The sequence below is a fragment of the Schistocerca gregaria genome, chromosome 7, assembly GCF_023897955.1.
Source record: "Schistocerca gregaria isolate iqSchGreg1 chromosome 7, iqSchGreg1.2, whole genome shotgun sequence".
Taxonomy (NCBI): Eukaryota; Metazoa; Arthropoda; class Insecta; order Orthoptera; family Acrididae; genus Schistocerca; species Schistocerca gregaria.
In genome coordinates, this window is record NC_064926.1 from 405,775,690 (window position 1) to 406,064,047 (window position 288,358).

Consider the following 288,358-nt stretch of genomic DNA (forward strand, 5'->3'; position numbering starts at 1 on the left):
CGACTACGTTTGCAGCAGCATGGACTATTATCTCGAAGACCGTGGCTGCGGTTACCCTTGGCGCTGCATCACAGACAGGAGCGCTTGCCATGGTGTACTCAACGACGAACCTGGGTGCACGAATGGCAAAAAGTCATTTCTTCGGATGAATCCAGGTTCTGTTTACAGCATGATGACGTTCGCATCCGTGTTTGGCGACATCGCGGTGGATGCACATTGGAAGCGTATATTCGTCATCGCGATACTGGCGTATCACCCGGCGTGATGGTATGGGGTGCCAGTGGTTATACGTCTCGGTCACCTCTTGTTCGCATTGACGGCATTTTGAACAGTGGACGTTAACATTGCAGATCTGTTACGACCCGTCGCTCTACCCTTCATTCAATCCCTGCGAAACCCTACATTTCAGCAGGATAATGCACGACCGCATGTCGCAGGTCCTGTACGGGACTTTCTGGATAAAGAAAATGTTCGACTGCTGCCCTGGGTAGCAAATTCTCCAGATCTCTCACCAATTGAAAACGTCTGGTCAATGGTGGCCGAGAAACTGGCTCGTCACAATACGCCAGTCTCTACTCTTGATGAACTGTGGTATCGGGTTGAAGCTGCATTGGCAGCAGTACCTGTACACGCCATCCAAGCTCTGTTTGACTCAATGCCCAGGCGTATCAAGGCCGAGGTGGTTGTTCTGAGTACTGATTTCTCAGGATCTATGCACCCAAATTGCGTGACAATGTAATCACATGTCACTACTAGTATAATAAATTTGTCCAATGAATACACGTTTATCGTCTGCATTTCTTCTCTGTGTAGCAATTTTAATGGCCAGTAGCGTATTAGGCAGGGTGCCCGAGAAATCGCAACCCACTTTTTGCAAAGGAACACTTTAATTCAAATGAAATATTTACAATAGCAAAAAAATGAATATAACATGGAAGAAGGCATTGAAATTCAGTGAAATCGTTACCATTCGATCCTATTACCCTCCATATCCAAGCAGAGTAGCCGTCTCTTCTCAGTGTACATCCCACATTGCTTTGGTCATTGTAGAAACCGCTACCGAAATGTGTTCAGGCAGGTGCTGCAAATCCCCACCTGTACACCTGATTCTTGATGTGACCCCACACAAAGATGTGTAAAGGCCTTAGAGCAGGAGAGAGTGGTGTCGAGTATCACGGTGAGCCTCTTCCCGTCCAGAGCCCTCGGAAAGTCTCATTGAGTTAATTACGCACAGTGTACGCAAAGTGCGGTGGGTTGCTGTGCTGTTGAAACACCACTGTATCCAGAATGTTGCCAGAAGGAACTGGGGCCACAGGAATTGCTGAAGCTGATCCAAGCACAATGTTGAAGTGATATTTATCTCCGGCAAAAAAAAAAAAAAAAAAAAAAAACAATGGACCATAAATGCGGTACTGAACGAGGCCCAGCCACACATATACCTTTCGAGTCTTCCGTTCCAATTCCATGGTGAAATGTGGTTATTCATCAGCCCATATCCTACTATTGTGGTGACTGACATGGCTACAGGTTTGAAAGGTAGCTTCGTCGCTTAACAGGACGTGAGTCAACAAATGTTCATTGTTTACTGCCTCAATCAAGTCGTGGGACATGGCCATACATTGCAGCACAATTCTCAGGTTCAAGATGATAAGCATTGTAATTCAGTACGAAAGAAAGGTTTGCCACACAGTAGACTTCGGGAACCGTTTCCGCTACTGAGGTGAGGTATCAATGCTTGTGGGCTCTGCTCGATGGCCAGTCGAGTTATTTCCACAGTTTTCTGCGTCGTCGATGACCACCCAGAAGGTTTCTCGTCCCAAACATTCCCAGTTCGCTGCAACTTGTCGACCGACCCTCTAATCTCTTACAGTGTCAACATCTGTCTCCCTGATACGTTTCTTGAGTCTGTTTATAAGAAACAGGTCTCATACTACAGACAAAGAATAGTACAATACAATGAGGAGAACGATAACCAGTTCAAACAAGAAACCTTCTTATATGAAACGGGTCAGTGTCATGTAGTTCCAATGCTTCGAACAGCTTGGTTACGAGGATGTTGTCATATGCCTCTTCAACACCTACGAACACTACATGTGTTTCCTAATTTCTTCCAAATCTTTTTCTGTCAATTGGCAGAGGGAGAATATACACTGAAAAGCCAAAAAACTGGTACACCTGCCTAACATCGTATAGCGCCCCGACGAGTACGAAGAAGTGTCGCAGCACGACGTGGCACGTACTCGACTAATGTCTGAAGTAGTGTCGTAGGGAACTGCCACCATGAATGCTGCAGGGTTGTCCACAAAGCCGTAAGAGTACGAGGACGTGGAGATCTCAAATGAACAGCATGTTGCAAGGAATCGCAGATATGCTCAATAATGTTCATGTCTGGAGATATCGGTGGCCAGCGGAAGTGTTTAAACTCAGAAGAGAGTTCCTGAAGCGACCCTGCAGCAATTCCGGACGTTTGGAGTATCGCATTGTCCTGTTGGAATTCTCCAAGTCTGTCGGAATGCACAATGGACATGAATGGATGCAGGTGATCAGACAGAATGCTTACGTACGTGTCACCTGTCAGAGTCGTATCTAGAAGTATCAGGAATCCCAATATCACACCAACTACACACACCCCAAACCGTTACAGAGCCTCTACCAGCTTGAATAGTCCCCTGCTGCCCATGGATTTATTAGGATGTCTCTATACCCGTACACGTTCATCCGCTCCCTACATTTTGAACGAGAGTCATCTGACCAGGCAACATGATACCAGACATCAATAGTCCTATGGCGGTGTTTACGGGCCAAGGCAAGGCATGAAGCTCCGAAAGCCCATCTTGGTGATGTTTCGTTGAATGGTTCGCTCGCTGACACTTGTTGATGGCCTAGCAATGAAATCTGCCTTAAACTGCAGAAGGGTTGAACTTCTGTCACGTTGAACGATTATCTTCTGTCGTCGTTGATCCGGTTCTTGCAGGATCCTTTTCCGGCCGCACCGATATCAAAGATTTGATGTTTTACCGGATTCCTGATATTCACGATACAATCGTGAAATGGTCGTACGGGAAGATCCCTACTTCGTTACTACCTCGGAGATGCTGTGTCCCATCGCTAGTGCGCCGACTGTAACACCACTTTGAAACTCACTTAAATCTAGATAACCTGCCTCTGTAGCAACAGTAACCGATCTAACAGCTGCGCTCGACATTGCGACTGCAGCGCCGTAATCTGCATGTTTACATATCTCTGTATTTAAATACTCATGCCTGTATCAGTTTCTTTGGCGCTTCAATGTATTATCAAAACACTGTCGGCTTGCTCTAAGTCAACTCTGTTACGTGATTTCTAAAATTTCTGCTTCGATTTTATTTCTCAGAATCCGACCATACAATCTTCCTGGTTGCACTAGTGCCTCTATAATTATTACCATCCTGTGTGTTTCCTCTTTTCTAAAGGAGAGTTTTTACAGAAATAAGAACGTCTTCTGGTAGCTCTTTACCATTCCTCATCAGTTTATACAAGAGGCATAAACTATTTGGTGCATGTTTCAGTAACACCAAAGGTATGTCGCCTGATTTAGCGGATTTATTATGTTTCGTCTTTTTGGGAGTCTATTCTGTTTCATCCTGAGCCCCTGGTTCCACATTCACATTATTTGCATCTTCCAGCTGACGCACTGCCTGTTTATACTCATTTATGTTCTGGCTCACTATTCACTATAATGCTCCTCCCACTCCTGTAGACTGATTATTGGGACTTCAGCTTTTTCTACTCTGTCTGCGATAATGTGTTTTATTGTTTTTTCAGGCATCTATTATTTTCATACCTTCCATACTCCTACTGATCTCCTCACACTTTTTCTTCCACTTCACATTTTTTTTAAAAATCTTTTTTCTTGTAGGAAAATTAACCTTCATTTGGCAATGTTGCTCTCAAGCAACATGTTTCAAGTTTAGTTCTTGGGTTGGCATTGATGCTTACAAGCAACATTTAAGCTCTCGTACAATGAGATATTCTGCTGCATCTGGTGAGTTATTGAATTGTGCAGTCTTATAGCAGATACCGTGCAAGGTTATGTGAGTATCAATTATTGCCGTAGCAGTTCCTTTCGATTTTGAAGTGCAGTTTTTTCTTGAGCTACGAAGACTGCTTATAAGCGGAAAGCGATAGTCTTCAAGATGAATAGCGAAATTTGCCTGGCGCACTGCAACTGGGCTGATCTTTTATGGTAAGAGGGAGCAAGGCTTTGACTATTGGATGGATAACGAGTGCAGAAGAAGAAGGAAACAGTAAATCCTGTGCCAGTGAATCATATATAGTATGACAGTTTTGGTCGCGGGTCGGAGTATGGCCCAAAACGGTAGATTCAAGCTTTGACCTCAGGGATATTCGACTTAAAATAAGGAATTGTTCTGTGCTTTGTACCAAAAAGAAATGGTTTTAAGATATTTCACATAAAGTAGTGCAAAACGCAAGCAGTTTATCGGCCACAGTGAACGATAAAACCAACCAACCGGTTCCTCAACTTTATTGCAGTGACATGGGTTCGATACTGACTAAGGATATCTTCATCAGAATAAGCTATAGCTGTATAGGTTCATATGTGTGGAGAGTTAACAAAACCATAGGTGCTGCAGTGCACTACATGCAATGTGAACCTATGTAACTCTAGCTGTTTTTGATGAAGATACACTTAGACGGTACCGAATTCAGGTAAAGCAGTAAAATTTGTGCAACCGGTTGGCTGCTTTTATTATTCATTAATATTTTATTTAATATCGTCTTAGAGAAAGACGATAGAGAATTTACCAAAAGTAATCCTCAAAGATGCAACCACAGGCAGTGGACATTACTATACTCTCCCAAGCACATGATGTAACTCTGGTAATTCCAAACCAGTATTTATCAAACTGATGCAAAATTATTCCAAAATCGCGGAGAAAAAAGGTTACCTATTAATAAAAAGGTACGGAATATCTGGTCATACGTAAGGACAACCGAGGTAATGCACCTTTAGCTGTAGATATATCACTTTCAAGACAGATGATCGTTTTATGTATTTAGCGAGTCTTTTTAGTAACAAAAGTGCAACCTGTACAGAAACAGATGACCTTCTAGTAACACTGAAAAAACACTTTTTAGTTTGTCTATATCTTAAGGAAAACTTTGAACTAACTTCAAAATTCGCTTGTATCAGTCGACCGTTATACCCGAACATTATGTGGGTGTGAAGCAATAATATTTAGAAAACAATGAAGATAAACTGTTAATTTTCGAAAGAAAAGTACTAAGTAACATTTTTGGACCTGAATATGTTGACAATAACGAGGAATGGAGGTTATAAAACATGAAGACATGTGGGAGCTGGACAAACACCTTAATATCATCAAAGTGCTAAAGAAGAGGAAACGGAATTGGGTTGGCCATACAGCAACTATGATGGAGATTAGACGAGTTAAAGCGGCATTCTGCTGGACAGTAGGTAGAACTAGAAGACGACGACCCAGAAATGAGTGCGGAGATAACATCTGGGAGGACACAGCTAGGATCATCAACACCAAATGGACGAACTGTGCACTTGTCAGATAGAAATGGAAGATCTTTGTGGGACAGGTATCTGATCTGTAACGTCCTTGCCACATGTAATGGTCAAGTACGGTCGCGAAATAGAAACCACATTGAAAATCCAATGAAGCTTTACACAGATGTTGGATAGTGTCTCTAGTACACCCGTCGATAACGTCACGCCGCTCTTTTCAGTTCTGAGCGCCCAGTGACAATGTAAAGATGCCTGGAAGACAGTGTCTGATTTCATGCAGCCCACATAACGTAAGTGTAATGCATTTCATTTTTCATGACAATTCTCTGCCGCACACAGCAGGGGCAATGAAGACGCTCCTGCAGGGTATTTGATGGGAAGCGTTTGATTACCCACCTTACAGCCCACAGCAGGAAATGGCTCCCTCTGTTCATCTGAACCGCTGGCTATGGAGACAAAATTTTGGGACAGGCGAAGCGCTGCAAACCAACGTAGAGAATTGGCGGAAAGCACAGGCAGCCGCCTTCTATGGCGACGATATTGGGAAGTTGGTACAACGCAACAGCAGACGACTAAGCGGGAGCGGCGACCATGTAGAGAAGGAGTGCGAAATTGTAGTTACTGTTGGAAATATTTTTGATTTTCACTGTGGTTTCCATTTTTCAATCAATCGGACCTTAATAAACGAATAGCTGTTGTAGAAGTATTCTAAGTAAACTGCGATCATTATGCTACCGCTATTGCATGTTTCGCCTTGCTATCTTGAGAGTAAGAAAATTAGGGCACTTAACAGCGGTAAATAGACATTTTTCCATTGCTCAATATGCGTATTTAATAAAAAATAAAATTGATAATATTGAGTTGGAGAAATCGATGTGGCGTGTCAGTACATAGATGTACGTTCTCTACAGCTACCCTACATAAACAGTCATTAAAAAAATCTACACGCCGGCTGTATGGGTTTACTTGATTGGTCTCTTAGAAGAACTATCGTTGCGCTCCTCATGGCCTCTTCCTTCATACTTAACAATACCCGCCAGCTTGTTGAAAATTAATCATTGTCAACTGAAAGGAGTTACATCGCAATTCAAATACTTCATTACTCATCTACGGATCACCGAAAAAACTTTTGGTAAAAATTTTAGCACTCATTAATCAATAACTTATTCACTAACGAAAATAACACAAGTTTAAGAAAGTTTTCTATTACGTCTGTCATATAATTAGGGGAGAGTCGGACAAAGTAAGCAGGCTAAGATTTTATTATTTTTCAAGCTGAGTAACGGTATACGAAAATGCATATAAATCGGTGATTACAATAAACGACAATTGAAGTAAAACATAGAATCGGTTAATCACCTTAGCATCAAATTAAATACTCCAAACAATGCAGTCTTCATATTACGGGAAAACGACCACTTTTCCCAACATTAGCGACCAATGTGGCCACTTAGAAATTATGGTCGAAAACTGTTTTGACAAGGAACTAAAAATTTATTATTGTGAAAAATGATTCGAATTACACATTTCACAAATAAAAGTCAAATACAGTCAATCGACTTCTCTATAGCGTTCGTGTACCGGACAGAGCACAACTGTTACTTAGCCCGCTGTTTTTCCAGAATCCTTTGACAATTTGTCTTCGCAGCACACGCACTCTATGCCTCCATCGTTGTCGTCACAAATTCTTCTAGGGTTAGGGCTCCTGTTCTACGGGCTCTTCTTGTCTCCCTTTCCTCTCTTTGCCTGCTTTCCGTTTTTCCTTCTTTTTACTCCCTTTTCCTTCTCCTTTATTTGCCGTTTCTAGGTCACAGTTACAAGGATTTGCTATAAGTATCGCTGCAGAACACTTGTTTCGGTCGATGCTTTTACGTTTTCCCCCTTCGGCGGGACGGCCACTTTTCCGTTACGGGCGTCTTCACACAAAAGCTGTACGCCCTCTAACAGCACGGCCGAATTTTCAACAACGAAAATAGGATTATGGAATCAAGATATTACATTTTCAACACTATTTCATTAGAAAGCCGTAAGTAATATTCCCTCTCAACAATAAATACACAAAATGACATCAGAAGAACTAAAAGCCACAAAAATCATTTTCCAGATTTTTGAGACAGTGATGTATACTAGGATAGTATCTCACCTTAGCAAGAATATCTTCAGCAAATCGCTGTTTGGGTTTCAGAAGAATTGCTCTAATGATAATGCCAGTTACATGCTTATTCAGCAAACTTTACAAACATTAAATTATAAAATAGCTCCACTTCGTATTTTCTGCAACCTATCTCAGGCATCTGACCTCGTGAATCACAATATTCTCCTAGAGAAATTGAGGTTTTAGAGGATTCATGGTCCAGGCAATGGACAATGTCGTATTTAACAAAAAGTTGTACTTACTAATTCCGCCAGTACAGTTTGGAGACGGGATACTGACGGGAGAGAAATCACATACGGGGTTCCCCAAGACTCAATCTGAGGTTCGCTATTGTCCCTCACATATGTAAACGATCTTCCGCTTCTGTCTAATGTACAACAAGGAGAATTAGTTATTTTTGCAGATGACACTAATATTGTATTCAATACAAGCATACATACAGAAACAAAAGAAATGGTAAACAAGTGTTCTTAAAGGTCTTATTCACTGGTGTTCTGACAATAGTTTCACCCTAAATTTTAAAAAGACAAAAAAATATTCAGTTGTTCATGTGTAGAGGTAGTACACTGATGATAAGTGTAACACATTGCGAGGAAATAGTAAAGAGAGTGGAAAATTTCGAAGTGTCCATATTGATGAGAATTTAAACTGGAAAAAGCACATTTTAGAACTTCCCAAACACTTAATGTTGTGGTGTAACACATCTTTAAGAAAGAAAGTGTTCATCGCTCAAAAACGCCCTGTAAGAATAATATGTGGTGCTCACATAGGATCATCTGTAGTCATCTGATTAAGGAGATGAACATTCTGGTTACTGTGTAACAATATATTTATTCCTTCATGAAGTTTATTGTAAATAATTAACTAAGTAACTAAAGTTCAACAGGAACAATGTTGTACATAATTACAATACCAGAAGCAAAAATGACATTCATTACTCCACATTTAAGTTCTCTTTATCACAAAAAGGCGTGCACGAGCTGCAACTAAAATTTTTGATCACTTATTCAGTGATACAAAAATTCTCAAAGATGGCAAAGTAAAATGTGAAAACAAACTGAAAAAGTTTTTCTGTATCCGTAGAAGAGTTTCTATTATTGGAATGTGTAAAATTTAGCGGGTAGGTATTACCAACTCACATTTGAGTTAAATTTTCAACGTGTAGCCATATTTACAAATTCATTTTCGATGTGAATGTAAAATGGGTCGCTCCACATTACGATTTATCGTGTGGAATGATCCGTGGAACTTAAAATCAAGTAAATAAATAACATAACTCCAAGGAGCAGTTCCGCAGACAGGTTGGGCTTCACGGGGTGTCTGGGACCTCTAAGGACAATAAGTTGAGGAATTTCCCGTGCAATTCCGGCATCGAATAGTTCCCGGGACCCCATACCTACTTTGCCCGCCTTGGCCACTTTGCCAAGCTCTCCCCTATACTGAAATTTCTAAACGATTTCGGTGTCAAGCTAGAAACGCCAAGGGCAAGACATGTTTGAATGTTCTTTCTCTTAACTGTAAAGACTCTGAGTGTCGTAAACAGCAGCGCCCTTTGCTTGTATTTCATCCGTGATCCATCCTGGAGTAAGTCAGATCATATCCTGGGTCAATACAGAAGCTGAAAGTTACGTGTGGTGTGCAGATCTTAAAAATCGCGGGTGTTCGCCGGTATTCGCGAAATGAGAATGTAGGTGAACGACTGCACACTGGCAGTCAATGCCCAAGCCAGCCAGATACAACCTCGCCTAGCACGTCACACACCCTGCTTTCACTCCACAACGGCCGTTATTATGGAGTACGGAGCGAGTGGAGTACGGCATACCAAGTAGGTTCTCGCGAATGTACCATTGACACCTCCCATGGTTAAGCCATTTCTCGTTTATTTTTGAAATTTTATGTACCGTTTTCGTCTTTATTTTTCTCGGAAGGATTCTGTATTGTCGACTGGATGCTCACTTAAGCACTTGTAATTTTGCCGGTCTCGTTTCAGCTGTTTCTGAATAAATGAAGAAAAGCACAACTGATGTGTCCTCTCCTGGTAATTGTGAAGCTGAGAGGATGCGAAGAGACGAGAGTTCATATTTTTGTGACGTATACGCTGAAATAAACAGTAGTCTCAAAGCACTACATTATTCACTAACCTATGTAACCATTGTATAATAACGTCCAAAAAATACAAAGAAACAGACAATTTCAAACAAAGGAAGGAAAAAATATTCTCTGCTAATCTTAGAGTATCAGCGTCAAAAAGTTATGTGAAACATGACGACTTTAATGACAGGTTATCTAAGTCCCTGTAACCGCTGCTGACGAAAGTAATCTACTAATATCAAATGGTTTAATTATAAACTTTAATGGTCTTGATTTGCCATATTTAAACAAGATAATCAAAATCAATATATATTATAAAAATGGTGATCTTATGTGTGTATTTCCACATATCTTCCTATCCGAATGGATCGATTTCGACCAAATTTAGTACACAGATCCCTTCCTGACAGGCAATAATTACTAGAGGGGTAAGAACCGCCTACATATTGTGGTTAAGGAGGTATGACGTCACAAACTATTAGATGCGTGGAAAGCTACCACATCATGCAAGACGTTTAAATTTATTTCTTCTGTGCTACTAAGTCTGTTCTCAATAAATTTCGCAGACATTGTCCAAATACGCCACTAAATGCACCTACAAAATTATATCCTGGTACCATACATAATTCAGTAGATTCGACGTCATAAACACTGAGATTTGTGAACTGCTGCAACATGCAAGACGCTTAAATTTATTACTTTTTTTTGCTACTAACACCGTTTGCATCATATTTCGCAGATGGTACATATATATACCGCTGAATGTACCTATGCAAACATATCACTGTGCAAAATTGTTAAAACCATTTAAAAGCAAGATCGCACAAAATATTTTTGATCCAAGATAACTGGTTTCAACTGTCTTAACTGTCATCTTCAGGTCTTAAACATTTTTTGTAGTAAAACATGTTCATTTTACGCTGAACCTCATGCAAAAGTTGTCAAGTAGATAAAACTCAACATATTATAAACGTTTTTCATCTCTAAAACATTTAAAAACACACAGTACCTTGTCCAAAAGATCGTGTCCATATACATGTTGCTCACACATGCTTGTTACGTGATACAAATGCGGTACACAATACCATGTCTTCTTCCATATGCTGGTAACATACTAAACAGTGCGAATCCAAGCGAAAAAGTGGATTCGCACTTTTAGACTGCTGACTGTCTTGTGCGAGCTTGGTTTTTGAATGGTTTTAACCGTTAAAAGATCTCGCCCTTCAATATTCTTATAATGAGAAAATTCATGTCATTTACTGCAAATAGAGATACGACGTCGTAAACACTGAGATGCATGCAAATCTGCTCCATCGTGCGTGATATTTTAATACATTGATCCTTTACTACTAAGCCACACGTACAGTCGAGTCAACTTACGGAAATCCCTGATACCTGGCAGCGCTTTTGACGGCTTTCAACTGCGATGCGCAATCTACGGAGAGGCGTTGCCATACAGACGTTTGAAAAATTGCGGTATAGACACGCAAATAAACTGCGCTCAGCATGCAGAAACTGTTTCATAATTTCAGAGGTGTTTTATCGAATACATGGAAATGAATTTCTTTCGATATTACACATCAAACATAGTTCGTTTTTTGTTTTAGTTTCTAATACAAAATTGCTAAGTTAATGTCCGGGCAATGGAGGATCTGTTAGCTTGTACTAAAATAATGGTCCTAACTGAACTTGCGTTGCTCACTGAGCATTAGCGCGGCAGAATTCTTTTTTTTAATATATAAATTTAGTGCTTTAATATTACTGATGTGCCGACACACAGGAAAACCCAAATGTTGAAAGCACTTTACAGGGAAGAGTGTGTGGCGTCTCCTGGCGTATTTTCCCCTGGGAATCTACCTGAAAAAAGGACTTAATACTTTTTCTGTAATATGTGAGAAACATTGACTTTTTCATGTAAAGTGCATCGAGTGAAAAGAATGAAGACAATAAGAACGATTTTTTTATATGTGTAGACAATGATTAAAGAAGACAACATATATTCTGTTAATTTTCAGTTGTCTGATAAAAGGGAGGACACTGTGCCTTTTAGAGTTGTACGGCTGACCTACAAAGACGCACACTTCCTACGTTCCGTATTAAGAGAGCTTAATAAGTGTAATAATTGTTAATTTACTTAAATATTTTCAGAATTTGTTAGCTTTGAAACAATCTTTAATTTTTTGGAGAATTGTGCCCTTTCTTCCAGCTATTAAAATTTTTATTAGTTATGATTTTATGCTATTGTTGTTCGCCATTAAGGTCGGTACAACTATTTTTGGCGATCAAGACTCTTCCAGCCCAGGAATTATTAAGATAACTTATTTAGTTTGTGAATTTATGAAAGTATTAAAGCACCTCCGCCATTATTTTCATTTTCTGATGTAAATTTGCCGTACTGGGCCACTAATGTCGAATACGTAATTTTTTAACGTAGGCACCATTACGGAGAAAGCTATAACTAAATATACTTCATGCAATTAAAATTAAGAAATCTGTGTAATACTAAGAACAATACATACATTCGAACCCTAAAGTTTCAACGTCTGAGACAAAAAGAGGTCACATTCATATATTGTTTTTGCTATAGTGTGCAATAACGTATCAGCACGATAACGTAACTTCAATGAACGGAAATAATTGTAATCAATAATTTAGCACACCGAAGTGTTGCGTGTTATAAGTCTCTGTAAACATTTTTACAGTTCAAAAACTTGTAAGAAGATCTTTGATAGAAATAATTAACCATTATCTACACTCCTGGAAATGGAAAAAAGAACACATTGACACCGGTGTGTCAGACCCACCATACTTGCTCCGGACACTGCGAGAGGGCTGTACAAGCAATGATCACACGCACGGCACAGCGGACACACCAGGAACCGCGGTGTTGGCCGTCGAATGGCGCTAGCTGCGCAGCATTTGTGCACCGCCGCCGTCAGTGTCAGCCAGTTTGCCGTGGCATACGGAGCTCCATCGCAGTCTTTAACACTGGTAGCATGCCGCGACAGCGTGGACGTGAACCGTATGTGCAGTTGACGGACTTTGAGCGAGGGCGTATAGTGGGCATGCGGGAGGCCGGGTGGACGTACCGCCGAATTGCTCAACACGTGGGGCGTGAAGTCTCCACAGTACATCGATGTTGTCGCCAGTGATCGGCGGAAGGTGCACGTGCCCGTCGACCTGGGACCGGACCGCAGCGACGCACGGATGCACGCCAAGACCGTAGGATACTACGCAGTGCCGTAGGGGACCGCACCGCCACTTCCCAGCAAATTAGGGACACTGTTGCTCCTGGGGTATCGGCGAAGACCATTCGCAACCGTCTCCATGAAGCTGGGCTACGGTCCCGCACACCGTTAGGCCGTCTTCCGCTCACGCCCCAACATCGTGCAGCCCGCCTCCAGTGGTGTCGCGACAGGCGTGAATGGAGGGACGAATGGAGACCTGTCGTCTTCAGCGATGAGAGTCGCTTCTGCCTTGGTGCCAATGATGGTCGTATGCGTGTTTGGCGCCGTGCAGGTGAGCGCCACAATCAGGACTGCATACGACCGAGGCACACAGGGCCAACACCCGGCATCATGGTGTGGGGAGCGATCTCCTACACTGGCCGTACACCTCTGGTGATCGTCGAGGGGACACTGAATAGTGCACGGTACATCCAAACCGTCATCGAACCCATCGTTCTACCATTCCTAGACCGGCAAGGGAACTTGCTGTTCCAACAAGACAATGCACGTCCGCATGTATCCCGTGCCACCCAACGTGCTCTAGAAGGTGTAAGTCAACTACCCTGGCCAGCAAGATCTCCGGATCTGTCCCCCATTGAGCATGTTTGGGACTGGATGAAGCGTCGTCTCACGCGGTCTGCACGTCCATCACGAACGCTGGTCCAACTGAGGCGCCAGGTGGAAATGGCATGGCAAGCCGTTCCACAGGACTACATCCAGCATCTCTACGATCGTCTCCATGGGAGAATAGCAGCCTGCATTGCTGCGAAAGGTGGATATACACTGTACCAGTGCCGACATTGTGCATGCTCTGTTGCCTGTGTCTATGTGCCTGTGGTTCTGTCAGTGTGATCATGTGATGTATCTGACCCCAGGAATGTGTCAATAAAGCTTCCCCTTCCTGGGATAATGAATTCACAGTGTTCTTATTTCAATTTCCAGGAGTGTATTTAAAAGACAATTTCATTCAACACATTACAATTACGCTACATATAAATCATTGATTCACGTTTATACGCACAAAAACACACACACACACATACACACACACACACACACACACACACACACACACACACACACACACACACAGAGAGAGAGAGAGAGAGAGAGAGAGAGAGAGAGAGAGAGAGAGAGAGAGAGAGAGAGAGAGAGGGAGAGAGAGAGAGAGACAAAATTGCTACACCAAGAACAAATGCAGATGATAAACGGGTATTCATTGGACAAATACATTATACCAGAACTGACATGTGATTACATTTTCACGCAATTTGGGTGCATAGATCCTGAGAAATCAGTACTCAGAACAACCACCTCTGGCCGTAATAACAGCCTTGATACGCCTGGGCATTGAGTCAAACTAAGCTTGGATGGCGTGTACAGGTACAGCTGCCCATGCAGCTTCAATACGATATAACAGTTCATCAAGAGTAGTGACTAGTGTATTGTGACGAGCCAGTTGCTCAACCAAAATTGACTAGACGTTTTCAATTGGTGAGAGATCAGGAGAATGTGCTGGCCAGTCGAACATTTTCTGTATTCAGAAAGGTCTGTACAGGACCTGCAACATGCAGTCGTGCATTATCCTGCTGAAGTGTAGGGTTTTGCAGGGATCGAATGAAGTGTAGAGCCACGGGTCGTAACACATCTGAAATGTAACGTCCACTGTTCAAAGTGCCGTCAGTGCGAACAAGAGGTGACCGAGACTTGTAACCAGTGGCACCTCATACCATCATGCCGGGTGATACGCCAGTATAGCGATGACGAATACACGCTTCCAATGTGCGTTCACCGCGATGTCGCCAAACACAGATGTGACCATCATAATGCTGTAAACAGAACCTGGATTCATCAAAAAAAGACGTTTTACCATTTATGCACCCAGGTTCGTCTTTGAGTACACCATCGCAGCCGGCCTGAGTGGCCGTGCGGTTCTAGGCGCTACAGTCTAGAGCCGAGCGACCTCTACGGTCGCAGGTTCGAATCCTGCCTCGGGTATGGATGTGTGTGATGTCCTTAGGTTAGTTAGGTTTAATTAGTTCTAAGTTCTAGGGGACTAATTACCTCAGAAGTTAAGTCACATAGTGCTCAGAGCCATTTGAACCACACCATCGCAAGCGCTCCTGTCTGTGATGCAGCGTCAAGGGTAACCATGGTCTCCGAGCTGATAGTCCATGCTGCTGCAAACGTCGTTGAACTGTCCGTGCAGATGGTTGTTGTCTTGCAAACGTCCCCATCTGTCTACTCAGGGATCGAGACGTCGCTGCACGATCCGTTACAGCCATGCCGATAAGTTGCCTGTCATCTCGACTGCTAGTGATACGAGACCGTTGGGATCCATCACGGCGTTCCGTATTACCCTCCTGACCCCATCTATTCCATATTCTGCTAACAGTCACTGGATCTCGACCAACGCGAGCAGCAATGTCGGGATATGATAAACCGCAATCGCGATAGGCTACAATCCGACCTTTATCAAACGTGATGTTACGCATTTCTCCTCCTGTCACGAGGCATTACATCAACGTTTCACCAGCAACGGCGGTCAACTGCTGTTTGTGTATGAGAAATTGGTTGGACAGTTTCCTCATGTCATCACGTTGTAGGTGTCGCCACCGGCGCCAACCTTGTGTGAATGCTCTGAAGAGCTAATCACGTGCATATCACAGAATCTTCTTCGTGTCGATTAAATTTCGCGTCTGTAGCACGTCATCTTAATGGTGTAGAGCAATTTGGGCCAGATAAACAAATTTCATCTGCTTTTTAAATGTATATAGTGATAAGTTGTGTTATACTAATGAATATATATTTTCTTTTCATGTACGTCGGCATTTAAATGAAATGAGAGGCAGAAGAACAAAGAAAACAAAATTAAATAATCGGATAAACTGGAGGTGGCTACTTACGCGGAACTGTATAGGAGCATCGTGCAGAGAAGGTAAGAAGCCATCACATTGGAGAGCATATACGCTTATGTTCACTTTCAAGTCGTTTACCAGTAAGCTTACAGTACATACGCACAGTATATTTTTTGAACTGGTTACAGATAAACGCAGCACAAGTTACGTGCGAAATATCAGGTGCGAGACAGTCTTCAACTGTTGCAGTGACTTTAAGAGCAGCCGACAAACAATTTTGTGCAAATATTTGTACGTTTAGTTGTAAGTTCTTTTTTGTGTGTTTTATGTGTACTGCATGTGAAGTTTAATAATAGCTTAGCACAATACTTAGGCCAAAGCGAAAGTAAATCGCTGATGCTGAGTAGAAGTACACTGTGCAGGAAACAGATAGGACAATCATTCAGAATTTACCGACAACTGCAATATCCGGGTGCTCTTCGAACAACGCATGTGCCATGCGGGCTGTGTTACACGTTGCATAGTGCAGCTGGTAGATACCATTCTGCCGAGGAACGACAGACTGCTTGTAGGGGTGTAAATGGTCCACATGGATTGATGTATTCTTGTGTGGATCCATTGTGCCTTCAGCAATGCCGAGATCACCCAGGGCAGGGCACGGAAACGTTCCCCAGGCCATAACGCTCCCTCCTCCGTCCTAGCCCTTCCGGCGATGGTTGTAGGGCCATACATGCCAAGGGCCATCTCTCCGATGAAGCATAAAACGTGATGTGAATAGTGCACCTGTTACCACTCAGTGGACGTTCAGTTCCGGTATTAGCGTGCAATTTCCAGCCTTCGTCGCAGTTGAATAACAGTCAGAATGGGTGCACGAACCGGGCTCCTGTTGTGCAGGCCGACATGGTGCAAAGTTCGCCGAACGGTCGTTGAAGAGACACATTTGGTAGCCCTTTGGTTCCTCTGGATGGTCAGTTTCTCAACAGTCGCACATATATTCGCCTTTCGTATCTCTGCAGCGGTCGTCCACTCCCGCCACCAATGGCCCTACTACAACATAGTTGTCTACAAGTCAATTTTGGGTTGGCGCATCATACTTAAACCCCAATGGCAGTTTAAGGACTTAGGCGTTTCGGAAATGCATCCACCCTTGTCCCAAAGACCAATGATCATGTACTTTTGAATATTAGAGAAATCGCATTACGACAACGACGCGCTTTATACAGGGTGGTCCATTGATCGTGAAAGGGGCAAATATGTCACGAAATAAGCGTCAAACGAAAAAACTACAAAGAACGAAACTTCTCTAGCTTGAAGGGGGAAACCAGATGGCGCTATGGTTGGCCCGCTAGATGGCGCTGCCATAGGCAAACGGATATCAACTTAGTTTTTTTGAATAGGAATCCCCATTTATTATTACATATTCGTGTAGCACGCAAAGAAATATGAATGTTTTAGTTGGACCACTTGTTTCGCTTTGTGATATATGGCACTGTAATAGTCACAAACGTATGGCGTACAATTTTAGACGAACAGGTTGGTAACAGGTAGGTTATTTAAATTAAAGTACAGAACGTAGGTATGTTTGAACATTTTATTTCGGTTGTTCCAATGTGATACATGTACCTTTGTGAACTTATCATTTCTGAGAATGCATGCTGTTTCAGATTGAGCCGGCCGAAGTGGCCGAGCTGCTCTAGGCGCTACTGTCTGGAACCGCGTGATCTCTACGGTCGCAGGTTCGAATCCTGCCCCGGGCATGGATGTGTGTGATGTCCTTAGGTTAGTTAGCTTTAAGTACTTCTAAGTTCTAGGGGACTAATTACCCCAGAGGTTAAGTCCCATAGTGCTCAGATCCATTTCAACCATTTTGTTACAGCTTGATTACCTGTAAATACCACATTAATGCAATAAATGCTCAAAATAATGTCCGTCAACCTCAATGCATTTGCCAGTACGTGTGTGTTACGTGAGTGTACGTGAGTCGTTATTGCAGGCTGACGTCGAACACAGGATGTTGACACATTAATATCAATTAATTCGCGAGGTGACTTTTCTGTAACGTATGCCACGAGGTGGAGTCTCTGGGACCCCTAGGTTTAAACGAGAGTTAAGGCAAAAATCATATGAAAATTTTAACTGATGCTGTGTAACACACAAGTATTGAAGTGTTGTTTACATGGTTCTAGTTTATTTTATTGCACTAAATAAAGCCTGCATCATTTTACTATTTATCATACAAAAGTACATAATTTTGTGTGATTATTTTAAACAGTACACATAAATGGACTGTTATCGTACTGAATTTTACATTATGAAAAATTATATAATCTCTGTAGCAAATAAATTTCCACGCATAACTAAATTTCAGGGTTTAAATTTGCGCATAAAGATTCCACCCGATAGCTACAAAAAGAAACTCTGTCAAATTCGCATGGATTGCTGGGAACTAGATTTTTTTATCAGCACTTAGAACACATTCGATTTTAACAGACACTTTAGCTATTTCATTCAAGAAACAGACAGATCCTCATCACAACTTTCCTGAAGTTCTTCCTCTGAATGATACTATTGTTCGATAGCAGAACTGTGATCACTGGCTAACGTAAAATTTTCGTTTCTTTCGTTTATTTCTTGTACTATATCAATGATACCTTCCTCCACTGACCGACTAAAAATTTCATCAAACTCGGGAAAGCCAAAACTGACAAATTCGTGTGAAGACATTTTGAGTCATACGGTACCGTACTGAAGAAAACAGGTACGTAGTTCACGAGGCGCTGTCTAGGAGACTCCAGCACCTATCAGTAACACGTGTCAACAATAAACACAGAAGGCGATTACACAACTGACAGCAAAACATCGCAGGCTTGGCAATTTAAGGAGGGTAGGGAGAGTATAGAAGCATTCCTCCACAGCTGGTCTTGAAGAGCGATTTCGAAAACTTTCGCGCGGTCTGAGACACCACACCTCGTGAGTTAAGGGATATGAATGGACCGTATAAATCTATTGTACGTAACGAGCAGTCTTACAGGAAGTTTACAAAGCACTGAACTGGGAAGAAATACATGTTAGCAGAACATCTGAACCACTTTCGTTTTGCTGAAAACAGTGTACACTTTGCCTCTAGAACAAAAAAACTTCAACAACGAATGGAGTAATAAGTATGTTTGAAAAGAGAGCCTGAACAAATATAAGAGAAGGTAGCACAAATTCTCAGTGGAGTAATAGAAGCAGATGATATGCTTTTACATTTCAGGTGGATGAAGACGTTTGCAGGCTGGACTGAAAAATGAGTAAACAGAAGAATGAAAATACCTGGCGTGCTTCTGATAAACAAAACAGGGTTTCGAAATCTGAGCTCCCGACTTGTTTGAAGAGAAAAGTTTACATTACGTATTTCCAGTTTTGAATTACGTTGATGGTAATGGTCTTTTCAAGCGAGAATCGTTCATAAACGGATAACTGCTCAGCTAGCAATTAATTCTGGGGAGTTCTTGGAGATAAAAAGAAACAAAAGGATGAGGTAACATAGGGAGTGGAAGACGAAGTTACGACTGTAACTGAAGTGAAACGGAGGAAGCCGGCACTCGTCAGCAGGCGCATAGGTGTTCTTTGCTTTATTCCAAGAGACAAAGATAACCAAGCAATGAAAGCTGGGTAGATGACATTCGAATATATATAGGACGAACATAACGGCGCAAACTTACTTAGTGGGGATGACACCTTCAGCTGTAGTTGTTGGTCTTATTTTATTTTCAATCGAGTTCTGTGTCACGTTCCACCGAAATCGATTGCAAATAAAGTAAGACTTATAAATATAAGTGAAGACTTCTTTCCTTTTATATATGTCGTTCTATGATCTATCGGAAGATGGTTGTACGGATACAGATGAGTATAGCTGGGAATCGTAATATAAGGATGAGAGACGGCCTTTATCCAGCTGCCAAAATAAAATGGTTGATGATAATCACAACAAATCCAGGAAACGATTAGACATTTCCCATAACAAATTTCGTTTTCACACGTAATTTTATACGTTTAGATGCTTAGTCTCAGCTGTGAATGATTCTTCTCAACCTAGGGTCCCTGGCCCTAATGATCTCGATACAGAAGTACCCTGAATAGTTACCTTTCAAACGTCAGCGCATGAATTGCTGGTAGAGGTATTTATCGATTCTACGGGGTTTAGTATAGAGTTCGTAGACTGCACGAAATTATATTTTATGGAAGGTTTACAATCGCGAAAGGGACGCCTGTCCAATGGGCTTATTCCATGTCTCTACTCCTGTTTATGATATTACCTATAAAGGTATGTTCTTTGTAGTGCCGTTATGCAGTATGCAATCAGTATTTATAAACATTGTTTTATTTCCACATATCACAGGACGTAGAGCAAGAAGTGAAAAATCTTAGCCGCATTTTAGTACTTAAGTGAAAACACTGTCTAGGCGCTATAATCTGGAACCGCGAGACCGCTACGGTCGCAGGTTCGAATCCTGCCTCGGACATGGATGTGTGTGATGTCCTTATGTTAGTTAGGTTTACATAGTTCTAAGTTCTAGGGGACTGATGACCTCAGAAGTTGAGTCTCATAGTGCTCAGAGCCATTTGAGCTTTTTTTATATTTTTTTAATTTTTTTTTAAACGCTGTGAAGTGCGACTTTATTTCGTGTCGTCTTATTCAGCACTTTTACATGGAACTTTCAGGTAGCACTCTGTGTCGTTGTGTCAATGTACTGTAATACCAATTGCAAAAGTAGAATGTCCTCACAACGAGAGTGCAACGATTCCTGAAAGGAATAACAAGAAGCTGACGGTGAGGGAATTCTTTTACTGAATAGCTGCAACGCTTCGATCTGATGGCTACTTTAATTCATTTTTTTGCCTTTCACGAGTTTTTCTGAATCACAACTAAGAGTTTATATTCGATTTGTGCGTATTATGCACAGTTACTAGGAAGGTTGAAAGTCATGTGCTACAATCTGCTCTGTGTACACTATGTGCATTTCATTTCATGTTGTTGTTTATCCGTCCCTAGACGTCCAATAAGGAAACAAAAACTTGTCACGTACTAGAAAGGGAAGATAACGTAAAGTTTAAAAGTCGTATTTAAATGTCATCTCTTCGTTCTTTGTAACTGACTGCTGTTGAACGTCAGCAAAATACTAAATGAAGCAAAGGAGAATCGCCTGGAGGTTAATTCTTGTACAGTCGTCGTTACCGTTGGAAACTGCGATTTTTAGAAACTTCTATCAGAAACAGTTTTTGGCTCAGTTGTTCTCTGTAATATTATCTTTGATTGCCTACGTCTGTGTTTAGGTTCACTTAAATACTTGTACCCTGCTTCGATAGTCCTAGGTTTAAAATTCTTTATCTTGGGTGAATTTTCTATTTTCGTCACTTCTTTCTGAATTAGGAAAGACTCTCATGGTTTATAAACAATTCTAGAAGAGGTAGTGAAATAAAACCGACACTCCTCCATATATATGGGCCACGATGTTGCATTTGTTTCGAGTAACCTTGCATTAATACTACACAGCAAATCGTCTTTTACGTCTCTCTGGTCTAGTTTTTCGTGAGTTTAAATTTATGTTATCGATGAGAGGACATGTACTGGTCCGTGACTGGCAGTACCCAAGATCGATTAACAACGACAAGGGATCGTACTGTACCAACGTCTCTATGCCGTTACTGCAGAGTATCCTGTTGCGCAAAGTACTTAGGCGACCAGTCGACCACCACACCTTTAATTAGGTACAGTTTCTTATTTTTAAATAGATGTTAAGACTGCAGAACACTATCTAATTACAGAAGATTCCAGTTGGAGAGGAGCCTCTGATGACGACAAGAATCTAGTCCGCGCCGCAATCACACGGACAATGAACTAATCGGACTCGAAATCAGCCTTAGTACAATTAATATTACAGCCACCTCAACCGTTGACCATGCAAACAGCCTGTCTGCCAAATAATGGGAACAAAACCCTGCCTAGACACGTCGCCGAAATCGTACCAAGCCACGACAGAACTACGAATAATCACTTAATAATATTCACACACCAATGATTAATGACGTTAAGCAGTAGTGAATAAATGGGCCTATTTAAGGAACCACTATCGTTGTCTACGATACTGATCTCGTCAGAGTAACAAATTACTTTAATTTCAGTACATGATTATCTTGCGTGATGATAAATGCGACATCCAACTAGCAATTGATATCTTTCGCAACGAGCTTTTATCAACGCAGTATGTACTCTCTGACATATACTCGGAACTCTTTTATTACTTGTACTAAAATACCAATCTGTCTACCGTCTTTAAATGATTATTGTGTTTATGGAAACTTCCATCACTACTGTTAGGAATTAAAACATATTTAATTCTCCCTTAATTAGTTTTCCAACTCGACGCAGTGATAATATGTAAGTGATGAGACTTCGCATGCGCCACAAATAAAGCATCTTTGTTGGTAACAAAATCTTTGGCCTTTCCGTAAATAATTCAATTACTTCAACTAAAAGTATTCATCATTTAGAAAACTTTTTCCCTTAATTGAAATCTTTTCTTTAATATAGAGAAGATCTACTTTCAGTAGATTATTTATAGTTTCATTCTTTCAAGAACCTTTTACCAAGCACATTTAAAAACACCACACTATATGTGATAAGGACTCCACTGTATCAATATCTCTGAGGTACACTCGTTTATACTTCCGAAAATTATATAGATATATTCACACCAGATACTAATTAAATAGACTGGAAGGTTTCCTTTAACCCCAATAAAATTGGATTTATTTTCCTTCTAGGTGTCTCAATACACGTTGGTCATCACCAGTGAACGAGTGGCAGCAAATATATTATCATTCCCCACAATACGGAAACAAGTAATAAAAAAATCAAACAAAAATTTTGACCTCTTCAGGCGTTGACCACACGCGACCCGCTAAGTTCCCTAACATGTAAATCGGGCACTCGGCACCTTGATGAATCAAGTTTTGGTTTAGCTACGTGTAGCTCGTTAAATGGTTCATTTAATTTACTATCGCTTGTCTACTCAATGATACGTGCACACCATCACCGTAGAGTGAAGCAGTTCGTCGTTCTATGAGCCAATACGCTGTGTGCTGCAAGCTAGTGGTCTTGAAAATACAACTACCCACACGTGTTCGAGGCTTTCCGTTCTCGATACATACACGCACAATACCCTAACCTCCTCAATAAAACGAAAAGCAACCCAATTACCTCTGGGCGCGTCGCGACCACTCAACATACAATGCAGACGGGATATCGCTCACACCGATTCCACAAAACTCAGCACCTAACAAATCAATCTCTCAATTAAATAAGGCTCATGCGGGACGCACCCCAGCAAATTTTACGAACGAAACTGTTCCCACAACTGTAATCAACAAAATTCCGTGCACCCTCCCAAGACTTAGGTGTCAACTGAGTAGCCTCACTACACCGCGCAGTGAAACGCTATAAGATCAGACCTGATATACACCACTACCACCACTTGGTCGGTGAGAGGTCTATCCGGGAACTAACTAACCATTTTCGTTGTACAATAGGAACCATTTAAAACGAACAAACACGCAACGCCACGCCAACTTTTAACAGTTAATGTAACAATCATTAATGCTGTCGATTCTTCGCAATAGCGGCCGGCTGCAGCGCGTCGCTCAGGCGGCATCTCTGGACGCAGCGAGGGCGATATGGGATATCGCTGCAATCGTGCATGTTCGCCACCTGCTATTCCGTAGACGCTCTCATATCATCTGGAACACAATTTGATTTTGGTTTTACCACATCATACACGTATATTATCATGACCACCAGGTGTTACCATTGATTTATTACGCAGGACGTTCAGCACCAGTAAGGGCGAACGTACCTCGTTCGTTTCGACACAGCACAGACACACCACATATCCAGCAAGAATAGAAAACACATAGTTATAAAACCTGGAAGAAGGTGTTAGAACTTTCACCCACAGGAATGTAGGGTTTCGTACTATGCTACCTAAATAAGTAGGGAACAGTCGAAGTAAAATTATAATTTAACTAAAAATGCATGTTATACGAGTGGTGCAAACTTACATTACCAAGGCTTGAAGAAGAAGAATAAAGGATTCACATTTCCTTTATTTTTACATAAAAGGATCGGAAAGATCTATTTCACAGATATTTAAGTTGCAAAGAACAACTTGTTTTTCTAATTAGAATTAAAGGTTTTGCTACAGTCCTTGTCAAATGTAAACGAACATGTGAAAAATAAAGTTTACTTTTGCTACCAAAGTACTATCTTATATTCGCAAGAAATAGCTGCTGTTATGACACGCAGTGATTACTGTTTTTTATTTTAAATAAAAGAGAATGCTCTTTATGTAATAAACAAAGAACCAGCATAGAGGTTTCTGAATAACTAAAACAAACATGCAGCCATAGCTTGGTCTTAAATGTACAGTGCTTAAAAATTTATTTCCTCCATCTAATACGGCAATGGGGTTTTGAAGAAATTTGTAGAAACCTAAATGCAAAAAAAAAACGTACCACAATGAAACTTGACATTTCTCATATACAGAAATAATGTTAAAGGTGACATCTTGGATATTCGGGAATCCAGCCGGATGTTCGCGTCGTTCTCGCACGATATTTCAACAGCGTGCCTCGCTGTCTTCTTCTGGTGCTACCTGAGACTGGTCCTTGGGGTCTCACGTGGATCTGCACGGAGATAACTTTTCCTTCGATGTGTGATGGAGTTCGCAGCAGTTAGTGCTTTGCCTCCCATGCATGATGATTTAATGCGTCATCACATGTAGAATGTCTTCTTGGGTGTCTCCTCAGCACAGTTCTGCAGTGATAGCTATGCAGCGAGCAGGTGTGGCCAGCGGGTGTTGACGCTGCGCGGCAGTTTGCGGCCCAGCGTCCGGACGTGGGCGTTGTGTGACCGGTCAGCACGTTCGTAAAAGGTGCGGGCGGCCGCCTGGAAGAGGTCACGGAGCAGAGGTACTTCCGCGATGAGCGGTGGGGAAATCGTAAGGCAGGTGCAAGGCCAGCCGAAGGATGCGATTCTGTAGTGTCTCCAGCTTCTTCAGGTTCGTGTCGGCGGCGTTCCCCCAGACGACGGCGGCGTATTGGAGTACAGGGCGGAGTAGCGCCTTGTAGAGAGTGATGCCCAGACGCGGTGGTAGTCGGGAGCCGGGGTTCAGCACCGGGTACAGGATGCGGAGCCGGTTCCACACTTTGGCCTTCACTTCGCGGATGTGCGGAACCCACGTGAGTCGGCGGTCGATGGTGACGCCGAGGTAATGCGCCGTAGGACGCCACGGGACAGGGCTGCCACCGACGGTGAGCGGTTGCAGACCCGCAGGAACGAGTCGCCTGGTGACGATCAGGAACTGCGTCTTGGCCCCATTGAATTGTAGACGCCACTTGACGGCCCAGGCTGCCAGGATGTCAACGGCGAACTGCAGACGGCGGCGCATGACGGCGGCATTGAGGCTCCTCGTATATAGAGCCGCGTTATCCGTGTACAGGGCGAGCCGCGCACGGTCGATCTTCCGCGCATCAGAAGTGTACAGCGAATACAGGAGTGGTTCCAAGACCGAGCTCTGTGGCACGCCGGCGTTGATGCGGCGGACGGAGGACAAGCCGTGCGCGGCCCGCACATGGAAGGTCCTATCGGCAAGGTAGGAATGGATGAGACGGACGTGCGACGTCGGGACCCCAAGTTCAAAAAGTTTGAACAAGAGGCCGCGGTGCCTTACACTGTCGAAAGCACGCGACACGTCCAGGAACACCGCGCCGAAGAACTCGCGCTGCTCGAGGGCAACGAACGCATCTTCCACTAGCCGTAGGAGTTGGTGAACTGCCGAGTGGCCCCTGCGAAAGCCGAACTGCTCTTCGGACAGGAGGCCTTCCTCGTCAACGTGGCGCTGCAGCCGCCTGATGTACACCCTTTCAAAGACCTTGGAGACGGCTGGCAGTAAACTAATAGGTCTGTAGTTCGCGGGCTGACGCAGATCCTTCCCCATCTTCGGAATCGCCACGATCTCTGCATGCTTCCAGGACTGAGGAAAACTGCAGGACCGGAGGATTACATTAAAGACGGCGGCGAGATGAGTGACAGCCACCGGCGGCAACTTCTGGAGTAGGGCGTTGGAAACGTCGTCTGGGCGCGCAGCTATCCTGGGGTTCAGGGCACGCAGGACGGACGACACCTCCTCTGCCGTCGTCTCTTCAATGACGTCATCGTCGTTGCGTGTCTCCAAGTAGCGTGCGAGCCGGTCAGCAACCAGATCGTCGTAGACAGCGTCGGTCGGGTCTTCGATCGGCGTAAACGCACCCTCAAAGACGTCTGCGAGGGCATCAGCCTTCGCAGCTGGTTCGCAGACAGCCTGACCATTGACCAGCAGCGGAGGGATACGTTGCGTGCGGCGTAGGAAACGCTTCGTCGTCTGCCAGGCCGTGCCGTCGTCAAGACAGAGGGTGGCGACCTTGTTATTCCAGTCGCGATTGCCATGGTTTTCAATGGCGACCCGGATGTCCCGCCGCATCCTGTTGAGAAGGCGCTTGGTGTCGGCATTTCTTGTCCGCTGCCACTCCCGGTATACCCGGTTCTTCTCAGTGATGGCCGCAAGGATGTCCGGCGGCAGCTGGCGGGAGTAGTCAGGCGGAGTGCGAGGTCGGGGCGGCGTTGCTATGTTGGCAGCGTCGATCGTGGTTGCCGCAAAGTGCAGAAGTGCTGCGTCCGCTCCGGCTTCCGCAGGGGGCGGCGCGGCGGCGAGGGAGTCCGTCACGGCTGCTTGAAACCTGCCCCAGTCGATGCCAGCTAGTGAGATGCCTCGCCTGGGCTGTTGCAGGGCGTCTAAGTCGATATCGAAACCACTGGGACATGATCAGAAGAAAGTGCCGTCCTCGTCGTGGCAGTGATCTGATGAGGGATACCCTTGACGACCGCGACGTCGATTATATCCTGGAGGCCAGGGGCAGGGAAGATTGTCGGGTCGTACGGCCCCACCACAAGCGCATGGTGGCGTTCAGCTACCCGGAGCAGTCAGCGGCCAGCGGCATTGGTGATCCTAAAGTTCCAGGAGACATGTTGACTATTGAAGTCCCCGGCAACGAACATCTGCCCCCTCAAGGAGAGCAGAGCATCGATGTCAGCAGGGTCCAGTGGACGAGACGGCGGTCGATAGGCAGCAACGAACGTGATGGCGCCCGCCGAGGTGTGAACAGTGGCCTCCAGGGTTGCCTGTGGTGGAAGTTGTATCACGTGATGACGAATGCCATTGCGGACGTAAACGGCTGTCCCACCAACCGCCGTCAGTCGATCGGTGCTATAGCTGGAGTAGTTGGCCGCCCTGACGTCGACCCCAGGCTTCAGGTGGGTTTCATTGATAAGGCAGACGTCGACGGCTTCATCTCGGAGAAATTGCCGAAGTTCACCAGCTTGAGTGCGGACGCCGTTGGCATTCCACGCGACGACTGTGAGCCCTCTAACGCTGCCCATGGTGCAGCTGGTGAGTGTTGACAGCGGTCGGGGCCGGAGAGGCCATCGGCACTGCAGCAGTGAGTTGCTGCGACAGGACTTCAATCAACTTCGTAGCACTGGTCACCAAGGCAGTGAGCTGCGCGATGAGGTTGGCCAGGTCAGTGGTGGAGGCAGCCGGCGTGGCCCCGTCACTGGAAGGGGGAGGCGTGGCTGACTCGCTGTGAGAGTCCACCTGGGGCTGCTCGACTGACGATGCCGAGCGCTGGGTACCCACGGGGCGCTGACCCCCACGCCGGCGATTGGCGGGGCGCGGTCCGGCCGTCGTCCTGGGAGAGGCAGTACCCGGGTCCGCCACTAGCAGCTGTGGTGGAGGCGCAGGATCCTCAGGTATCGGCACGGCATCGAACGCGACAGGAGCAGGAGCAGCCGACGCAGCCGGGACGGCGGAGGGCGCCCCTGACGTTGCCGCCGCGAAAGAGACGCCGGGCCGTCTCGTTGCTGGCTTCTTCGGACGCGGCGCTGGTGTTTGGCCACGTTGGCGAGTGATGGCACGCTTCCACACCTCACACCCACGATATCTGACCACGTGAGCACCGCCACAGAGTGCACATGTCAGCTTCTCGGTGGGCGGACGGGGGCACACACTTCCCGCGTGGGCGCCGGCGCATTTAACACATCTGTCCGGCATAGAGCACTGGCGCGCGACGTGATTCATCCCCTGGCAGCGAAAGCACTGCACAGGGCCTCTCCTGGAGCGAAGATCTTCGGTCTGAACCGGAACGTCGGCGACCCGCGTCAATTGGTAGAGTTTGCGGTTCTCCACGGTGTCGGAGCAGACGACCAGGAAGAGCGGCATATAATCGCGCGACTGCCCGTATGTAGAATCCCAGGTCAGCGAGTTCGCGATGCAGGTGATTGGCTTCCATGTTGAATGGGAGGTCCCGGATTACAATCTTCAAGTCCTTGTCAGGTGCGGAAGCGTGGGTACAGAACGGGATACCACGCTCAGACGCCTCCTGAGCGACCCGGCGATAGTCGTCAGCAGTGCGGAGTGTGACCCTGTACAGGTCTCGTCCGGCAGGCTTCACGGTATACACGGCCGTTGTCCAGCTGCGCAACAACTTCTGCAGTTCCCCATAGGGCGGCCGAAACTGGAGGACCACCGGCGGAAGATGGGAGTCTTTCTTCGGCGCAGAATCGCGCGGCAGCTGGTCCGGCGCGTCAGCGAGCGCGTCGAATGAGTTGGCGACGGCAGTTGGAAGCGTCGTCGATGACTGCATGCGTCTTGCAGTGCGCCGGGCCGGGACAAAACCATCAGCGTCAGGGGCGAAATCTTGCTTGGCCCTCTTCTCGATCGGCGAGCTGCGAACAGCGGACGTCGCGGCTGTTGCCCTCCTCTTCTGTTTCCCACTTCGTCCGCGTGGCTGAGGGGCGGTGGAGCTCTCATCTTCAGAATTGGGGAGCGGAGCAGACAGCGCTGTCTTCAAAGTTTCCGGAGCCGTGTCCATCAAATCCATAGCCATAGCACTGGTCGTCATAAGTGGGGGGCCAGATGGGGCCGCCGACGGCGCAAGCGCGGCCGGACGGCGATCTGCCACACCCTTCGCGTCGCTAGCAAGCGCAGGTACGTCCTTCTCGCGGCTGCTCATCTCAGCGACTGACTCGTGTGCGGCGTGTGAGACTGGTAGCCTCCTTGGTGGTTCTTGGGTCGATCGAGTCCAGTATTTATGCCTGAGAGGAGCTGGGCGTTCCTTAAGCAGTCCGCGCAGCGCCGAGTCGAGTGTTCCATCTGTGGTCCGCTACCCCCCCCCCCCCCCCCCCCCCCAGACTCGGCTTCAACGGACCCCTCCAGTTGCGGATGTTCCGACTACCGTCGGCGCCCGTTTTGGCCGTCCTCAACGGTTGTGGTTGTCATTTGGGGTGTGTCAGACCCGATTTGAGATGTTGGGTACTCTATCTCATGACTGTTACTATGATTTCCACTTCTGTTTCGTGCTGTGCGCTCCCTAAACGGTCCGCTCCGCTCCGTGTGTTCCGTCTGCGGTCCGCGCCCGCCAGACGCGGCTAGATTGTCCCTCTCTGGTCGCCGGTGTTCCCTCCCCCGTCCGCGCCCGGCCTGGCCGTCTTCTGAAGTCGAGTTCATGATCTGGGGTGTGTCAGATCTGGTCTCTAATGTCCGACACCTTGTCTCACGGCTGTTCTTTCGGTCTCCACTTCTATTTCTTGTGGAATCCCGGAGTGTCCTGCGTTGAGTTTTCACAAGCTCAAGCGCTGGATTCCAGGCAGTGCTGGATTCTAGGCAGTATTCCGAATCGCGGTTGATTAGATTGTCTGTGACCTTAATCTCAATGGGTTCTTTAATGACACTGTCCCAAAATCTTGAGGTCTGTGTCACAATCTTGGTGTCATTATAATCCATTGAGTGGCCACTCCGGCTGGATTCCCGAATATTCAAGATGTCAACAGATCGCCGGGAAAGCATGAAGAATTACAATGTTAAAGGTGATCGTTACGTAAAGTCCTATAAAAAAACTATCGATATTCGCGTCTCCACTACTTGCATTTATAGCCACGAAATCGTCCAAACTAATAATGTAAAATTTTTGAGCGTATTTTCACTGGATACAGAGTTAATAATGCGTGTGTTTTTGGAAGTTTCAGAAAGTTTAAAAGTTTTAATTTTGTACTTTTTTCACAGCGTCTTATAAAGTTTCAAGTGGCTGTACGAATATGTAGTATGGATGATTGTGATGAGCCTTGTTATTGTGGGTACAGAAAAAAACGAAAGAATAGGATCATATCTGGTGCCGACACATAGTCTGCTTCTCTCGAATAGCTGACCTCAACGGCTGAAATCACCATCATTTGTGATAGTGGCCCTCGCTCCAAGAGAAAATTCACAGAAGTTCGGGTTTCAACAAAGTCCACAGTTCTGAGATGAAAAATTGATCTCATTGGCTGAATTCCGATTGACGAAATATCTGCTACTATTGGAATTTGAAACCGCTGCATCAGGTTCCTTCAACGTCGATTTGGATACTGTGTAGTAAAGTACAAACGAATACATGTACACTGAGGTGACAAAATCATGGGATGGTGGTAGTATGTCATTTGAACTCAGATGATTCATGTAAAATGGTTTTCGATGTTATTATGGACGCACGACGGGAATTAACAGAAAGGGCGCGGAATGACAGTTGGACCTAGGCACATGGGGCATTTCATTTCAGAAATCGTTAGAGAATTCAATAGCCCGAGAGCCACTGTGTCAAGGGTGTGCCGAGAATACCAGACTCCAGGCATTACATCTCACCTCGGACAACGCAGTGGCCGACGGCCTGCAGATAACGACCGGGAGCAGTGACGTTTCCATAGAGTTTTCAGCGCTAATAGACAAGAAACACTTCGTGAAATAAAAGCAGAAATGAACATGGGACGTATGACGAACATATCCGTTAGAACAGTGCCACGACATCGCCTGCAGCGCCTTCCCAGGGCTCGTGACCATTTCGGTTTTACTCTATACGACTGGATAACTGTGGGCTGATCAGGTGAGTTCAGATTTCAGTAGGTAGGAGCTGATAGTAGGGTTCGAGTATGGCACAGACCCCACGAAACTATGGACCCACGTTGTCAACAAGGCACCGTGCAAGCTGGTGGTGGCTCCACATGTTGTGGACTGTGATTACATGGAATGGGCTAGGTGCTCTGGTCCAACTAAAACCGCTCATTGACTAGAAATGATTATGTTCGGCTACTTCAGCCATTCATAGACTTCGTGTACCCAAACGTCGATGTTATTTCACCGGGCAACAGTTGCTCGCGATTGGTTGGAAGAGCCTTCTGGACAATTAGAGCGAATCATGTGGACACCCAGATTTCCCGAAATGAATCCCATTGAACATTTAGGCGCGTTATGGGGCCCCTTAGGGACTTGGCTGAAAAGGAGGGTAAGAAAAACATTGTGCACTCCGTGTGCTTATCGAGTGCAGTCATTCTAGATGTGGAAAGGGTCCTCCTGATGCCATGAAGAGCACAGGGTGCACCCAACTGCAGATGGTTGCTCACGTCGGTACCAATGATATGTGTCGCTTTGTATCAGAAAAGATTCTCTCTAGTTTGGAGCGGCTAACAGAAGTGGTAAAGGCTGCCAGTCTTGCTTGCAAGATGAAAGCAGAGCTGACCATTTGCAGCATAGGCGACAGGACCGATTGCAGACCTCTGGTACAGAGCCGAGTGGAGGCTCAGACGGTTCTGCGACCGTGTAGGCTTCAGATTCCTCGACTTGTGCCAAAGGGTGTTTGGGTTTCGGGTTCCTCTGAACAGGCTTGGTGTCCTCTATACGCAGGAGGCGGCTACACCGGTAGCGGGGGCTGTGTGGCGTGGCCTGGGCGGTTTTTAAGGTTAGAGGGGCTTCAGTCACTAACGGTGCAGGCCGAACACAGGAAGAACGTAGATACAGGAACCGTTGGTATAACAGTTGTAAATTGTCGTAGCTGTATTGGGAAAGTGGCAGAGCTCCAAGAACTAATGGAAAGCACTGATGCTTAAATCATTATAGGCACTAAAAAGCTGGCTAAAGCCAGATATAAGCTCAGCCGAAATTTTTGCGAAGAACCTGACGGTGTTCCGAAAGGATAGGATAAACACGGTTGGCGATGGCGTGTTTGTTGCTGTCAGAAGTAGTTTAACTTATCGCGAAATTGAAGTAGATACTTCCTGTGAATTAGTATGGGCAGAGGTCATTGTTGGCAACCGAAATAAAACAATAATTGGATCCTTTTACCGACCTCCCAATTCAAATGATACAGTTGCCGAAAGGTTCAAAGAAAACTTGGGTATGATTTTAAACACGTTTCCGACTCATACGATAACAGTTGGTGGTGACTTTAATTTACTCTCGATATGTTGCCAAAAATACATGTTTAATTCAGAAGGTACGTATAAAATATCGTGCGAAATTGTGCTAAACGCATTCTCTGAAAATTATTTCGATTAATTAGTTCATGAGCCCACGCGAATAGTAAAGGGTTGTGAAAACACAATTGACCTCTTAGCAACAAATAATCCTGAGTTAATAACGAACATCAAAATCGAGTCAGGGATTAGTGAAGACAGAGTTGTCGCAGCGAGATTGAATATTGTAATCCCCAAATCCTCGAAAGTTGTGCGAAAAATATACCTATTCAAAAAAGCAGATAAACATTCACTTGCCGCCTTCCTAAGAGATAATCTCCACTCATTCCAAATTAATAATATAAGTGTTGACCAGATGTGGCTTAAATTCAAAGAAATAGTATCGGCAGGAATTGAGAGATTTATACCAAATAAATTAACAAACGACGGAGCTGATCCTCCTTGGTACACAAAACGGGTAAGAACACTGTTGCAGAAACATCGAAACAACATGCCAAATTTAAAAAGACGCAAAATCACCAGGATTGAAGATCTTGTACAGAAGCTCGAAATTTAGCGCGGACTTCAATGCGACATGCCTATAACAGTTTCCACAACGAAACGTTGTCTCGAAACCTGGCAGAAAATCAAAGGAGATTCTAGTCGTATGTGAAGTATGTTAGTGGCAAGAAACAATCAATGCCCTCTCTGCGTGATAGCAATGGAGATACTATCGAAGACAGTGCTGCCAAAGCAGAGTTACTAAACACAGTCTTCCGAAATGCCTTCACATAAGAAGACGAAGTAAATATTCCAGAGTTCGAATCCAGAACAGGTGCCGAAATGAGTAACGTAGAAGTACATATCCTCGGAGTAGTGAATCAACTTAAATCGCTTAACAAAAGCAAGTATTATATCATTAGAAATATTTTACAGAAATTTCAGTAATTCCAGTTTTACATAATATTTGGCAGAAATTTTGAGTTCTTTACAGGCATGTGAAGATAATTTTTAGCTTTTCTTTTCACTGTTGTACCACTTTGGGCGTACTGGCACAGCCTTGATGGGTCCATTATACAGAGACAGCAAGTCGTAGAGTTTTATTGGTGAAAAATTACTGAAATGCTGCCTGAAAACATAGTTTGGCGATATCAGAAACCTTGCGATGACCGTATCCCACTTGCTATGTGCTCATTATGCCACGTACAACTACATTTACGCCACACACCGGATGTTAAGTCCATATTTTACATGCATAAGTACAATAATTTTGAACCTCTGAACCTCGGCAAAGGACGATGACACAGAAAACAGTTTCAACGTTCCGCAAGATTATCATCTTAAGTAGTGGCCGTCCTCACAGTTAGTACGTTTGATATTAAAAAATCATAGTTTTTCTGTCTATCTCCCTAACGGACACAAATTTTCCAAAAAACGAGGATACCGCAGCTCTAGACGAATTTCTAAGGAAAGTACGGTTAAAATTTGAACAATTTGCTATGGTTGGTTTCTTAGATAATTGTGGCACACAGTGCAAAGATAAGTGAAAATTTATTTCCGTCCCTTTTTTTGAGCGTAAGTACGATAACTTTGAACTTGTGCACCTCGGTAGTGCATAATGATACTGAAAAAAGTTTCGAAGTTCCCCGAGAATATGCTTTTAAGAACGTATGGTAAAAATTTCGACTGTGTCTCATGAATAGAAATTTTATAAAACTTCGTAGAGGATTAAAATTGTGTGCCAGACCGAGAGTGGAACTCGGGACCTTTGCCTTCCTCGGTCAAGTGCTCTACCATCTGAGCTACCCAAGCACGACTCACGCTCCGTCCTCACAGCTTTACTTCTGCCAGAATCTCGTCTCCTACCTTCCAAACTTTACAGAAGCTCTCCTGCGAACCTTGCAGAACTAGCACTCCTGAAAGAAACGGTATTGCGGAGTGCATGATTTTTCAGAGTTTTCTAAAGAACAACCCATCTATTGCAAATAACCAATCATTTGCTCAGTTTGCCTAAGCTGGAGGAAGAATGAAATATTCAAACTTTCACCCTGCACTGTATGCTAGGTAGAGTACGCCAGTTTTTCGACAGGTATATAAATGTTTGCTAGGCCAAGGGCTACCCAAAACAAGGTATGACGAATTGAAAAATCGTATTTTCGCTCGTGGTTTTTTGAAACATGGACCTACAAGGTGCGGAGAAGTTCGACTGCGAGGTTCTAGCCAGTGCAGGACAAATTATCCTATTTTAAGCCCGAAGACTCCTCACGGCCCCGTCCAAAATCCACGCCGTCTTGGCGATGTGCGACGCGCGACAGTAGTTCCGCGACATGCTGTTCCACGGATTAACCACGTCATGATCATTGACAGACCAATTGTACTTCCCTGCTCTGTTAAACCTTTAAATCAATGTGAGAAAAGCTTACCAGCCTCGCTCCGACCAGCCACGCGGGGTCAAATTTTTCACTACTCCTGTAGCAATCCATCAGCCTTCGAAAAAATTTCACATCCGACCAGTAGCTTGGAAGACGACATCGCGTAACACTCACTCCGGCGCCACCCGCTGGTTGCTAACAGTTCTCGTTGATAATCTCCACCTTAAACAAACCTAGCTAAGAGTTCCAAGTAAAAAAGGAGAAAGACAGAGACAAGAACTGACATTCTTCATGTTTCTAAGAGAAGAAGCGGAAGTTATTTTCTTTCAGCCTTCCTTAACTCCGCCTCGTACATTAAACACCACCTCCGCCTACTACACTCCTCCTATAACCCAATGTGTGTTTACGAAACTGGACCACTCGACTAGGATACTGGCAGCACCCAGAATTCCACGCTCGCAATCACGATTTTCCTTGAGCACTCTTTCAAAGCTTTCTGTACTGGCGGTACATCATTATTGGTCACCGCCGATCACTCACTCACCACTTGATACAATTGACATTCTGGAAAGCAGCAGCTTTACCCCCCCTCCCCAGAGCGGAGTCAACAAATCGCTTCCGACACCCTCGCAGGCTTCCAAACTACTCCTATATTTCACAAGCAGCATAAAAGTTATTTTACGTCCAGTCGTTACACCAGTCAGATACAGTAATAGAATACAGGCAGTTTCATTGGACCGTTTCTGCTGACACTGAAAGCTGTCATTCATACACAATCCAGTGACATTAATGTGAGCATCGCCTATGTTTGACGTTAACATGAAATAACCGCTCACAGACTGCATGTGGAAGCACTAGCAATGGATGGAGTGTAACACGTATCTGGGGGACGTGGAAAACAAAGCAGATGTTGTCTAATGCTTAAACGGAGCCATTTATGTGACGTCCAAGAGGGCGCTGTCACTGGCTTTCGCACCCAGGGTGGAAGAATTTCCCTAACCGCTAAGTCTGTAAACTGTTCGTGTGCCACCGTGGTTAACGTATGTCACGCAAGGCAAAATGGCGTTATCCAAAACCAGCGCCGGAGCAACTGTAGCTATAGATGACAGGGGTGAGCGACGGCTACGAGGAGTGTACCAGCGAATAGTCGTGCAACTGTTGAGCAACAGATCGTCCATATGAACCAAGGAGCTGCCAACACTGTCAACGACCGTTCAGCGAACTTTGCTGCGTATGGGCTTCCGTAATAGGAGACAGAATCATGCAGCCATGCTGACTGCTGTTGAGAGGCGGTGAAAGATGGAACTTGCACTGCAGTACAGTAACTGCACGTCCACTGAGTGGCAGCAGGTGGCCTTTTCAGATGAATCGCGTCCTCAGCGGACAGATGGCCGTCTGAAAGTGTACACTCTATAACAATCGGCGAAGGATCCAGGCCGGTGGAGGGAGCTTTATGGTCTGGAGAATGTTTTAGTGGCATTCCTTGGGTGATCTCGTCATTCTAGGAGGCACAATGGATCAACAAAAGAATGAATCTACTATTGGGGACCATGCCAAGCCCTACATGCAGCTTGTTTTTGCCTCTGCACGATGGCATCTGTCAGCAGGACAATGCAATGTGTCACACAGATCACAGTGTATGTGCATGGGTTGAAGTGCACCAGGTGAGTTTAGCGTACTCACCTGGCCATCAAACGGATTTAAACTCAGTCGGCCGGCCGTTGTGGCTGAGAGCGCGATCGCTACGGTCGCAGGTTCGGATCCAGCCTCGGGCTTGGATGTGTGTGATGTTGGGTTGGGTGAGGAGACCAGACAGAGGAGTCATCGGTCTCATCGGATTAGTAAAGGACGGGGAAGGAAGTCGGCCGTGCCCTTTCGAAGGAACCATCCCGGCATTTTCCTGAGGTGATTTAGGGAAATCACGAAAACCTAAATCAGGATGGCCATGTGATGTCCTTAGGTTTAAGTAGTTCTACGTTCTAGGGGACTGATGACCTCAAATGTTAAGTCCCATAGTGCTCAGAGCCATTTGAACAATTTTTAAATTCAGTCGAGACTCTGTGATTCCACCTCGATCGAGATGTTCACATCCTTGATCCTCATCCGAGAAACCTAGCAAGCTGAACTTAGATTTTTCTGTAGAATTTGAAAAAGGCCTCTGGTTGGCGTTTATTGAGAATGCCACCAAGAGACACTGCAGTATGGATGGCTCCACAATCCTTTAGGTATCTTCCAGCACGTCCGCATTGGAAAAAGTGGTTATTTAGGCTTTTGACAGGCAGTCACATTAAAGTGACTGGACCGTTTATTATTTAATATTACTCGAGTTGGAGGTCACTATCATGGCCGAAGTTCACTTTTTACGTCTGCTAGTGGAATCGCATCTGTGTTTGTGCAGTGAAGCTATGACTGGAAGTAAAAATTGGAAAAAAGAAAGGCTGTAATAGCAAGTGATGATAAAAATAATTATGTTTGCATGTTGTATTTTGAAGGCATCGCCCTGTGGAACAATGAGATGGATGGGCAGTTAGCATTTTTAAGTTCACATGGTCTCTCGGATGCTGGAAACGAACACTTCCTTTTTCGCTGTGTCAAATGCTAGGCGCTTCTGCTTGTACTTCACATGGTTGGCGACTTCTGTGAGCCTGTTGTGCCGTCTCGTTACAACTTCACTGGAACAGCTGTTTAACCTCGGTCGATACCAAACAGTTGCAGTTTCACTGGGCGCAATAATCAGCAGTCAGCTCAGTTAGCTGCTATAGGGCGAGTACACGACTACAGATGTCAGCACGGCTGACCTGATAAGAAGGGGTTCGGTTATTCGCTGTTGCTTTTCAACTCTGATAGAACCATGGATCAATATATGGCTCTGCAATTTAGCAAAGTAGCAATGACAGAGTAGTAGGATAGCTAAACAAATCAATAATTAGATCTTGATTATTAAATGAAAAAAAACCTGCAATATTATAGGGTAACAGAATAGCGCAGTTGGGAGTATGTCCTCTGTTTTAACTTACTTATAATGCGGACAAGATAGCTACACGGTGACCGAAAACAGGATTTGCAATAAACATTATCAGCGGCTGATTGCGGTGTCCCTTACTTCAAAATGGTTCAAATGGCTCTAAACACTATGGGACTTAACATCTGTGGTCATCAGTCCCTTAAACTTATTGTTGTTGTTGTGGTCTTAAGTCCTGAGACTGGTTTGATGCAGCTCTACATGCTACCCTATCCTGTGCAAGCTTCTTCATCTCCCACTACCTACTGCAGCCTACATCCTTCTGAATCTGCTTAGTGTATTCGTCTCTTGGTCTCCCTCTACGATTTTTGCCCTTCACGTTACCCTTTAATAATAAATTTGTGATCCCTTGAAGCCTCAGAACATGTCCCACTAACCGGTTCCTTCTTCTAGTCAAGTTGTTCCACAAACTCCTCTTCTCCCCAATTCTACTCAATTCTTCATCATTAGTTATGTGATCTACAAATCTTATCTTCAGCATTCTTGTGTAGCACCACATTTCAAAAGCTTCTATTCTCTTCTTGTCAAAACTATTTATCGTCCGTGTTTCACTTCCATACATGGCTACACTCCATACAAATACTTTCAGAAACGACTTCCTGACACTTAAATCTGTACTCGATGTTAACAAATTTCTCTTCTTCAGAAACGCTTTCCTTGCCGTTGCCAGTCTACATTTTATATCTTCTCTACTTCGACCATCATCAGTTATTTTGTTCCCCAAATAGCAAAACTCCTTTAGTACTTTAAGCGTCTCATTTCCTAATCTAATTCCCTCAGCATCACCCGACTTAATTCGACTACATTCCATTATCCTCGTTTTGCTTTTGTTGATGTTCATCTTATATCCCCCTTTTAAGACACTGTCCATTCCGTTCAACTGCTCTTCCAAGTCCTTTGCTGTCTCTGACAGAATTACAATGTCATCGGCGAACCTCAAAGTTTTTCTTTCTTCTCCATGGATTTTAATCCCTACTCCGAATTTTTCTTTTGTTTCCTTTACTGTTGCTCAATATATAAATTGAATAACATCGGGGAGAGGCTACAACCCTGTCTCATTCCCTTTCCAACCACTGCTTCCCTTTCATGCCCCTCGACTCTTATAACTGCCATCTGGTTTCTGTACAAATTGTAAACAGCCTTTCGCTTCCTGTATTTTACCCCTGCCACCTTTAGAATTTGAAAGAGAGTATTCCAGTCAACATTGTCAAAATCTTTCTGTAAGTTTACAAATGCTAGAAACGTAGGTTTGCTTTTCCTTAATCTTTCTTCTAAGATAAGTCGTAAGGTCAGTATTGCCTCCATGTTCCAATATTTCTACGGAATCCAAACTGATCTTCCCCGAGATTGGCTTCTACCAGTTTTTTAAAGTTAGTACTACTTAAACCTAACTAACCTAAGGACATCAAACACATCCATGCCCGAGGCAGGATTCGAACCTGCGACCGTAGCAGTAGCGCGGATTCAGACTGAAGTGCCTAGAACCGCTCGGCTTCGGGGTCCAGCTACCTTTTACTACTCTAAATAAAAATAGTTGCTAGGAACAGCTTCTTCCCCCTGAAAACAAACCTGATAATCTTATTAACAGGTCTTAATTTTTCTATCGGCCGCCACTCCAGAACTGTCCCCCTGGTGGCCTTACCTTTCCGAAAGCCAAGCAGATCGTCACCTAACAGATCGTCAGTTTCTTTCCCGTTCTATGGGTGCCGTAAAAACAAGCGTCGTGGGTGAAAAGAGGCGGATGTGCCCTTCACCGGCGGCTGTTCTGCACGTGATGGGCTGTCAGGATTCGGCGCTTCCCCGAACGCGGCCGGTGCGCGCTGCCCGCGGCTGCCGGCGCCTCCGGTTCGTCTCCACGGCAGCGGCGTCGCCCCCTCCGCAGCGACCACTTTCTCCTCCCGGCAGCGGCTACAAAGCGTCGAGCGGCCGCCTGCTGCCCCCTAGTGCAGCCACACACTCCACACTCGACCAGCAGTCGCCGCTGCCGCCGCACGCACCGTCCACCACACCTCTCTCTGCCCGCAACACTCGCATCGCACTTCACACCTCAAGGTACGTCAAATTGCGGCTCGCCGCTGTCGCAAATCCGAACTGGACACTAAGCGCAACTGGCCCGTATCCCTGTAACTCACTGCCGATACACCGAACACAGAGCAAAAATGAGTCAGTGTTTGACGACACGCGCGTCTACCAAGGAGCTTGTTTTCACACGGGGTGAATCCGGACCCCGCACGTAAAGCTCGTTTTACACGAGCGAGGATTGTGATCAAAATCGACTACGCGAAGCGCGTAAAACAGCAGCCAGCCACCCCTCGTGAGTGAGTTTATGACGTCAATAATGTGTAGAATGCGCCGATTCTGGAGTTCTAAAATTACGAATATATTGCGCACTGAGCTCGTGCAGAAACAGGGTACTATGGCGGTGTCAGTTCGGTCGGAAGTCAGCGTGTTCTCGCCGAGCTCACACCTATTCGAGAGCCCACAATCCCATAAGTGGTCTTCTGTGATCAGCAGACAATGTGAAAGCGCCTCTGTGGCCATTGTGGTGGTAAACGTATACGCCTTTGGATATTACACATCTTTCATTTAGCCAAGTCGCAAATCGTCTCATTTAAGTATACAGCTAAAAGAAAGCAATTAAGTTTGTGGACAAAAGACAGTCAGTCACCGTTTACCGTTTATTTTACGTACTACAGGAAGGTCCCGATAACTGTTAGTTCACATTTAAATGAAGCTTATTACAGTGGCACGAGCGCAAACTGTAGCATGTCGTTATTTAGTTCAAAATGGCTCTGAGCACTATGGGACTTAACTTCTAAGGTCATCAGTCCTCTAGAACTTAGGACTACTTAAACCTAACTAACCTAAGGACATCACACACATCCATGCCCGAGGCAGGAGTCGAACTGTAGCGCCAGACTGTAGCGCCTAGAACCGCTCGGCCACTCCGGCCGGCTTCGTTATTCAGTGATCCACATTTCTAAAGAGAAATGTATGTAGCATCTCAGGATTTTTCGCGTATATAGTAAAATGTATTATTAGTGTTTCGTGCCTTACGCATTATGCTGGTGGATACTTATGCCTGTTTGTGTGGTGTTCTGCAGCCAAGATCACATAATAAATAATTTAATGGACAGGAACTGCGGTTAGGTGGCGCTCGATGGGAATGTGGATTGGCGTCGCGCGGGATTAGGCGAGCGGTCTGAGGCGCTGCAGTCATGGACTGCGTGGTTGGTCCCGGCGGAGGTTCGAGTCCTCCCTCGGGAATGGGTGTGTGTTTAAGTAGTGTGTAAGCTTAGGGACTGATGACCTTAGCAGTTAAGTCCCATAATATGTTACACACATTTGAACATGTTTTCGTCGATTGGCCGTGACGTGTGCCGACATAGTCCACGCAGTGGCGATAACGCTGTGATGCATTGGTTAACGCACCTGCCTAATAAGGAGATCGCGGGTACGAATCCCGGTCTGGTACCAATTTTCACTCGTCGCCGCTGATTCCCCGTAATGTTCGCTGCATCTGACAGCAGTGATCACTTTTAATCTACATATAGTACTTCACAGCTTCGGATTCTGTGAGGTGTCTGTTCTCTCGGACATTTCCGAAAGAACAAACATCACGCGTTCATATAAATAGCTATGCTAAGTACTCTTCTACATACACTTCGTCACTGTTTGCAATGAATCTGGATGCAGAGGCAACAATCCTGTTGTCGACATTAAGTACAGCTGGTCACAGGAACTGGCTTGTTTCCAGACAAAACATACAGCGCATACCACCAATATTTCGACTGTTGAGTAGATATTTTCAATCAATATTAACCGACCACGATATTACAGCTGGTCACAGGAACTGGCTTGTTTCCAGACAAAACATACAGCGCATACCACCAATATTTCGACTGTTGAGTAGATATTTTCAATCAATATTAACCGACCACGATATTATTGCGCTTGGCTTCCAGTGGCAGTTACGGAAGCACTCGAGGACGCTACAGTAAACAAGTGCAGTGGCGACTAAGGAAAGCTCATCCCACTGTGAATGATATTAAATCAGTGGTGCTGTGTATTTTCGTAACATATTTCAGTTACCCTGTAACGAACCACCGGAGACAACAGCTCCCTTATACAGTACCGCAATACTCGTATACCGATGTCATTGTACCCGAACCGGCCGCTGTGGTCGAGAAGTTCTAGGCGCTTCAATCCGGAAACGCGCTGCTGCTACGGTCGCAGGTTCGAATCCTGCCTCGGGCATGGATCTGTGTGATGTCCTTACGTTAGGTAGGTTTAAGTAGTTCTAAGTCTATAGGACTGATGACCTCAGATGGTAAATCCCATAGTGCTTAGAGCCAGCCATTGTACCCGAACCTACCATCTCCGCTGGTACGAGGGAATAATGTTTGTCGCTGCTCCTCGCTGTTAGCCTTAATTAAAGCGATCATTTCACTGTGGTCATTCATCTGTAACAATTTGAATCGCTAAAAGTGCGTGACAGAAAATATCGTTTTATTGTACCATGTATTAAGATTTGACCCATGCCGTTCACAGCTGGAGCATGGGAGGAACGATTGCTTGTGCGCCTAAGTGCACGATCGTTACCGGATAGATATTTAGGAGAACTGCAGAATATACACTGCATCTGATCTGGAAAGCAGTGCTTGAAGTTTTCCAAGCAGGTACTGTCGAAACATTTCCGCCAGCGTGCCAGCTGAGAATTGTCAACGTTTTTGTTGCACTTTCTCACCAGTCAAACAGGCATGTACTTATATGCGCAGTTCGTCTTTGTACACGCTTCATGTCCGCCTTTAGTCCGATACGATATGGGTCCCATACTCTTTAGCATTAGTCAGGAACCAGCCTACAAAATGTTTTCCATGCAGTGTTTTTTATAGTCAAAAAGCAGTTTTCCAGTAAGCTTCCAGTGAACCGTAGGCTGATATTTATCTTACCTACAACTGACTCTACATGGTCGTTCCACCATACAGTTCTACACATTATTCCCAAATATTAGTATGACATAATTGACTATAGTTGTGATTCATGAAGCCCAAGGACTACACATCTTTATGTTTCGTGAAGCGACCAGCTTTCATTTCTCTAATTTGAGAACTATTTACTGGCATTTGAAACGTACTGTTATTATGTCGATATCTAAATTGATATTATTGAAATGTTTACAGGAAAGTATTTACTTATAGTTTACCTGGCCTACGGAAGGCTTCACACTGCGACGAATACCATGCACTAAATCAATGTATAACATGGACAGAAACAGTTTTGTTACTCTTTCCTGGAGCACGCCAAATATTACTTTCCGAATTCTAGGGAACTTTCCATGCAGTATAATGCGCTGCGCACTGCCATTCAGGGAATTTCGGATCCAATGGCAAACCAGTTTAAATACAGCGAATTCAGTTTTAGATGTCTTTCTGAATCAAAAGCTTTTATAAAGTGCTGTAAACACTCCGTTGAACATCTTCCCTCTAATCACGGCAGTGAAGATGTTCGAGATGCGGGTGAGGGAAGCAATGGGTTTCTTGGCTCGTCTTGTCTTGTGCTTTTCACGTCTCTTCCTAGAAATACAATAAATTATTAATACTTCTTGTCGTTACTTAGTGCAGCTAGCTATCGTCCCTGAGGAAAAACGGTGTTCGAATCACTTGGAAGCACTCTTCAGTGTGTTTTTGAAACCCACCTATGGCAGTTAAGTGTAACTCTCTGATTGCAAAGAAGATTTAAAAGGATCAAGGCCACACATGTCTGCGCTCTCAGTAGATCGTACTTACAATTATTTTTCAGACCCGTAGCGTTCAAAATGCACTGGTAGAGTAATTATACATATGTTTTCCATGAGTAATTAAATGTATGTGAAGTATCATTTTCCTTGGCACGGTGGTAATAACCTGGACCTGTATTAAGATACAGTTTCATATATTCCTGAACATTAAATCTTTACCAGAACTGAAGTTTACAATTGACTCACTGGCCATGAAATACATAAACGTAGGGTACAATTTTTTCCTTACGAAACATTATCAGTTGTTCTTAACATAAAATCAAAATACGCTTCTTTTTGAACCTATACACATCTCTATCTTCTTATACAAAAACCTTGAGCTTTGAATTTCTCTGTGAAAGTTCTTATTTCACCCTGCGCTCTATTTCATAGCATCATTCAAAGAGTGCGCCATCTACTAGAACCACCTCATGGTAGCCAATGCTAATGCCGTTACATATTAAAAGACAAACATACTTTCGCACTCATTCCCACTGTGTGGCTAGTAAGTTGGGGATGGGAAAAAGCGAAGAAAAAAAAAAGACTTACACGCTCTTGGAATATTTAAAGTGTGTTACGTGATGTACAATATCTTCAATATAACTTCACGCACAAGAGGTTTTTCATCAATTTTGTGATGAGCTTGAACTGATTAAGCAAACAAGTGATCGTCACGTAGCCCACTTTAGAATTTTCACTGTCTTATCTGTTAATTCAACCCTTATGGAGTTTGGATGAAAATTGAGCAAGCGATCTTCAGCTTCACTCTTCCATCTGCCTTCTCGACTTACCGTTCAATGTGGACGTCCACTCCTGATGAATAGCCAAAAACACTTGACAGTTGTGACTGATACCAGTTACTCGTAGGTCATGAGACAATCAAACAATATGGCCTTGTTTTTCTATTACATGTATCACGTTACGTCTAGATTGCGACTACTGCCAGTCTTTGTACAAAGCGCTGATCGTTTGCAAATCTTCCTACACCTTCCACAATTTTTCTGTCGCTTAAGCATTCTCCTAGAGAAAAACAATTTGATCATTACACGCATTACATTACCAATTTCTGATTTCGAAAGGGCAGACTTATTTGTTTTAAGATTTTTGCTCTCTACGGTCGTGTTTCAATACCATCGAGACATATGTCCTACAGATAGGCAGGAAGTCCAGTAGCAATTCCTTCGTCACACAGCTGTTACGTCAGTGATTATTGTCAAGGAGGCACTTCATTATTCATTTCAATTGCTTTGTTGAAGCATATAAAGAGAAAATTGTTCAGGGTGACGAGAGAGCCAGGCAGCAGCAGCCGGCCGAGACACAAGCAGCAACGGGGAATTAACCGATTTTGTGATATTTAACGAGTTCCTGACAAGAAGCGAAATACAGAATTTCATCTGTGTGCTTTGTTAGTTTATTATCTTGAGTTTCTACATGTTAATTTAATATTAAATAGACACAGTTCTATCGCCTACGTTTATGTCTGAAACTAAACCGATTTTTTGACATGTTACAAGTTCCTAATAAGGAGCGAAATATTTAATCTAACCAAAGTGCTATGGTAATTCAGTTTTTGAACCTCTGCGTGTTAATCTCATTTATTAGACACAGTTATTGCGTTTTCGTCGGTGTCTACAGTAAAGTTTCGTAGTGTGTGTGGATAGTCCTTTGTTTGTGTAGCGTTGCTTTCCACGGTCTTTAGTGTGGATAGGGACTGTGATTGGTGTTTTCTGATGGAAGCCGAGTTGGTGACTCTTTGCTCTCAGCTCCAGGCTGTGATGGCTTCGGTTATACAGTTTGAGGCTGCAGTCGATGGGTGTCACTGTTGTAGGCCAGCCGTGGGGATTCAATGAACATCCAGGATGACTCACGAGTCTGTCGATCGGTCCATACCGCCAAGGGGAGTCCAGACCAGCCTTCCACTGAGGTTGACCCGTCACCAGTTTTAGAGGGAGATGTCGCCTCAGAGAATGGCAGGGGCCGAACGTAAGGCCTCCCCAGTTAGTTTGACAGTCTCGAGGTGCTGCCTATGGCTCATACTGTCCCTCAGCCAGATGCAGTCAAATGGCTCTGAGCACTATGGGACTTAACATCTTAGGTCATCAGTCCCCTAGAACTTAGAACTACTTAAACCTAACTAACCTAAGGACATCACACACATCCATGCCCGAGGCAGGATGGGAATCTGCGACCGTAGCAGTCCTGCGGTTCCGGACTGCAGCGCCTAGAACCGCATGACCACCGAGGTCGGCCAGATGCAGTCGCTTGTCCTGTTTCAGAGGAAACCTCTCAGCCTGCAAGACCTGGGCAATCACAGAGGGTGGGTTTATTGGTAGTTCGAGCTTCAATTTTAGGAGCGTTATGGGCCCTTAGGGATATGGCTGCCAAGGACAGGAAGAAAGGCAATGTGTACTCTGAATACTGGGTGGAGTCATTCCAGACGAGGAAGGGGTCTTTCTAGATACCACAAACACCACAGGGTGCAGCCCACTGCAGGTGGTGGCTGACGTCGGTACCAGTAACGTGTTTCACTTTGGATCAGAAGAGATTCTCTTTGTTTTCGAGCGGTTACCACTCGAAAAATAAACGGTTGTGAAAACACAGTTGACCTCTTAGAAACAAATAAGCCTTAGCCAATAAACGAGCATCAAAACGAATACACTGATTATTAAACACAGAGTTGTTGTAGCGAAACTGAATGTTGCAACTCCAAAATTCTTCAAAAATAAACGAAAAATATACCTATTCACAAAAAGCAGATAAAAATTCACTTGAAGCCTTCCAGAGAGACAATCTCCTCTCTTTCCAAAGTAACAATTAAATGTAGACTAGATGTGCCTTGAATTCAAAGAAATAGTTTCGAGCGAAATTCAGAGACTTATACCAAATAAACTGACAAACGGCGGAACTGATCCCCCTTGGTGCACAAAACGTGTGAGAACACTGTTGTAGAAACAACGAAAAAGCGTGCCAAATTATAATGAACACAAAATCCGATAGGTTATCTATCTTTTACAGAAACTCGAAATTTAGCGCTGATTCCAATCCGATTTGCTTATAACAGTTTCCACAGCGAAACTTTGTCTCGATATGTGGCAGAAGATCCAGAGAGATTCTGGTCGTATTTAAAGTATGCTAGCGGCAAGACACAATCAATGCCTTCTCTGAGGGATAGCAGTGGAAATACTATCTACGGCATTTCTGGTAAAGCAGAGCTACTAAACACAGCCTTACGAAATTCCTCCATCAAAGATGATGAGGTAAATATTCCAGAATTCGAATCAAGAATAGCTTATGTGGCCATATATACATCCTCACTCATTTTCTTGACGGTTTGCTGCTTACAGTTTGTAGGCGATTCTAGCAAGACACTTAGCTCGTATGTCAACCAAGCTGTCGAAATGAGGTAACGCCTGATAGGTATGCACCACTAATAATGTACAGACAATGCGGTTATGATCTTAACTGACGAAGGGATAGTCTACAGTAGTCTACGGTAGCGTTCAAACTCTTTTCCCAGTTACGGAGATCTGGAAGGATTTATTATTCGTGGCACAAAAATGATACATTTGCCAGACAGAAATTGCTTGAAGTGTCCACCTCCCGCTTGCATGCACACCTTGAGTCTGTGTTTCATACTTCAGCGTATGTTGTGGAAAACTCTTGGTTTGTTCCGTATTTGGTGAAGTCCATTTGGGATACGTTCCCTCAGAACATCGACAATGGCTACGAGAGTTGAGTACACCAAGGATAAAAAAAAAAAAATTCAATTGGATTCGAATGTGACGTTTGGACCTACCGTGCAGTGGATCGCCCTCGACCAAGCCACCTCTTCGGAATCTGATTATGGTGATACTGGTGAACCATCCATGTAAAGTTAGGTGCAATGTCATCGTGCATAGAAGACAATTGCTGGATGACTCTATAGTTACATTATCAGGTATATGAAGCTAATTATGTCTGAGAAACTGTAAGACGCTGCCGAAAGACGTAGCAACCAGTGAGGCGATCTTGAATGATTTCACCCAACACTTTTAGGCTGAAGCTCTGCTGATATCTGTCTTGTCGCATTTCATGTGAGTTTTCATAAGAACAGACGTGATTGTTATGTAACTGAAGATTCATCAACTGAAACGCTAGCCCCTTCAGCGAATAACATACATGCTAAGAATTGAAGAATCACAGCATACCACACTAGCATGCTTTGGCAGAAAGTTATTCTTGTCAGAAAGTCTGCCTCGTTTAATTCTTGCACCCGTTGAATGTGATACAGGTGCAAGACATTTTGATGCAGAATGTTGCAGATCATCGCTTCTCGCAGGTTTTTCTTGTACTAATCGATGGGGTATCATCCACAGTGCTAAGTAACCGTTCTTCAAGCTCAGTCGCTCGTACATCGCGTCGTCTCCCACCATCTTCTCAAACGAACCTGTCTCTCGCAAACGTTGGTGGAGTCGTAGGAACGTTCTCGCACAGGGTAACTGCTTCCCAGGTTGAGATCCAGCATGAGGTTTACGTGCTGCTACAACTTTCCTATCTGCTCAGCCGTACAGATTGTGCATATCCATTACTGAATACATCAATGTGATGCATTGTGGTGGAAGTTGTTGTGTTGGCAAAAGAGCCAGCACCGTATTACTAGAGGAGGCCGAAATGCACGCGTTTTAGCTCACGCAGGCTGGCGTGAGGAGGGAAGAACTATACTAACGTGAGGTCTGCAACATGATAAGGAATTACAATTCAGAAAGCAGACGTAGCTAGTTTAATACTTAACTTTAATCCATTAATGATGTACGTCGCTCTTGACGGTACATGAGTCACACTATTATCTGTTCAGAAGACATAGTAACTGTATATGGTGCCTTGCTTGGTCGTACTAAATGACGTAGCTGAAGGCTATGCCAAACTGTCGTCTCTTCAAATGAGATCCTATGTAGTCAGTGAACCGTCGCTAGCAAAGTCGGCTGTACAACTGGGGCGAGTGCTAGGAAGTCTCTCTCGAGCTGCCGTGTGGCGGCGCTCGGTATGCAATCACTGATAGTGGCGACACGCGTGTCCGACGTATACTAACGGACCGCGGCCGATTTATAGGCTACCACCTACCAAGTGTGGTGTCTGGCGGTGACACCACAGAAGTTACCCAAAAACACAAGAAACGACAATCCGACAAAACAAAACAAATGCCATTACCATCTGTAACAAGAAAGTGAGCCAAAATGCACGTTTTAGGTAACTTACACAACCGGGAGTCACTACAGGAACTTTCTTTCATGCCTCCTGAATGAATATGTACCATAGTATTGCCTGTTAAATAGTAGACGACGGTAAATCTCTATTTAATGAACCGTTCGATACCATTCATATTCTGACGATGATTCTTTATGTTCATTATGGGAGCTTTTGTGTTGTTTGGTGTCTATTATTTGAAATTTCATTTATCTTTTATCATACTTTGGAAGTCAGTTTATTACAATTTTGTGTTACTTATGAAAACGTTAGGTTTCCTGTGAAACTGGATTTGTTTCTCTTGTCAATAACCGGCAGACATTTTTATATTTAACAGTACCTAAATCGCGATACTTCAACACCAAATATTATGTTTAAGAATATATAATTGATTTTTCTTCATAAAATACGTTTGTGCTTTGTTTATTACTTTCAGCATACATTCTAACTCGGACTTGCTGTAATGTTACCGCCCAAACTCTTTGCACTGACGAGGTGCACTATCTTTATTACTATAGTACAACTTTGTCTCCGTGAAGTGATGGAGAGAAATCGGTCGTAGGTAGACAAGTCAGCGATTTACCTCCATGTCAGAAGATGTGAAATTTCTCTTGTGAGCTGACAATGATCAAATACCACTTTCTCAAAAATGTTAATATTTGTAATGCATCAGTATGAGAAGAAATATAAAACCAATCGATGTTAAAAACAATATTTACTTTGAAAGCGATCATTTTTAACCAGTATAATTTACATTGATGAAAAAGAAGTCGCAGCACCAAAAAGTAATTAGTGCAAAATAAAGAAATTTTGAGTGTGCATTTGTCGATGTAAGAAATCAACACTGCGAGGTCATAGGTTAATGTAATCCATTGCAAATGTGAAATGCTGGTACATAAACAAGCAACGTAAACGGCAGAATGTTGAATGCAAGCGTGCATTGTGTTGCGCAGGTGCAGGATGTCAGTTTGTGATTTTGGGCTCAAGCAGTGGTGTGTGACCGAGCGCTATCCTGATGGAAAACACTCCCTGGTTCAAATGGTTCAACTGGCTCTAAGCACTATGGGACTTAACATCTGAAGTCATCAGTCCCATATGCTTAGAACTACTTTAACCTAACTAACCTCAGGACATCATACACATCCATGCCGGAGGCAGGATTCGAACCTGTGACCTTAGCAGCAGCGATGTTACTGACTGAAGCGACTATAACCGCTCGGATGTACGTTACAGAGCATCTGGTTCGTCCTTCAATTAACAGTTTTGTAACAGCCCCTTGTGTCCCTGTGATGCCAACTGCTGCTCAAATTGCTGCTGCTGATGTAGCACGATGTGCCACAGCCATACGCCGAACATCACGCTCTTCCCTCTCGCTAGTGCCACGTTGCCGTCTGGACCCCGGTCTGCTTGCAACCGTACATTCTCGTGCCCACCGCTGCCAGCAGTCATGTGCATTTGGCTGCATTCGTACCAAGTCTCTCTGCAGTATCGCGGAACGAACATCCTCCTTATCGTATACCTATTAAACGACTTCTTCCAAACTCAGTGTGGTGTTGGTAATAGGGTCTTTGTCGCCTTAAATGCGACTCACCACGTCCAATCTCAAAGGTAACTAACATTCACGCCCATCACGGTGTATATTTGAAGCAAACCTGGTTTGCTTCCCCATAGTGGTGCTACTGGCGCCACTGTTAAGCGACTGGTGCGAAACTGGAGTAGACGTCATCTTTCATACGCAGTAACACGCCTACCAACTTTCGTTGATGTCACATAAGTTCTTCTTCATGTTGCAATTTTACTTTCCGTGAGCGTATTACGGAGAAAAAAATGGCTCTGAGCAGTATGGGACTTAACATCTATGGTCATCAGTCCCCTTGAACATACAACTACTTAAACCTAACTAACCTAAGGACATCACACAACACCCATCCATCACGAGGCAGAGAAAATCCCTGACCCCGCCGGGAATAGAACCCGGGACCCGGGCGTGGGAAGTGAGGACGCTACCGTACGACCACGAGATGCGGGCTATTACGGAGATGCAGGGAACAATATTATTAACAGAGTTGAGTTCAAGAATATGTCAAGACAATACATCGTTAACAGGATAACGTTCTCTCGTAAACTTGATGACACCGCTGTCTCTGGAGAAGTCATATCCCGAATTTTGTCAGACAATGAGCGAGCCGGCAACATCTACGAAAAATCGAGATGTCTATACTTGCTGTACGCTGATCTCTGCCATAGTAAACTTAGATTCATCCTCCCGAAGACATTCTACATCTATACGCCAGTAGATGCTGACAGATACGTCAAAAAGGTTCAGTTATCTATATTTTGTTATCTCCGTTATTACTAAACTGGGTTATTAGACTCCCTAATGAAGGTTTTTCGAGACTATATTTACATGGAGTTTTTGTAATGTTTTGATCTCAAGAATAAATCCCTAAGGTTTATGACATTTTTTTAATGAGTCATCAGTCTTCTGTATCGTTTGATGCAGCTCGTCATGAATTTTACAGATCGTTTATTGTAAAACGAAAACATTCACGGTTAGAAATGTCACAATTAATAAAATATTACGGGCTGTTACGCCGTTGTCGAATGGATTTCACCTTAAAACCAGACGTTTCGTCCCCATCTGCGGAGGAAATTTTCAAGGGGGATGGTAACATTTTTGGATGTCCGATTCACATCCTACCTCGCTACTGTGTACATTGCTATTCCAGCTTTTTCCATCGCGGTAATCTATACACCCACACGGAAGATAAAAGATCGCCAATCGCTAAAAAAAATGGAATTATAGGATTCCGTGTAGTTGTGCGGGGGTGTACGTAGGCACTGCAATAACAACTATCAAAAAGCGACTAGAAGAGCGCAAGCAGAAGAGGGAGATTGACAGATGTGCTGTTACGGAACAAGCTTTGCAGCCAGGAGACCACCAGATTCATTTTGATAGGACTGAAGTACTAGCAGTCACAAGCGGAAATCATGAAAGACTATGCAGGGAGAGCATAGAGATTGTAAAACATCCCAGGAATTTAAATAAGAAGGAGGAGGGCGTGAAATAATGACATTCGGATTCCGGTGTTGAAGAAGATGTTTATCAATCTTCCACCACCGGATGATAGCAACAGCGGACGACGGCAGTCCACAGCAGCCAAATGCGCTCGCGTATTCAAAACATGTGACGTCACGTCAGAATTTTTTCTGTAGTCAGTAGCGAGCCAGGGTGTGAATCGGACAGCCAAAAAAGCTACGATCACCCTTGAAAATGCCTCTCACAGATGGGGACGAAACGTCGGTGAGATCCATTCGACTGGACAGTGAATCGGACAGTCAGAAAAGCTACGATCACCCTTGAAAATGCCCCGCACAGATGGGGACGAAATAATAGCCCGGAACATTTGATTAACTGTGAGATCGTTTATTGTCAAAAAAAGGTACTGTGGCAGAAACCATGGAAATGACTCTGCCCCACACGAAGGAATGAAATTTTATATTGAGAATGGCGAAGGATAGTCAGGACGAGTGTAGTTTAGCGAAACGATGGAGGCGTCTCTGGCTAATTAAGGCAGTCTGCAGGCTTGGCGTGCGAGCACGTGGCGCCGGCGCGGCCGAGTTCTCAGCCGGCGTCCTGCGAGCTGCAGGCACGGATGGGGTGTGTGCTTCGGCCCGGCGCGGCTTGGCTCGGCCCCACCCCACCGCCGAGGTGACTGCGTGCGGCGCGCCGGCCGCAAACTTCTCCGTTAATGGCGCCGCGTTCCTGGACGGGATGGCGGGCTTCATTAAAAGCGTTTGAAAGTTGCCCGCGTCCGCCGCTAGTTCGCAAAAGAAGGGCTAATGTTCTTAGGCCAACAACAACAACAATAACAACAACAGTGGCTACGGCTAAGACACGGAAAGAGCAGGGGGGAATACCGACGGCAGTGCAGCCAACTTCCTCTGCGCTCGCCTTCAGGTCCACCTTTTTCGTTTCTCTTTTTGCTGTTTGCCTCGCTCTGCAGTACCAAAAGAGCGAACAAAATACTGCGGAGCCAGTGCCATTTTTCACATCGGGGACTGTACTTCGCGCTGTGGCAATTCAAGGCGGAGTTATGTTTTATAGGGTTTCTGCAAGTGACACATCGTTCTGTCTACTGTCTCGATTATCTGAGAGAGGTTTCCGGCTTGGACAGATTGGGAGAACTACCCAAGAGAAACACAGTGACCGTTTAACAACGAAATTTTTTATTGTATTTCTTAACTTAAGGTGGCAGAGTACCATAAAGTGTTTCGACTTCTTAATGAGCTATCATCACATGATTTGAACACGTTGCGCAGTGCCCACATCTCGTGGTCGTGCGGTAGCGTTCTAGCTTCCCACGCCCGGGTTCCCGGGTTCGATTCCCGGCGGGGTCAGGGATTTTCTCTGCCTCGTGATGGCTGGGTGTTGTGTGATGTCCTTAGGTTAGTTAGGTTTAAGTAGTTCTAGGAGACTGATGACCATAGATGTTAAGTCCCGTAGTGCTCAGAGCCATTTGAACCATTTTTGACATAGTATCGCAACTGATTTCGGCTTCATCGCTAACTCACATTCAAATGTCCTGAATCCGTTACACAGTAACTCGTCAATTGCTCAGGCGGCAAGTTACTATTTAAAGGATTCGAAACATATGACGATAAGGTAGTGAGAAGTTGATACACATTATGGCACTATTTGTCTGACATTAGGCCTAAGAAATACAGTAAAGGCATTCAGAGATCTCCAGCTCAGGAAAAGTTATCAAACTTCGTTGTTTGCAACACTTTCGGCTATTATAAGATCAAGTTCATATTGTTTCCACTTTTCATTTATGAACTGTTCTAGCCTTGGATACAGGTCTGAAACGCATTTCCATCCGTGTGACGCCAGTTGTGACGATCAGCCGCAACACATTACCTCTCATTCCCACGACTACAGTCGAGAAGCTTCCAACGGCTTCAGGTGAAAACAGCAGCCGTCTACAGAGGCGTAACAACATAAATGTTGCCAAAGAGACGTTTACAAAATCGCGGTTTGTTATTGGTTGAGGTATGACCGCGAAGCTGCCACTCCCAGCCCCCTGCAACGGTCAGGAATCAACTTACGCAGACTCAGTTATAGAGTCTGAGTGCGGATAAGCCGTTACCAGTCAGCAGCTTGAGCCATTTTATTCGAATAAAATTCAGTTGTAACTCAATGCTGGAGGAGGAAAACATACAATCTCAAACCGCCAACGAACTCGTGTTTTTTACGGGGAAAACTCCCATACACATATCAACCAAGGGTATTTTGGAAGGAAGGTTAATGAAATGAGGTAATCTCGGAGAGGGGAAACATAGGGAGGGAAATAGCATATTTTTTCTGAAGGATGCATCTCTCTATTTGCCGTCGTTTCGACTTAGTGTGCAACGTCTTACTACCTCTGTCTGCGGTAAAAAGCCGACAGATCCTTATAGCACAGTTCCTGGCAAAGTTTTGATCAAAACTACAGGCATTCGAACACCAGCTTACCCAGTAAACCAAAAAATGAAAAAAAATTCAAGTATTAGCAACACACAGAAATATTTTCCAATATTTAGGTAGAAAACATTAAACGATAAATAAAGCCTGGGCAAGGAATTCATCTGTCTGATGTACAAATGTAAGAAATTGAAAAAGGATGGAACTGTAAATATTTAATACTAGGAATGGTATAAAAGCGAAAAAAAAAGGTTGATTGCGCCTCCCATTGGCCGGCCGCGGTGGTCTCGCGGTTCTAGGCGCGCAGTCCGGAACCGCGCGACCGCTACGGTCGCAGGTTCGAATCCTGCCACGGGCATGTATGTGTGTGCTTTCCTTAGGTTAGTTAGGTTTAACTAGTTCTAAGTTCTAGGGGACTGATGACTTAAGATGTTAAGTCCCATAGTGCTCAGAGCCATTTGAACCATTTTTTGCGCCTCTCATTGTCGAACACACAGTATATCAGTTCAAATGATTCAAATGGCCCTGAGCACTAGGGGACTTAACTTCTGAGGTCATCAGTCCCCTATAACTTAGAACTACTTAAACCTAACTAACCGAAGGACATCCCACACATGCCTGAGGCAGGAATCGAACCTGCGACGGTAGCGGTCGCGCGGTTCCAGACTGTAGCGCCTAGAACCGCTCGGCCACTCCGACCGGCAGCAGCATATCAGTTATCTAGACTTAAATGCTGCCAACGTCAGGAAAATGAATATTCAACGTTGTACACAAATACAGAATAAACGTAACATCTCTTACCTAATAGCAATTACTACTGTTCCGACTGGGCGAGAGCTGCCTTCAAACGCAGTAGTAGCAGTGATCTGTGATCGTGCGAAATGTGATCAGCATGTCCCCAATGCCTCCAGCTGTTAGTCCCAGTTTAGATGAATGTTGATGGGACAGCTGCTTTTCTGTTCAAGCAGATCCACATTTAGCCTCACGAGACTTAGTGTACTTCTTTTCGGATGCCCCTTCCCCAGGAAGTCGAGGTGGTAACAAGAATCGATCACGAGTCCCTCCACATCGAAGGCAGCATTGCTAACCAATCGTCCACGGAGGTGGTCTAAACACAGAATAAATATTCACGAAAATATCAAACTGCCATCATCCCGAGATTACTTTGAAGACCATAGTGATTTTGTACGACAGCTCCTGTAGTCCTTCCTCCGACGTTGGAAGTGACTTACCCAAGGGGTTACAGGTGGAATTAAGGTTTTGCATGGGCCCGAAGACTCTGAAAACCGCGTCTTTAACATTCCTGTTGAAAAGTGACAACTTTCCTAGGACTGATCCGGAATCTAACTCCAGAGCTTGGAATCCACAGTCTATCATTTTACCACTGAGCCATTGCATAGAGAGTTTCAAAATTGCACCTACAAACTTCGAGGCTGTGGGAAAGTGTGTTGAGTAACAATATGAGGATAGGAACCCGTGTCCGGAAACGTCATCCAACGACGGTACAGTGAGAGGTGCCGGGGTGCAGAAGAGTTTGTACTTCTTTAATTCAGACGAATTTCGCATGAGAACAAGACATGCACACGACCCCCTCCTTATCTACCAGCTAATTAATTATGCACACAACGCTAACGGATGAAATGGACGGTGGCCCCTGCTAGTTGGTAAAATAAGGAGCAGTGCACACAATAATTTAATAAAAATCGTTCAAATGGTTCAAATGGCTCTGAGCACTATGGGACTCAACTGCTGTGGTCATCAGTCCCCTAGAACTTAGAACTACTTAAACCTAACTAACCTAAGGATATCACACACATCCATGCTCGAGGCAGGATTCGAACCTGCGACTGTAGCAGTCTCGCGGTTCCGGACTGCGCGCCTAGAACCGCGCGGCCACCACGGCCGGCCTGTAAAAATCGTAATCTACTCAGAAAAAAAGATAACTTTATCATAATAAACAACAGGAAATGGGATACTGCATATATCTACGAAATGATATGCGGATTAAATGTTACAAAAAATGGTTCAAATGGCTCTGAGAACTATGGGACTCAACTGCTGTGGTCATTAGTCCCCTAGAACTTAGAACTACCTAAACCTAACTAACCTAAGGACATCACACACATCCATGCCCGAGGCAGGATTCGAACCTGCGACCGTAGCAGTCGCACGGTTCCGGACTGCGCGCCTAGAACCGCGAGACCACCGCGGCCGGGCTAAATGTTACAATGAGATTAATTATACATCAGAACTTAAATGCACATGGTTATCGACACAAACAGTAGGTTAAAGAATAGGGTATACTGAAATATTATGAGAATAAGAGTTGGCTCTAGAACAAGGGGCTCCTATTCTCTGTGATGCAATAGATTGACGTTAATGACTGGAGGTCCTAATGAATCGAATATTAATCTCCCGACTATATAGCAGTATCGCAATTAGTAGTGAGAGCTCAAATGGGATCACATGGAAAAACAAGCAAGGTGGACTTGTAGCAAAGCGAGCACGAATGCTGTTGAGGGATTCAGTATAAAATTGGTAAGGTCCTACAATGCTGGAGCCGCAAAATACTGCACCAGTACTGAAATCTGTAGCACGTCGTCGGTATGCATCGTCCTGATGATGTAGGCGCCGACTTCTGCCGTGCAGCAACTCTGTGTCAAACCCTGGCCCAGAAGGCTGACCGAGAATTCTCAGTTCTTCCGAAAGCGAGCGACGAAGTCTCAAGATCGTCCGACTCCGAGGAAGATCAGATCCCGAATTCCACGCCAGCGCAACGCAAGAGCCAAGCCAACATTGCTCTACTCCCTACTCTCCTCGAAAACCGCGAATCAGCATTCACTTATTATTCCAAAATTCCCTCACAAAGTCTCAGAACATCATTCACGCCAATATCGACCGTTCCCTCCAGTTAAGTTGACCAATCATGTCTCTACTGCTCAGCTGAGGGCACTGAACTTGCCATTTGACCGGCTACGATAACAACCTGTCTAGACCACCGACCATCCCGCGCCAGACAGTCGCACCCAGCATGGCACAGTCCACAAGTGTTCTCAGAATCAAGACGACAGTGCAGTCAGTCGGTGTCAGGAATCTTCGTTAAAGACATAAACTGCGGCGACACACAGGCCTCTCACAGGTGTTTTCGCCCTGTATAAAATAGGCAAAACTCGACTGACGTCAGTCGTTCCGCCATGCGCTCAAGCCTATTGTACAAACTCCTCAGAATTCAGGGAACTGCAGCCCCCAACCGGAAACGCCGTATGCCGCGTCCTACGATGCTTGCCTCGCACAAGCCACCCAGGGAAATAAAACAACACGTATAGTAACAAGTGAAAAGTTTTTTTGAGCTCTCAGTACAAATACTCTCATTACAATAACCTCATTCGGTCTCTTACTACCGTGCAATGATATAGAATGTTAATAGAACGGATGAAAATGAGAGGAGACATGCAAAAGAGGGCATGGAACCTCTCAACAGAACGTCGAAGTTAGTCACCTGCACCTTTGTATGTATGTATACACAGGATGATTCCATGTTGATTTTAAAAACTTTGATGGTTGATGGATAAAGGTAAGTATATCACTTTGAGAAAAGGGACTTTGGTCCGAAAACGAACGAGTCGAAAGTTATAAGTGAAAATCGTTCCTATATCTCTGACAGTGAACACTACATCAGTACTGTTTTTCTTAAGATTTTAGGGTATCAACTTTCACAGGTACTTGTATGGACCAAAAACGACGAAAAATTGTCAATTATGCATGGACTCTAAAATGCATACTTCAAGAGTTATGGGCACTTGTCCATCTTCACTACTGTCTAATACATCAGTAAAGACGAACAAGTACTCATACCACCTAAGACATGCATTTTAGAGTCCATGCATAATGGATTTTTTTTGTTTTTTCCATACAACCTCCTCTGATGGTTGCTACCCTAAAATCTTAGGGAAAACAGTACCAGGTATAAGAACTTTCGACTCGTTCGTTTTTGGACCAGGATCCCTTACCTCAAAGTGATACATTTATCCTTCTCCATCGACCCTGAATGTTTTTAACATCATCACGGAATCACTCTGTATATACATGCAATACAGGGGCTGGCGCCTGTAACGTCGACTCTCTGTACCGTCGTTGGATGACGTTTCCGGACACGGGTTCCTATCCTTATATTGTTTTTCATCGCCAGCAAGTTGTCGGTATAATTTTGAAATACCCTATTTATGTATTCAAACAGTATATTTTCGGAACATAAACATATTGATGACCGTTTATTTTAGCTCTTAATGAAGGAGAGGAAACTATAAACAGTTGTTGACTACTGTGTCCAAATATGTTTTGTCAGTTTGCAGGAGTTTCGAGCCAGAAACATCAACGAGAAAATATATAAACTACGCGGTGAAAGCTGCTGCAGAAGAATACATTAGTTGTACATGGTCTGTGAGTGGTGCAAACGCTCTGATATGCGTTGTAGTAAATGAAGAAAGCGAAAATTATTGACTGATTGTAGGTCCGTGTCTCTTTTCGCTATCAGTTACATTAGCATCACCTTCGTTCACTGTCTGCTCTGTGCAATCAAAAGACTTTTACCGGGAAGAGAAACGACTGCACATGCGTCGTGTGTGGAACGGACTCCGCTCGCGCATACAGTCACGACGCACAACTGGCGGTCTACAAGGCCGACGTAGCGGTGCCGGCCTGTGCGCGGCTGATGCGCGCTGCCTGAGTAATGGCCGGGAACAAAGCGGCGCAGCTTTTCTTGTTTGCACGCCTGCCGGGGCGTTCCACCGGCAAAAGCGCGCCGTGAATACCGGAGCGCGGCGCTCGAAAGAGCCCGCCAGCGCTCGCAACCCTCCACTGTGTTAATTTAATGCGCAGCTGCGCGTTTCTGTTATTTCATCTGACATCGATGCCGAGGAGGAAACTTTCTCCGTTACCGTTAAAAGAGTCAAACGTATGTGAATAAGTTAGGGAAGTAAAGACATTTCACGTAAGAAGATTTTTTTCAGCAAATTCACTGTGTGTAAAATTACTTGCCACGTCAAATTTTAGTAAATTCGATTATTTTGTCCGTCGTTTTCGTCAGAAACAGTATTCGCACCTTGGTCTCCGTCTACAATCTCCCCCTCACCCCCCCCCCCCCCCCCCCACACACACACACTTCCCGCTATTACCAAGCCACTGACGATTCACTTTAATTTCATCTGAGGCATCATGTAACATTTGTGTATTGTATTTTCACTTTCATCTTCATCTACAGCTACATGATTATTCCATATCTACATCTACATGATTACCCTGAATTCACCGAATCACTTTCAAGTTATTTCTCTACAATTCCACAATCAAACTCCACGTGGGAAAAATGAACGTTTAAATCTGTCTGTTCAAAAAGATGGTTCAAATGGCTCTGAGCACTATGAGACTTAACTTCTGAGGTCATCAGTCCCCTATAATTTAGAACTACTTAAACCTAACTAACCTAAGGGCATCGCACACATTCATACTCGAGGCAGCATTCGAATCTACGACCGTAGCGGTCGCGCAGTTTCAGACTGTCGCCCCTAGAACCGCTCGGCCACTCCGGCCGGCCAAATCTGTCTGTGCGAGCACTCATTTCTCTTATTTTATTATTATGACGATCGTTTCTCCCTCTGTGGGGTGGCTGAGGAGAAAGTTAGTGATTAAAATTTCACGAGAAGATCCTACCACAACGAAAAACGCCTTTGTTTTTATGATTGCCACCCCAGTTCACGTATCTCATCGGTGGCGCTCTGTCCCCTATTTCGCGATATTTGCAAAGTCCTCCGTTGATTCTATCTGATGCGGATTCCACACTACACACAGCAGTGCTCCAGAAGACGACGTACAAGCACAGTGTAGGCAATCTCTTTAGTAGCCTGTTGCATTTTCTCAGTGTTCTGCCAATAATTCGTAGTCTTTGGTTTGCTTTGCCCACAACGTTATATATGTGATCGTTCCAACTGAAGTGTGATTATTCGTGTGACAAACTATTACTAGTGTTTCTTCTGAAATATATTTATTTGTCAGTATCTTTTACAACATATTTGGGGTCTTTCAGTTTTAGACATACGTGCTACTGACACCAAAATCGGATGAGGTAGGCTGAGAAAAGAAACACTAATTAGTATTTTGTGGAACGGGATTCTAATCCCCGACCGGTGACCCGTTATTTACGTGAATCGCTTAAGTTATTTGTAGGACTTTTTAGCAACATCGCGGTTCAGTTCCCCATACTTGTACACTACGAATTTTTACTCCATCTAATAACATCAGTGTCAATGGTAATCCAATTTTCCGTCTTATAGTTCATGGTTGTAGTTAGCATTGTTACTACCTTTCTTTAGGTTACAGACTATAATTCTTTTTGTTCAAGACGTCTCTTTCACTTTATTGAAGAGTGATAGTTCTTGGCAAGTTAAAAAGAAAATAAATGTTTCTGGACTAGAACTAGAAAGGTTATTGTGGAACTGACACTTCCTCTGTCTTACGATGTTCTTATGACAACAGGTAATAGTGCTACCAGTCAAAACGAGAATGTAGATTTAATCTGTGTGGTATGTTTCAGTACAGCAATAAGCAGAATCTACTCGTTGTCTGTTGTATACATGCCCTGTTGTAAATAGCATACAGTGTCACCTAACTCGTGGTATAGATGCTGTCAATTTAGTTATTGTTTTTAAAGAATGTGTTTTTCGTTGTGTTAAGTCTCAGTTTTTCATCGTCTCTTTTCTGACGTGAGTTCAATGTCAAAAACAGTTGCAAGCAAAAAATAGTTGCTATGTGGTTTTCTTCTCGATCGTATTTGAATACTAAGGTGTACTAGGGAAAAAAAGTGTGTGGTGTATTCCTTCTGAGCAAGAATGGTAGTTCGGTATCCAGTTTATACTGAGTGTAAGCTGGAATCATCTCAAGTAGCACTTCTATCTTATCAGGACTGTACTTCTCTTCTGGGGCGTGGACTGTTCGATGCACATGCTCCTGTCAGATTCACCACTTATCTCGTGTTGAGGTTGTCTTTGTATTGCGTTATCTACGGAAAGTCAACAATGGCTGAATAAACACCACACCAAAGACAGAATACGGCGCCAGGCAAAGGAGACATCCACCTACTTCGCAGAATTCGCGTCCATTCACCGTACTGAGAGGAATAGTGGACTCCATAGTTTGTCACCTACCAAACGCATAAAATGCACAGCTACTCTCTATCTATCTATCTATCTATCTATCTATCTATCTATCTCTCTAACACACCTACACACACCCACCCACCCACACACACACACACACACACACACACACACACACACACACACACACACACAAACACACGATTTCGAACAAACGAAATTTCTTAGAAGAAAAATGTTCAAATGTGTGTGAAATCTTATGGGACTTAACTGCTAAGGTCATCAGTCCCTAAGCTTACACACTACTTAACCTAAATTATCCTAAGGACAAACACACACACCCATCCCCGAGGGAGGACTCGAACCTCCGCCGGGACTAGCCGCACAGTCCATGATTGCAGCGCCTAAGACCGCTCGGCTAATCCGGCGCGGATCTTAGAAGCAATTAAGATGAAATTAGCCTCCGTGAAAATCCGTGATAACGCAGATATACGAAACTATCTGAAGATTGTAAGTTTGAGTCTGCATTCAGCGCAAAAGCGTAGTTTTAGATAAAAGTCTCTGAAATGTCAACATCAAAAGCTCCAGGAAGGATCACAAAAGGTGGTTTTAACAACAATTAAAAAGAACGAGGTAAGAATGAGGTTAGAAGTTCAGAAATAATTGGGAAGTGCACAACAGATTCGGAAATGTTACTGACATCATCAGGAGAAAGGGACAGGTTTTCATCATCCACATTTTCTGGACGAACGACAGCATACTGCCAAAAAGAAACCTGATATTCAAGTTTGGAAACTGAAAAATAAACCCTAGATGAAGTGACAGAACTAGCTGAACTGCGTAGAAACGTCTCTAAACTGTCCCTTATGAGGGACAAGGAGACTGACGGAAAAAGGTAAGTAAACTGTTTATTATTTTGAAAGTAAGCGTCATAACTGTTAATATTTGTACATTTACCGTAGTGTGAGGCAAGACGGTCAATGCTTTCATGGAGAAATGTTTGTGGTTGCCTACAGAACCATGAATGTACCCAGGAAGGAACCTCTTCGGCCGCGCGGGGTAGCCGAGCGGTCTTAGGCGCCTTGTCACTGCCCGCGCGGCTCCCCCTGTCGGAGGTTCGAGTCCTCCCTCGGGCATGGGTGTGTGTGTTGTCCTTAGCGTAAATAAGTTTAAGTTAGGTTAAGTAGTGCATAAGTTTAGGGACTGATGACCTCCGCAGTTTGGTCCCATAGGACATTACCACAAATTTCCAGATCCTCTACGCAATACGACGGCCACAAATGTCTTTCGTCGACTTCCAAAACTATGGAAATCGCATGACGAGATGTTATTGTATAGAGGATGTGTAAGGGCTACCAGCTAAACCTTCTGCACTGCAGTCGCCCTCCGTGATGTTGCCATGTTGGTTTCGAGCCCACTGCAGAAGTTTCGCTGGGAAGCTTTTCACACATCCCACATAAGAGTCCCGATGCGATTTTCATGTTTTTGGAGCTTACTTTAAGTGGAGACCTGCACTCCAGGATTCAATCATGGTTCCGTAGTATAATGGTCGCCTAGTCGTAGATATTGCTATAATCGCACTATTTCACTCCCATTCACGGAGCTTGTTAGCACTTGATGTTAGGTTGGCGCCATTAAAATGCATTGTGGTAATCGCTGCTGCTTGCTGGATCGCTGCTGTGTCTCGATCCTAATGGTGGCTGTCTAGGGGTAAAAAGATTAGGTCCCGTGAGCGAAACAAACAAATATTTAAACTTCAAATATTTATTACTCTGGTGGCCATCTTAATTCCACTGTCCACCAAAGACAATATCACAACACAAAGTAGCACTTCTTTTACACGTTCTTTGCAATGTTTCTTTGCAATGTTTATCCCATACACTTTACCAAAGCGACATTCAGACTCCGCACCCGACCCTTCCTGCTGCTGGTATTTATAACCTTGTCAAAGAACTACTAAAAAGAGATATAGTTTATAAGTCACATGTACATCTGATATCGTAATTTGTACAGAAAAGTTATTAATCTATATGGAGTGACATAATTTAACAGGTTATTAAAATGACTGGCAGAATAATTCTTTGTTACAAAAAGGCCGTTTTTTAGAAGTTTGTCAATTGACTTCTCTAATTTGCATAAGTAAGTAAATAACATGAATTATTAAGAATTGCATTGGTTTTCGTCTAAAATAGGAGTGGAAACGGTCCTAGTGAACAAATAGGTTTCACTGGGTGATTTTTATTTAAGGAGGTCCAAAATACGTAAGTTGGTCACTTTTTTTCGTTCTTCATATTAATTATTTAAGATGAACTTAGTGTTTTTACCGGATGACATTTTCTGTATCAGTGATCAAGTGATATTAACTTTTGTGTGGATCAGTTATTCAGTATAATTTAATGGGTTGACTGTTTATGGAGACATGTTATGCAATCATTGTTAACATACACAATAACTTTTCTATAATCATAAATACTCGTTAAACTGGTTAAATTTGGAGAGTATCGCATACTTCGATAAAGTAAAGCCTTTAATAGCTTCCGTTATAGTGGGCAACCGCAAACATTTTTCCGTGAAGTAACTGCCCGTCGTGTCTCACCGTGGAATAAATGTGTTAACGATTATAACGATTACTTTTGAAATAATAAACGGTCTACTTACTTTTTCCCATCTCCCTCGTTCTCATTTGACTGCCTCTTACGGTTTTGACGGTATCAGAATAAAATTAGCCCACCAGCCGGCGAATTGTGGACGGAAGAAAGATGAAATATACAGGGTGTTAAAAAAAGGTACGGCCATGTGTCCGGAAATGCTTACTTTACATGTTAGAGCTCATTTTATTACTTCTCTTCAAATCACATTAATCATGGAATGGAAGCACACAGCAACAGAACGTACCAGCGTGACTTCAAACACTTCGTAACAGGAAATGTTCAAAATGTCCTCCGTTAGCGAGGATTCATGCATTCACCCTCCGTCGCATGGAATCCCAGATGAGCTGATGCAGCCCTGGAGAATGGCGTATTGTATCACAGCCGTCCACAATACGAGCACGAAGAGTCTCTACATTTGGTACCCGGATGCGAAGACAAGAGCTTTCAAATGCCCCCATAAATGAAAGTCAAGAGGGTTGAGGTCAGGAGAGCGTGGAGGCCATGGAATTGGTCCGCCTCTACCAATACATCGGTCACCGAATCTGTTGTTGAGAAGGGTACGAACACTTCAACTGAAATGTGCAGGAGCTCCATCGTGCATGAACCACATGTTGTGTCGTACTTGTAAAGGCACATGTTCTAGCAGCACAGGTAGAATATCCAGTATTAAATCATGGCGGTGAATCGAGGAAGTACAGTACATACTAACGAAAGTAAAATGAGCTCTAACATGGAAATTAAGCGTTTCCGGACACATGTACACATAACATCTTTTCTTCATTTGTGTGTGAGGAATGTTTCCTAAAAGTTTGGCCGTACCTTTTTGCAACACCCTGTATATTAAGATTGGGTTGTTTGGGGGAGGAGACCAGACAGCGAGGTCATCAGTCTCATCGGATTAGGGAAGAACAGGGAAGGAAGTCGGCCGTGCCCCTTTTCAAATGAACCATCCCGGCATTTATCTGGAGCGATTTAGGGAAATCACGGTAAACCTAAATCACGATGGCTGGACGCCGGATTGAACCGCCGTCCTCCCGAATGCGAGTCCAGTGTGCTATATATTAAGAGAAGGGGCTGGATATGTGCATAGTACATGATTAGAAACCGATTTAAACGTAGTCTAAAAGGGTTTCAACGATAACAAAAACCAAGTATATGGAAAAGTTCCCGGTCATGGAGGCTAAGATGCATAAAAATGTTTAGAAATTGAATTGAATGCAATGGTAGGTAGGTAGTTCCTGGCGAAATGATGGAAATATTGTCAGAGGGACGTCACTTGTCGCGTTTGCTCGGTGTGTCTGTGACGTCAGAGTGATGAGGCGAGGGCCGCGCAGCCGGGGACAGACAGCAGGCGCTGGAAACAGGGACACGGCGGGCGGGAGGCGGCCGTGTAGCGACTGCGGCGGCTGCGAAACCGGCGGCTCGCCTCGCTCGAGCTGCACTCCGGGCACGTACCTGCTCTTGCGCCACCACACGTGATCGCCGACCATGGCGGAACGGCACTTGTTCCTCGTACGTTACGCGCAATACCGATAATAAACGTGCTACGAGGCCCACGACGAATTTTAAATGCACTGCGCTTGCACTCTGCCACATTACGAACAAACTAGTGCAGATATTCGTTCTCTTCCGAAGCTTTCAAAAGCGTGAATTCCTTAGCTTGTCAGTTTTATTTTTCGTCGAAAAGTCAGAGGTTCAGCCACTATCAGTTAAAAACGCTGGGTGTAGGTATCTGAAGCGACTGGAAGTATACAACAACAGAATAAAAAAAGGTTACAGAAAACTTGGGTCCAAAGATGATCCGTTAGCGACATATTTAGTCCCTTATTACCTAGAGTTCAAATTTCACCCATGGCCCACAGTAGGGAAATGTGGTAGTTGCATGCCGTTGCTGACGTTGTAAACAATTTATAACGTGTCAAAACGTGAACCACTTATTGAAGAAAGGCACCAAGTATATGTACACTATTGGCCATTAAAATTGCTACACCACGAAGATGACGTGCTACAGACGCGAATTTAACCGACATGAAGAAGATGCTGTGATATGCAAATGATTAGCTTTTCAGAGCATTCACACAAGGTTGGCGCCGGTGGCGACCCCTACAACGTGCTGTCATGAGGAAAGTTTCCAAACGATTTCTCATACACAAACAGCAGTTGACCGGCGTTGCCTGGTGAAACGTTGTTGTGATGTCTCGTGTAAGGAGGAGAAATGCGTACCATCACGTTTCCGACTTCGATAAAGGTCGGATTGTAGCCTATCGCGCTCCCGGTTTATCGTATCGCGACATTGCTGCTCGCGTCGGTCGAGATCCAATGACTGTTAGCAGAATATTGAATTAGTGGGTTCAGGAGAGTAATACGGAAGGTCGTGCAGAATCGCAACGGGCTCGTATCACTAGCAGTCGAGATGACAGGCATCTTATCCGCATGGCTGTAACGGATCGTGAAGCCACGTCTCGATCCCTAAGTTAACAGATGGGGACATTTGCAAGACACCAATCATCTGCACGAACAGTTCGATGACGTTTGCAGCAGCATGGACTATCAGCTCGGAGACCATGGCTGCGGTTACTCTTGACGCTCCATTATAGACAGAAGCGCCTGCGATGGTATACTCAACGACGAACCTGGGTGGACGAATGGTAAAAGGTCATTTTTTCGGATGAATCCAGGTTCTGGTTACAGCATCATGATGGTCGCATCCGTGTTTGGCGACATCGCGGTGAACGCACATTGAAAGCGTGTGTTCGTCATCACCATACTGGCGTATCACCCGGCGTGATGGTACGTGGTGCCATTGGTTACACGTCTCGGTCACCTCTTGTTCGCATTGACGGCACTTTGAACAGTGGACGTTACGTTTCAAAAGTTCACGACCCGTGGCTCTACCCTTCATTCGATCCATGCGAAACCCTAGATTTCAGCAGGATAATGCACGACCCCATGTTGCAGGTCCTGTACGGGTCTTTCTGGATACAGAAAATGTTCGACTGCTGACCTAGCCAGCACATTCTCCAGATCTCTCACCAATTGAAAACATCCGGTCAATGGTGGTCGAGCAACTGATCGTCACAATACGCCAGTCACTACTTTTGATGAACTGTGGTATCGTGTTGAAGCTACATGGGCAGCTGTACCTGTACATGGCCAGCCAAGCTCTGTTTGACTCAATGCCCAGGTGTATGAAGGCCGTTATTACGGAGAGAGGTGGTTGAACTGGGTACTGATTTCTCAGGATCTATGCATCCAAATTGCGTGAAAATGTAATCACATGTCAGTTCTAGTATAATATATTTGTCCAATGAATACCCGTTTATCATCTGCATTTCTTCTTGGTGTGTCAGTTTTAATGTCCAGTAGTGTATCTTACTTTTACAGTAGAAACAAAGAACTGAATAAAAGCGGTTTGATGCACATTATCTCCTGACATGTATTTCTGGCGTCTTGATGTAGGTGTACTTGCTTGTTATACATGGTGGTCAGAAGAAATCAGAAAAGCCTGTAAGAGTGTTCAGGGCAAATTGTGCCGAGAAATAATTGTCAAGGAAAAAAAAATTATGCTAGGTGAGGAAAAGTCACGTTTGTTCGGTTTGTGGAAACCAAACGAAGGAAAAAATCGATACTTTGCCTTGAATTTAGCACTGAAGTTAGCCCTTCAGATCGTTGCGGGTGCTAACATGCAGTAATGCACAGACATTTGTGATACAGTGAGTTACCACTTATTCAAGTGCTCATTACCAGTTGATCTGTGCCTATTTCGGAAGTGATAAATTTAAGCTAGGTGAGCAAAAGCCACATTTGTTCGGTTTGAGGAAATCAAAGGAAGGACAATTTTGGCGATACCATCTCTGGGCAAGCTGCATGAATTTGCGCACACGACGACGTGATTGCCTAACTAATAATTCGTAAACGACGCAACAGTTATTTCTCAGCACAACCTCACCTGCCATGCCATTAAAAGCTTTTCAGAGTGTTTTGACCATCCTGTTTCAGGTAACTGTCAAGTATGACATAAGGGAAAGAAGGGACGACTCTGGCGGTGTTGAACATGTGCTCTTATTATCAATACACTGGATTTTCTAATCAATTTGAGTATTAAGCTACTTGCTTTAAAATTGAACTATACATACAAACGTCTTGTATTGTAATAAACATAGTTTATTACATATTTCTGAATAATATATGACATTTTGTGAACTGAATTACTCAGTTATCGTCAGCTAAATCACGTTGTAGTCGTCCATGAATTAACAGAATCACAAAACTGCAACTTGTCTTGAGAGATACAGACCAGAGATTTCTGTATATCATTCATTTTGTTGTAATTATGGACGGCGCTGACATTTAGGCTTTCTCTGAAGGGAGTCGCAAATGTTGGTTCTATTTTCTCAGCCTAAAAGTGTCCATCGTCAACCCACTAGTATTCATGTTGCACATGATTCTGTACGGATTTTCGGCTGACAAGGTCATCTCATGGTATCCTGAAGTAGTAAAAACCATTTTCAGGTGTCTAAGAATGGCTTCACAATACGAGCCACTGGTCAGGCATGGTTTTTATGAGATGTAGGCCACCACGTACTTTAGTCGATAAAAGAATCCAGCTTCATTTGAACCTTGGAAAACTTAGTATCGTTTTTTGACGAAAGTTTTATGAGTTCAACAATGTTATCCACTATATCTTTACTCCTTCCACCAGTATATCCCAGACTTATTCGCAGTAAACGAAAAAATGCAATCGTTTTCGTGCAAACAAATTTCAATAAAATGGTTCAAATGGCTCTGAACACTATGGGACTCAACTGCTGTGGCCATCAGTCCCCTAGAACTTAGAACTACTTAAACCTAACTAACCTAAGGACATCACACACACCCATGCCCGAGGCAGGATTCGAACCTGCGACCGTGGCAGCAGCGCGGCTCCGGACTGGAGCGCCCAGAACCGCATGGCCACCGCGACCGGCAAATAGGTTTCCTTTTTGCAGTAAAAACGGATTGATTCACTCAGCACCAAAGCGTAAAAAAAAACAGAAATTTGTAAATTTAGGGCTAGTTGCTGTTCTCGAAGAACTACTTCCACCTTGTCCAGCTTCCTGACAGAGAGAGAAAGAGAGAGAGAGAGAGAGAGAGAGAGAGAGAGAGAGAGAGAGAGATTAAACAAAATACAGTTTACATTTCTGGTCGCATATTCGCATTGTACATAAAATTACGAATCGATCGACGTATGAACAGGTTGATGTGACAAGTATTTTAAAAGCCGGTGGAATTAATTGTTAAAGAACCGTTGTCAAACCAATTTCCTCCGACAGTTAGGACCACCCTAGGTTTGCCTAATCAGAGGACTGTCTTCTCGTGGAGGCGGAGTAATTTTCCGAACCTCGGATTAATTATTCCTGATATTTAGCTAGACTGGGAAGCCCCACAAAGGCTGGTCGAACCGTTGCTTTGAAATTCATGCTACAGTTACTTCATGGTGGATGAGTGCTAAACCGTCCGGCTATTCTCAGAATTACCATCGCTCCAGTACCCCGTCCGGCTATTCTCAGAATCACCGTCGCTCCAGTACCCCCAACCTGTGAGCTAAGAGACCTGACTTCGCTGGCCAGAAGCAATCCTAATGGCCAACCTGGTTAAGGTGGCTGCGAAAGTCCTCTTTCTGGTGACGGGTGCTTACTGTGATGCATCGTGGGCGTTAACAGAATGGTCGGGGGCGATACCCTCTCAGCCAGTCGCAGCTGTAGCTTGGAGTACGCCGTTGTCCTCGCTAGCGCTGATGTTGCGCCACTTTGAGGTCTACGTCTCCGCTTCTTATACTTGGTAACAGCCATGAACCGTGCATCATGTGTTAGCGCGGCTTTGATCGGTAATGCAGCCGTGAGCATTTCGGCTGTGACGCAACGTTAGCACCCCACTGGTGGAGACTGGGAGTTTGTGTTGTCCTTATCATTTCATCATAATCATCATCATCATTCGTCGGATTGGTTGGCGCTTGCGGCCATGCAACGATCGTCGGATGGATCCAGGCTGGAGGAAGAAGCGTTGTGGTGTGAGAAATTCTTTTCGTAACATTTTTCCTGCGTTATTTCGTCATTCTCGAAGGCACATTATATCAACACAAGTATGCATCCACCTGCTTTTCTTCGACACGATGTTGTCTAGCAACAGAACAATGCAACGTGTCAGACAGATCGCAGTCACCGTGTGTGGTTCTAAGAGCACCAAGATGCGTTTACCGTACTCTTCTGGCCACCAAACTATCCGGATTTTAGCCGGCCGCTGTGGCCGAGCTGTTCTAGGCGCTTCAGTCCGGAACCACGCGACCGCTACGATCGCAGGTTCGAATCCTGCATGGGGCATGGATGTGTGTGATGTTTTTAGGTTGGTTAGGTTTAAGTAGTTCTAAGTTCTAGGGGACTGATGACCTCAGATGTTATGTCCCATAGTGCTCAGAGCCATTTCAACCATTTTTCCGGATTTTAACTCAATCGAGAATTTGTTGGGCCACACCGACGGATCCTCAACGGAGAAATCTAGTCAGGCTGGCCACAAAACTGGAGTCGGCATAGCTCCGCATCCATGTCTGTATCCTCCAGAACCTCACTGACAGGCTTCCTGCACGTCTCGCGGAGTTGCGCGGTGCAAAAGATGTTTATTCAGATTTGTCAAAGGTAGTCAAGTAGGTGTGACTGGACAGCGTATGTCTACACTGGCATAAGGGATGCAGACTTATTTTTGACGTGTCGTTTGCGTCTAAATCACCGAATGTCAAGAGCAATTACGAAGGGACCCCAAGCCATTTTTTCAACGTCAACTTACAAGGGACAATACCGGTAGTTTCCTCATGAATTAATTGATTACAACGGTTTAGCGAATCACTTTATAGCATAAAGAATGATATCACCAGACTGTTCAGATGTTATTCTTTGTGAAAATGAATTGTCATTAGCGAAATAGCTATAAAGCGGAATTTATATGAAATCAAACTCAAAGCGTCTCTCCAAAAAGTTTCAAAGCGCTCCAGTTTTGAGCGCTTTCTCAACCCGCCTCGCGATCTGCACTGTTTGCTGGCCTCTTTGAACGGGATGCGACCCTCGCTTTGAAGATTCTCGGAGGGATTTGCTACGAATTGCAGTTCCAGTCCCTAACACGCAGCAAAAAGTTCTTCACGAATACTCAAAACAATTTACTCCAACTGCAGCCAAAGCTTCGTCGGTACTTCTGAAGTTTGTAGTGCAGCCATTCTAGCTTCCTACTTTGCGTCTGCTGTGTTTTCGACGATCGAAAGCAAACCCAACATAACAAGAGGAAACTAAATGAAAAAAGTGAAGTGGAAATTGCGGTACTGATTTGATAAGGCAATACCTGGCAATAAGGCAATACCTTGGAGGCAATACCTGGGTTCCGTATTATAAAACACTATGAGTGAGTCTTCTGTTATACATGAATATATAGTGTCTTCTCTTGTAAAACAGAAACGGTGGAAAATATAAGTAAAAAAAAAAAACACCTATGCTGAGCGCGGTAGCCGGGCGGTCTCAGGCGCCTTGTTCCGGTCCGCGCGGCTCCCCCCGTCGAAGATTCGAGTCCTCTCTCGGACATAGGTGTGTGTTGTCCTTAGCGTAAGTTAGTTTCAGTTAGATTAAGTAGTGGGCAAGGTTCGGAATCGAAGACCTCAGCAGTTTGGTTCCGTAAGACCTTACCACAAACTAAAAAAAAAAAAATCTATGAACTGCCTGTAATGCAGGCTTATTCGATACTATACATATTGCGGACCGTAAACCACAAATTTAAGATTCTAGAGATCGATTTAAGAACTGGTGCTTGCTTACAAGTGTCGAGGATTTACATTAACAACTAACTGAGAATAAAACGTAAAATCAATAGTTACAATAACAACATATTACTAAAAATTAGTAATGGTCTCGAAAGTTGATTACAAGATGGACGAGAATAAAAGAAACACAGTGGTAAGGGGATCTTGTCGAATTATGATTTTAAGAGAATTAGGGTAAATAATGATGTGTTAGCTGCAGCAGACAAGTTTTACAATTTGGACAGCATATTAACTGAAAATAAAAGAACTAAATTGCATATAACATGTAGTCTAACAATTACAGGACAGAGTTTTCTGGAAAAGAAGAATGTAAACACGGAATAGAAATTAAGAGTAAGGTAACTTAGCGGTGCGCGGCTCGCAATCATCCCGTTTATTGCTCGTGATCTTGTTTTGGTGGTTTTGTCGCCTCGTTTTTCCTTTTAATTCGATTTACTGGCGTCACTTGGTTGCTCGTTTGCTTGCCCGTGAGTGGCAGCAGCAGCGCTTATCGATAAGTGCACTGTCGTACTATAGAGCGACCGCTAGTATTTACGGGTCGACGTCTTTTTTGGGAGCTCAGTCCGGACGCAGCAGCAGTGAAGTTGGGGACGGAGCGCCAGTGAGAAGCGGACAGCCAATGCTCACCGGCCGCTGGCGACACACATGAACCGTCCGACGGAAGGAGACTGGAGCGGGTCGTTCGGTTGGTCGTCTCATCGGGCGACGTGTATTGGGTCTTTTGACCGTTTCTGGGCCTCGTCACTTGGTTATCTTGGAGGACGTGGGTCAGTTCCTTCCTTGAGCAGAGATGTCGTGGCCAGCGGGCGAGAGTTACCTCTGCATGGATGGGTCCGAGCCAGGGTGCCCGGATCGCCGTGTCTCCGAGTCCGAACGGAGATGGAGTTCATTCGGGTTGGAGCTGCAGTCAGCTTCGGACAGCCAATACTCGCCCGACCTTCGCCGACACGTAACATGAGTGGGAACGACCTGAGTTGTTCGTTCGGTCGGTCGTCTTATCAGACGACGTGTATTTGGTCGCCGACCGCTTGTGAAAACACTCTGTGTATCGAACTGATTCGTCCTTGTCGTTCCACAGTGATTGATTTTAAGACTGTTCGAGTTCTTGTGCAAGTGTGTTCACGTGTGCAGCTAACTGTGTGCAGCTTCTACGATTTCCACTGAGCACATGAATGCTGTCTGCGTACTTGAATAGGCAGTTGGTCGGTTGCGACAGAGGGAATTCATTAGGTTGTTGGTTGGTTCTTCAGCCCTCCCTAGGTCGTGTTGCAACCCGATTGTTTAGTGTTACGCTTGGCTGCCTGTCTCAACTAAACTGTGGTTAGAGTTTCCTCTCCAGGCCGACCCTCGGTACACTTCTGAGAACCACATTGTTGTTTGTCATTTTATTTGGTCGCAGGCACTGTGCCGGGCCTTCAGCCGCGTATTAATATTGCCTGTTTTATGTTTAGTTTGTGGACTTCAGCCGTGTTCTATAAATGTTTATCTTAAGGTGGTCTTTAATTATTCGAAATTGTTTGGGTCTTCACCCGACAAGATACTTCAAGTTTTCTTAAGATGTTTTTCTGTTGTACTGTGTAAAAGCTTATCTTTAAAGCCTCTCTTTTATTATGCAAAAAATTTTTTTATTGGGCTTTCAGCCGAAAAATTAATTTGAAGTATCCTTAAAATGGCCGTAGCCGAAATTTGTAAATGCTTGGCTTTTAAAGAATTTCCTTAGCTGATCTGAAATATTATTTCGGCCTTTAGCCGAGAAGGTATTGAAAATTTAATTAAGCAAGGCTTCAGGCCGTTACTCTAAATCTTGCTGTTTTAAAAGGAATCATTTAAACTTATTCTGCAGAAGTTACTTGGGCCCTAGGCCGCGATTTGATCTTTGTTGTTTTAAAGAGAAAATTGTGCATTGGTTTGAGGAATAAAGTCGTGTGTGTTCTTGTATAACTAACAGTAATTGACCTTGGCCCCTCTCCACAACCTGATCCGCTCTGTTGAACGAAATCAGATTTCAGTATTCTTTTCTCATAGTATTTAGCTGCAGTGAAGACTAGTGTGGAGGTGAAGCGTGGGCAGTAATCGATTCAGAGGAAAAGAAAGGGAAACTTTAGAACTGTGGTATTACGGAAGAATACTGAACATTAAATGGTAAATGTAAATGTCGTGTGACTAGGGCCTCCCGCCGGGTAATCCGTTCGCCGGGTGCAATTCTTTCGATTTGACGCCACTTCAGCGACCTGCACGTCTATGGGGATGAAATGATGATGATTAGGACAACGTAACACTCAGTCCCGGAGCGGAGAAAATCTCCGGCGCAGCCGGGAATCGAACCCGGGCCCTTAGGATTGACATTCTGTCGCACTGGCCGCTCAGCTAACGGAGGCGGACATTAAATGGTTAAAACGGATAATTAATCAAATGTGGGCTGAAATGAGGGGTGAGTTGATAGGATACATGAGGCACCAAGAACAGTTAATTTGGTAGTAGAGATTAAAATAAAGTAAGCAAGTATATATATATGGTGGTCCATTGATCGTGATCGGGCCAAATATCTCAACAAGTAAACGTCAAACGAAAAAACTACAAAGAACGAGACTTGTATAGCTTGAAGGGGAAACCAGATGGAGCTACGGTTGGCACGCTAGATAACACTGCCATATGTCAAACGCATATCAACTGCGTTTTTTAAAAAATAGGAATCCCCATTTTTATTACATATTCGTGTAGTACGTAAGGAAATATAAATGTTTTAGTTGGACCACTTTTTTCGCTTTGTGATGGATGGCGCTGTAATAGTCACAAACGTATAAGGACGTGGTATCACGTAATATTCAGCCAGTGCGGACGGCATTTGCTTCGTGATACATTACTCGTGCTAAAATAGGAATCCCCATTTTTATTACATATTCGTGTAGTACGTAAGGAAATATAAATGTTTTAGTTGGACCACTTTTTTCGCTTTGTGATGGATGGCGCTGTAATAGTCACAAACGTATAAGGACGTGGTATCACGTAATATTCAGCCAGTGCGGACGGCATTTGCTTCGTGATACATTACTCGTGCTAAAATGGACCGTTTACCAATTGCGGAAAAGGTCGATATCGTGTTGATGTACAGTTATTGTGATCAAAATTCCCAACGGGCGTGTGATATGTATGCTGCTCGGTATCCTGGACGACACCATCCAAGTGTCCGGACCGTTCGCCGGATAGTTACGTTATTTAAGGAAACAGAAAGTGTTCAGCCACATGTGAAACGTCAACCACGACGTGCAACAAATGATGACGCCCAAGTAGGTATTTTAGCTGCTGTCGCGGCTAATCCTCACATCAATAGCAGAAAAATTAGCGACAATCGGGAATCTCAAAAACGTCGGTGTTGAGAATGCTACATCAACATCGATTGCACCCGTAGCATATTTCTATGCACCAGGAATTGCATGGCGACAACTTCGATCGTCGTGTACAGTTCGGCCACTAGGCACAAGAGAAATTACAGAACGATGACAGATTTTTTGCACGCGTTCTAGTTAGCGACGAAGCGTCATTCACCAACAGCGGTAACGTAAACCGGCATAATATGCACTATTGAGCAACGGAAAATCCACGATGGCTGCGACAAGTGGAACATCAGCGACCTTGGCGGGTTAATGTATGGTGCGGCATTATGTGAGGAAGGATAATTGGCCCCCATTTTGTCGATGACAGTCTAAATGGTGCAATGTTTGCTGTTTCGTAGGGAATGTTCTACCGTTGTTACCATAAGATGTTTCAGTGCATGACAGAATGGCGATGTACTTCCAACATGATGGATGTCCGGTACATACCTCGCGTGCGCACGTTCTCCGGATTTGACGTCCCCGGATTTCTTTCTGTGGTGAAATTTCAAGGATATATGCTATCGTGAACCACCGACAACACTGACAACATGCGTCAGCGCATTGTCAATGCATGTGCGAACGTTACGGAAGGCGAACTACTCGCTGTTGAGAGGAATGACGTTACACGTATTACCAAATGCATTGAGTTTGACGGACATCATTTTGAACATTTATTGCATTAATCACGCTGTAACAGCATGCGTTCTCAGAAATGATAAGTTCACATAGGTACATGTATCACATTTCAACAACCGAAATAAAATGTTAAAGCGTACCTACGTTCTGTATTTTAATTTAAAAAACCAACCTGTTACCAAATGTTCGTTTAAAATTGTGAGCCATATGTTTATGACTATTAGAGCGCCATCTATCAAAAATCGAAAAAAATGGTCCAAGTAAAACATTCATATTTCTTTACGTACTACACGAATATATAATAAAAAATGGGGGTTCCTATTTTAAAAAATCGCAGTTGATATCCGTTTGACCTATGGCAGCGCCATCTAGCGGGCTAACCATAGCGCCATCTGGTTTCCCCCTTCCAGCTAGACAAGTTTCGTTCCTTGTAGTTCTTTCATTTGATGCTTATTTCGTGAGATATTTGGCCCGGTCACTATCAAGGGACCACCCTGTGTGTGTGTGTGTGTGTGTGTGTGTGTGAGTGAGTGAGTGAGTGAGTGTGTGCGCCGCACTATCCACACAGATATGAAGAAATGCTATATAGTGGCATGGAAATCTGCATCAAGCCAATCTTAGGATTGGAGACTAGAAAAAAATAAAACGGAAATGATTTTAACTATATCATTATTCAAAGAGACTGCTACGCTGAGAGTAATGCTTGAAGGGGTTACCTCTTTGACAAAGAATCATAACAAAATGAAGAACAAGATACCTTACAAGACTAAAAATAAAATGTATGATATGACTGTTATAACTCTTACTATCCGCCCCCGGAAGCTGAGTGATAGCCGACACGGTACCTCAGCGTGTTCGGTCAGAGAGCTGATTGGCCTCTGTAATAAAAAACTGAGCGGGAGGATTAACAAACGAACTTTAACGGATGTCATGTGATGTCCGCAATGACCAAACACAACGATCAACAACTAACAAAATGAAGGGAAAAAAAAGTGGTCAATGCGACAGACTGTCAATCGTAAGGGCCCGGGTTTAGTTCCCGGTTGGGTCGGAGATTTTCTCCGCTCAGGGACTTGAGTGTTGTGTTGTCCTACTCATCATCATTTCATCCCCATCGACGCGCAAATCGCCGAAGTGGCGTCAAATCGGAGGTCTTGCACCAGGCGAGCGGTCTACCCGACGGGAGGCCCTCGTCACACGACATTTCATTTTCAACTCTTACTCTTCTTTAACACTGTTTTCTTTCATCAAAACTATCTTTTGGAGGCTTGACCTCTTTATTGGAATATATAGCTATTTTATTGATACAAATAACGTATGAAATCCAGCAACATCTTAAGCTCATACCAACAGTTGACATTTGTAACCGACAGTTTCAATGTATACCATAAAACGATGCATAAGACGGTACATAATTCTCTGAAAAATAGGTGTTGCTCGATGTGCAATAAGTGAGGCAATTAGCACATCATTTCACTTCAGTATTTACAGGCGTCTGTGATACCGACATCACGTACTCTCGCAGGGAAGTCCACCATAGACACATTATTTCTCAAGGTAGCTATGCCAATGTCGAATCAGAAACAGAAGCAGTTTATAAATAAGTGTCCCACACTCATTGCACATCTAAAGGCCTCGTACCATTTTAAATACCCATTTCGGATGGTTCAAATGGCACTGAGCACTATGGGACTTAACATCTGTGGTCATCAGTCCCCTAGAACTTAGAACTACTTAAACCTAACTAACCTAAGGAGATCACAAACATCTATGCCCGAGGCAGGATTCGAACTTGCGACCGTAGCAGTCGCGCGGTTCCGGACTGAGCGCCTAGAACGGCTAGACCACCGCGGCTGGCCACCCATTTCGGACTATTGCTTCCTTACCCTAAAATTCTAAGTTTTAAATCCTCTACCATTTGTACAGTTCTTACCTTAGAAGTTTGGCATAACTTATGTACGGCATTACAGTGGTCATACACAGTGGAAAAGGAAAAATGGACAGAAAAATTGTGGCACAAGTAACGAATCGTTGGATAAGCATGAATTTATACCACAAGGCTACCGATGATAAAAAATAATGGATAGACTTTGGAAGACAAACGCAACCAAAAGATAAAACAACGGCATTTCAAGAAACCAAAGGGAACTTCAATTACACGTTGTTCACGTTATAGAAAGTTAGATGGACGTTTCTTCCATGGATTGAAAATTTGATTTCCGGGGCGAGAAGCATACGATGGTGTGTTAAAATGTGCAACCAGGAGCGTGCTAATGCAATGGTACGACATTGTGTTCTATAGCTTCATAGCTGAAGAAACTGCTGTTGCGAAGACGTGAATTTCCTAATAAATTCAATTGCTAATGACATACACCAAACTAACTGCCAAAGTATGAACCCAAGAACCATAGCGCAGTAGCGTTGCTGTGCAAAGGAAAGTAAACGTCAGCTATGAGTTTAAGTAACTATTGCGGCACACGTCTAATTTAGGAAAAGTCTGTTGTACCGATATCGGAGTAGCCAGACAGGGTATGAACATCACTGCTTTAGAACATAATTTTTAGTGAAATAAGTACCGAGCAATACATTTACATCTGTACTTTGGAAATCGCTGCGAAAATTACTGCGATTTCTCATTGCATCACAGAAAGCTCTTTCTTCTCGTTTCAGTCCCGTTAAATGCTGCCGCATCTGCTGTAATTAGTCCAGTCTTGTCTTCACGGTCATTGTGATTTGTGAGTCAGTAGTGTTTCGCTACTACTGTAGAGGCGAACATTGTTAATTACCGCTATAGGCACTCACCGATTCTAACTTTTTTTTTCTTTTTGTTTAATCCTCCTCAACACCTCCTGTTTTCCATTGTTAGCGGGCTACGCTAGAACGCGTCACTGAAGCGAAATAGCAATGTAGGTGTTGTTGTCATTTCAGTGAAAAGTAATTTTAAGTCTGAGGCTCTTTACTGCCTGGTTCGTAAAGAGCTCGTCAAAATTCCATTTTCAGATTTTGAACCAACAAAACCGTGTAAAATTGTATGTCGTGACAAAAATTCACTGCGCCGAGGCATACATAATTATGACGGCTTAAATATCTTTATGGTCTGGCTGCTAAAATTCATTTATTAGCCATTGTGTTCCTTGATAACATTAAACCTTAAAGTCGCATTTGAGTTTCTACATGTCCGTACACATCTGTGCTTCGCAAGCCACATTACGGTGTACGGCGGAGGGAGCTCTGTATACCAATGTGACTTCCCCCTTTTCCTATTCCAGTCGTGTATCGTGCGGATATGAACGATAGCTGGCAGGCCACCGTGTGTGCTCAAATCTCTGTGATTATACGTTCATAGTATTTTTGTGAGATGTGTATAGAGTGAGCAATATAATTGTTGACTCTTCTAGAAACCCTCGCTGAACTTTGACAGAAAACCACGCTGAACAACGCTCTTACATCGTCTGCCATGGGAGGTGGCTGAGCATCTGCGTAATGTTTTTACGCTTACTGAATGAAGCTGTAAAGAATGCTTGCTCTTCTTTAGACCCTCTGTATTTCCTCTACCAGTTCTATTTGGTACGGATCCCAGACTGACGGGCAATATTGAAAGTCTGGTTAGAATGAGGGCTTTGTAGTGAATTACAATTGCTGAAGGTTCTTGAAATGAATCACAGGCTGGCACAGTCTGTCTTATCTGCAGTTAGTTTTGTGTGGTCGTTTACTTTAAATCGCCACGTAGGCGTACGTCTAGATATTTTATGGATGTGACTGCTACCAGTGATTGTCCTGCAGTCGTGTAATCGAACAACGACGGGCCTTTACGTGTATTAGTGTGTAATGCGTGACATTCGCACGTTTCCTTCAGAAGGGAAACGGTAATATTATACATAATGTTTCTGTATAAGTTTTGAACACAAGGAATACACAATGAAAACTCAAAGTTTTACAGAAGATTTTTTTTTTTGGTGGGCAGTAATTGTCTTTCGTAGCACAAAAAGATAGTGCGATATGTTACTTGTCTTCGTGCGCAATACGAGGCCTAAAAACTGTAATCTAAAGGAAACTGTGTTTTTCTGAATTTTGAGAAGTAAAAAATTTAGTCTTTTCTTGGATGGGAAAAAGCTTTTCGGATATTTTCGCAGAAAACAAAATAGTAAAATATAGTAGCGTAATCTCCATACAAGAAAGACGTAGATCTCATAGGTCAGTTGTTTATTCTGTGAAAATGGACGTAGCGGTTGCCCTACGAAAACAATTCTGCAAAGACTTGCTCTGGGCGGAAATAAGCACATTTAGAGTTGCCAGAAATTGGTAGTACTGCCACAGTGAAGGACTGAAAATGGACTATTGAACCACTTCAAATTTCGACAAGGAAAAAAAAAATGGCCAAGTGCAAGTAGGACTCACGCACTGAGAGTTCCATAAAAACTTGATTATGTATATAGAGGGTTCGTCCATTCTGGGAATTGAGAATCTCGAAAACGTTTGCCTGTTATCGATACAGATTCTGGCAAGATGTTGGTCGCGGAATGCTAAGATTATATCAAAACCTTTACAGTAGTTCCTCAGATTAGCACAGACTCACAAAAAGAAGCGAGAACAGGACAGTGTGTGTGTGTGTGTGTGTGTGTGTGTGTGTGTGTGTGTGTGTGTGTGTGTGAGAGAGAGAGAGAGAGAGAGAGAGAGAGTAAGAGAGACAGTATATTTTAGTTACTTACTAAAACATGACTACAGTTTACATTTTGTGTTTGCATGCAACAATGTTCGTCGTTTATGCTTTTGACGGATGATGATTGCAAGGGTGTACGTCCAAATGGCAAAAGATATTTTTATGTAATATAATTAAAATTTAACAAGTTTCAAAGGTAATCTCTTCATGATTTTCTTTCATACGTCTCAGCTCTTTTTTGCCATTTTAGTGCCCCCACTCCCTCTTTGTTATTCTTCTCCTCCTTCTTCTCCTGCCTCCTCTTTTTCTTTCGCCCTTCTTCTTCCTTTATTCCTTTGCACTTTTTCTTTACCTTCAGCCATCATCGGACTGCACCCAGACCGAAAAGGCGAGAAATAGTTTCATGTCGGCTTGCCCACCCTAGTTACGCCTCTGACTGGAGCCTACACCGCAACGTACAGGTGCGAATTACGGGAAACATCATAGAGTCCAGAGTTGTCTGCAGAGCACCAGGGTGAGATGAGCAGGAAACTGACGCTCTGAGGCGGAAGACGGGAAAGGAAACGGAACCCGCCGGCTGGAACTGCTATGAAAGCGCCGAGCGGCTCCGAGGAAGAGAAAGTGGCTCGCCCACGCTGCGCCGGTACGCTCGCTCGCCGCCTCCTCCCACTTTCCATACGGCTGCTGAGGCGACGCCGACACCACGGGTCCTCTTCTCTGGACTCTGCCAGTTACCATTGGTTCGGCGATGGGTATTTCTAGGGTTCCGTGCCTTCATCTGCAAAAACAGAGCCCCTGTAGGCTCGCTGTGTTGTCCGTCAGTCTGTCTATCTGTCCAAAGATTTCTTTCTTTCCCTCTCGGGCCTTTGTCCCGCTCCAACGCGGGGTCTGCTTTGTTATGACGGATTTGGTAGTGTTACTTGCAGAGGTGGCCGGATGCTCTTCCTGCCGCCACCTCGAACCCCCTGGGATGGAAGTAGTGTACCCCAGGTGTCTGCGTATAGTATAAGTCATGAAAGAGTGCGAACGCTTTCAAATGTCTGTGAATCGTGTAACTGAGGCGGAACTGCGGGACCAGCCCGGTATTCACCTAGCGCGATGTGGAAAACCGAATAAAAACCACAACTGGCCCTCGTCATTAATCCGCCGGACGTATTCGAGCAGGGGCCGGCGCGCCTACCCGAGTCCAGGAAGCAGCGCGTTAGCGCTCTCGGCTACCCTGGCGTGTTTATCTGTCCAACCATTAAGAACCTTTTTTCTCAGGAAAGAGTAGACGCATCAGGTTCAAATTTATGTCACATATTAAAATCTATGGTCCACTGGAGGTGTAAAAATTGTATGCATCTGTGTCACTTCAGTTAAATGTCCTCTGACCACTTCCTTTTGTATGCCCGGGATAATCTAAGGAAGTACTGTAGAGATTCTGATATGGTCTTGGATATCCTGCGACCAATGTCTTGCTAGTATTGGCATCCATAACGGACGAAAATCATTAAGATTTTGGATTCCCAGGATTGATGACCTATGTAGGTTGTAATTCAAAAGTAATTCTACACACGTCATAGGTGCAATGTAGACATCAAAATCAGAGTAAAATGTACAATTAAGTTTTGTTTGAAAATGCTTTATTTCATAATTTTGCAGTAAAGCATGGATCACAAGTGTAACACAAACAACACAACATTAATTCTTCTTCGAAAGCAATGACACGAAGAGACCTGAAATTCAACTGAACTATGTACTGTACGTTTACTCCAGCACTTGTTAAAAATTATTCCATGTAGGCGAAGATAGTGACACGCTCGACTTCTTATCGCTTTCAGGCTCCGTTTTTCTCATTCTGCACAGTTGAGCAGCTATTTTCAGTCCACTGCTGCAGTTGTGCTACATTCTCGGTTGCAACACCATACACGGGTCCCTTGAGACACCCCAAAAGGTAGTCCAGTGGTTAAGCTCCGGAGATCTGACAGGCCAAGCAACTGGTCTTGCACGACCTAGACACTTGTCGTGATAAGCAACTTTGACATAAAACTTCCTGGCAGATTAAAACTGTATACTGGACCGAGACTCGAACTCGGAACCTCTGCCTTTCGCAGGCAAGTGCTCTACCATCATGAAATTATGCAAAATAGCTCTGAAATAAAGCATTTTCAGACAGAGCCTTATTTAACATTTCACTCTTATCTTGATCAGTACCTTATATCCACGAAGTGCGTGCAATTACTTTAGAATCGTCATATATATAGATAATTAAGTTTCTATGGAATCCTCAGTGCGCGTGTTCTGCTCGCACTGCGGCATTTTTTTTTTTTTTTCTCGTTGGAATTTAACGAGGTTTCAGCAGTCCGTTTTGTGCCCTTCTTTGTCGCAATGATATCAATTTTTGGCAACTCTACATGCGATTACATCGCTCGAGGAGAAGTTCAAGTGCATTAATTTCTTTCCAGAGTTCTTTTGGTAGGACAACCGCAACGGTACACGTCCATTTTCATAAAATGAAGGAAACCACAGCAACTGTTTGATCAGTAATATTTTATTGTTTACGACCGGTTTCGGAATAATATAATTCCATCTTCTGCTATACACTGTAACGATGGAAACAGTATCTTCCAATTATGGATAAGCAATCATTCAAAAATGAAATGTAACAGCAAATTAATGACCGAGCATTCCTCGCGTAAAGCGTAAAAGAGCTAAGGTCTTCTACCCTATATTTTTGCGAAACAATACATTTGTGTTCCACTTTATAAAATATGGAATCTAAGAAGTTACTAAAACGAAAAATACGCATTACAAAATCACTGTCGGCAGAATCACGAAACACCTAAGAAATATTAAAAAGGACCACACAATATGCGAAATACACGTAGGCTTCCTGCAGCAACCATAGTCTTGTTCATCTGGTCGTACTAACAAGCAAATCATGAACAGCTGTCGGTAGAGACCAATGAAAGAGTGCGTAATAGGTCATCGGATGAATGTTTGTAGCAGAGTAAAACTGTATACTGGCCCAGGGCTTAAAGTATGATACTTGCCGCGAATTCCGGTCAACATTGCTCACAAATCTTAATCGCGGTGTACACTCCGCTACAAAGTAAACACGTCATTGCGCGCTAACAGTTGGGCACACAAACAGTAGGGTTAAAACCAGTGTTTTTAATGGGCATTGTACAATCAGCTCACTCTAGTGTATAATATCGTTTCATTTTATCCTGATATTTGAATTTTCTTTCCACTCTGAGTAACAGGACTTAAAATTGGCTACTCTTCTCTAATAATGGCGCGTTAGACGAGCCTTTCACCGTTATAAAAATTATTGCTGGTGACACATAAAGAATCTGATAATATTACAGGATGGAAAGGTGAACGTGAAAATGAAGGAGCCAGATTATGCTCCTGATCTGCTGGCAAAAGATGATGCTCTATCAAACATCGAATAGTGAAAGTACACTAAAGGAGTTGGTGTGTCCTTCGATATTATTAGCTGCGTGGAAGTAAACGGAACGCACATGAGTTGACAACACACGTTACCTCGGTTCTAGCTTGATTGATGTAGTTGACTGCGTTCAGCAGATATATAAAACGGTCGTAATGACATGTTCCTATGGAACCAAACTGCTGGGGTCATTGGTCCCTAGGCTTACACACTGCTTAATCTAACTTAAACTAACTTACGCTAGGCGCTACTGTCTGGAGCCGAGCGACCGCTCCGGTCGCAGGTTCGGATCCTGCCTCGGGCATGGATATGTGTGATGTCCTTAGGTTAGTTAGGTTTAATTACTTCTAAGTTCTAGGCGACTGATGACCTCAGAAGTTAAGTCGCATAGTGCTCAGAGCCATTTGAACCATCATGCCTCAGGGAGGACTCGATCCTGCGACAGGGGGTGGTGGTGGTGGTGGGGGGGGGGAGGGGGAGCCGCATATATGAAGTAAGAAAACGAGTTTCAGAAGAGAGGAAGGAAATGAGATGCACATAAAAGTAAGACTGAGTGTTGAGTGTTGATGTACAAAGTTACCAAAGCAATAGAATGCATTCTTAATAACAGACAAGTCTTTCTCTGCTAAATTTACTTGCTGGTACTGAATTTTTCATGTTTCTATCTCAAGTAATTGCGTATTGTATCGGATATTTGTTGTTCCAAACTGCTTTATGGAAAATATAAGAAAAAATGTATTGATTACCACTCCACCTTACATAACAACCACTCCTATAAGACACTGTCTTCTCAGTATTAGAATCACACTTTTAAGTTGCTGTATTTTCAAAAAATGGTTCAAATGACTCTAAGCAGTATGGGACTTAACATCTGAGGTCATCAATCACCTAGAACTTAGAACTATTTAAACCTAGGTAACCTAAGGACATCACACACATCCATACCCGAGGCAGGATTCGAACCTGCGACCGTAGCAGTAGCGCAGTTCCGGACTGTAGCGCCTAGAACCGCTCGGCGACTGCAGTGTTTTCCCTGATCTCTCTAAGGTTTGTTGTCCGCCTGTGACAGACGGCTTAGCAGAATGCACAGTTGGCCTACTTACCTGTTTACTACATATGCTGAGGCAGGCTGGCACGTTCTCCATCTTCGGTGTGACAGGTCGCTGGCAGTCAGTGGAAGCAACGATTCCCACTTCGCGTTTCCCTGACTTGAGTTACCGAATGTGGTACTCAGCCGGCCCACAAGCGAGCACTTTCTCGATCACGGCTGCTCTGCATCAGCTGCGATGCGAAGTACCTCTGCGAGAGCTACCTCTGCTCAGCGTCTTTCTCACGATCCTTTGTAATCCTCGCATCATCCATCATATCATACATCTACATACGTCTCCACTTGCCAACACACTGGGTGACGATGAGTGCATTTGGTACTATTACAAATCCACTTCTTTAGTATTCTACTTGCGAATAAGGCGCAGGAAGAACGACTTACAAAAGCTTCCCTACGAGCTCGAATTTCTCTGATTTTTACCTCCATTGTCTTTACGTGAGATCTATGTTGAAGAAATTAATATTTGGCTTAACTCTTCTAATAAAGAACGATTTCTAACAGTAACCCACTGGGTGATGCAAAACGCATGATGTGTAGCGCCTACTATAGAAGACTGTTGAGATTTTCATGTCCACGATGACTGCTCACTGTGAAGTGGAGTGTTCACTTCCAGGCATACCAAAATTAGCGCAGAACCGGAACTTTTGTCTTTCACAGACAATTGCTCTACCCACTAAGCTGTCCTAGTACGACTCACTATCCGTCCGCATGTACCACTTTTCTACTTACTCCTGTGGTAGAGATAGTAACGATGCATGCAGCCGTTCTATGGATTTTTATGCAGCTCTTCCTATTATTTGATGCGCAGATCCGCGAAGGGCATTCTTTGATTTGTAACTAGTCTCGCTCAGACGCTAGCATCGTCAGATATTCATCGCGCTGATGGCAACACGTTAAAGCTTTAAAGCTCCGCTCGTAGTCAATTTCATCACAAACGGCTGCGTTGAATCCAAGTCAACGAGCTCTCAAGCCCAAGGCGGCATGATTAAGTAGTTCAAGAGCAAAGGACGAAAACAGACACGGGAACTCGCCCAAGGACGGCCCTGTAGCTTCAAACGGATAACAGTGCTTAAGCAGAGCTCGACCTTGTTCTGCCACAGACACATAAACCGTGAATAAATATGGAAGCCAACGAACGGTATGTCGGAAAAATAGAGGCGTCCTCGTCTCACTTCCCGGTTATGTATTTCATACTTCGGAACAGACCAAAGCTATGCTCGTGGGTATCTCCAAACGTCGATAGTTTCACGACTGGATTCACCATTTATAACAACATGTTTGTACGTACATCTATGCCTACATAACTCCTCCATAGTTGCCAACCGCGGTGGCCAAGCAGTTCTAGGTGCTTCAGTACGGAAACGCGCGACTGCTACGGTCGCAGGTTCGAATCGTGCCTCGGGCATGGATGTGTGTGATATCCTTAGGTTAGTTAGGTTTAAGTAGTTCTAAGTTCTAAGCGACTGATGACCTCAGATGTTAAGTTCCATAGTGCTCAGAGTCATTTGAACAGTACTTCATAGTTCACGCTTCATTGTCTCGCGGAGGGTTCACGAACCACTTTCACACTATTTCCCTGCCGTCTCACTCTCGAACAGCTCGCGGGGGAACGAACACATAAATCTGTACGAGCTCTGATTTATTTTATTGTGGTGATCATTTCTCTCTCTGCAGGTGGGCGTCACCAAAACACTTTCTCGTTTAGAGGAGAAAGTTGGAGTCGGAAATTTTGTCAAAAGATCTCGCCGCATCAGCACGTCTTTGTGTTAATGACTGCTACCGCAAAGCACGTATCATGTCCGTGAAAGTCTCTCCCGTATTTCGCGGTGGTACAAAACAAGCTGCCCGTCTTTGAAATTTTTTGAGGTGCTCCGACGGACAAATGTAGTGCAGGCAGTCTCTGTAGCTGATTTGTTGCACCTCGTTAGCGTTCTACCAATAAAACGCAGTCTTAGGTTCCCTCCGCCACAAAATTATCATGTATACGATGGTTGCAGTTTAAGTTTTTCGTAAATGTCATTCCCAAACATTTATCTTTACTGACAGCCTTTGTGTTTGTGGATTATATCGTGTGACCGAAATTTAACGGAATCCTTTGGCTACTTATGTGAATGACGGCACACTTTTCATTACTTCAGGTGTCCGCCCGTGGTAGCTGAGTGGTCAGCCCGACGAAATGTAATCTCTAACGGCTTGGGTTCGATTCCCGGCTGGGTCGGGAATTTTCTCCGCTCAGGGACTGGGTGTTGTGTTGTCCTTATCATCATCATTTCATCCCCATCGACAAGCAAGTCGCCGAAGTGGCTTCAACTCGAAAGACTTGCGAACGGTCTACCCGACAGGAGGCCCTATCCACACGGCAATTCATTTCATTTCATTACTTCAGGTCAACTGGCACTTTCCGCACCATGCATACATCTTGTGTAAATCAGTTTACAATTGGCTTCGACGTTCTAGTGATATTACTAGAAAGTAAATGACAACATCATCGGCAAAAAAATCTAAGTGGGCTGTTCAGATTGTCTCCTAAGTCACTTACATAGGTTAGGGACACCAGAAGGCATATAACACTTCATAGGAGAGAGCCAGATATCACTTCCTTTTTACTCGTAAGTAAGAGAATGGATGTCGATGACAGCAAGTACCAGTGGGGTTTTGCAGAGACAGTGGATGCTCAATGAATTTATCGTCGAGAGAAAGTGGCTGCACGATGCCAGTACGGCCGCTCTGATGGGAAACTGCAATCCGCTGTCTCGTAGGAGGCATCGTGATATTCGCCGTAATGGATTAAGGAGATCACAGAAATTTAAATATCAATGGCAGGAGAAAGAACGCATGTGTTTTATTTCAAGCGCTGTAATTTGTCGCTTGGTTCTTAATAAGCAATTATCTCAATATTTATTTGAAGCGAGAAGAAATGTTGGGAAAAATTTAAACTTTTTGATAAGAGAGAGATCTCAGCCCGTCGAAGTGGTAAATGCAGACCACATTTGCTTTGTTATTTTCAAGAGAACAATGTCCCGTTGTCATAACCCTTCGTTAAGAGAGCACAATATATTTTACCAAAGTGATGCCCACAGCTCTAAATAGCTGATGAACGTTGTGTTCTGCTGCCAGGAGCTGCTGGTAAAATTTCGTTATTGAAGAACCCGTTTTGATTCACGGGACATCGCCATGTTCATATAATCTCTAGGTGATATGAAACTCAAGTATTGCATTAGCTGACGCGGTTATGTTTCATGAACCTGATGACTGTACGTGCATCACAACTGGTTGTTCAATAAAGAAATTTGATGTGTAGCTCTGTAGAACACGTTTTCAGGCTCCTCATTACTGAATTCGATGTGAGTTTGAAAGAAAACAATTTTTAAACAAGTAGCGTTATCTGTCTTTCTTTTTTTTTTGCTGCCTTCTTTTGAGGCGCACTCGGCTCACGTTACTTTTTGTTGCATTTGCGAATGAACTTCGCTTTCTTTTACATCCGAAATGCCTTCATTTTCTGTGAGTAAAGTTGATTGTATCGTATAATGACGGGACACAGTATCTTTCTTTCGGATTCTTCGCCGCGATTCATCCCCTTCGTCGTTCTCTGTTGAAAGCAAATTGCACATTGTTATTCATAAAAATGAATTCAGAGCCGAATGCACTTCAGCAAAGAGACGCATGGGAAGTAAAGTAGTGTCACAAAGACGTTGCGTGTCGTGTTCAGACATTTGGAAGTCATTACGCCCTAGCAACAAAATGCCTCCCCACACCATAATACCAGGACCACCAAACAGCTCTTGTTCGACAATGTTCCTATGCGCATTACATGTTCACATTATTGTTTTGGTGTTCCGGGTGTTATGGTGTGGGGAGTGACGGTCCTGCACTGGCATACTGACCCCTAAATCTTTGAAAATTGTGCACTCAGAGGTCAATGTTATGTGTCACCGTACATTCTCCCAATGTGCGTATTTTGAGAGGGTGATTCGGCTCTGACTTCACTTTTATGGATAACAATGGGATATCACGAAGAACAGCACAAGTGAGGAAGTTACTGGAACGAAACGATGTTCAGCGAATGGACTGGCCTGGCATTTCCCCAACTAAAATACCGCAGAACACGTGTGGAACGGGTTGGGGAGACTTACTGCAGCGCGCACATGTACCAGCCATCATCCAGTTGCTTCCAACCGCTGGGCTCTGTGGCCGAGCGGTTCTAGGCGCTTCAGTCCGGACCATGCTGCTGCTACGGTCGAAGGTTCGAATCCTGCCTCGGGCATGAATGTGTGTGATGTTCTTAGGTTGGTTAGGTTTACGTAGTTCTAAGTCTAGGGGACTGATGACCTCAGATGTGAAGTCCCATAGTGCTTAGAGCCATTTGAACCATTTTTGTTGTCAACCCCGCTCGTGGGGGGAGTGGAACGCCCTATCATAACAACTGCTTACCGACCTTCTGGCCAACATGGTGGCACGTTGCGTTGCAAGCTTTGCTGTCAGGAATGATCACACAGTCTATTAGTAACGACATCGCACCTTTTTTAATATCCAGGGTGCCACCATAAATCGCGGTGACCTCAGTGTAATTATAATCCATGAATAAAAGAGTCATTTCTGTTCTAGTTGCGTGTTTATTTAAGTTACCTTTTTAGTACAGTGTAGTGGACCTCCCTATGTGTGGTCCAAGTTACATGTTACGTAGAACTGACTTGGCAGTGAAGATCATGGAAAAATTTTTTTCGCTTTCGTGCAATGCCCATTCCGCCATCTCACTAGAGTAATGTCAATTATGACCATACGACGCTAGGAACAACACAACATCCTGTCTTCGAGAGGATAAAAACCTCCGACCCGCCCGAGAATCGAATCAGGGGCCCCTTTGCGTAGCAATCCGCAGCGTAGGACGCGCAGCTACTGAGGCGGGATCATAAAAAACTTCTCCTCAGTAGCTGCGCGTTCTACGCTGCGGATTGCTACGCAAAGGGGCCCCTGGTTCGATTCTCGGGCGGGTCGGAGGTTTTTATCCTCTCGAAGACAGGATGTTGTGTTGTTCCTAGCGTCGTATCGTCATAATTGACATTACTCTAGCGAGATGGCGGAATGGGCACTCAACGAAAGCGAAAAAAATAAGAAAATCTTTCCATGATGTGATCAATACCGACAGCAATGCTTGCACTGCAACGTGCCGCCATTTTGACCACAAGGTTGATAAACACTTGTTGTGGTAGGGCGTTGCACTCCTCTACGCGCGCGGTTGCAACAAAAAGGGTTAAAATGACTCTAATCACTCTGGGACTTAACATCTGAGGTCATCAGTCCCCTAGACTTTCATTATTAAATTTCCACACCAGTATGGTTTCGGCAACGTGCCATTGTTTGGCAGACGTAAAATATAAACAGTTTATTAAAAGATAAAATGTAGTGTGTTTGTGTTTGTCAAGTTCCTAAATAAAGGTTCAACCGCGCAACGGCTTAGGAAGTAAATATAACGTCATTTTAAAATTTTACACAAGCTCTTGATCAAAACTTAGGTAAAAATTTTGATGCTACTCCAGTTCCTTCGATTAGATCAAGTGGAGTAGGTGTTACGATACAGTCATATTAGTGAGTTGCAGTGAATTCGATCTCCGTCCGCCTGTGCTGTTTTACGTTCACGATTCGCCTATGCTGGAATGCTTCAACTGATAAACCTTTACAGGACCTTACCTCATAGTGCACAGATAAAACCGCCACAGGTCCCGCACTATTTGATTTATTGGTTAGTCCCGGTCATCAGACGAGAGCATCCTCAGGTATTCATAGCTCTGGTAGCTACAAGTTAGAGGTATAAAACACCGCTACATGAAGTACGGTGATGCCGAGCGGTGATTTAAACGTCTGAGGTGTTGCCACCACGGCTATGAATACCTGAAGATGCTCGTGTCTGACGAGCAGAATTGGTCAATAAATCAAGTAATACGCACCTGTGATGGTCTTATCTGCACATTAATTACAACCCTCGCTGTATACCATGCATGTGATGCCTGTGTTTGCTAAGAATCTTAGCTCAGTGGACAGACACGTCTCAGGTGACGAAAGCAGCAACCGCCTCATAATTTTGTAAAGATATACTTTAGCCGCCAACCTCGGGTAAGATCAGTTTGGATTCCTTAGAAATATTGGAACAGTTGAGGCAATACTGACCCTACGACTTATCTTAGAAGCTAGATTAAAGAAAGGCAAACCTACGTTTCTAGCATTTGTAGACTTAGAGAAAGCTTTTGACAATGTTGACTGGAATACTCTCTTTCAAATTCTAAAGGTGGCAGGGGTAAAATACAGGGAGCGAAAGGCTATTTACAATTTGTACAGAAGCCGGCCGCGGTGGTCGTGCGGTTCTAGGCGCTGCAGTCCGGAACCGCGGGACTGCTACGGTTGCAGGTTGGAATCCTGCCTCGGGCATGGACGTGTGTGATGTCCATAGGTTAGTTAGGTTTAAGTAGTTCTACGTTCTAGGGGAATGATGACCTAAGATGTTAAGTCCCATAGTGCTCAGAGCCATCTGAACCATTTTGAATTTGTACAGAAACCAGACGGCAGTTATAAGAGTTGAGGGATATGAAAGGGAAGCAGTGGTTGGGAAGGGAGTGAGACAGGGTTGTAGCCTCTCCCCGATGTTATTCAATCTGTGTATTGAGCAAGCAGTGAAGGAAACAAAAGAAAAATTCGGAGTAGGTACTAAAATCCATGGAGAAGAAATAAAATCTTTGAGGTTCGCCGATGACATTGTAATTCTGTCAGAGACAGCAAAGGACTTGGAAGAGCAGTTGAACGGAATGGATAGTGTCTTGAAAGGAGAATATAAGATGAACATCAACAAAAGCAAAACGAGGCTAATGAAATGTAGTCGAATTAAGTCGGGTGATGCTGAGGGAATTAGATTATGAAATGAGACACTTAAAGTAGTAAAGGTGTTTTACTATTTGGGGAGCAAAATAACTGATGATGGTCGAAATAGAGAGGATATTTAAATTTAGACTGGCAATGGTAAGGAAAGCGTTTCTGAAGAAGAGAAATTTGTTAACATCGAGTATAGATTTAAGTGTCAGGAAGTCGTTTACAAAAGTATTTGTATGGCAAGTAGCCATGTATGGAAGTGAAACATGGACGATAACTAGTTTGAACAAGAAAGTAGAAGCTTTCGAAATGTGGTGCTACAGAAGAATGCTGAAGATTAGATGGGTAGATCATATAACTAATGAGGAGGTATTGAATAGGATTGGGGAGAAGAGAAGTTTCTGCAACAACTTGACGAGAAGAAGGGATCTGTTGATAGGGCATGTTCTGAGGCATCAAGGGTTCACCAATTTAGTATTGGAGGGAAGCGGGGAGGGTAAAAATCATAGAGGGAGACAAAGAGATGAATACACTAAACAGATTCAGAAGGATGTAGGTTGCAGTAGGTACTGGGAGATGAAGAAGCTTGCACAGGATAGAGTAGCATAGAGAGCTGCATCAAACCAGTCTCAGGACTGAAGACCACAACAACAACAACAACAACAACAACAACAACAACATACTTTAGCCTCAAGTTACGGATATGCCGTACCAATTTCGAGTTGTTAGCACCGTCAGGCGATTTTAATTTACATAGTACAACTTGTACCTTGAAGAATCATCATTAGATGGCTTGAATACGTTACGTAGTACGACTCGTACTTTCGAGGGCTACTGTGTAACGTATTCAAATCATTTGATGACGACTTGCTAAGAAATCAAAACTAGTAATCGTAGTGTACCATATGTGTAATGTCCGCCTGATATACATATGGTGAACCGAAATTCGTACATTCGCATCCCTAAACATACTAAGGTAACAGCAATGTGTGTAACAATATTTCCTCCCGTGCACATTTTCCGTAGAAACCTGACGTCGAAGAAATGCATTTCGGCAACATTGTTATCACAGTAGTTAACTTGCACACAATGAGTACTAATGGGCGATCTGTGAATATCCAACATGAAGAAAGGGAACTTCTCAGCTAAGATCGGGTTCTATTAAAAAAAAAAAAATAGCTTCTACCTGCAAAAAAAGAAAAAAAACAATAAAAATACATATTTCCAGTTGACAATGACATGAATACGTAGGCGACCTCTAGTAGCACTAAATTGAACTGGTGACTTTCTCTGCGTATCTGTTCACCGGCGCTCTTGCATCATTGATGTACTCCGTGATCTGTAAGTGGGGACGGATGCACTTGCAGAAACATTTTGTAAATACTGTGTTTAACTTTGAACATATTGTATACACTGGTTTGACATGCAAACGCATCTTACGTGAACTGTCGCGTTAATTAAGATAGCCGGTCGGAGTGGCCGAGCGGTTCTAGGCGCTACAGTCTGGAACCGCGTGACCGCTACTGTCGCAGGTTCGAATCCTGCATCTGGCATGGATGTGTGTGATGTCCTTAGGTTAGTTAGGTTTAAGTAGTTCTAAGTTCTAGGGGACTGATGACCTCAGAAATTAAGTTCCATAGTGCTCAGAGCCATTAAAAAAAATTAAGATATGGAGTACAGTTATAGAGCATATTTGTCACATGGGTCAACCTGTACAGAAGTATGTCTCAAAATAATTCCATCTATGGATTATAGTTTTCATAAATTTTACCCCGCACACTATCCTCCTACACAAAATTGACGATTCTTTGACCCCTCAAGATACCAATCGTGCGACTGTTCCTTCACACAGAAATTTATCTTTTCCGTCCTATTGAGGCTTGTTGTAAAGGCTCACAGCCCTTTTCTGTTTTTAATTTATGTACTTTACAAATAACTGTGAAGGGCATGGAAGAGAATGCTTAGAATTTGACAACGTGTCAGGTTTTCTTCCCGTTTTAATTGCATACGAAGCGAGTTGAGAATGATTTTTTAAATGCGTGTGACTGAGCTGTAATTTGTGAAACCTTGTATTTGACGTCTCTACAGGAAAAACGTGTAGAAGTCTGAAGCTCTATGGTCGCCGTGGTCGTCACTCCGAAGATTTCTTTCACACATCCCTTCACGGTAGTCTATCTTGTGCAAACCTTTCCACCTCTACATAACCGCTGCAGCCTACATCCATTTCACCTGACTTACAATATTCGGACATTGGTCTCCCCCTAAACTTACAATACCCCCTTCTCCTCCCTTACCATATTGACGATTCCTTGACGCCTCTGGTTGTGTCGATCAACCGACCCCTAAAATGTTAGGTTGTGCCCCAAATTTATTTTTTTCCCATTTCCATTCGCTACCTAGTCATCAGTGTTCCGATCCACCCATTTAATAGTCAGAATTCCTTTGTAACGTGACATCTCAAATTTTTTACGGTTTATCGGACACATCTCATTTACGTACAAGGCTACACTATAGACAAGTATCTTCAGGAAAGACTTCAAACCAGTTAAATTTCTCTTTTTCAGAACGATTTTCAGAAATTTTCTTTGGAAAAGTTTATATAAAATAATTTAATGGTCTAGCTCGCAAACAAAATGAAATATTAGATTTGATACCTACTTTCGATTGTTCACAGAGCCATCCTCAGATGAACCGCGGTAAATACAATGTATACGGTGAGAAATTTATGTGTTTGCCACAAAAGTCACTGGACACAATTTTTTTAAATTCAATTAGCGGTACGATCGTTTTGATACCTTCAGACTGATCTACATTCATGAAGTTAACAGGTGAAATATGTAACTATAAGTGGTATTCTCACATGGATTAAAACCATGATGTAAAATAACCACAAATGTCCAAAAATGTTGTAATTTTAATCCACGTGATAATATCACTTTTCCCTAGATATTTCAGTTGCTTTCCGTCTTAACTTCCTGGATGCAGATCAATCGGGAGATGATCAAGACGATCGAAACCGGTAATTGAATAATTTTTTTTTTTGAGATCAGTGACTGCTATGGAATTTACAATGAAACTTCATACCATTGGATCGCTGTCACCTTCAGAGAGACTTTCACTGCTTGTCAAGCATACAATAAGGCTAGACTATATCGTCTACATATCTCGGTGCTTTTTCATATTAGAGACAACTTCCATAAATCACTAGCTATACCAGAGTAGTGAAAAGTGATGATTCTAAACCATGCTTATAAAACTGACCTTGAGTAAAAACGTTTTTTGCATTTGTTCGTTAAAAAATGTAACGATGAAGCCCAAAAGGTTTCATACTCTAGATTAATGTTATAAGTGTGATTTACAATCACTGCTTTTCATTACGTTGGTGTAGCCAGCGCTTTATGGAAGTTGTCTCTAATATCACAACGTACCAAGATATATAAGACGATGCGGTCTAACTTCACAGTATACTTTGACTCATCTCAGGATGGTTGTATGAACAAACGTAACTAGTTATCAAATTTGATGTGTGCTGTTTGCAATCTAGACACTTAAAATATTTTGTATAATTTTTTTTAAAATTTCTGAGAATACTTACGATTGCTTTCCCCATTTCCTGATAATGTTAGCCGCGGTGGGTATCCACGCTGTTTAGGGCGCCTTGACACGGTTCGCGAGGCACCCCCTGTCGGAGGTTCGAGTCCTCCCTCGGGCATGGGAGTGTGTGTGTTGCTTTTAGCGTAAGTTAGTGTAAGATTAAGTAGTGTGTAAGCTTAGGGACCGATGACCTCAGCAGTTTGGTCCCATAGGAACTTACCACCACCACCTGATAATGTTATTACTAGAAACGATTTCCTTGTGTCTGCCAGTATGTATTGTATGTCCTCTCTGCTGCCGCCCCTGTGTTTTTTGCTGCCCAAATACGGGGGTGGTTCAGTAAGAAAGGAAACAAATTTCTTTTCTGAAAGCAGTTGGTTTTATTCCAATACACCATATTATTTTCCGGTCTTTTGGCCACGAAATCCTGTTTTTCAACATAATTTCCATTCAATACGGCGGCCTTACGCCACCATACTGGGATGGTCTGTTTTTCCGCAGTGCACCGCTATTCTGGTCGACATCAGAGGGAACAGCTTGCTGCATCAGTAACGTCCTCATCATTCACAAACTGTTTGCCGCAGTATCAGCCTCTTAACGCGCTAGGTCTTTATGGTCTTCTGTTAAGCGATGCGGTCGCCAGCGGACACATACCTTTGAGTGTCCCAACTGCAGAACGGATCGGTCAGCACTGCCAAGACAGATGTCTAGTTGTGCAGCGAGGTATTTAAATGCGATCCGGCAGTCACCTCGAATGACAATGTCCGACGTTCCAACATTGCTGGAGTCACAGTTGTGAGCAGCCGGTCGGCACGTTTGAGATCGGACAAGTTTTTCGACCTTGATGATAGATGCCTCACCCAACGACTCACCCTGCTTTTTCTCACTGCCGGTACTCCACAGACATGCTGCAAATGTCTACAAATATCTGCGATTCTCTGATTAACCTCCAAAAGAAACTCAATGACAGCTCTCTGCTCTGATCGCACCTCCGTTGCAGACGCCATTTTTAAGGTTACGTATAGTGCCACCATTAATCAAATGGTTCAAATGGCTCTGTGCACTATGGGACTTAACATCTGAGGTCATCAGTCCCCTAGGACTTAGAACTACTTAAACCTAACTAACCTAAGGACATCACACACATACATGCCCGAGGCAGGATTCGAACCTGCGACCGTTGCGGTCGCGCGGTTCCAGACGGTAGCGCCTAGAACCGCACGGCCACACTGGCCGGCCCGCCATTTGTCGGAACTTCATGAAACTATAGGGGCTGGAGCGGGAATATTTCACGATGTTTCACAAGAAATTCCGCATTTTTCCAAACAAAACTGACCGAGAGGAAAGTGTTGCATTACTTATTGAACTCCCCCTCGCAACAAATGTTAAGTATAAATGGATATGTCCGCTGAAATTTATTCCTGAGTCGGGAAATGTATCTTGTAGCGAAAACCATGTGTAACACGACATCCGCGAAAGGAATTAGCCACAGGTGTCTTTAAAATGCTCCGCCCAGGTGGAACTATCCATCTTCCGGTCTGAAGCCGACACCCACGCGTCTAGAGCAGTGGTAATGAATCGCCGAAAGTCAATAATTAAAAGCGGTAGGTGTCGGTGCAAGTGATGGATGATGACACGGCAGGGGCGCATTCAAGGCCGACGACAGTAGAGCTGGCACGCAGCAGGTTTCGCGGCCGCTTCGCCACCCGGCAGCCGGCAGGCTGTTTACCAGCGCACCATTCGGAATAACACGGCGTCGATACCGCGCGCTGCCAGGTCGGAAACGAGAGAGTGCATTAATTTTCGGTGGCACCACGCGAGAGAGAGAGATAGAGAGAGCGGGATAGAGAGAGAGGGGGGGGGGAGGGGGGTGGGCGCAAACAGTGTCCGAGGCACGGCAGCGGCTGCAGCGCGAAATGACGCGCTGGCCGCTTGCGGCGTTTTTAAGCCTTCGGTGATTTGTGAGCTTGGCCACCATTAATTTGGTGTCCCGGCCCGCTGCGGCGGCGCGTGGTTTGCCGGCGATCGCGTGAAAAGCCGTGACAGCTGCGCGCTGGGCGCGATGCACTTGTCAACGATGCTGCGCGAGCACGCGGCTGGAAAAACTCTGGCGTGTTCCAGCGCGGGCTTGTTTGCGTATCGTGAATTAAATTAGCGGCTCTACTTTATAAAAATGGAATACAGCTGGTAGTCTGTTTAATGAATAAAAAATGAAAACAGAGTACGGGGCAGTACTGGGGAACTTAGATAATGTTTTTTTTTTCCCGTTATACTTTCTCCTGAAAGGTGGAAGGTGTATGCAAAGGAACTATATGAGGGTGATGAACATGAAGGCAGTATTATAGAAAGGGAAGAGGACGTAGATGAATGTGACATGAGAGATATGATATTGCGAGAAGAATTTGACACAGCACTGAAAGACTTAGGTCGGAACAAGACCTCTGGTGCAGTCGACTTGCTGTCATAAACTATTGACAGTCTGGGGAGAGTCGCCCATGAGAAAACTATTCCATCTGTTGTAAAAGATGTTTGAGACGGTGGAATACCCTCAGAGTTTAAGAAGATTGTAATAATTCGAATTCCACAGAAAGCAGGCGCGGACATGTATGAATATTACAGAACTATCAGTTAAAAAAATCGTTGCTGCAAAATACTAATACGAATTCCTTACAGAAAAAGTCGTAGAAACCTATCTCTCGGAAGATCTGTTACGATTCCGAGAACAGTAGGAACACCCGATGCCATACTGTCTTCTCTTAGGAGATAGGTTAAGCGAAGGCAAACCTACGCTTTTAGGTTAAGCAAAGCCAAACCTACGTTTATTACATTTGTAGACTTGGAGAAAGTTTCTGACAATATTGCCTGGTTACTGTCTCTGAAATTCTGAAGGTAGCAGAGTTAAAATAAAAGGCAGCAAAACGCACTTTACAACTTGTACAGAAATTAGACGGTAGTTAAGAGTTGAAGGCCACGAAAGGGGCGTAGTGGTTGGGAAGGGAATGAGGCAAGGTTGTAGCCTACCTCCGATGTTATTGAATCCGTACATAGATGGCTCTAAGCACTATGGGACTTAACATTTGAGGTCATCAGTCCCCTAGACTCAGAATTACTTAAACCTAATTAACCCAAGGACATCACACACGCAGCCATGCCCGAGGCAGTATTCGAACCTGCGACCGCACTAGCACCGCGCTTCCACACTGAAGCGCCTAGAACTTCTCGGCCACAGCAGGTGGCCAATCCGTACATTGAGCAAGCACAACGGGAAACCAAAGAAAATTTCGCAATGGGAATTAAACTTCAGAAAGAAGAAATCAACGCTTCTAGGTTTGACAACAACATTGTAATTTTGTCAGAGACAGCAAAGGACTTTGAAGAGCATTTGAAGGTATCAGTGAGCGTCTCGAAAGGAGGATATAAGACGGACATCAATAAAAAGGAAAACAAGGGTAAAGAAATGTAGTCGATTTATATCAGATTATGCTGAGGAAATTAGGTTAGGGAACCAGGCATTAAAATCAGTAGACGGGTTTGCTATTTGGGCAGCAAAGTAACGGATAATGGCCAAAGTAGAGAGGATGTAAAATGTAGACTGGCAATGGCAAGAAAGGCGTTTCTGAAGAAGAGAAAGCTGTTAACATCGAATGTACATTGAAGTGATAGCATGTCTTTTCTGAACGTATATGTCTGGAGTGAAATACGGACGATAAACAATTTAGAAAAGAAGTGAATAGATGCTCTTGAAATGTGGTGATACAGCAGTATGCCGAAGATTAGATAACTAGATCGCGTAGCGAATGAGGAGGTGCTGAAAAGAATTGAGGAGACAAGCAATTTGTGGCACAGCTTGACTAAAAGAAGGGATCGGTTGATAGTTAACATTCTGAGACATCAAGCGATCACCAGTTTTGCACTGGAGGGAGGTGTCGGAGGTAAAATTTGTAGAGAGAGCGCGAGAGATGAATAGTCAGCCGATTCAGAAGGATGCTGGGTGCAGCGGTTATTCGGAGATGAAGAGGTTTGCACAGGATAAAGTAACATCTAGAGTTGCATAAAACTAGTATTAGAACTGAAGACTACAACGACAGACAACTTTCTCCTAGAGGAGATTGACTCAAGGTTAAAGTGACGGATTCGTAACCTGCAACCAATGATAATCGAATTATGTCCTGTGCCTTATTTAGCAAGTAAAGGGCAACTAACACTTATGTTTCTTTGCATGTGATCTGCTGGTTTGTCAAATCAGAGTAGTCCAGAGCTCAGGGAATGAGTATAGGGGAATAGCTACTAGAAACGGGCACAAGGTCCTAGTGCAGGTGATTTGCCGTTGCTTCCCTTATTCTGCCATGAATTGTCAAGTGTGTGTCTGTGTCATGTCCATGAGCGCCTGTACAGTACAATGTTTGGTTTGTGCAGTCTTGGATGAAGGGAAGGGAGAGGGCGAAACCTGATGCCGCCAAATAGTCTAATCCTCTCGAATAGCACCAAGGGGTTCGCCGAGCTTAACGTCCCCCTCTGACCGACGGATAACTAACAACATTTATCTGGAATTCAGGACAGAGGCTCAAAGGCCAGTGGACAGGGACCCTCCGGTCAAATCATGACAATGAAAATTTTGTACTTTCTGGATTGGAACCGGCGCACGTCAGAATGGTGGGACTTCGCACAAGCACGCTCTTTCAACATCGGCTGATGAGACTGGTGTGTGGCAGCACCGATTTGGAGAAAAAGTTGCCGATAATACGCGGTTGCACGGGGAACATTTGACTGTAGTTTCTTTCATGCCCCTCAATGGATGAACAATCACTCCAGGTTGCCCAATTACTTCTAAGCCCAAGGGCAAATGTTACATGTTTGGTCTTCTAACTCAAAATGGGAAATAAAGTTTTGTTATGTGGATTTTTGCATTTAAGAACACGTGATATAGATATACACAGAAGAACAGAGAGATGCCACTATTGTGAATACTTGGCGTCAGTAAACATATGAAATGCAAAGTCAGTTCTGTTTTGAACAACATAAGAAACTTTCTTTTTTCCTCTCTGTTAAATAAAGTTCCTCTTCCAAAAATATAATGGAAATGGTTTTCGGGCAAGACGTCGGACGTCTTTGCGAAATTCCCACAATACTTCATCGGCACAACTGACCGACATTTTCATACTGTTTATATGCTGTGTGTTCCCTGTACCTGAAGATGTCGGTCAGTTGTGCCGTTGAAGTAATGTGGGAATTTCGCGACGACCTCCGAAGTCTCTCCCGAGAACCATTCCTACAACTAGTACGTCATGATAGCCTCAAGCAACACACCAATATATTAGATTACAATTGCAAGTTCAACTTTATTTTTCGTCTTTTGAATGGAACGATATTCACATAATACACTTCACTGTTCATTTTTAGTTACATGAAACTACTTTTGCGTGACGTAAAAAAGTAATACATTCGTTTGTAAACACCAATCACGTTTTGTATATATGGTATCTGTATAGGTAATATCTGTGTAAGTCGCACATCACTTCATCTATGGTTGCAATATGCAGTTGTCATCTGGCAAGATGGACTAAGAAACTGAAGTTTAAGCCGATTCTACACCAAATACATAACATTTATCGGAGCATCAAGAAAGAATTTTGTATTTAATGTATTTAACACGTTTTACTAACAACAGTATACGAGGGTGAGTCAAATGAAAACCTTAAATTTGTAATAACAAATCGAAATTTCGTGTCGTTATCCTGTAAGTTGGTGTGAGTGCTACAAACAGCGTGCAGAATGGCCTGTAGGTGGCAGCATAGTGCAGATGCACACATACCGTCGCAGTATCAGTATAAAGATGGCCGCCCCACTTGTGGCTTGCACCAGGGAAGAACAGCGTTCTGTTATTCGGTTTTTGCGTAGTGAAGGTGTGAAACCTATTGAAATTCATCGACGAATGAAGGTTGAGTACGGTGATACATATTTGTCACAGCAGCAATTCTACGAATGGAGTAGGAAGTTCGGAAATGGTGTGATTTCAGTGGAAGATGCTGCTCGTACAACGAGTTGTGACTCCACAGAACATTGCAGCAGTTGAAGCCATAGTGAAAGAAGACCGCCGAGTGACACTGAATGACACTGCAGCATGTTTACAGATTAGTCATGGGTCAGCACACCACATTGTACATAATGTACTCCACTTTCACAAAGTTTCTGCAGGATGTCTCCTGAAATGAGAGAACGACATGTTGATGCTTGTGAAGAAGTTCTTTGGCGCTTTAAACGAGAAGATAAGATGATGGCTTCCTTGCAAGAATCGCTACTGGGGACGAAACCTGGGTTCACTTCTGCCAACTGGAAACGAAGAGAGCGAGCAAGGAATGGCGCCATTCCTCATCACCAAAACCAAAGAAGTTTCGAACAGAACAATCAGCAGGGAAGGTTATGCTGACTCTCTTTTGGGACGAAAGAGGCGTCATTTTGGAGCATTACATACCTAGAGGGACCACTCTCACCAGTGCATCATACACAGATCTCCTAAAAAATCATCTGTGGCCTGCAACCAAAGCGACGTGGATTGCTGTCAGCAGGTGTCCTTTTGCAACATGACAATGCGAGGCCCCACACTGCCCGTACAACAGTTGCAGCAATCACAGACCTGCATTTTGAGTGTCTTGCTCATCCACCATAATGCCTGCCGGAGTAGCCGTGCGGTTCTAGGCGCTACAGTCTGGAACCGCGAGACCGCTACGGTCGCAGGTTCGAATCCTGCCTCGGGCATGGATGTATGTGATGGCCTCAGGTTAGTTAGGTTTAAGTAGTTCTAAGTTGTAGGGGACTGATGACCTCAGAAGTTGAGTCCCATAGTGCTCAGAGCCATTTCATCCACCATACTTACCAGACCTGATTTCCACATGTTTGGACCTCTCAAAGATGCAATGGGAGGAAAGAAGTTTCGTTCTGATGAAGAGGTATGACATGCAGTGTATGAGTGGTTGCGCGGACTGCCAAAAGAATTTTTTTCTGGAGGAATTCATGCACTTTGTAAGCGCTGGAGGACTTGCATTGAGCGTGGGGGAGATTATGTTGAAAAGTGATGCAGCTTTGTACCACTTCTGCACAATAAATAATATTTTTAAAAAAATTTAAGGTTTTCATTTGAATCACCCTCGTAAGACAAACAGGAGGCATGATGTTAATCAGTGAGTGCTCGAGGCACATGTGTGGTAAGGGGAGAAACAGGAGAAGCATTTACCGGTTATGATTTGGGGGAGGGGTGGAGGAGGAGTGAAGAGGAAAGAAGGTACAAGCAGAAGACGGAGGGAGCCAGATTAAATAGCAGTACAAAACAAATAAGAATCGAAAAACATGGTGTTCGAATTCAACAAGGAATACTGTAACGTACACCTTGAAAAAATATATACATAATTTCTTATGTCCAGCAAACGTCGCTCAGGATATGTCAACCCGGAAGCAAACAGCACGACAAGCCAGCGATTACACGCGACTAGGCGAGCAGGAGAAGAACCTCTTGAGAAAATCATCGTGTTTAGAGGACGCGAGGGAGAATTACCCAACGGTGTAGCGTGTTTGTACTGCTTAGAAGCTAAGTAGATACAGAACGATACGTAGACTCGGGCACACAGATGTTAAAATATGCTAAGCGGCGGGTCAAGTTCATTTACACCGAAGTACATTACTGTTATTTTGAAGAGCGTTGAGAAACTTGACGTTTTTCATATTTGTCTGTTCACTCAGAACTTTCTTGTTTTTGTGCTGCACTAATTGCCGTTACAGTCATCTTGTCTTTCAGGTTTAGGCTGGTTTAGACTGGCTTATACATCAGAAAAATATTTTGAAAAACTGTCTGTTCGTTCAATGTTCTCTTTCTAGTTCAGTTTATTGTTCTGCGTCGTATTTTATCCAAGGGTATACAGTATGCCAAGGGTCTCGAAACATTTCGGCAACCTCCAGTTTTCTATTGCCTGATGTATTTATTTAGTGCACGCTACCTATTACCTCGTCGGCGCAAGTTTCCTTGGAGAGTAGCGTAAGCTTCCCAGTGGCAGACATTTCAACGGCCGCACCAACAGCACAAAACAACAGTATTGAAAGTATTTTTGTTTAATGATTTCTTGTTAGACATACAAAAGATTTGTCTCACTGAATATGTTTAATGAAAATCTGCCATTCTGGCGGGTAAAAAGCATAGTTACATTTGAAAAATAAATTGACACCTCTATGTCAGTTATTTGTTGGAAGGCGCTGCTGCTTGCAAGAAAATGAACCACATGCAGCCGTCCTTCAGGTGTTATTTATTGTGTAGCTACCAGTTTCGGGATTTCATCTTTCCATCTTCAGGTCTTAGTTGATGCTGGAGGGATTATCACGATCTATATTTACGATGCATCAGTGGCCAACATAATTAACCAGACTACCTATAACTGATATCGTCTCTCCATCCACCACAGTTTGTTTCATGAGCATCTGGTCGCTGTACGTTTACGTGGAAACAAAGGGGTCTATACACTGACGTGACAAAAGTCATGGGGTACCTCCTAATATCGTGCCGGACTTCCTTTTGTCCGGCGATAGTGCAGCATCTCGACGTGGAGTGGACTCAACAAGTCCAAGTTTTCTGCAGAAATATTAAGCCTCCTGCCTCTATAACAGTCTATAATGGCGGAAGAATTGCCGGTGCGTGATTTTGTGCACGAACTGACATTATGTCCCATAAATTTTCGTCGATTCGGGCGATCTGGGTGGCCAACTCATTCACTCGAATTGTCCAGAATGTTCTTCAAACCAATCGCGAGCAGTTGTGCCGTTGACAATTCCATCGTTGTTTGGTCTCCACGCAGCCGGACATAACCAGGACCCAGACCATTCCATGTAACCACAGCGCATACCATTATGAATCCACCACCGGCTTACACAGTACATTGTTGACAATTTGAGCCCATGGCTTTCTGGGGCATGCGCCATACTTGAACCCTACCAGCAGCTCTTACCAACTGGAATCGGAACTCATCTGACCAGGCCACGGTTTTACAGTCTTCCAGGATCCAACCAATATCTCACGAGCCCAGGAGAGGAGCTGCGGGCGATGTCGTGGATTTAGGAAAGGCACTCGCATCAATCGTCAGCTGCCATAGCCCACTAACGCAAAATTTCACCGCACTCTGCTGATTTATTTTCATTTAAATTCAAACAAACCGCTCGTTCGTCGATCAAATTCTGTGCGAAACACGCGTATGTGATCATTCCTGAGAAAACAAATGGTTCAAATGGCTCTGAGCACTATGAGACTTAACATCAGAGGTCATCAGTCCCCTAGAACTTAGAACTACTTAAACCTCACCAACCTAAGGACATCACACACATCCATGCCCGAGGCAGGATTCGAACCTGCGACCGTAGCGGTAGCACGGTTCCAGACTGAAGCGCCTAGTACCGCTCGGCCACTCCGGCCGGCCCTGAGAAAACAAGTACTCTACATTGATCCAGAATGAAAGAGTGTATTTTTGTGGAATCTTCCCTCGGAGCGCCAAGTGAGGTCTATTTTCAGTTTTTGTCTTGAAAATTTTAACTTTTCTCTAAAAATAAATATCACTCGTTTGGCAAAGTGCAATACAGTTCGGTGGGATAATTTTTGCGGTGCACGTGCATCAGATGTATGCTTTACTTTCATCTATAAAGGCTTGATGGTGAAGTGTCGGATCAGTCTGCCCTTCCCACGAATCAATAATGAAAAAAAAGAAAGAAATGGAAATTAGCGTTTGGCGTCATTGGGTGGGAGACCAATGAAATGATAGAGTTACGCGCTACTGAAAGAACTAAGGGGACAATTGCTATTTTTGGAAAATTTTGCATGACGTATACAGTCTAATGGGGCACACGCTGCTGAACAAGTGCATATTGAATAAAGAAGGAAACCACAGGACACTTTCTACATCCACAGTCTTTTATTGGGTACACTATTACATGGTTTTCCTGTTTGTGTTCCTGGTCGCGTAGCACGGCTGTTACGGAATTTAGTAGTCCGTTTTACACTTTTTACACAGAACCTTCGGTCCCATGCCAACACTGCAGTGACGATGGTTAAGTTATTTTATTTTTTACACCAGATGATGGAACTAAAACAAAAATACACAGGCCCTGCTTGAACGCGTACCGCCAGCGTGTTAGCCGTGAACTTCGGCCCCTGCGCTACACTCGCTCATTAGAAATATGACTAAGGTTGCTGTTATAGGCGTTTCGCATAAAACTTCAACAGATTTCTCGGAAAATAGGGGCCGTCTCATGAAAAGCCGCTAGCCTGGTACTCAGGACAGGTCCCTGTATAACAGTGGTTCCCAGTCTTTCTTACACCATTACTCCTGAGTGCAATCAGACATTAGCTAGTACCCCCCACCCCCCCACTCCCCTCCCCTCCCCCTCCCCCTCCCCCTCCATCCCGCATGTTGTCCTCAACTTTAGCACCTAACTAAATGGTAGAATGAAAGACTTTTCTTAAAATTATGAAAGATGGCTAATATTTAGTTTGTGTGTGTGTGTGTGTGTGTGTGTGTGTGTGTGTGTGTGTGTGTAAGGAGTGGGTGTTAGAATTCGTGGTGCACCGCAAGTGCTACCCACAACTCCTTTTCGGATCAGGAAGCTAAATATCCACAGTGAGGGTATACACTTGTTACAAAACATACACCTCCTGCATTAGTCCTCTCCATTGCATCACTTGATTGATCTGCACACAGCAACTCCATTCAAAATCAAGCAGCTTCACATGTGTACGGTATAATTACTGTTTGTAAATCACTTGATGGCTGCACTCCTTACTTCTGAACTGGCAGAATTTGACGGCCTCATGCTGTTATGATTTGTGTCTAATCACTGTAATTACAATAGTAATATTACACTCAATAGCGAATGGTACACCTGCCTAATATCGGCTATTGCCCCCTGCGAGCACGAAGAAGTGCCGCGACACGACGTGGCACGGACTCGAACAATGTCTAAAGTAGTGCTGCAGGGGCTGACACCATGAATCCTGCAGGGCTGGCCACAAATCCGTAAGAGTACGAAGAAGGTGGAGATCACTTCTGAAAGCACGTTACAAGACATTCTTGATATGCTCAATAATGTTCATGTCTGGGGAGTCTGGATGACAGGGGAAGTATTTAAACTCAGAAAAGCCGCTCTTTAGTAATTGTTGGCGTGTGGGGTGTCGCACTGTCTTGTGGAATTGCCCAAGTCCATCAAAATACACAATCGACATGAATGCAGGCATGTGTCACCTGTCAGAGTCGTATCAGGGATCCTATATCGCCGGTCGGACTGGCCAAGCGGATGCAGGCCCTACAGTCTGTGGTCGCAGGTTCGAGTCCTGCCTCGGGCAGGGATGTGTGTGATGTCCTTGGGTTAGTTGGGTTTAAGTAGTTCTAAGTTCTAGGGGATTGATGACCTCAGAAGTCATAGTGCTCAGAGCCATCTGAACCATTTTTTAGCCCTATATCACTCAAAGTGCACACTCCTCACACCATTACAGAACCTCCACCAGCTTGAACTATCCCCTGCCGACATGTAGGGTCAATGGATTCATGAGGTTGTCTCCATACCAGTACACGCCATCCGCTCAATAAAGTTTGAAACGGTACTCGTCCGATCAGGCAACATGTTTCCAGTCATCAACAGTCCAGTATCGGTATTGACTGGACCAGGTGAGGGTTAAGGCTTCGTGTCGTGCAGTCATCAAGGGCACACAAGTGGATCTTTGGTTCCGAAAGCTCATGTTGGTGATTTTTCGTTGAATGGTTGGTGCGCTGACACTTGTTGAAGGCCCAGCATTGAAAGCTGCAGCAATTTGCGAAAGGGTTGTACTTATGTCATGTTAAAAGATTCTTTTCAAGCGTCGTTGGCCCCGTTATTGTAGTATCTTTTTCCGACCGCAGTGATATCTGAGATGTGAAGTTTTATCGGATTCCTGATATTCATGGTACACTCGTGAAACCGTTGTGGGGAAAAATGCCATTTCATCGTTACCTCGGAGATGTTGTGTGCCATCGTTTGTGCGTCGACTATAAAACCACTTTCAACGCATTTAAATGTTGGTAACTTGCCATTGTAGCAGCAGTAATTGATCTAACAATTGCGCCAGGTACTTCTTGTCTTATATAGGCGTTGTCGAACGAAGTGCCGTATTCTGCCTGTTTACATATCTTTGTATTTGGATACGCATGCCTATTCCAGTTTCTTTGGCGCTTCAATATTAGTGACGAATGTGTAACTTTCACCACATTAATGTAAGTAATAGAGAAAAAAGTAATTATTGATAACTTGTTTAATCCTTACGAAATTGTGATAATACATTACTGGCCATTAAAATTGCTACACCAAGAAGATGCAGATGATAAGTGGGTATTCATTGGACAAATATATTGTACTAGAATTGACATGTGATTACATTTTCACGCAATTTGGATCCTGGGAAATCAGTACCCTGAACAACCATCTCTGGGCGTAATAACGGCCTTGATACGCCTGGGCATTGAGTCAAACAGAGCTTGGATGGCGTGTACAGGTACAGCTGCCCATGCAGCTACAACACGATACCACAGTTCATCAAGAGTAGTGAATGTCGTCTTGTGATGAGCCAGTTGCTCGGCCACCATTGACCAGACGTTTTCAGTTGCTGAGAGATCTGGAGAATGTGAAGGCCAGGGCAGTAGTCGAACATTTACTGTATCCAGAAAGGCCCGTACAGGACCTAAAACATGCGGTCGTGCATTATCCTACTGATATGTAGGGTTTCGCAGGGGTCGAATTAAGAGTAAGGCCACAGCTCGTAACACATCTGACATGTAACGTCGACTGTTCAAAGTGGCGTCAACGCGAAGAGGTGGCCGGGACATGTAAACAACGGCACCCTATACCATTACGCCGGGTGATACGCCAGTATGGCGATGATGAATACACGCTTCCAATGTGCGTTCACCGCGATGTCGCCAGACACGGATGCGACCATCATGACGCTGTAAACAGAACCTCGATTCATCCGAAAAAATGGCGTTTTGCCATTTGTGCACCCAGGTTCGTCGTTGAGTACACCATCGCAGGCGCTCCTATCTGTGGTGCAACGTCAAGGGTAACCGCAGCATTGGTCTCCTAGCTGATAGTCCATGCTGCTACAAATGTCGTCGAACGGTTCGTCCAGATGGTTGTTGTTTTGCAAACGTCCCCATATGTTGACTCTGGAATCGAGACGTGGCTGCACGATCCGTTACAGCCATGCGGATAAGATGCCTGTCATCTCGACTGCTAGTGTTAGGAGGCCGTTGGAGTTCAGCACGGCGTTCCGTATTACCCTCCTGGAGCCCACCGATTCCATATTCTGCTAACAGTCATTGGATGTCGACCAACGCGAGCAGCAATGTCGCGATACGATAAACCGCAATCGCGATAGACTATAATCCGACCTTTACCAAAGTCGCAAACGTGATGCTACCCATTTCTCCTCCTTACACGAGGCATCACAATAACGTTTCACCAGGCAACGCCGGTGAACTGCTGTTTGTGTATGAGAAATCGGTTGGAATCTTTCCTCATGTCAGCACGTTGTAGGTGTCGGCATCGGCGCCAACCTTGTGTGAATGCTCTGAAAAGCTAATCATTTGCATATCACAGCATCTTCTTCCTGTCGGTCATATTTCGCGTCTGTAGCACGTCATCTTTGTGGTGTAGCAATTTTAATGGCCAGTAGTGTAATAATGATCTGATGAAAATAATTTAGTTTCGTGACTGAAACAGAAAATTTCGTTTTACCACTCGGTGAGTAATTACTCCCATGCTGGGAACCACTGCTCTACAACTTACCTAGGACTCATCAAAATACGTGATTGACAGGTCTCATGGTCCCCTTGTCAAACAACAGAAACCGGTCAGCAAGGCTGTAGGTGTTTTGCTTTGCTTTGGCTCCCGTTTATAACTGACGCCGAGATTGCGTGTGTGGGTTACGGGGCGAGTCAAGCCGCTGGCGGTAAGCCCGCCAGCTGACGCGACGTGCGCTCTCGGAAGTCGGCTGCTGTGTGACCGCTACTCGCTGCCCACCGCCGCAGTCCACTGCATGGCCGCCGCACGCAGGCGCCACAGAGCGCCGGCCGTGTTTGCGCTCGGGCCCGGCCCGTGCCTCCTACGGCGCTCTATGGCGCGGCCTATGGCGACGGCCATGGCGGCGCGGCGGCCGTGCGTGCGCTGGGATAACATTTGCGCAGTTAATGGGTCGTGCTCCGCGTTTGTCGGGAATCCTGCGAATCGGTTTAACGCCCGACGTTCTCCGTCACCTCAAATATTTACACGGCCATCCTGCAAACAGTTCGAGAGACAGAATCGTGCATCCGAATCACCACCTAACTGTATCTACAGTACTCCAAAACTTGTGTTCCGCTTTTGCATGCATCAATACGATTTGATAGCTCCGATTCACGCCTCTCCTGTTTATAAATACTCTAGTGCTTTCAGAGTAATCACCACCACGGCCGTTCACCTTTCTATTCAAAGTTGTTCCTTTCCGTACACGCTCGTATAAAGCATTCACTGTTTGCGTTTAGTTTTGCTCACTGTGCGCCATCTCCACTCTCCGCGTAAACGTATCTATATTACTAAACGGCCATCCACTCCCAGTCGCGTATTCCAGGGGCAAATAAAATTTGATTTCCTATATTTCATATATTTATTGACCGAATTCAAAAATTTAACTTGCTTCCAGAAGCTACTAACAGGCATGATATTACTTTAAAGCTTTAAAACAATATTAAAGTTAGAAACCGTGTACATGTCTCCAGGTACTGCAACACGTGACGTGCAAATTACCCACACTATTTTCATGCAGTATTTCAGAATGAGTACTTACTGGCTTTGTAAGTAGGCTGTGTGGGTTTTTATGTTGGTAACGCCACGTAACGCACTATATGAAAATCACTGACTGTGCTGTGTGAAGTCTGTGGCTGGTTTGCATTGTTGGAATATTTGTTATGAAATGTCCCCTTAGAAAAATTTATGAATTACTGTGCTTATAATCCTCTTACGTTATTGGGTTTTCAAACAGCTGAGCAGAACTGAACGTACTCAAACATTTCGCTCTTTGTTTATTGTGATCAACACTAAACTGACACACAATATTTTTAGCGCAACGCAATCTGACTTTCAATCATCCCTACAAAAGAATGGCCCTGACTAACAATAACCTTTACCTTTCATGAATCACTTAACTCACAAAAATCTTCGTTACTCGAACTACTGCGATTCAGCGAGCGTCACTACTGCCAGCTAAATAAAAGATTCTAACTACTGAAGGCACTAACTACCGATAGATATCGTCAGCAAATGAAAGATTTTGATGTAGAACAAACAATGTATTTACCTTAACAGTGTCCAAAAGTAATATAGTCTTACAAATCTACTATCTCTGATGGACACACGTCCAGATCATCCGCTCTCAAAACTCCGCCATCGCTCTCCCCACATCCACCTCTGCTGGCGGCTCACCTCCAACTGCGCAACACTAAGCGCTGTTCACATCCAACTGCCCAACAAACAATAGCGAATATTTCAACAATACCAACCAGCCACAGACTGCACAGAGCAGTCAGTGATTTTCATACAGAGCGCTACGTGGCGTTACCAACATAAAAACTTTAACAGCCTAGTTACAACTTCAAACAAACTTTTCGCGTCATTGGGAAACTACTCGGAACTCTTTTTCTCTCTAATATCTGCACAAAATAACGAAAGGCAAAAATGTTTATAGTTTACTACATTTTCAGTGTTCATGCAGTAAAACTTCACCATAAGACATCGTGTTTTAATTTATTACTTCTTTACTGCTATCTCCACTCGCAACAGATTTTTGACAACTGAATGTACTTGGAAAATAATATCATTATACGAGGCATAGTTCGTTGGATATGATGTCATAAACATCTAGATGCTCGAAAAGCTACAATGTCTTCAAACCTAAACGTATTACATTCTTAATGTCAGTTATTTAACTCAATAACTGGTTTGTAAAATAATGACCCATCTGAAGCTGCTTTGTGCATGAGAGATCGATTCTTCATATAATCGTGTGTGTGTGGTGGTTGTGGTGGTGGTGGTGGTGGGGGAGTGTAATAGGAGGTTACGGTGTTTGTCTGTGGCTAACGTTATTAAATTTGTGTTTCGACCACTCGTTCTAGCCTCTCCATGATTGTTTGAGAAGGAGAATGTTTCGTTGATAGGTAATTTAAAGTATTTTGTGAAAATAGCAGATCGACAATTTCATTTTATTCTTTTTATTCTATTTATTTATACTTCATTCTCGGTGACTTGCTGGAGGTCGCAGCTCGATTCCCAAATGCTCATTCGTGTAATAAGGCAATCTGTCGATCTGGAACCTGAAAAATGAATGGTCAAGGTTAGAGCAAAGTTTTAGTTTCGCTGTGACCGATCAGTGACCAGCTCGTTTGATTAGTTGATTACAAGAAAGAGCATTGAGAATGGCGCTGCGACCCTCAACTAATCACAAAGAATGAAATATAAATAAAAAGAATTTAAAAAATAGGATGAAAATGTGTACTACTACCCGTCGTTCTGGCATTCATAGTGGCAGTTTTGCAGCTGGCGGCCAAAAGTGCTACAATTTTTATTTCGGCGTAAATCTATTAGAATATCTACCACGTTTCGCTGCCATACGACATTTACAGCCCACACTGAACCTCTGCGGGTATTTCCACTTTAGTTACACTACTGGCCATTAAAATTGATACACCACGAAGATGACGTGCTACAGACGTGAAATTTAACCGACACGAAGAAGATGCTGTCATTTGCAAATGATTAGCTTTTCAGAGCATTCACACAAGGTTGGCGCCGGTGGCGACACCTACAACGTGCTGAAATGAGGAAAGTTTCCTACCGATTTCTCATACACAAACAGCAGTTGACCGGTTTTGCCAGGTGAAACGTTGTTGTGATGCCTCGTGTAAGGAGGAGAAATGCGTACCATCACGTTCCCGACTTTGATAAAGGTCGGATTGTAGTCTATCGCGATTGCGGTTTATCGTATCGCGAGATTGCTGCTCTCGTTGATCGACATCCAATGACTGTTAGCAGAATATCGAATCGGTGGGTTCAGGAGGGTAATACGGAACGCCGTGCTGAATCCCAACGGCCTCGTATCACTAGCAGTCGAGATGACAGGCATCTTATCCGCATGGGTGTAAAGGATCGTGCAGCCACGTCTCGAACCCTGAGTCAGTAGTTGGGGACGTTTGCAGGACAGCTACCACCTGCACGAGCAGTTCGACGACGTTTGCAGCAGCATGGACTATCAGCTCGAAGACCGTGGCTGAGGTTATCCTTGACGCTGCATCACAGACAGGAGCGCCTGCGATGGTGCACTCAACGACGAACCTGGGTGCCCGAATGGTAAAACGTGATTTTTTAGGATGAATCCAAGTTCTGTTTACAGCATCATGATGGTCACATCCGTGTTTGGCGACATCGCGGTGACCGCACCTTGGAAGCGTGTATTCGTCATTGCTATACTGGCGTATCACCCGGCGTGATGGTATAGGGTGCCATTGCTTACACGTCTCAGTCACCTCTCGTTCGCATTGACGGCACTATGAAAAGTGGACGTTACATTTCAGATGTGTTACGACCCGTGGCTCTACCCTTCATTCGACTCCTGCGAAACCCTACATTTCAGCAGGATAATGCACGACCGCATGTTGCAGGTCCTGTACGGGCCTTTCTGAATACAGAAAATGTTCGACTGCTGCCCTGGCTAGCATATCATCCAGATCTCTCACCAACTGAAAACGTCTGGTCAATGGTGGCCGAGCAACTGGCTCGTCACAATACGCCAGTCACTATTCTTGATGAACTACATGGGCAGCTGTGCCTTTACTCGCCATCCAAGCTCTGTTTCACTCAATGCTCAGGCGTGTCAAGGCCATTATCACGGTCTGAGGTGGTTGTTCACGGTACTGATTTCTCATGATCTATGCACCCAAATCGGGTGAAAATGTAATCACATGTCACTTCTAGTATAATGTATTTGTCCAATGAATACCCGTTTATCACTTGCATTTGTTCTTGGTGTAGCAATTTTAATGGGCAGCAGTGTATGTCCACATGGTATATGAACACTCTAGAGTGCCACCGTCAATTTGAATGGTCAGCGCTATTTTTCGTAGGATTAAAATTTTTCTTGAGATGGAGTTTCTGTTCCTTGTGGATGTTATCGATAAAACTCTGAGCAGAAACGGCTTGCAAAAGTCCTCAAACATCAGCAGATCGTATTCCGCGTTCGCTTTCGCGTATTCCTGAACGGCTGACAGAAGTTTCTTCTGAGAACTGCTGAGTTAGGAAGAAGCGGAGGAGCTGTGAAGTCAGAGGCCATAACGCAGCAAACTCCGGATATCATTCGGCAGGCGATGAGCACTGACTCGCTCACGGGCATTAGACTAGCGAGCGACAGAGAGAGACAGCCTTAGAGCGGGAGGATAGCGCAGCCTCGAGGCAATCTAAGTTACGTATTTAACGAAAATTCCTGTTCTTTAAGTGCGGAGCGAGCGTGAGTTTGGCGCTAGAAGGCAGATTAACATTTAGAAAGGGCCGCCGGGCGAACAGCGGCGCGCCGGCCAGTAGATTGGAAACCGTTCGAAATCGGAAGAGTCCCAGCAATAGCGAGCACTCGCTCTGTGTACAAACTGCTAATGACAGAACATTAGGGGCGCACTCGCCATTCCCTCTTCCTTCCTTTTTCTCTCGTTGCTCTGCCTTTTTTCCCATTTTCTCGAAGCCGGTGTGTCAGGGCAGTAGAGCGAAGGTTGCTCGCGTCTGTTGACGGAAATACCAGTTCTGGGAAGACGGGGCAGCAGGAGGTATAATACTCTCATAGGGGTTTCCTTGTTTGATGCCACAGCCGGTGACTTGACAACATGGAGGGTGCCATAACACAGTCGCAATATTCCGGAATGGTTTCAAATTCAACCTTGCGTGATATGAACGTTGGAGAGACCTTAGAATTCCTGCGGCGGGCGTCTTCGAGGAAAAACCTGGCACGCGAGACTTTCATTTACACTGTTCTACAGATAAATTATAGGATTAGGCACACAGTATTGGAATAATAGAAGAGGAACTGCAGAACAGGTAAATACTAGATGTTTGGTATTAACAGGGCACAGTTATCACACATTGCTGTTTGTTAATGCTCTTTTACTTCCTCCTTTTCTTCATGGACTAGGCTTACAGCCTGCTCCGTCTGTACTGAAACAATTTCTTCCTCGGTCGTTCAACCTCTATATTCGCTATTGGTTTACACCTGATTACTTGTTCAATTAATTTGTCTAGCCTCATTCTTTTGATATATTGTTTCTGTTTTACGTGACCTTTCTCTGTTCTGCATTTATACAGTATATGTTAGATTCTTCTCTTATAATGTTGTTTTCTACTTGATCTGAATGGTACATCCTTCAATTTTCCTTAAAAATTACTTTCTAGCCAACTGTAATCTACTTTCCTTTTTCTTAGTTAATGTCCACGAATCGATTTCATACATGTTAGAACAGGGGTAGCCATTTCTTTGTAAAATTTTAGCTTTATATGCATTGTCGGATTTCTGTGTTGATCTTTGTCGGTCCCATGTTATCTTTCCCTGTACTTACTATAATTTCAGTGTGCTGATATTAACTGTGATACCCTAGTTTTACCACTATGTTCCGAAGCTTTCTTCTCTTCACTCTATCGAAAACCTTTTCATAACCTATGGATTGGTGTGAGTCTCCAGGTTGTATTCTCATTCTTTTTTCAACTAACTACTGTACAGTAGTGACATAATCAATGCAAGATCGTACCTTTCTAAAGCCGTTCTTTTCCTACATTAGGAATGCGTGAGTTGTTTTCCTCATTCTCTTGTTAATAATTCTAGCTTAGTGTTTGTAAGAAGCATTTTAAAGTCATTGGAATGCTATAGTGTTGTGAAATAAGACCTATTTGCTGCGATTAACATGTTTCTGGGATACTGATTGCCATACCTTAGCAGTTTTAATGTTGTTGGATGCAATTATAGTCTAGCTGCTATGTGGCTTTAAGAAAATGAAATGAAATGAGCGTATGGAATCGTTGACCGGGAGGGCGCTGTTAGGGGAAGTTAGGCCGCCAAGTGCAGGTTTTACTTCATTCGACACCACACTGGGTGACTTGCGTGCCAGTGAAGAGGATGAAATGATGTTGAGGACAACACAACACCCAGTCCCCGAGCGGAGAAAATCTCCAATCCGTCCGGAAATCGAACCCGGGCCCTGCTGGCCGGAGTGGCCGAGAGGTTCTAGGCGCTACAGTCTGGAACCGCGAGATAGCTACGGTCACATGTTCGAATCCTGCCTCGGGCATGGATGTGTGTGATGTCCTTAGGTTAGTTAGGTTTAAGTAGTTCTAAGTTCTAGGGGACTGATGACCTCAGCAGTTAAGTCCCGTAGTGCTCAGAGCCATTTGAACCATTTTTGAACCCGGGCCCACTTGCATAGAAGGCGATCAAGTTACCACCCAGCTAAGCAGGCGGACGACTTTATGCAGAGTGTGTACAACACTGACCACTTAGAAAAGTAATAGAAAACAGTGAAACTAATCAGAACCGGAATGATTCAGAGATGTACAGAGGGAAAGATAACGATACGGTTGAATGAACAAGTAACACTAAATTACTCAACACTCTAACACAATCTCGGAGAAGTGACAGTGGAGATGTTAACTTACGAAAAGCAGGCTGAAAAGATCCAAGGGGGCGCACGTCGTATTGTACGCATGCCATTAGTCTGACACGGATATAGCTGACTACAAAAGTTGGGGAAACCGGAATAAATCCAGGCGTTTGAGATACGGTGCTACAGAAGGATATTGAAAGTGAGGTGGACTGATAAGAAATGAAGGTGTTCTCTGCCGAAACCGCGAGGAGCAAAACGTAGAGGACCCTGGCAAGAAGAAGGGAGAGGATGACAGTACACGTGTCAAGATAGCGAGGAATAACATCCGTGGTACTGGAGAGAGGTGTAGCACACGACAGGGATTGAAAGATATCCAACAAATAACGGAGGACGTTGGGTGAATGTGCTCATGATCTAAAAAAGCGCTCTCAGGGGGTTCCTGTTTTGCAATAAGAAAAGTACGTCCCATGTGGGTGGGTGACCTACATCCTGACTCCGCCGACAGAGCGCTCTCACCCTGCCTGCACTGGCCGCAGGAGGATTCCCCGAGCCAACTGACAACCGAAACTACTCGACTGTTGTTTGCTCTGAACATTGCCCCTCGGTCATTCAGTGGCGCTCTTGCGTTTAGTTTGCAGAATCCCGGCTTGCAACGTCGGCGGTGCAACAGTGTTTGCTGTTGACTCTGTGGCGTGCCTCCTGTTGCAGAGCAATTGGGTCGATTGCAAGAGAAGCTCTGCCCTAAGTATCAGATTAAACAGCAACAAGCGTGGCAGACGACATTAAGCTAGACCCTCATCAGTTACTGAATGTAGGTTAGGGTTTTACACTAATGTTTGTTAGTAAGCGTCAGGTTTCTTGGTCTCGTTTGTGTATGATGGGGCCTCCGATATACAGGGTGTAAAAAAAGTCTGCAAAATTTCAGGATGTTTAGAGAAGATACATTGAAGTACTTTTTTATTTGACAAAAAAAAATCACAGATGTGCCGTTTCCCCACTATGGATCTATAAAGGTTCTGACACTACGGACGTTCAGAGATGATACTGAAACTACGGCGTGAGTATTGTTTTAGAGCTCATGCTGAAAATGTCGCCTTTTAAATTAATGCAGAACTGACATCTGCAAGCTAGTAACTGTCTAACATGCTCGAAACAACCAGAAAATAATATCTAAAACTTTAACCGAGGGTTAACTAACTTGTCTGATGTGCAGCAGATGCCTCGCTTCATCTCCCGCACAAAAATAAATCCATAGGATGGCAGTATCACCTCTAAAACATTTTTTTCACATGGGAAGTCTGAACACCATCTCTGACCATCAAACCTTCATGGACATCTAGTACGGAAATTATGCACCTGTGTTATTTTGGCCATATGAAAAGCGTTTCTTTTTATCTCCTATAAACACTAAAATTTCATATACCCAGTTCTTTTACACACCGTACATTTGAGAATATAACATACAAACGTAATCAAGCGGGGATGCACTTACGACATTTCTCTCATACACAAAAAATTCTGTGTTCTAAAACAGTCTAAAATTTTGTATGTACAGTCTTTTAAGCCCCCATGTAACAGTTGATTCTTAAGAGCAAGAAGTAATTTTGAAACATCATGCATGAGTAACGGAATCCTACCGGTAAGCATTAGATTAACTACGTCATCTATGAAAAAATGGGTACAAGTAGAGTTACAGTGTTTGAACCATTGCATTTCCCCCAAGATCTCTATCATTCTGTTCGTCTGCACTAGGATACCTTTTCTTTTATATAATGTAGCTATTCCTGTTGTTCTATTATATTGCACATTTCCTTAAGTTTATAAATATTACAATTTTATAATTTTGAACCTGGCCGGTAATGCAGCAACCGTAGACGAAATTTATAAAATTACTTGAAAATACAGCTCTTCGGTTGCACAGATAAAAATTTCCAACTTTACCTATGTTTCAACTGCTCTGAGGCAGCCTTCATCAGAAGTAAAAACTTTTTACAATACCTATAACAGAGTTTTGGAAAAATATAAAAAAATTATTAAATTAAACATATGTAATAAAATTATACCATAGCTAACTGCTACGGTACAGTGGACAAAGAAAGCATACTTACAGAGAGTAAGTAGCTATGAAATGGTTTAGAGCAACAGTGCTCACGATAAAGACAAAAATATATTTGTACATTATAAAATATTCCTAGGAATGCACAACTTGATTAAGACGCGCCGCTAAGGGTCGCGTGTGCGGCCGGCACTGTAGGCAGCGTCAGACTGACAGGCGGGCGCGCCGTCGATGTTACCGAGTCGGCACCTTGTGTCGCGCCATCTAGTATTGAATGCTTGTAATTTACAGTGACAACAGCTGGCAGAAGCACCGGAACAGGAGTGCACGTAATGTACTGATTACAGCATGTCAGATAGTATGTAACAGATCGAAAGTTAATCAAAATATTATACTGTAAAACAGAGAGAGAGAACAATACTTAAGGCTACAGTACGGAAGCATAATAGCAATATTCCGCGTTAAGTGATTTTAAGCAAGGGTTTTACACCATCAAAGAAATTTTTATCACTTAATTGTAATTGCTCATTGAGGATTAAATGGTCGTTAAGGGAAAAGTGTTTGAAAGTTTCCAACTGTTCAAGAATATCAAGTCTGAACTCTTTCTTTTCTGTATGTAAGGTACAGATGAAATCTCTTTGCAGCTTACAGTGCCGGCAGCACACGCGACCCTTAGCGGGGCGTCTTAATCAAGTTGCATTCCTAGGAATATTTTATAATGTACAAATATATTTTTGTCTTTAACGTGAGCACTGTTGCTCTAAACCATTTCATAGCTACTTACTCTCTGTAAGTATGCTTTCTTTGTCCACTGTATCGTAGCAGTTAGCTATGATGTAATTTTATAATATATGTTTAATTTGATAATTTTTTTATATTTTTCCAAAACTCTGTTATATGTAATGTAAAAATTTTTGACTTCTGATGAAGGCTGCCTTAGAGCAGTTAAAACCTAGGTTAAGTTGGAAATTTTTACTTGTGCAACCGAAGAGCTGTATTTTCAAGTAATATTATAAATTACACACTTTCAGATGTCTGGTATTTTTGATGAAGCCTTTACCTGTTTAAGAAGGAAACTATTTCTAATACAGTATCTTCGATTTTATCTCTTCTTCGGTAGTGTCATAATCACGAAGTATGAGATGATCACATGGATTGCATATGACACACAGAATATACAGCAACTAAATACTTGTTTGTTGAGTTTTGACAATGGATATAAAGACGCTATACCACAAAATAATTCAATTTCAGATACTTCTTACGCTTTTTTTTAAATTAAGGACTACAAATCCTCGAACTCAACATCTCAAACAAATTTTATTGTGACTGCTAGTTTCAGCTACAGACGAGTCATCTTCAGGTCGTAAAAAAACAGTTTCGATTAGTGTAATTAGTATAATGACATAGCACATCGTCATAATCTTAAGGGGGACAACATTCACAGAAAACGTATAGGGGGAAATAATTTGGCATATGGTTGATATACAATCAATTAGAAAGGAGGTCATAAAACTGTCGTTAAAGCTTAGTAACTGACATATTTCATCACTACTCATAACTCAGTTTCTAAGTTTTAACAATAAAGTGCCTTAGTTTTACGGCATTGGCTCTAACTGATTTATACGAATGATATGTCATATTATTCTACCTATACATTCTGCGTGAATGTTGCTGCCTAAAATGTTATGGCGATGTGTTAAGTCGTTATGCCAATTACACTAATCAAGACTGTTTTTTATGATCTGAAGATGTAGCTGAGACGAGTAGACACAGAAAAATCTGTTTGCGATCTTGACATCGAGGGTCTTTAATCCTAAATATACAAAAAATTATGACAGATCGCTCGCCTCTAGCGTTGACAATGTCAACGAAGATGATACTTATGCGTTTGTGATCTAATATTAATACCAACAGGAACCTTTCTACTTAAAAAAGCTTTCTTCGTTGGCGTAAATCCTTTTCTGATTTCTTCCCTTATTCAGACGTTTCATGCAACTTTTCCCTTTCTTCAACTTTAAAATTTATATTTGACTGAAATTTAATCCGTTTCTACTATCGCCGCAAAAAAAGGTGGACACTCAGCAGATTCAGCATTCCTCAAATGTTATTAAGTTAAAATCAACATTGATATTGGAGCTAGCCTTTACTGTCGACGAAGGTGACGTATTACATTGTAACCAAGCTGAAAAGATCTCAGGTTGGGTGATAACTCATAGCGAGCGAAACTGCTAATCGCCTAGGCTAAACCACAGCCATCACAGTAATGAATAATGGGTTATAATTTTATAACAATTACTGAAGCTCTCAACAGGTAGTATGTCTGTCACGATAATTAGATTGATGTTAGACCTTGTTTTTACTGGCTAGGTTTCACCATTCTCAATTGTTCCTATTATTTCTTCAGAAATGACGTCAGTTATAAAAGGGTTTTTCGTCTGACAGCCAGCATGCGATTATCTTTGAATGCCTTTGCTGTACTTTCATTACGAGAATTGTCTATCACACTTAATAATCATTCAATTTAACAATTGATATTTGCAAGCCGGCCACGGTGGTCTCGCGGTTCTAGGCGCGCAGTCCGGAACCGCGAGACTGCTACGGTCGCAGGTTCGAATCCTGCCTCGGGCATGGATGTGTGTGATGTCCTTAGGTTAGTTAGGTTTAAGTAGTTCTGAGTTCTAGGGGACTGATGACCTCAGCTGTTAAGTCCCATAGTGCTCGGAGCCATTTTGATATTTGCAAGGTTTGCGACACTACGTCCTCATGAATGATCTTAAACTACATGTCACAATCTTACATGAAATATTACTCTTATCAATAATCATAGTGATACTTCACAAGTAGTTTGCCTAAGACATTTTACAATATTGTTTACAAGTCAATACATCAAGCTGTCACTATGCAACATTAAAGTTAGTCACAATATATTCCGGAATGTAATAATGATGTATTACTGTTGTACGCTGACGACACTCTCTGCTGGAAGCATCTGTTAATTAAGAACATTGCTTTTTATCCACTTCGCGACAATATCATTTTTCTGCGGGAGATTCATGTTTACATACTGTCTTACTAATAGCACCCATCAAACAACCTTTTTTGTTTTATCTAGTTTGGGTTTATTGAACCATACTGCCACAAGCTTGGTACGAGTGTAAAATCAAATATACAGAGAAATCACAACGTAAATACCGAGAAAAAATGTAAATTAATTTACAATTTCTGCACAGGTTCAATACCCATAGCTAAGGAATGCTGACATACCAACGACACACACAATATAACAGAGACAACTCAGCAAAGACTAGGAAGCATAGATCTGGAGATTGCTGTGTGTATACAACAACAGATAGCCTCGGGGGGGTAGCCACGCACGGTCTTGGACGCCTTGCCACGGTTCGCACGGCTCTTCCCGTCTGAGGTTCCAGTCCTCCCTCGGGTATGGGTGTATGTATTGTCCTTAGCGTAAGATAGTTTAAGTTAGATTAAATGGTATGTAAGGCTAGGGACCGATGACCTCAGCAGTTTGGTCCCACAGGAACTTATGACAAGTTTCCAAGTTTTCCAACAACAGATAGATCACCAAATTTCATGTATACATTTCACATACTCGTAAAAAAACAACAACAAATAAAGGCTTTGAATATTTCAGGGTCGTCATGGTACAATGAAACAGGAACGCGTGGAATTTCAAGTGATTTTGCACTAAGCAGTTGTGCTGCGCTTCGAAGTAACTGCAGGAAAACCGCAAGTGATTGACATTTCGTTCTTCCTTCTTCTGACAGTCGCAGGAAGGACGGCCCTTGATGTGTAAGTGATATAAGTTGGTAGGCGTTGAAGAACGTGAAGAATGTTCGGTACGCGTTTGTACCAATGTAGTTAGCAGCTTCCTGATCGCCCGAAACTTTTTAAACCAGAGGGTACTTCTAATCAAGCAACTGTGAAATAGCAGAGGTCGGAAATGCAACACGCACAAATTTACTACTTAATTGTCAGTGTCGAAGTCCAGGTTCATAAATATTAGAAGAAGTGATTGCAATTATCAGCGTTGCTGGCAAAGATATCAAACAACTCGCTTTTTCTGCAGGTGTTGCCGATATCTCGTAAGCAAGATTTTTTTTTAAATTCACTCGCCAAGAGCAGCTGATGAAAGTCTATTAACTACCGGTTCCTATCATCTGATTATCATAAGTTAATAAGGTATTAACTTTATACAACAGCCTGTACGGCAACATTATACTTTTCCGCAACACTGCTATCAATAGTAAAATTCCTCTATAGTTAATTAACCTTATAGCAGTCTGGTAATCAAATTCCATCCTTAAGTAGAGAGTGTATTCCAACGAATTTCGGTGACCAATCCTTCACTGCTTACTGCTGTGTTTAGCTTCGACAAAAGTGTAACCGATAGATGCTATTACGGATACATAAATGTAAGGCTTCGCCGCAAATCGACAGCGGCTGAATCGTCGAGGGAGAAAGAAATAAATGTTCTAGGTTGAAGCAGCGATTTGTGCCGGCGGAGGAACCACTGGCGCGGAAGTAACACAATGAGAAGCGGCGAAGAAGGAGAGATGAGCTGTCGAACTCTTCTCCCCGGTGTAGCTACGTTACTGGTGTAGTGGCCGATGGCGGAAATGGCGACGGTGGGGTGGCGGAAGAGGAACTCGAGACATTGGCAAGAGACAAACGGCAGGGAAATTGATACAGAACCGACGCGCTCTCAGTCCGAGGGTGATAAATGGACGTTCGGGCGCCCGCAGTCCTTGCTGTTTCGCTTTTTGCTGGAAACTTCCTCCCGTCACCGGATCCGCTCTAGGGTCTTAATGCTTCCGGCGTTCCGTCTTCACCATCGACAGCTCCAAGTTATTGTTCGTCTCCCGGTCGCGCTTTCGCAGCGGAAACAATTATTCTGCGTCGGAAGTCAGTTTTCGAGCGATTTAACTTCGGCCGTGCCTTGATTTCAGTTTCTGCTCCTGTTTCTGGCGGTTGGAGCGATTAAGAGGCTGAAGTCTAAGATAAACCAGGGTAGGAAATTCTCCGTGACTGCTTTAGCGCTTCGTGACTCGTTGAACAGTCGTTATAGTTGAACTGTCGGCTTATCGAATAGTGATAACGGCCTTAATTACAGTGTTCTCGGCCCTGTGTAAAATCCATTTGTGTAATAAATCACAGCGTCAATATAAATTTCAAATTATAACTAAATCAACTCCTTTTGCTGTCAACATGCGTTGATATACATCAACGGGGTCAGTTGAAAGTATGTGCCCCGAACAGGATTCTAGCCCGGGATCTCCTGCTTACATGGCAGACGCTCTATCCATTTGAGCCACCGAGAGCACAGAGGATAGTTCGACTGCAGGAATTTATCCCTTACACGCTCCACGTGAGACCCACATTGCCAACTTGATGTCCACACACTACATTCCTAGTGCCCCCGCCCATTACACTCATTACTCGCGGCAGACAATCTTAACTAGCCCCGTAAGAGTTCGGGTAATGCGTGTGCATCCAGCACAGAAGAAGAAGCTCAATAGCTGGTTAGCCTTAAGTATATGAAGATGGTATCTGTTCTTTCGGTCATGTCCGAAAGTGTGTGCCCCGACATGTCCGAAAGAACAGATACCATCTTCATAAATTCATATCAATATTACGTTCTTGGAACAGCAAATGGCTGCTTTACTGTTGCTCATTTTCGTAAAATAATGTGTCGAAAAACTACTAAGTTTGTAAATGTATTGCTCGATTTACGTCTGGATTAAGAGTGTAAACAAATCCTGGAATGATCTGATGTGGACAAGCTATGGGTTATCATAGACAAATGCATTAATTTTAGGAAAGCGATGTGACTAGAAAAGGACTGAAGAAAGTTCTCTGAGCAGAAAACACTTTAAGAGCGCAACGGTTAATAGCAGGCATGGCAAGAAGTAACTGAATTTAAATGACTATGAGAAGTCAGATTTAGTAAGGTAGGGGCCCAAAGTTCCTCACCTTAGTACGTTTATTATCTGTGTAAGTCCTGAAAGGTTACGGAAAGGCCTACAAAATTTTATATATATTCCTGAATTCATTCTCTACTTGAAGGTAAGTTACATTTGGATTGACATGTGGAATAATCGGGTCTATTGCAGGATGTTTGTGTCGCTCTGGCACAATATTTCGGCCACGTAACTCGTTGCCTTCTTAAGGTGCTACCTGAGACTGGACAAGATCCTCTCAGCACTGTACACTGTTGTCAGAGCTGGCACAGACCACTGTTCATCCTGGATTACACAGTGGGGGTTCCTCCGACCTCTATTGCTTGTGATGAGACGCGGACATCTAGTACCGTACGGCCTGGCGCTATTTCATCTACCCTGCTCACGACAGTAGTATGCAAACAGCCGTCCAGCTTTGCCGTTTCAGAGACTATTTCCAGCCACAGACTCTCAACAATGTTCCCTTTGTCAAAACCGCTTATATCAGTGGATTTCCGCATTTTCGGCCCGTATCTTCGCTATGATGACTGCTCTATCGTCTTTCTTCCGCTTACATTCTTTCCTTACTGAGTCACGTGCCCGCAACACCACCAGGAGGCATTCAACATCGCTGTGGGAATTGGTCTTAATGCTTTGACTCACCAGTGTATGTCTGCGTGAATAACAGCGTGTTCCGTGTAATGACTAAGCATTTCTTGCAACGAATCCCTTTCTCTCCCCTTGATTTTATCCGTATCAAAAAACTAAAGTAATCTTTATAAGCAGCAAATAAAACCAATCTTTAATAACATGTCCAAATTGTGTACCCTGGACGAAAATAGTAACGGCACGGGAGATGAAATTACGAACATTATATTGGCCAACACACCAACACAGGCCAAATCCTTGACCATAACTAAACACTAGAAAGACACGATTGAAGCACAGCGCAATATTTGAACACAAATCATTGTTTACACTAGGATTTGCAGGCTGTCAACTTGTCTGCTATACTAACTCACCTCAGCATAAAAAAATTGAATTCCTTCGTACACGTCAGCTACACGTGCTCTGTGTGGTGTCACCGCCAGACACCACACTTTTTAGGTGGTAGTCTTTAAATCGGCCGCGGTCCGGTAGTATACGTCGGACCCGCGTGTCGCCACTATCAGTGATTGCAGACCGAGCGCCGTCACACGGCAGGTCTAGAGAGACTTCCTAGCACTCGCCCCAGTTGCACAGCCGACTTTGCTAGCGATGGTTCACTGACAAAATACGCTCTCATTTGCCGAGACGATAGTTAGCATAGACTTCAGCTACGTTTTCTGCTACGACGTAGCAAGGCGCCATTATCAGTTATTATTGATATCGTAAATCAGGTACCGTCAAGAGCGACTTCGTCATTAATGGATTAAAGTTAAGTTCAAATGGCTCTGAGCACTATGGGACTTAACATCTTAGGTCATCAGTCCCATAGAACTTAGAACTACTTAAACCTAACTAACCTAAGGATATCAAACAACACCCAGCCATCACGAGGCAGAGAAAATCCACGACCCCGCCGGGAATCGAACCCGGGAACCCGGGTGTGGGAAGCGAGAACGCTACCGCACGACCACGAGATGCGGGCTAAAGTTAAGTGTTCACCAGCTACGTCCGTTGTTTCTAAATTCTAATTTCCTTGTCCTGTTCCAGACCTCACGCCAGCCTGCGTGAGCTAAATCGCGTGCCTTTCGGCCTCCTCTAGTAACACGGTGTTGGCTCTCCTGCCAACCACAACACTCTGCACAACAACAAAGTCTTGACAATACTAAGAACAGGGCTCAAGCATGTACTCGCAGCTAAACATTTCTTACCGGCTATAGAAACCGAAAGTTACTAGGGGGACGAAATTAGGACCGGGGACGATATTAGGAATCCTTACATTATCTAGGCAAATATGTAAGTGTTCAATCAGTGTGGTTTGTAGCCAGAGGGATATGTGAGCCCCAGTCTGTCAATAGAAGGCTCAGATATGATGCATCAAACACATACACTTCTGTAGAACAGAGCATAACGTCTCTGCCGTCTGCATCAGCATGAAGACTTACCTTACCTGATGAAAATAAGGCAATGAAAGGAATTTGCAATATTCGTAGTAATTACTAATGAGTGGTAGCTTTGGTGTGAATTGCAGTTAGAAATTTGTAAAAGGTTAGCAACTGCTGAAGGTTAAGGTTATGTTTTTCATCGTGCGATTCTAAAATTAAAAGAACGCGGAGTAGAAGTCACGCTAGTGCATCTAAACAGTAAATAAGTGGCCAGAGCAATGCAAAAGCAAGAACATTAAAACATAAATTGATACAGTTGGAGTCGCGCGGAGGTGCCGCGCAGTTTGAGGCATCGTGACACGGACTGCGTGGCCCCTCTCGCCGGATGTTCGAGTCCTCCCTCGGGCATGGGTGTGTGTTTGTTGTTCCTAGCATAAGTTAGTTTAAGTAGTGTGTAAGTCTAGTGACCGATGACCTAAGCAGTTTGGTCCCTTAAGAATTCATACACATTCTCTGACAATTTTTGAAACAGTTGAGTTCAGAATATCAGGTGAATATACAGATACTGCACAAGTAGCACCTGGCTTTCAAAGTTAGAATACGTAATAACAGCAAATAAACAAAGTTCAGTACTAGTCACAAAGCATTTAAAAAGCTCCATTGATAGGAAGAGTGAATTGACTGTTCCACCATTCGGATTATTTGCTTTCACGCCGATACAATATCATGTCTCGTAACTTACCTTTCACAAAGAAAGGGCAACCACATGTGGGATGCGAATACAACACGCTGAAATCATAGCATTAGAATTAAGGAAAAGTTAACCATATATTTCATGCACTTCGTGAGTGATTAACGAAATGGTATTCCAAACGTGCACCACCTACGCGCAACCCGGATTCATGATACTGTCTCACCAAACAGCAAACGCAGCGACCAGCATCAGCATTCAACCCAAACACGTCTTTTCACTACACGACGGAAGGCAAGTGTCCATTCAAACGCCGTAAATTGGAAATTTGTGGTAAGGTCTTATGGGACGAAACTGCTGACGTCATCGGTCCCTAAGCTTACACACTACTTAATCTAACTTACGCTAAGTACGACACACACACCTATATCCGAGGAAGGACTCGAACCTCCGACGGGGGAAGCAGCGCGGACCGTCACAAGGCGCCCGAGACCGCTCGGCTACTTCGCGTGGCTCAAACGGCAGCTCCAACCGTTCCTTGTAAACGGACAGGTTTCTCATTGGTCGTGCACCAGGAAACACAGAGAATACTTCCCTTAAAACTTGCAGACTAACTTCCAGAGTGATTGAAGTTGTTTGTAGGGGATACCAGGTGCAGGATGTCATATTTGCAGTAACCCTGGGATGCCTAATAAGCGATAGGATTGAACTGTACAATAACAAAATTGAATATTGAAACTAATAATTTATCAGGAAAATGTCAAGTTTTGTTCTGTCAAGGCTTAGTAGGCAAAGGTTCAACGGAGAAAATTCTATTGATGTTAGTTTTCTTCTTTTCTTTATACCTTGACGAAAAAAAAATCGCTACACAGAGAAGGAGTTGTGCGACATAAACGAAAATTGGTAGGCATATTTCCACAACGGAAAGATTCTGTCTGTTCCAACTGGTAACCGGTCGCATAAGAGTGGCGCAAATAGGGCCACTATGAGCATGAAAATCAGGTTTGCTTTATAAATATGTGCTGTAGCGGTCGTGGGATTGGACATGGTGAGTTGGCGCCATTATCAACAACCCACGGAGATTGAACGAGGTCGTGTAATAGTGCTACAAAGAGCTGCGATATTGCAGAAAGACTTGGCTGGACTGCAGCCGCTGTACGTGATTGCTGGCAGGTGTTTACAAGACCAGGCTCCGGACGGCCCCATGACGCTTCCGAGAGGGGAGACCGTAGTGTTCGGCGTATGGCTCTGGTGCCTCGTGTTGCTACTGCAGCAGCCGTTCGAGCAGCAGTTAGCACAACTGCCGCGTCGTACTGCATCTGCGGCAGCACTAACTGGCGCCACAGTGACACTACCACACTCGAAAGTTTGCAGCCCTCTAGCGGCATAGAGCTGGTAATATGTAGACATGAAGAATAGAGATGTAGAATGTTAATAACGTTTGCTTTATTTAAAATAACCTTTAAGAGTGTTTACATTAAAAATTCGGAGAAATTAGTTTCCACCGTGCCCTCATATAGGTTGGTGTGCCTCGCCCTGCGTATAGCATTGTTTAATTTTTCTTAAATATATTTTTACTTACAAGTAGTGGCATTTTTGTTGTTCTGGCATGATTTGGTATTAACAGACTATGCCTGTAAATGGGAAAAGGTCACAGGAATACTCTACTGAAACTTCTTTTCAAGACGAAGTACCATGAGACGCTGTGCGAAGAGTTGTTTTAACTCCACGACAGAGCAACAGATTATTCGAGACAGAACAGAGACGTGCTGCTTATTTGGGCTATCAGATTTTGGCTGCTCCCTCCTCTCTCCCCCGCGTATTGTTTCTTGCTGTTTATGCTGTCGTTTATCGCCTAGTAACTCATCAGAAGATCAATACGAATTACAAAACGATTTACACAAGATACCTGCACGCTGGAGATCATCCACATGAGTGAAAAGAAAATTCTGTTAAATTTTCGTTACACGATAATTATTATATATTTAAAAGTTTTAGATTCAGCTGAATACCTTGCGATTACAATTACGAATAATCGGAAACGTCGCACAGAAAGTGTTGTGGGCAAGAAGCATACGAGACTGCGCCTTGTTGGCAGGAAACTTAGAAGATTCCGCGAATCTACTAGAGACACTCCCTATACTACGCTTGCCCATCCTCTTCTGAAGCATTCCTGCGCAGTATGGGACGCTTACCATATAAGACTAACGGGGATCATCGAAAAACATCAAAGAAATGCACCTCGTTTTGTTTTTTCACGAAATAGAGGAGAGAATGTCATGGATACCATAAGCGAGTTGAGGTGGCAGTCATTAAAACGAAGGCGTTTCTCTTTGAAGTGAAAACTTTACACGGAATTTCAATAACTAACTTTCTCCTTTGAAGGCGAAACCATTTTGTTGACGCCTATAAAGGGAGAAATGGCCATCGTGCTAAGAGAAATCAGAGCTCGTTCGGGAAGATTCAGATATTCATTTTTCCCGCATACTAGTAGGAAAATGGAAAAACATCCGAAAATATTTCTATGAACGTTTGGTATGAGGCTACGTCGCGTTGTTAGAATTTATACAGTGCTACTGTGACGTGATGAACGTCGTTGCGTATTTTTTTTTTTTTTTTGTGTTTTCCAATCTAGTAGCAAGTATGGAGGAATCTTACAAGAAAGAAAGGCGCCTGTGTTTAACTGTCGTTTTTTGTCAGTTTATTGGTCAGATTTTTATGAAAGATCTTCCAGTACGTAATTACCACAGACCCTCACTAAACAAATTGTCGTGTAAAAATAAGATTTAAATTTGCATGGAGTCAGACCAAGGAGCGTACATACACTCATGTTCAGAAACAAACAGATAGTACGTTCATATTTACAGGACCTGTACATTAGCATGTTCTGCAGAAATTATTAGCATTTGAGTCATCTCGGCTAGCGGATTCATGGTCAACATCGATATCGCGGCGCAATGTGCCTGGAGCTCTCGTTGTCACTATAAACCTAAGCTAATGGATGAGTGTGGCTTGAGCAGACGTGCAGGATGCCTCGTAGACATAAGCGCGGACAGAACAGTTAAATCAGTGAGTTTGGAAGGTATGATATGATTTTTTATGCTGTTTGAAATAATATATAAAAATTTCTGTCTTACGTAATTTTACGTGTTGCGTTAGGCAGGCTTGTAGGATCGGATACAAGCGAAGTAGCGATGTATATGTAGATGTTTAGCATGTCGTTCCTTTTCCTAAAAAAGGCATAAATTATCGAGTAAAGACTATTAAGAAGCCTGAGGATCGAATTAAAACTAGTGCTGGAGCGACAGGTTGTTCTGTATGGCACCTGATGTGCCTACCGACGACTGTGTCATCCTATGGACGTCATTCATTGGGTGAGATATGGAGGGACGTGAGGCCAGCACACCCACTGATGAGTCAAGTTAGTCCAGCAGTTGGCATCACGAGGCTCAGCGCACCTTGTCCCAGTCCTCCCTGCAAGGGAAAAACCCTGACAGTGCCGGGAATCGAACCCGGGTCCTCCACATAGCAGTCCGTTGCGCTGGCCACTCAGCTACGCGACGGACCAAGTGAGGTGCTAGTGGGAATAAAACAGCCGTCTCCTTCTCATTAGGCCTCAGCGTTTTGCCGGTAGAGCGGAGGTGGCGGGCTGAGGCAACAGCTCTTGTGGGCGCGACAAAAGGTGGCGGACGCGGAGATAGGCGTCGCCGACGGCAGATCTCATTAGGATTAACCGCGCACAATGGCGCCGCCTGAGCGTACCGCGGGCCGGTTTATCTCTACGCGCGGCCGAGCGCGGACAGGCGGCGCGGCGCGAGCGAACGGCAGCCCGGGGGCGCAGCGCTGCGAGAAGAGCAGCAGGGGAAAGCACTCGCGCTCAGCCAGCGCAGCCGGGGCCGACGCCGTCTACAAACAGACTGTACGAGTAGGGAAAAATTGGAGTTATCAAGTACGTCACCGGGAAAGAACTGGAGTGATCACCATGTAGGATGTACGTCACCTGGTTAGTGTCCTTACAAACTCTGGAAAGGTCGAATGCCCTGCTCCTTGACTTCGGGAGTTGTTTGATGCAGTTCTGGACTGTCGCCTAATTGCGCATCCCAGTTAGGTTTTACAGGGAGTACTCCTCGGCACTGAGTACATACTTACTGGCTATGTCAATACAAAAACGGGGATTAGCAATCATGGTGTCATTATAGCAACTATGGTTACGAAAGTTAATAAATCAGTCACGAAGGCTAGGAGAGTATTTTTACAGAGCAGATAAACAGTTACTAGCATCTCATTTCGACAATGAATCGTGGAGAGCAATGATCCTAGTAAATGGCTAAAGGATGGAAAAAACGCACCGTAATTTAATAACGAAATTCGGAGGATGCTGAAGAAGCAGAGGCTGTTGCTCTCTCGGTTCAAAAGGGAACGCAAAAACGACGACAAGCGAAGTTTAGCAGATTCGTTCAAATGGTTCAAATGGCTCTGTGCACTATGGGACTTAACATCTGAGGTCATCAGCCCCCTAGGCTCAGAACTGCTTAAACCTAACTAATCTAAGGACATCACACACATCCATGCCCGAGGCAGGATTCGAACCTGCGACCGTAGCTGTCGCGCGGTTCCAGACTGAAGCGCCTAGAACCGCACGGCCACACCGGCCGGCCAGCAGATTCGTGCGTCTGTCAAAAGATCTATCCGCGATGCATACAACAACTACCACCGTCATACCTTAACGAAAGATCTGGCAGAGAACTCGAAAAATTTCTGGTCTTAAGTAAAATCGTTAAGTGGGTCTAAGGCTTCCATTCATTCCCTTGTTTATCGTCTGGAGTGGCAGCTGAAGATGGCAAAATGAAAGCTAAGGTTTAAAATTTCACGTTCGAGAAATCGTTCACACAGGAGAATCATTCAAACATATCGTCATTTGAACATCGGACAGACGCCCGCATGGACGACATATTAATAAGCATCCCTGTAGTAAAGAAACAACTGAAAGATTTGAAAGTAAATAAATCACCAGATCGGATGAATCCCAGTTCGATTTTACAAAGAGTTCTCTACAGCATTGTCCCCTACCTAACTCGCATTTATCATGAACCTCTCGCACAGAACAAAGTCCTAAGCGACTGGAAAAAAACGCAGGTGACTCCAGTACGTAAGAATGATAAAAGAACAGACCCGTGAAATTGCAGGCCGTTATCCCTCACTTCTGTTTGCTGTAGAATCCTTGAGCATATTCTTAGTTCGAATGTGATAACGTTTATCGAGATTGAGAAGCTTATGTCCACCAATTAGCTTGGTTTTAGAAAGCATCGCTCGTGCTAATCTCAGTTAGCTCTTTTCTCACATGATATATTGAGACCTGTGGCTGAATGGCAACACGCAGATTCCACATTTGTAGATTTCCGGTAAGCATTTGACACGGTGCCCCATTGCAGGTTGTTAACGAAGGTACGAGCATGTAGAAAAAGTTCACAGACATTTGATGGGCTCGAAGACTTCTTTAGTAGTAGAACCCTCTATGTTGCCCTCGAATGCGAGTGTTCATCAGAGACAAGGATATCGTCAGGAGTTCCACAGGATACTATGATAGGACCGCTGTTGTTGTCTGTATACATAAACGACTTGGAGGACGGGGTGGGTAGAAATCTGCGGTTGTTTGCTGATGATGCCGTGGTGTACGGTAAGATGTCGAAGTTGAGTGACTTTAGTAAGATACAAGGCGAGTTGGACAAATTTTCCAGTTGGTGTGATGAATGGCAGCTAGCCCTAAATCTGGAAAAATGTAAGTTAATGAGGATGACTAGGAGAACAAACCTGTAATGTTCGGATATAGTATTACTAGTTTCCTGCTTGACACAAGTCGTTTAAATATGTATGTGTAATGTTGCAAAGCGATATGAAATGGAAAGAGCGTGTGAGAATTGTGGTAGGGAAGGCGAATAGATGACTTCGGCTTATTGGGAGAGTTTAGGAAAGAATGGAGACGGCTTATAGGACGCTGTTGCTCCTGTTTTTGAGTACTGCTCCAGTGTTTGGGATTCGTACCAGGTAGGATTGAAGGAGGACATCGAACCAATTCGGAGGCGGGCTGATAGAGTTGTTATTGGTAGGTTTGAAAAACGTGCAAGTGTAATTGCGTAGGCTTCCGCGGCCAGAGTCAGTAGACATAAAAGTTTTCTGGGCACGCTTCTGTATGAGACCCAATTACTCGTATTTTGTCTTCGTAATCCTTACGGGCAATGTATGATGGTGGCAGTAGAAGCAATAGAACCATGTAGCAGTCAGCTTCAAACGCCGGTTCTCTCAATCTTCTCAATAGTGTTTCTCGAAAAGAACGTCGCCTTCCCTCCAGGGATTACCATTTGAGTTCCAGTAGCATTTGCACGTTGACATAAAAATGTCACCGCGTCATTATGTAAAAAAGAAAAAAAAACTACAGCTGCTGGAGAAAAACCAACGTTTCACCATTAGACCCAGAAGAAGGCAGCTGCTACCGTGGCCGAAACGTTGGTTTTTCTGCAGCAGCAGTAGTTTTTCTTTTTACCTAATGACGCGGTAACATACCCAGAAAACTTTTATGTCAACGTGCAAGTTTTTACAGGAACTAAAAATGGTAATCCCTGGAGGGAAGGCGACGTTCTTTTCGAGAAACACTATTGAGAAATTTGAGAGAACCTGCGTTTGAAGCTGACTGCTACACGATTCTATTGCTTTTACTGCCACCACCATACATTGCGCTTAAGGATCACGAAGACAAAATGCGAGTAATTGAGTCTCATACAGAAGCATATAAACTGTCGTTTTTGCCTCGCTCCATTTGCGAGTGAAACAGAAAAGTAAATGACTATTAGTGGTGTAGAGTACCCTGCGCTAGGTGGCGTACGGTGGCTTACGGAGTACCTGTGTAGGTGTAGATGTAGATTTTGCTTTTATCGCGAATCTCTCGCTTATCGGAAAGCCCCCAATAACAAAAAAAAAAAAAGCTTCAAATGCCGGTTCTCTAAATTTTCTCAGTAAAGTTCATTGAAGTGATCTTCATTCTTTCGTGGATTTCCATCAGAGTTTATGACGCATCTCCGTAATATTCGCGTGTAGATCGGAGCTACCGGTAACATATATAGCAGCTGGCCCCTGAACTGCTTCCATTTCTTCTTTTAATCCGAACTGATGGGATCCCAAACATTCGAGCACCACACAAGAATGGGTCGCCCTAGTGTCCTGTATGTGATAGCCTTTTCAGAGGAACCACGCTTCCGCAAATTTCTCCGAATAAACCTACGTCGACCAGTCACCTTCACTATTACCGCCATTGCTTGCTCGTTCCATTTCATATCGCGTTGCAACGTTATTTCCAGATATGCAGTAAACGTTACTGTTTGAAGCTTTATACTGCCAATGCTGAATTGGATCATTACGAAATTGTTTTTTCTACTCATCAGCATTAACTTACTTTTTTATACATTTAGATGAAACTGCCATTCATCACACCAACTAGAAATTTGGTCTAAGTCATCTTGTACCTTCCTAGAGTCACGCAACGACGACAGCTTCTCGTACACCACAGCGTCATCAGCAAACAGCCGCGGTATTGCTGCTCACTCTGTCCCTCAGATCATTTGAATATATTGAGAATTAGAACAGTTCTATCGTACTTCTCTGGGCACTGCTAACGATACTGTTGTCCGCAATGAAGACATTCACTTATCTGGGAACCTAATCCGTACGTTCGAATCCTCCTTAACAATCTGTAGTGGAGCACCGAGTCGAACACATTCTGGAAATCGAAGAAAATTGAGTCTGACTGTTGCCCTTGATCCAAGGTTTACATGATGCCATATAAGGAAAGGACATCAGTCTGAAGTTCCTAGGAAGGGATACGTACCATAGGCTTGAGCGTGTTTAATTTTTATTTTGGCTTGAGCAAATTTGCTCGAAACTTCGACTACTAGTTTCTCGTAATGTAATTTTACGGATTCTTACAATTTCGTGCTGTTGAAGACATCTTTAGAGGTGTCGAAATCTAGGTAGATGTACCAAACAGTTATTTGCAACCGGTTGGCTGTGTGACTCCTATGGTGAAACTCATATACGGTTGCTGAAGGACAGCCATGTTTAAAACTGTAATATAAGTGAATAACATGAAAATGCTATAATGCACGTACAACGTGTCGGGTGATTCGGTTTTGACCGGCCGCCGTGCCGTCCTCTGCCATTGCGTCATTTGGATACGGCATGGAGGGACACGGGACCACCGCACCGGTCTTCTGTCTTTTGTCAGTTTCCCAGTCCTTGGATCTACAAGTTCGCACTCAGGTAGTTCTTTCCCAATTGACATCACAGGGCGGAGTGCGTTCCGTTCCAGTCCAAACACTGAGGAAAACTGCCTGGCAGTACCGAAATTGAGCCCGGCTCAGTTGCAAAAATAGTCAGCCACTCTGACTACGCAGCTACAGAGGCGGACGAAGAACGATATAATTTGATACAACTGTTCGAGCGCTTTGAATTCGGCGTGCCAGAGAGGCACTTCATTTACTCAGGATGGGACCACGTCTACTCTTCATTACCACTTGCGTCCAGACTTATGATGTATACAGCCCTAGGCCAGAAGTGAAACTGACAGTAGCGGGAGCTCGAGATGTCCAAGAGTTTATAAAAAAAAAAGCACATTTGGCGCAGGTCCGTCGAGACATGAGCTATTTGTGTTAAGACAGCTGCTAGGCAGCTGTTGGAGCAGCGAAAAGAGTCCAGGAGAGTGCACCGGAAGTTGTGGAGTCGAGTCCCTATGTAGAAAATATTTGTTATTATTTTAATATAAATTTTTCTATTAGTTATAATGCAAATAAATCATATTAATGGCCAGTATATTCTACGCATTAATATTTTCATGAAAAGTATAAAAAGGAAAGACAAGGAAAATTAAGACTGCAGATAAATTTCCGAGAAAAGATTAAATTTACAGCATACAGAAAGGCTCTGCAAAAAGAAAAAAATCCAAGAAGGGATTTTAATTAAAGTTGCACAGTATCCAACGATTTACTGCTGCCGAGTTGCTCTTCTAAACAGCATTCCATAGGAGCAAACCAGTACTGTCTTTAGGTACCTGGGCTCTGCAAGGCTCTGTTTAAAAAGAACGCTCAATGTGGTTACAGGGTTGAGCCACGCACTTCTGCTTTCGTGCCCCGCAGCTAATTCGCTGCAAATAATAACTGGAGCCGTGCTCCTGCAGTCAAGTAGTCTACGAATTGACTAGAATTGCAATTTAATAAAACACATTGAAATACAAATGTTAAATGAATAATTTGATAAGAAGGGTTCCATTGCAACAACTGTAATTGATTTAGATGACAGAGAACTGAATCGTGCTTTTATTTTCAAAGAATTTTCTTAAGAATTTATTCTACTTACTAGCGATTCATCAAGAACATTAATACATTTAATCACACTATGTGATCATGGAAGTAGTTGCCAGGGAGTAACTCATGAAATCATAATCAAATTGCTTTAACAAATGGAAATTTTATTCCTAAAAGCGTTTTTTGTTAAAGAAACAGATTTAAAATTATAAGCAGAAAGCACCCTCTAAATATCAAGCTACAATTTATTTAGAGGCACAAAGACACAAATTTATGAGTGTATGAGCTTTCGGGCTGAGAACCTTGCCACTCCCTCTTGACACGGCCGTAGTCACGACCGCTCACAACAACCTCGGAAAAAGTACACTGGTGCAAATCTGCAACACACCAGATTACCTTAAAGTAAAAGTTTCAACAATTCCCACAAACACACAAACTATGCACCCCGTGGGAGGGATGCAAATGATACAAAACACTAAAATTAAAGATAAACTTGCCACCGAAGGTGCAACTTGACTTTAACTTCTAAGAAAAGTCTTGTGGTAGAAGGGTGGAAACTTTATATACTAAAATGACAATTTAAATAAAAGCTCATGAAATGCAATCTTACACAAAATTATACAAGGTTGGCCAAACATGCTCTACAGTACACATATACCGCCTCTCAAGATGATGGGCAAGATATAACATATTTCAGGATTAGGCCGTTACACTTCAAGCAATAAATTCGTTAACACACTGAATCCGACAAACATGACAGCTGCAGTTATTAACGTACGGCTGATTGATAGGGATGTTACCGAACAACCCGAAGCGCAGGTTTCTCTAACCCGCCCCTACTCCACAAGGGAAAAACGGACCACCCAATTCATAAATAACCACCTTCCCGCGGGTGGGCAAACGGAGAAGAATGGTGGGACGACCCCAAAACAAAGCAGCTGGTGACCTCACCAAGAAAACAAGTAGAATTTAACAAGTAAATGAAACAACATATCTCCAGTCACTTAACTTCTAATAAACTGCGATTTTTGCCGAAGACCTGGCGCAGCACCCCCAAATCGCTCTCCCGAACCGTCCGCTGCCAGCCGCTTCAACGGACGCAGGAAGGCGCGCTGATCTCCCGTCTCACGGCGTCGCAGCTCGCACCTGCCAGACCGATGTCGTAGGTTGACTCCTTTTGCTCTCCTGTCGGCCGCGAAGCCACTACCCCTCGCTATACGGCGCGGCCCACTGGACTCACGTGGCGACCTCACATGCGCCGACGCTCATGGCGGACAAGTCATCTTGTGTCTCAGTGCGCGACCGACCAACCGATCGATCCAACCACCAATGACCGTGTCCTGAGCAATTCGAGCAGACTGGCGGCCTAACGCGCAGACTCAGATGCAGGAACTAAACCCCCCGACCGGGTGACCACTCGTTGAGTCCTCTCACTGCGCCACAATTTCGGACGAAAGACAGACTAGCAAGCCGGGGACTAGAGACTGACCCCAGACTGACTCAAGACTCACCCAGACTGACCAACTGGCGAGCTCATAGCGCCCCTTAAATGCACGTGAACAGGCAACCTCCCCTTTCCCACCAGAGGGAGACACCAAAGCTGCGACTGCCACAGCGGCGCCACCACCAGAAATGGAGGGCGACTGCTTCACACAACACGCTGAGGCGCGCTCTTCAAAACAACGGTTTTTACCACGGCTCAAGAATTATGTTGAATAACATTTATTCAAGAAAGGTCATCTCACATTCTGTTAAAAAAATGTACAGAAAATACCCTAATCAAATGCAGTAAAGTTACATTGAGAGCGTTTCGAGAATGGTAGCAAAATCCCCAGGCAAAATTGTAATCAAGGATACGCGAAAGTTAAGTCCATTTCGTAATCACAATACCCTAAATATTCACCAGCTAAAAACAGTCCAGAGTGCAACATGAGGATACAAATGATCATACATGATACAATGAACAGTGTCCCATACTCCGTTTTTTTATCCTAACTTCTGTAATACAAGGGGAAAAAGTTGAGTCCTATTTGGGAACACATTCAGACCTCTCGAAATATAGAGTTCTTTCAGAAGTTAAAGTATTGTAGCGCCTGTTCATCACCCAGAATCAATCACCTCCATGATCCAATACTACCCATTACCACAGGCAGGTCTTCCTCCTTTCAGAACTCATGTAAAAGTGTCCATAATCGCTCCCTCGACCTCTCCACTCGAAAAAGTCCCATTCTTCACTTGACTCCTGTTGTGTTCCACTACAGTCTGCTTTTCCTTCGGGTGAAGGTCATCCCCATCTTAAGTCAAACAAACATGGTGTGGCTCATCTTGACCATTTCCCAAATTAAACTAATATATTACAGCAATATTTAAACAGAAAAATGCTGCAAACATTCGGCCACACTCTGACCAATCACAATAAATGTACGTAGAGATTTGTCCATAAATACATAAGGTAGGCTTGCACAAGTATGCTCATGATAAATGAATACTGATTGTTATTAAATACTGTTTAAACAATTATTTAGGCCTGCCTGTTAGAAGCGTCTTTTGGCACTCTTTTCAAAGGTGGTGTCAGCTAATACATGCGACTGACCACTTCTTAGATTACCATGGTTTTGTATTATCAATTGTTTAAATAAGGATACTGGCGAAATAGTGAACTATTCATTAAATAAATACACAAGTGTGACAAAATGTAAGGTATTCACGCTTTGCTCTATTGCTGTGTAACTGTAGAAGATACAAAGTTTAGGCAAACAGTTGCATAACGAAAATATATTAAAAAATCATAAATCAAGAAATAAAGTACAGATATGTAGCTTTCAGAGATTATAGCTATAGAGCAATGCTGTCATCTCAGATATTGTATGTTGAAATCGCACGAAGTGTTTGAAAGTTATTAATTCAGAGGTTCATTGTGAAAATCTTTATTTGCTGTGAAATATTAAGTTCTGTAGTTTTAAAGATACAGAAAATATTAGATACTCATCATTTTACTAATATCGCAAATGATTCAGATTTGCTTTGATATTGGATTGTAAATTGTTATAGATTCTGAAAGAGCTGTAAAACGTCATGTTTCAGCATCTCTGACGCTCCGCCACTTTTGTGCGTGTCCTGCAGAAAGGTCACGCGAGCTACATGCCTCCAATTTCCCAGCTCTGGTATTTACCTAATGCCGGTCACATTGCTCCCCTTTGTAACTGGACTCGGCCGGGTGTCATCTATGCCGAAATGCAGCGCCACACTTTGCACCCTGAGTCCGCTAGCGTTCGGCCATACAACAAATTTACCTTACCTCATACCAGTACTAGGCAGCCGAATTGCTCGCCTACATATGGTAACGTTACGAACTACACAGGACTCCATATTCCATTAGTTTTACTTTAACCTTTGAGCAGCCCTCGGCATCTGCACGCATAAACAGGTTCACGGAGCACGTAAAATCAGTCCATCCAGAAAGAAAATGAAATCACTTTCCGAGCAAACTACATAAAAAAACATTCCATTGTATATCACTAATCGCAAGTAATTGGCGGAAGGATACGTTAAGCATGATTTTCTACCAAACCGTACGATGGGAGAAAACCTTTTATGAGTTTAACTCAAGTTTGTTTTTGTATAGAAACCTTAAAACAACTATGTAAAATGCGGCATTTATAACCTCTGCAAGATGCCGAACAATTAAGGCTCTCCCTGGTTTCATGATAGATAGCATCCCAGCCCTTGTAAATCATCAACAGTAAAGTAATAAATGTACCTAATTTTACATACGAATATCTCGTGTATGGCTTACAATCCTTTACAGGAAATTTATTTGCAATCTTTAATTTTGCTTTGTCTTTCTTTCTCATGCCTTTTATGAAAATATTAATAACTCCAATAGACTGAGCATTGTTAAGGTTCATTTGCAGTGTAAGTACGCTAAAAATTGAAAATAAAAAGAAAGGCTCCCGTATAATGGCTCTATCGTACGACCTTCCATTTACCGTTCTGTACTTTTCCGCTGCACCAGCCGCTGCCCGGTAAGTGCTACCACAAATGCCTCATATTGAACACAAAAGAGTTACGGTTTCAAAGTCATTTTTATTTGAAAACAACGCGTTTCTCATTGGTTATTTTTATTATAACCAAGAATACTACTATAAATGGCTCATATCTTTCCAAAAGTCCTACTTTTTCTAAACGCTTGACCCTCAGGAGCTCCCATTTCTGTCAGTTTTATTTACGGCCAAGTCCGGCATATATCACAAATTTCGACAAAATAGGTGATGACGGGTAGGGGAGGTCCCGTTGTTAGTTGTATAAAATCCTACATTTTATAATTTCTTCACTGTAGCGAAAAGAGATTTTGTAGATAAAATATCCCAAGAATGAATCTGTGGAACATACTTTCGTGTCTTAGGAGTTGCATGCGAGCCACATGCTCTCTAGAGAGACTCGCGTGTTATTCTAAGCGGAAACTCTAATCCACAGATTTGGAGAGCTTCGGTGTGGGGAAGCTGTTTTTCGTGGACGGCGTTTGTTTGTCCGCACACAGCTGCTGAATATTTGAGGAGGATGCAGTTGGCATTGCTGGAACCTCCTTTTCCTTAGCAGCGAGCTGCAAATTATTCAGGCGCCACCAACTGCTGCCAGGTAAACGGACGACGCAGCTCAAACACGCCGGCTAAGTGCCGCGGGACCTGCACGCCAGAAATTAATTACATCGCCTGTCCTCCGACTCGGCAGCAGAGACTTTTAGCGGAAAATACGATTCTAAATTATTAAAGTGGCAGCTACGGTACTCTTTAGGCAACTGCTGTTAATGTAGATATTCTGGAAATATTATCTACATAGGTCTCTGTGCTTTCCCATTCATAGAGGACGCAACGACTATAGCAGAGGTTTTGCGCTGAAAGGGCACTGCCTTGGTTTGCTGGCTTTGCTACAAACGGTTGGAAATTTGCAGCGAGGTGTATAAACGAAGATATTATGGAACGTCGATGCGTCGTTTGAAGAATATACACTCCTGGAAATGGAAAAAAGAACACATTGACACCGGTGTGTCAGACCCACCATACTTGCTCCGGACACTGCGAGAGGGCTGTACAAGCAATGATCACACGCACGGCACAGCGGACACACCAGGAACCGCGGTGTTGGCCGTCGAATGGCGCTAGCTGCGCAGCATTTGTGCACCGCCGCCGTCAGTGTCAGCCAGTTTGCCGTGGCATACGGAGCTCCATCGCAGTCTTTAACATTGGTACCATGCTGCGTAAGCGTGGACGTGAACCGTATGTGCAGTTGACGGACTTTGAGGGAGGGCGTATAGTGGGCATGCGGGAGGCCGGATGGACGTACCGCCGAATTGCTCAACACGTGGGGCGTGAGGTCTCCACAGTACGTCGATGTTGTCGCCAGTGGTCGGCGGAAGGTGCACGTGCCCGTCGACCTGGGACCGGACCGCAGCGACGCACGGATGCACGCCAAGACCGTAGGATCCTACGCAGTGCCGTAGGGGACCGCACCGCCACTTCCCAGCAAATTAGGGACACTGTTGCTCCTGGGGTATCGGCGAGGACCATTCGCAACCGTCTCCATGAAGCTGGGCTACGGTCCCGCACACCGTTAGGCCGTCTTCCGCTCACGCCCCAACATCGTGCAGCCCGCCTCCAGTGGTGTCGCGACAGGCGTGAATGGAGGGACGAATGGAGACGTGTCGTCTTCAGCGATGAGAGTCGCTTCTGCCTTGGTGCCAATGATGGTCGTATGCGTGTTTGGCGCCGTGCAGGTGAGCGCCACAATCAGGACTGCATACGACCGAGGCACACAGGGCCAACACCCGGCATCATGGTGTGGGGAGCGATCTCCTACACTGGCCGTAAACCTTTGGTGATCGTCGAGGGGACACTGAATAGTGCACGGTACATCCAAACCGTCATCGAACCCATCGTTCTACCATTCCTAGACTGGCAAGGGAACTTGCTGTTCCAACAGGACAATGCACGTCCGCATGTATCCCGTGCCACCCAACGTGCTCTAGAAGGTGTAAGTCAACTACCCTGGCCAGCAAGATCTCCGGATCTGTCCCCCATTGAGCATGTTTGGGACTGGATGAAGCGTCGTCTCACGCGTTCTGCACGTCCAGCACGAACGCTGGTCCAACTGAGGCGCCAGGTGGAAATGGCATGGCAAGCCTTTCCACAGGTCTACATCCATCATCTCTTCGATCGTCTCCATGGGAGAATAGCAGCCTGCATTGCTGCGAAAGGTGGATATACACTGTACTAGTGCCGACATTGTGCATGCTCTGTTGCCTGTGTCTATGTGCCTGTGGTTCTGTCAGTGTGATCATGTGATGTATCTGACCCCAGGAATGTGTCAATAAGGTTTCCCCTTCCTGGGACAATGAATTCACGGTGTTCTTATTTCAATTTCCAGGAGTGTATGTTTGTGACTGAAGGGGCAAAATCCAATTTTCTGCCTCGTCGTTAAATGGTACTTGCGAATCTGCTTGCATTGTCTTTGTCCAGAAATAAAGAGCTATGTTACTTTGTAGGTAGAGGGAAGCTAATGACTTTCCACCAATGCAAGTTACGCTACAGCTTAAAAGTCATTCCACTCGGAAGCAATTTACTGAGAAAGAGCAACTGTTTCCCGTGTTATATTTTTACAGAAACAAAGAAGCGACCTCCATTTGTACAATGTTAACATTGTATTTGGAGACTGCACTCTATGACCTTTTCTCCTGAAGCTTTTTTTTAAAAAAAATATTGTTCTTTTTTTGCGAAAAACACTGTGCATAGCCCGCCCAGTGCAAGAAAATACAGAGTACCTACCTGATTTTGTTGTTTTTAATGCAATAATGTAAAGAATTCTGAAATAACGTTGCAACTGCGACCTGTGCATATTAAACTGCAAACTTAAGATATAGTAATTTACTAGATTATTCGTACGAGACAGATACCCTCCCCATAAAAATATGGCACACTCTTCTGAAACGGTACTTTACAGATGAAGTTACGTGACATGTCTTTGCCCAACGACATATATCGAGCAAATTACTTGCAGGCCACGCATGTGCGATTTATCTTGCTTATGCTTTTCATGGTTTTCAACAAACTGCAAAGCGAAATTAATCTTGATTAAAACAATGCAGGAAAATGACGGAATGAAAACACGTATTTATGCGCACGTCCAGTTCGGAAGTGCTTACTCATTCACCAATAATCTACGTTCAAAAACAAACTACCCAGTTCTTTCATGTGACATTTTCAGCGTTAGGAAAGGTTCAGTGCCTAACGTGATCCTTCAAATCAACAAATTTCGTGAGAGGCCGAGACTAGGGAAAATAAAGATGATTGAAAATATGATGAAAACCGAGTGAAAGGGTGTCATCTAAGGTTGGGATAGTCGTATCCGATCATGGTAGTCAGAGTGATCATTGTCATCAGCCATTTTACGTACCTCTAGACTTTCACATGAATACTTTTTTGCCATTTATACACTCCCATGTTGGGGCTACATGTTTTCTAACACCGTCTTCTCACCTTCCATCATGGAATTGTCTCTGACTTGTTCCTAATTTCTAACTGAGAAATTGCTTGGCACAGGATCCATCGAATTGTCTATTCATATATCCCTTCTAACTGCATTTGATGTTCGATTTTATCCATAATGGATACAAGGTCGGAGTTGCTACAGTCAGTGTTAAAATGTCGACTGTACCCCATGTTTCCAATGTAAAAAACACTAAGATTTACATGTTTGAAAGGTCAGACCTTAGTCATCAGAACTGCAATGCAAGAACAGAAAACGATTAAAATAAAACATGAATAACAAAGGTAGAATTGCATGTTACTTTGCTTACAACCGAGTCTTCTTAAGACGTACATACGCATCAGTGCCAACTGATAAAATAGGCTAAAATATAATGGCATATATTGTCCTGGGTATTGGCAGCTTCACAATAAATTGTGTGTAGCTCTTCCGAGAGTGACTTCCTTGGAGATATAGGGGCCGAGCACGCTAATGACTCTAACTGTGACGCTGCCAATACTCGTCACATCATAGGCCATTCCATTTTAGTCTATTTTATCAGTTGAGACCGATGTGGATGTACATCTTATGGCGAGGTGCAGGATGGAGGAAGGGGATACTAGCTAATTTCTGTTACGTTTTGGCATACGTAACAGTTCTTACTACATAGGTAGTGATTCTAAGTAATGCTACCGAGCGATGTGGCACAATTGTTAGCACACTGGACTCGCATTCAGAAGGACGACTGTTCAAACCCGCGTCCGACCATCCTGATTTAGGTTTCCCGTGATTTACCTAAATCGCTTCAGGCAAATTCCGGGGTCATTCCTTTGAAAGGACACGGTCGGTTTTCTTCCCCATCCTTCTCTTCTTGTGCTCCGTCTCTAATGACAACGTTTTCGACGGGACGTTAAACAATAATCTCCTCTTCCTCGAAGTAGTGCTGTCGACTGTTATCTCATTTTTCAAATTTTCGTATTAGGTAAAATTTAGAAATGAGCTTCTCGTATAGGAGGCAATGAGGATGAAGCTATTAATGACGTGGTAATAATGTTTTGGCTCATTAGCGTCTGTGCTCATATTAAATCACTTTAATCGTGTCGACTTGTAACCGGCACAACATGTGACGCCATAACGGGTTATGGGGTGAAATTATACACAGATCAGCCAGAACATTGTGACCACTTACTTTATAGCCCATATGTCCATCTTTGGCACGATAACAGTGGTGACCCTTCGTGGCATGGAGGCAGTGAGGGCTTGGTAGGTTGCTGGAGGGAGTTGGTACCACATCCGGGGAGAGGAGGATGAGTTCTGACGCCATGTTCAGTCACCCCTCAGATGTGTTCGATCGGTTTCAGATCAGGCGAGTTGGGTGCCAACACATCAATTAGAACTCGCCCATATTTTTCTCGAACCACTCCATCACACTCTGGCCTTTTGGCATAGTCCATTATCTCGTTGAAAAACGTTACTGCATTCGCAAAACATGCTCATCATGAAGGGGTGTATGTGGTCTGCAACCAGTGTACGATACTCCTTGGTGTGGTGTCTTGCACGTGCTCAGCTAGACCCATGGCTGCTCGTGTGAATGTTCCCCAGAGCATAATGGAGCTGCCGCAAGCTTGTCTCCGTCCTGCAGTACCGATGTCAAGGAGCTATTGTCCTGGAAGACACGTACTCGCTCGCTCCCCTCGGTGTGATAGTGAAGGTATTGGGATTCATCAGACAGTGCAGCGCTCTGCCACTGCGTCAACGTTCAGTGCCAAAGGTCATATGCACATTGAAGTAGTAGTTTCGACGCCGTGGTGTTAACATTGGCACTTGCGTGGGCCTTTGGCTGCAGGGGCCCATCGTTAGGAGTGTTCAGTGCACTGTGTGTTCAGACATACTTTTTCTCTGCTCAGCGTTAAAGTCTGACGTTTGTTTCGACACAGTTCGCCGCCTGTCCTGTTTTACCAGTATATCCAGCCTACGACTTCACCTTAGTTTCGCCACGTTTTGAAGACACTCACCAAAGCACTCTTCGAACAGCCGACAGGTTGTGCATTTTGCGGAATGCCCGTTTCAAGCCTCTGAGTCATAACAATCTGCCCTCGGTCATATATATATATATATATATATATATATATATATATATATATATATATATATATATATATATAGCGCCTTTTCCCTTTACATACGGACAGCACGCTCACTAATACTGCATGCATCGTATTTGTGTTTGACTAGCAGTCATTCCTCACCAAGTGGCGCTGTTAGCGTCTGGACGGGTTTATATTGATAGTAGGTCGTGGGTCATAATATTCTGGCTGATAGGTATAGTCTTCGCAGAAACACGCTGATTAATTGGCAGTGTGATGCGCTTAGTTGCCCGGAAAGTGGAGGCGGCGTTAGCGGCGCAGCTGCGGTGTAAGCGGGAGTTTGAGCCTCGTGTGAGGGTAACGGCGGCCGGCGGGAGATTAAAACGCTTAGCCACGGGGCGAGGCGTGGCTGGTGGGCGTGTGGGCTCCATTAAGGCGACCTCGACGGCGTCTCCGCTCGCGGCCGGGGCTTAACGCGATACGCCGCCGTAATGAAGACGCAGCAGCCCCGGGGGACAGGTAAATCGCCGCCTGCCACGTCTACCACGACACCCCCGCGTGTCGCAGGCACGTGACAGCACTGTCGCATCTCGAGCCCTAAGCTGACCGCGTTGCTTCCTAGATTTTTAACTTCCGCTATTGCATTCCCCTTGCCCATTAAGCTGTACAACTGATACTTTTCCGGCGAGAGCATTTGTAAAAATGTACGAGCAGAATTTTATAACAGTGTGTAATATCGCCACTCCTTCTAACTCCAGTTATCGTCCTCAGTAAGCAGTCATTCCGATGATTTGAGAGGAGTAAGATAACAATAAACTTTTTAGTTTACTTAGCTCTTCGTGCAGAGTTGGCTCCAGTTCTTCCTGTCTAGGGCTCTGATTCTTGAAGCATTTTATGTTCTCATGGTGGAACTGAACTAAATAAATTATAAGGTTCTTGTAGCAGAATTTTTATTGTTACGTTAATACATTTTGTCACATTTTAGTATATAAAACAGTCTTTTGAATTTTCACATTAAAAATGCCGAAATTACATTGTTCTCCCAAAATACTAAAATACGTCTTATCACGTCAGAGACATGCTTAATACTCCTTCACCCTGCGGTAATAACCATGTTGCAAAGGGTTTACAGTTTTCCTTGAGAAATGAATTTCTATTACTTTCCATTATATTTTCATAAATGAATTCAGAAATAAACGTAGTAAACAACACTGGATTGCATAATTAATAACATAAATTTTAAGTGTGCTAAATAATTCGTAATTTCAAATCTTCCAAAGGAAAATAATTTTAATTGTACATTCAGAGCTAGTACTTATCAGTTGTAACATCGAAGATAAAGTAATTCCTTTTCATACATTTTAGCTTGGAATATAACATACTGTGTATAAAGTTGTATGAAAGTATTACAATACCAACGACTGGTGTAGCTTCGTTCACAGTGAAGTGAAGTGCATGTTCAAATACAGTAGGTCCTTTCTGTCATCGTGTCACGTCTCCACGTCGACCCACGTGCGCTAGTTGCACGCTCACCACTTCCGCAAATTACCTCAGCAGTGGAGCATCACATGATTGTGAACCTGCCTATTGGCTTCTGTCTCGGGTTCTTCGGCCGACGTACATCTAATGATTTTTCTGACGTTTCGCCAGCACGAGTGGCTGGCATTATCATAGCTTCACCCTCCATTGCCGTTGGTGGCATGATTAATACGCTCGTAACACGAGCAGGACGAATATGTGAGCCGCAGCAACTCAGACGCGAAATGCAACATCTGGAAAGTGTTCTGAGGAACAATGGGTACTCCACAAATTATATTAGAAGTGTAACAGAGCCAAACACTCGGCGAAGTAAGGAATCAGAAAAAGAAATATCGGGTGCGGCCTTTCTGCCATACATTCCCAAAGTGACGGACAGAATCAGCCGTATATTGCGCAAACATGGCATAAAGACGATTTTCAAACCGACAAGGAAGATCAAAGAGTGTCTTAGATCGGCAAAGCAGAAAAAGGAACCTACTTGCAATGTTGGGAATGTACCGTATACCACGCACATGCGGAAACGTTTATGTCGGAATGACTGGACGATCAATCAACACCAGAATCAAAGAACATAAGCGACATTGTAGGTTGGGGCAGGTGGAGTAATCGGCCGTGGCAGAGCACGCACTGAGTGAGATCGACCACGTAATAAAATTCGCCGACACGGAAGTTCTGGCTGTAGAGAAGCACTATCACACGCGCTTATTCAGAGAAGCTGTAGAAATACAAAAACACGCGAACAGCTTCAACAAGAAAGAGAAAAGCCTTAAGGTAATGGATACTGTCTTCTCGTACTGCAGCGAACGACCGTCGCAGGTAGCAAGAGGAGAACTGCACCGGAAATGACCTCGGAGAAGCCCTCGGACGTTGGCGCGCCAGGTACATATACTCTGCGGGCGCGAGCTTGGCTCCAGTTCACCACCGGCAATGGAGGGTGTAGCTTTGACAATGCCAGTCACTTGCGCTGGTGAAACTTCAGAAAAATCATTGGACGAACGTCGGCTGAAGAACCCGAGACGGAAGTCAATAGGCAGGTTGTCAACAAGTGGCCACGAAAGGCTTAACAATTTTGGATCACATGATTGTCTGGTATCAGTTCTACACTACCTGCAGCGCTCCAGAGCGACCATTGCGCTCATTTAAGAGGTGACAAATGTTTCATCCACTGAACGTAACTCCGCCTATCTCCTTCCTCCATCAAGTGTATATACTATCGTAAATTTTCATTGGACTCGTGGTTGAGCAATTGCACGACAATTATTGGAGGCCACTGGAGGCTGACCATTTTACAGCGTGGCGCAAACCTCACTCTATACACAAAAATTACCGCAAAAAGTTTCACGAAATGCTGTAGTACAGAGATGTTAATCATAATGATGGTTAACTGTATGATTTTTTCTGAGTAATTTTCTCGCTACTGAACTACGTGATGTGCGGCTTACGCTGTGGTGCTTCCTGTGTGCAGATGGCCCGCTGCACGCTCCGCCTGGCCCTGCTGGCAGCCGCCGCGCTGTGCCTGAGCGCCTCCCTGGCTGGCGCCCAGCAGCAGCAGCAGCAGAGGCCCAGGGTCTCCGACCAGCAGCTGGACCGCGCGCTCGCAGACAAGCGATACCTCACCAGGCAGCTCAAGTGCGCTCTGGGCGAGGCGCCCTGCGACCCCGTCGGCAGGCGTCTCAAGAGTAAGTCGTCTGTTCTGCTCCACCCTTGCAACATAGCTTCAGCCCGCATCTCGTGGTCGTGCGGTAGCGTTCTCGCTTCCCACGCCCGGGTTCCCGGGTTCGATTCCCGGCTGGGTCAGGGATTTTCTCTACATCGTGATGGCTGGGTGCTGTGTGATGTCCTTAGGTTAGTTAGGTTTAAGTAGTTCTAAGTTCTAGGGGACTGATGACCATAGATGTTAAGTGCCATTGTGATCAGAGCCATTTGAACATAGCTTTAGCTACTGCTCTGTTTCACTAGCACCAGAAATACACACACACACACACACACACACACACACACACACAAGAGGAAAGGTTCACACTTTGAGGGCTCATAGTATTAGTAATTCTAAACAAGAAATTTTCGTATAGACACGTGCCCCATTCGCACTGGTTTCCCCGATTTGAATACATTTAATATGAATTTTGTTAATTTTACTTGCACACGTCAAAAACCACACCCTCCAGCGGAAACGTACCACAGTGCAAAATTGAACTAAATTACATGCCCTACAAAGATGGTCATATTCATTTTCTCTCTAGAACTAATAGTTTGCGCGAAGGGACTGTGAGGATGTTGAAAATATTGCGCACCGCCCATGAGCCGTAGCTTAGCTAGTTTTGGTAGGCCAATTTCACGTAGTTTTCCGCCGGCCGCGGTGGTCTCGCGGTCGCAGGTTCGAATCCTGCCTCGGGCATGGATGTGTGTGATGTCCTTAGGTTAGTTAGGTTTAATTAGTTCTAAGTTCTAGGCGACTGATGACCACAGATGTTAAGTCGCATAGGGCTCAGAGCCATTTGAACCATTTGAACGTAGTTTTCCGACTTGATAGACCGCAATTGTTGTTTATCAAATTGTTCATCTCAACTTCCTTTACACACACTACTGCGTTGTACACAATGACAGTACTTGAAAAACACAGAAAATAAATTACAACAATGTACATGAAATGTGCTCTAACTCGGAAACCATTCGGAATAGAGTGTATGTTTTCCTCCTGACACGTGTTTGTGTGTGTGTGTGTGTGTGTGTGTGTGTGTGTGTGTGTGTGTGTGTGGGTGGGTGTGTGGGTGAAAAATACTTAAACCGACAAACTCTGGGAGGTTGTAGGGAACATCAGAACAAATATTTTTCCCTAATGTCATTTTTTCCTATGAGGAGTAATTTAACCGGTAGAGGAAGATTTCTCGGGTGGCAAATTAATTAAACTAGCAAACACTTTTCCATTTTTTATGACCAAGAGACAACAGATTAACACAACCCAATTTCAGTTACAGGAGATTTAAAAAATGCCTCCATTGACACGTAAACAAAGGTCTGACCCGGGCAAAAACCCCGAGAGTATCCTGAATTGTTCCTGCTGCTGCTACTATCCGGGCAACCAGATCCTCTTCTGATGCAACAGGAGTTGCGTAAACAGGGTTGCGCATCTCCCCCAGAGGGAACATATCTGGGGATCGAGCAGGCCATGGTACAGGAACACCTCTGAAAATCCAAGTTTCTGGGAACCGTCGGTCCAGGAATCGACGCACACGACGACTGAAATGTGCCTGCGGCCCGTCATATTGGAACAACATGAGTAGTCTTGTAGGGAGCGCGACGTCTTCCAGCAATTTTGGCAATGCTCTGACGAGAAAATTATAATAGTGCCTGCCTTTTAATGGGCTAGATAGCGGATACGGCCCAATTAAAGAGTCCACAACAACACCGACCCACACATTAACGAAGAACCGCACTTGATGAGCGCTAGTAACTGTGGCATGTGGGTTATCCTCACTCCAAACATGCGAATTGTACATGTTGGAGACTCCATCACGCCCGAATTTAGCTTCATCGGTAAAAAAAACACAGAGGATGGAAATATAGGATGCATTTCACACTGTTCCAGGTACCACTGCCAAAACTGTGCTCTGGGTGGACAATCAACTGGTCCCAGGGTGTGGACACGCTGTAAGTGAAATGGACGTAACAATTGCTCTCAAAGGTCTGTTCTTACATTCGTCTGATTCGTCCCCATGTTACGTGCAATTGCACGAGTGCTGATTGAAGGAGCCCGCTCCATATGTGTCTTACCGTGCGGCGGCGTCCAGGTAATCTGCTAAATGACCCGCTCCCACGCAGACGTTGCTACACAGCAGCAAAGGTCGTATGATGCGGGATATGTCAATTAGGATATTGTTGTTGGTAAACCCGCTGTGCAGCTTTCCCGTTGTGGTGCGTTATGTAGTACGCACCAAAAATATCAGCGTACGTTTAAATAATCCTCATAGGAAAAAATGACATTAGGGAAAAATATTTGTTTTGATGTCCCTACAACCTCACAGAGTTTGTTGGTTTAAATACTTTTCACTCTGTATATACAGGATGGTCCATTGATAGTGACCGGGCCAAATATCTCACGAAATAAGCATCAAAAGAAAGAAACAACAAAGAACGAAGATCGTCTAGCTTGAAGGGGGAAACCAGATGGCGCTATGTTTGGCCCGCTAGATGGCGCTGTCATAGGTCAAACGGATATCAAGTGCGTTTTTTTTTTTCAAATAGGAACCCCCATTTTTTTATTACATATTCGTGTAGTACGTAAAGAAAAATGTATGTTTTAGTTGGATCACTTTTTTCGCTTTGTGATAGATGGCACTGTAGTAGTCACAAACGTATAAGTACGTGGTATCACGTAACATTCCGGCAATGGGACGGTATTTGCTTCGTGATACATTACCCGTGTTAAAATGGACCATTTACCAATTGCGGAAAAGGCCGATATCGTGTTGATTTATAGCTATTGTGATCAAAATGCCCAAAGGGCGTGTGCTACGTATGCTGCTCGGTATCCTGGACGGCATCATCTAAGTGCCCGGACATTTCGTCGGACAGTTACGTTATTTAAGGAAATACGAAGTGTTGAGCCACATGTGAAACGTCAACCACGACCTACAACAAATGATCAAGCCCAAGTAGGTGTTTTAGCTGCTGTCGCGGCTAATCCGCACATCAGTAGCAGACAAATTGCTCGAGAATCGGGAATCTCAAAAACGTCGGTGTTGAGAATGCTACATCAACATCGATTGCACCCGTACCATATTTCTATGCACCAGTTTGAACGTCGTCTACAGTTTTGCCACTGGGCACAAGAGAAATTACGGGACGATGACAGATTTTTTGCACGCGTTCTATTTAGCGACGAAGAATCATTCACCAACAGCGATAACGTAAACCGGCATAATATGCACTATTGGCCAACGGAAAATCCATGATGGCAGCGACGAGTGGACCATCTGCGACCTTGGCGGGTTAATGTATGGTGCGGCATTACGGGAGAAAGGATAATTGGCCCCCTTTTTTTCGATGGGAGTCTACATGGTGCAATGTATGCTGATTTCCTAAGTAATGTTCTGCCGATGTTACTACAAAATGTTTCTCTGCATGACAAAACGGCGATGAACTTCCAACATGGTGGGTGTCCGGCACATAGCTCGCGTGCGGTTGAAGCGGTATTGAACAGTATAATTCATGACCGGTGGATTGGTCGTCGAAGCACCATGGCATGGCCCGCACGTTCACCGGATCTGACGTCCCGGATTTCTTTCTGTGGAGAAAGTTGAAGGGTATTTGCTATCGTGATCCACCGACAGCGCCTGACAACATGCGTCAGCGCATTTTCAATACATCTGCGAATATTACGGAAGGCGAACTACTCGCCGTTGAGAGGAATGTCGTTACACGTATTGCCAAATGCATTGAGGTTGACGGACATCATTTTGAGCATTTATTGCATTAACGTAGTATTTACAGGTAATCACGCTGTAACAGCATGCGTTCTCAGAAATGATCAGTTTACAAAGGTACATGTATCACATTGGAACAACCGAAATAAAATGTTCAAACGTACCAATTTTAAAAAAAACCTACCAGTTACCATCTCTTCGTCTAAAATTGTGAGCCATATGTTTGTGACTATTACAGCGCCATCTAACACAAAGCGAAAAAAGTGGTCCAACTAAAACATTTATATTTCCTTGCGTACTACACGAATATGTAATAAAAAATGAGGGTTCCTTTGTAAGATAACGCAGTTGATATCCGTTTGACCTATGGCAGCGCCATCTAGCTGGCCAACCATAGCGCCATCTGGTTTCCCCCTTCAAGCTAGACAAGTTTCGTTCTTTGTAGTTTTTTCGTTTGACGCTTATTTCGTAAGATATTTGGCCCGGTCACGATCAATGGACCACCCTGTATATACGTTTCGAATAATTTGGGAGGTGGTAGTACTCTGCGAAACAAGAAAAATATGTTTAATAAACAGGAGTCCGCAAATGCACATTTTCTGCTTTAAATAAGTGTTTATGGTGTTCAACGTGGCGTCCATTCTTGATCATGCACCTCTGTGCCCTTCGGTGTAAGGAATGACGCAGCCTTTGACATGTACTTGGTTGTTGTTGTACCCGTAGTGTCCGCACATCATGACGTGGCGTAGACGAATTTCTTAAAGTGTTCCCATAACCAAAAGTCTAGACGATTGATATCTGAGGAATGAGCAAGCCAAGGTGTGGGTCACGCCGACCAATCTAGCGTTCTTAAACGACTGCGTGAGACGTTCGTACACGCCGTCGCGCCACGAAAGTATGTTGTTTTGCCATCGTGCATGAACCACGTGATGTTCAGAAGAGATTTCCTCCCTCTCTTACTCTTAGAGCCCTGCGGGATTCATGGTGTCAGTTTCCTGCAGCCTTCCTTCAGACATTAAACGGGTCCATGTCACGTCGTGTTGCGGCACTTCTGCTTGCTGGCTGGGGACCTACACGATAATAGGCAGGTGTACAAGTTTCTTTGGTTCTTCAGAGTTATTTACCCTACTACTAGTCTGTTAATGTCAGTAGGCATTGGTCCATTTAGAAACGTGTGTATTTGCAAAAAAATACCATTGGCATATACACACCTGGAAATTGAAATAAGAACACTGTGAATTCATTGTCCCAGGAAGGCGAAACTTTATTGACACATTCCTGGGGTCAGATACATCACATGATCACACTGACAGAACCACAGGCACATAGACACAGGCAACAGAGCATGCACAATGTCGGCACTAGTACAGTGTATATCCACCTTTCGCAACAATGCAGGCTGCTATTCTCCCATGGAGACGATCGTAGAGATGCTGGATGTAGTCCTGTGGAACGGCTTGCCATGCCATTTCCACCTGGCGCCTCAGTTGGACCAGCGTTCGTTCTGGACGTGCAGACCGCGTGAGACGACGCTTCATCCAGTCCCAAACATGCTCAATGTGGGACACATCCGGAGATCTTGCTGGCCAGGGTAGTTGACTTACACCTTCTAGAGCACGTTGGGTGGCACGGGATACATGCGGACGTGAATTGTCCTGTTGGAACAGCAAGTTCCCTTGCCGGTCTAGGAATGGTAGAACGATGGGTTCGATGACGGTTTGGATGTACCGTGCACTATTCAGTGTCCCCTCGACGATCACCAGAGGTGTACGGCCAGTGTAGGAGATCGCTCCCCACACCATGATGCCGGGTGTTGGCCCTGTGTGCCTCGGTCGTATGCAGTCCTGATTGTGGCGCTCACCTGCACGGCGACAAACACGCATACGACCATCATTGGCACCAAGGCAGAAACGACTCTCATCGCTGAAGACGACACGTCTCCATTCGTCCCTCCAGTCACGCCTGTCGCGACACCACTGGACGCGGGCTGCACGATGTTGGGGCGTGAGTGGAAGACGGCCTAACGGTGTGCGGGACCGTAGCCCATCTTAATGGAGACGGTTGCGAATGGTCCTCGCCGATACCCCAGGAGCAACAGTGTCCCTAATTTGCTGGGAAGTGGCGGTGCGGTCCCCTACGGCACTGCGTAGGATCCTACGGTCTTGGCGTGCATCCGTGCGTCGCTGCGGTCCGGTCCCAGGTCGACGGGCACGTGCACCTTCCGCCGACCGCTGGCTACAACATCGATGTACTGTGGAGATCTCACGCCCTACGTGTTGAGCAATTCGGCGGTACGTCCACCCGGCCTCCCGCATGCCCACTATACGCCCTCGCTCAAAGTCCGTCAATTGCACATACGGTTCACGCCCACGCTGTCGCGGCATGCTACCAGTGTTAAAGACTGCGATGGAGCTCCGTATGCCACGGCAAACTGGCTGACACTGACGGCGGCGGTGCACAAAATTTTGCGCAGCTAGCGCCATTCGACGGCCAACACCGCGGTTCCTGGTGTGTCCGCTGTGCCGTGCGTGTGATCATTGCTTATACAGCCCTCTCGCAGTGTCCGGAGCAAGTATGGTGGGTCTGACACACCGGTGTCAATGTGTTCTTTTTTCCATTTCCAGGAGTGTATATATTCTTCATGTTACATTGTTAGTATCATTGTAGACGACGTTTTCCAAAATGCTACTTTATTTACCCCTTTTTTGTGAGATTTCCTTCTGGGTGTGTATGACTGGACTTGTTTTGCTATGTTTAGTCTTTTGTCTATACTATTATTTCGTTTTTGGTTTTCTATTAAGAAATCGGGTAGGTAGGTTAGAAAATTTAAAAAGGGAAATGGATAAGTTGAAGTTAGATATAGTGAGAATTAGTGAAGTTCGGTGGCAGGAGGAACAAGACTTTTGGTCAGGTGAATACAGGGTTATAAATACAAAATCAAATAGGGGTAATGCAGGAGTAGGTTTAATAATGAATAAAAAAAATAGGAGTGCGGGTAAGCTACCACAAACAGCATAGTGAACGCATTATTGTGGCCAAGATAGACACAAAGCCCATGCCTACTACAGCAGTACAACTTTATATGCCAACTAGCTCTGCAGATGATGAAGAAATTGATGAAATGTATGATGAGATAAAAGAAATTATTCAGGTAGAGAAGGGAGACGAAAATTTAATAGTCATGGGTGACTGGAATTCGTCAGTAGGAAAAGGGAGAGAAGGAAACATAGTGGGTGAATATGGATTTGGGCTAAGAAATGAAAGAGGAAGCCGTCTGGTAGAATTTTGCACAGAGCATAACTTAATCATAGCTAACACTTGGTTCAAGAATCATACAAGAAGGTTGTATACATGAAAGAATCCTGGAGATACTAAAAGGTGTCAGATAGATTATATAATGGTAAGACAGAGATTTAGGAACCTAGTTTTAAATTGTAAGACATTTCCAGGGGCAGATGTGGACTCTGACCACAATATATTGGTTATGACCTGTAGATTAAAACTGAAGAAACTGCAAAAAGGTGGGAATTTAAGGACATAAGATCTGGATAAGCTGAAAGAACCAGAGGTTGTACAGAGTTTCAAGGAGAGCATAAGGGAACAATTGACAGGAATGGGGGAAAGAAACACAGTAGAAGAACAATGGGGGATGAAGTAGAGAAGGCAGCAGAGGATAAAGTAGGTAAAAAGACGAGGGCTGCTAGAAATTCATGGGTAACAGAAGAAATATTGAATTTAATTGATGAAAGGGGAAAATATAAAAATGCAGTAAATGAAGCAGGCAAAAAGGAATACAAACGTCTCAAAAATGAGATGGACAGGAAGTGCAAAATGGCTAAGCAGGGATGGCTAGAGGACAAATGTAACGATGTAGAAGCTTATCTCACTAGGAGTAAGGTAGATACTGCCTACAGGAAAATTAAAGAGACCTTTGGAGAGAAGAAAACCACTTGTATGAATATCAAGAGCTCAGATGGCAACCCAGTTCTAAGCAAAGAAGGGAAGGCAGAAAGGTGGAAGGAGTATATAGAGGGTTTATACAAGGGCGATGTACTTGAGGACAATATTATGGAAATGGAAGAGGATGTAGATGAAGACGAAATGGGAGATAAGATACTGCGTGAAGAGTTTGACAGAGCACTGAAAGACCTGGGTCACAAAAAAAGCTCCGAGATTAGACAACATTCCATTAGAACTACTGACCGCCTTAGGAGAGTCAGTCCTGACGAAACTCTACCAGCTGGTGAGCAAGGTGTATGAGACAGGGGAAATACCCTCAGACTTCAAGAAAAATATAATAATTCCAATCCCAAAGAAAGCAGGTGCTGACAGATGTGAAAATTTCCGAACCATCAGTTTAATAAGTCACGGCTGCAAAATACTAACACGAATTCTTTACAGACGAATGGAAAAACTGGTAGATGCGGGACCTCGGGGAGGATCAAGTTGGATTCCGTAGAAATGTTGGAACACGTGAGGCAATACTGAACTTACGACTTAGAAGAAAGATTAAGAAAAGGCAAACCTACGTTTCTAGCATTTGTAGACTTGGAGAAAGCTTTTGACAATGTTGACTGGAATACTCTCTTTCAAATTCTGAAGGTGGCAGGGGTAAAATACAGGGAGCGAAAGGCTATTTACAATTTGTACAGAAACCAGAAGGCATTTATAAGAGTCGAGTGGCATGAAAGGGAAGTAGTGGTTGGGAAAGGAGTGAGAGAGGGTTGTAGCCTCTCCCCGACGTTATTCAATCTGTATATTGAGCTATCAGTGAAGGAAACAAAAGAAAAATTCGGCATAGGTATTAAAATTAATGGAGAAGAAATAAAAACTTTGAGGTTCGCCGATGACATTGTAATTCTGTCAGGGTCAGCAAAGGACCTGGAAGAGCAGTTGAACGGAATGGGCAGTGTCTTGAAAGGAGGATATAAGATGAACATCAACAAAAGCAAAACGAGGATAATGGAATGTAGTCAAATTAAATCGGGTGATGCTGAAGGAATTAGATTAGGAAATGAGACACTTAAAGTAGTAAAGGAGTTTTGCTATTTAGGAAGTAAAATAACTGATGATGGTCGAAGTAGAGAGGATATAAAATGTAGACTGGCAATGGCAAGGAAAGCGTTTCTGAAGAAGAGAAATTTGTTAACATCGAGTATAGATTTAAATGTCATGAAGTCGCTTCTGAAAGTATTTGTATGGAGTGTCGCCATGTATGGGAGTGAAACATGGATGATAACTAGTTTGGACAAGAAGAAAATAGAAGCTTTTGAATTGTGGTGCTACAGAAGAATGCTGAAGATAAGGTGGATAGATCATGTAACTAATGAGGAGGTATTGAATAGGATTGGGGAGAAGAGAAATTTGTGGCACAACTTGACTAGAAGAAGGGATCGGTTGGTAGGACATGTTTTGAGGCATCAAGGGATCACCAATTTAGCATTGGAGGGCAGCGTGGAGGGTAAAAATCGTAGAGGGAGACCAAGAGATGAATCCCCTAAGCAGATTCAGAAGGATGTAGGTTGCAGTAGGTACTGGGACATGAAGAAGCTTGCACAGGACAGAGTAGCATGGAGAGCTGCATCAAACCGGTCTCAGGACTGAAGACCACAACAACAACAACAACAACAACAACAACAACAACATTAAGAAAGATATTTGAGTGTCTGAATTTCTTGAATTTTTGGTCATACTGACATTACTCGCTAATTTGATAGTTTGCAGAATCGCTAGCATCAGTTTACAAGCCGTGAAAAATATGAATTTGTGCACAGACTTCAGCTGTTGAACCGTACCTACGCAACTACAACGTGGCCATCCACAACGGATTCCCCACGCCACTACAATGTGCCCTCTCCCTGTCGCACTATCTGCACACGTTTCGAACAAGTTATTCTGTGCACACTCTACTTCATTTACAACAGTTGTACACAGGTGCGTTCTCCAGCTATTCTGCAAGTGTGATATCGTCACACGAAGCTCTGTCGTAGTTGCCCGAGCACACACAGCTTTGTGTGAACAGTTTTACAGCGGGTTAGAATTGTAACCAGATCTGGTTTGGTCGTTGCAGTTCTTTCACATAACCCCCCCTCAACCCCCCCTCAACCCCCCCCCCCCCCCCAAAAAGAAAGGAATCTAGCGGAATGAGACCTGTCAGTTCAGTAACCTGATGTGAACACGTTTCACTAGAGCTGACAGATTATATTATACCCTTCAGCGTTATCTCCACAACACACTGGCTTCGTAGCTTTTGTTTCAGTCGTTTTCAGACCTACATTTCATATCTCAAACGAGGCATTTGCCGTCATTAATTGAAAATTTTTATCGTGTAAAAAATCTGTACAACTGTACAAACCTTTCCCTCTGCGTCTACATCCACACTTCGCAAGCCAATTTACGGTGTGTGTTGTAAGCCTCCCTGTCAGTTCTTTAATTTTACTTTCATAATCTTTTCGCGGGACATGCGTCAGAGGACTCAATATAATGGTTGACTCTCCTAGGAACTTATGCTGTCTGAATTATGAACGCCTCTTTTGCGGCGTCTACCAATGAAGTTGGCCGAGTATCTCCGTGACCCTTCCGCGCTTTTAAATCTAAATGAACCGTGCTGCTGTTTTTGGATCTTCTCTATTTCTTCTATCAATCCTATCTGGTATGGGCACCAGACTGACGAACAACCTAAAGTATTGGTCGAACGAGGGTTTGGTAAGCTGCCTCTTTTGTCGTTGGACTAAATTTCCTAAGCACTCTTCCAGTGAATCTCATTCTGGCATCTGCCTTACAAGCGATCAGTTTTATGTTGTCTTTAAATCGCCCTGTGCGCATCCTCACAGATACTTTATGAATATGACTGCTTTCGGAGATCGTTCTGCAATCGCATACTCATACAGTAATGAGTATATTTGCTCATTTATTCTTAGTAGGTTTCCTTTGTTTTTGCTGACGGTCAATCCGTGCTACAAGCACTGTTCCTCTGCAGGCCTTCCTGCATCTTGTTACAATTTTCAACTCCATTTTCAACCCCATACGTTAAAGGGGGAAAAGAAATCTGCTTGTCGCTTCCGCTTCCGTCCGCTTCTTAATTTCTCTTGAATTATTTTCAAATTCTGTATATATGTATGATGAAGGCAGCAGAATTGTACAGTCTACCAGGAGGTGTAACACGAAGAGTTTACTGAAAAAGAACACAGGCGAAAGAAATGCAATAAATGCAATATCTGGAAAAACTGAAGTAGATTACAGTATGAGAATCACAAGAGAAATCCAAGACCGAAACTATAATCTTTTCCAGAAGAACTACATCCCTGGACATGGAGACAGACTTTAAGAGTCCATTTTTCCGCAGAATATTCCATGTGGCCTAGCTGATCATCATCACCTATTGGTAACTACTGCGGTTGCCGGAGTGAGAAGTATAGACATCGCATAAAGAAGACAAATTACGCTAGCCATAGAAATACATTGTATCAACAACAAAGGAAGTGCACTCATAAATAAATTTCCAACGTTTTAGTGTAAAATATCAACTTACTTGTAGATCTGTGAAATTGCCTAAATTATAGAGATGATCAAATTCTTCGCCTTTTGTTACCAAGCCCGAATAACGATTCTTCCCTTCGAACAAGGGTGCAGAATAAAATTTCATCGTTAAATCGTTTTCCTTTCAATTTACTCGGCTTTTTCTTTGATCGCGGCTTTATAGCGATGGCGTTCCATCTTTAAGGAGTTCCGCATCTCTAAATTCAATTACCTCTACATAATCCAGAAGATCAGTCGCCGAGTCGGATGCTAATCAAAAACATCAAAGAGCTCTTTCCGTCGTATTTTCTTAGGAGACTAGGTAGTTCTTGGAAAGTGTGGCGAATTTTGTTTTAGGTCGTCAAAAATTAACTTTAGAGTTTGCGTTTTATCCGAAACTGCTGCTGTATTTGTATGCGAGCAGCTTTTCCGCTCATAAATGAGAAATTACAGTCTCTTTTGAATCAGGAACACACTACAATGTAATAATGACTGAACATAATGGAAGCATGATTCTTCTGGAAAGCAAATATACCGATGTGAAGGTTTCGCTACATAATATCGAACACTTCGTATATTTTATGCAAGTATTCATTTTACTAGTGGAATTTATCTATGAATCTCGACGTGTAAGCTCAAACTAGCCTCGGGCCACGGTTCCAGCTGAAAATGTCTTGGGCGCAGAAGCTGAAAAGTTGGGCAATTAAAGTAATGGTCGACATTCAACTTTTCCATTGTATGATTTGCTATGAGACTGTTAATTCTGTGGAGTGCACAGCAGTATGAATAACGAGCACCAGAAATTATGCTATATATCTCTGCTGCAGACGTTTTAATAAACAACGGTCAAAGTTCCAGGAAAGTTCACTATAACACAAAAAATTAAAAATGGACATTCAGCATTCAGTAAAGTAGCTCTGGGTCGAAAGGTTTGTAAAAATCTTTTGAAACATTACTGCAGTCAGTCTGAAGAAAATGAAAGCTAAGATAAAAATGATACGAAGTGAAATACGAGAATGCTGTTGGAATCTAGGAAAATGAATTCCTAAGAGTAAAATGCACTGAAGCTCCTCATGATGAGTTATGTCATAACTGTGTGTAATAGCGAATGTGAAACAGTTAAATTCTGTAGTAGTCTAGGCGGTCTCTGTTGGTGTTTCTGAATCCCTGTAGGTCTGTTGACGTAAGTAAACAAACAAAAAAAAAAAAAAGATTAAGATGCTCGTTTGGTGAATATAAGTTTTGTGTAATTTTGACATTTATGTGCAAATATCTACCACGTTTCTCTTATGAGATTCTTAAACCAATTATTTAATTTCTTTAATGAAGAATCAAAGTTCCACAATTTTAATTTATTAAGCTTTAGAATATCAGCAGATACAGTCTGAGAGGGAGGTCAGGCTTTTCTGTAACTCATTTATTCTTCTTTTTTCTTAAATCTTTGTTATTGCTCTTGAAAATTCCAGACGTTAGACTAACGTTAAGCTTTTCTGCTTGTTACTTGCGGGTTTCCAAAACTGAGGTCTGACGATGGCGCTGTCATTTTACTATATCCACATTCCATTTACGCAATACACAGTCTCCACAGGTAGGAAATTTCAGATTACCATGACATATTTCACGCTATACAAAAGTGGTGTTCCTCACAAGCAAAAATATCTTCTTCATTCCTTACTTGGCGGCAGGCTTTACAAGAATATCTTACTATACATTTATCAAGAAATTGTTTGTTTGATAGCTTGCAAAATGACTATACATTTCAAGTCAACAAATTTCGTAAACAACGTATCAAGCTTTCTCCGAATAGCGACCTTCTATATCATAAAAATTGCACTTTCTTCTCTCAGACGTCGGAATCCCTTGTTGATCCGGTAACTATAGGGTCAACTTTCATAGACTGTTTCTAAATAATGATCAGTGTTATCATGAAATGGTTATTTTTTAAATAATATTGTTCAGAAACATCTCATAGTTAGTTTTTAAATAATAGTATTCAGAACCCTCTTTTTTTGTAATAAGAATGTTTTACAACTGTCGTAGTGAGCGCTTGAGCCAAAAAAAGGATTGAAATAGGGCGCAATGCAGCACTGAGCTATTGACTTACGTGATGCAGACTGGTTATAATTTTAATTGTTGAGGAATCACTGAAAATATCGACAGTTTGTTTTATGATTTCCATATTTGCGTCGTGTAATTTTTTTCCTCTCTCTTACTATATATAAGCTTCTAAAAGCACTGTAATAAGTAACAGCACATCCATACCAGTGTGTGCAAGTACCTTCAGTTGCAGATTAGTATTCAAATGATGGAACTGACAGCCAAGTTTCAAAGATCTTTTTTATTTTTCTATAATACGTTCAAAAATGTTTCAAATGGCTCTGAGCACTATGGAACTCAACTGCTGAGGTCGTAAGTCCCCTAGAACTTAGAACTATTTAAACCCAACTAACCTAAGGACATCACACACATCTATGCCCGAGTCAGGATTCGAACCTGCGACCGTAGCGTTCGCGTGGCTCCAGCCTGTAGCGCCTAGAACCGCTCGGCGACTGCGGATCATCACATCCTAACAAAGCCGTAGGGTGGGAGCTTGGGAGTCAAATATATCATTATTTTAGACTTTCCTTTTTGGAGTCTCTGTTAATGTGAATGTAAGGTGTTAATGTGAGCAGAGATTTTCCGACTATGAGTGTAGCTGGAAGTCAGGTGAGACCGGAAGCCATGTTTAGATGGGCTACAGATTCATAGAAAGACAGTGACGATTGCCTATAACAGTAACATTCTCTCTGGTCGCTGACGCGTTCCACAGGCCAGGGGTCAACGCAAACGCCTCCCTTGAGCGATGGGCGAGACGTCACATTCCACGCCTCGGCACACAAAGGCCGCTCGAAATTATTAAACTACCTGTTTGACACGACGGCCCTTATTAAACCCCGACGAAACGACGGGGGCCGGCGGGCGTAATAGCTTCTGTTGTCTTCGGGTCGTAAGCTCCCTCTACAACGTTTTTCTGCTCTTCCAGGAACTAAACTTTTCCGACGTCACCAGTATATCATTATTTCTACACGCGAAGTTTATGTCTTTCTAGAGGGCCCCAATCAAGGATGATTTCCAATTCGTTAAAAATTTTAGTTTGATAAATGCCATCAATATGACGATATATTTCTTTTAAATGTGAATGCAGTGACAGAACAATATTACAGTCATTACTACTTTCGGCTAAGCGTTGGCCACCGTGAGAATCTTTATATCATTTGATGAAGTCTGAAGATAGTCACTGCAAGGCCGAAACTCGTAATGATCGTAATTATGGTCTGTGTATCCAACATAAGAAAGTCAACCGCCGTGCTTCACAGAATGAAGATTTTTCAATATAGCTATAACAAAAACACATCACCGTTTGCTAGACATTCAAATTTGTCGAAAGTAAAATAAAATTATTCGTAGCTGAGGAAAGAGATAATGATGTATAATTCTGTTATTCGTAGATTCAAAGAAACCGAAAGCGCTTATAACCAACCATGCCGGAAATTCGGTAACACTGTCTTACTTGCTTAGTTCGATGACGCTAACATCAACAAAAAAGGTGTTTTTGCGTAGTTGCTTATAGAAAAATAAAAGAGGAGGTTGTGTCGAAGTAGATACTTTCAGATTACTAGTATATATATTTTATTTCGCAGTCCCCATAGGAACGTAACTGAAGAGTGCCCTACGTCATTTTAATTTCAGAAAATTAAACGGGGAAAAAATGTGTAAGTCTTCGTACAGTTATAAAAACTCAAAAATTTCATCGCAGTTTTACCAATACCTAGTGTACAGATGTTAAAATCGTTTTACGATCTACTTGAATCAGTAGACTTTATTGAACAGCCTGTAGTGAAAACAAATGCTTGTTTTACGACACGTCCTTATGTTTCTTTTCCCAGTTATCTTCACAGCATGCCAGTGCTGAATGAATCGTTCATCTTCCGAGGTCACACAAGAGTCCATTTGAAGACGCGTTACACCTAATCATAAATCGCCCAAGAAACTGTTTTTTCATAGCTGACGTTAAACATAGACACAGATTCATGTCGTTTGGTATCATTACCAAAAAATAAATCAAAAACATTATTTATGGGATTTTCTAAATCTATGAATCGACATTATGGGCGACTATTATATCAGCATTAAAAGCCCACCTGGCAACATAGACACTTGGCACAGTGACAAAAATGTTTAGTGTACTGGTGGAGTTGACCACAGGTCATATGTGGTACTCATCGTGTGCACGTGTGCAGTGTCAGTCTGCTGACAGTGTGCAGTACATTATATCTTCTCCACTCCACAGTACCTGTTCTGCACTTGATAGACATCTTCAAAAAACAGAGAGGCTTCGTATTGAGCACATAATTGGCGGACGGTGCCCTGTGAAAACATTGTATTCTGAGGACGCCGTTATAAAGAGATAGTGCAAGAACTAAGGCCATTCTATTTCTCACCTCATTTGCAATCTGTGCTAGGTATTCTGCCTTTCACATAGGCGTGTTATTCACAGATGAATAAAAAAAAAAAAAGACGCGGTAGTCATTAGAATCAGAGCACAAAGAGAAATATCAGATTGGGGAAGGAAGTATGCTGTTCAGTTTCCAAGGGAATCAATTTCGGAAGCAAACGCCTCAATGCCGTCACTGCCCTAAGGACGCCAGCAGCCTACTGTGACTCGTATTTGAAATATTGCAAAATAGCTGTAAGCTTCTTTCACCGTACTATGTAATGTTCTTTAGAATGCTTACTGAAATGGTGAAGCTAATTAACCAGCTCCAGCGTTAAAGAACTTCAGTGAACATTACCCCTAGCTGTGCGAAGTGAACCGTAGCTCCAGCGCGATTGAGCCGCAGCATATTTCAGTGTTCATACCTGAGCACAGCCAGTTACCGACTTCCGAGATCATTTGATACCAGGAGTAGGACTCTTGCGTCGTATGCAATTTGGCGTAATTTAACGCTCTTTGAAATTTTACTTTGGAGGCATCTGAAGAACGAAGTGTGTACGCTATTATAGTTTGTGTCTTAGCTAACGGTATTGCCCGAAACTGTTATGTGAAGTAACTGTAATTTCGTTGAGTGAGTAGAATTGTAGAGTTTTTAACACTGAAGAATTTTTAACCTTGTGCAGCCCTGTCAACAACTGTGATAACTGAACATGTAACACGTCAGCCTCAGTTGCAAATAGAAACCAAACTATACCCAGGTTTCAGACAAAATAATTTGGCCTTCTTCAGAAGCGAGTGACACTAAAGTACTGCATGCCAAAGTACCGGTGCAGCTCTCTCGGCGTACCAACCTTGTCCACGTCTCTCCAAGTGAGAACGTTTGGAGCATTATGGGCAGTTCCCTCCAACGGGCTCGGAATTTTGACGATCTAATGCGCCAGTTAGAACTTGGCGTGATATCCCTCAGGGGGACATCCAACAACTGTATCAATACCAAGCTGAATAACTGCTTTCGTAAGGACTAGAGATGGACTAATACTTTAAGAGTTGCTCAATTTTTGAAGCTCTTTCTCTTTCATCCTTCATCCAATTTTTCTGAAATTGTAATCATTTGCTTCTCTGCGCATGTACATAACATCTGTCGGTTTCCGTCCCATTCGGGTACTTCTTCGTGGTGATTTTTGTCTCATTATGTATAATCCTGACACTGTGTACAGAGTTAAGAGGTTACTGCTGTCAAGGCATTAAGATTTTAGTAAGGCTAAGTATAGACTGTGTAAACGTTGCTAATTTATTCGAACGTACTTTAAATACAATTTGCATGAAGCTGTATCAATTTATTCTCATAATCTAATCGGCCTATTGTGCTAGTTCATACATGATATCCGGTAGTTTGTTACAGATAATGTTTGGTAGACATCACATCACGTCTCGAGGAAACTCAATTTGAACGAGAGTAATAGTAATAATTCTGTGTGGTTGAACGCCTGGTGCAAGTCTTTCGACTGGATTCCACTTTAGTTACCTGAAACTATCCCAATAACCATACAGTCGAAGGGTAGCTTAACGTGGAATCCGAACAATATGTCGTTCCTTCCAAATCTTCACCTTACTATAATTTTTGCTGATCCACCTGGGGTGCGATCTCGCGAACATTCCGTTTTTAAGGACGCGCTTTTCCACTAGACCACAAAACTCAGCTGAATCTGTGGTATTAATCGTTGCAATGTGGGTCGTAGCATACAGGAGCTTACTTTGGAATTGGGGCTTAAAAGCTGAACAGTATCTTGTTTGGATCTTGTAACAGTGTAGGTACTATAATGTGTGTCGTTACCCAAACTGCATTGAAAAAAATTCACGGCATGGACTTCCAACAGTCACGTCCTACTCATGTTGCACTGATGAGAGACCCAGAGATGTTGGTCCGGCATTAGCCCTGGGCCATCGTCACTGGATCTCGGAGTAGTGGCATCGTGTAGCATTTCCCGACAAACACCCGTTTCATTTACGTTGAGGTGATGGGAGCATAATAATGAGTTACGTGAACTGTCCGTCGGATAGACGGCGAGATGAACCTAAGGGATCAGAAGCATATTAGTGCAAGAACTGTACGGATACAAATGTATTGCAAGGTTTTCAACAGATGACGACCAACATCACAGCCAGCGTGTTCCCACCCACCTTGCGCGCTCAGTGTGAATTACATTGTCTGCCAAAAAAAAGTAAAAAGCTGACACACGCAAAAGGTGAAGAGGTAAGGAAATGGAAATCCACGGATTGAAAAGTGAGATTATTGCAGTGAACACAAAATCGAGCTACATATATAAAAAAAAAACCACTGAAAGCAGATCTGAGGCACTTGCTGGCCACAGGAGTCCTCTCCATCACTCGAACATTTCGTAGGGACACGGGACATTATCCTGTTGTTGAAAAGTGACATCACGATACCGTGACGGCCGGCCGGTGTGGCCGTGCGGTTCTAGGCGCTTCAGTCTGGAACCGCGTGACCGCTACGGTCGCAGGTTCGAATCCTGCCTCGGGCACGGATGTGTTTGATGTCCTTAGGTTAGTTAGGTTTAAGTAATTCTAAGTTCTAGGGGACTGATGACCAAAGATGTTAAGGCCCTATAGTGCTCAGAGCCATTTGAACCATTTGATACCCTGACGTGAGTGGTAGCAAAATAAAGTGCAGGATACCGTGACGTACCATTGGGTAGTAAGAGTCAAAAATGGCTCAAATGGCTCTGAGCACTACGGGACTTAACTTCTGAGGTCATCAGTCCCCTAGAACTTAGAACTACTTAAATCTAACTAACCAAAGGACATCACACACATCCATGCCCGAGGCAGGATTTGAACCTGCGACTGTAGCGCCTAGAACCACTCGGTCACCTCGGCCGGCTAGCTAGAGTTCCCCCCCCCTCTGGCTCCCATATATGACCTGGTGTCATTTCTGATATCCAGGAACAACACTGCTACCCCTCTCCAGAACGGACATCTGCCAAGCTCACTGCCACGTTCTCCGACATTAGTCATTCGGGGTAGTGCAGAACCGCGATTGATTGCTGAGCACATTAGGACGCCATTCATCACCAGGCCTCGCTTCCGAGTCACGATACCACTCGAAATGCTGCCATTTGTGTTATGGTGTTAACGGCAACCTACAGATGGGATTTTAATCCCTTAGTCCGATCACAGCTAGTTTCCGACCAACGGTGTAAGATGGCACGGAGTGCTACTAAGAGTCCATTACTCGTTCTCGGACGGCAGAAGCGGATAGGATGGGGGTTGTGATTTGTTTGGTACTATATTTCCTTGCAGTAGTCAGATGTCGTAGACCAGAAGTTTGGCGGCGAAGATGTCCGCCATCATGTCCACACGCTTTCAAATCTGAATGATCCATAAATCTGTATATTGCGCGATTCGACAAGCCAGCCGAATGGAGGGCCACAACTTTCTATTTCAGATGCTGATAACGCTGTCTCACACCTATGCACGGCTACTAGATGTCATTCTCAGTAACCACTCAACATCTGAAACTGTTCATGCCACTTATTTACCCTACCACGAATGATAACAAAGCTAAACACGAACAACATTAATCCAGTCTGGTGGCCGTTATACTGCCACAGAGATTTCAGCTCTAATCTACATACAAGTCTATGGCGTGTACATGCAGCGTGGTGCACGAAATGTGTTACCATTTTGTTTTTGAATATAAACTTTATTGTCAATACAATCTGAAAGGAACATACACTACAATGAAGAGCCGTCCATGGAGATTTGTTCTAACTCAGCACATGTTCAATATATCCACCATTTCGTTTCCTAAGTTCCTTCAAACGAACACTGAAGTTAGTGATTACCCTATGGTGCATGTCTTCCGTAATTTCACTGCAAGCTTGAAGAATAAGTATTCTTAGCTCCATTAAATGACATTGACGTTTCGGGCAAATTTTTTCCTTTAGTTACACCCAAAGAAAAAAGTGACATGGATTGAGGTCTGGACTATTGGGGGGCCAATTTTGTCCGTCATTCAAGCGACCTGGAAACCTGAGTGAAATGATCCGCGTGTCGAAATGCTCGTGTAAAAACTCCAACACAGTGATTGCAGTATGTGGCCTATGCTGCATCTTGCATGAACCACTGCGTGTCGAAGGGAAAGGCAGCAGCAAGAAGCTGTGGAATGAAGCTATTGCGAAGCATGCTCAAATAACGCTCGCTGTTCACAGTTTCTTCAAAGAAAAAGGGTCCAATAAGTCCGTGACTGTAAATTGCTGTCTACGCTGTAATCCTTGGAGCATAATGTCGTTCATGAAGCACTTGTGGGTTTTCAGTGGCCCAAAAGCATACATTTTGTTTGTCAACCACACCGTCTAAATGAAAATGCCCCTCGTCTGAAAACCAAACTTCGTTTGGGAAACGGCAGTGTGTGCTGCTTGTGTTCTTCAGTGAGCTTCCGTGCACATGTCATCTTGTACGGGTACATATGGAAGTCACTTTTAAGAATGCGTTGAACGGAGCGTCTGGATATTGCCAGTTGGACTGCTGCCTTTCTACACGATTTCCTGTGTCTTCTCTGTACAGCAACTCGTACCGCTTCAAAATTCTCCGGCGAACAAACAGACTTAGGCCGAGGTCGCTTCGCTTCCAGTACTGTTCCTTCCTGTACAACCTGTGGATAGTCTTCTTGCAAGGGACCCATCGTGCCTTAAACTGTTGTCGAAAGCCGGCCGGTGTGGCCGTGCGGTTCTAGGTGCTTCAGTCTGGAACCACGAGACCGCTACGGTCGTAGGTTCGAATTCTGCCTCGGGTATGGATGTGTGTGATGTCCTTAGGTTAGTTAGGTTTAAGTAGTTCTAAGTTCTAGGGGATTGATGACCTCAGATGTTAAGCTTCATAGTGCTCAGAGATATCTGAACCATTTTTTGTTGTCGAAAACGCCTCTGAGTCACAACAAGGCTTTTCGTTTCATGAAAAAGTAACACAATTGCCGATCGTTGCTGTGTCGTCAGTCTTCCATTGTCAGCCATTGCTGCTTACTAGTCTCCTAGCGACAGTATCGTGAATTGCACGTCATTTCGTAATTCATTTGTTTTTCCATGCTCTGCTGGTACTGCTGTAGAGATCCCAGCGGCAGATGTAATGTGCCTCGTAAATTGTGAAAGAAACAATTGGTAAAACATTTCGTGCGCCACCCTGTATATGACGTTACATTGGCATCCTACCGTGCAATCTGGCTGTACCACATTTTTAAAAGGTAGTTTATTATATGTGTTGTCCAAATAATGGAGCTCTTTAGCAGATACTTAAACCCACTCATATCCACCTCTCACGGCTGCACATGGAGTGTTTTTACACTAGGTTCAACGTCGTATTGTTTTGCGGTGTCTGACGGTGCCTTTCGTCTCGTTGCAGCCCTGGCGCCGCTGGTTCTTCGCGGGGCCTGCCCGACGTGCACGCCAGAGGAGACGCGTCAGATCCAGCGCACCCTGTCGCACATCCAGAGGAACTACCCCAAGGAGTGGAGCAAGCTGGTCAAGCAGTACGCTGGCTTCTAGTCACGGACGCCGTTGCCGCCGCCGCCGTCACTCCTTCGTTTACTTAAGCTCCGCCCCGGGGCCAAGGAAAGCCGAATTAATGATTCACTGTTCAAGAATACCCCGTGCGGGTTCTCTGAAGACCGTCGCCACCTGTGTTGCACCTCAACTCTGTCTATAAACGGAAGGAGGATTATCTTCCGTACAGTCAGTGGACCCACTATGCGCATTATAGTTCTACATCTTTGGGGGGATAAACTGAACGCAAATTTTTCCAGTGGTACGATAGTGTTATTCAAATGTACTACCCTCCCAAAACTTGCCGTACTTTCATTTACAGCGGCTCAGTTTTTTAACACGCTATCTTTTACAATATTTGAAGCAAGGAAAAAATATCAACAAAGGAGCTCCTTCAGCATATGACGTGTGATTTAACCATATCTTAAGAACACAGGTGTCGCATATGTGCAATCCAGCATGACGCCTCTATGGCGTAATATCTCCAGAAACCGGTGACTTTTCTTGATAGATGTAGCACTTATTATCCTAATCTTAAGTATAGTATGATAGTAATTTAACTGTTAGTTTAGCCATTGCATTTTCTACAGAAAACTAAAATTAACCTCACTCATTTTTGTGGCAGAAACCTCTATCTCCATCAATGTGTTTTTGTAAGAATTTTTATTGGACAACAATAAAGTAATTAAAATATTATATCTGTTGTTGCGTTGGAGTGTACTGTAAACAGAGCCACAGAGTTTTTTCGTTTTTATGACGACGTAACTCACCATTACGCTGTCGCTGCTGCAGAACACGCTGTTGCATTAAAATTAAACTTTTACGATGCTCCTCCCGCTCTTATTAATTTTGCGCAAGGTATTACGATCCATAAAGTGTGCTACCCACTAAAAAAGTTGCATCACGCTTTGTTAATAACGGGCGTAACGACACCGGCAGCACTAAAAGTTACTGGCTGAGTACACTCAACGAGACGTCGTTTCCTGTGAGCCGGAGCAGAGGGGCAATGTATGTGGAGGCATTCCTGGTACTGATACCCCTTCATCGATAACTGTACTAAACCACGCCAGAGATTACTACACCGTGGCTGCTCCATTGGGATTCACAAGACTCGTCAGGAGGGATGACGGACCAAGGGACTCGTTAAAGTGAGTGGCCAAAAATCACGTCTAAGGCTGTGCCATTTGGAGAAAACTCATATACACTGTCGCAGCTATTGCAGCTAGTGTTGCGTGGGGCGTGAGTGTTAAGACACGATATCTGATACGTTAAATGCAGCTATGTAGTGAAGATGGTAACACGTCAAAAAACGAGGTAACACACAATGAACGCAGGATGACAATCGGTGCAAGACGCTTTGGTGACAGTACAACACAAGAATTCTAATTTCGGAGACCAACATTGTCTATAATGGATCTTCGATGCAATGCTGACAATATTTCCACTTGTGTAATACGCCGAACAGGATGGCCACAATTGTTGGGCGAGCAGGCGTTAATTTGCCCCCAGAGCTACGGTCTGCCGCGAGTCCATTTTTTTGTTTTTTAAAAAGCACGTTAGTCTTAGGATTGGTTTGGAGGGCCCCGCAATGAATTTCTCTCCTCTGCCAAACTCTTCATCTCACTGTAGCACCTGCACCCTAGTCCTCAGTTATTTTCTGGGTGTATTCCAATCTCTGTCTCCCCCTGCAGGTTTTACACTCTGCAGCTCCCTCCTCTAGTACTATGTGTGTTATTCCATGATGCCTTAACACATGTCCTACCATCCTCTCTTTTCATCTTTTCACTATTTCCATATATTTTTCTTCGCCGAATCTGCGGAGGACTTTCTCATTCTTTATCTTATCTGCCCACCTGATTTTCAACATTCTTCTGCAGCACTCTTCGATTTTTTTCTGTTCTGGTTTTGCCACCGTTCATGAGGCACTACCGTAGAATGTTGTTTCGTAAGCGTACATTCCCCGGAAATTTCTTCCTCGTGTTTAGAACTTTGTTTAGTACTAGTAGACGCCTTTTAGCTGTGAAGCCATTCTGTGCTTCTGCTGGTCTTCATTTCTATGTCCTCCTTAATTCGAACTTAATACCGTTATTTCTTTTCTAAGATGTCAGAATAACTTCGTCTACTTAGTCGTCACCAATTCTGATAAGTTTATCGCTATTCATATTTCTGCAACACGTCAATCCGTATTATATATTCATTAGTCTGCTCATTCCTTTCAACAGCTCCTGTAGTTCGTCTTCACTTTCACTGGGGATTTCAAGGCCAACAACGAATCCTTCACCCTGAATTTTAATGCTATTCTTGAACCTTTCTTTTATTCCATTGATTACTCCTTCGATGCGTAGACTTAGTAGGGGCGAAGCCTGTATCCCTGTCTTACACAGTTTTTAATCCGAGAAATTCGTTTTTGGTCTTCCTTTCTTACTGTTCCCTAACGATTCTTGTACACGTCTTTCCCTATAGTTTACTCCTATTTTTCTCATAATTTTTGACGTTCAGTACAATTTTACACCATCGAGCGCTTTTTTTGGGTCACAAATCCTGTGACCGTGTCTTGAGTTTTCTTCAATTTTGTTTCCATTATCAAGCGCAATTCACAACTACCTCTCTTATACCTTTACCTTTGCAAAAGTCAAACTGATCGTCATCTAAAACATCCTGAATTTTCTTTTCCTTCCTTCTGTGTATTATTCTTGTCAGCAGCTTGGATGTATGGGCTGATAAGCTAACTGTAAGTTTTTGCACTTATCTGACGTTGCTATCTTCGGAATTAGCCGGATGATATTTTTCCGAAAGGCTGATGGTTTGTCGCCAGTCTCATAGATCCCGTACGTCAACTCATTTTGTTGGCACTTCCGCCAACGATTTTAGGAATTTCGAGGGAATTCACGTCATCAGACAAATCCACTCTCTCATAGGGTCTTCGGCGTATTGTTTTCATGTATCATCTCTGTCCTCTGCGTTTAACAATATAATCCCCATTGCACACGTAATGTTTCCGCCTTTGCTTTTAATTTCACCGAATGTTGTTTTGAATTTTGTGCGCGCTGAATCAGTACTCCTGACGATAATTTCTTTACACTTTTCCTGCAGCCATTCCTCCCTGGCGGTCCTGCAACTCCAATGCATTTCATTCCCGAGTGTTGTATATTGCTGTAAGAGTCTTCCCCTGAACATTTCTGTACTTCCAGCTTTCGTCGATCAGTTGAAGTGTTTCTTCTGTTACCCAAGGTTTCCTCGCGCTTCCTTTGTTTGTATGCCTGCTTGTTCAACATCTGTGATTGCCTTGTTTAGAAATGTCCACTCCTCTTCAACTGAACCTCTTACGGTGGTATTCATTGCCGCAGTATCCACGTTCTCAGCGAACTAGAAACGCATCTCATCATTCCTCAGTACTTTGGTATCCCTTCTTCCACACAGATTTTTTTGGATGATACTACAGTCTGTCATTCGTTATTACGAAATTATGTTCTGATTCTATATCTGCTAGTGGGTACACCTTACAATCCAATCTGTGATTTCGGAATCTCTGTCTTTACACAATGAATATCCTGTTCAATATCTTCTTATACTTTCTCTGTCTATCTATCTTCTGGCTGAGACCTTGGCATATAATATACACAAACTGTCCTTGTGAGTGTTGGTTTGCTGTCGAATCTGATGAAAAAAACTCTATCACTGAACTGTTCACAGTAGCTCAGTCTCTGCCCTTCTTTCCTACTTTCTTGCTCCCGTTAAAGCATTGCAGCTGCTGTTGATTTTACCATATATTAGTCTGACCATACCACCCAGGGTAGCCGAGACCGTTAACGCGCTGCTTCCTGGACTCGGGTAAGCTAACAACGAGGGCTGGTGTGACGGCCAGCCTGGATGTGATTTTTAGGCGGTTTCCCACATCCCGCTAAGTAAATACCGGGCTCAGTTACATGGCTCGCGGACATCTGAACACATTCACACTATTCCACGGATAACACTAGACGCAGACAGTTGGGGTACACTCATTCTTTCCCTCTGCACCCCGTAAAATTAACTTGCCACACCCGATTAACCAGCGCATCCCACCACTTAGGATTAATGCTTGGAAAGAGATATAGAGTCTGACCATAAATTCTTATTTCCATTTAACTTCACCCAACCCATTTATATCTAGATTGAGCCTTTGCACTTCCATTTTCAGATTTTCTGCTTTCTCTACTATGTTTAAACTTTCAAAATTCCACACTCCAACTCATAAAATGTTATCCCTTTCCACCTTGGTAGTCCCCACCAGGAGTTCCGAATGGGAGACTAATTCGGATTCTTTTACCAGTGGAGAGATCATCATGACAATTTTTCATTTACAAGCCGCATTTCCTGTGGATACACATTATGCGTCTTTCATGCAGTGATTTACATAGCTCTCTGCACCCTCACGCCTTTTTTTCGGCAGTTTCCCATCCGAAGTGCAATAGAGCGCTCTGAACCTCTGTCATCTTCTCTGGCCTCTTTGAAAACGCCGTTGGCAGAGGGATAGTGTCAGGTAGACAGTTACCGATGTGAATGATTGGGTCAGCACGGCCTTAAAGAGACAAATGCAACACACAGTCTTCAGCAGTCGATGATCGACTAATATAGTGCGTTCCCACAAATTCTGACTCTTAATGTGCTACTCCTTGATATACTAACATAACTAACGCAGGGTCACTTATGTGTGTCAGATAAAATTAGAAGTTTCTGTGATGGATGACAGGGAAAACGTGTCTCCAAATAAGCGATTGGTGTCTATGATAGGAGCAGTTTCTGATAGTAATTTATTACGATACGTAGAACAGTTTCTCAGACGCACGGTATAACATTGGCCCATGAGACGGATATCGTTAGTGGCATGTATTTATTAAAAGCTGCGTACTTTGGAAAACATATTCAAACTGTATTCATCCCAGTGTCTATTATATGCCAACCATTCATAAGACATTATGACCTCATTTTCTCCCAAAAATGTCAGTTCCTCATCTTGTATATGCCTTTCATCAGAAAAATCTTGTTATAGTTACAGGCATCAAGTTTTGATGATCTTGTAGAGACAAACTACTATATTATTTCTGGATTATCGTTGGGTAATGAGCTGTGTCATCGCAACCTGCATGCTCTGCTCGGTAGAACCAAGTAAACAATGAGAAGTCGGGAGGGCAGACTTATGCAAAATATCTAAAGAGTTGATTTGGTCACCACTAATAGCTGATACACAAAATTATGGCGATATCAGTATTCTCAGTACTGGAATTACGAATACCATCGGACATAGTGGTGAAGAAAATACTTTTAACAAATCTGTTTACGTACAGCACAACGAGTACGCCCAGGACAGTTTCCCAGTATTAAAATTTTTGTTGCTTTTAAATAATAAAAATGTGACTCAACCTTTGTCTACCCATTACACAAGAGAACCCAATCAATATATAAGAGCTCTGCTTCTAGTCACAGTAAGCAGGCAATAGTAGTCTCTGCTTTACACAGTCGTTTCAGTACATCTGAGTGGTAGTTCCGCCACTTACAGTGTAAAATTACGGTGGAGGAAGCCGTTTATCGAGATCCTACTATCTAGTGTACTAGGATGGTCACTATATCGGTTACACAACTTTCTGATATAGTATTAAATTTACAAAGAGATAACCACATCTGTTGTCTCCATAATTTAGTTTAAAATCAGTGGCTTACCAAATTTGTTATTGTGTGAAATTAAAAGTGTATGGTCAATACCCACTGGTGATATACAACAGTGTAAAATGACTCTCGAATAGATACTTCACCTACGTTTACAGATTTAAACATACTTTCGACTCCTTTTACGTCTTTACCTGTGCCACATCAGTAGATATGGAGCAGTCAGCAATGGACAATTCCTTAATATCTTCGTTTCATCGGTGTTGATAGTAACACTCACCCACAATTACTTACTTCGAAGTGTCTCATGCTAGAGGGCATAGGGCATGAAGACGCTATACGTGTTGTACATAACATGACGCTAAAGAAATCATTTACTGAAGCTGAAATTTCAACATCATGCAAATTCTAAAAAAAAAAAAAAATTCTTTCTCATCTGTCTCATGAAGCATATGTGCGTCTTCTTCAGGTCCTACAGTTAATCACATAAGTAGTTCCTACCACTGGCTCAGGCATCATAAGATCCATACGATAACCAGGTGCCGTGGGCCACTATTCACCAGGAGCGTATATTCCAAATGTGTAGTGACCAAAATGGTCACCACCGGTGTAGTCACGGTGACAGTGGTGATTACACGTTCAGGATGTATACTTCTGATGCACAGCGAACCGCGGTACCTGGTTATTGCATGAGCCAGTGACTGGACCTACTTATCTGGTTAACAGTAGGACCTGAAAATGAAACAAATTTATCGTTGCAACTAGTCATCTGAATAACGACTGCTTTAAAAACGCGGCTGTGATGTTCCATTTCCTTATATTGTCAGCCGCTGTCCTGCGCCCACAGGAGGCATGGACTTTCACGAGTTGAATAACGATGCTAGTCCATCTTTAATACAGATAAAACAGAGACTTTTAATTAAAACACTGTATGCGTATTGCATTAATATTAATACACCATTTATTCGCATTTTACATATCAAATGCCGTCTGTTAAAACGAAGATTTAATGTGATAATTCTCTGCAATGGGAAACTGCGAAGGTCCGTATTGTACGCTGATTTGGCTGATAACAGAGCTAACAGTAACATAAAAGCTTGGTGTTGACTATTTTTTGATAGAATAATATTTTCCGTTCGCTTAGCTCGATGCCACTTTCCATGACTTTCGACATTGTGCTGTCATATTCTACATACAGTCTTCCAATTTTGAGTTTTGTTTGAGATAACTGGAGTGCAGACAGCAAGCTCTACATTCGCCTTTCCTCCCAGAACCCCTGGAGTAGTAGCAACAGCCAGCAGACCAGCGATGTTGTGCTTCGTACTGAGTTCGCAATGGGCAGAGAGTTTATTATCTTAGGCAGTAGATAGCGCCTGCAACGAACCAGGATTTGCGACAATATTCATACTAGCGTGAACAGCTGGAACACAATACTGCCAAATGAAACAACTAAAAGTGTCCACAGTGCTTTTCCACATAATTTCAATCGCTGATGTTGGCAATCGCCAGCCACAAAATACAGAAACTATGCCTACTACCGTTGCAAAACCAGACAGTCAAGTTGGAAGATGTTTATATTTTGTCCACTAATACAACATCAATATACTGCTTTTCATTTCGTTTTCCCTCCTACTATCTTATCTGCCGCGGCCCGAATTCACGCATTCTTAGCGACGTTGCGACGCACAAGGCAAATTACACAACATATTTACTCAAACATTTGCAAGAAAATGTTTGTTGGCATACCTAGATAATTTTACTGTACTGCAGCAATATTAGAACCAGTCCAAGTGTGTGTCACCAGCCTCGCTTTGATCGACGAATCAGAGTTAAACATATCATTTCTCCTAAACCAATGATTAATGCCGTGTAGCTATCTGACTGCAGTTAGCAATATTCTCAAATCTGGCCACTGGATTGAAAAATGGACAACTCTAGCAGTTAATACACCACCTTTAGATGGGTCCCAACAATATCAACAAAAGAGGATAAAACTTCACAATCAACAGGTCACGAGATACGAAAAGAACACTACACTTCAGGTTACCACGGAAACAAATGTAACTTGTTGGCTTCACTTAGAACTAGCTAAATAGGACTCTTTCACTGATCGTCTCTTCCAGCTAACTAAACTCTCCATGGTTTGGTACAAAATCCATTCTGACAGATCACTTGTGCATACATTAATCCGCAAAATACGCCTATTAAATCAGCAGTATCTAACTGGAACTCCAGGTGGTCACATGGGGTGCATTTTTGAATTCTTGTAGAACTTCCGGACTGAAAACACAACTTTGTCGGTCACGAAAGAAGATTAACTACCGACTTCCGAAATGCCAAACATTTTAAAACGCTTCCTCCGGCCCAGAGGACGCACGAAATGTCTTCGACATCAGTAAGAATTGCGAGCACACGTCACTACTTGACATGCTCCAGACCGTTCAACGAAGTTATTTTACATTCAGGCCTCTTAACCGAGCGGAATGCTCCAGCCACATAATACTTAGATTACTGAGTTATTTCCAGACTGGACAAAAGCCCCTTAAACTGGATGCCAGAAACGAGTTATTTCCAGACTGGACAAAAGCCCCTTAAACTGGATGCCAGGAACTAACTCTGGCGTCACAGACAGCCACCGCAAGGTCAGGAATGATGTTTGATACGCTCTTCCTTGATTTTGTACTGCCACTTATTTTTTGGACGATGTTAGGTATTACATGCCCTACTTTATCCCCATCAGCTCCAGGGCTTTGATCATACATCATATTACAGAAGGCTTTCTGTGAGTTGGCGAATGCCATGAAATTAGTCTGGTTTTCCAGGAACCTTCATCCAATACTAAGCTCAAGAAAGAACAATTTTCTGAGACCAACTGTCATCTCAATGGGAAGGCTATAAGGAGTTAAACAACTGCCGGTAAAATTCTTTCCATACTACAATGCAACTCTCGTGAGGTCAAGACACTTTTAGGGGATGTTTGGTACGGTAAGAGATACTGATGAACTTCAGGTGTTATGAAATGGTCGGGGACATGGAATCCCGTTGTTTCTAATACGTCGAGTGGTGCTCCCAGCCAGGAGGTGCCCGATCTACTTCAAAATGGTGACTTTATGCTATGTAGCGGGTTCAGTTCGCCTCCAAACGTGGTGTGACTTAGTGCACAGAAAAACCGTTTCCGTAGTTTCACAAAAAATTTTGAGGGAAGTTTTTAAAAATATGAAAAAATTATTGAAAATCAACACCAACGATTAAAACTACGCAATTTATTAAATAGAAGAGTAGTATATAGATGTTTATTGTTCGACTTTTGGCTATGGATATTGTTGATTCTGTTATGCTGTTAAGTCCAAGATGTCGTGCTGGGCAATATAGAATGCTCGTTACTCCATACAAACCACCTTTACTGTGCAGGCGCTGAAAACGAAGATTATATTTGCGACAAATGCTGACAGATAAATGTTAAACGAGTCACCTTTACCACGTACACTGTTGTGACAAAAGTGTGGGATAGATATACGCGGATATACAGGTGGGCGGTAGCATCGCGTACACAAGGTGTAAGAGGGCAGTGCATTGGTGGAGCTGTCATTTGTACTCAGGTGATTCATACGAAAAGCTTTCCAACGTGATCATGGACGCGCGATAGGAAGTAACAGACTTCGAACACGGAAAGGTAGGTGGAACGCCGACCGTTGTAGACGAGCGGTTCTAGGCGCTGCAGTCCAGGACCGCGCTGTTGCTACGGTCGCAAGTTCGAATCCTGTCTCGGCCATGGATGTGCGTGTTGTACTTTGGTTAGTTAGGTTTGAGTAGTTCTAAGTTCTAGGGGACTGATGACCTCAGATGTTGGGTCCCATAGTGCTCAGAGCCATTTGAACCATTTTTGAGCCATTCCACTTCGCATATCGTTGGGGAATTGAATATTCCGAGATCCACTGTGTCAAGAGCATACTGAGAATACCAAATTTTAAAGATTATCTCTTATCACGTGCAACGCAGTGACCGACGACGTTGATTTAACGACCGAGAGCAGTTGCATTTACGTAGAGTTATCAGTGGTAACAGACAAGCAGTATTGGGTGAAATGACTGCGAAAACCATCGTGACACGTACGACGAGAGCATCCTTTAGGATAGTGCAGCGAAATTTGGGGTTAATGGGCAATGGCAGCAGACAAGAGTGCCTTTGCTGACGACAAGACATTGTCTTCAGCCCCTCTCTTTGGCTCGTGACCGTATCGGGTGGACTCGACCGGAAAACCGTGCCGTAGTGAGATGAGTCCCGATGTCAGTTAGTAAGAGGTGATGGTAGTGCTCCAGTGTAGAGACCATTCGCAGACATTCATTGACTTCATGTTCTCCAACAAAGATGAAATTTTTATGGATGACAATGCATCATCTCACCGGGCTACAACTGTTCGCGATTGGTTTGAGAAACATTCTGGACAATTCGACCCAGGTCGCCCAACACGAATCCCGTAGAACACTTATGGAACACGAATCGAGAGGTCAGTATGTGCAAAAGATCTGCACTGGTAATACTTTTGCAATTGTGGACAACATTAGAGGCATCATGGCTCAGTGTTTGTACAAGGAACTTGCAACGATTTGTTGAGTCCATGCCACGTCAAACTGGTAGACTATTCTGTGCAAAAGGAGGCCCGACACGATATTGGGAGGTATCTGATGACTTCTGTCACCTCAGTGTAAATAAATATTTTTTCAGAGCTTGTTTTGAAGTAAAAAAACTTAACAGGTTTGTTATCGAATGAAATTATTTTTTTCTGTTCAAAAATGGCCTTAAGCACTGTGGGACTTAACACCTGAGGTCATCAGTCCCCTAGACGTAGAACTACTTAAACCTAACTAACCTAAGAACATCACACACATCTATGCCCGAGGCAGGATTCGAAACTGCGACCGTAGCAGCAGCGCGGTTCCGGACTGAAGCGCCTAAAACCTCTCGGCCACGCCGGACGGCATTTTTTCTGTTACTGATAAGTAATTCTTTTAAAAGTTTAAGTTTCTAACAGTCTCAGGATTGTGTTTTGGTACATAAAATATGTATTGTCCCAAATTTACATGTTTAGCCTATCTGCAATTTTGCAAACCTATTCCTTATTTAACTACTGTTCCTTGCTAGCCTCCAAGAGAAACTTTTCCCTTTTCTGTGGTGAGTTTTTTCAAATAAATACACATATGTTTTTTGCCAGATAACTGGAGATTACGATAAAGAGCGTTTGAAAGCTAAATATTCATTTAGCAACCGCAAAAGTAAATGCTCTTCCATGATTCCCTATCTCCATTTCTGTCTATGCTAATGGCCTAAGCTTCCACAGGAAGGAAGATCATAATGAAAATAGATGTTAAGAAGGATTTGCCATTTTTATTATTTATACTTTTCTTTCTATTTCCTCAGGCTTGATTAGTTCATGTGTACGACAAGCTGTCCGTAAATTTCTCTAAACATTTGTAATGTAAATATAAATTTTAATCTAATTACACCACTTCTAGGTTGGATCATCAGTTTTGGAAATTGGAGAAATTTGATGCATTTTTCCGTCACTGATGTGTCTTCTTGCTCTCTTACTTTCTCAGCACAGAAGGAAATATGATTACAGTTCAACGTTCCGTCGATTGCAAATTCGTTGGAAACAGGTCTTAAGTAAACATTTGACCTGTTTGGTCCAGGAAATTGGCCACACTCTTCTAAAGAAACCATCACGACAATCTCCTTAATCAAATTAGGATACAATGAAAAGAATAAATGTACTAGCTTGTACGAAATTTACGAAATTTGGACACCGCTCCTCTGGAATGCAATTCCAACAGTTTCGCCACTTACTTCGTACCCTCATACACTCAATAAAAAGTAAATGATGACGCAGACAACTGTAATGCCAACTGCGAAGTATTTTTTCCAAAAAATTCACATCACTGCCTTTCAAGGCACGGTCTCTGTCGCCGCTATTGTAGGGAGGGATTGTAGCGACTTCAGTCACACAATCGACAAAGTTTACAAATACCTTCTCTGAATTCTAAACCTGGACTGTGCACTGTTGCAGGATGGGGTACAATACCTGTCTCCACTCTTTATGGTGTAAGTAGGCTGTTTAGTTTTTTTTGACTGGTAACGCCACGTAGCGCTCTGAAAATCACTGGCTGTGCTGTGTGCAGTCTGTGGCTGGTTTGCATTGTTGTATGCCATTGGAGTGTTGGGCAGTGGCAGTTGGCTGTTAGCGGCGCGTAGCTTTGCGCAGTTGGAGGTGAGCCGCCAGCAGTGGTGGACGTGGGGAGAGAGATGGCGGAGTTTTGAAATTTGTAAGACTGGATGTCATGAAATGCTATATATATTAAGGTAAATACATTGTTTGTTCTCTATTAAAATCTTTCATTTGCTAACTATACCTATCAGTAGTTAGTGCCTTCCGTAGTTTGAAACTTTTATTTAGCTGGCAGTAGTGGTGCTCGCTGTATTGCAGTAGTTCGAGTAACGAAGATTTTTGTGAGGTAAGTGATTTGTGAAAGGTATAGGTTAATGTTAGTCAGTGCCATTCTTTTGTAGGGATTTTTGAAAGTCAAGTTGCGTTGCGCTAAAAATATTATGTGTCAGTTTAAGCACAGCCTTGCACAATTTTTCTAAGGGGACGTTCCAATGGTAACAGCTGAAGGTATACCCAGGTAAACAGCTACTTTCACAGTGAAATCTGGGACTTACGACGATTTTGTCATGACGTCCTCCTCATTACTACCATCCCATATTCATCAATATACTCTAATCACAGCATCATTCTCCTACTAAAGTCTTATACACTTAAATGATTCTACCATTGCAAAGCAAGGAGTTATTTATCTCTGTTAACATACTTGGACGACAAGGTCTTGACAGTAACTTCAAACAGAGTCCGGCACACAAAGAAACAGCCGAAAAGATTGCGATATTGCCTACAACAATCATAAAGTTATCATTAATTTATCATTAGCAACTAATTATTTATTAGTAATTTTAAATCAATTAGAAATGTACACTCATATTATTATTGGCCCATCTGACAAGCAGACACGCATGTTTTAATTCTAAACTGGTGTCGTGTATTCTTTGCAACTTCTAGTAAGATGGACACTACAGAAGCCAAATGCGTTTACTTTTATTTCAAATGTAAGACTGTACCACTAGTAACATGAGTTATCGCGGAAACTAATATGCTAATTTTTATTACATGTATACAACTGTGTTACTTTTTGATGTAAATAGCCAATATATAACCATATTTTGATAGAAATTGTGCCTTCTCAAACGGCAGATAGAATAAGCTATTGAAATTGAAGAAGTTTGGAATAAAAAAATCACCTAAGCCTCAGGGAGCTCAACAAAACTGTAATAACTAGGAATTAATTGTTTATCAATAATTTGAAACGATAAAATATTACACGTCGAGAAAAAAAACGATGATTGCTCAGCTGTCACAGTCTCACAATGCTATTCAGTACACAAAACACAACTGTTGTTTGTTCTGAACAAATTCTAGTAGCTTGGGCAGCATAAAAGATAAAAATGTTTACTTTTGTTCTTTCGTTTTTAAAATGTAAGAATATTTAACTTGTAACATGAGTTGCCTGGTAAAGGAATGCGTTATTCTTTAATTAGCACTAAGCCCTGTGGTGTGTAGTGATCTAAGTGACCAGCTCACAGCCATACATAAAAGAATAAAAAATCGTTATACTTAACTTGTAAACTGTTTCATTCTGCACCATTCTGATAGAAATTGCGCCATGATCAATGGAAGATGGAATATCTAACGAAGTTAAAGACAACACAGAGATCAACTAAACTACAACTGGAATTATTAATTGTGACGAAATGTGGATAATATTGTTGGTCAGCCGAATTTGGGGTTAAGTTTTAATACTCTTCCTATACTTAAATGTGAAATGAATAAAATCTAGATGAAAATACCAGGAATGGGAAGGGTACTGTTTTCAGTATTGAAGAGGACAGGAAAATACTTGGGAAACCTTCCAAAGCAACAAGGCAGAAAAAAATGAATGATAAGATGTCTTTCAAAGAAGAAAGAATACTGGTATTACGTCTATTGATTCATAAAGGTATTCTTGTCAGTTACTAATGTAGTTAATGATGACTGATTTTACATACCTGCAAATTGTTCAGATATATGACTTAAGGTAAAAGTCGTTGACTGTGGTCTAACGTTCTTTAATTAAACGGAAAATAGTAGTGTTAAAGTTTTATTACAAAAATTAATTATGTATTTGGATAATAAGATCTGGAACAGTTGTTAATGAACTTTCTAGTGTTATTATCTGGATTCGCATTATGGTTTCCGATGGTACGCCTTTCTGATATCTTGTACACGGAAGCTGTTATGGGAATGACTTTTCTGTCGCAAAAACTCTTCTGTATTACTTAATGTTGATGTTTCCATATTCTGGAACCATGTTAGAATTACCATACATTTTAATATTTAAAGTACACGGCTGGTATGCGAGAATCTTTACAGATTTATTACAAAGTTAAAAAGGAAGCAATTCCCAAACTGACCACAGAAATTTCAACAGAAGTGATTTGAACTGTCCAGGGGACCGCGACGTGCAAATAAAAGAAGCCATGAAGGGAATCCAGTGCAGTTTGTGAATGAGAGATTGCTGTCATCACGAAACAGCCTCGTTTACCTTTCTGTGTGATCGAGTCACTAGGCCAGAACTAATATTCCGTTTTAATCGGTATTTCGGCACAACAGCCCCAAAAGAGAGTGCCGGTGAGCGGCTATTACCGACAAAACGCTGAGCCTGACGAGGAAAAACAATTTAGAATTGCAATCACATTCTACACGAGGATTAACGCGACCGGCACTGTCTATCACTCAGAGACCACAAACAGGAACCAAGATTGCAAGCGTAGGATAACACACAAGCGTTTTTCTTTGATATAGAGGTAGACCGCTACCAATAATAAATTTCAGTTTATCTGAGCGAGAAAATTCAGAAAGATATTTGAGAACCCTACACATTTAATTTCCATAACGAGGGAATGCCCGCTGTACTGAAGCCAGCGGACTGGCATTAAGGAATAGCAGTTGTTCCAATATCTAGAGCTACAGCTAAACTCCGAAAGACACCGTATAGTGTGTGATGGTGGGATTTGTTAGTATCAATGTCACTTCCTCCCTATCCTGTTCCAGCCCTGAATGATTATCGGGTGTCACTATTATTGCCAAGCTTCACTGTAAGCTCAGCTCTCTCTAATTTAACTTTCGTGGTCTTATTGCGAGATATATGTCGGAGGAAGCAATATATTGCTTCAAACTTCCTGGAAGATTAAAACAGTGTGCCGGACGACGACTCGAATTCGGTAGCTCAGTCGGTAGGCACTTTCATGCGAAAGGCAAAGATGTCGAGTGCGAGTATCGGTCCGGCACACAGTTTTAATCTGCCAGGAAGTTTCATATCAGCGCAACTCCACTGCAGAGTGGAAATCTCATTCTGGAAACACCCCCCAGGCTGTGCTAAGCCATGTCTCTGCAATATTCTTTCATCCATGAGCGCTAGTTCTGTAAGGTTCGCAGCAGACCTTCTGTGAAGTTTGGAGGGTTGGAGACGAGGTGCTGGCAGAAGTAAAGATGTGAGGACAGGGCGTGAGTCGTGCTTGGGTAGCTCAGCGGCCCCCATCCTCTATCCGTTTCTTCTTTCTTTTTTAAAAATATAATGTTCAGAGGTATATTTAGAACTGGGGGCGCACGACCGTCCCAGTTAGCTTTAGGGTGAAAGTGGGGGTGGCGCTAGCTTTGTTTTTGTTTTTAGCTTATATAGGTTTTGGGGGTAATATGGGTGATAACGGCCAACGCCTGAGCTGGAAGATATATATATATATATATATATATATATATATATATATATATATATATATATATGTTTTTAGCTTATATAGGTTTTGGGGGTAATATGGGTGATAACGGCCAACGCCTGAGCTGGAAGATATATATATATATATATATATATATATATATATATATACTTCTCCCCATGATTCATGGACCTTGGCGTTGTGGGGAGGCTTGCGTGCCTCTGCGATACATATGGCCGTACCGTAGGTGCAAACCACGACGGAGGGGTATCTGTTGAGAGGCCGGACAAACGTCTGGTTCTTGAAGAGGGGCAGCAGTCTTTTCAGTAGTTGCAGGGGCAACAGTCTGGATGATTGACTGATCTGGCCTTGTAACAATAACCAAAACCGCCTGGCTGTGCTGGTAATGCGAACGGCTGAAAGCCAAGGGAAACTACAGCCGTAATTTTTCCTGAGGGCATGCAGCCTTACTGTATGGTTAAATGATGATGGCGTCCTCTTGGGTAAAGTATTTCGGAGGTAAAATAGTCCCACATTCGGATCTCCGGGCGAGAACTACTCAAGAGGACGTCGTTATCAGGAGAGAGAAAACTGGCGTTCTACAGATAGGAGCGTGGAATGTCAAATCCCTTAATCGGGCTGGTAGGTTAGAAAATTTAAAAAGGGAAATGGATTGGTTAAAGTTAGATGTAGTGCGAATTAGTGAAGTTCGGTGGCAGGAGGAAAAAGACTTTTGGTCAGGTGAATACAGGGTTATAAATACAAAATCAAATAGGGGTAATGCAGGAGTAGGTTTAATAATGAATAAAAGAAATAGGAATGTGAGTAAGCTACTACAAACAGCATAATGAAAGCTTTATTATGGTCAAGATAGACACGAAGCTCATGCCTACTCCAGTAGTACAAGTTTGTATGCCAACTAGCTCTGCAGATGATAATGAAATGTATGATGAGATAAAAGAAATTATTCAGGTAGTGAAGGGAGACGAAAATTTAATAGTCATGGGAGACTGGAATTCCATAACAGGGAAAGGGAGAGAAGGAAACATAGTAGGTGAATATGGATTGGGGGTAAAATATGAAAGAGGAAGCCGTCTGGTAGAATTTTGCACGGAGCATAACTTGATCATAGCTAACACTTGCTTCAAAAATCATAAGAGAAGGTTGTATACATGGAAGAATCCTGGAGATAGTAGAAGGTATCACATAGATTATATAATGGTAAGACAGAGATTTAGGAACCAGGCTTTAAATTGTAAGACATTTTCAGGGGCAGATGTGGACTCCGACCACATTTTATTGGTTATGAACAGTTTAAAACTGAAGAAACTGCAAAAAGTTTGGAATTTAAGGAGATGGGACATGAATAAACTGACTAAACCAGATGCTGTACAGAGTTTCAGGGAGAGCATAAGGGAGAAATTGACAGGAATGGGGGAAAGAAATACAGTGGAAGAAGAATGGGTAGCTTTTACGGATGAAGTAGTGAAGACAGCAGAGGATCAAGTAAGTAAAAAGACGAGGGCTAGTTGAAATCCTTGGGTAACAGGAGAAATATTGAATTTAATTGATGAAAGGAGAAAATATAAAAATACAGTAAGTGAAGCAGGCAAAAAGGAATACAAACGTCTCAGAAATGAGATCGACGGGAAGTGCAAAATGGCTAAGCAGGGATGGCTAGAGGCTTATCTCACTAGAGGTAAGACAGATATTGCCTACGGGAAAATTAAAGAGACTTTTGGAGAGAAGAAAACCACTTGTATGAATATCAAGAGCTCAGATGGAAACCCAGTTCTAAGCAAAGAAGGGAAAGCAGAAAGGTGGAAGGAGGATAATAGAGGGTCTATACAAGGGCGATGTACTTCAGTACAATATTATGGAAATGTAAGAGGATGTAGATGAAGATGAAATGGGAGATACGATACAGCGTGAAGAGTTTGACAGAGCACTGAAAGACCTGAGTCGAAACAAGGCCCCGGGAATAGACAACAGTCCATTAGAACTACTGACAGCCTTGGGAGAGACAGGTCCTGACAAAACTCTAGGATCTGGTGAGACAGATGTGTGAGACAGGCGAAATACCCTCAGACTTCAAGAAGAATACAATAATTCCAATCCCAAAGAAAGCAGATGTTGACAGATGTGAAAATTACCGAAGTATCAGTTTAATAAGTCACAGCTGCAAAATACTAACGTGAATTCTTTACAGACGAATGGAAAAACTGGTGGAACCGACCTCGGGGAGGATCAGTTTAGATTCCGTAGCAATGTTGGAACACGTGAGGCAATACTGACCTTACGACTTATCTTAGAAGAAAGATTAAGGAAAGGCAAACCTACGTTTCTAGCTTTTGTAGATTTAGGGAAAGCTTTTGACAATGTTGAATGGAATACGCCCTTTCAAATTATGAAGGTGGCACGGGTAAAATACAGGGAGCGAAAGGCTATTTACAATTTGTACAAAAACCAAATGGCAGTTATGAGTTGAGGGGCATGAAACGGAAGCAGTGGTTGGGAAGGGAGTGAGACAGGGTTGTAGTCTCTCCCCGATGTTATTCAGTCTGTATATTGCGCAAGCAGTAAAGGAAACAAAAGAAAAATTCGGAGTAGGTATTAAAATCCATGTAAAAGAAATAAAAACTTTGAAGTTCACCGTTGACATTGTAATTCTGTCAGAGACAGCAACGGACTTGGAAGAGCAGTTGAACAGAAAGGATAGTGTCTTGAAAGGAGGATATAAGATGAACATCAACAAAAGTAAACGAGGATAATGGAATGTAGTCGAATGAAGTCGGGTGATGGTGAGGGAATTAGATTAGGAAATGAGACACTTAAAGTAGTAAAGGAGTTTTACTATTTGGGGAGGAAAGTAACAGATGATGGTCGAAGTAGAGAGGATATAAAATGTAGACTGGCAGTGGGAAGGAAAGCGTTTCTGAACAAGACAAATTTGTTAACATCGAGTATAGATTTAAGTGTCAGGATGTTTTTTATGAAAGTGTTTGTATGGAGTGTAGCCATGTATGGAAGTGAAACATTTACGATAAATAGTTTGGTCAAGAAAAGAATAGAAGCTTTCGAAATGTGGTGCTAGAGGAGAATGCTGGATATTAGATGGGTAGATCACATAACTAATAAGGAGGTATTGAATAGAATTGGGGAGAAGAGGAGTTTGTGGCACAACTTGACTAGAAGAAGGGATCGGTTGGTAGGACATGTTCTGAGACATCGAGGGATCACCAATTTAGTATTGGAGGGCAACGTGGAGGGTAAAAATCGTAGAGGGAGACCAAGAGATGAATACACTAAGCAGATTCAGAAGGATGTAGGCTACAGTAGGTACTGGGAGATGAGGAAGCTTGCACAGGATAGACTAGCATGGAGAGCTGCATCAAACCAGTCTCAGGATTGAAGACCACAGCAAAAACATTATATAAACAAAAGTATAAAAAGCAAACAAAGAAAAATAGAAAATGAAAATGTTGGACAAGAAAAGAAAAATAAAAGAAAGGAAAAAAGAGGCGCCTTGTCACGGATTGTGCAGCGGGAAAAATCGTGGTAGAGCACTTGCCCGCAAAAGGCAAAGGTCCCGAATTCGAGTCTCGGTGCAGCACCCAGTTTTAATCTGCCACGAAGTTTCGTATCAGTGCATACTCCACTGCAGAGTGAAAATGTCATTCTGGAATATATTCCTTGACTCTCTTAGGAACATCCTTATGGGAGGGCCTGTATGCCCGCGTAATACAAATATACTGATAGACGTCGGAGACAACGTCTTGGAGCGTCAGTAACCTCCCACCACTAACGGACTGCTTCCTCCGGAGTGCATCCTTCATTGGGCCAAGCAGATGGAAGATGGAAGGTTCGAGGTCTGGTCTAAGGGTGGACGAGAAAGAACTGTCCAATGGAGTTTTGCTTGATCCTCTCGGGCCGGCAGAATTCTGTGAGGCCGTGTCATGTAGAAGTTCATTTGCTTTTTTGTTGCAAAGTCGGAATGTGTAAGATGCAGGCTGTACCATGAATGTGGAAGAACAGTCCAACGAGGTTCTCTTAGTCCACAGAATTGTATGAGGCTTTGCCATGGAGAAGGAGAAGTTCGTTTGTAGTTTTGTGGTGACGAACACGTTGAAGCCGTTTTTTAAATTTTCTGACGGTTGCACCATAACTGACATCATCAAATAGAATAGCCCGTCCAGAGTCCCAGAAGATCGTAGCCATAACTTTAGCCGCCGAGGGTGCGGCTTTGAGCTTTCTCTTCGCAAGAGAGGTGGTGTGGCGACACTGTATGGATTGCCTTTCTGTTTCCGGTTCGAAGTGAGAAACCCATTTTTCATCGCCTGTGACGATGATTGACAAAAAACTGTCACGATCAGCCTTTTAACGCGCAAGCAATTCTGCACAGATCGTCCTTCGTTGCTCCTCATGTCTAGTGTTAGGCGGCGAGGAACCCAGCGGACATACACCTTCGAGTACCCCAACCGGCGGACGAGTGTGTCAGCAGCACCAGCAGAGACGTGCAGATGTCTAGAGGGTTGTTTGTGTCTACAGATCACTTCGAACGAGAGCATCCACACGTTCCAACATTGCAGGACTCACAGCTGTGTGCGACTGGTCGGCACGCCGGAGATCTGACAGAAAAAAAAGGTTCAAATGGCTCTGAGCACTATGGGACTTAACATCTGTGGTCATCAGTCCCCTAGAACTTAGAACTACTTAAACCTAACTAACCTAAGGAGATCACACACATCCATGCCAGAGGCAGGATTCGAAACTGCGACCGTAGCAGCAGCGCGGTTCCGGACTGAAGCGCCTAAAACCTCTCGGCCAACCCGGACGGCATTCTTTCTGTTACTGATAAGTAATTCTTTTAAAAGTGCCAGGTTTCCGTTGACATTCTGCAGCTGTTTATGAAAATCTGTCATTCTCTCGTTTTCTGCTAAAACAAACTGAATACAACTGTTGCAGACACTTCTCTAAAGACTACTGGCTGTGCACGGCTCGTGTTCATGCCATTTATTGTTTGTCATCTTCTACCACGGCACTAACGCATACCCGTGGTCTAGCGGTAGCGTCTTTGATTCATAATCAAAACGTCTTCGATCCCGGGTTCAATCCCCGCCACTGCTTAAATTTTGATAAATAGTCAGCATTAGCAGACGAAGACTTCCGGCATAAGAAGTCAGCCTCATTCTGCCAACGGTCTTGTCAAAGAGGGCGGAGGAGCGGACAGAGGTTCAGGGCACTCTCTTGTCCTAGGGGTGGGAAACTGTCCCTAAAGGCGGAAGAATCAGCAATGATCAACGGCATGAGGATGCAGAAGGCAATGGAAACCACTGCATTAAAGACACGTAACGTGTATCCACAGGAAATGTGACCTGTAGCTGAATAAGTGTCATGATGATCTCTCCATTGGCAAAAGATTCCGGAATAGTCCCCCATTCGGATCTCTGGGAAGGGACTGCCAAGGGGGAGTTTACTATGAGAAAAAGATTTAATAATCAATAAAAGGATAATGTTCTACGAGTCGGGGCGTGGAATGTCAGAAGCTTGAACGTGGTAGGGAAACTAGAAAATCTGAAAAGGGAAATGCAAAGGCTCAATCTAGATATAGTAGGGATCAGTGAAGTGAAGTGGAAGGAAGACAAGCATTTCTGGTCAGATGAGTATCGGGTAATATCAGCAGCAGTAGAAAATGGTATAACAGGTGTAGGATTCGTTATGAATAGGAAGGTAGGGCAGAGGGTGTGTTACTGTGAACAGTTCAGTGACCGGGTTGTTCTAATCAGAATCGACAGCAGACCAACACCGACAACGATAGTTCAGGTATACATGCCGACGTCGCAAGCTGAAGATGAACAGATAGAGAAAGTGTATGAGGATATTGAAAGGGTAATGCAGTATGTAAAGGGGGACGAAAATCTAATAGTCATGGGCGACTGGAATGCAGTTGTAGGGGAAGGAGTAGAAGAAAAGGTTACAGGAGAATATGTGCTTGGGACAAGGAATGAAAGAGGAGAAAGACTAATTGAGTTCTGTAACAAGTTTCAGCTAGTAATAGCGAATACCCTGTTCAACAATCACAAGAGGAGGAGGTATACTTGGAAAAGGCCGGGAGATACGAGAAGATTTCAATTAGATTACATCATGGTCAGACAGAGATTCCGAAATCAGATACTGGATTGTAAGGCGTACCCAGGAGCAGATATAGACTCAGATCACAATATAGTAGTGATAAAGAGTAGGCTGAAGTTCAAGACATTAGTCAGGAAGAATCAGTACGCAAAGAAGTGGGATACGGAAGTTCTAAGGAATGACGAGATACGTTTGAAATTCTCTAACGCTATAGATACAGCAATAAGGAATAGCGCAGTAGGCAACACAGTTGAAGAGGAATGGACGTCTTTAAAAAGGGCCATCACAGAAGTTGGGAAGGAAAACATAGGTACAAAGAAGGTAGCTGCGAAGAAACCATGGTTAACAGAAGAAATATTTCAGTTGATTGATGAAAGGAGGAAGTACAAACATGTTCCGGGAAAATCAGGAATACAGAAATACAGAAATACAAGTCGCTGAGGAATGAAATAAATAAGAAGTGCAGGGAAGCTAAGACGAAATGGCTGCAGGAAAAATGTGAAGACATCGAAAAAGATATGATTGTCGGAAGGACAGACTCAGCATACAGGAAAGTCAAAACAACCTTTGGTGACATTAAAAGCAACGGTAGTAACATTAAGAGTGCAACGGGAATTCCACTGTTAAATGCAGAGGAGAGAGCAGATAGGTGGAAAGAATACATTGAAAGCCTCTATGAGGGTGAAGATTTGTCTGATGTGATAGAAGAAGAAACAGGAGTCGATTTAGAAGAGATAGGGGATCCAGTATTAGAATCGGAATTTAAAAGAGCTTTGGAGGACTTGCGGTCAAATAAGGCAGAAGAGATAAATAATATTTCATCAGAATTTCTAAAATCATTAGAGGAAGTGGCAACAAAACGACTATTCACGTTGGTGTGTAGAATATATGAGTCTGGCGACATACCATCTGACTTTCGGAAAAGCATCATCCACACAATTCCGAAGATGGCAAGAGCTGACAAGTGCGAGAATTATCGCACAATCAGCTTAACAGCTCATGCATCGAAGCTGCTTAAAAGAATAATATACAGAAGAATGGAAAAGAAAATTGCGAAGGCGCTAGGTGACGATCAGTTTGGCTTTAGGAAAAGTAAAGGCACGAAAGAGGCAATTCTGACTTTATGGCTAATAATGGAAGCAAGGCTAAAAAAAATCAAGACACGTTCATAGGATTTGTCGACCTGGAAAAAGCGTTCGACAATATAAAATGGGGCAAGCTGTTCAAGATTCTGAAAAAAGTAGGGGTAAGCTATAGGGAGAGACGTGTCATATACAATATGTACAACAACCAAGAGGGAATAATAAGAGTGGACGATCAAGAACGAAGTGCTCGTATTAAGAAGGGAGTAAGACAAGGCTGTAGCCTTTCGCCCCTACTCTTCAATCTGTACATCGAGGAAGCAATGATGGAAATAAAAGAAAGGTTCAGGAGTGGAATTAAAATACAAGGTGAAAGGATATCAATGATACGATTCGCTGATGACATTGCTATCCTGAGTGAAAGTGAAGAAGGATTAAATGATCTGCTGAACGGAATGAACAGTCTAATGAGTACACAGTATGGTCTGAGAGTAAATCGGAGAAAGACGAAGGTAATGAGAAGTAGTAGAAATGAGAACAGCGAGAAACAACATCAGGATTGATGGTCACGAAGTCAATGAAGTTAAGGAATTCTGCTACCTAGGCAGTAAAATAACCAATGACGGACGGAGCAAGGAGGACATCAAAAGCAGACTCGCTATGGCAAAAAAGGCATTTCTGGCCAAGAGAAGTCTACTAATATCAAATACCGGCCTTAATTTGAGGAAGAAATTTCTGAGGATGTGCGTCTGGAGTACAGCATTGTATGGTAGTGAAACGTGGACTGTGGGAAAACCGGAACAGAAGAGAATCGAAGCATTTGAAATGTGGTGTTATAGATGAATGTTGAAAATTAGGTGGACTGATAAGGTAAGGAATGAGGAGGTTCTACGCAGATTCGGAGAGGAAAGGAATATGTGGAAAACACTGATAAGGAGAAGGGACAGGATGATGGACATCTGATAAGACATGAGGGAATGACTTCCATGGTACTAGAGGGAGTTGTAGAGGGCAGAAACTGTAGATGAAGACAGAGATTGGAATACGTCAAGCAAATAATTGAGGACGCAAGGTGCAAGTGCTACTCTGAGATGAAGAGGTTAGCACAGGAAAGAAATTCGTGGCGGGCCGCATCAAACCAGTCAGAAGACTGATGACAAAAAAAAAAAAAAAAAAAAAAAAAAAAAAAAAAAAAAAAAAAAAAAAAAAAAACGGTACTGCCACCTCTTTTTCTTATTCCATTTATTGGCATCACAAACTTCCTCCTGCCTTACTTGCCCGTGAGCGGCAGCAGTAGCGCGTATCGATAAGTGCGCTCTCGTACTATTTCTGGAGTGACCGATAATATTTCTGGGTGGTCGTGTGTGTGGCACTCAGTTGGAGACGGACCAGCAGTGCTGTCGGTATGCAGCAGCAGTGAAGTCGGGGACGGAGCGCCGGTGAGGCAGCGACAGCCAGTAGTCGCCAACCGCTGTCGATACCCATGAACTGTCCGACGGAGGGAGACTGGATCGGGACGACCGCTGGTTGGTCGTTCGGTTGGTCGTCTCATCGACCGACGTATATTTGGCCCTTTCAGCGTTTTCGGCCTTGGCAGTTGGTCGGTTGGCGTGGAGCAGCGAGGAAATCTCCTTGGCGCGTGTCTGGCCGGATGGCTCGCTGGTGGCACTGACGCGCCGTCGGAGTATGAGAGGCCGTTCTCATTGCTGCGAGGTCCGTGGCTCACCGATCCCGGACACGAATGTTGAGTCTTTACTGAATCTACCAGCCAGCCCCAACTGTTCACATCGTGTCGCTTGAATTTCGTTGTGGGCTGTTGGGACGTTCCCGTGAGCAACAACGTGTGTTTTCAAGTTGGCGAAATTCTAGCCACCCTCCTGTGGAGTTTAATTTAACTTGATTATTTTGGAAATTAAGTGCACCAGCGGAATCTTCTGGTTTGTGGCCGTTAAGGTTCCGGTTAACTACCCTGGCCGTTAACGTAAATTCAGGTTGTGGATTTTCCCCGTCGTGTTGTGGCGGTCGAGCGTGGCGTGTAGTTTGACAAGTGAATGTGTATTTCATTGTGGGCGCCGAGACCTTCTGCATTGTTCCATTGAACTCCTTGTAGTGTGCTAGTTGGGTGGAGCGGACGTCATTCTGTCGCTTGCTCCGTTGACTGTCTGTCCGTTGGGTTGCCGTCGGATTGAGAATTTGTTGGGCCGACTGCCTGTCTCTCCTAAGCGAGCGTTAGTGTTTGAATTCCAGGCCAACCCTTGGAAACTTCTGAGCGCCGTTGCATGTGCTGCCTTTTCTTATTTATCCTCGTTTGTTTATCGATGGCTTCTAGCCGATTTTAAGTTAAAGTTGTTTTGTCCTTAGGGCGTAAGATTGTTTGGGCCTTCAGCCTAATTGAGAGAAATGTTTTTAAGATAAGTCTTTCTGCCTTTTAAATTCAAATTCCTGTTTTTGAGTCTTAAGCTATAGGGAATCAACCGTTTCTAAATTAAAGTTGTTTTGCCCTTGAGGCGTGACTCTGAATGGCACATTTAATTAAATTAATGTTTGATTGGCTCTGTTTTTAATGTTTTCTTTACTCTTGTAATGTTTGTCAAATGAATAAAGTAGTATGTTCGAGTGCAACTGACAGCTACTCATTTTGACCCTTTCCACAAACTAAACTATCTGTCCTGTCCTGCGGGTATATCAGGGGATCTCAGCATGAATAGCGCCGCTGGCAATCGGAAATTCAGAAACTATAGATTCTGAAGCGGGAATATTTCACTATGTTCCACAACAAGTATACATTTTTTCAACCAAAACTGGCCGAGAAAAAAAAGTGTTGCATTACTTACTGAACGCTCCCCGTAGAATCTAACTTGTATATCATCAGGTCCAGCGGACTTTCCTCTGTTGAGCGATCAGACTTGTTTTTTAATCCCCTGATCATTTAGTTCGACCCCTGCCATTCCAAAGTCCTAGCTACGTTTTAAAGGAGAAACTACGATAAGTTCGTCCTCAGCGAAACAATTTTGGAAAGAGGCGTTTTTTCGGACTTTTCTCTGTGACCCTCCATTGCGATGCTATACGGTCATAGAGCGCCTGAAGAGATGACTTTCATCCGTTTACTGAGTTAACGTAAGATGAAAATTTCTTCAACTCTCCTGTTATGACGGTACATAGAATTTTACTTTCGAATTCATTCAACGCTTTACTAATGGTTGTCCTGGTTGTCCTGTTTAAAGCTTTCCGGGCGTACTGATTGTTCCATAAAAATGCGGGAGAACTGCCGGATACCAGTAACTTCCTGCCACGATATTTCGGCCCAGAGTCTTCTGGCCATCTTCAGGTGAGTGCCACTGTAGTAGTACTGGCGAGTACGCGCTGAGCTCCGCTATTTAAAGCCTTCTCAGGTGTCAAATGTGATTTTTTTAGACACGTTAAATAAATTCTCCCATTTATGTGCAAAAGATTATATCTTTCATATGACCATCCAATGCCACGCGGCAATGAGCAGTGCGTTCATTGAAGTTCTCGATGATACGTTCAGAAACACCTGGGGGGATGCCGTTAATAACGCGCTTAATTTCGTTCTTCAATTGGTGTATTGTTTTTTGTTTGTTCATGTACACGTTTGATTTCACAAATCACACAAAAAGAAGACACAAGGTGTAAGACCGCATGATGTGGCAGGCCACTCCAGGTTGCCACGCAAAGAGACAATTTTTTGAGGAAACTTTTCATTCAGCGCAGCAATCGTTGTGTGACATGTCGCACCATCTTGTTGAAACCAAAAATCACCATTTCCGACAATAAGAGGGAAAAACCAGTCAGAAAGCATGTTTCGGTAACGGTCGCAGTTCACAGAGACGGCTCCCTCATCATTTTCAAAAAAGTACGGGCCGATCACTAAAAAATGGTTCAAATGGCTCTGAGCACTATGGGACCCAACTGCTGTGGTCATCAGCCCCCTAGAACTGAGAACTACTTAAACCTAACTAACGTAAGGACATCACACACATCCATGCCCGAGGCAGGATTCGAACCTGCGACCGTAGCACTCGTACGGTTCCGGACTGCGCGCCTAGAACCGCGAGACCACCGCGGCTGGCGGCCGATCACTGCTCCCCAGAATCCACACCACACAGTTGTCCGCTGTGAATGCATCTAATCTTCCAGTCACACGCGGATTTTCGTTACAACAGATTCTGCATTTATTTAGAACAGCTACGTTCATATATAACTGTTTAATGAGGTGATCGCGATAATGAAGGTCACACTGTTACCTAAATGAATGTGAATCAACTATTATTAACGTTGAGTGAGCCACCACATATCGAAGCAAAAGCATTATTTGCAACAGTTTCACTTGCAAATCCTAGCATAAAGTCGGCTCGTTGTGCTTAGTTTAGTTTTTTTTCGTGTTTCGGTGTAGAAGTATGTGGTATTTCTGTTATATGTTTCTAATTTCTTTAGTTACTTTTGTTTCTGCGAGAGCTATGTAAAGTTTGGCCTTTGAAGTTTAATAACGTGCAAATATCCTGAGCATGTGTTAGTAATACGGGACGACTTTGGCTGGCTTATTGTCGACGGCGAAAAAAGGCGAGTGGCAAGGAATATCTTGGAATGTGATGGTGAAAGGATGGAAATTAGTGACCTGGTTGATGAACACGTAAGACAAAAAGTTCATAGAGAACGCCGGAAGAATAGTGTTGTTTGATGGGACTTATAGACTGTCACTAAAAATCTAGTAAAAGACCTAACTGAGAAAATTTAGTTCAATTACAACAAAATGATAGCAATAGTGTTTACAGTTAAAATCTTAGTGAATCATTTTCCAGTTAAAGATATACCAAATGTTGCTAAAAAGGAAGGTAAAACAAATCATCGCTTAGTATCATCAGTCGTAGAATATTGCATAAGTGGAGTCAGCTACACTCTCGCTAAAGAGGGGAATGGCAACTTACGTGAAACAACACAGAATAATTTCCGTCAGATCCTGATGAAAAGTCTATCAGGAATTCTGGAAAATCATGGTCATATGTAAAGGCTGCGGCGGCGGAACAGTTCCTTTTATACTCTAGTGCTGAAATGAAGACAGCTAATACATTGTTGTAATATTAAGTTCACCACTTAGAATGTACCATGACAACAAATGAAGACATTACCAGAGCAATATCTGACTGCCTCATGCAATCACAAACGAGAAATACTGAAATAAGCAGCTTGATACTTGAAAGAAAAAAAAACAAGGATGACCAGTCAAAGAGAACAGAATTCATGTTAGACTTTCATTTATTTATTTTTAGTCACTGATTTACTGCAGACCACCAGGAATTTCTCACCTGCGTCAACCTCTTCATCTCAGAGTAGTACTTGCATCTAAGGCCCTGAATGTATTACAGTCTTTGTCTTCCCCTACAATTTTTACCCTCTACAGCTCCCTTTATAGTACGATGGAATGTATTCCATGACATCTTAATATACATACTATCATATTAACCATTCACGTGTCAGTATTTCCCTTATATTCTTACTTCAAAGATTTTGCGGAGGAACTCCTCATTCCTTATTATTCCATCTAAATTTGAACAAACTCATCTCAACGGCTTTAATTCTCTTCTTTTCTGTGCTTCCACAGTCCATGATCTTTTAAAACACAATGCTGTATTCCAAATCTACTTTATCAGAAAGTTATTAAGGCCAATGTTTGATACTTCTTTTGGCCCAACAAGCTCTCTTTGTGCCTGTGGTAGCCTGCTTCCTGCTACGTTAGTCATACGTTATTTTACTTCCAAAGTAGTAGAATTCCTTCACTACATCTACTTCGTAATCACAAATTCTGATGTTAAGTTTATCATTAATTTCATTTGCTCTATTTCTCGTTACCTTCGTCTGTTTTCAGTTTACTCTCAATCCAAATTCTGTGTTCATGAGACTTTATTCCATTCAATACTTTCCGGAATTCTTCTTCACATTCATTGAGGATAGCAATATCATCAGCAAATCCTGCCATTCGTATCTTTTGGCCCTGAATTATAATTTCACTCTTGAACCTTTGTTATATTCCTCTGACTTCTTCTTCGATGTACAGATTAAACGCTAGGCCCAGTAGATTACATGACCGTCTCACATTCTTTTTAAGCCGAGCACCTCGTTCCTGGCCTTCCATTTTTCTGTTCCCTCTTTCTTCTTGTGCATACTGTGTATTACCACCCTTCTCTATAAATTACACTTACTTTTCGTAGAATTCCGAACATCTTGCACTACTTTAAATTATCGAAAGGTTTTTACGTTGACAAATCCTATGAGTGTGCTTTGAGTTTTCTGATGTCATACTTCCATTACTATCAAGCGCAACTCCAAATCTGCCTCCTTGTTGTGTTTATCTTTCCTATAATCGAACTGGTCGTCATTTAACAGATCGGCAACGATCTTTTCTATTCTTATGCATATTACTTTTGTCAGAAATTTGGAAGCATAAGCTGTCAAGCCGATTGTGTGATAATTCTCGCACTTGTCAGCTCTTTCTGTCTTCGTAATTGTGTGGATGATTTTTTTTCCGAAAGACTGATGTATGTCCCAAGTATCATAAATTCCACACACAACATAAGTAGTCGCTTGATTGCCATTTCATCCAAAGATTTTAGTCTTAATATTGCAGCAATTGCTTTTAATTTCAAATTGGGTTGTTTTGATATTTGTACATGCTGTCACTCCGACGATCATTTTTTTTCTTCACTTTTTTCTGCAGGTATTTCGTCTTCTCTTCCCCACACTTCCTTTTATTCCAGTCCTAAGTGAATGATGTTTTTTAACTTTCTTCTTTCATCGATAAACTGAAGCTGCCTTCACACTTACTATCCTTGTACCCGTATTTATCTAACTCCCGTAACTGTACTTTTTAGAGATGCCTGTTTCTCTTCATCTGAACTGCCTACTGTGATAATCATTATCGCATAATCTACTGCATTATAAATACTCGATCATATCTCATCACTACTCATACTTCAGTACCCTACTTCATTCCACACTGATTCACCTGTACTATTCTCTTGAACTTCATACTACCTCTAACCATTACTAAATTGTGATATGAGGCTATACGTAGCCACGGGAACGTCTTACAACTCAACATCTGATTGCGGAATCTCTAATCGGGATGTAATGCAGCTGGAATCTTCCTTCACCCTCGGCCTTTTACAAGTGTACCTCTTCTTTTTATGATTTTTGAACAATGTAATCGCTGTTCTAAGCCCAAATTTATTGCAGAACTCAGTTACCACTACACCTGACTAAGCTACCAGATGTGTATATACATAGGAACATAAGTAAATGTAAAGCTAATATCTGGAAAAATTGCCCAAGGAGACAATAAAGGGATTGGATAAGAAGGCTGTATTTCACCGATACTTGTTATGTTTAGATGTTGTTCTTGTGAGGGTCCTGAAACAACAGATTATAAAATTTAAAATAGAGGAAAGCATAAAGAGAATTATTTTATCAAAGCTCTTATGTCTGTTGAAGATCGGACTCTGGTTGAGGAGAACCTACAGAGAGCGCTATATGAACTGTGTAAAATAGCAAAGCTAAGTAATTTACGCATGCCAACAAATAAAACCAAATACTTGAGGCTGTGTCATGCCATACCTAAGCGAAACTGATATAGAAAAAAGACTGAGAGATTTAGTATGATGTGTGGCGCAGCAAAAAGAACACTCAGGGAAAACGTACTAAAGGACACAATGCTAAACTTTTATAAAGTTATGGCTGTTCCCTGTGTTCTATATTGAAGTGAAAACTGTGCTATGAACTTTAGAACACATGGTACATTCTAAGCAAGCGATATGTAATTTTTGAGAATAGTCCACGGAGTAAAAGGAGGGGGCCTAATAAAAATTGAGGCCATATGGAATTACCTCGGAATTCACAACTTAAATGAAAAGTTTAAGCATACAGAGAAGAAAAGAAAGAATATAGGGCAGGTAATGTACATTCAGCACATTCCTGAAGAAAAGTTGGTAGATTCAAGAGGTGACGAGCAGATCAAGAAGTCGCAACAGAGGAAGTGGACTAATGTCTGAGGGAGAAAAACGAGGATAGAACTCTGTTACGCTTCGTCCCCAATCATTTGTACTGCCAACCCATATTCTTCCGTAATTCTATTATATTTGGACAACTAGTTCGCTATTTAAAAACTTAGAACAATCGCAAATCAGAGTAAAAATAACACCAAACACAAAACTAGCTAATGAAAAAGTTTATAAGATATATTCCTAAAAGAAGAAAGCTTAAGAAAGGTTTATGAAAATAGGGTTATAAACTATCTGATTGAAACACTCATTGGGGGAAGACGTAAATGAGAAATTGCAAAAGAAGTTTTCGGAAAGAAGTGAAAGATAAGAATAAAAAGGGATTGAGATTATGGAATGAAGAAGTAAAACAAGAAATTAAAGAAAATGGGGTTACATACACAATATGTTTACAAAATGAAACTGATGTTTCCTATGAAGTATATAAAATTTAAAGAACAATGCCAAGAGAAAAACGAGAACAGCTCACGAGGAAGCAGGGAATAAGTTTATAATTGAGGTAGAGCAAGATGTACCAGAAAATGAAAAAAAAAAAAAGAAATAGACAACTACCCAGGAGATATAGTTCCAGAAGCAACCCAAAAACATTACTTGAATTATACAGAGTATTAAGATATGTAAGAAATAGGAAGACACCTGGAGCCGATGGAGTGAATATGAAACTTATTAAATATAATGGAACAATATGCAAACTAAGAACTTTACATCTTCTCAATAAATGGAGGGAAAATTGCCAAAAACCTCTGTCTTAGTCAACTGCTCGCTTTAAAAATTTATTCAAAGGAGGAGGTGGCAAAATCTGTGAAAATTTAAAATAATTAGTCTCATAAAACAGAATATAAGATGTATACTAAAATAACAAATTACAGATTAAAAACTATTGCAGATTGTCTGTTAGGAGAAGAGCAAAGTGGATTTAGGAAAGGGAGGTTGTTAACGGCTAATGTCTTCACCATTTGACAGAGAACAGAACAAAGAAGAGAAAATAATTTGGAAACCATCTCGCTTACATAAGGCGTGTGGAAGGATAAAATATTGCGGACATGAGAAAATAGGGGTTGACCATCACACAGAATTTTGGTAATAAGTAGTCTGTACAGATATATTTATTTTATTATAGATTGGGAAATAAAATGAAGTGGACAAATTTTATGAAATACAGTATATTTATGAGAATGTAGCTTATCACCAAAAACTTTTAGTATATATGTTGGTGACACATCTCCAGTAGATCCAGGAATTAAATTATCGAGATGTATATATTCAAGCAGAATTTCAATTGCAATATGATGAAATAAAGACTTAGGTAAATGAGACACAGCTGCAGAAATATTTCATACAATGAAGAGCCAAAGAAACTGGTACACCTGTCTAATATGATGTATGGCCCTCACGAGCACGCAGAAGTGCCGCAATAAGACGTGTCATCGCTCGACTAATGTCTAAAGTAGTGCTGGAGGGAATGAATCCTGCAGGGCTGTCCATAAATCTGTAAGAATACGAAGCGCTGGAGACCTCTTCTGAACATCATGTTGCAAGACATACCAAATATGCTCAATACTGTTTATGTCTGGGGAGTTTAGAGCCCAGCGGAAGTTTTTGAACGCAGAAGAGTGTTCCTGGAGCCACTCTGTAGCGATTCTGGACGTGTGGTGTATCGCATTGTCGTGCTGGAATTGCACAGGTCCGTCGGAATGCACAGTGGACATGGGTGGATGCATGTGATCAGAGAGGCTGCTTACGTAATTGTCACCCGTCAGAGTCATATCTAGACGTATCAGGGGTCCCATATCACTCCAACTGCACAAGCCCCACACCATCACAGAGCCTCCACCTGATTGAAGAGTCACCTGCTGACATGCATGGTCCGTTGATTCATGAGGCTGTCTCCATGCCCGTACACGTCCATCCCCTCGATACAATTTGAAATGGGACTCGTCCGACCAAGCAACGCGTTTCCAGTCAACAACAAACAGTCCAATGTCGGCGTTGACGTACCCAGGCATAAAGCTGTAAATGGTACGCGAGTGGGCCTTCGGTTCTGAAAGCCCATATCGATGATGTTTTGTTGAATGGTTCACACGCTGACTCTTGTTGATGGCCCAGCTTTGATATCTGCAGCAATTTGCGGAAGAGTTGCATTTCTGTCACGTTGAATGATTCTCTACAGTTCTCGTTGGTCCCGTTCTTGCAGGAACTTTTTCCGGTCCCTGCGATGTCGATGTTTTACCGGATTCCTGATATTCACGGAACACTCGTGAAATGGTCGTACGGGGAAAATCCGGACTACCTCGGAGATTCTGTGTCTCATCGCTCGTGCGCCGGCTAAAACACCTTGTTCACCTGCCACTGTAGCAGCAGTAACGGATCCAACAACTGCGCCAAACACTTGTCTTATACAGGTCTGTTTACATATCTCTGTATTTGAATACGCATGTCTATACCAATTTCTTTAGCCCTTCAGTGTATAACCTAAGTAAATCTTATGATTTCAAAACATCAGTTAATAAAACGAAAATTATGGATGTTAGAGGAAAGGAATCAGTCAAATCATATGCAGTGCTAGAAAACTACGTTTTAGAAGGAGCATTGAATTATAAATGTATTGGTTATGACAAAAAAATTATAGTGACAATGACAGATGCATTTTTGGCTCCTTTTCCTTTTACAAACTTCTCGCCTCGTCCACGTCAGTTCTCAGCTGCAGTACAGAGTGTGCTGTTCATCTAGTAGGCTTTGTGGTGGTGCGGCGATCCTGGAAGTGAGGTGTTACCGTGGGGAGTAGTGACCTGGGACCGGAGTTGTTTGAGCGGCGACATCCTCCTCTCTAGATGTTAAGGAGGTCAGGTGGCTCAAATTTGTGGCAAGGCACACTGAGTTAGGGTGTTAGGAAGTCTGTTTGTGTACAACGGCTTTTTTAGTGTAGAGAACACCCAAGTCGTCTGGAACTGATTAATTAATCTACTTGTTCTTGGTAGCTGATTCGTGGCAGTGGAATTAAGCCCCCTTGTTGCTTATTTTCCTAGTGTGAATTTTGGCCCTAAGAAACACAGAAAAGCACAGATCAAACTTTTGCAAGTGAGGATGGTTCCGGCTGTAAAGGAGCCCCACTGCTCCACCTGTCTCGTTCCCAGTACATTTGTAAATTGGAGAGGAGCCGAGTTGAGTTGCAAATTTTTTGCTGTTTTGGTTCCTCTGGAATTAGTTTTCTATTCTACAGTCCTGTATGGTGATACCCATAGTGCATGTGTACTATAATAAGTTTACTCGGCTTTACCCATCTCGTTGGGTGGTGCAACTGTGGCAATGTTGAGCGTGTAGTGTTAGCTCGGAATTAGACACACTTCCAGCGTCGCGGACAGTGTGGTATGCCGCCTCATGGCACTCTTGGACTACAGTGCCTTTTCAACTTTGCTTCTATATATCACGCTAGCCTGTACCATCTTCACTGAGGAGGTCGCTGCTTGCTACCTTACATAACTGTAATCTAGTAAGTATTTCATGTAACAGCTGTTCTTCTCTTTCTAAGGGCCTAAGCGGCCATCTCTTCTACGCCACTTTGGTACTTGTTGTTTTAACAGTGTAATATGTTTTTAAGCTCGGCCAAGTTTTTATTTGATTTGTATGGAAAGCTATTCATGTCTTAAACTGGTCATTCTTTTGGTTTAGTAGTTTGTTCAAAGTGGCAGTCCCCCCCCCCCCCCCCCTTACCTTTTTTTTTAATGTCGGGGTCCTTGGTTTGTACACAGTTGACTGCATTTAGTAACCTCGGTGCCTAGATGCAAACAGATTGTTTGTAGTTATTGCTCATTTTGTCAGGTCATCGCCCTGTCGTTTCTATTTATTGTTTGGTGTTGCCATTCAAATCTTGTAAGAGGAAAAGCATATAATCTGCATTGTGTGGCTTATACCTTGTGTTTAAGGGATTTATCTCTGCTTAAGATTCTGGCGACACATTGTTTACTGTGACCGGTCTTGCAGAGGATATAGTTCCTTGATAATGAAATCAATGTTACCCTTTTTTTTTTTAAAAAAAAAGGAAAGGAAAGGCCGCAGCACTAAATATTAAATTTGTTTTCCCACTTAGCTATTTTTGACATTCCATATTTGTTATTTCTTTTCAAATTCTAAAATTCATTCTGTTGTGGCTTAGTTTGATGTTTGTTTAAATGTCGAGTTAGCCCAGTGGGGCAAGCTTGTAACGTTGTTGTCAAAGTATATGGAAAATTGTATTAGGCTTATTTGCACCCATCACTGTTTTCCCAAGCTGTACGATTTGTTAAAATGTATGCAGTCTTAAATGATAATAACCTTTGTTCAAAATTTGACATTAGAGGTTTCCAGATTTATGGCCTTGTGCATAAGGAGTTATAATTTTAATAAATACCTTGCTTCGTTTTATAACTCTTGCTGGTATACAAACTGTTGCAAACTCTTGTTCGCTTTGTTATTTAACTAATGATATTTCTTTAAACTTTCTTTGTAATGTGTTTGTAGCTGATCTCAGAAATTGTTTTTGTTTGTGTAATGTGTTTTTAAAATGGAAATATAGTTTGTCAAATGGTGAATAATGTTTACTAAAAACACTGGCATAGTCCTTTCACGTTTTTTGTTTCGGTTTTCGCAACACTCTCAAAGGTCATATTTGAACACTAAACAAGAAGCTAACAAATCTCAAGTCTTATGGGGAACAGATCAAAGTAAATTTTAATGAAGTTATGAAAGAAATGAAAACAAAGTTTTAGAACATAGAGGCTTTCTGTACTGCTTTATGGCAGCGAGAAGTAAAACACAGTCGGCAGAATTCAGACTATAAGGAGTGTCAAAGTATGTTCAAGGACGCATACGTTATGAAATGAACGTGTTAGGAAAGAAATATAGAATCAGTGCGTAACACAATGTAGACAGAAATGGCCAATCAGTAACAAAGAATGAAAAATATCGGGCTTCCTAAGACAACATTGGATAACATGCCAAGGGGAAGAAGAGAGAGACGACGATCCAGGACGCACTGGAGACAAATGTGATGCCAGAACAGGCAAGCAGGCCTGAAGTGCGGCTGGTCTTTCAGACGTCCTCCATTTCACTTCACAGACTTTATGAAATTATTAATCAATCACTATGTTCTCATGGAAGAGTAGTAACGATGCTTTTAGTAAGTGGCTGTGGTTAGTGTACATTACGCATCATTTGTGCATCAGTTAATTTTCTGGCCGGGAATAATTTGAGTATTCTCTGAGTTGAGGTTGTTTGCAAGTTCAATAACGGGTGGAAAGTCTGCCGCAAACGCAGAGGGGACAAGCGGCTTTTCAGAGAATTTACCATGCTGGAGGTAAGGCTCACCTCACGCCTGCCGTACTATAGCTGCACACCTCAAGACAGTGAAACTGTGAAAATATGCACTGTGCACACGGGAGAGGCGGAGTTGTTTGCTGTGAGCCAGTGCAGGGCGCTGACGAGGGAGAAAAAGATGTGGGTAATGCCATCGGTGTCCATGACGATGGGAGCAGAACGCAGGCTCCCATGATAGAGTGGCACCAGATTTTTTTATGTGATTCGCATAAGCTCGATGAGTTCCCCGCCGAAAGCGCTGAAACTCACTTTTATTGGCTGTGCAGTTGATGACATCAGAAATAATGGTAGAGCTGCCTAATTGTCATGGGGAAAGGGCTGATTGGTTGACTTTCTGTTGCATAGACGATGAAGTGAGTGTTTAAGATAGTTTAAGATGATTCAATTGGAGCTGAAGAAGCATGGAAGGCCTTGTTTCGTATGGTCCTGATGAAGCTGCGCAGCCGAACATCGCTTTGCCACGGTAGGCAGTGGGCGTGGTGTGCCATGTAGGAAAGTTGTATAGTCAGTAGGGCGCGGTGTTCCGAGCTGTTAGGTTTGTTAGAAGAAGGGCGCGAGGCACCAATTAGAGTGTTTGACTCAGGTGGACACAGAACACCTTGCTGTTAGTTGCATCTGAGTGCGGAGAGCGACACTAGCTGCTGGCACTGAGAAGACACAGAAATAACAAGAGTTTGCCATAGCACAGCACTGATTGCTTCGTCTTTTGGTAAGAACACTAATAGCTAGAGTTAGAGAAAGTCGAGTATTAGTTCACTGTCTATGGAGAGTTTATTCCCACCAATACTGAGATTAGCAGACTGTTATTGCTACGCAATTTTGTAGGTTCACAATCAAAGTCAACTTCTGAATATTATTTACAGTAATATTACGTTATACAAAATTTCAATACGTAGGAAGTAAGGGGATTTATTTTCATTTGTAACATACTTTTGATAACGATAATTTGTGATGTCTGTTACGCGCAGAGTTCATTCTCAATCATTGCATTTTTTATTGTTTGTATTGTGGATATCTTTGGGGTGATAAAGACTTTCGTTACCCGGTAGCTAAAGTTTGATTTCAGTAGTGTAAAACCCTTAATTATTTTGGGGGAGTTTAATATTTGCCTCACTGATTACGACTTCCGGTGCGAGTGTTCAGCTACTTGCCGGCCGGTGTGGCCTAGCGGTTCTAGGAGCTACAGTCGCAGGTTCGAATCCTGCCTCGGACATGGATGTGTGTGATGTTCTAAGGTTAGTTAGGTTTAAGTAGTTCTAAGTTCTAGGGGACTGATGACCATATATGTTAAGTCCCATAGTACTCAGTGCCATTTTTCTGTTCAGCTACTTACTGGAATAGGGCATCTCTGGTCAGTGTTATCCTTGCCTATAGATCTCGGTAGGTTCCTGAAGAGTGTTTTTGCTGTGCCAAAGGCAAATTTTGGGGCAGGATGTCGTAATGGGTACTCACAGGCTACCATTATAACACCAGAATCTACACAACGACAAGCCATTGGCAAGATCATGCATTGTAGTGTATATAAAAGATCCAGCAAGTCCAGTTACATTTTCTGTTTCCATCACAGATCTGAGTGACTGGCAGTGGATATCTCTTCTAGTAGTGTGTGGAGAATATCTAGAGAGTATCTAACTATGTACATTGAAGGTGGAGGTAGGACAAGGGAACGGGAAGAAATTAATGATATTAGCTGCATCGGGACTCTGTGCAGAATCGATGCAGCTGAAATCATTAGTTCTTTCTCTTTTCTTTTGTTTCTCCCCTTTCCACCTTCAATTTACATAATATATATCACAGCTGTGGATCCTGCACGGTTTCTGTTGTGTCGGACATATCCGAAAGAACAAACACCACGCATTCGTATAAATGATATGTAATTGGTTCGAAGAAGTTTCGATTTACAGAACGCACGAACTAAATGGTAAATTTTCACCATATCGGTAAGTGATACCAGGAGTGTCACAAGAAACTGTAGTACGACCACTAATGTTCTCAATATACCAAAACGATTTGACAAATAGGGTAAGTATTTGTCTGTTCACTGATGGAGCTGCTGTCTACACGGAGTCACCGTCATTGGACGATCGTAAGTCAATCAAGAACAGCTCGGTCAGAATTTCCACTTGGTGTAATGAATAGCAGCTCTATTTATATGAGCTTAAATGCAAGATTATGCTCATAACAAGGAGAAAGTGCAGAATAACATTCAGTAAATGAATTTAAACAGCAATAAGTTGTAGCAAAAGAGGATTTTAATCGCCCCTTTGACCATATTTTCGACGGGTGTAAAACTATGTGCTACAGAAATACGCGTAATAAAAGTTCACATTGAAAAACACTAAATAATGAAGAGTTCTGACTTTGTCCAATTGAAATATGCTGTCAGCGTGCATCATAGTTCACCTCATTAAATATGCTAGGTCCCTATGATCAGGGTTTGTCAAATAAGAATAGTTAAAACCCAGAAATAAAAATAAATAACATGTCATGCTGCAAACCGACTCGAACTGGTTTACATCCGTCGAAACCTTGATCAAAGGTTGAATGAAGCTACCTTTTGTTGCAACTTATTGGCTGCTTTGGACTCAGTTACCGATCTCTAACAGTTGCTGAAACACAGCCAAGTTTAAATTATTTAGACTAGTGCTGATTTACAAAATGAAACTTCCGGAAGTCATCATGTAGTTTAAACAATAGTGACAATATTATGAAGCGACAGGAAATGGGAGAATCACTTGAAGTCAGTGGTATGAAGGCGAAGATGAAAATCTGGTAAGGGCCCTTGAAAAGTGCAGTCGTCTGTAAAGGAAATTGCTCACGAGATACAAGTGCGACCAAATGTAACTTCAGTGTTTGAGACCTCATCAGCAGGCAAGGCAGCAAACACTACAGTATAAGGAGGGGTGTTGTTAGGATCGTAAGGGGTCGGTATGACCAATATGGAAGTGTAGCTAGTGGGTAAATGTAGATTAGTTGTATTGGAGAGTCTGCACACAATACACTATTGTGTCTCATATCTAAGAATAATAACAATAAGATAGATGCTGGCTGGGGTGCTTGCCGAGGCACAAAGACAATGATTTTTCTTTCACTCCGCACGAAACTAGAATATGAAAGAAAATCAATATTACTGATATTAAACACATTCTGCGACTGAATCAGTAGTTGCTCGCGGAATATATAAAGCGGAAAACGTTCAATACTAAAACACTTGAAATGAAAAATCGCAGGAAGGTATTTGGCTTCTCGGACGAACAAATAACTTTGTTCCGTTCTTTCAGTTGTGACGCTAGCCATTTCTTTTTGTTGTTAGACGAAAAGCGTGGATGCTGTGTTGCTAAGTTACCGCTTGTTTTTGAGTACTTCCGTAGTGAGGAATAGTTTTGTAATTCGGCTGTGGAAGTGTTGAGGCCTCTGAATTGTGTGCGTCGGAAATTCTATGTCAAAATTTTTCAGAGCTGAGAAGATCACATTGATGTAGACGACAACGATGGACAGTGAAATCAAGATTGCAATTCGTGTTTCCATTACTACAGAAACACGGAATATCATGAAAAATCTGCGCAGTTATTTACGTGCGCATTCGAACAATTGATCTACCGTCAGATGTTGGAAAGCCTGTATAAAAAACGATAACAGTTTTTTCCTAAAGAGCAATCACATACTGCATAGAGCAAAGACGTAGCCAGGTTTTTGTGTAAGTGCGGGTCCGATTTGTTCTAGAGAACTTTAAAAAGGAAGTTAAGTGGCCCAACACGCAGAGCAACCCCAAGTCGGTGGAGAGTTTAGAGAAAATCTGGTTGTTGTATATTGTTATAAAATAAATTAAAATGCATCACAAGAAAAAATTGAATATTCTGATACTGAATGATTTTTCTTTAAATGTGCATGTTAGTCATTTTATAGTGTGTGAATGGATGCATATTTCAAGTTTTAATTCTGAATGGAATTGGTGGCTTCAGTTATGACACTATTTCATCGGCATGTATAGATTCTGGACGAAAGGGGGATGGAGGGACACAGAATACAGTTGGCTTGCATGATTTCATGCAGTGCAGTGCACTATCTCAGAAACGAACGAACTATAGAATGTGCTGTCATTCCGTATCCCTTCCGCTGTCCGTAAAATAATCAGCTCCATCGTTCCGTATCGGAACTGATTTTGATAATTTACCACCCAGGTGATCAGATAGGGCGATATTTTGTCATTGAGGCTGCTAATGATTCAGTATTGAGCAAATTTTTTTAAAGAAACGCGTCAGTCGCTGTTTATCAGTATTTTTGTTGATCAACGCGATTTTATGGCGGCACAGAGAAATTCAAGTTTATTTTTATGCAATGATTTTAATGTAATGTCCTTTGTTAATGTTATTTACCGCTCCACTGCTTCGTGAAACACTGAAATATTGCAACTACAAAGCTCTACCAGCCTCCAAATAACGAATCCAGTGCTAACATTAAACTACCATAAATAGGTAATTAGGCTATTATAGTAGTGCATACATGTTTTTAACTTAACATGATGTTAGCGAATGTATCAGAATCGATTTTCCTCTTCCTGCTTATTATCCATGGTTCAAATGTTTCTGAGCACTATGGGACTCAACTTCTAAGGGCATCAGTCCCCTAGAACTTAGAACTACTTAAACCTAACTAACCTAAGGACATGACACACATCCATGCCCGAGGCAGGATTCGAACCTGCGACCGTAACGGTCTCGCGGATCCAGTCTATAGCGCCCAGAACCGCACGGGCACGATTTATCCATAATTAGAAGCTATCGCAACAGCACGCAGCACAAAAACAACAACGGTAGTACTTACATTAAATCCAATTGTAAGTAAAAACTGAACTGATCCACAAAACAATAAATGGTTCACACGGCTCTGAGCACTATGGGACTTAACATCTGAGGTCGTCGGTCTCCTAGACTTAGAACTACTTAAACCCAATTAACCTAAGGACATCACACAGAGCGGGATTAGCCGAGCGGTCTAGGCGCAACAGTCATGGACTGTGCGGCTGGTCCCAGCGGAGGTTCGAGACCTCCCTCGGGCGTGGGTGTGTGTGCTTAGGATAATTTAGGTTAAGTAGTGTGTAAGCTTATGGACTGATGAGCTTATCAGTTAAGTCTCATAAGATTTAACACACATTTGAACATTTTTGACATCACACACAGCCATGCCCGAGACAGGATTCGAACCTGCGACCGTAGCAGCAGCGCGGTTCACGACTGAAGCGCTAGAACCACTTGGCCACAGCGGCCGGCCACCAAAACAAAACAAAAAAAAAAAACAACAACTGACCTCAAAAACGAACAGCTACTGGTCTAGGCTAAAATAGAGATGGGTGATAGCCGATAGTACCATGGATGTATAGATAGTTTCAACCTATCGTTGGCCTTTCTGACTATCGATAGTGCGTATCCCTTTCTCCCTTTTTTGTTGCATGAAGAAAAATAAAAATATACTCCTGGAGATGGAAAAAAGAACACATTGACACCGGTGTGTCAGACCCACCATACTTGCTCCGGACACTGCGAGAGGGCTGTACAAGCAATGATCACACGCACGGGACAGCGGACACACCAGGAACCGCGGTGTTGGCCGTCGAATGGCGCTAGCTGCGCAGCATTTGTGCACCGCCGCCGTCAGTGTCAGCCAGTTTGCCGTGGCATACGGAGCTCCATCGCAGTCTTTAACACTGTTAGCATGCCGCGACAGCGTGGACGTGAACCGTATGTGCAATTGACGGACTTTGAGCGAGGGCGTATAGTGGGCATGCGGGAGGCCGGGTGGACGTACCGCCGAATTGCTCAACACGTGGGGCGTGAGGTCTCCACAGTACATCGATGTTGTCGCCAGTGGTCGGCGGAAGGTGCACGTGCCCGTCGACCTGGGACCGGACCGCAGCGACGCACGGATGCACGCCAAGACCGTAGGATCCTACGCAGTGCCGTAGGGGACCGCACCGCCACTTCCCAGCAAATTAGGGACACTGTTGCTCCTGGGGTATCGGCGAGGACCATTCGCAATCGTCTCCATGAAGCTGGGCTACGGTCCCGCACACCGTTAGGCCGTCTTCCGCTCACGCCCCAACATCGTGCAGCCCGCCTCCAGTGGTGTCGCGACAGGCGTGAATGGAGGGACGAATGGAGACGTGTCGTCTTCAGCGATGAGAGTCGCTTCTGCCTTGGTGCCAATGATGGTCGTATGCGTGTTTGGCGCCGTGCAGGTGAGCGCCACAATCAGGACTGCATACGACCGAGGCACACAGGGCCAACACCCGGCATCATGGTGTGGGGAGCGATCTCCTACACTGGCCGTACACCTCTGGTGATCGTCGAGGGGACTGAATTGTGCACGGTACATCCAAACCGTCATCGAACCCATCGTTCTACCATTCCTAGACCGGCAAGGGAACTTGCTGTTCCAACAGGACAATGCACGTCCGCATGTATCCCGTGCCACCCAACATGCTCTAGAAGGTGTAAGTCAACTACCCTGGCCAGCAAGATCTCCGGATCTGTCCCCCATTGAGCATGTTTGGGACTGAATGAAGCGTCGTCTCACGCGGTCTGCACGTCCAGCACGAACGCTGGTCCAACTGAGGCGCCAGGTGGAAATGGCATGGCAAGCCGTTCCACAGGACTACATCCAGCATCTCTACGATCGTCTCCATGGGAGAATAGCAGCGTGCATTGCTGCGAAAGGTGGATATACACTGTACTAGTGCCGACATTGTGCATGCTCTGTTGCCTGTGTCTATGTGCCTGTGGTTCTGTCAGTGTGATCATGTGATGCATCTGACCCCAGGAATGTGTCAATAAGGTTTCCCCTTCCTGGGACAATGAATTCACGGTGTTCTTATTTCAATTTCCAGGAGTGTATCTTTCGAGTTCGCTGCATGGCAACTAGTTCGTGTCACTCAGGTGAAGCCCCCTGATCCACCCCCCCCCCCCCCCCCGCTGCCCCTATCACCATTGGCTATGGCGATATATAAATTTCTAATGTGCTATATATAAATAAAACAGTAAATCTTAGAAGGAATTGCTGTGGTGTAATGCAATTCGAGGACAGATTATACTTATTTCCCCTTGTAACGTTTAACAAATAGACGTAGACGCAAAACTGCTATAAGCACACAACAAACAATTTAAACACTTGCAGGCGGTGATCGAACGCCCTAACCAATTTTTGAAAGCGTCGTAGCAGCGTAGGAAATGGCAAGGGTCAAGTTATGGCCATAACACAACTGGTAGGTGTCAGTATCCACGCTGTTTAAGGCACAGATGCTGCTTACACCAGTGGGACGGTAACGTACAGAAGCGAGGAGCGGAGGGCAGACAGCGCGCGGGCAAGAGACGTCGCGACGCAACAAGTAGGGAGGGAGGGAGGCGGCCGCTGGACGCTAATGGTGCTTAAGTGACGGCACTCCCGCTCGTTACGGGACGCGGACGGCGTCACTCAAACGCCCGCGGACGCCAACTCTCTCGCGACAGCTGGAGGCGGATCCGCAGGCCTAGCTGCGGAGATTTAACTGCGGCGCTAAGGGCAGAGGAATTAAAAGACGCACCACTTTCCTATATTCTTAAACAATATTCGAAACGAAGACAACTAGCCGTAAACATGACGTCACTGATCCGCACTACTCAGTTACACAGTTAATGAGATATACGCCACATTTTTTGTGACACTGTCCATAATTGTAGAAGGAGAGTAGGACCAAAACTGAAAAATTAAAATTAATAAAAAAAAAAACCAGTTGACTTATTATGTAATGCTTACAAAACCGGTTCAACGTATACAATATCCTAAGGTATTGAAATTCAGATTTTTTATCCGTTTACAGTTAAATTTACGAACATTTTTGAAAATTGGACACATAAATCTCTTTCCATTTGCTGCATTGATGTCTTGCGGCTCTAGCGCTCCCTCTTTCATTCTATTGAACCCGTGGCTGCTCAGCCATCAGCAACAGTTTTGCGACTCAAGCGTCACCATCGCCAGCCAGACGGGTAACGATACATCATTTTAACGTATATTCTTTTAAATCTTTTTGCCTTCCCTATGTAAATCTTTATGGTGCGTTATCTGCAGATGGCGTACTACGAGGGGCCAAAACCGGTCACATTTTTAATAAATGACTGATCGATGGAGACTGATTTTTGCTAATTTTCCTTATTGGTTAGCGACTCCATAGAGTGCTGTGTGCACAACAACCATATCATAGCCGGACGCAGTGGCCGAGCGGTTCTAGGCGCTTCAGTCTGGAACCGCGCGACCGCTACGGTCGCAGGTTCGAATCCTGCCTCGGGCATGGATGCATGTGACGTCCTTAGGTTAGTTAGGTTTAAGTAGTTCTAAGTCTAGGGCACTGATGACCTCAGATGTTAAGTGCCATAGTGCGCAGAACCATTTGAACCATTTTTGACCATATGATAAATAAAATTAGAAGGATTGGCCGTAATTCTGATAATAAAATATAAAGAATATTGTGTTTAATGACATTTTGACCTGTTTATCGTGGATTATATTGTACAATCACCACTATTTATGTATTTGACTCCTTGGTTTTAACGTAATATTTTACGTAAATTAAGAACTTTGCACCTCTCACTTCTCACGCCAGATGGCGGTTACTGTGCTGTAACAAACTATGTTGAATTTGATGTCATGTTATTTGTATATTTTTCTTTTTTACTAGTCCTGTCATCTGACACCTCATAATTTACCTGTTCATTTTTTTCTTGCATGTTTCTTTTAAGTTGTTTTGAAAATAACACGCCATTGTATGTTGGCAAGATGTACATTTCCCCTTCCTTTTTGCTCTGTGTTTTTAATGTACGATTTTAAATTTGAAATATTCAGTTAATGATTTACATGTGCGCATTTAGTATTTTGTGGTAATCTCTTGCCAAATAAAGTAATGGTAAGTCTTCACGTGACACATGTCACATAGAGGGTGTTCGAAGCCTCTGTCACACCGAGTTCTACTGTATAGGTGAATGTAAACAGCGGCTTCAGTTATTGTGATCGTTTCGTACTTCTGTTACTGCTAATAACTGCCCTACGAGCTTTAATTTGTATTCTAAAACTACGTTCTTACCAACAGTTGGTTTGTACTCTGGTGTATTTGTGTCTTTTGTTTCTTCTTCACTGATCGCTTTGTGAAATGTTTAACTTCCAGTCTTGAAGATGATCATTATGTGATCGAAAATCGATTTTGCTGTTAATAAATCACCAGAATTACGGAAAATGCTGACCTTTCTTCTAATTTAATTATACTTAACTACAGACCGTAGTTTACCAATAATGTTATCTACAATTATGAACTTAAAATGTATTTTTATGGCACTTACCCTCTCCTGGAATCTGAGTACAGGCCTTTTATTCATTGTAGATTTCTCTCGAACTTCTCTGCGACGCTAGTATACTGCAGATTAATAGAGGCTAGCGTGACGGGAAATACTGTGACTTTAGCAGTGACTACCTGTCTTGGGGTTTTTATGGCTTTCATGACGTTCACCCCAGAAAGCTTAAAGAAACACAACCACTGAAGCAATAGGAATGAGAAAAAAGAAATACCCTAAAAGGAGGTTAACGATTTGGAATGACAACATTAGCAAGTTAATAAAATAAAAAAGGAGGCGTATCTAGAAACGTTGTCATTACCTTATAACGTGATTTACCGAGAATATTATTAAAGTAAATCTGCTTTAGAAAAGGAAGAAAGACGAAAAATTAAACGGGAAAGTCGGGACCGAAATGTGAGTGAAAAAAAAAAAAAAAAACACGACTTCATGGAAGACAAAACAAAGCATACAAAAATATGAAGCTCTTGAATAAACAAGAATAAGATAGTTGACAAATGGAAGTAATATCGAAAAACTAATGGTTAAAATATTTAAAATTTCTATGGGCTGGTAATTAAGAAGAACCAGAAATAAACACCAAAACCAGTGACTCTGCATATCTGATAGCAATGGAAGTGCTATAAAATGTTGTCAAACAAACAAAAAACAAAAAGTTGTGTGGCACTGATAATATGAACATGGAGCTGATTAAATATGCTTTTGATCGACTAAAGTAAGGACTTAAATTTTATGACTGTTTGCTGGCTGAGCGGACATGCGGCAGACGAATAGAATGAATCTTTGGTATGTCCTTTTTACAGGAAAGGCAATAAATCACAATGCGAAAATTACCGAAGAAAAAGTTTACTAAATTTATGCTGCAAACTATATGCTAAAATTATAAAAAAGATATTATTAACAACAGTGGAAGCGCATAAGTAAGAGGCACAACGTGGTTTTAGGAAAGGTAGATCATGTTCTGATTGTCTTTTCACTTTGGCACAAGTAACAGAGAAAAATATGGACTTTAGATTGCTACTTATCGTGTTTCTACCGGGTATGGAAAGTCGTTTGGCAAAGTAAAGCAGAAAACGCTTTGGGAATTACTTAAGGAATTGGGAGTCTTAGCACGTCTGATTACGCCTATCCAGTCATTATATAAAAATAGTAAAACAGAGATCCGTACTATGAGGAAAGGGACAGAGTCTGCTGATATCAGTCAAGAAGCCACTCATGGCTGTTCATTGTCCCCCACCCTTTCTAATGTATACACAATATCATTCGTAAATGATTGATTTTTATTAAATGACACATTAATAAGTGATAATTTTAATTTCAGGACGATGCTTTTTGTTGAGGATCAGGTTATAATAATTGAACAAGTAAGAGAATTTAAATGTTTGGGATGTGATTTTGAATGCCCGAAGTCATATGGTGTAGAACTCAAACTTGCATGTTTCAGACATTTCTTTGGAATTATACAACGTACATAACGTATAACGTACGGAAAAAACCATTAATTAATCTCTACAAAGCAATAGTAGTGCCTTTGCTGTTGTATGTTAGCGAACGTTGGACCCTATCAGTTGATCAATTACGATGAATCGAATCATGAGAGATGTGGTTCCGCCGCTTTATAGCGCGAAATACACTGTTGGACCATAAAGGTAATAACGACATTAGAGAAGAACTAAAGCTGAATCAGTTAGAAATAAATTTAAAAAATACTGACTGAACTGGAAACACCACGTCCGGCGTATGTATAATGGTACTATATCTACAGCTGCAATACAATGTAACCCAGATGGCAGAAGGGCCTTTCGACGTCCCTTAAAGAAATGGCGTGATCGGTTCTCAGGATGAACAGGTCAAAAGGCCTAATCTTTGAAGATTATGACGATTATGAAATATCCCGAGTCCCAAAGAGCAGTTCTTAGTTCGCTGCTAACCGATCCCGAGGAGGCACCTGCGACATTATATCCATCGTCCACCGATGACTTTAGGTTACTGTGCAACAGCCAGCCAGGTCTGAAGGACTTGGCTGCCATCGGCTGTTGTCCCCTAGATTTCACCTTCGCTGATGGGAGCCTTCTAGCACCAGGCCCCTGGACGCCTAGCTGCTGCGCTGCTGAACTACCACACACCGACCGACCTGCCTTTACGAGCAGACACCAGCATCGCTGGACGTTTTGTTACGGAGAGACTGTGCTGTGACACTTATCTGCACGACTACGACCACATCGTCCGGAGTTGTTGAGTGCCTTTCGGGGCGCCGTGCTCAGTGTCAATGAGGGTTCCCTGGCGCCCGGTTGGCCGTACTGCTGTCCACAGGGACATGCGGGCGACGTCCGCAGTGTGGCTTGTCCGCAGTTTCCTAAGACGTACCTGCAGCCTGCCCCCGCAGCGCCGTCAACGCGGCAGGCCAGGCTGCAATATGCGCAGGCATCAGTGCATACTAGCCTGGTTAACTCGTGAGGTCTTTCTTAGTCATCCGTCTTCTGACTAGTTTGGTGTGGCCCATCAAGAATTCCTCTCCTTTGCCAACCTCTTCATCTCAAAGTAGCACTTACAACATTCGTCCTCAATTACACTACTGGCCATTAAAACTGCTACACCAAGAAGAAATGCAGATGATAAACGGGTATTCATTGGACAAATATATTACACTAGAACTGACATGTGATTACATTTCCACGCAATTTGGGTGCATAGAACCTGAGAAATCAGTACCCAGAACAACCCCCTCTGGCCGTAATAACGGCCTTCATACGCTTGGGCATTGAGTCAAACAGAGCTTGGATGGCGTGTACAGGTACAGCTGCCCATGCAGCTTCAACACGATACCACAGTTCATCAAAAGTAATGACTGGCGTATTGTGACGAGCCAGTTGCTCGGCCACCATTGACCAGACGTTTTCAATTGGTGAGAGATGGAGAATGTACTGCCCAGGACAGCAGTCGAACATTTTCTGTATCCAGAAAGGCCCGTACGGGACCTGCAACATGCGGTCGTGCATTATCCTGCTGAAATGTTGGCTTTCGCAGGGATTGAATGAAGGGTAGAGCCACGGGTCGTGACACATCTAAAATGTAACGTCCACTATTCAAAGTGCCGTCCATGCGAAGAAGAGGTAACCGAGACGTGTAACCAATGGCACCCCATACCATCACGCCGGGTGATACGGCAGTATGGTGATGACGAATGAACGCTTCCAATGTGTGCTCATCGCGACGTCGCCAAACACGGATGCTACCATCATGATGCTGTAAACAGAACCTGGATTCATCCGAAAAAATGACGTTTTGCCATTCTTGCAGCCAGGTTCGTGGCTGAATACACCATCGCAGGCGCTCCTGTCTGTGATGCAGCGTGAAGGGTAACCGCAGCCATGGTCTCCGAGCTGGTAGTCCATGCTGCGGCAAACGTCGTCGAACTGTTCGTGCAGATGGTTGTTGTCTTGCAAACGTCCCCATCTGTTGACTCAGGGATCGAGACGTGGCTGCACGGTCCGATACAGCCATGCGGATAAGATACCTGTCATCTTGACTGCTAGTGATACGACGCCGTTGGGATCCAGTACGGCGTTCCGTATTACTCTCCTGAACCCACCGATTCCATATTCTGGTAACAGACATTGAATCTCGACCAACGCGAGCAGCAATGTCGCGATACGGTAAGCCGCAATCGCGATAGGCTACTTCATCAAAGTCGGAAACGTGATGGTACGCATTTCTCTACCTTAAACGAGGCATCACAACAACGTTTGACCAGGCAACGCCGGTCAACTGCTGTTGGTGTATGAGAAATCGGTTGGAAACTTTCCTCATGTTAGTACGTTGTAGGTGTCGCCACCGGCGCCAGCCTTGTGTGAATGCTCTGAAAAGCTAATCATTTGCATATCACATGTATTCCAATGTCTGTCTTCCTCTAGTTTTTGCCCTCTACAGCTAGTGCTATGAAAGTTATTCCCTCCTGTCTTAATACATGTCCTGCTATCCTGTCCCTTTTCTTGTCAGTTTTCCATATATTCCCGTGTTCGTCAATTCTCCGGAGAACCTCCTCATTCCTTACCTTATCATTCCACCTAATTTTCAAAATCCTTGTGTTACATCACATCTAACATGATTCGATTCTCCTTTTTTGAGGTTTTCCCACAGTGCATGTTTCAGTACCGTACAATCTTGTGCTCTAAACATACATTCTCAGAAATGTCGTCCTCAATTTATGGCCATGTTCCACTGTGTTTCATAACGTCAGATTTCTCAAGGCCAGGGATGCTGCTTTCGCCGTTGCTAGTCTGCTTTCTATGTCCTCATTGCTCCATCTGTTACGGGTTATGTCGATATCTAGGTTGCTGAGTTTCTTTATTTCGTCCACTTCGTGATTTCCAATTCTGATGTTCTCGCTGTTCTCTTTTCTGCTACTCATTACTTTCGTTTTCCATCGGCTTACTTTCAATCTATGTTCTGTTCTCATTAGACTGTCCGCTCTATTCAGCAGATCCTGTATTTCTTCTTCACTTTCAATGACGATAGCACTGTCACAAGCGAATATTTACACTGATAGCCTTCCAAATTCAATTTTAATTCCACTCTTGAACTTTTCTTTTATTTCCGTCACTGATTTTTCTTCTTGTAAATTGAACAGCTGGGGCGAAAGACTACATCCCTGTCTTACACCCGTTTTAATACGAGTGCTTCGTTCTTGGTCTGCCACCCTTATAGTTCCCTCTTAGCTCTTTTACGTAATGTGTATTACCAAGCACATCTTGCAGCTTACCCCTGTCTCTCACAGAATTTCGAACATCTTCCATTACATATCATTGTCGAACGGTTTCTCCAAGTCGACAAATCCTACAAACCTATCTTGGTTTTTCTTTAGTCTTGCTTCCATTATGAACCGAAACGTCAGAATTGCCTCTGTGGTGTGTTTACCTTTCCTAAAGCTTAACTGAAGGTCAATTAACGCATCCTCAATTTTCTTTTCTGTTATTCTGTGTATTATTGTTGCAGTAATTTGGATGCATTAGCTGTGAAGTTGACTGTGCTATAGTACTCACAATCTTCAGGAGTATGTGGATCATGTTTTCTGAAATACTGATGATATGTCACCAGACTCATACATTCTACACACCGGTCAATAATCGTTTTGCTACCACTTCCCAACGATTTTCAAAATTCGGATGGCATGTTATTTATCCATTCTGCCTTATATGGTCTTAACTCTTTCAGAGCTCTATTACATTCTTACTCTAATGTTGTATCTTCCATAGCGACTCCTGTTTCTTCTTCTATCACATCATTCATGTCTTGCCCCTCGTAGAGGCCATAAATGCTCTCTTTCCACCTATCGGCTCTCTCCTCTGCATTTAACAACTTCTGTGATTGTCCTTTTTAGAGCTGTCCATCCTTTCTCAGCTGAACTGTCTACTGAACTATTCGCTATTACAGTATCTGTAGCCTCAGAGAACTTCAAGCTTATCTTCATTCCTTAGTACCTCCGTATTCTACTTCTTGGACATTGACTTTTCCTGACTAGACTTTTAAATTTCCGAATAGTAGTGATCTGAGTCTGTATCTGCTTTGAAGTATGCCTTACATCCAGTATCTGATTTCGGAATCTCTGCCTGACAATGACGTAATCTAACTGAAATATCCCCGTATCTCCTGGCCATTTCCAAGTATACCTCCTCCTTTTGCTATTACTAGTTGAAATATGTTGCAGAACTGAATAACTCGTTCTCCTCTCTCAATCCTAGTACCACGCCCATATTCTATTCTAGCCCTTTCTTCTACTTCTTCCCCTAAAGTTGCACTTCATTCCCCCATGACTATTAGATTTCCATCTCCCTTTTTGTACTGAATTAATTCGTTCAGTACCCTCATACACTTCCTCTATCTCTTCACCTTCAGCTTACAACATCCGCATGTATACCTGAACTGTCGTTGTCGGCGTTAGTTTGCTGTAGATTCTGCTGAGAGCAACCCTATCACTGAACTGTTCACAGTAACTCACTCTTGCCTGTCTTTGCTGTGCAGAACACATCTTATACGTGTTACACGATTTTTTGCTGCATCTGATATTGCTCTATATTAATGTAAACCAGAAATCCTTGTTTTCTTTCCATTTCACTTCACTGGCCTCGATTATATCAAAAGTGATAACTGATGTGAAGCCAACTTTTATTCAAGAAATATAGAGGGTATTCGATGATTTAGTGAATGACTTAAATACGGCCTTAATATATAATTTTTACAGTAGAGTATTAGCAACATGGAGTCTTCAATTAGTATTTTTAAAAATACTGTGCACAGCGCTAATTCAATATCTATAAGTCCGGAAAATGAGAATGAGGACATGAAAATTCTTAGAAAAAATGGTAAAAATCCAGAAAAATATAGTCACGCCGTATTGGGAGGCCATCTCATGAAAATTAAGGAGGTCGTTTAACACGAAAAGGAGTTAGAATTGCTTTGAATATGAACAAAAAAATAAGACAGAGGATGGTGCATAAGTCGACACAGGTGAGAGCTAGATGAAATGTGTAATTGAAGAAAAAGGGTGGTTGCTATTAAATTTAGAAGAAGTAAGGACTTAATGTACCTTGAAAAAGGAGTGCATCGGCATTTTAAATGAGAGCATGGAAGTGTCTAAAGGCCATTTGTAGGCATACTTTAGCGATATTCTCGTTAAGAAGCAGCTACCAACTTATTTTACATAGGATTTTCACGTACTATTTCCGTTCATATTGCAACGTAGATGTGGTTTTAAGTTAGTATGGGCTAGGACCAGACAGGCATTTCTCAAAGATTTTATGACAGGCAGTGATATTGTTGGTGCTGAGCATAAGGCTTTAAGTAAATATCGTCATTATTAAGTGGAGGCAGCGGCTTTCAGTTTGCAACTGTACCTCGGGAAAGGTGGATGCACTGGCTTGTGATGTTCTATATTTTATAGTTTGAGTTGAAAACGGACGTGTGCAGCTTGTTTTTAAGTTGTGACGAGGCCTAATGGCACAAAAAATTTAAATTACGTTATAATTCAAGACATCTGTAATCCTTATATGTCTGTCAGTATAAGGGGGATGGTTTTACCTGGTTGTTTTTAGCACCTGAAAATGGCATAATGTTGTCCCGAAACATGTGGCAATGATCACACGTTTGATAACTGGACTGAATATCCCCAGTATTCCTTATATCTAGATTAAGTCTCCTTTTTCAGGTTTTCTAGCTACAGCACCAATTTTAATCTTCTGACGTTCCACGCACCAACTCTGTGGTTAGAACGCTATCCTTTCGTTGGTTATTCAATCTCTTCCAAGGAAGAGGAGGGAGTGACAGTAGCCTCCGCCATACACCATGAGGTGGCTTGCGGAGCATAGATGCAACATGTAGATGTTTTCTTACCACACTCGCTTTGCCTTCGTGAAGAAGACCCCGACAAGAATAACCATACAAGGCCGGAGAGCAAAGGGAATGCTTGTGGTAGTATGCAGAGATGAAGCGATTTGCACAAGATAAGCGTGGAGGATTTCAACCAGTTTTTGGAAATGAATACTATAGCTAAGAAACAAGACAGGCAGAAATCTTCATTATTAGAGCCTAAGGCATTGACACTTGATGATATCGTAGTCAGCCCAGTCTGTTCGCCGTATAACATTATGGGTGTCGTACAGGCAGATTCAGTAAATCTTTCTAGTCCATCGTTGCAATCTGTTCATATTGTTCACACAGTACTTCGACAGATAACATCTGAAAACATTCTATAAGTTCTATAGACAAGAAATTAAATGTGTATTTTACAGCTTGTCGAAAATTATCTTCAATGTTGGCCTACAACCAGATCCTCAACTACACATTAATCAAGAGAACATCAGTTCAGAAACAAATAAAATGCATAGACATGTAAACAAACCTCTAAGCACCAACATCGTAGAAATAGCCATGTTAACTTCAATAAAAAACCAGCAGACGAAAATTACAAATTGTGCAGTAATGTTAAATTATTAATTAAATTATCGTTTGGAACGTGATGTCTCATCCAAAAACTTAGAACACACAGACAGTGAAGTGATTTCCAGTTTTGGTCAGTTCTATCTAAAACAGAAAATAGCCAAATTTTAAATACGAAAATTGCGTCATATTTTTGAATTTACAAGCGTAGTTGAGCCTCAAAACTATTCGTGCCAAAATTACTTTTATTATTAGTAAATCATGATACAGAACATGAAACAGATGTAACCTATTTGTAGAAAGACACAAAACTGCAAGAGACCTATTTGACAGTCACAGTTGTAAACACGTTCAAATCAAATTAAGTATACCATTGTCAATACAACATCATTTTCTCGTAAATAATTACCTTTAGTTACCGTAAGTATAATTCTCAGCCTGTACGCTTCACATTTTTCTAGGTTTTGTATGTTACTAACCTGTGTCGAAACCGTGCAAACAAAAACCAGATAGCAAATCCAGCCTGTACCTGGAGGTTTTGCGAGGTCTTTGATGTATCGATGCTGACAACGCATATGGTTGTCAGTGGTGGTGGGAAGCGTGTATGTGTCGAGGGTCGTTCTATCAACTGTTGCCATCACTAATGTAGGTGAATACCGTAATCAGTTGTGAAAGTGTATCAGAACCTGGCATTAAATCTTCTGGCAGAAACTGACATCATGGGTAGGTCTAAATATTTAATGGTAAACGTCAAACCTACTACCAGAGCCTAGTTTTCCAAGTTTGCACGAGAACAAGAAGCAGCAGCCTTAGGGACCGTCAAAGCTTCAACAACATCAAAAAGCCAAGTACAAGTAATTCAGCTATGTCTTCTTCACACTGCCCAAATTTAGATACTTTAGGGTAGAAGAAGATTACTAGAATTTGGTCACACAAAAACGATAATAGGACACGTGGATGAAGTGACGTTGGAACCGTCATATGTGAAAGCCTAAGGCACCTGTAGCCGTGATTTCTCATTCTGAAGGACACTCCAAAATGGCCCTGTTAGCTTCAGTAAAGTGGAATCTTAGCACCAGGTGTGGTTCCCTTTCTCAGTAATTTTTGCTTCAGAGTCTGTGATATTTTAGAACTATAATTTGATAAACTGAGAAATAATTATGTGTATGAAACTGCTACGGTGGTAGGAAAGTAATGCATAAATATCGTAACAACAGAAGACATATCGTGAATTGGAAATGAAAGTATAATGCAAGAAAGCCCAATAGACAAATGGAAGACGCTTTACTCGAAAGGGAATTTTCAGTTTTCATGAAGGTAAGCGTGATTCAAAACCGTTCAGCCGAAGAACTAGTTATTAGCGAAGAACTTGAGTGAAGAATTGACCGTATATGGCAAAAAAGTAATGAAGTGTAATTGTAAAAAGAATACTAACCGATTTTATATCGGAAGCATGGTAAACCTGGTAGAACGTATGGTAAGGTTCTTCATCTAGCATGTTAAGTTATCTATATAAAATGACTAAATTGAGGAATGCATCTCTACTATCTGGAACAGCAGTGATGTGCTTTAGTGTCATTTTGATTTGGACAGGCAAGGAAACCGGATTTTTGTAATTTTTTGTATTTATGCTACATGAAGTTCATAACACAAATATCAATATTAAAAAACTGTTCGATTAATCTCTCAAACATTTTCGAGAAAATGCACGCTGAAGTTGTCTGGGGAACTTTAATTCACTAAATCAAGCATACTTTCATTTGGGGAATCTATGAGTCGCAATTTCCAAAATCAGTGTGGTCAGTTTCTTCGTTTTATTTCTTTCGTTCAGTTAGAATACCTACACCATTTAAATACAAAATCCATCAAATGAATGCTAATTAACGTGTATCGAAACGTTTTAGGAAAAATGCAGAGCTTCTTGTTTGTAATTACATAATGTATACATTAAAAATAAAAAGTCTTAATTATCGATATTTTATAAAAGACTGCTGATTAAGATTGTTTGAGTTTTAAAAAAATTACAAATTTATCAAATATCGATGGTTAATATTTTGTATTCTCACTGAAAACTGGAATTGTGGGTGTGATATGTATTTACAAACAAGAAGATGTGCTTTTTTCATAAAAATGATGATTAGATATGTTTTAATTACCATGTATTTGACGAATTTTATATTTAAATCAGTAACAATTCGAACTGAACGAAAAAAAGAAAGAAACGAAAGGAACACGACAGCAACACAGTAACCAACAATCCACGAATTACCCAGTTACCATTCCCCGATGCTACGAAGTGAGCCACGAAATCCATCACGACAGTTATTTTTATTTTAGTGAATTACACAATTCCTCAGAAAACTTCAAAGTTGATTTCCTCCAAGACTTTTGAGAGTTGCATGGAACAGCTTTGTGTGATTGATACTTGAGCTCTGAAAGTCGCATGTCTTAAATATAAAAGATTACGAAAATACAACTGCCAGGTAGTCTTCCTCTGAGTAAGAAAACTCGGAACAGTGCAGTCTGGAGTACAGTTCTGCATAGAAGTTAAAAGAGAATAGCGGAAAACTTGAAGATAAACTAGTACTGGACACTTGGAACGATAGAAGGAAAGGGAAAGAAACTGTGTTGCTGTGACAGACCAACATGGAGAAAATTGAACGATTTGATGGAGACAGAATAACATATTACAGGGTGATTCAAAAAGAATACTACAACTTTAAAAATGTGTATTTAATGAAAGAAACATAATGTAACCTTCTGTTACACTTCATTCCAAAGAGTATTTAAAAAGTTTTTTTTCACTCAAAACCAAGTTCAGAGATGTTCAATATGGCCCCCTATAGACACTCGAGCAATATCAACCCGATACTCCAACTCGTTCCACACTCTCTGTAGCATATCAGGCATAACAGTTTGGATAGCTGCTGTTATTTCTCGTTTCAAATCATCAATGGTGGCTGAGAGAGGTGGCCGAAACACCATATCCTTAACATACCCCCATAAGAAAAAATCGCAGGGGTTAAGATCAGGGCTTCTTGGAGGCCAGTGATGAAGTGCTCTGTCACGGGCTGCCTGGCGGCCGATCCATCGCCTCGGGTAGTTGACGTTCAGGTAGTTACGAACAGATAAGTGCCAATGTGGTGGCGCTCCATCCTGGTGAAATATGAATTGTTGTGCTTCTTGTTCAAGCTGAGGGAACAGCCAATCCTCTAACATCTCCAGATACTGTAGTCCAGTTACAGTAGCACCTTCGAAAGAACAGGGACCAAAAACTTTATTGGCTGAAATGGCACAGAAAACGTTCACCTTAGGCGAGTCACGTTCATACTGAGTTGTTTCCCGCGGATTCTCAGTGCCCCATATACAGACATTGTGACGGTTAACTTTCCCTTTAGTGTGGAAAGTTGCTTCAGCACTAAACACAATCTTTGAAACGAAAGATTCATCTGTTTCCATTTGAGCAAGGATAAAATCACAGAAATCGATTGTTTTAATCTTATCAGCTGCAGACAGTGCTTGAACCAATTTCAGACGATAAGGTTTCATAACTAATCTTTTTCGTAGGACTCTCCATACAGTTGATTGTGGAATTTGCAGCTCTCTGCTAGCTCTGCGAGTCGATTTTCCTGGGCTGCGAACAAATGCTTGCTGGATGCTTGCTACATTTTCATCACTCGTTCTCGGCCGTCCAGAACTTTTCCCTTTGCACAAACACCCATTCTCTGTAAACTGTTTATACCAACGTTTAATGCACCACCTATCAGGAGGTTTAACATCATACTTCGTTCGAAATGCACGCTGAACAACTGTCGTCGATTCACTCCTGCCGTACTCAATAACACAAAAAGCTTTCTGTTGAGCGGTCGCCGTCTTAGCATCAACTGGCGCTGACGCCTAGTCAACAGCGCCTCAAGCGAACAAATGTACAACTAAATGAAACTTTATAGCTCCCTTAATTCGCCGACAGATAGTGCTTAGCTCTGCCTTTTGTCGTTGCAGAGTTTTAAATTCCTAAAGTTGTGGTATTCTTTTTGAATCACCCTGTATATTGCGCCTTTATCAGGGAAGCCGTAATATCGGAAGATAATAATGCTCCTGGTGAGACTCGACGGATCACTGTATATCTCGAAATCCGTATTGTTGTTGGTTTAGCAGGCCAGTGATAGTGTTTTGGTACTCAACAGAATATTAAGACTGCAAAATGAGAATGTTGAAAAGGTATAATGACATAGGCAATTAGATTTTATCCATAGTGGATATGAGATCTTGCTTGTAAAAAATCAGATGTAAAATGTCTGCTCAAACATCTATTTATAGCGTAAGAAACATTAGAATTATCGCGTTTAGAAGATCAAATCTTCATCTTCAGAATTACTGTTAGACATTTCTCGTAATTTTGAAGACGGGTAAATTTTAATATTTTTTACACTCTAAATAGATGGTTCAGACGACACTTTACCATTAAACTAGATATTATTTTGCAGATTACTTTGACATATATATTTTTATTTTAGGATGCCGAGAACGGAACTGCAAAAGAATATGTAAGCCGATTTAAAAAAACTATTTTACTGGTGACTTGTTGGCTTTGACGTGTTTAATCAGTCAAGAAAAAATTCCAAAAGCGAATTTACTGTATGCTAGGAGAAAAGTAAAATGCTACAGCTGCTCCTACTACGAGGTTTTTTGTAGCTGTGCCCACTGAGGGCTTTGAGGTCAGCTGAAAAGTTACTCAGGACCTCAGGACCTCTCATGAGTTTATTTGATGATGATCCTCGTTAGTGAACATAAAGGCATGATCAAGTCCTACCAAGTTTCCAGCACAGGCAAGCAACAGCCCTGCCTGTACTATCATGTCATACGTGTAGTGTGAAGCCCAAGGTACTCAATGTCATATGCTGTCTACATACCACATGCTAATGATATGCGACAAAGTACGCCTGTAAAAGTCTACTTGACAATTCTGTTTATATCTAGAATCTAACATACAAGAAAATGTCCCCTGAGGCCATCGAAATGGAACAGATACATTATGTTTCTTTCCTTTTTAATCTAATGTGATGAAAGCATGCAAAATTGTTTCGGATGACTCGTTGCAGATTGAAACAGTTAGACAGTTTAGTCATTGTCCATGACAGAAATTAAAACAATTACCGGTACACCAGATTTTGATCGTTTTATTGCAGCTGGCGCACCTAATCCTCTTGTTTTCATTAATTACAAATACAGCACTGAAGTAAATTTCTATAATTAATAAGTGTAACTAATGCATATTAGATTCTCAAAGTGGATGTCGTAATCCATCACAGACTTAGCCTCCCAAAGTACTGTCGCCTAATTTCCCTGGAAATGTTATTATAATGTATTTATTTCCTTGGATGTAGCTGATGAGGGATTTAGCACTGAATGAGATAAATATTCAGACAGCTTTTCACGCAGTAGCTCTACAATGCACAATGATGCTTTGTGTGACGTTCTTCCCCTTAATACAGTTTGAGAACGTAAACACGAAATTCTCGGTCTTTATTATACCGACCTACAGTTCCCTAGTGTTGATAGTTGGCTGAAGACTGTGACAAAAAAGAAAAAAAAAACACAACAGTTGAATGGCATTTGTTTACTATCAGTGGACTACGGTTACATAATTTGCAAAACGTATGTTGTGACTCCAAAGTTGAAAAACATCGTTATTTTATATCATCTTCTTCAGAAAGAGTTGCAAATATATTTTTCATGAAACAATGCTCCCTAAGAATCAACATCTCGTTGCCAATACGTGAAGTATTTATAAAAATTATTTCAAAGTAAAAGAAAGCTAGTGGTACCGTGGAACCTCATATTTTTGTTTGGCAGCTTAAGATAAAATGTTTTACGACTTTTTGTCACTGCCTTTAGTTGCGGAGAAGTTTTACGGCCTTCCATCGGGGCCGCTGACGGAGCATCGACGGTCTTGAAGGGCCAGCTTTTAACGATCTAGATATGGCAGGAATAATTCTGTCTGAGGACTTTTAACTTCGCTCCCTTTCGAAATGGAGTTCGTTAAGATAATTGCATCTGAGGCATTATAGGTCTTCCTCCCCGGTCTGTGGTAGCTAGCTGAGGGCGTGGGCTGCAAACAATTTCGCCGAAAAGTATCAATCAGCTTTACGGCGGACTGAACTGAAGCCGGCAGAAAATGAGGAATGCTCGACTGCTCGGCAGCCACTTACATGTATACGGCTCCAATTGAAAGACGCACTGTCATCAAAAAGGATCGCGCACAAGAGCTTGTAAAAGAGAGATTTGGGGAAAAGGAGTAACATTTGGGAAAGAGGAAGTCTCTGTCGAAATAAGGAAGCAAATCAACGCGATGTAGTGTCACTCAGAGAACTAGTTTTAACTTATACTCGCATATAGTCACTAAAGGAGGGATAATAAAATTTTAATAGGCGTTTACGTGTATCAGCTTATCAACGCGCCTTCTTGCACGCCAAGTGTATCAAACGATGCTTTCTGCTGTAGTGTTATGTGGGAGAAAAATTGTTTGCAATATATGGATACAACGACGATCAAAGTCTGCGAACAAACAACGGCCCCAATAATGTTGAACACACAAGAACAAGTGGAGATTGCTATGAAATAATGAGAATATTTCTCGTCCGTATTATTATTTCGATACATATTATCACTTTTGATACACTCACGGCATTACGACAACAGCGTGGTACCGAGCACTTCCAAGCCACAGTGCGAGCACTAGAAATAGCACGAAAGGTTCCGGTTCCATCAGTTCAGGGCATTCATTTCATTCACGTCCGCACCCGGTTGCTGTGTGGTCAGCGCGACAGAATGTTAATCCTAAGGGTCCGGGTTCGATTGCCGGCTGGGCCGGAGATTTTCTCCGCTCAGGGACTTGTGTTTTCCTAATCATCATCATTTCATCCTCATCGACGCGCAAGTCTCCGAAATGGCGTCAAATTGAAAGACTTGCACCCGGCGAACGGTCTCTCCGACGGGAGGCCCTAGTCGCACGACATTTACGTTTTAAATTTGGTCCACATTGTGTGCAGAGGAAAGGGAAAAGTGGAGTGAAGGACCTTGTTGATAGGCTAACAGCTAATCGAAGAATGTAGATACGGAGCATTACAAGCTCTACAAAAATTAACTTTGCTCTTCTAACTGTGTAATAAAGTATTGGGGAAACAGCTAGTCTCGCATTATTAGTACTGTAGTGTTATATATGATCTATAACTTCCATGTTTCACTGTGGTACGAAGCCACCGCGAGCCACTATTGGTGCCAGTGAGTCCAGAGTGTAAACGAGGACGAAAGTCACTCCTCACTTTCTATGGGTAGGATCTGCTTCATTTTACCTGAAATTTGCATGGCAGTGACGATCACTTGGGCTGTCCTTGAGTTCGCGGCGCATATATACACCACCATAAATAACATCTTCCAGCCAGTACAATGAGTATTAAAGCACTCATTCTTTTATAAACATTTTTTCATATTTGGAATGGGCACATTTGCCAATTCGTGATGATACCAATGCACAATATTCTTTCGGAATAGCGTCAGTATAGTCATAGCTGCTACAGACTACAGCCAGAAAGGCTTATTCGCAACATAATCAACAGATCATGACAAATAGGCGATATCGGAAAGAAATCATTCAGTGCTACTTCTGTAATCATCATCAACATTTAGTGCCCAGAAGAACATTAATCCTGTGGAGCATAACGTCCACTACTTTGGACAGCTATCAGTGGTAGCTTCTTTGGAGTCTTGAATCGGTCCTGTGGCTGAAAATGTACACAGTCCACTGCCAGTGGGATCCCCTACTGATACTGCCTCCTGCATGGATTTTCAGCCTTATGACTGACTGGAAAAGCCAGAGAACTGACCTTTAAAAGTCGTCGAATCCAGTGAAAATCATGCACCACAGTGTTAAGCAGCCCAGGTGAAATACTGTCTATAATATTTAGTGGTGTTAATTTCGTGAAAATAGAACCACGAAAAAAATATGGAGAGTCCTAATATTTGTGATATACAGACGGTACATCACCAAGTGTCCTCCTGGATATTTTAATATACGGAGAAGAAGTCAGATCCTTGCCTCATGCAAACAGGCAACCACTTAAGTGTTAGCCATTAATTATATGTTGTTTCTACATTATGAGAAGTGGCAGTTTGGTATGTAACATTTGCCACAAAGAGCGACTTTGGACACTTTAACACATTGGTGATATGTAGTTCTTTGGTTATCAGAGGTTGTATTAGGAGTAGACGATGTCACTCTCGTACTGCTGCGAGAACGAGTCCGTTGTCGGTGATCGCTGAGTTGGAAGCGCGGATGGCGGTCATGGTGGGTAAAGGATGGTTTTTTGAGTCGATTTCTGGTGTGACCATTCATTTCAAATGAGGTAATATGGAAAATATTTTTATTTGCTGCAGTACTATTTGCAACACTAATGCAAGCTGGTTTGGGTCACATTTGACCTTACACGAATTGACGTAATGCAGAAGCTGAAATCCGATCAACAGTGTATAGTTTGGTATTTATTCCAAAATCATCAATGATTTGTTCAGAGCTCTCGTACCTCTCCTTTACCCTCACCTTTCGGTTGAACGTATTTCAGAAGAAAAGTTCAAAAAGAAAATTTCATGTTTGTTAAATTTTGACAGTTCCTTAGTTTTTAAGTGACTCAGTTTCATTGTTTGCGACAATGTCTAAGGAAGACTCTAGTTCTCATGTGATGTTATTCAAATTCTGTGTGTTTAGAAACGTCAATACAGTTTGAGAATGAAAGAAAAACTATTTCATGTATTTGCCCTCAATTCACTAAGCCTTTCTCACACTTAAAGTAACATTATTTTGCTGACACGCCTTGCCCTAATGCGTGATCAGCAGAGTTTTCCAATGCGCAGGTAACAATCAGCTCGGGGACTAAGACGGACTTTGCGAGGAAGATTTAGGAAACTGTATCCATTACTAAAGCTTCTATATAATACAGAAGTTATTTTTATTTCTACGTGCAGAGGTAGCCGACGACATTCGGTCTTTCTAGTTTTGATTGTTGATGAGGAAATTTTCCAGCGGGTTGCAGATATCTACTGTATGCATTCAGTTATTAATCCTTTGTAGATAGTCAAATTCAGTTTAATATAAATAAATCTTACATAAAGAATCAAATTTGTGTAGTTAATGTTTATATTTAAAAGTAGTATAGTTATGGCACTTATAAGTCACGATGTATTGGCAATAGTGTTATTACAATTTAGAACACTCTCTTCTGCATTTCAAATAAGACACAAGGTTACACCAAGTAGTCATACAGAGATAGGGAAGTTAACACTAAGAAAACTGACACATACATCTAGAAAACTTGGAAAGCTAACACAAATATAATCAAAATACGATATATTATGTCGATTTTTGACGTTTGTCGATCTTAGAAATTTTTCTAGGCGACTAATATTTTAACGATACATTCCATAAAAATTGGTAGTTTTGATTGTAATTTAGAGCACACGGAACCACTTGCGCGCGCGCTCAAACGTGTGTGTTTGTGTGTGGGTGGAAGGGTGGGTGGTTTGGTGAAATGTAAACACCCATAATATTGAATCTTCTCAAATTTCCGCAGAGTATACACGCGACACACGCAGTCCTGAAAACAGCTCAATGCAAACTGGGTATTAGTTCACTTTTTATCGATCCAGGGGAAGCTGGGAGCTGAATCATCGTAGATCAGAAGCTTTCTCAGACTCTCTGGACCGGAATACAAAGGATGGGCAAGCCCCAGCTCGGAACAGAGGCGTCCATTGAGATTCTGTTTCCGCCCCAACCTGTTTGCTTGCTGCTGTGAATTCTACGGCCATCTCCAGACTCACAAGAATTTTGGGAACAAGGCACTTATTTATCAGTGTAACTACAAATAAATATTAAGATTGCTGCTGCAATCTGACACTGAGCAATGTACTGGAAATATCTCCTCTTGACGGCTGTGGTTCTGGAACAAATCTCAGTATCTATAGTGCACATAATTTTCCACATAAAAAAATCTTTCATTCCCTTTACAGCTATCGATGTGCTGAATCTGTAATTCCCTCACGATAGGACGACCACCAGACACTTGTACATATACCGTGAAGACTGTTGTACTAAGGCTGGGTTGGTTCCCCTTAGCACAAAGGCGTCACCATTTCTGGCCCCGACCTGTTTGCTTGCTTGCTTGCTTTCTACACCCACCTCCAGACTCTGGAATTACAAGAACACATGTATTTTCTCATGGTTTGCCAGAATATTACACCATTCGCACGATACTTCTCGATATCAAGCACGTAGCAGTATCGTTAGGTTGCGCGTGCTGTAAACCAATGAGTAACTAGAAACGTATCCTGTCTGTAAAGACTATTACGTGAAAACTTGAATAAAAATAGAGGAAACTGATATTTCCACACGCGAATAACGATGTCGGTGACATAATAAATTCCACATCATCTCTATAATTTACAAAGTCAATTAAGGTGTTTTTCACGTACTAGAGAACCAGTAAACAAGTCTTCCACCCGCCTTCCACCTGCTAGATGCACACACCACAAGCAATGTTCTCTCAACTAAATAAAGGCGCAAAACGTGCAGAAGCAGTCAACTGGACCGCTCACATGGGAGGGAATAATGGTCAATTGCAAACACATGTCCGTATTGAATCTGTTCAAATTTCCACGCGATCACGAAAACTGCCCTATACACATTTAATAATAGTTCGCCATTTAGACGTTTGAGGACGATACAGTTAGCTGCGCTACATTTCTGTTTCCCAACAGGCTTTTCCATTTGGACGGCTCCTGCCATTAGCAAGAAATGTGAATCATTCCCGCCACAGGCTCCGCCGCCATGTGCCACGCTCCCTTAGACAGAATCGTCCTAGGAAACGCCACATACATATTTGATCACTATACTTAGAATTAAATATTACGATCGCGGTCTCAATTGGACGACATATGACAATGAGCGAAGTGTGGGAAATACACCCTGCTGATGGCTGTGGCCCTGGAAATAGAAATATCTGACCCATTTTTATGACTTCACATACTTTTCCATACCCATCACACATCCCCTACAACTAAGTATAATACTTCGCCAATAACTGACTGGTGGTGATACGAAGTAGTACTGACCGAAAATCAGCGATGGGTGGACACGTCTCATACGTTTTTCCTGCGAGTGGTACCACTGTGTCTCAGAAAGAGAGGTGTAATCGTCTTACAAATCACCAGATGTTAAAAAAAAGAAAAAAAAAACACGACGCAACGAGCATATTACTACCACAATCAGTCTTGGTTCTACAAGTTTATACAAGTATCCATTTTATAAGCTATACTGGCTTTATAAATCGAATATGGCATTACCTCCGAATGAAGCGGGTTTTTGCAAACAGATACCACGACACTGAATATAGATGGTGATACCGGGAGTGTATATTATCAGACCAATGGTGTGGTTACGCGTCGCTGACCATGCAACCTCATGATAAAAACCCGAATTTAGAAAGTGATTAGGCTAAGGAATGTGGAATGAAACAGGTATTTGCAACTCCTCCATGTCACCGCTAAATGTTTCTCCATTATTTGTAACACATTCTGTCTCGATGCCATGTCAGAGGTTCTACGATGTATCCACTGTTTATAAGAGAAGATTGATCGAGAAGGATCACAAACAGTGGGTGGTACGCTGATTGAGGTCGTAAGAAATGTACACAGGGTTTTCAGATCTCTAGTGTTACGCTCTCCAGTAGAAATGATTTGGAATCACGTCTTTCCATTCAACCACATACCTGCATTGGATCCTATGGAGAAATCCTTTAGCGATTGCAGCCATTAGTGTATCGTATTCCTGGCACTCTCATATCTCAAAAGGTGTCACTATTTTCGAACCTGTTTGTTACATCAAAATTCCAACGTAGCTTTTTTGGCAGTCCCTTTGCCTCTTACAACTGCTGCCACTTCTGCAGCTTTGCGCATGTGATTCTTCCAAGTCAAATCAGAACTGAGCAGAAGTCGGAGAGAACTGTATCTACCACTTTCTGTAGTCCATGTAGAAACACAGTGACATGGATTAGTGTGACAGGACCCTGGTTTTACCATTTGGTGGAGATGGGAACATGTTGTCATAGCTCCGCCAAAAATGTACTATGTGTAAGGTCAGAGTCAAAGCCCACTCCTGCAACATGAGGCAGTATAAAAGACAGTACGGGAGCTGGGAGAAGGACGAGGATTTGGCTACTGCATTGTGTTGTGTCTCCAAACTGCGTACAGGTATTGCAGTGCAAAGCAGATTCGCGTCCCTTAGGGCTCATTCACGTCTATCACCCCAACATTCTATCATTGTTATTCTGTTCCATCCAAAAGAGAAATTTACGAACTATAAAAGCACCACTAACTTCATCCCATAGAGAACTTGACACGATTTTTATCGCACCTCGCTCTTCCCATATATCGTAAACAAACACCGTCTGCATGCCAGCATCGAGCACATGTCTTGATCTTATTAAAAATACAGGTACTGATCCATTTCGCAGACCAGTTTAAAGTTTCATCGTCTGTATTGTAGTAGGATGACCATATCCCACAGACGATACTATATCAGACCCAAGAGACACTATCTGTGACCCTGTGCCATTGTTTGATAGATAATCATTTTTCTGGTGTAACACGCTGTATACACTGCCATACATTTTGTTTTTTTCCGACACGACTTCGAGATCTGTGACACGTTCTAAACTGATGTTAACACATTCTGATCCATTGCCTCTCACAGAAAGCTAGACGCCATATGGTGTAAATCATGTTGCTGCTGCTGCTACCATAACACTCTCTCTCTCTCTCTCTCTCTCTCTCTCTCTCTCTCTCTCTCTCTCACACACACACACACACACACACACACACACACACACACACACACACACTGGATGATTTTGAATAAAAGACAGTTACAACATAAGGAAACTGGAAACGTTTTGCAGCATTGTGAAGAGTTTCCAAACTGCTCTCCGAAGGTGATTGACGACTTCTACATTTAAACTCATCTGTCGCAGTGATGGGATAGCTGATGACTCTTGTTCCATTTCGATTGATTCCTCATATTGTAGTCATGTATGTGATCACTGTTTCGGTGCTAGCCGCGCCCCAGAAGGTGTTGCCCCTCCACCAAGATTGTTTCACCATCTCAAACAAGTGATGTTAGTCAATCATTATGTGGTAATCAACAGTGTACCAGTGGACAGATGGAATAGAAAAGAGACCGACCCATAGTGCCCAGAGCCATTTGAACCATTTGAAAGTTGATAGTCCGAATAATTTTAGCAATTTGACAGTAATTTCAACACCAACCAGTGATGCAATAGCATGCTTCCCAACTTCAGTATCATCGCTAAACCGCCCCTCCTCTACTTTGCGAGTGTCATTACGAATGTAGATAGATCACTGTGCAGTACATCCATTCATTGTTAATTCTTAAAAACATACATCATCAAAGTATATGAGACAGTGATAGGTTAGCACCCCTTATCGGTGTATAGAAGTAGATTTAAAAGTGCTGTGATGTAATAGCAGACGGTTAAGAAGAACAAGAAACGGGTGGTTTTCGTGCATGATGGAACTCCAGACAGATGGAGTTCGAAGCATTTTACGTAAATCAAGTACGCTATCAATTCTGAAGTATTGTTCTAGTGTCTGGTAACAGTACCAGGGGGGTATTGGTAAAAGAGAATATAAACACATGCCCTTCTACAGCTACATGGTTCTGCAGTTAAAACAGGGCATAATGTTAGATCGATTTAGTATCCGACCTACTACTCATGTGAAATGCGGCTCTGTTAATATTCAAATGTAAGAAATATACTTCCAGCGCATGACATACATCCTTCTTGCATGTGTCTCTATGATGAACTATGGTAACCAACTGTAAAATGAAAAAAGTACTTCCTTAAAACATCGGCTCTGTGTGATACATGCACAATATAGCTTTCCAGAGATGTATAGCGTCCACTGTTCACATCCAATCACATTTTAGAAACTATACTATGGCTGAATCAGTCCTATGTAAAACGATATTTAGTAACGGAGAATACCTCTTACAAGGGAACAGATAAATGCATACGAGCAGCGTCTGACATGTGAAATTGCACGTCATGCCACCACTAACTCTGTAAACAGCACATCAGTCAAGCAGATGTATACACTGGGATTGCAGTGTCTCACAAACACCTATTGCTAACTTAGAATCATCTTAACTATGAAACTGAAGTCTCGATTTTGTACCCAAGATGCGACAGGGGAGTGGAGTACATAAGATAAATCTTCGTTCATTTAGAGGAATATATCGAAACACGATGGTCATGCTTCATCACACATGAGATGGAAGTCCTCTGCCTTTAATGATACCAAGTAGACAGTGCTCTAAGTCACCTATAGAACACGTGGTTGTATACAAGTCGAACGCAAGCTGTGTCACCTGACTGATTCATCCTGACAGAACAGCGGAATAAATGGTCAAATGAACTGCATCAACATCTCCCTCTCTAGAATGCATCATCAGTCTGCCATTAAGTCGTACCTCCTTACAGCTCCATTTCAATCGATCACTTCGTCCACTCTCTGTTATCCTTTAACGCAGATGCATGTGAGTTTAGGGGCAGATGGTCCTCTGTCTTCCTGAAAAGTATCAAATACAGTAGTCAACTCGCTTGTCTCACTGTTACTTCAGTAGACATACAGTAGAATGCTGTCTCGACGGAAAAAGAAACTGACTGTGTCCCTGGTTCCCTCTGCTTTCTTGTTGATGTTTTCTTGTATTCTTCTTGCTGTTGCTTACTAGTTCCCATGTACAAATTGGTCTGCGCCAACCAGAAGACAAGCATGTACTTCCTCAATTTCCCCACATCCTGGTGTATATTCCCTCAATTTATATGTAGTTTCCATCATTTTTCGCTATTCTATCGAATTTATGTCACCTCTACCCATGCCATCATGACATCACATCTCGTTCTGTGTTCTCAAATAGTTTGTAAATGTAGTATGCTGCCAACACCTAGCACAACACCTAGCACAAATGCACTATTTTTTCTGGCCGGGCCGCATAGTATAGCACTGTACTCGATAGCATCCAGTCGTCTCCACCCACGTATTTCACATTTGCAGTGCATTTGATCTGATTTCCGTAGGTCTGTGTATGTGCTTGTGTCACAGATTGCTCCCAGGATCTGACCCTCCGTCTGGTGAACACAACTTCGAACATACAACATATCTTCATACGTAATGCGTGGTTGTTCTATCTGCGAGCCCTATACCAGGTGTGATGTGCTGTGGATCTGCTTCTAAAAATCGGTCTGCATATACAGTACGCACCAGATCCACACTTGAACGCTAATTGGGATTTGGTATATTGTGGATCTATATCCCAATACACTCCATACATTGTGCATGGCGGGTCCACTTTCAAATTCTATTCTGGACGTGGCATATCGTGGATACATATCACAACATCGCTCCGGATGTAACATGCAGTGGATCCACACTCGATTGCTAGTTCGGTCTACTGCGCGTCTTGAAAACCATCTGAAACACATGCACATACACAGATGTACAGAAAACACAGCGATGTTACATAGACATGTACGTCAGTATAAGATTGAGAATCTCTTAGCGAGAGTGAGCAACTATGCAAACATCTCTCTCAGTGCTGGACCCGCACCCATGTGTCATTGCACCAGCAATGGTGCACAGGTGAACACGTGTTTCAGCTGGTATTTCTTGGGTGTCATGTATGAAAGAGATCCCGCCGCCTCATCCTTGTGGGACCCGAACTGACACCTGCCCGTGGTTCGGCAGCTGACGGCTGCGTCGTCACTTCGTAGGGGTCCACCGGTGCATCCTGACTCCTTACAGCATGTGCGGTGGCATTCCACGCTGTCCAGTGGACAGGGCACGGCAGGTGGTACGTGCTTCGCGATCGAAAGGTTTTTAACTGTGAATTACGTGTGATGTGTGTTTCATGACGGTATTCTTTGCGCGACTGGAGTAAAAAGAAGGGCGATCGATTTCATGATTTCTTACAAGACCTGTATCTTTCCGAACAGCAGAGAATGATGAACAAGAGAAATCTAGTCCTTGAAAATTGCTTTTTTAAATAAATAAACAACATACCCTTGAATTTCCCTTCGTGGGATTCTTCCTTTCCATCACAGAGCCGCCAATTTCAGGTAGGGGAGAGGAGGGGGAGAGGGGTGAAAGAGAGGGGAGGAAGAGGAATGAGACGTTTATCAGAGGGTGTACATTTAATTAAGTAATCAGTCAAATTGATAAGAGTGAGAGGTTCTATTCCAGTAGCACAGACATGAAAGTGTAGCTGTAGCAGCGAGAGGGAGGGGGTGGGTTGGAGATATCCTTAGGGTGGGGGGGAGGGGGGACCTGGGGGAACAGTAGGTTAAGGACCTGTCAATCAAAAAGAAGGATCCCTTTAGCAGAACAATAGTTAAGGACATGCCAGTCGAAGGAAAACAATAGGTTAACGATAAATGATGGAAGCAAAAGCAAGGGTAACATTAGTGAACAGCCGTTTGTAAATCAACCTGTCCGTTCGAAACCGGTAACGGTGCTATTTGTGTGAATAAATAGGTTTATTAACAGTGATTGCCTGCTGTTTTCTTCGTTGCAAGAATCATCTTGTCTCTCGTACACAGCTACGGTCTCAAGAATGTCGGTTTTTGACAAAACATCAGGAACAAAGTTTTTGATGCAAATGCAATTAATACTGACACATTGGTTTTTATTTGTGATCACGGAAGCACGGAAATACGGCATTAGATTTTTTGCTACTAAAACTGTAGTCAACAAAACTCTTTTCTAATTTCAAATATTTTCTTCAGGCTGATATCACAGCAGATGAATATTTAGGAAACTCATAACAAAAGCTGCGTTAGAAGAATTTATTTACTGAGGTTTCGTTACAAAACGATGGACTGGTACCTGCATCAACGTTAAGAAGACAAAAGTGACCACAGAACTCCAAATTTCAGAGCGCAGTACAGCTAACGGCAACATACAAGCCTTAATTATGAAAACTTGGCCGATAGAAACTTTTGGAATTCAAGAGAGTGGCACAGCTTGGCACAAAGTCCATGAGCCGTCTAGTAACGCATGTTTGAAATACTGCATGATTTATCATCTGTATCAAGTCTAGGTCATGCAGCACGGTACCGAGAACATAATACAACAAAAAACGCGGTTGGTGAAAAAATTGGCACTTACACCCAAACCTTCTGATGTCAAACACTCAGATCGATACGAAACGTTGTGTGTCGATAGAGTATCAACAAAGACTCCGATTGCGTTCGTTCTATGTGCTGCTGTCAAGTAGAACGGGCATAAACATTAATTGAAAGTAACACCAGAACTATGGAGCACAGGAGAAGCATAGCTATGAGTAACTATATAGTTTCCGTGTGGAAGTTGGTAGAGCGTTAGATCGTCGTATCAAGGGTCCTGGGTTAATATCCCAATAATCACAATATTTTAGCTGTGTTATTTGTGAATCTGTCATATAGGACTATTAATAGTTCTGCACGTGTGATGCAATTTTTTTCTTTGTAATACTGTTCCGATTGTTTATATTTATTCTGTGAAACTACAGATGCAGTTGCTGCTTCATCACGCATGGTGTCTGTTCTGTCGCACATGCCCGACAGAACACCAGATCTATCTATCCACATGAACTCAATAGGTTTGTTACTTTTAACTAACGACGCGAAAGCAGATTGCCCTCAGCACATTGCTATAAACTCCGAAAAGTCCTTTTACTTCTCAGAAACATATTCTCCCATATCACGGTTTCACGCATAAACAGTTAAAACAAATTGTCATCAGTGGAGTTTCAAGGCGGAACCTTTGACACAACGATCTCATGTTCTACGAAGGCCGCCACGTCAAACCTACGATATCATCACTCATACCTTTCCTATGTTCCATAGTTCTGGTGCTAGTTTTAATTACCGTTTAAGCATTTTCTATTGGAGGACGGCACACAGCTCGAACTAAATCGTGTTTTCATTGATTATCTACATACAACGTTTGGTACCGATCTGAGAGTCCGACATCTGGAGGTTTCGGTGTTCGAACGATCTTCATATGGTCCAAGCGATAGTCCTCTACAGTACTCACTCGCGTGTTGCTTATTGATATCGATAGATGCTGACAACTATTACTCGAAAAAGTACCTTCTTTCAGACGAAACAACGTTCCACTTTGCTGGAAAAAATGAATAGCTACAGAGTTACGATTAGGGCTCCGAAAAGCCCCGAATCTTAATATTTGGTGTGGTATAATGCGTGATCAGGTGATGAGCACGTAGTAGAACAATTCCTACTACATCAAATCGATAAGATGCAGCTGTTAATCATCTTTCATCCAGTTGCTGCGCCCACACATTGAAATTTGAACCTGTGGGGTTGTGCTGGACACACTCTTTGAGGGGTTGACGGGTCATGAGGTTCCCATAGCACGGTCCACGTAGTTTACCTATGTCACATCCTTAGACATATTCATGTGTGATGGAGGAAAGTGACGCACTCATTAGCACACTGAAGTCGCATTTGGGAGGACAACGGTTCAAATCCTGGTCCGCCCATCCAGATTTAAGTTTTCATGATTTACCCAAATCACTCGATGCAAATGTTGGGTTGGCTCCTTGGCATGGCCGATTTCCGTCCCTGTCCTTGCAACAGTCCGGGCTGTGCTTCATCTCTAACGACCACGTTTGCAGACGGGGCATCAAACAAATCTCTTCGATCTTCTCCTTCTAGCTTTTTGTAGGATTACGTAAAGGATCACAACGCTAGCCAATGATAATGCTACCTTTCGTGTACGAATCAGTGAAGCCATCAGAACTGTTGATGCTGCTTTTGTGACCTTAGGAAACTTAATAACTTTAACTGCATGTCAGATCAGAAAATGTCAATAAATATGACTAGAAGAGGACATTGGCTCTCATGTGCATGGAAGAAACGGGTGACAAACAGGTTGATATAATGAGTTCAAAGGCAACTGAAAACTGCTTGCTTCTCAGCGGCTGACGAGACACAGTTGGCAGTACGCGAAGGCGACGAGGGCCATGCCGAGCGTTGGTGGTAACCTTCAATGCACTTAATGGAGGAATTTATAGTGGAAGTTGAAATAACAGTGAAACATTAAGACGATCACATCACGAGGAAAGACACCAACGAAATACTCCCCACATGTATTGCAGAGGGCCATGTGCATCCAGAATCAATGAAGAACGGAATAAAAGTTCATGCATCTCAATAAACAAATGTGTTGGTTTGAACAATAAATAAATTAACTGAAAGTAACAACTTGTTACTATAGCAGATCGGTCATGCCAACTCTGCGTGAATTACCAATCTGAACACCTACCCAAACCAAGGAGAGCTTCTTTCTCTCATCTCTGCTTCAAAGGTTGACAGAAAAGGTAACTAAACTCATATTGTCGTTAACGTCCTGACTGCAGCACGCAGATAACACCAAAGGAAAAATAAAAACACCTGTGCTGGAACGCTCACTGCAATGTTTACCCATTTATGGGCAGAACTTGAATATCGCCTTGATGTTTTATGAGTGATTAGTGCAGCATACATTGAAATTTCGGCACAACTGAAAAATATTTTAAGGCCACCTAAGCGTTTTACAAGAAACAGCGATGTTCTGTTGCTAGTAATTTTGAAGTTATGACTTTTTGGGGGCTGTGGGCACCTTTTACACAATTTACGAACCCCTACAGTCTTTATGGTTTTGTCCATAAAGTCTTGTGACAGTGTACATGATGGGTGTGGAGCATTAGTTACAGTCAGATGAAGAACTTGAGCACGAATGAAGTTACCCATTAACCTGGACTCTGTGTTGGTCCAAGCCTTGCGACTAATGGCAACTCTCCACCGCACCTGAATTTGCCAGACCCTGAGCGGTCGGAGCACTTTGCATCATTAAACGCTCCCAGGTAGAACGGAGACTTGTGACTGGAATATACTTGCTAACCGGGGGGGATAGGAGGGACGTCGGGACGGGAGGGCAGTCGTAAATCTCGCCGATGGCTGCAGAGAAACTCGACGGCGGCAGTGCGCGTAAAAATCGAGTGGGACGACCGCGGAGGCGGTTGGCGTGGGAGTGAGCCGCGCTTCTCGCGGGAGACGCCGAGTTTTACAGCCGCGGGGCGCGCCCAAGTTACCGCCGCTGCGCTGCCGCCCCCCCCCCCCCCCCCCCCCACACTCCTTAACGCCCGAGGGTCTCCAGGGAGACACAGGGATGTGGACGGATCGCTCAGGATTACGAGGGCGGCGAGGCCACGGGTCGCTTCCAAGTCCACCAAGCACGGCAACACTGCCCCGTCGCTCACCAACCTAGGCCCTCTACATTGTAACCTGGAGACGTTATTTCCAAATCATTATTGAACAGTCCCACTCTGCCGACTGTTTAATAACTACTGGACTGTAAAACACTTTAAGCCTTAAAGCCGACGTATGTAAAATATACGGGCTGAGTCACTATTACCACCTAGAAAAACTCCGAAAGTACGATAGTAGCTGAAAAGTTTGTGGGAAAATGTTGCATGGGGCAACGGGGGCCATTATATGACGTTGGTTTTTTGTTGCTAGGTGGAGTCACGTCATAGATATGGAGGTCAACTTCTTTAGTTTTTTTTAATGGGATGCTATAGTCTGGTACTTATTTTATGATAGCGGCTATCGAGACGAATCCAATAATGTGTAACAGTAAGGCCTTTGAAAGTCAACAAAGGTTAAAAAGGTGGCATAAACGTCCATTTACAGAAGGTGTTCGAAGTGGCGACCGTTGATATCAATTCAGTGCTGCAACCTTCTTGTCATGGACTGAAGGGTACTCCTCATCAATTCGGCACTTCTCGAAGCACATGCTCTGACAAATTTTCTCTCGTATATCGTGCAAATAGTAAATATTCGTCGAATATGCCGTATCCATCTAGCGTGGATTGATAATTAAACACCATTCGACGGTTTCGCAACACAACTCTAATAGGAACGGTAAGAATAGTATCGTCGAATCAAGCGAATGTGAATAATGTATTCCTTCGAAAAACAAGTCTATGTGCTTCTCATTTACGGAGAACGCCAACGAAATTCAGTGAGAGCTAGACACTTATACGCTGAAAGATATCCTCAACGTACTCACCCTACACGTCACACATTTAAATATGTGTATGATAAATTGAGAACAACTGGATCTTTAACGCATCGGATACATATCCGGCAAAAGAAAGTTACTAACGAGGAAACGGAAATTGGTACTCGTGCCACTGTGGTTCTAGATCCTTGTCTTAGTTCGTGTCAAATCGTAAGGGAATGTGGCATGAGCCAGAGTAGTGTTGTTCGTGTTCTGCATCACCTTAAATATCATCCTTATCATATCAGTCTCCACCAAGAATTAACTGGTAGTGATTGTATGCGTCGCACTGAATTCTGCCGATGGGCTCAACTTCAGATTCAGAAGCGTGCCACATTTATTGATTTGATTTTGTTTACTGATGAGGCTACATTCACGACCCATGGAAATGTTAATTTGCATAACCTACATTATTGGGCAACTGAAAATCCATGTCGACTGCGGCAAGTTGCATACCAAAAACTGTGGTCGGTGACTGTATGGTGTGGGATTCTGGAGGACAGAATTATAGGCCTCTATTTCATCGAAGGAAATCTTAATGGTAAGAAGTACACCACATCCCTGCAAGAACCATTAGGTCTGTTATTGGAAGAAATACCTTTAGGAACAAAGAACAGTATGTGATATCAACACGATGGGTGTCCGGCACATTTTTTCGCTAATGGCTAGAAATGAGTTGCAGAGACAATTCCCAAATCGTTGGAATGGACGCGGAGGAGATGTGTCGTGGCCGGTTTGTTCGTCAGACTTGACGCCTCTGGATTTTTCTTGTGGGGTTTCGTAAAAGACATTGTTCATAAAGACGTTCCAACTACACATGAAGGTATGCGAATGAGAATTGTCAGCGCATGTGCTTCGATAAGTGCCCATGTGGTAAGGAACACCACTCAGTCCATGATTAGAGGTTTGCAGCACTGCATTGGTACCAATTGTCACCACTTCCAATACCTTCTGTAAATGGACATTCATGCCACCATTGTGACCTTCATTGACCTTCAAAGACCTTTCTGTTCCACATCATTGGATTCGTCTGGGTAGCCGCTATCAGAAAATAATTACCAAACTATAGCATCCCATTTAAAATGACAAAGTTGACCTTCATATCTCTGACGCGACCCCACCTAGCAACAAAAAACCAACGTCATATTATGGCCTCCTACATCCCATGCAACTTTTGTGCCACAAACTTTTCAACTCCTTTCATACTTTCGAAGTTATTCTAGGTGAAAATAGTTAATGACTCACCCAGTGTACAGGGTGGTCCATTGAGAGTGACTGGGCCAAACATCTCACGAAAGAAGCATCAAACAAAAAACAACAAAGAACTAAACTCGTCTAGCTTGAACGGGGAAACCAGATGGCACTATGGTTGGCCCGCTAGATGGCGCTGTCATAGGTCAAACGGATGTCAACTGCGTTTTTCTAAATACGAACCCCCATTTTTATTACATATTCGTGTATTACGTAAAGAAATATGAATGTTTTAGTTGGACCACGTTTTTCGTTGTAACAGTCACAAACGTATAAGTACGTGGTATCACGTACCATTCCGTCAGTGCGAACGGTATTTGCTTCGTGATACAACACCCGTGTTAAAATGGACCGTTTACCAATTGCGGAAAAGGTCGATATCGTGTTGATGTATGGCTATTGTGATCAAAATGTCTAACGGGCGTGTGCTATGTATGCTGCTCGGTATCCTGGACAACATCTTCCAAGTGTTCGGACCGTTCGCCGGATAGTTATGTTATTTAAAGAAACAGGTAGTGTTCAGCCACATGTGAAACGTCAACCAAGACGTGCAACAAATGATGATGCCCAAGTAAGTGTTTTAGCTGCTGTCGCGGCTAATCCACACATCAGTAGCAGAAAAATTGCGCGAGAATCTGGAATCTCAAAAACGTCGGTGTTGAGAATGCTACATCAACATCGATTGCACCCGTACCATATTTGTATGCACCAGAAATTGCATGGCGATGACTTTGAACGTCGTTACAGTCCTGCCACTGGGCACAAGAGAAATTACGGGACGATGACAGATTTTTTTTCACGCGTTCTATTTTAGCTACGAAGCGCCATTCAGCAACAGCGGTAACGTAAACCGGCATAATATGCACTATTGGGCAACGGAAAATCCACGATGGCTGCCACAAGTGGAACATCAGCGACCTTGGCGGGTTAATCTATGGTCCTTCACTGCGGGAGGAAACATAATTGGCTCCCATTTTATCGATGGCAGTCTAAATGGTACAATGTATGCTGATTTCCTACGTAATGTTCTATCGATGTTACTTCAAGATGTTGCAATGCATGACAGAATGACGATATACTTCCAACGTGACGGATGTCCGGCACATAGCTCGCGTGCGGTTGAAGCGGTATTGAATATCACATTTCATGACAGGTGGATTGGTCGTCGAAGCACCATACCATGGCCCGCACGTTCACCGCATTTGACGTCCCCGGATTTCTTTCTGTGGGGAAAGTTGAAGGATATTTGCTGTCGTGATCTACCGACAACGCCTGACAACATAAGTCAATGCATGTGCGAACATTACGGAAGGCGAACTACTAGCTGTTGAGAGGAATGTCGTTACAAGTATTGCCAAATGCATTGAGGTTGACGGACATCATTTTGAGAATTTATTATATTAATGTGGTATTTGCAGACAATCATGCTGTAACAGCATCCGTTCTCAGAAATGACAAGTTCTCAAAGGTACATGTATCACATTGGAACAACCGACATAAAATGTCCAAACGTACCTGCGTTCTGTATTTTAATTTAAAAAACCTACCTTTTACCAGCTGTTCGTCTAAAATTGTGAGCCATATGTTTGTGACTATTACAGTGCCATCTATCCCAAAGCGAAAAAAGTGATCCAACTAAAACATTCATATTTCTTTACGTACTACACGAATATGTAATAAAAATGGCGATGCCTATTTTTTTTAAAAAACGCAATTGATATCTGTTTGACCTATGGCAGCGCCATCTAGCGGGCCAACCATAGCTTCATCTGGTTTGCCCCTTCAAATGAATCAAATGGCTCTGAGCACTATGGGACTTAATTTCTGAGGTCATCAGTCCACTAGAACTTAGAACTACTTAAACCTAATGTGGTGTGCTTACTGTAAGACCTTCGGTACACACACCATCAGATTATTTGACTTGTCGCTCTATGCGAGTGTCAGCAATATGTCTCGTGGTCTTATCGTGGCGTGTTTATTTCTGGCGTTAGGTCAGACGATGGAAATGCCACTTGTGCGCTTAGAGTAGCAGATTGACGGTGACCAACTTGAAACAGAACTTGATTAATTTTCACACACATTTATTAAAATAATAACAAGCCTAAAAACTACTTAACTTGGTTCTGAATGCTATTTACAATTGACAATTGGAAGTTCCTTTGGTCTTGGTACGATAATCTTATTCTCACATAGCTCTGACACTTGAAAAAGTGTATATTCATTTATCTTCATGGCTATGTACAGGAATATGGTAATCTTATTAGGCGCAGACTGAAACTTGACTATAGACTGGTACAGACAAATGCAGACTAATGCAGACTGACTAATCGGAGGTCTGTACACTCGTTATAATACCTCGAGCGTTCAGGTATCACTGCGCGAGTGTGATCCACGAGGAGGAAAGGTTCTACGTTAGCAGCAATCTCATTGGCTGCGTTACATATTAATACGCGGATCGGCGAAAGCAGAATTTGGTCCGTCTTTATGGCAGCGCCATCTCTTAGTGCGGAGACGTACGACTGCGCTGTTGTGTTTAGCGGGGCGCGCTCTAGTGGGGAAGTTGGAAAGCCCCCGTAGAAAGATAATGTCAACAGTAGCCATCGTGAGACATGTAACATAAAGTACACTTTCAGAACAGCTGGTTTTCTAAAACAGTGGAGACAACATATAACAGTACGATAACTTTCATTAACATCCTTAAATAAAACCCACTCCAATGCTCAAGCCAACCTTATTAATTGAAACAAAGTTCTCTTGTAAATAAGTAAAGGATGAAACCGTTGAAAGAGACATTTAAATAATTTGAAAAATTTAACTCAACTGATACAAGGAAGATGGCAGAAACATTGTTTAAACGTTTGTAAGAGCGAACGTGCAATAGACACCAACTTACGCACGACCATATATTTTTGAACCTCACTTAAGTGGTGAGAATCTGTTTCACCAATTAAATATTGAAAAGAAAAACAAAGATTTAACAAAACAGCTGTTAGAGGAGAAAAAGCTTCAAACGAAATTAATCACGCTACAATTCACACAGTTTGCTCATATATATATATATAAGAGGCGCAAAGATCGCACTTTTAGTTATATAAGACTGCAATGGCAGATGCTTAACATGAATAATTGAACCACGAACTACAGCTTAAATATCTCCAGCATCTCCACCCCTCATCAAGCCATGGTCAGATGAAAACAGAGGATTAGCCTCTCCTTTGCTGCATCTGTGTTCATGCTGACACAGATACAGAACACCAGAACTACCTCGGCGGAATAGAACGCTTACTTCTGCAGTGCGCCACGAGCTCAGGCACAAACTCGAAGCCGGCGGGCTCACACGCTTGTCACTACGAAGAACACACTGCAACAAGTCAACCCAAGTACACTAGCAGAACACATAACATATTTCATCACTCATGGACTTCCCTACAGTATCTCTTTGTCGTCACTGAGAAATCTGCCAGCAGGGTTCTATCAGTCTCACTTGCGCGACCGAACACCGACTACATCGAGACGGTCCGTGTCTGCTCTGCTCACGCCTGAGCGCTCTATCCCCGCCACGTAACGGCGAGGCAAACCTCACTCGCTAGTAGGAAACTCTCTGTAATCGACACCAGCCGCCTCAATTACGATATTAATGTGTCTTAGAATGCTACTTGCCGGTCTTGGGATCGTCTTCATCCACACCCTGAAAACTTAAATACTGAATATACTTAATAAAATGGAGGGACTTCAATGTACCATCAATGTTGTTACCAAAATTACATGTTTAAAGTCTGCGATACGCAGTGGCATGAATTACTATTATTTTAATAGTTACAAAAAATATCATGATTTGAAACAGTACTGATTACTATGAGCTTCAAAAATTTGCACACGATGGGCAATACACCTATTATTTATAAGATACGTTTTGGTACAGAATAAATGATTCTACTGGTTGTTTCACTTTCTCAGAAAGAGCCTATACTTTCATTTATCAAATAAGATAAGTAGCTTATGGGGTCCCTTGAACTGGTATGGCTTGAAGAACCATCGTAAACTGTAAATGGTAACACATAAAATTAAGGAAATGGCAAATACCTTTCGTAACAACTTTAAGTATAATGAATAGTGGAAAATTAGTTCAACAGTTAACAAGGGGACCTAGCAACTGATCTCTCAGTGGACTCAAAGTCAAAATGGCTTTTTAAATGACCGCTCACCTTGAAAAACTACTTTAAAACAACGTACAGAAAGAAACAAACCTGTTAAAAGTGGAATACCACTACTGTCTTTTTACTTACAGACAGCTATAATCACTTCATATTTATTAATTGATTATTTAATGGCAGCTCCTTATTTAATGAAAATTTTTCTTTATGAACGCTCTTTGGGAAACTTTAACATAAACATTTTTGTGGAATAAATCATTCACTACTGTACAGAAAAGCAATGCTACTTCAGACTCTTAAAAGCTAATGAAAGAAGTGAAAAAGTAGCAGAAATGAGAACAGCGAGAAACTTAGCATCAGGATTGATGGTCACGAAGCAGATAAAGTTAAAGAATTCTGCTACCTAGGCAGAAATAACCAGTGACGTAGGGAGCAAGGAGCACATCAAAAGCAGATTAGCACTGGGTACTCGCTTCGGCCGTACACATACTGAAACTGGAACGACACAGAGAAGATTAGCATGACCCATTTTTTTGAACTGGCACTGGAAGAAAGGGCATTCCTGGCCAACAGAAGTCTATTAGTGTCAAACATAGGCCTTAAAATGGGGAAGAAATTTCTGGGGATGTACGTCTGGAGTACAGCAGTTATGGTACTGAAACATGAATTGTGGGGAAACCAGACCAGAATAGAATCTAAGCATTTGAGAGGTGGTGCTACTGGCGAGTGCTGAAAATTTGGTGGACTGATATGGTAAGGAATGAGGGGGTTCTGCGCAGAATTAGAGAGTAAAGGAATATGAGGTAAACATTGACAAAGATACGGTACAGAATGATAGAACGTCTGTTAACACACCAGCGAATGACTTCCACGGTACTAGAGGGAGCTGTAGAGGGCAAAAACTGCAGAGGAAGACGGAAATTGGAAACATCGAGCAGGTAATTGAGAACGTAGGTTACAAATGCTATTCTGAGATGCAGAGGTTGTCACAAGAAAGCAGACATAAGACTGATGACACAAAAAAAAAGAAATAAAAAAGCCTAACTTATTTTGAATTACATAAGTGCTATATTAATATCAATGAAAAAGTTCACACGTTTAATTTCATCATTTTACAGCATTTCTAGCATGCCAAATTTAAACAGAAGCAAAATCTCCAAGACTGCCGATTTTTTACAGAAGCTCGAAATTTAGCGCGCACTTCAATGCGAGATGATTATAATAGTTTCCACAAAGAAACTTTGTCTCGAAACCCGCAGAAAATCCAAAGAGATTCTCGTCGTATTTGAAGTTTGTTAGTGGCAAGAAACAATCAATGCCTTCTCTACGCGATAGCAATGGAGACACTATCGAAGACAGTGCTGTCAAAGCAGGGTTACTAAACATAGCCTTCCGCAATGCCTTCACAAAAGACGACGAAGCAAATTTTCCAGAATTCGAATGGAATTGCCAACACGAGTAACGTAGAAGGAAATATCCTCGGAGTAGTGAAGCAGGTCTTCTGGTCCAGACCGTATACCGATTAGGTTCCTTTAGGAGTATGCTGATGCATCAGCTCCATCCTTAACAACCATATACAACCGTTCGCTCGACGAAAGGTCCGTGCCCAAAGACTGGAAAGTTGCACAGGTCACACAAATATTCAAGGAAGGTAGCAGGAGTAATCCACTGAATTACAGGCCCATATTGTTAACGTCGATATGCAGCAGGGTTTTGGAACATATATTGTTATTGTTGTGAATTACCTCGAAGAAAACGCCTATTGACACACAGTCAACATGGATTTAGAAAACATCGTTTCTGTTAAACACAACTATCCCTTTATTCGCATGAAGTGTTGAGTGCTATTGACAAGGGATTTCAGATTGATTCTGTATTTCTGGATTTCCGGAAGGCTTTTGACACTGTACCACACAAGTAGCTTGTAGTGAAATTGCATGCTTATGGAATATCGTCTCAGTTATGTGACTGGATTTGTGATGTCCTGTCCGAGAGGTCTCAGTTCGTTGTAACTGACGGAAGTCATCGAGTAAAACAGAAGTGATTTCTGGCGTTCCCCAAGGTCTTTTGCTGTTCCTTATCTATATAAACGATTTGCGAGACAATCTCAGCAGCCGTTTTCGGCTGGTTGCCGATGACGCTGTCGTTTATCGACTGATAAAGTCATCAAAAGATCGAAACAAATTGAAAAACGATTTAGAAGAAATATCGGAATGGTGCCAAAATTGTCAGTTGACCATAAATAACGAAAAGTGATGTCATCTACGTGAGTGCTAAAGGAATCCGTTAAACTTCGGTTACACGATAAATCAGTCAAATCTAAAGGCCGTAAATTCAACTACATTCCTAGGAATTACAATTACCAACAATGTAAATTGAAAGGAACACACAGAAAATGTTGTGGGGAAGGCTAACCAAAGACTGCGTTTTATTGGCAGGACACTCAGAAAATGTAACAGATCTACTAAGGAGACTGCCTACACTATGCTCGTCCGTTGTTGTTGTTGTCTTCAGTCCTGAGACTGGTTTGATGCAGCTCTCCATGCTACTCTATCCTGTGCAAGCTGCTTCATCTCCCAGTACCTACTGCAACCTACATCCTTCTGAATCTGCTTAGTGTACTCATCTCTCGGTCTCCCTCTACGATTTTTACCCTCCACGCTGCCCTCCAATGCTAAATTTGTGATCCCTTGATGCCACAAAACATGTCCTACCAACCGATCCCTTCTTCTAGTCAAGTTGTGCCACAAACTTCTCTTCTCCCCAATCCTATTCAATACCTCCTCATTAGTTACGTGATCTATCCACCTTATCTTCAGTATTCTTCTGTAGCACCACATTTCGAAAGCTTCTATTCTCTTCTTGTCCAAACTAGTTATCGTCCATGTTTTACTTCCATACATGGCTACACTCCAAACAAATACTTTCAGAAACGACTTCCTGATACATAAATCTATATTCGATGTTAACAAATTTCTCTTCTTCAGAAACGCTTTCCTGGCCATTGCCAATCTACATTTTATATCCTCTCTACTTAGACCATCATCAGTTATTTTACTTCCTAAATAGCAAAACTCCTTTACTACTTTAAGTGTCTCATTTCCTAATCTAATTCCCTCAGCATCACCCGATTTAATTTGACTACATTCCATTATCCTCGTTTTGCTTTTGTTAATGTTCATCTTATATCCTCCTTTCAAGACACTGTCCATTCCGTTCAACTGCTCTTCCAAGTCCTTCGCCGTCTCTGACAGAATTACAATGTCATCGGCTAACCTCAAAGTTTTTACTTCGTCTCCATGAATTTTAATACCTACTCCAAATTTTTCTTTTGTTTCCTTTACTGCTTGCTCAATATACAGATTGAATAACATCGGGGAGAGGCTACAACCCTGTCTCACTCCTTTCCCAACCACTGCTTCCCTTTCATGCCCCTCGACTCTTATTACTGCCATCTGGTTTCTGTACAAATTATAAATAGCCTTTCGCTCCCTGTATTTTACCCCTGCTACCTTTAGAATTTGAAAAAGAGTATTCCAGTCAACATTGTCAAAAGCTTTCTCTAAGTCTACAAATGCTAGAAACGTAGGTTTGCCTTTTCTTAATCTTTCTTCTAAGAAAAGTCGTAAGGTCAGTATTGCCTCACGTGTTCCAACATTTCGACGGAATCCAAACTGATCCTCCCCGAGGTCTGCATCTACCAGTTTTTCCATTCGTCTGTAAAGAATTCGTGTTAGTATTTTGCAGCCGTGGCTTATTAAACTGATAGTTCGGTAATTTTCACATCTGTCAGCACCTGCTTTCTTTGGGATTGGAATTATTATATTCTTCTTGAAGTCTGAGGGTATTTCGCCTGTCTCATACATCTTGCTCACCAGCTGGTAGAGTTTTGTCATGACTGGCTCTCCCAAGGCCGTCAGTAGTTCTAATGGAATGTTGTCTACTCCGGGGGCCTTGTTTCGACTCAGGTCTTTCAGTGCTCTGTCAAACTCTTCACGCAGTATCGTATCTCCCATTTCGTCTTCATCCACATCCTCTTCTATTTCCATAATATTGTCCTCAAGTACATCGCCCTTGTATAAACCTTCTATATACTCCTTCCACCTTTCTGCCTTCCCTTCTTTGCTTAGAACTGGGCTGCCATCTGAGCTCTTGATATTCATACACGTGGTTCTCTTCTCTCCAAAGGTCTCTTTAATTTTCCTGTAGGCAGTATCTATCTTACCCCTAGTGAGATAAGCTTGTACATCCTTACATTTGTCCTCTAGCCATCCCTGTTTAGCCATTTTGCACTTCCTGTCGATCTCATTTTTGAGACGTTTGTATTCCTTTTTGCCTGCTTCATTTACTGCATTTTTATATTTTCTCCTTTCATCAATTAAATTCAATATTTCTTCTGTTACCCAAGGATTTCTAGCAGCCCTCGTCTTTGTACCTACTTTATCCTCTGCTGCCTTCACTACTACATCCCTCAGAGTTACCCATTCTTCTTCTACTGTATTTCTTTCCCCTATTCCTGTCAATTGTTCCCTTATGCTCTCTCTGAAACTCTGTACAACCTCTGGTTCTTTCAGTTTATCCAGGTCCCATCTCCTTAATTTCCCACATTTTTGCAGTTTCTTCAGTTTTAATCTACAGGTCATAACCAATAGATTGTGGTCAGAGTCCACATCTGCCCCTGGAAATGTCTTACAACTTAAAACCTGGTTCCTAAATCTCTGTCTTACCATTATATAATCTATCTGATACCTTTTAGTATCTCCAGGGTTCTTCCACGTATACAACCTTCTTTCATGATTCTTAAACCAAGTGTTAGCTATGATTAAGTTGTGCTCTGTGCAAAATTCTACTAGGCGGCTTCCTCTTTCATTTCTTAGCCCCAATCCATATTCACCTACTATGTTTCCTTCTCTCCATTTTCCTACACTCGAATTCCAGTCACCCATTACTATTAAATTTTCGTCTCCCTTCACTATCTGAATAATTTCTTTTATTTCATCGTACATTTCTTCAATTTCTTCATCATCTGCAGAGCTAGTTGGCATATAAACTTGTACTACTGTAGTAGGTGTGGGCTTCGTATCTATCTTGGCCACAATAATGCGTTCACTATGCTGTTTGTAGTAGCTTACCCGCATTCCTATTTTCCTATTCATTATTAAACCTACTCCTGCATTACCCCTATTTGATTTTGTGTTTATAACCCTGTAGTCACCTGACCAGAAGTCTTGTTCCTCCTGCCACCGAACTTCACTAATTCCCACTATATCTAACTTTAACCTATCCATTTCCCTTTTTAAATTTTCTAACCTACCTGCCCGATTAAGGGATCTGACATTCCACGCTCCGATCCGTAGAACGCCAGTTTTCTTTCTCCTGATAACGACATCCTCCTGAGTAGTCCCCGCCCGGAGATCCGAATGGGGGACTATTTTACCTCCGGAATATTTTACCCAAGAATATACCATCATCATTTAATCATACAGTAAAGCTGCATGTCCTCGGGAAAAATTACGGCTGTAGTTTCCCCTTGCTTTCAGCCGTTCGCAGTACCAGCACAGCAAGGCCGTTTTGGTTAATGTTGCAAGGCCAGATCAGTCAATCATCCAGACTGTTGCCCCTGCAACTACTGAAAAGGCTGCTGCCCCTCTTCAGGAACCACACGTTTGTCTGGCCTCTCAACAGATACCCCTCCGTTGTGGTTGCACCTACGGTACGGCCATCTGTATCGCTGAGGCACGCAAGCCTCCCCACCAACGGCAAGGTCCATGGTTCATGGGCGTCCGTCATCTTTTAAAATGCTGCTGCGCGGTGTGGGATCCTTACCAGACAGAACTGACGGAGTACATCCAAAAAGTTCAAAGAAGGGTAGCACGTTTTGTGTTATCACGAAATGTGGGAGAGAGTATCACTGAAATGATACAGGATTTGTGCTGGACATCATTAAAAGAAAGGCGTTTTTCGTTGCGACGGAATCTTTTCACGAAATTCCAATCACCAACTTTCTCCTCCGAATGCGAAAATATTTTGTTGACACCGACCTAAATTGGGCCTACATAGGGAGAAACGAGCACCACGATATAATAAGGGAAATCAGATATCGTACGGAGAGATATAGGTGCTCATTCTTTCCGCGCGCTGTACGAGATTGCAATAATAGAGAATAGTGAAGGTGTACGAGATTGCAATAATAGAGAATAGTGAAGGTGGTTCGATGAACCCTCTGCCAGGCACTTAAATGTGATTTAGAGAGTATCCATGTAGATGTAGATGTAGATGCAGAGAAGACGCGACACTACGATGTCGTACCGTTCCACCATAGGGTTGATGTGATTACTAATTTACCATGACCATTCTTATTATATGCGTGGAACCTGTACGCAATGGTTAGCACACTGGACTCCGGATCGACAAAAGTTCAAACACGTGTCCCGCCATACTGATTTGGGTTTTCCGTGATTTCCCTAAATCGTTTCAGGCAAATGTCGGGATCGTTCCTATGACGGCCCGCGACCGATTTCCTTTCACATCCTTTCCTAATCCGAGTTTCTGCTTCGTCTCTTGAGATCTCGTTGTCGACGCGACGTTGAACACTAATCTCTTCCTCCTCCTGTTTCACCTCCTCCGCCTCCTCCTCCTGAAACGTGCAGCCATGCAGAAAAGAATTTCGAGTTTTCTAAATCAATCATACAGCGCAGAGCGACTACCAAACTGCAATTTGCAAATAACGTCTACTAAAATTCAGTAAGTCTACTAACTCTGTTGTGTCGCTTCCAACACCAGTCTGGGACTTCAGTCTTCAGTCACGTAATGAAATTCTAAAATACTTGAGTTGATGGAATCCCATCTTATACTTGTGACTGTTCCCGTACAATTATTAAATAACACTTACTGTATGTAATTTCATGTAATTATCATTGTTTTCATTCTACTAATTGTTTGTCTTTTCCATGCTCTAGTGGAACCTAAAATGGACGAAAACCTGAACTTGAAAAATATAGAAAGAGGTAAACAGAAAATATAATGCAAATATGTGAAAAGAAACTAAAAAAATATCCCGGAACCAGACTGAAGGCATTCGAGGTAAGAAAAAATTCATTATTGTGCTTTGCTGTTTAGAGCAGTGTGTGCTAGGCCGCAGTCTTTTTTCATCTAACACATCAGCAGTAGATTACTTTTTTGTATCTTGATTAATAACATACTGTCATGCAACGTATTACAATACAACAGTAAAGTGACGACCTAGCAATATGCAGTTTAGCTGGTGCAAGACGGACGATTCTGTTGCATCTCGCGTGTAACGTCATATTCCATTATTGAGATAAATACAATCAGTGTTGTGGCTGTTTAGCAGCGGTGACAATATTTTCAATGTCAGTTAATGTCACTTATTTTAAAAAATCGCTTCATTGCGTTTCATATATTTTTTATTAATATGGACAGAACTGATAAAAGACGGAAAATGTCAGCACCAATTTTAGTGCCTCATCATCAGACGAAAAAGGTAACGAGGTCGAAAGAAACATAAATATGGAAGGTATTAATGCTGCTGAAAATGCCAAAGTACAATCGAACAGATCGCGAACGCAATGGTGCGACTTTCAACCGACCTTGCATTCCCGCCGACAAGTACTTATAGAGGACTAAATGTGGAATACGTGTTGCAGATTTTTTTAACCTTTGTAACAACTCAAATATCCACTTTTAGTGAGAAAATGGACAATTTGTTCTCAAAGTTTCACGAGGAAAATAGAAATATCCCCTCAAAGATTTCAAACATTTTCAAACAGAAAGAAAACAATTTCTCTTTATTAACATTTGCAGATGTTGAACAATTAGATGAACCTAGTGTAAACAAATACAGTAGAAATGACATTCAATCCTACCAATTGCCGCAGCAGGTTCAACAGACTATTGCACAAATGCAGAAAAATATGAAAACTACCTTTTTGTTTTGCCATTGCTCAAGGAAAGTTAAAACGTTGATTCAGCATCCCTAGTCGGACAGTATACAAGTCAAGGACTGTCACAAGATAAATTTGTCAGTCATGTGAAATATGACTCTCAGAAATTTAGAAGAATTTATATTAAAAAAAAAGGGCACCGAAAAGGCCACGCAGTCTCACGTCGCTTAAGAACTTAATGCAAAGCGAATTGAATTTCGAAACTTTTAGTATAATACCACGCATGCACCCATTTGGCTACGTGTATAAAAATTTCAGTGATGTTTTTCCAAACACGAATGGCCATTTTGAAATTAAACTCAATGTTCTGGCGGCAGTGCCTGTTTTTTCACTAATTTCATGCTTTGAAAAGTTGTACACAACGTTAACCAACGTAGTAACATACGTGACACAAAGCACAGCAAAACGTTGTCCTAAAACCTACTGTATCATCCGGGGTCAGTAATGAGATTTTCACACATTTTTAAGTTCCACCAGATTTCGTTCAAGCACAAACAGTTCATGATTCAGGTCAGAAAACTGGCCAAAGAACGTTATTGCTAAATGGTTCTGCAGCCTTACGGAAACTAACTCATGGCCTGTACGACTTATAAGAAAGAAATAATTGTCGGTATCAGCAGGACAACTACACACGTCTTAGCAATTTTATAGGAATCTATAAACAAAAACAACAACCGAACGATACGCCATGCTACATTCCGATGTACAGCAGACAGTGTTACCAATTTACTGCTAGTAACAAATTAACAACATTAAACGGTTGCATCACGACACATTATAAGTTTTACATGGACCTGACGGAAGTAACAACATTTCTAAAAGCGCTAAAGGAAAACAATCTAAAGAAAACATGACTTAGTAAGATAAGACAGTATATTAAACTAAAACAAAGACACATGTCTTCCTTCTATTTTAACTAAGGAAAACACGAAGTGTAGTGGCCTTTCCAGTAAGACATGGCACAAGTAGTTTTGTGTAGAGCTGCGTACATCATTTTATATTCATTTCCAATTACGTCAAATTAAATTTTATATTTTTGTGCCACAGATTAAGAGGATTAACACCAATACTAAAATATCCTTGTCAGGCATACTGAGATACCTGGGCTTTTAGTTTCGAGTAGCACAAGGTTAGGGTACATTTTTAGTGAAAGGTAACCAAGACAATATAGTAAAAGGAAATGACCGTTCCTTGCAACTGAATATCACTTGATGTGTAAATAGAGGGTAGGACCCAACAAGACTATTTCTCCTTGGAAGAAAGTGCTGCTCGACTACTAGCGAAGAAATTCCAATGTATCTGACAGGGTAGCAAACGAAACAGTAGAAACTCACACAGAATGTGAGTACATGATTTATACCTGTGAGTGAACCACATACGATCTTTGCTCGCCCGCGTAAAGCACTGAAACTTGACCTGAAGGAAATGAATTTAAATATTACACTTAATTTTCCTTCTATTAAATAATATCGGCAGTTACTCCTATACTTACAATAATTCAACAATAAAAAATAGAGTCATATTACTCATGCACTTCATTATGTGAGAGTTAGTCCACTCAACGCTGTGCTGTATGAAGAAACACGTTCCATCCCATGATTTACACAAACGTTAACAAAGTATGAAATAAAATAATGGTTAGCTGAAGTGTCTTCGTAGTGTAGGCAGTAATACTGTCGCCATGAACACACTGACGAACGCACACTAGCAGTAAGTCTAACTAAGAAAGCATACAATGATTATCATGTACTAAAAACGTTTGCGGAAGCTTGCCTCAAGAAATGGACAAGAAGAAAGGGCAATACCTGCTTCTAGCGTACGATTAAGGGAAAAATCGCTAATAATTAAAAGAAATTGTTACACGTATTGAACCCTCAGTGATATGTCAACACGTGAATCTTTAATGGATACTCATATTCGCAGTACTAATTTCACGAAACTAGAAACTCGTCGACTGTTCGTAAAGAATACTCAAACGAAAAAACTGCAAGAGAGGACTTCATTATGAAGGGCCATATGTCATTACACGCATTCCACATCGAGGTTGTTATTTGCTCACAAATTATAGAACCAATTAAGTTCAAGGTTTGTAACCACACAAAGATTTGAAGAATTTTTACCGTATACGAAAACTATAAATAAACAGTATAAAATATAAGTACTAGCTACCACAGCACTCGTCGTTCTGTGCACCGAATACAGCGAAAATTATGAAACAACGCTTATCCTGACTTTGTTTTAGAATAAACATTAAATAAGCGACAACGTTTAAGTAATGTAATACAAAATTTACATTAGCTCGTATTGTATTTATCTGTTTGCATGCTTACACACAAACTGATTTGAAGAAGACATGCAGTAGCACCAACTCGCATTTATCTATTATTTTCTATGCATTCTGTGAGATGTATCATCTAAACACAACATGATCTACACAAGTACGTAATGTACTGAATGCAAAGTAAACATCAGTAGTACACTTACACGAAACAGAGCTAAGCAACATGAATATCAGTGTAATACTGACGCGAAACTTGTGATTAGTAGTTATTTATTTTTTTCATTCTTTATGAGCATTTATTTGTGCTGTAATTAAATCGTTTTCCTCAGCAAGTATTTTGCAATTTTGCACTCACGTACTTTGAGTGATGATGTGTTGTAGCGACTTCTCTCTAAGCCGACATTTATGGGTATATAATTAGTTGAAATGGATATTTCATAATATGTGAGTACTAAAGCTAGATTCTACAGAGTACTTGTAAAGGCTGAAAATATGTTAGAACTATGTAAAAACATGTGACTGGTTAGTTAAATAATATTAGTAGATAATACGACGTGGGCAGAAAAAGTGCAAATATAAAAACCCACAGTAGGTAATAAATTACTTACGGAAATACTTCAAGATTTGTTATAGTGAAAAACAAACTAACGGTGTGTGTCTGATAAACAGTGACCAGTCGTATGTAGGTGTAGAAAAATGAGTGCATCGTATGTAATCTCGATTCCTGGTGCGGTGCTAAAGGAACAAGCAAACAGCATTACTGCTGGATATGAAATGTATACGTACACCCGCTAGGGTAGCCGAGAGCGCTAACGCGCTGCTTCCTTCGCAGGACCCAGATCGAATCCGCTCGGCGGATTAACGAAGACGGCCGATGTGCCGGCCAGCCTGGATGTGGTTTTTAGGCGGTTTTCCACATCCCGCTACGTGAATACAGGGCTGGTCCCCATGTTCCACCACAGTTTCACGGTTCGCAGGCATCTGATCACGTTCGCACTATTCCATGGATTACACTCGACAGAAACAGTTGGGGTACTGTAATTCCGTCCCGGGGCGTACGGGGTGGCGGCAGGTAGGGCATCCGGCCACCCCTTAAACATTAACATGCCAAATCCGATGAACGATGGCTGACCCTGCTTAACTGCGGGACAAAAAAATGGTTCAAATGGCTCTGAGGCTAAAGGAACAAGCAAACAGCATTACTGCTGGATATGAAATGTATACGTACACCCGCTAGGGTAGCCGAGAGCGCTAACGCGCTGCTTCCTTCGCAGGACCCAGATCGAGTCCGCTCGGCGGATTAACGAAGACGGCCGATGTGCCGGCCAGCCTGGATGTGGTTTTTAGGCGGTTTTCCACATCCCGCTACGTGAATACAGGGCTGGTCCCCATGTTCCACCACAGTTTCACGGTTCGCAGGCATCTGATCACGTTCGCACTATTCCATGGATTACACTCGACAGAAACAGTTGGGGTATTGTAATTCCGTCCCGGGGCGTACGGGGTGGCGGCAGGTAGGGCATCCGGCCACCCCTTAAACATTAACATGCCAAATCCGATGAACGATGGCTGACCCTGCTTAACTGCGGGACAAAAAAATGGTTCAAATGGCTCTGAGCACTATGGGACATCTATGGTCATCAGTCCCCTAGAACTTAGAACTACTTAAACCTAACTAACCTACGGACATCACACAACACCCAGTGATCACGGGGCAGAGAAAATCCCTCACCCCGCCGGGAATCGAACCCGGGAGTGGGAAGCGAGAACGCTACCGCACTGCGGGACAAAGCTCAAGCGATAGAATATAGTGTGTAAGTACCTCGGGAACGAAATGAAGCCGCTTCCTTCAAAATGGTGTGCTACCGAAAGGGTGTCGCGATGCACAGGAACTCAAACTGCGTCTCCAACACTAACCGTCATTGAGAAGGCTCTACATCACGGAAAGATGACGTGCATCGTTCAACTGCGTTACGCCGCGGCGCGCCCGCAGCAAAATGTAACTGTCATCGGACTTATGTGCAATGCACGTCATTGACCACATAAAATGTACACTCTAATATGCGTGCGTGAAACACAATTTATGGGCATTTGGTGTTCGTGTGAACTCAACAAATTTTAACCCTTCCAGATAAGTGATTTATTCTCCATACGAATTACGAACTTTCAGCTTAGTCTGAATGTGTATAAAGACATGTTATTCTTATGCCATGAAGAATTTTCCTGTTGCGAAAATATGAAAAAAGATGAACAGCTGTATATTATAATCGTATGTTGTTAAGTACTGTGAAGAAATGAATTTGAAACCTGTATTGTGAACGTATTTCCTATGTATTTTAGTTCTGTTTGCACCAAGGAAGCATACCCTTTCAAAAAGACTTGCGTCAATGTACAAATGTTTCATGAATCGTGGAGCCTCGCCAGTGCTAAATGCATGTGGTCGGGCACCCGAAAGACTATTCTGTGTGCGTGCTCTGCGAGCGTTTCAAGGAGATCATACAAGCAGGCCTGGCGCTGCCGGGGGAACGTCTAGCAACCACGTCTGACGCCACAGCCTGCGTTTAACATCGCCATTCGTGACTCACGTCACTACTACAGACTCACAGCCAGGACTGCCCTGTGTGCGTGAGTCGACAAGCGTTTGGAATCGACACTCACCCTCAGAACTTTTTGTCACTCGTATGTCATGTTGATAAAGACTTCCCCATGATTAAACTGATCATTTAATGAAACTGTTTTTATTGAACAACAAAAAGAAGTGTAGATAATAAGTCTTCTTGCCGATGTATAAAGATTGAATGACTAGTCATTACCAATTGTTCCTCAATCATACAGGGGGCACTGTAATAAACAATTTCTAAAAAAAACTGTGTTGTGTAAAACATTTATAGCAGCCAAGATGCAACACTTAGATGTGGTCCCTTTCCGCCATTGACGTGATTTGATTACAATTTACAATGTCAATTATTATTCATTATATGTCTGGAACCTACAATCATTTAGAAAAGAAGTCCCAGTTTTCTTTTCAAATCAGTCACACTACCAAACCGCGATATGCAAATTACATTTACGAAAATTCAATCGCTCCACATCCTCTGTTGCTCCGCTCCCAACACCAGTCTGGAACCACTGTCTTCAATCTGGTAAGGAAATTCTAAAATACGTGCTCTGGCCATCTTATACTATATTTCGAAAGAATTTACAAATATTAGTTATTTTGAAGGTATTTAAGTTCAGTTGATTGCCATTTGCATTTACTCTGTATTCTCAATAACTCCTCACAACGTTATTAGTAGGGCTGTGCGGGCTAACATCCTAAAGATGTTCGGGCTCACATTCGGTTCGTCTTCGTCGAAATGTCTTGGCTCAAGCTCGTCTATGGGTTGAACCGCAAGTGTCGCGTTACACGCCCTAAATGAGACACTTGTGACCCTTTGGTTAAATCGTCTGGCTGATGGCTAGTTTGCGAAATACAAAGTTAACATAACACATAATAACATTAATAATAATATCAGTTACTAAATTAACGGCCCTTAAATGATGTTGTGATTTGGTTACAATGATGTTTATTTAGAAAGTAAACTAATAGCGAAAGTGGTCGTATTTAGGATTACTATTACACTCATGTGCATATCCATTTGCCACCGTTCGATCTTTCACAATCTCATCGTGAAATATCTAATATTCCACTTTGTTGAATTCGCGAAAAGTTAAGAGTTCAGACGAGGCTCGCGGCTGGTCGTCGCTAAGGCATTAAGTCCTGCGATACAACACATGGCGAAAATTTCTACGTCGTTTCACTTCTTAGCCACCTAAAGACCCACCGCCTGCTTTCGGGTCACCACCAGCACTGTATCTCCGCCCGTCCCCGGCCGCTTTTCCCGCGCGCTGCACCTCCCCGCTCAACTCACTACGGCATTTCCCTATCCTGAAGCCGTTCATCTAATTGGCTACAGCTTATCCTACATTATTTTACATTTTAACATATTTAAACAATCAAAGCTTGACCATTTTCACGTTCTAAATAAAATAACAATAATATCTATTACATAATAAACGTTAAATTCTTTTCGCAAAACCAATACAACTTCCTTCTTACCTTTTTAATGTCACGGCCAGTAGCCATGCACTAGTGTGCTTCCTGATAAATAAATAGAGAACAAAAGTAACTATTATGCACCTAAACTTTACAACAAGTATTCAATTGCCTAATGATTCAATAAGGTGTCATGGTTTCATCGTTAAATGCGTTTTGTGTGGAGGAAATGATTATCTGATACTTAACTGAAAATACTGATAATTTAAATTTATTGTATCTTTTAAACAACTAAAGTTACAGAGTTGATATTTACAACATTTGCCATTGTAACGATGAGCTTCTATATGATCCTTAAGACCGACCAAAGCGTTCAGATTTTAGCATTCAGGGCTGTTCAAAACTTGTTAATTTCAGTTTAGCAGTAAATCCTAAACTATTGTAGATATGATCAATATTCAAGTTTTATTGGGATCACCATGAAAATTTATGAAGGATTGTAAATTAAAATTACTGTGGTTTCGTTCGCTGACTTACTACAGAATTAAATAGTTTCCATAAATGTTTCCCTTTATAGCCGACCTTACCGCCATACTTACCACTGCTACGTCTCCTCAGCCACAAAGGACATGACGTAGGTTCTCGTCTGTCTTACTCGCACTCTACAGCGCTTAGGCTTCAGCACAATAGACGGTTTCCCCGTCTCGTGGTGAAGATGTCCGTTTCTCAATTGCTGAAGGGTGACCCTTTTGGCTATATACTTAAATGAGAGCGAAATGCTTGTTAACTCACACATCTCCAGTTCATAACATATTTCCGTGCCATATATGTTATGAAGTAGCACCCAGATTTACAAGACACAAATTCATAGTACAATAACATAAATATCCTAAGTGTCAGATCAATAGTGTAATTATTTGTAGTGGTGTTGATGCAGCATGTTTTAAATTTAAAGAAACTTATATCTAACAAAAATTATGAATTGCGGCATATTAATTAAATGCCAAAAAACTTATACATTTATCAAAATCGACAGTCTATTGAAACGCTGCAGAAATATCAGTGCCACTGCGCTCACTTTCATACAACCTTTTCTTCACAACAAAGTCTCCGGCGGCTCTATACAGATTCGGAGCCGAGTACTCCGCCGAAATTCTGTACGGCTCTGCGTTCCCTCGCCAACGCTTTTCGGGAACAAATCTGTTGAAATTCGAATCGGGAATAGATACCAGAAAAAAACATTTTCCAAAACCACCCAGCATCTTCTGATCAGTATGAACAAATTTCCCCTTCGTTTAATTCCGTGCAGTGAAGCTGCGTCCACAAATCGTTACTCCATACAGCAATAAATTATTCTCCCAAAATATTCTCAGATAAGTAGATATCTATCTACATCTACATCCATACTCCGCAGGCCACCTGACGGTGTGTTTCGGAGGGTACCCTGAGTACCTCTATCGGTTCTCCCTTCTATTCCAGTCTCGTATTGTTCGTGAAAACAAGGATTGTCGGTATGCTTCTGTGTGGGCTCTAATCTCTCTGATTTGATCCTCATGGTCTCTTCGCGAGATATACGTAGGAGGGAGCAATATACTGCTTGACTCTTCGGTGAAGGTATGTTCTCGAAACTTTAACAAAAGCCCGTACCGAGCTACTGAGCGTCTCTCCTGCAGAGTCTTCCACTGGAGTTTATCTATCATCTCCGTAACGCTTTCGCGATTACTAAATGATCCTGTAACGAAGCGCGCTGCTCTCCGTTGGATCTTCTCTATCTCTTCTATCAATCCTATCTGGTACGGATCCCACACTGTTTAGCAGTATTCAAGCAGTGGGCGAACAAGCGTACTGTAACCTACTTCCTTTGTTTTCGGATTGCATTTCCTTAGGATTCTTCCATTGAGTCTCAGTATGGCATCTGCTTTACCGACGATCAACTTTATATGGTCATTCCATTTCAAATCACTCCTAATACGTACTCCCAGATAATTTATGGAATTAACTGCTTCCAGATGCTGACCTGCTATTTTGTAGCTAAATGATAAGGGATCTATCTTTCTATGTATTCTCAGCACATTACACTTGTCTTCATTGACATTCAATTGCCAACAAACATAAACATACATCTGTCTTCCTAGGTAAGCATTATTAATTTTCATTTCGAAAATTTCTCCGACCTCCATGCGCCCAAATTGGCTTGACCATATCTTATAATTTGGAAATAACAACTAACTAAAATCCATCCAAAATCTTAAGTCTAACATATACATACACATAAATGAATTCCTTATATACCCCAAAAACCTAATTTGTATGCACATTGTGCACTGATTTTTGGCTTGGTTCTGTTCACCAAATAATTGAGTTCTCCAGCCTCCTCGCACCCAAATGTGCGTCTAAACTATTTCACTACAACTGAACAGACCTTGTGCCCAAAAAAATATCCTTATGCAACAAGATAGCAAAAAAGTTGAAATAAATTCTGAAATAAAACATTGCAAATTACCCCTCCCGTTAATCTTATAATCTAAACACAGATACACTTATTTCTTAACCTACTTTCCCCTTCTCTTCCATCTCTAGTGTACACATATCTTGTTCGATCCACCCCTCAACTTTGTACTCGTCCGAAAGTAACTCATTAAATGCTTCTTTCGCACCAATTTCATTTTTTCTCCCTTCTAGACCTCTCGCTATCTTAAACCTCTCTCAAGTCCACAAATGAGGCAATAACGATTGTAATTTTCTATTGTACCATCGCCAATCAGTTACAGTAAAATCACATTCCTCCTTATGATACCATTCTGTCCATGTATAACTGCCTGTATTAGAATCAAACTCACTGTATTCTCTCTTAAAATAATCGACATTAGTAGCTAAAACATCATTATCATGAAATAAACCATTAATTGTTACTTCTACATCATTACAAACACCTTCACAAACAGCACTATCAACAGCCACTGATATATTATACAACTAGCTTCATAAAACCTTATTTATCTCTGTTGACAAATCACCAATACAAAAACCGCTCATAGTTTCACCATCCTCTGCCGTTACATCACACAAGTTGTAGCTACAGCGTCGTGCAATTTCAGAATCAACAGTACCATTAAATTCTACTGCGTTTTGATTTAAACTTGAGCATAATACTGTTTCCTCCTCTACACTCTCCTGCGCCAATTGAATTTCAGATTGCACCTCAAATTGAGATCCACATTCTTTCTCAAACAAACATTCAAGATCCACAGATCCATCCAGACTTCTGGGTTCTCCTCCATTAATAGAAAGATTAGCACAGATTCCTTCCTCTGAAATATCAATACCAGCAGTTTCAACTTTCGTAACTTCAGCACATAAAACATCATTACTAATTTCTTTGAAAATTAATTCACCACTATCCGCCGATACAGACAGAAATTCATCAACAGCTGACGAGGCTAATGCTATACTGCCCTTATTAACCTGCTTAATAACTTTTGCTGTCACGATATAACCTGAAACATCATCACCTTCATCACTATAATCGTTACCGCTGGTTAGCACCTCTTTAGAATTTTCTGTACCATCTAAGTCCACCAAATTCAGTTCAGTCTCAGCCTCCTTTTGGCACATAGAATCTTTCATTGTATTAACTTTCACACACACTTTTTTTTCTCACATTCATTAAACAAATCATTTAGCCCTAAATCGTCATCATCGCCTTTATAGTTATCTTTTATTATCTTAGGATTACACCTTTTACTTATGATCTGATTTGAAAATATATCTGTTTGATTATAATCTCTTAGTAATTTAACTTCAATATTCTGACACCTTTCTGCGGATTTATTGACACCTATCACGTTTCCGTTTACTTACGTCCTATTCATCGCCGGTTCATTTGGCCATCTACGGACCTGAGATGCAGAGAAACTTAGTTTCCTGATCTCCCATTGCGCTGGTTTCTTTCGCCAGGTGCCGGTCACTCAAATCTACGTTCTTGGTGTCGGTCCCTGAATCACGAAAGTATCCGTTCCCACTATCCCTTTGAAATTTATCATTGGATGTGTTCCTATTTCCGTTTCCCTTATCAAAACTGCTGTTTGCGGTCCGTTGATAACTTCCCGGATGTCTTTAATAGAAATCAGTCGGACTGTAGTTATGATTTCCACTCTTACAACTATTTGTCTGCTTACTTTGTGTTTAAATTTCAACGCCCGTTCTAATTTTTCTACAAAGTCCTAAAATTTTCTATTGAGTTGCTAGGACTGTGCACTAGATCTCAATGCAAATTTTCCTGTAATCACATTTTCAGCGTCATAATTTCAGTAAGCACTCCCGATGAACGTTTCACATGCATTAATCTCGCATGCTCACCTTTACAAAATTCTCGCATCGACCCGTTCCTGTATTTAAATGTTGGCCCATTCAGAAACTCATTTTGGAGTCTCGTTTGCTTCGCTTCACTCCAGTACATGTTCAGAAAACTGCTTTCAACAATTCATAGGTAGTGAACGTATCACTGTGTATAGTGCCGACGATTGTAGATCACCTTCCAGATGTCTCTTCTAGAATTTTATCTTCGCCTCGTCGGACATTCTCCTTATAAAACCATCCCTCCATCCTGCTTGAAAATTTACTGGGTGATATTTCCCGTCGTCTCCAGGACATTGGACCTATCCTGAGTTCATACACGGAACACTAAAGAATTTAATTCGCTTTTTATTTCATTGATTTACTTTTTAACTTCACTATTCTCAATTTTAATACCAGATTCTACTCGTTCCTTTATTTCATCTACTTCTGTCTCCCATTTACCTGTTCGAATGGATAAGTTCATAATAGTCTCTGTCGTCTTAGCCATTGGAGCATCTTGCCTACTCATACAATTCTTTACGTTGCCTCCCAGACTTGCCTGCAACTTCTCCACCTTATCACTGAAATTTTTCTCCGCTTGGTCTACCTTAGAGTCAAATATCCCAAATTCATCAGAAATTTTGCCCACTTCATCCTGAATGATTTTTAATTTTCCGTCTATCAATTTCTCGGTTCCACTATCCATTTTACCTACTTCGTCTTTCACAACCGAAGCTATTTCGGATTGAACCGAATCAATTTTTAAATTTACGTCAACCATATCGGTTTTAACAGAATCAATTTTGGATCCCAATCCTCATATCATTTGCATTAATTGCGACATCATGTATCCCCGAAATTCATCTCCCTTACCTGATTCCGGACTACTTGCCCTACTACCACCCGTCACGCTTTCCTGCTCCGACTTTATTTAGTTATCTTTCAGAGAGCTACAGGAACAAGGTATATACTTTTTGAAAGAGAGCGTTAATGTTTAAAGTTCTGGTAGCTTACGTCTTTAAATAACTATGTACAGATCAATGCAAAGGAAATGTCTGTCGATGCAACATGCTGTACACAACTGGCTCTGTTCAGATGGATATTGAGATCACAAAATGTTCATTAACAGGAGGTGTTCAAAGTAATGTCCATCTTCCTGAATACCCATCTCAATGTGCCTACTAAACAACCTACGGATAAGATGTAAAGTTGCTGACGTCACAGACCAAGAGCCTTCCTCGATGTAGTATTGGATTTAATGTGTGGTTAGTCTGTCTTACTCGACAAAGCAGACTGGTGGCTGGACCATAGCAGGAGCTAACTTGCTCACGTGTCTTGCGACTGTCATTTTCCAGTTCAAAGTAGAAAGCGTTGTTCTCTCTCAGAGCGAGCAGGGAAAGTGATTGCAGAACATGACTTTTCAGTAAGCTGCGACTTTAATTAATTCCATTTGCAATGAGAACAAAAATTGTGTGACAGTGCCCACAAATAAAGTAGCACAATGTATAAGCAAATGTTGAAAGGCATGAGTTAAGTAAAACAGTGGGGTGTAAATTGTAGCAAAAGGAAAATGATATCGATTGGAAAGAACTCAAATGTCTTCCAAAAGCAGGGTAAGCAAAATTCACGCAATAAGTATTTCATTGATGTTATAAATGAAAGTGATATTAGACACTAAGGAAATATCATCTTACTTATTGTGAGCAAAGCTGGACTCACAGGTTAACAAAGTAACTCTCAGGTAAACCGTTCTATCTCTGAGGTTTGATATTAAAAAGTGAAAGAATAAATGATTCATTATATACAGTCTAACGAAGAGAAGCATCAGAGCTAGATTGGCGAGTCGTTATTTAGACGAACCACATACTTATACTCATACTGTAAATAAGCGGCAAAGTGACAGTGTGTGAAGAATATTTTCGTATAACAGTACCACACAACGTTTGATTGTTGCAAAGGCAGAGTTGTGTTAGGTATTCTCCTCTATGACTATGGCAGGGAAGCTTCGGACTGTCGTGTAGAAATGGAAAGAAAAATTTAAAATACGTTGAGACAAGGAAAGAAAACTTTTTAGCATTAACGAAGGAGCTCCAATCTTCTCTTTATTCCACTCACAAAATTTTGCGTGAAAATGGTTCCCTTCCTATTGAAAAGAATATTCTTAATCCTAATACGTTCAACATATTGCTCGCTGACTTTAACAAACAACGGCTAATGCTTTTGCAGTTAATATGTTGTTTTTGACCTAGCCTGATACAAGTGTTTCAACGTAAAGCCATTTCGCCGACTTCTGTGTCAGTACCGTTCCTTTTACATCCAAGCAGCTTTTCGACTGACCTCACAAGACTGACGCTCCTTCCAGACCTTTCCACTAGAGAAAATTTTGACATTATCAACCGGAATCTAACCCGTGACCTCGGCGTTAGTCGCGGAAAACACGGCGCAGTCAGTTTGCTGTTATTCCTGTTCCAATGGCTTTTATTGTGAGCCCGTTCATCACGCCAAAGGAGTGTGTGATGACCACCGGAGGAGAGAGAGTTTGAAAGAAGAGGAAACTGAAAATTAATGAAATCACTGATAAATGAAATTATTTATATTCAAGCAGAAAATGTCATTTCTATTTTTTATTTTCGCCAAAGCAGTATCGGATTACAAGGCCATCTTTGGCAGTCATAAAATTTGTTATTGTACTATCAAGATACTTCTGTAAGGTTCTGAAAATTTTCTTCAAATTCTGTCAGTGATGTAAAGTATACTGGATAATGTTCAACACAACGAGGAGGTACTGAAAATCATTTGAAAAACTACAGATATTCTATGCCGGCGTGACAATAAATTATACGATTACTGAGATGGGATGCAGATCGACACCGATAAAAAGTGGGCTTGTCTATATACAGGGTGCTTGTTTTAACTTGAAACAGCTAAATATCTAATAAACGATGCATCATACGAAAAAAATGTTCTAGGTGGAAAGTTAATAGTAGTAAAGGACACAACTGGCCACTTCCTAACCACCCCACCTGCAAAGGCGGGTTAACTTTGTATTTTCAGATGTGGACCCCCATTTTATTTGCATATTCGGATCCTACTTCAAAAAATGCCTACGGTTTACTCAAAACACTATTTTCCATTAATGAGATGGTACTGTAATAGACAAATATCAGCTGTGCCTGTTTTTGCGTTAAGAACCGATGCGTTTGATTCTACATTTCATTTAAGGTGTAAATTTAAGCCTTTGTGTTTTAACACGTGATACTGACCTTCAAACGTTACTTGAGAGTTATAAACGTGACTGAGTAATACAAATAAAATGGCTAGACATTGAAATTTCTGGCAAATAAGCTACTTCTATAGTAACGCAGTTTTCTGTTCCATACGGGATTGATTGTGGTGAGTCCCCAAACCATCAGAATACTTGTTTTCGGTTGCCGCCCTAGAAACCTGCCATCAGGGTGTTTGATTCCGCTTTGTGTTTCCATCCAACTTCTGTAACACACGCTCTAGCAGTGTATGCAGAAGTACCAACTACTCAACAGAATATGATAGAACGTACCAGAAAGGCTTGCGCAAACAATCCGCCAGATACGCATTCTGCACGATTAATACATGCATCGTAAAGGAAGGTCGTCAGTTTGAGCATTTTTCTGAATTATGGTGAGAGGCAAAGAGACTCACCGAAATCAAGCAACCCAATGATGAGAGGTAGAGGGACTCACCAAAATCAAGCACTGCATTGGTGAGAGGCTAGGGGACTCACTGAAATGACGCAACCCCATGGTGAGAAGCAAGGGGGTTGAAACAAGCACCGCGAAGGTGAGCTTACAGCTATACTTTTTTTTGGCATAGAATTCGAATATGCCGTAAACCGAATGTATTTTTCGGTTCAGAATCCGAATGTCTTAAAATGGGGATTCCAGTTTGAAAGTGCATAGTTGATCTGGTTAGGAGGTGGCAAGTTGTAGCTCAGACAGATATTGCCTTCACCAATGTTAACTTTTCACCTAGGACGCTGTTATCGAGCGATATGTAGTTTTCGAGATATTTACTAGTCTCAATTTAAAATAAACAACTTGTATACATAAATCATGATTATTACTCCTGTCGGTGTTCTAGTTCCACCATGTAAGACGAGTAACCGCTGAGCGCATTTAACGTGACCTAGCGAACATCTCATACTGCCTGCGATGGCCCGTTGCACTGAGTGATATCACGGATGAGGTAGACCCAAACAGTTGTATGGGTACGTACTGTGCAGTCTGCCAAGGGGCTGAGCCAATCTCTCAAGGAGATACCCAGTGTCTCCCAAGTGCGTATGGAACCCGTTTCGGCGGGATTCCTCTCACCAAAGTGAAGAAGAGCAGCTGCCCGAAGCTACTTTTGCGAAACCTCTCCCATGCATCTCATACATACGGGATAAGACCAGTTTCTGAGGCTGAGTAATTCCCGATAGTTTTTTGAGATCGTAGTTCATGCCACCATGCAAACCGATACCACTAATGCCTATCCCAGGGTTTACCGCTTGTTCGTATGGTCTTCACCAGAATACTACTCGCGTCTGCGAGACCCCTATCGCAACGCATGACGAGTAATCACAGAGGTCACCGACTTGAACTCCTACTGCACTAAAACTCTGCCGAGTTCTTCCTTTACAGTGTAGAGTGTCTCAGAGCCAGGGGTTGGGTAGAAGAAGGCCAGCCTTGAGGGTAATCGCCATGCACTTGACAGGGTTGCATCGTGACCATCCAAGGTCTATTCCGAGCCACCTGTTCAATATATTCGGTGTCAACCCCCTGTAGGCACGGAAATGCCTGTTACTTATTGAATTTATTCGTGATCCCTTCCTATTAATGGACATGTGTTGCCTGTTCAATATACTCAGCTCTAGCAGCTCCCCCCACCCCCCCACCCCCTCAATTACAGAGGGACACGGGAAAGACCACTGGTTACGACCACATTACAAAACGTGGCCCGACTCCTCGAACGATGAGGCTAGCCAATTACTTTAACCCTTGAACCTATTACTTATTCATTATATTCGGTAGACAGGACCCATGCAAGTCACTTATTCAGCTCATTCATTACCACCTCCTGCTATGAGAGGGCTTTGCGAACATCCACCTATTCAGCATACTGAACAGCAGGCCCCCATAACAGGGGCAATAGTCCGTAGCCGTCTATTGAAACATATTTAGCACTTACCTCTTGTTAGAGGCGGCCCTTCAATCAGACACATCGATGTGGGACATGACTCGATACTTCTTGCGACCACGACCGCACCTCCCACCACTGCGGTCGCCAGCGGGCACGGTCTACCGTCTGCAGGAGAAGGCCAACGCCCTGGCAGGAGTGTTCGAGGCGAACTTCCGTCCTATGGCGGCCCCGCAGAACAGACAATACGTGCAGCTTGTGGAAGAAAGGCTGCCCACATATCTCACTGTACCTGCAGAAGAAGACGAAGTGTCCGTAGAAGACAACATGGAGGTGACTGCCCAAGAAATACGATCCTGCCTCAAGCTCCTGCCTACAGCCAAAGTCACAGGACACGACACCATCCCAAGCCTGGCACTGAAATCACCACAACCAGCAGCTGACGAAGTCCTAGCCAACATCTTCAACAGGATTATCCGCAGCAGGACCTACCCCAGGGCGTGGAAGCATGTCCTGGTAGTAGTGGTCCCCAAACCAGGCAAGAATCGAACAGACCCAAAGATCTACCGGCCCATCAGCCTTCTGCCGGTCATGAGCAAGGTCTTTGAAAGGATCCTTCTCAGCCAGTTACAAGGGACGATCACCAGAACAGTTTGGATTCCGAGACGCGCTTCAACAACACCGAGTGGTTGAGGAAGCCACGGAAGCTGAGACTTCCGTGGAGCCCTCTTCTTCAACATCAGCGGGGCCTTCGACAGCGTATGGCACTCAGGAATCTTCGTGCTAAGATTGCAGGGAGCCTTCGTACAGCTACTAGCAACATACTTACAGAATCGGACGTTCGCCGTAAAAGCCGAAGATGCCACTTCCACCATCCGACAAGTGCGAGCGGGAGTACCACAGGGGTCAGTCCTTGGACCGGTCATTTACTCCCTCTACACAACAGACCTCCCCAAGGCCGCACAGGTCATTAGGGCGATGACACTGCCCTCATTACTCGCAGCAGATGGCTGCAAATCGAGCATTGTCACCTAAAAGATGCCTGGAATGACTTGGAAAGCGAAGTGGAAAGTCGGATTTAATGCCACGAAGATTTACGTGCTGCTACTCACAAAACGACGAAGACCAGTGCTATCACAACTGCAGCTCCTCGGGGAATTCGTTCCATTCACAGACGAGGCCAAATACCTAGGAATCATCCGACGCTGACGTGGGGAAAACACATCGCAGACTTACGAAAGAGGGCACAGGACCGCCATGGAGTCCTGTACCCTCTAACTAACGAGAACCCTTCACACCCGATTGACTCTGGACTCACACAAGTCCTGCGTTAGGCCGATTATGGAGTATACCGGTGAAGTCTGGGGCAACGTGGCCGACTACCACATCATGAAGTTGCAGGATTGCCTTGAGCGGGATATTCTATGTCCCGCGACTATTCCCTGCACAGCACCTTTATGAAGCAGCCCAGGTGCCGGAAATGATACAGCTCTCCACGCAGAGGGCCACGAGAACTTACAGAAAACACAGAGACGCGATTTCACCACTCGTCCGCCAGTTAGGCAGGCGAAATGCAGAGACCGACGGCTACAAGCAGCCTGTGGCCCTGCTGGACAGACAGTAGATCCTGCTGCAGACGACCTCACGTGTACGACCATCCGCGCCGTGACGACATATCACAAGGTGAAGACTAACCCAACGATACAGAATCCAGAAGAAGCAGTCAATGCCTACAGCGTAACATCGCCAGATACAGATAGACGCTAATAACCGACAGAAACCCGATTAATCAACATAGAACGCCTCGCCGTAAAAGCCTGAAGAATTAAATTAAAAGACTCTACAGAAAGGAAATGTATTTAAATATTAGAAAGCTAGACAAGCTGCGACAAAGGAGGGGAAGACTGCTCATTTCTCTCTGTTTCCTGCTGCGATGCCGAGAAGAGGACGTGGTTCCAGTGTTCACGTCAATTCCAGAGCGGTCAACAGAATCAAACATCGAGTGAGCTTAGCACTGGTCAGGGAAAAAGCACGTGGCATGCTCCATCCACTTGATGTGACATCCGGAGGTTTGCTGGCTCTACATATTTTTATAGAAAATTCTCTAACTAGACGAGACTGGTACCGACTTGAAGGCACCTCCTGGTGCCTAGCGGAGTGCACGAGGAAGAAATCAGCGTCCTGTCTACTAGCCAAGTTTGAACGTCTTAACAACAAGGCGCAGCAGAACGAGAACGCTCGCACTGTCATCAACCTGAGCGGGACGGAAATGGACGCGAACGCCTTGAAAGTACTGAGCAAGGGTCTCAATTTTGCAGTTATCCCTAGAAATATTCCTGTGTCGGCCTTCGTCAGTACAGTGGAGCAGGTGGCCCTGAAATTTCCTGCCAGTGAGGCTCATTAACCGGGACACTGGTTTCCAGCTGAGCTCAACTTGGAACCCAGTACTCGATCTTCTGAAGACGCAACATAGGTAACATCCAGGCCCAAAGGGACACAAGTATAGAGATGGAATTAGCGACAACAGCCCAGTACATATAACGAAGGACGTATGTGAAATGGTTCCTCAGACACAATATCTGAGGGCGTTCTTTCGAGTGTCGAGCGCCAATTTGAACAGAATCGGCCTGAAAATGACAGTGCAGCCGTTCCTGGGGAACAAGAGTTTCGGACGGGATGCCTAACACGGCACACCACGTTAACAGAACGTCTCAATTCACAGAAGGACTCAAATGATGACAATTAGAAGGTAAAACGTCTAGCACAGCTTGGATGCCATTCAGAACTTAATTCAGCTATATTGACAATGGGTAAAAGCCACAAAGTAAGCGCACAACGATAGGAATTGCCGCGGCTAGAAGGGAACACTACTGCCGTTGCTATTGGTCGATGCACACCACGGCCAGAGCGCCAGACGCGGCGCGGACCGCAGAGGGAACGCCTAGAACAAGGTAGGCATAAATACAGGACTCTTTCCGCCCCCAGGGAGGCAGAAACCAGATTATGCATGGTACTCCATGCGGAAATGGAAGCCGCCTGCCTCACACTTCGAGAATCCTTTCGCCACAGACCACACATGGAGACGCGGGCAGTACAGGCCTGCAAGCAGCGGAAGGAGGACGGGCCTGCCATAAAAGAAGCCCACCCAGACCGTGACCAAGCCACCCAAACAGCATGGCCGAAGAAGTTGACAACAAGCCGAGCCACCCAGGCTACGGTTGCAGCCAACGCAGCGCCCGCAGCGCGTAAGGACGCAGAGGTCCAAACGGGGAGTTGGTCAACTACAGAGACTGTATGGTAAACAGCGAGATCCTGGACCAAGCGATCCCGAACGTGGCCGAGCGAAATGAACACCAAATGAGCTTCCTACAAAGTCGGGAGCTCATAAGAAGAAAGGCGGAAGCCCGCGAAGAACAATTTAGAAGAAAACGGGAAGAGACAGAAAGAAGGTAAGAAGAGGAGCGCAACAGAACGCGCGAAGCCGCTCTTGCCCGCCGTGAGTGCCAGTGCAACGCTGGCAGGATAGAAAATAAAAGAGAAGACAAACATAAGCAGTCCTGGCTGGGTTTTGCCGGTTTTCCTTGGCCGCTAAGGTGAATACCGGAACTGTCCCCAACACACTCTTGCAAATAAATTCCCAATTGGGAGAATACCGCCCGCATCCACTCCCTGCGAGCAAAATAAATAAACAGAGCCAAAACAGCATAAACCTAAACACTCTGGCTGATAAAGGGCTTATAGCAAGCCCTATAACAGCCCGCCCTTCTCCCTAAGAGACGAGAATTTCAAAAAATGAAAAAAATAAAACAAACGCACTGGCAACTTGAAGAAGACTGCGAGTCATGCAGTTGAAATATCGTGTAGAAAAAACGTGAATAACAGGCAGAAACCCGATTAAGCAACATGACAGAATGAACTTGTCAACAATCGCGTATAGTGATGATCAGAAATACCAGCGTAGCACAATTATTTGGGGTTGTCTCACGAATCATATGCATCTTATCACACAGATATATATTGCACTAGACTGCCGTTTGGAATGATGGCTGTTTAAATCCATGGCATGCAGAAATTGATTTTCCATGGTATCCCTAAGTATATAAATGAAATTTCCGATATTTCCCCACCTACATATACATACATGCTGTGCACGGCACCATACGGTGCGTGGAGGAGGATACAAAATAGTCGTTTCCTTTCCTGTATCACTGACGAACAGAGCGAGGGAAAAAGACTGTCTATAATCTTCCGTATGAGCCCTAATTTTCATACCTTATCTCCGTGATCCCTAAGCGAAATGCATGTTGACGGCAGTAGGATCGTTCTGCTGTCGGCGTCAAATGACGTTTCTCTAAACTTTCACAGCAATGTTCTTCGAACATTTCTGTGAAAGTATTCTGATCGAACTACCGGCAATAAATCCAGCAGCTCGGTTCTGAATTGCTTCAACGTTTTATTTCAATTCAACCTTGTGCGGATCGGAAACACACGACCAGTTCTTAAGGATAAGTGGCACTAGCGTCCTATATGCGGTCTCCTTTACAGATGAATTACACTTTTTTAAAATTCTCCCAAAAACAGAAGTCGACCATTCGCATTCCAAATCACAATCCTCACATGTTCATTCCATTTCTTATCGCTCCGCAACGTTACGCCCAGATATTTAAACGACGTGACTTTGTCAAGCAGGACACTTGTAATGCTGTATATAAACATTACAGGTTCGTTTTTCCTAATCATCTGCATTAACTTACATTTTTTCTACATTAAGAGCCAGCTGTCATTCGGCACACCAACTGGAAATATTGTCTAAGACATCTTGTATCAACCTACCGTCACTGCTTTCGATACCTCCGTGTACATCATAGCATCATCAGCGAACAATTACAGATTACTGCCCACTCTGTCTGCCAGATAAATTACGTATGTAGAAAATAGTAAGGACCCTATCACAGTTCCGTGGGACACTCCTGATGTTAGTCCTGTCTCCGATGAACATTGCTGTCGAGGACAACTATTGGGTTTTATTACGCAAACAGTTTTCGAGCCAGTCTCATATCTGTGATCTTATTCCACGTGCACGTACCTTCGTTAACAGTGTTTAGTGGGGTACCGTGCCGATTGCTTTTCGGAAATCTGGAAATATGGAATCTGCCTGTTGCTCTTCGTCCATAGGTCGCAGTATTTCGTGCGAGAAAAGAGCAAGCTGAGATTCGCACGAGTGATTCGTGACCATGAGATATTCGGTCTCTAGCAAATTTATTATATTGGAGCTCAGAATGTGCTCTAGAATTCTGCGGGTCTGTCTTTTACTCTTATTATAAACAGGTGTCACCTGCACTTTTTTGCAGTCACTTGTCACTTCACGCTGGTCGACAGATTTCCGACAAATGCAAAGTAAGTAAGACGCAATGAAGTAGAGTACTCAATCCGAATTTGTGGTCTGTCGCTAATGATCTCGCCGTATCTTTTTTTCTTCTTTAGTATGTTTATACTTTCCATGAATTTACGGCAAAACTGGCTTATAACAGTCGTTAAGTGCCTGAAAAAAAGAATCTCGGACAACGCGTGTTTTGACTCTAAAGCAGCAAGGGAGGCTGAGATAAGGTTGCGGGGATTGTGAGGGGCGGCCCGCGACGGCAGATGGGCTCCCTGCCCCACTCGGAGACGCCAGCAATCTGACCGGCGCGGCGGTCCGGTCGCCACTCTAGGAAATGAATGGCCACCATAATTTCCTGCATTCCGGTGATTTATCTCTGACCCCCGGGCTCGAGGGTTGTCGTCGCTGTTATTGAAAGCGAAACGGCGGACCCAGTGGGCCAGAGAGGCTCTCCACAGCCGATCGTTGGAGTAATTCTGTTGTAACACTGGTGCAGAATTATCCCACGGTGTTTCGCAGGGTTCTACCCGATTTGATCGTAGGTGGTAGGGTTGAAGTGTAAAAATAATAAATACGCTACACCATCAATCACTTCTAATATTCATGTTGACTGCTCATAGCGTGTGTGTAGTGACTGGTTTAATCTTTAGATGTCCATCTTGCTCACTCATTCGTTCGTCAGAATCGTCTCCGTGAACACTATCACGTTAGATCCTTTTTGTTTAATAGATTCATTCTAAGGAGGTCTTCAAGGATAATGAAAAGAAAATGAAACAGAGATGTGTTAACGTCACGTCTACAGCAGTTGCCAAGTAGTGGGGATGTGGCAGAAGTAAACAAATAAATAAATAAAATAAAATAAAACATGTTTTCATTTAAGAGGAAGTAACAAACTTTCCAGAAGTATGTATAGAGGTACATTGATCACATTATACACCGAAGTCATTCTGAAGTCAGATTTTATGCGACATATTGAGTGATAGTAATAATAATATATTCACATCACTAGGTTCCGCTGGTTCTGCTACGAAAAGGAAGTGATGGCCATTAAATCGTTTAGGCCCCTCTGAAGCAGAACTTATTATGACTGCTCGAAAGTTATTGAAATTGTGTGTTCCTGAATAATGGAATCTTTTGGGCCAAGGGAAGTGAGTTTATATGTCTCTGAAGATTATTCTTATTTGCAGTACTGATTCGATGAACAGAGTTGTTTGGAGAAGAAGTATACTATTTACTCTGCCTCGATGAATTTCCCCAAAAAAAGATCCCATGTGACATAATGGAATAAATGTAAGCGAAGCAGGCAAGCTTTTAAATTTTTATATCACCTATGTCTGACAGCATCAGCATAAGTACTGTGAGTGTTACGTATCAGTTAGCAAATGTGTGACATATGTACCACAACTTGTTTCGAGACTGCGTTATCTCATTGTCAGGTGGTTCAAGTTTCTATGCCATTGGGAAATAAATGTTTGTGCTAGTGTTTTACTTTTGACGGTGTTTAATGTCATCGAGGCTTCAACAATACTGATTTTGAACAATACATGTTTTCTGGTGGCGTTGTGCTTTTGACGATGGTTAATGGAATAGAAACTTTAACCATTTGATAATAGGATAACGTAGTTCTGAAAAATGTTGTGGTAAATATACCACACATTTGACAACTATTGCCTAATAGTCTCAGTACTGATTCATGATGCAGTTGTGTGGTGGCTTCACAACATTTCTAAATGAAGTTTTGTTTAATCGCTGTCGCAGTTTTGTGCACTTTAAAATGAAAATTCTGGAATTACAAAGACCAAAACTAACCAGCACACTTCGGTCGGCACTCCTTCTTGCAGACGGCCATTATTTCTGTGCTGTCCACCCTCAGTGGGCGACACGCTGCCTGGCGCTCATTTATTCCCCACTAAGTCGGCAGCTGCTAGAGGTCTTCTCTAGCCGCTGGCCGGATTTTCCGCTCCTGCTGCTTCTCTCGGAAGGATTCCTCAGGTCACTCCGGTCTCTGCCTCCAGGATGCCGGTGGCACTACTTGCGGACTCTTCCAAGTTTCCAGCGCTCTCTCGTCCCTCGCATGAAAACTTCTTGCCGATATAGCGCCATCTGCTCAGCAGGGCAGGAACTCTACTTTGCCCCAGTTAGAGGGCATCGCCGAAACTAGATTCTTCCCATTATTTTTTTAAGAGGGAGAACTGCGTCATTGTGATGAAAATAGTCACGTCTGATGTACATATTCAGTATGTCAAGTACAGAGTTACAAAGTAATTTTCCAAAAATACAACAGACGAATGCACACATAACAACCTTAGTACGTATGATCCAAAACGTATGCAGAGTTGAGCTGGGAAATATGAGCTCGACACTACCTTGCTAGCCGGCCGGAGTGGCCGAGCGGTTCTAGGCGCTTCCGTCTGGAACCGTGGGACCACTACGGTCGCAGATTCGAATTCCTGCCTCGGGCATGGATGTGTGTAATGTCCTTAGGATAGTTACGTTTAAGTAGTCCTAAGTTTTAGGGGGCTGATGAGCCCAGAAGTTAATTCCCATAGTGCTCAGAGCCATTTGAACCATTTTTGAACTATTTTGCTTTTGTAATTCCCTTTAAAAGCAAGTGTCACTGAAGTTATAAACCTGAGGAGTTGGTAGAGTATCGATACCATGCGGGAACTTCCCCATTAGCTTCTGCTGTCTTACTAAAGATGACAAAATGTCCCAGCTAAACTCGATCTCCAGCCTAGAGTCTGTTAGGGTGTTTTACCTTATCATAACGCATAGCTTCCTGCCAATGGACTACTTCAATGTTTTTCCTTATATGACGCCACTGGTTCGACTCTCTCTAGGAGATGTCTTATTAGGTAACATGTAGTCAACAGACCGAGAAGCAAGTCTAAGTCCTGATGGAGTATTGTTATGTGCTTCGTGTTTTGCAGAGATGAAGGCATACATCAACTACTCCAATACACCAATCTAACTAGTATGATCTTGATAGGAAATTAGTGCAGCACAAAGTTTCTCATTGACTCTCTCAACGCTCCAGAGCTCTCGAAGCAAATGTGGTAATATTGCCCGGTACCAGAAGCTGGTATGGATCAAAGATACCAAACAACCGTTTCAGACAACTAATGGCCGCTTTTAAATTAGTTTCACAGGTAGGAAACAGCGAAGAAAACCTATGAAAAAGCATGTCCACCAACATATATGACTTGTTTCCGAAATGTGACCGAGGAAACTGTCCAACAAAATCCACATATATCTTTCATAATTGATTCTCTGCTCTCTGCGAAACACTGCTTGGTGTCCTGAGGGGGTTTATTTATATAACAAGACTACAAGGTTATGCATACCTCTCCAAATAAGCTGTACATGAATTTGGGCAAGAGTTTTCTGTGAATCTGCCCATAGGTTACTGATTAAAATAGGCAAAAAGTATCGGAATACACTGAACTACGATCTTAGGGTACCCTGCGCGGTGAAGAACCCAGTCTTTCAAGAAAAACGCCTGTTCACCTAGGCTCACCTTATCTCTTATCATGTTTTGAATGTACATCCGCCGGCCGCTGTGGCCGAGCGGTTCTATTCGCTTCAGTCTGGAACCGCGCTGCTGCTAAAGTCGCAGGTTCGAATTCTGCCTCGGGCATGGATGTGTTTGATGCCCTTAGAGTAGTTAGGTTTAAGCAGTTCTAAGTCTAATGGACTGATGGCCTCATATCTTAAGTCACATAGTGCTTAGAGCCATTTGAACCATTCTGAAAGTACGTCCTTCTTGCAGATACTGAACACCAGTATTTCCAAAGTATTTATTGTTCAGAAAACTGGTTTCAACCCGTCATTTGTCTCCTTCAGGAACTACTACGAGGGCTATTCGGAAAATGAGGAACGATCGGTCGCGAAATGGAAACCACAGTGAAAATAAAAACTGTTCTCTTCTCACATTTAGCTATACCTTCCAGGTACTTTTCTACATAATCGGCACTCCGTTTTAGACATTTGTCGGAGCCTTATACCAAATTTCCAACACCATCGTCATAGAAGGCAGCCACCTGTGCTTTCCGATAATTCTCTACGCTGGCATATAGCGCGTAGCCTGCACCCAAGTGTTGTTCATACCCAGCGTTTCATGTGAACAGAGATGATACTCAGGACGAGCCAGTTAGGGCTGTGTTGTGGGTGATCGAACACTTCCCATCGAAAAGGCTGCAGGAGCGTCTTCACTGCCCCTGCAGAATGCGGGTGAGCATTGCCATGAAGAAGGAAGTGCGGGGCAGTTGTGTTAGGTGGGCTGCATTCATTAAGGCGAAGCTTCTCAGCGGGCGCTCCTACTTGGCGGGAGACATCGTTGTTCTAGGCACCTTTACTCGCTCACAGTGCGCCCACAACTGAAAAGAGCGTCTTAATGTGATGGATGGGCATACTAGAGACACTGCCCAAAACGTCCGTGAAAAGCCTCATCGGATTTTCACAGTGGTTTCCAATTCGCGAGCGATTGTTCCTCACTTTTCGTATAGCCCTCGTATTAACCAAATAGTGAAAATACTTACATGGTTAATAGTAGGACTGGAATATTCCGCAGATGTAGCGTTGAAACTATCATGTGAATAATAAACACTATGAAAATACGACTCTTATCAGTCTCAAGGTTTCATCCACTCCCTGACATCTATTGACGCCTTTAAACGAAGCCGGAAACTCCCTCTATAACTTGTTTACCCGCATTAGAATTCGAGACCTGCTCCCGTATTCCCTTGGTTTCTTCTACCTCAGAATCATCCTGAAACATTCTACATAGACCGTGTACAATTACATTGTGTGTCTCCCTTACATACTTGATTTGAAATTGCAATGCAGAAATCTAAGTAGACCATCTTAATATCATGCTGTTTTCCCTATGGTGGGCTGAAACTCAATTCATCACCTGACTGCCGGTTTCGAGCGGGAAAGGCCTAAGTTCCAGGTAGAAAACGAACTTATCAAAAGGTAATAATGTGGCTAACACCTCCTGATCATACAGTGATGACAGCCCATGAGAGGCATTGCATACCAGTCACCTATCACCTTCATCTTGCAGTAGGACAGCTGCAACACCAGTTAATGAAGTACTGGACTTGACAGTGAACTGATTGTCAAATTCTGTGATTGCCAACACTGGGACACAAGTTAAGGCTTCCTAAAAATCCATCGAAAGCAGCTGGCTGAAACTTCCTTCACTTTTCCACAATTTGTTAATCTGGACAGAAATGGGAATGAATTAAGAAATTCACGATACCAGTAACCCTTGCCACTTCTTTAGCTTTTCTTGGCGATGGACAACCATTAATGTTTGAGTTCGAGCTGAGTCAGTCATAAATCAGCTGGGGACACCATACGCCTCGAAAACACGATCGCAAATTGGCACAGAGCGGTGGATCCAGCCGTGAGGACGAAGCGTACTCGATTAGATTCAAAATGAATCTAATGAAAATTTGTGTACTTGCAAATAAACCAAAACTGCCATATAGTTCAGACAGTGGTGGAGAAATGAGGACCACTTTCTTAATTACCTCATGATAAGTCATATATGAAGGGCTTATTTCAATAGTGGTACAAGTCCACTTTTGTTCATTCTGAGATACAGAGTCCTAAAGTTAAATGAGTGCTGAAAAAACTGCAGTTGAGATGCCAGAAATATTCAAGCACATGGATTCTTGCTAGAGATGAACCTTTCGTTCTGTTTGTTTGGACACTTAATGTCAAAAGCATTATAGACTGGAAAGTGGAGGTATGGACTAGTACCACTATTGAAATAAGCCCTTCATATATGCAGTCATTTTCGCTGACAAACTGCAGTTTTCCACATTTCAACCAATGAATCGTTTCTGAACACCTTCAAGTTCAAATAAGCCTATGTGATCTACAAATTTGCCTCTTGTTACTCCCAAAAGTTATTGTAATATGCCTGGTTCTAGAAGTGACTGATAATCTTGATATCAAAGGATATCACTTTTTAACATTTTGTGAAATGTACAACTTTGAATGCCTTTCTGTTTCAATCTGTCTGAAATTAAGTCGACATTTAAATGAACTGTAGCACAGTTTTAAGCAAGTAAAATAACGGCATCATCTGGGAGGGTCTTGAGGTAGTAACCAATATTTCTCACGAAGTCAGTATTGTTTAACGTGAACAACAACGCTCCAGTTACATGCGTCCAGGACGCACTACATATATTGCTTGATTGTCCACGGGTGACTCGCATCCAATATGATACATTGCGCCCTGCTTCTCAAGAAGTTCTCTATCTAGTCTTATACTTAGTTTCATATGAAATCTGAACGTACGAGGGGCGTTCAGTAAGAAACGCTACACTTTTTTCTCGCCCAGTTTCGATTGGAAAAACGCGGAATTTGTTGTGGGATGACAGGGTTGTAGCCTCTCCCCGATGTTATTCAATCTGTATATTGAGCAAGCAGTAAAGGAAACAAAAGAAAAATTTGGAGTAGGTATTAAAATTCATGGAGACGAAGTAAAAACTTTGAGGTTCGCCGATGACATTGTAATTCTGTCAGAGACGGCAAAGGACTTGGAAGAGCAGTTGAACGGAATGGACAGTGTCTTGAAAGGAGGATATAAGATGAACATTAACAAAAGCAAAACGAGGATAATGGAATGTAGTCAAATTAAATCGGGTGATGCTGAGGGAATTAGATTAGGAAATGAGACACTTAAAGTAGTAAAGGAGGTTTGCTATTTAGGAAGTAAAATAACTGATGATGGTCGAAGTAGAGAGGATATAAAATGTAGACTGGCAATGGCAAGGAAAGCGTTTCTGAAGAAGAGAAATTTGTTAACATCGAATATAGATTTATGTATCAGGAAGTCGTTTCTGAAAGTATTTGTTTGGAGTGTAGCCATGTATGGAAGTGAAACATGGACGATAACTAGTTTGGACAAGAAGAGAATAGAAGCTTTCGAAATGTGGTGCTACAGAAGAATACTGAAGATAAGGTGGATAGATCACGTAACTAATGAGGAGGTATTGAATAGGATTGGGGAGAAGAGAAGTTTGTGGCACAACTTGACTAGAAGAAGGGATCGGTTGGTAGGACATGTTTTGAGGCACCAAGGGATCACAAATTTAGCATTGGAGGGCAGCGTGGAGGGTAAAAATCGTAGAGGGAGACCGAGAGATGAGTACACTAAGCAGATTCAGAAGGATGTAGGTTGCAGTAGGTACTGGGAGATGAAGCAGCTTGCACAGGATAGAGTAGCATGGAGAGCTGCATCAAACCAGTCTCAGGACTGAAGACAACAACAACAACATCAGTGGAATAAATCCGCTTCAACGACTATAGTTTCATGAAGTTCCGATTGGTGGGTCCGATATATACAGCCTTCAAAATGACGTCTGTAACGGATTTGCGTTCTAAACAGAGAGCTGTCATACAGTTTCTTTTGGGGCAAACCGGAGCGTCGCAGATTTTCGTATGCACTTGCAGAATGTCTATGGAGACCTGGCAGTCAACAAAAAGTACGGTGAGTCATTGGGCGAGGCGTCTGTCGTCACCACAACAAGGCTGTCCCAAGATATCTGATCCCTGAAGTGTATTGTGGTGCCCTCAGGAAATTGAAGAAACAACTTCAGCGTGCTCGTCGTCACGAAAATGCAAACGAACACCTCCTTCTTCATGACAACACAAGGTTTTTCACAAGTCTGCACACCCGAGAGGCCGGTCACTGTGGTCGAGCTGTTCTAGGCGCTTCAGTCCGGAACCTGGCTGCTGCTACTGTCGCAGGTTAGAATCCTGCCTCGGGCATGGATGTGCATGATGTCCTTAGGTTACGTAGGTTTAATTAGTTCTAAGTTCTAGGGGACTGACGACCTCAGATGTTAAGTCCCATAGTGCTTAGAGCCATTCGAACCATTTGAACACCGAGAGGAGCTCACAATACTTCACTGGAGTATTCTTTCTCATCCATCCCGCAGCCGCGATCTCGCACATTCCGTTTGTTTGGCCAAGTGAAGTATGCGGGAAGCAGTACGCAATGGTGGGGAGGTTATTGATGCAACAAGACGCTGACTATGTCGACCAGTAGAGTGGTTCTAAGCGGGCATACAGGCCCTCCTAGGAAGACCGTCGCATTGAAAAATAGGTTGCTTTTAGCCATGAGAACGAGGAGTAATATGAATAAAACAAACCTTACTTACTGAATGCCTTTTTATAGAAATCGATGTTGTGTTGCATCAAAAGCAATTCGTAATTCTAGTAACGCTGAAACAATTTGGTTTTCTCTGTACCTGCCATAGAAGATACGTTACGTGGAGAGCGCGAGTTGATTTTCACCTGATCTATGTTTTCGGAACCCAAGCAATTTTTTGTGGAGGACGTTATTTTGTTATCTGAGGTTCCAGTACGAACCAAGATTCTGTTACAAGGATCTACATCTACATGACTACTCTGCAATTCACATTTAAGTGCTTGGCAGAGGGTTCATCGAACCACAATCATACTATCTCTCTACTATTCCACTCCCGAACAGCGAGCGGGAAAAACGAACACCTAAACCTTTCTGTTCGAGCTCTGATTTCTCTTATTTTATTTTGATGATCATTCCTACCTATGTAGGTTGGGCTCAACAAAATATTTTCGCATTCGGAAGAGAAAGTTGGTGACTGAAATTTCGTAAAAAGGTCTCGCCGTGACGAAAAACGTCTATGCTGTAATGACTTCCATCCCAACTCGTGTATCATATCTGCCACACTCTCTCCCCTATAACGCGATAATACAAAACGA

At 42.9% G+C, this 288,358-nt stretch overlaps 2 protein-coding genes across 2 annotated transcripts; one reads left to right on the forward strand and one right to left on the reverse strand.

The window, feature by feature from the left end:
• Window positions 1–27,371: 27,371 nt before the first annotated feature.
• Window positions 27,372–29,016, reverse strand: LOC126282411 (mucin-5AC-like). Its single transcript, XM_049982068.1, has 2 exons — window positions 28,433–29,016; window positions 27,372–28,044 (listed from the first exon to the last, which is right to left on the reverse strand). Exons 1-2 carry the CDS (start codon window positions 29,014–29,016, stop codon window positions 27,372–27,374), a joined length of 1,257 nt encoding a protein of 418 aa, XP_049838025.1.
• Window positions 29,017–39,579: 10,563 nt separating this feature from the next.
• On the forward strand, window positions 39,580–171,051 carry LOC126281904 (uncharacterized). Its single transcript, XM_049981228.1, has 3 exons — window positions 39,580–39,709; window positions 148,845–149,058; window positions 170,216–171,051. The coding sequence occupies exons 2-3, from the start codon at window positions 148,845–148,847 to the stop codon at window positions 170,356–170,358; spliced, it is 357 nt and encodes a 118-aa protein (XP_049837185.1). The 5' UTR covers window positions 39,580–39,709; the 3' UTR covers window positions 170,359–171,051.
• The last annotated feature ends 117,307 nt before the right edge of the window (window positions 171,052–288,358 follow it).

Excerpts from the sequence above, each read along its gene's own strand:
- LOC126282411 (XM_049982068.1), bottom strand. The coding sequence starts at position 29,016 with ATGAGCAGCCGCGAGAAGGACGTACCTGCGCTTGCTAGCGACGCGAAG. Across the intron at positions 28,045-28,432 it reads AAGCCTGCCGGACGAGACCT|ATGTGTTAAATGCGCCGGCG; the intron begins GTACAGGGTCAC and ends TATGCCGGACAG.
- LOC126281904 (XM_049981228.1), top strand. The coding sequence starts at position 148,845 with ATGGCCCGCTGCACGCTCCGCCTGGCCCTGCTGGCAGCCGCCGCGCTG. Across the intron at positions 149,059-170,215 it reads CGTCGGCAGGCGTCTCAAGA|CCCTGGCGCCGCTGGTTCTT; the intron begins GTAAGTCGTCTG and ends GTCTCGTTGCAG.